The sequence below is a fragment of the Dipodomys merriami genome, unplaced genomic scaffold, assembly GCF_024711535.1.
Source record: "Dipodomys merriami isolate MVZ:Mamm:240054 unplaced genomic scaffold, mDipMer1.0.p SCAF_2, whole genome shotgun sequence".
In the NCBI taxonomy this organism is placed as follows: Eukaryota; Metazoa; Chordata; class Mammalia; order Rodentia; family Heteromyidae; genus Dipodomys; species Dipodomys merriami.
Window position 1 is genome coordinate 121,493,028 of NW_027203381.1, and position 279,852 is coordinate 121,772,879.

The 279,852-nt window shown below is 55.5% G+C and overlaps 3 protein-coding genes and 1 long non-coding RNA gene across 15 annotated transcripts; 2 read left to right on the forward strand and 2 right to left on the reverse strand.

Moving 5' to 3' along the window:
• The first annotated feature begins 9,834 nt into the window (after window positions 1-9,834).
• On the forward strand, window positions 9,835-37,045 carry Slx9 (SLX9 ribosome biogenesis factor). 2 transcript variants are annotated; one of them, XM_070030849.1, is made up of 6 exons: window positions 9,835-10,011; window positions 10,755-10,863; window positions 22,920-22,988; window positions 29,743-29,890; window positions 33,882-33,947; window positions 35,720-37,045. In XM_070030849.1, exons 1-6 carry the CDS (start codon window positions 9,883-9,885, stop codon window positions 35,841-35,843), a joined length of 645 nt encoding a protein of 214 aa, XP_069886950.1. In that variant the 5' UTR covers window positions 9,835-9,882; the 3' UTR covers window positions 35,844-37,045. The 2 variants fall into 2 exon arrangements, with proteins under 2 accessions (XP_069886950.1, XP_069886949.1); XM_070030848.1 differs by having other exon boundaries at window positions 9,838-10,011; window positions 33,879-33,947.
• A 55,124-nt stretch (window positions 37,046-92,169) lies between these two features.
• Window positions 92,170-223,105, forward strand: Adarb1 (adenosine deaminase RNA specific B1). Of its 11 annotated transcripts, none has more exons than XM_070030822.1 (12): window positions 92,170-92,344; window positions 156,166-156,336; window positions 180,372-180,437; window positions 188,448-188,519; window positions 192,069-193,003; window positions 197,045-197,159; window positions 199,201-199,369; window positions 200,230-200,378; window positions 201,339-201,507; window positions 208,125-208,306; window positions 218,573-218,707; window positions 219,667-223,105. In XM_070030822.1, exons 3-12 carry the CDS (start codon window positions 180,434-180,436, stop codon window positions 220,179-220,181), a joined length of 2,445 nt encoding a protein of 814 aa, XP_069886923.1. In that variant the 5' UTR covers window positions 92,170-92,344; window positions 156,166-156,336; window positions 180,372-180,433; the 3' UTR covers window positions 220,182-223,105. The 11 variants fall into 11 exon arrangements, 10 of the variants coding, with proteins under 10 accessions (XP_069886923.1, XP_069886929.1, XP_069886931.1 ...); XM_070030830.1 differs by having other exon boundaries at window positions 92,173-92,344; window positions 218,573-218,751; window positions 219,667-219,944; XM_070030825.1 differs by lacking the exon at window positions 92,170-92,344 and adding an exon at window positions 92,364-92,378.
• Window positions 201,830-203,529, reverse strand: LOC138832604 (uncharacterized). The gene is made up of 3 exons (XR_011373588.1): window positions 203,497-203,529; window positions 202,613-202,775; window positions 201,830-202,089 (listed from the first exon to the last, which is right to left on the reverse strand). It is a non-coding gene; the product is annotated as an uncharacterized lncRNA (long non-coding RNA).
• Window positions 223,106-231,984: 8,879 nt separating the features above from the next.
• On the reverse strand, window positions 231,985-243,466 carry Pofut2 (protein O-fucosyltransferase 2). Its single transcript, XM_070030844.1, has 9 exons — window positions 243,324-243,466; window positions 240,049-240,299; window positions 238,948-239,092; window positions 236,880-236,990; window positions 236,116-236,182; window positions 235,861-235,986; window positions 234,978-235,158; window positions 234,431-234,554; window positions 231,985-232,900 (listed from the first exon to the last, which is right to left on the reverse strand). Exons 1-9 carry the CDS (start codon window positions 243,452-243,454, stop codon window positions 232,747-232,749), a joined length of 1,290 nt encoding a protein of 429 aa, XP_069886945.1. The 5' UTR covers window positions 243,455-243,466; the 3' UTR covers window positions 231,985-232,746.
• Window positions 243,467-279,852: the final 36,386 nt, after the last annotated feature.

Below are 279,852 nucleotides of genomic sequence, written 5' to 3' on the forward strand. Positions count from 1 at the left end.
CGCACAGTGGAGGCCCCTTGCTGCCGCCGGGGACCGGAGACCGAGGGGAGATGGCACAGCCACCCCTCTCTAGGGCCCATGCTCCTGGCCTTGCCTAGATGTGGCCAGGTGAGGCCGTCCGTTGGAATGTGGGCTTGGGCGGACAGGTGGGGCTGTCAGAACTGATAACAGAAAGCCCACAGGTAACCGTGAAATTGCACACCTGGCCCGGAGTTGATGTCATCCCCACCTGACCTTTGCCCTTCTGATGAATGACCCCAGTGTGAGTGTGTGTGCACACGTGCACGCACAGCCAGCGTGAACAAAGGTCAGGGATCCCTTGAAATCCAGACTTCATTCTGACACCAGCCCGGTTTGCATCACCAGCAATGAACTCCTTTATCCTCTCTGAAAAGTGCTCTTGATGTCTTCTGGTTGCACTGCTGCAACATGAACAGTGGCCCCTCCGACACCACCGGCCCAGGAGCACGTCAAAGGCTACCCACCGGCCTCTAGTGAAGCAGTCCTGATGAAATACAAACCAAGATGGCAGCCAACTGAAAATAATGGTCATCAGCTGTAAAAATAGTGGTCATTAACTGCCAGTTTATAAGAAAATGAACTGAGGAACGTTCCAAATGACCAAATAAGCAAACTCCAGGTGTGAGAAAACACAACTCAAATAACAAATTTTAAGATTTAAGGGGGCTGGAGAGCCAGGCTCTGGTGGTTCACACCTGTAATCCTAGCTACTCAGGGGAGGCTGAGATTTGAAGGATCAAAGTTCAAAGCCATACTGGGGAAAAAAAGTCCAGAGACTTTATTAATTTAACAGCAGAAAGCTGGGTTGGAGGTGTGGTTCAAGTGGTAGAGTGCTAGTGGAGAAAGCAAGCTGAACAAATGGGAGGCCCTGAGTTTTTTTTGTTTTGTTTTGTTTTTGGGTCCGGTCATGGGGTCTGAACTCTGGGCCTGGGCGCTGTCCCTCAGCTCTTCAGCTCAAGGCTAGCGCTCTACCACTTGAGCCACAGCGCCACTTCTGGCTTTTTTCTTTTTTGCTTATGTGTGCTGAGGAGTCAAACTCAGGGCCTCATGCATGCAAGGCAAGTGCTCTACCACTCAGCCACCTTCCCAGCCCCAGGCCCTGAGTTTTAAGACCCAGTACCAGCAAATTAAAGGAGGAGGTGTGAATGCAAAATGTCCAGCAGAGACCTGTAGATTCAAAGATTTAAGAGACATAAACAGTCACAAGGCATGGGCCACACATTTAAAACTGTTCATTTTTTAGGTGTTATGAACAGGAGCCCCATCTTTAGAGTTACATTTCAGCTTTTCTTCCATATATCAAGAGGTGAGGTTGGACCGGCGGTTACTGGTAAAACCATAGCCAAAGCAAGGCTGGTCATGACTGATGACTGTAAAAGACAGGGACCTGGCAGTTCAAAAACTGCTTCTCTTGCTGGGCACCAGTGGCTCACACCTGTAATCCTAGCTACATAGGAGGCTGTGAACTTGCAGTTCAAAGCCAGCCCTGGCAGAAAAGTCTGTGAGACTCTTATCTCCAATTAACCACTAGAAAACTGGAAGTGGCACTGTGGCTCAAGTGATAGATGCTCACCGTGAGCTGAAGAGCTGAGGGACAGCGCCCAGGCCCAAAGTTCAAGCCCCACAACCAACAATAACAACAACAAAAAATCCTTCTCTCTTCTTTAATGTCCATGTGAAATTTTCTATAGTAAAGATTAAAAAACAAGCTTTGTTCAGTGGGGAGAGGGTTTCAGTTTGCAGCATGGGGATAGACAGCACACACGCTCGCAGTAACTGAGACTGTACTCAATGCTTCTGAGCTTTATATCATGCAAATTTCATCACCACTGGGGGAAAAAACTTGAAAAAAGTGTGAAAGATGGTATCAGATAAACTGTTAAAATATCATCAAAGGCTTAAAAGAAGCAATGGAAAAAATATAATGTGTTAATAAACACTTCAACAGAAATAGTACCCAGGTACATAGGCCAAGGACAAAGGAAAAAGACCCCAGAAGCCAGAAGGTCCAGGCAAACCCGATAAGAAGGTCAAGGGAAGGATTGATGCAGGTTTGTACAATGTCCAAGACTCGCTTCTGGGCCAGGTGTGGGTGGAAATGACACCAAGAGCATATGCCCTGGGGTGCCCATCACACACTGGACCCGGAAAGACAGAAATGAGGGCATACCCGACTGCACCGCAAAAACGTTGAAAAGTGAGCTAGAACCAAAGTCCATAGGAGGCCATTCTAAATATAAACCTACAGCAGAAACTGCAAGATCAACGCCACACAGAGGATCTTAATAGGACTCGGAGTCTTACTGAACACTCTTCTAACCCATTGAAAGGAACTCCAGCAACAGCAACAAAGAAACTCAGAAAACAGGAACTCTAAAAACACAGCTGATTCTGTGAAAGAATTACAGATATTTAAAGCAGCTACTATGCACAGGCTCTGTGAAGCAAGGACAAATGCAAAAGTAAAATTCCCAGCAGAAAAAAAAAGAGAAATTCCTAGGAGAGACATAAAAAGCAATAACAATACTGAAAATTAAAAAATAGAGAGAGAAAGAAATACAATGTCACTGAATGGGCTTACTAGAATGAGGAGAGTTTGAGTACCAACAGCAATCACTCAATAGGAAGGATAGAAAAAGACTGATGAAAGGAAACTAGGAAGAGTGTTTCCCTGGAGACACAGATGTTCTAAAGAAATCCTAGGCAGAAGCAAAGCAATCACAGAGAAGAACTTGGAAAGTTAGGAATAAAGACAGTGGTAGAAATGATGAATTACTTGGGTAGATAGATGGCTTTTCTCCCTTCAGAGTGCTTACCATATAAGGCTGAAAGCAAAAAGGAGCACAGCCTGGTGGGCTCCCTGGGGCTCCCGGGGCTGAAACGTGCTATCACACAGTGGAGTCAGCAGGAACTTGAGTCACAAAGTTCTTCTGGGACTCAGGCTGTGTATTTCAGTGGTTGAACTGTTGCTTAGTTTGTGTGACACCCTGGGTTCAATTCCCAGCATTGGAAAAATAAAGGAAAAGGAACTGACAAGTTGAATGAAACCCCTTTGTACAGCTACTTGGAGGTAACTGAAAGTTGTTTTTGTTTTTGGTTTTTTTTTGGTTGGTTGTGGGGCTTGAACTCTGGGCCTGGGCGCTGTCCCTCAGCTCTTCAGCTCAAGGCGAGCGTTCTACCATTTGAGCCACAGCGCCACTTCCTTTTTTTTCTGGTGGTTAATTGGAGATAAGAGTTTCATGGACTTTCCTGCCTGGGCTGGCTTTGTACCACGATCCTCAGATCTCAGCCTCCTGAGTAGCTAGGATGACAGGCGTGAGCCATGGGTGCCCGGCTGAAAGTATTTTTTTAAAGAAAAATTTCTTGGGGTTGGAGCTGTTGTCCTGGTGATCCAGCACCAGTCAATGAGTGAGCGTATCAGATACTGAGGTTGAGTCCCGGTCTTAGACAAAAAAAAAGTTTCTCTACATCTCATCTATGTGGGAAAATACTCATCTTCAATAGACAATGGAGTACCTAACATGGCATGTACACCAGAATCTATGGAGCAGCCACCAGAGGCCCACGTGGCCATGCAGCAGAGCCACAGAGTGCATTGAAATTCCACATGACGGATATCCACACAGCGGGACACAGGAAGCCCAGTGGGCAACCAGAAAACAGAATCCAAGCAGTGGTCTTAATGCCAGCAACTGCCTGGAGGGCAAAGGGGCGTAGTATACTGACTTCAAAGTTGATTCAAGAGCTGGGCATTGATGGCTCACTCCTGTCATCCTTGCTACTCAGGAGGCTGGGATCAGAGAATCGCGGTTCAAAGCCAGCTTGGGCAGGAAAAGTCTGTGAGACTCTTATCTCCAATAAACCACCAGAAAACCGGAAGTGGCGCTGTGGCTCAAGTGGTAGAGCTCTAGCCTTGAGCTCAAGAGCGCAGGGACAGTGCCCAGGCCCAGATTCAAGCCCCACGACCAAAAAAAAAAAAAAAAAAAAATTGATTTAGGCAAGAAAAAAAGAAAAATGACCTTCTATACTTAAGAGTTTGAACTGTACATCAACATGATAATACAGGATGGAGAAGAGACTACACCGCCTAAACACAAACTGAGAGGAAAGGTGTGCAGCCGTGTGGACAGGCCCCCGCATCTGGAGACCAGGCAGGTGCTCAGGGCTGTGTCCAAGGCAAAGCCTGAAACCAGCAGCAAGGCTAGTAATGCTGCTCCATGCAGGAGGTACAGAGCTGTCCTGGGCTGGGCACGGGACGTGGACTGAGGGAATTGCCCAGGGATGTAGCGGCCTTGGTCGGCAGCCTGGCGGAGGCTGGGATGGGCAGGGTGTGGCCAAGGCTCGGGTCCGAGTGAGGGCCTGATTCCAGGTGGTGGCTGCAGCACTGACACCTCCCTGGTTACCTGTCTTGCCTCAGTAGCTGCCCTGGGAGGCTAAAATCTGAGGTTGTGTTTTTGTGATAGCCAGGGACAACTTGATCTACACACGGAGTATGACCACAGAGTGAAAATCCCCGTGTGGAGGAGTGGGGCGGGGCTGCCCGGCCACTTGCTTCATGACAGGGAAGTGGTAGGCAGAGAAGACCCAGCTGGGGTCAGCGCCCAGCCTCCCCTGGCTCAGCCCCCGCCGGCCCAGTGCCTGGGCAAGGCTGGTCAAGCCGGGGGAGGTGCTCTCCTGCCCACAGCGCTGGGAGGAACGCCAGGGCCCCTCCACTCCTGACTTCCTAGCTCCCCCCCCCAGACCCGGCATCTAAAGCTGGGAGTGCCTGAGCAGGGCTGGGGTTCTGGAAACGTCTCTTGCTTTCACTTGCAGTCGGGCCTGTCCCACCATGGAGTCTGACCTCTTCCAGGTTGGCAGAGGGGCACACAGCTGGCTTTCCAGAAAAGGGGAGGTGTCGCAGACCAGCAGTGAGGGATGGGCAGCCATGCGAGCCTCATGGGGGGGGCGCTCATCTGAGCCTCCTGGCAGGGAGGCCAGCCAGGGGAGCAGGGAAGGGAGACCCCGTCTCCTGTGTGTGCCCAAGTGCAGCCTGTGCCCCCTCCGCTCCTCACCCTGCTCCTGACACACAGGGGCACAGCACCGACAGGGGCTCCTTGGGATTCTGGAAGGTTCCATGCCAGAGACCACATGTGAGCAAGATTCAAAGGTTAAGGGAGATTTCAGCGATGGAGAACTTGAGTGGAATTCTCAGGAAGTGCCGGGGAGCATGGTGGCACTTTGCCCGGCCCAGGGGACGCGGAGGGGCCGAGGGGCCAGCGAGGGCTGAGAACTGGGTCAGTGCCATCTACGGCACCTGGGGGGGGGCAGCCAGCGGAGGAGCTCGGTTGGGCTTCCCGGCCTGGACTCTCAGGCCGTGCACCTCCCTCGCCCTGCAGCCTCCTGCCCAGCTAGGCGCCGTCCCGCAGCCCAGGCGGCCGCCTGCTGCCCAGCCCCATACTTGCCTCTCCTTCCTTCCCCAGTGACTTCCTTCTGCAGTTTAGACTCTGCGGTGAGGCAGGGACCCGAGGGGGGGCTGGCAGGGGGGTGGGAGGGAGGGGCCAGCCGTGAGACAGTGGCCGTGAGGGGGGAGGAAGTGTACGGGGCCACGGGGGGCGGGGGGAGGAAGTGTACGGGGCCACGGTAACATTTCCAGTCCCAATGCTCTCTCACTTGGTCAAACCACAGAAGCAGGTACCAGATTCTAGCCCTGGGCGCAGAGCAGCCAGTCCAGCGAAGGCTAGAGGGAAGAGAGGCAAGGGATGGGGCTTCCCCGTCCCCCGCCCTGCCTCCGCCAGATACCCACAGCCTGGCTCCCCACCCAGCCCCAGGCCGACTCTCTTCCTCCTTGACCTTCTTCTTTGTGGTTCCCCCTCCCTCTAGGTGACCAAAAAGGCTGAATTCTGTCTCCTGGAGTCACTACTGAAGCAGATGTCTGGGGACCCCAAGAGGCACTGGACTTTGGCCTTAACAGGCTACCAGATAAAACTCACTTTCTAACTCTCTTGAGAGGATGGACAGCGGGACTATGGGGAGAATTATATATATATATATATATATATATATATATATATATATATATATATATATACACACTTATATACATACATACATATATATAATTTGGGTCCAGTCGTGGGGCCTGAACTCTGGGCCTGGGCGCTGTCCTCAGCTCTTCAGCTCAAGGCTAGCGCTCTACCACTTGAGCCACAGCACCACTTCCGGCTTTTTTCCTTTTGCTTATGTGGTGCTGAGGAATCGAACCCAGGGCCTCAGGCATGCAAGGCAAGCGCTCTACCACTGAGCCACCTTCCCAGACTGAGAAATATTCTAAGAAGCATTTCAAACCAGGTGCCAGTAGCTCACGCCTGTCATCCTAGCTACGAAGGAGGCTGAGATTTGAGGATCATGGTTCAAAGCCAACCCAGGCAGGAAAGTCTGTGAGACTCTTATCTTCAATAAACCACCAGAAGACTGGAAGTGGTGCTGTGGTTCAAGTGGTAGAGTGCTTGACTTGAGCTGAAGAGCTGAAGGACAGCACTCAGGCCCAGAGTTCAAGCCCCACTACCGACCAAAAAACAGAAGCATTTCTTAGGACTGAGCAAGGGTGGGAAGACTGGGCTTTCTCTCAAAGGGATTGAGCAGGGAAAAAAGTTAATTACCAACTGGAAGAAAACTAGAAAGCTATGCAAGGAAGAAAATATAGTTAGCCTGTCCATTTTGTTTGGCACTGTGTCACTTAGATGCTAAGAATAAGGAAAGGATCAAAACCAAAATTATGATATAGCTGTGCACATGGGGGGAGGGGGAGACTGAGAGCCTCATGGGGAGGTCAAAGGCCTCCTCTGGTCTGCCCTTCCCCCACCGCCAAGGCCACACTGCTGAGGGGGGTTTCCAGCGGTCATAGGCAGCCCCTGGACTAAGGCCTCTGCTTGCTCTCAGAACATACTTTTCTTTTTGTTGGTTGTGGGGCTTGAACTCAGGGCCTGGGCACTGTCCTTGAGCCTCTTGCTCAAGGCTAGCGCTTTACCACGTGAGCCACTTCCGGTTTCTGGTGGTTAATTGGAGAGTTGCAGAGATTGTTTTGCCTAAGCTGTCTTTGAACCGAGATCCTTAGATCTCAGACTCCTAAGTAGCTAGGATGACAGGTATGAGTCACGGGCTCAGATACCAAGCTACTATTTCTTATTGAAGGTGTGGCTTCCAGTAATGTCCAAACAGAGCTCCTTGATGGCGTCTCCAGGACTAGTGCTCACTGAAAGCCTAGGCTGGCCATGACTGGGTTTCTGTAGGTGCTGCTCAAGCTCTTCTCTGCCTGGGGGAGGGCAGGGAGGTGGAGTCAGGCAGCATATCTGCGGGGTCTGACGTGGGATGCTGGAACAGTGGTGAAACCCCCTCCTTCTCTTGGCCCTCCCCAACCCAGTGTTACAAGGCCTGGCACACAAAAGATGTATTCAGAACTTGAGTGGGGCTATAGCTCAGTGGCAGACCACTCACCTAGCATGGGTAAGGCCCTGGGCTGCATCCCCACTACAAGTAAATAAGGCCGGGTTTGGTGTCTCATGCCTGTCACCCTGGCTACTTAAGAAGTCGAGTTCAGAGAATTGTGGTTTGAGGGACTCCCCCTCCCGGGGTATAGAAGTTCAAGAGACTCTGTCTCAGCAAATGGCTTGGTGTGGCAGAGTGCTGTTATCCCAAGCTGCGGGATGGAGGGGTGCCCGCAATGGCTGGGCACAGTGGCACTGGCACATGCCTATCATTCAACTGACGAAGTGAAACCCAAATCAGAGGACACAGACATACAGTGAAAATAACACAGAGAGGGTCTGGTGGAGTAGCATCTGCCTAGCAAGGCCATGAGTTCATCCCCCAGTTTGGCAAGGATAGACCAATAAAATTATGGTGTGTGTGTGTGTGTGTGTGTGTATGGTGTGTGTGTGTGTGTGTGTGTGTGTGTGTGTGTGTGTGTGTGTGTGTGTGTGTGTGTGTGTGTGTGTGTGTGTGTGGTGAATCTTTTCTGGACTTACAAAGACGTTTTATTCACCTTGAGTTTTCTGCTTCACTTTTTTTTATTTTTTTATTTTTCTTTTGGGTCCGGTCATGGGGCCTGAACTCTGGGCCTGGGCGCTGTCCCTCAGCTCTTCAGCTCAAGGCTAGTGCTCTACCACTTGAGCCACAGCGCCACTTCCGGCTTTTTTCTTTTTGCTTATGTGGTGCTGAGGAATCAAACCCAGGGCCTGATGCATGCAAGTCAAGCGCTCTACCACTGAGCCACCTTCCCAGCCCCTCTGCTTCACTTTTTAACTTTTAAGCCTGGAAGAACAATTCATCTTCCTCGTCCCGCATGGACAGGTTTCCTGTCATTTCCTTTATCTGCAGAGATGGGCAGGAGGGGCATCCCGTGAGACCCCGCGTCTCTGCTGCTGCCGTGCTGCCAGTGGCGCCAGAGAGAGCACAACTTTGTTGTATTTTCTAAATTGCCCCTGAGAGCCACGCATTCGATCACACACAAGGATGTGACTGGGCCCGTGGAGCTGCTCTTGTGGTAGGGCACCACCCAGCACACCTGAAAGATGCATATGTGAAGTTCACAAAACAAAACAACACACACACTCACACACCAAAGGACCCGAGGCCGGTGTCTAGTTCAGAAGGTTTTTGAGAGGGAGAAGGAAAGGAAAGTTGAAAGCAAGCTACTGGGACCACCATCTGTGTCAAAATTACAACACTGGCCACCTCTTCCTAACGCTTTTCCTTCCTCTCCCCGCTTCCTCTGAGCCACCCTACACACCATACCGGGCTCGGGCCCGGCCCAGGGGGCTCATGTCCAGGGAGGACATGATTTTTACCCAGGGGACTCCGAAACATGGGAACTTCTCTGCCCCTAATTTGCACCTGCGCTCCACAGGTCACCCGAGACAGGACAGAGAGCATCCCGGCTTGGCTGCAGCGCTGGGGGTGGAGGGGACAGAAGCGGACTCACGAGTCTTCTGACTACTTTCGAGGCACAGACATTAACCAGCCGCCAAGAAGCCCAAGTGGTTTTAGCCCCAGCCTTCCCCGGGCTGGGCCACGCCAAGCCGGAGACGGCGGGCCTGGGGCCAGGTGACCCTGAGGCTCAGGCTGCGCGTCCTCCCCAGCCGGGCCTGCCAGGACCCCCTCCCCAGCAGCCCGGGCTTCGGGGCCCGGGGGATCGGTCCTAGTTAGGGCCCTGTGGTCACCGGGCGGGCGCGCGGGCTCCGCGGACGCTGCAGTGCCGGGCCCGGCCCCCACCGCGGGTGCGGGGTGTGGGCTCCACGGAGAGGCCGGCCGGGGAGAGCGGGCGCCGGGGTCCTCGGTGGGGAGAAGCTCTGAGAGGCGGGCCGGGCTCGGGCCGGGCCCAGGGGGCTCTGCCCTCCCTGCGGCCCCGCCGTAGAGACGGGGACCCTGGGCCCGGCTGCGGGGCCGAGGGCGCGGCGGCGAGTCTTCCTGCTCTGCGGGTTCAGCTCGGCCCCGGCGGCCTCCAAGGCCGGGCCGGGCGCGGGCGGGCGCGGGGCCTGCGCGGGCGGGCGCGGCGCGCACCACGCCGGGCCCCGGGCCCGGGCCCACGAGGTGCGCGAGGCCGCTCGCCTCCGCCCGGCCTCCTCCCTGCCAGGGCAGCGGGGGCGCAGCGGCGCGGGCCGCCGGCTCGGGCCAGCCCGGCGCGGCCCCACGCGCGTCCACGCGGGGCGGGGTGGCCCCGCGCGCCGCACCCCGCGTCCCGGGCGGGGACACTTCCGGCGGCGGCGGAGGGCGGAACCCGGCGGCCCGGGCCCTGTCTCCGCCGGGCCGGAAGAGCGGCGGACCGGCTTCCGGGAGGCCGTGGCGCGCGTGCCGCGGGGCCGGCTCGGCGGGGCTCCCGAGGAGATGGGGAAGGTGCGGGGGCTGCGCGCCCGCGTGCACCAGGCCGCCGTGCGGCCCCGCGGGGAGCCCGCGCCGGGCGCCGCGCTGCCGGCCGCGGAGCCGGCCCTCCCGCAGGCCGCGGCCGGGGGGAAGGTGAGGCCGGGCCGGGCCGGGCGGCGGGGTCCCGGGTCGGCTCGCGGGGGTCCCCGCGCCAGGCCCCCCTGCGGGCCTCCGGGAGCGGAGCGGGGCCCAGGCGCGTGGCAGACCCCCCGTGCGTGCCGCAGATCGCACCCGAAGCCCTGCGCTGCCCCCGGTTCCAGCTCCAGCCCCTCCGGCCGAGGCGGGCGAGCCGACGGGACCGAGGGGCTTCGGCCGACCGCAGAGGGCTCTCCGCCCGCACGTCTGGTCCTCGGAGATGGGGGCGAGGGGCAGCCTTCCTGCGCTCGGCACCTCCGCCTCTTCCCAAAGGAGCTGAGCACAAGTGGTGTACTTTGAGGTGGTCAGACAAGAAGCCCGGTTTGGGCGTCTGTGCGGGCCGAGGCCCGGCCCTCCGCCTTGGGCGGGCCTGGCAGGCCTGTGGGTGAGGCCCCCGCATCTGAGTGTCAGCAGTGACGCCACGGTGTAAGCCTTGGTGGAGAGGTGAATGTGGGCAGGGAGCGAGCCCTGGAGCCCAGGGAGGTCTAGATGCCATGGAGCAGCGCAGCAGTCCCAGCCGGCTGGCTCCCCAGCCAGGGGCACGAGGTTGGCAGCCGGGGACAGGCCGCTCCTCCAAGGCCTTCCTGTCAGAGAACCCGAGCGGCCTGAGGCTGGACAAATCCTCCCTGCTGAGCCAGTAGCCTTGTGTGTTGCTTGGGGATCACAGCTGTCCTGATGTCTTTCCTTTGTTGCGGCCTTAGGACTGGGCATTCGTCCACACGGACATCTTTGCCAAGACTCAGATAGACCCCGGGGCCTTGGTGCAGAAGCTGGAGCTGGACCAGAAGAGTGTGGTCTCCCTGAAGAGAGGTAAGTCCCTGGCTAGGACAAATGAGGGGGCCTCTGCATCTTGGTGCAGACTGCAGCCTAGTTCCAGATAGCTCGTGCAGTTAAAAACCTATTGTTTTGGGGCTGGGAATGTGGCTTAGCGGTAGAATGCTGGCCTAGCATGTGGGAAGCCCTGGGTTCGATTCCTCAGTACCACATAAACAGAAAAAGCCAGAAGTGGTTCTGAGGCTCTTATGGTAGAGTGCTAGCCTTAAGCAAAAGAAGCTCAGGGACAGTGCCCAGGCCCTGAATTCAATCCCAGGACTGGAAAAACAAGCCATTTTTATTGGGAAGTTTATTTAAAGATTCACTGAAAAGAAAAAATCATATTGAGAATCTCCATGCGCCCATGACCCACCAGCAACACACACACACTTAATTATTTTGAAGCAAATACCAAACTCCATGGCATTTCACTCATCAATACTTTATTATATATTCCTAAGGACTCTCAACAAAGATACACTCACCCATAGCACAGTAGTCATATCTAAGTAGTTAGGCATTAATTCCCTGGCTGACCTGCTTTCTCTCCGGAGGAGGCTTCTCAATGTCTCCAGTTGATCGTAACTTCTTATCTTCATGTTGGGTCTACTGTGGAAATAGATTGCTTTCCTATTGGTTGCCCTTTCCTCTTGTGGATTTTGCTAATTGCATTCTCTTAGTGTCTTTCATACTTCGTCACATACAGACAACATTCTGACCTAAGCTTCCGTCTTTGAGGTGTGGAGTGGCGTTTGGTGCTGTCTTCGGGCCCACACTGGTTAGGTGGGGTCCTGGGCCTGGGGTTTCTCTCAGCACATTTTAGAGAAGCCCTTTTTAGGTACATTTGGTGGTCTTTTCTGTTTCTGTAGCAGCTCACATCAGAGGCTTGAGTAGCTCCATGTCATTGTCCCTGGTCTGTCCAAATCTTTCTGTATGTTCCTGTGTACAATCTTACCCTGATGTGCATTGTACTTTCTTCCTACTGATTTTAATGAAAAGTCATTAGTTACAATATGACTGTTCCTGCCTTCTTGTAAAATGTATTTACATGAAAGATCTTTTCCCATCCTTTCATTAAGAATCTGTATTTATCTTTGACTGTGAGACAACAAATGGATGGATCTTGTTTTCTGACCCAATCTGCTGCTTTATATTTTTTTGGTTGGGTAATTGAGTCTGTCCATGTTTAAGGTTACTATGGAGTAGGTGTCAGCATTGCTGCCATTTTCTGGCTTTCTTGTAATTTGCTTCTTTCCTTTTCCTGTGTTTATTAAACTAATCTTCTAGTGATTTTTGTCTAATGTTGTATTTTCTTAACTTTAATTGTTTTCTTCAGAATGTGTGCTTCCCTTTAGTATTCTTTGTAATGCTGGTTTAGTGCTCATGAATTCCTTTCGTTTTTGTCATGGAAGGTTTTGGTTTGGCTGGCAATAGTGAATGGCAGCTTTGCTGGGAACACTAATTTGGACTGGCAGCTGTGGACCTTGAATTACACCATTCTAGACTCTCCTTGCATTCTGACCTTTCCATTATAATATAGTTCCTTCTTTGATTTTGCTGTGTTTAGAATTAATTCCTTTTTTTTTTTCCTTTTGGACGGTTGTGTGGCCTGAACTTGAGCCATAGCGCCACTTCCGGTTTCCTGGTGGTTAATTGGAGATAAGAGTTTCACAGACTTTCTTGTCCTGGCTGGCTTTGAACTGTGATTCTCAGATCTCAGCCTCCTGAGTAGCTAGGATTACAGGCATGAGCCACCGGCACCCAGCTAACTTGTTATTTCTTAAGTCCAGAGTTTTTACTATGAGGTGTCTAGAAGTATTTCTTCTTGGATCCTGTCTACTAGGATTTCTGTGTGACTCTGTCAGGTGAGTGAGAGTTCTCTCGAGGTTGGGAAAGTTTTCTGTTATTATTGCTTTTTTTTTTTTTTTTTTTGCCAGTCCTGGGGCTTGAACTCAGGGCCTGTGCACTGTCCCTGAGCTTTCTTGAGCCACAGCGCCACTTCCGGTTTTCTGAGTGGTTTATTGGAGATGAGAATCTCATGGCCTTTCCTGCCTGGGCTGGCTTTGAACCATGATCTTCAGCTCTCAGCCTCCTGAGTAGCTAGGATGACAGGCGTGAGCCACCATGCCTGGCTATCCTCAGCTTTTGATACCCTATTTTCTATTTCATTTGTTTTTTTTGTTCGGTCGTGGGGCTTGAACTCTGGGCCTGGGCGCTGTCCCTGTGCTCTTCAGCTCAAGGTGAGTGCACTACCACTTGAGCCACAGCGCCACTTCTGGTTTTCTAGTGATTTATTGGAGATTAGAGTCTCATGGACTTTCCTGCCTGGGCTGGCTTTGAACCGTGATCCTCAGATCTCAGCCTTCTGTATAGGCTTGAGCCACCGGCGCCCAGCTATTTCACTTATTCTTTCGCTTATGTTTTCAACTGTCATTTGCAATAGGGAAATTGAGCCTTTCATCCTTTCAGGTTCTTTGTTGAAGTTTGTTCTCAGGGTGCTAATTTCTTTTTTCCTTTCTTTTTTTTGGTTGGTGGTGGTGCTTGAACTCTGGGCTTGGGTGCTGTCCCTGCGCTCTTCAGCTCAAGGCGAGCGCTCTACCGCTTGAGTCACAGCGCCACTTCCAGTTTTCTAGTGGTTTATTGGAGATAAGAGTCTCATGGACTTTCCTGCCCGGGCTGGCTTTGAACCAAGATCCTCAGATCTCAGCCTCCTGAATAGCTAGGCTGACAGGCGTGAGCCTGTAATCTTTTGATGAGGTGTGTAGCATTTCTTCTTTCCCTCCGTGTCTTTCTGGACGACCTGTATATTCTTGGTTATTTTCTCCTTGTATACTTCTGTTTTTGGATAGTCCCTTTTATTTCATTGGCTAATTCTTTCATCATTGCCTTACTGGTCTTTTTGTCCTTCATCTCCTCTCTCACTAGGGTCCTTCCCTGCATTGCTGTTGACTTTTGAATTTGGCTTGTCTTGATTGTGGATGAATTTTTTCATCTTCCATTTGGGTTCAGGGATTGTCGGGGGCGTTCAGATTGTGAATTAGGTTCAGTGGTAGTATGGTGTGACTCATGGGATGGATCTCCATCAGACTGTGTTTGCAGCTCCAGCTCAGGGCGGTGCCACTAGTGTAATGGGTCCTGGCCAGTTGTTGGGGCTCTTTGAGCTACTCCACCATCTTCCCGGCCACCTCTTGGCTGTTTCCTTTTAGACGGTTAGAAGACATTACCTGTTTGAGGCACCTGCCACACACGAGGCTTCCAGTGATCCTTCTCTTTCTTGGGGCCCAAGGTGGTGGTAAAGTTGGCTGCAGCAGAGACTAGCTCAGACTTCGGGGTCCAGATACCAAGTTGGGGCTTGTTAGTTTCAGGGCTGCCGCTTAGCATGCCTCAGTTTCTGTGGGGAGAGGCAGCAGCTCAGAGAACACTCCCCTCCTCCTTTGTCTGCAGGCTTCCTCCCAGGGTTGTAGACCTGCAGCTGCGTGTGAACACGTGCAGCTCAGCTCCGTGGGGTCACGCACCTGACTGACCACGCTAACCAGAACCGTGTGGTTGGTGGCAAGCACTGGCTCTAGCAGTAGCAGTGGACCTTAAAATGGTGGATGCCAGCCAGGGACGTGGTGGGTGGCAGCGCTGCCTGGCTTTGGGTTCTTGGGCTCCTGTCCTATCAGGCTGAGATGTTTCTGTCAGGATCCAGGAAAAGCCTGTCTGAAGCCCCGGGCGCCCAGCTGTCGAGGGAGCAGGCCTGGAGCTGGGTCCGGCCGATGGCGGCGTGTGGCAGCTGGGTTGTGCCGCGCTGCATGGGCCTGCAGCTGAGGCCTGCGGATGGTGGCGTGTGCAGGTGGGCAGCATGCTGGGTTGTGCGTGCTGGAGCCCGTGTGTGCTCTGTTGGTTTCCCAGGACCGCTCCAGGGCTGCCTCTGTGGGGCAGGCTGGACAGGTGCCTATGCGCATGTGAGGCAGAGCGTGCTGGCTGAGTCTCCAACAGGCCCAGCCCAGAGGAGGGGCCTCCCTGCCTAGCATGGGCGTCGTTGTGTGGCTTGGCTTCCCTGCTTAGGTTGAGAGGATGGCTGTGACCTCCGTCCCACCCCTCCGCTCGGCTGGACCCACAGCATGGGACTGAGGCTCTGAGGCTACCCTACCCCCTCCCCCCCACACACACCTTTAGAGGCTGTGCCCTGAGCTCCAGCAGCACAGCCAGCCTCCGCAGTGCCCCCGCCCATTGAGAGGGCTCTCTGTGAGCCGCTTGCACTGGTCTGTCCTGGCCTCCTGGTGGGGACTTTCAGCGGAAGTGTCTCATTGGGCACCTGTGAAGGCTCAGCCCCTGGGGGCTGGCTAGCGAGGGTCATTTACAGATGTTCCTGTGCCTTCGTGCAGGTAGCCACACGAAGCAAGCTGCACTGGCTGTGTAGGATGGACACTGGCACAGGTCACTTCCTGGGGAATAGACCCTGGAGGAAATCCTTTCCCTACCTGTGAAGTCTGCATGGGGGAGCCGTGGGGGCGGGCGCTGGCTTACAGAGGTCAGAGTCCTGGCATGATGGCCTACTGTCAGTGGAGCCTGACTGTCAGAGGTCGGCGTGGAGCGCAGGACTGAGGCCCTTCTCACTGACTTTCAGCCAGGCACTTGCTGGCTCTGGCCGCACATCTGCGGGAGGAAATGTAGCATTTGGGGTTTTGAGGGCAGGATGAGCCAGTCCCCTGGAGTGTTGAGTTCATGATGGACAGAAGCCAGTGCCTGACGACCGGGTCTGCAGAACGAGGCTAATTTGGCCCCGAGCCTCGTGACGCCAGGGAGAGCAGGCCTAATGGTGTCTCCCAAGCCCTGTGGCGTTGAGCCAGGACCCTCAGTCCCCCATCCATAGGTGACCCTCGTCACGGGTGCTGAGATTGCCTGCGGGCAGAGAGGTCCGGGCTCACAGGCGCTGTGCTGCTCCCGGGCACCGCCAGGTGGCTTGCATCGGCTGCTTGTGTTCACGTTGCCTCTGGGGCGCTTGAGAAAAGGGACTAAGATGAAGTCAGAAGCGGACTTCATTTGTATGGTTTCCAGCATTTCAGACTCTGGAAGGACATTGCTGTTGTTTGTGAGGGAAAATGAACCGAGATGTGATCCACTTTGGCGTAGTTTTCCCTATTATATCTGCTCCTGAAGTCTGTAGCACATCTCAAGGAGACTGCCACATCTCACCCAGACTGCCATGGCTGAGTTCAAAGGTCTCTGAAAGTCTCCCCTGCCACATCTCTGGGGAACCGCTTTTGGGAGCGATAGTACTCTTTCAGGGCTCAGTTCAAAGGTCACTGGCCCTCGGGCTTCCAAGGTGCCCCAGACCTGCCCAGTGTTGTCACTGCAAGCAGGCGGAAGGAGGCTGAGGGGGCCAGTGAGGAGCCTGCAGCCTGGTTACCCCAAGTGGCCGTGGCCGGGTGAGGCCCCGCTCCGTTGCAGGAGCCTGCATGTTTCACCTGCCGCTCAGCCGGCCCCGAGTCCGCAGCGCCTTGCTCTGGGCTCTCCGTGCTCCCCTGCCCTCGTCACAGCCCCGTCTCCTGGTGACCTGGGCGGGGACTCTGGAGTTCTGGTATGTCTTCCCCCACTCGCTCACCTTGTGCTGGACATAGGGGGCCATTGGGCCTCCCGGAGGGCACTGACGGGGAGAAGAGCCGGCTTCTCCGCCCCTTAGCAGGAGGGGCCTCAGCCCTCATGTCCAGGGTTTCCAAGGGTCCCTGTGGACAGTGAGTTGGGGTCAGCCTCCCCTTACCACACCGCGGTCCTGGCTGACGCCCGGGGCCTGGCTGGTGGCTCCCCCAGGCTGCCACTGCCGAGAGGCAGGTCACGCGGGGCCTGCAGCCACGTCTCCTGGCTGGCTTCAGAGGCAGCAATGGCTGTGGTGCCTGTCCATCTTTGTTAGCTGTGTCTCATCCCTGCCTGAGGCTGAGCCAAAAATAACTCCACATCCTGACCTGGGGCTCAGGAGGCTGCATGCCGCCTGGTTGCCCATCCACGAGGTGGAGGACGCGCCCGCCGTGCCCGCCCTACCCCTGCCTGTGTGCGCCTGGCCTCGGGGGCGTGGGGCCTGAGTCCCGCGGGGGCTTTGCTGGCAGTCTGTAGCCTCTGTTTCTACTGCAGTCCTGGAGAGCGTCAGCTGGGGCGTGCCATCTGCCTCAGGTCCCCACTCCCTGTGCCCCCAGTTCTAGTCAGGGGCTCTTTACCCCTGTGGGGCGTGCTGGCACCACACCTGCAGTGGTGGCACCTCCCGCAGTGCGTGGCTTCCCTTGCCCGAGGGCAGTGTGGGTATGGGTCTGAGGCCGGACAACCCAGGCCTCGGCCAGCCTGCCTTTGTCCCATGGCCCAGAGGGGTTTTGCCAGAAGCCCCCAGACCCTCATGTCTAGTGACTCATACATACTCTGTCCCGTCTTTGCGTAGCAGCTGACCTGGGCGGACTCCTCCTTTGGGGCCCTTGCCCTATGCCTGAGACTGCCTAGAGGACAGCAGCGGAGCTGCGGGGGGCCCGCAGGCTGCAGCGCTCTGGGGCCTGTGTCGTAGCCCCTGGCATACAGCGCACACTTGGCATGGTGCTGGGCAGGGGCGATGCTCCAGGGAACACATTTTAGAATTCTGTTGAGGAACAGCCCTTCACACTGGAAAGCTGCAGACCAGATTAGCACCTGGACTGGAGACTGGCAGTGTGGGCAGAGGGGCAGGGCTGGGAGAGGACAGGATGGAGTGATGGGCTTTTGGAGCTGGAAGATGTACACAGACCGCATTGCTGCTGTGTGCTCAAAGCCATCAGAGGCATGTGGAAACGGGTTTAGAAATGCTGGGCTGGGAGATGCGGCCCCGGAGCCCAGGGGCATGGACAGGCCCCCCCCCCTCCCGCCCCTGGTCCCGCCCGCTGGCTGCGCCTGTCCTGACACTGATGTGAGCGTCTCTGTCCATGCTCACGGTGACCTCCAGGGGGTGTCCATCTCTCGCAGGTCATCACGATGAGGCGCCGTCCACCTGCACTCAGGCTGTGACCAGCAGAGGGCAGCAGAACGACGCTCCTTTCTAGGTCAGCCCAGCTGCAGGCTCTTGGGGGATGGAGGGGCTCAGGGGCTGCTGCTGGAAGCCAGCTCTTCACACAGTAGAGCCCAGGGTGTGAGCAGGTCGTCAAGATGTTCTTCCCTAGTCTCCACTCTGCACCCAAACTTAACCCAGGCAGGAAGCATTAGGTGGACCCCTCTGGGGCACAGGTGTCTGTGTCCTTGTCACTGCGGTGTGGCTGTTCCACAGCGTGGGCCGCATTTCCTCTGTGCCTGCACGTGTCCTCTGCTGTCTCTTAATGGTCATAGGGGAAGTTTTGGTTTAGGACGGCGTTCTTTTGAGAAAACTTTGTGGAGACACCAGAAATTAGCAGGCATGGCCAGTCTAGCCCAGAGGTTCCTGTGTGGTCCTTCCACAGCATTTTCAGTTCTTCTGTGGTATAGCCGATTAGTGTACAGATGGGATCAGTAGCCGGAGGCTGGGTTCTGGCACCTTTCTGGTGGCCTGACACTCCCTGTGGCCACTGCCTTCATCCACCAGGTGCCCAGGAGTTTGTCCTTGTAGAGCTGTGGGTGGAGAGGCTGGCCCCGGGGTACCCCTGTGAAGGTGACCCTCCCCCGTCCTAGAACAGCACGTCTGAGAGCACGGAGGAGTGAGCTTGCGCTGGATTCAAGTTGCAAGTTGGAGTCTTACTCTCCAGCAGTGGAAGGACATGCCACAGGATGGCCTTCCTCCCCTCCGGGGGCTGCCAGGGCCCAGGCAGCCCTGCGGGAACACGGGGCCCGCCGGTGGTGTGGAAGCCCAGCTCATTAGCGCTGCCCTCCCCAGGGATGGCAGCTCAGCCTGCCACCAGTGGCCTTGTGCCTTGGTGAACGTTGAGATCCCTCCCTTGTTTGGACACCCACCCCCATGGGGATAGACAGGCAAGAACGTGTCGTCTGAGAGTGTGTGTTGCTGTTCCTGAGCCTGGCACTCTAGCTCTGGTGCCTAGGATTATTTTGGTCCTCGGCATATTTCTGCTGTTTGTGGAGCCTGGCTGGCAGCGTCTGTCCCGGCCGTCTGGGCTGGGCCGGGCTGGGCTGGGCCGGCCAGAGGCAGCGGCAGGTTTCCAAATAGGAACGTGGAGGTGGGGGCGGGGCTCCTATGGGTTGCCATATGCAGTTGTGCCTCCACCCTGCTGTCCAGCCCTGTCCTGAGCCTGACGGGCTCCGCTTGATCCTGCTGCCTCTCTCGGGACATTCCCACCCGTGTGTGTTCCGATCTCTACGTGGAGGCGCCCGAGCAGAACCTGCCACGATGGGCCGTCCTGGAGTGTTCTGCGTCCTCAGAGCTGACCCTGCTGGGGGAGGCGGGGGTCCCAGGGGGCACCTGGCCACATGGCTGGCTTCATCCCCTGAAGTTCATTGCCGGCCGCTGTGGATGCAGTGATTTCACCCATCCTGCAGCCTGCCCTAGCCACAGGCTGGGTTCGGATGGGGGCGGGCAGGCCTTGAAGGACCTTGTGAGGGCCCACTTAGACCGGGCCCCAAGGTCTGAGCGGCACCTCAGGTTCCCGTCACAGTAGAAAGCGGCAGTCTGCTGCAGAGTGCGGCCCAGCTCGGGGCATGGAAGTGCTCCTCGCCCGCAAGCTGGGGCTGTCTGAGCCTGAGCCGTGGAAGTGCTCCTCGCCCGCAAGCCGGGGCAGTCCGAGCCTGAGCCGGTGGAAGCCATGGGCGTCCATGCCTGTGGCCTGCACTTGCTTTGTGTTCCAGCATCTCACTCCCTCCCCGGGGAGGATGCGGGCTGCTCTGGGCCTGGGCGGCTGCACCACTTAGCTTGTCAGGCCTTGACCGCTCACGGAGGCCTCCCAAGCTGGCTGAGCTCCGGTAAGCTCTTTGGTCTCCTGCTGCCTGCCATGGCGCTGTGTGAGTGGTCTGTCGTAGGTGAGCTTTAGTGCTTCCTTCATGGTCCTGGCCTCCTCAGAGGGAAGCCGGCTCGCGATCTTGGTCTCTTACTGTGCTGCTGAGGAATCCTGGGGGTTCCCGTGGGCTGCGCTCACTTGGGGTGGCCACACAGGTGTTGGGTCTGTCCGGGGGTTTGAGTCAGCCTTCCCTTCTTTGTGTTGGCTCTTGGTTTGCAGGGTGCCTGTCCTGTGGGACTCTTGTGTCTCGGGGTGAACTGCAGGGGAAATGGGGCAGCCCCTCTATGCCGAGAGAGGCTGCTTCTGTGTGGGACTGGCCCCGCCATGGGTGGGTGGGGCGACAGGGGGCCAGTTGGGGCTTGAGGAACTTGGGGAACAGCCAGCGGGTTCATCCCACAAAAAGGCTGGGTGCTGGTGTGAACACGGCGTGAGTCGCGCGGCTCACTCCATCTTGGCCGCGCAGGGAGGAGGGTCTGGGCCTTTTCTGCACCCTGTCCCAGGTCTCTGGACAGCTGGAGGGGAAGCCAGCCAGGCTCCTGTGGGAGGGGAGGGCGGAGGAGAGGAGGGGCTCCCAGCAGCCCCTCAGCTACTGGGACTTGGCCTTGCCAACTCTGGAAAATGCCTGTGGGGCCTAACTACACAGTGTCTCCTGTCACGGGCCGCCGCAGGGTTTGGCATGGCCCTTTAGATGTGCAGCACGGTGTGGGAGGCCTGACAGCTCATCATGAGAGGCGGCTTTCCTCCTCGGCCGCCCAGAGCCGGTCCAGTGCTTGCTCAACATTCAGCGAATCCTAAAGTAAACAGAGATGCAAGCAACTACTTCAGAAGTCAGAGTTTCACTAGGATGGTGAACTGGTAATACAGATACAGCACTGTGTGTATGTACTTACTTTACAGGAAAATGAGGGAGGGTTAGCTTGTGCAAGGCCCAGCTTCCATCCATTCGCAAAGTAGCTCCAACCATACGGGACGCAGGACGGGAGTGGCAGCTAGGGGCGTGGTAGCGCGTGCAGTCCAGACAGACTGAAGATAGAACTGGGCAGGAAAGTGTGGTAGGCGAGTCTGAGAAAATGCATTGCTGGGGCTGGGTGGGTAACACATTTCCAGGCTCTCCTGTGCCCTCCAAGGTAACCGCTTGTCCCTGCCCTCCTCCTGAACCTCTGGTCTCACTGAGCTCCTGGAGTGTGACCCAGTGGGCTTAGGTGACTCCTGTCTCTGTCCCTCCCCCCCTCAGGCAGGTGTGTGTCCCCCCCCTCCCCCCCCGCACAGCTGTGCCTCCGTCCTTGCCTCTGATGTTCTTGGGGAGCACCTTGCCACATCAGCACTTCCGTGGTGGGGCTGCTGAGGTTTTGTCCCGTGACAGAATTACAACATTCAGCAAGCGGCTTGTGAACCGGAGCACACTGGTACCACACCATGGCTGTGGGATCACAAGTCACAGGTGCACCCATCTAAGACACCAGCGATGCTGCCTGGACCAGTGCCAGGCATTGGAGCCGAGAGCCTGCCTGTCACCAGCCCCACGCCGGCCCTGGCCTGTCACGCTGGACAGAGGGTCGTAGTAGCCGGCATATACACTGTTCCTTATGACCAGATTCATCTCCCTCTGAGCTGAATGCTCCCCTTTCTCTCCAAGGTGCGTCCTTTTAAGTTCGTTCGTGTAATTTGTGGTGATAGAAGTTACTGCTTGGGTGTATCTTACGCTTCTGGTTTTCTCTATTGGTTTTTGATGGTACTCGATTCCAGGCGGGCACTCTCCTACTTGATCTATGCCCCCAGCACTGTCTGTTGGTTTCTATTTTGCTTTTAAGACACTCTCATTACTGTTTTGCCTGGGCTGGCCTCAATCTTGTGAATCTCCTGTCTGCCTCCTGAGGAACTGTGGTTATAGAGATGTGTCACCTTGCCTGATTCTTCTCGATTTTGGTTTGGTTTTTCATTTACTAGGATCTCCCACTTAGTTGAGACTGGCTTTGAACTGTGATCCTCCTCTTGTTGAGTGCTGGGATGGCATGCGCCACCAAGCCTGGTGTATACACATGCACGTGTGTACCTGTGTGTACTGCCGTGCGCTCACCGAGGGCCCACACCGGTCTTCGCTGCCGAGGGGGTTCTGTTCTGCTTTTCCCATCGGTGCACCTGAACTCAGAGTGCATCTGTGCTGTCAGCCAGTTGCTCTGCCACACGCCCACTCCAGCAGAGTGCCTTCACCCACTCCTGGTACCCAGCAACCTCCCACAGCACGACGGTCGCACAGGGAGGCCCGCTCCGCCCTCACTGCAGGGCTGTGGGGGGGTGGGCTCTGCTCCACCAGCTCCTCTTTACTCTCTGGACTGAGGGCCACCCCCCGGTCCTGCTGTCCAGCCAAGCTGGGCCGGGAGGTGCCACAGCACAGAGGTGGCCTGGCCATTCCAGGGTGGTGGGGCAGAGGCTGTTCCCAGCCGCCTACGACCTGCGCCTGGCCCCATGCCTCGGGCTTTCTCCAGCTCCGCCCCCTGTGCTGGCCGTGCTAGTGGCCACCTGAGTCTGCGTGAGGTCCCGGGAGAGAGGTCTTCCCTACCAAAGCCCGTCTGCTCTGCAGAGTAGTACTGCCTGGAGATGGCTGCCCTGAATCCAGGCTAGAGCCGGCTGCGGGTAGTGCCGGCCGTGCCAGACCACGGGCAGCGCTCTACCCCTGGTGTTACCGGCGATGGGGGCTGTGTTGCTGCTTTGGCCCGGCTGCTGCCTGTCTCTCTGTACTTGTCCAGGTTGTGTCCTCTTGGTTCTTCAGGCAGGGTCTCTTCAGCTCCGCCGTCCCTTAGGTGTGGGCCTGAGGCCGCCCTGAGGCTGTGAGGTCCCGGTGTCCAGCGGGCCCAGCACACACCGTGGTGGTGACAAGAGTGGAGGCGCAGCTCTGCTCATCCTCCCGACGTGCGCCGGCAGGACTGCGTCCCCAGGGCTCCGCCAAGCCTGCGGCAGCCCCGAGCCTAAATTGGCCGCCACCTTGTTGCCGCGTGCCTGAAGTAGCTGGCACCGTCAGAACTGCCCGGCCTTGCCCACAGGGCCCACAGGGCCCAGCGCAGCCTTGGCTGTGGGCTGTTGTCCTTCAGAGCAGCAGCTCTATCTGGATGCTCACTTCTCACTCGTATGCTCTCTCCTCAGGTTCGGAGGCAAAGGCCATTTTGCCTAAGAAGGAGAAACTGAGGCTGCGGCGTGAACGATGGCTGCAGAGTAAGTTTGTGCCCTCATCTGCAGGGCAGCTGTGCTGCCGGGTTCCCTCCGGGGGCCATCGGTCCTGGCCCTGGTTCACGGGCGCCCTGACAAAGGCCAGGCTTGGTGGCGGCTCTCTGCTGGGGAGGACGCGGTGCCACCGGGTGGCCTGTTTCCCAGCGTGGGTAGCACAGCCCGGCCCACCAGCTGAGCCGCGGCTAGGCCTGCGCTTCCTCCTCCCTTGCAGACCAAAGCAGCTGGGTTTTGGTCCCTTTGGATTAAAAGGGCCGGGTTTTTGCTCCCAAGGTGAGATTCTTTTGTGTATACTGATACTGAGGTTGAACTCAGAGTCTTGCATTCTCTCTTGGCTTTTTATGCTCATGGCCCGCACTCTTCCACATGAGCCACACTTCAGGTCAGTTTTTTTTTTTTGCTAGTTAGTTGGTGATGGGGTCTCAAGGACTTTCCTGCCTGTTATCTTCAAACCATGATCCGTAGATCTCAGCCTCCTAAGTAGCCAGGATTAAAGGTGTGAGCCACGGGTACCCCTGGGAGGGTTTTTAATTACAGAGGGGTGTGCAGGTCTGGAGAGTAGACAGCCCTTCCGGGCCAGCCGTGTGCCTGGCAAGGGTCTGTGGCCCTCCTGCCTGAGGCTGAGCTGCGCCCCAGGCTTGGAGCCGATCAGGTTCTGGCTGAGTGCCTCTCCTTTCACCCCTTTTATTTCGGAACATACGTTATTTTTTATAGTGCTAAGTATTTGCTGATTTTTAAAAAAGATTTTGTGTTTACATTGAACATAATTTTGTTCTTGTTCTTATCTTCTTAGGGTGCTTCTGCTGACTCTGAAATTAGTTTGTAACATTTTCATCTTAATGGTCTCACATGTTGAAATGTAACTTGCATTATATTTTGCCTTGATGACTAAACAAAATATTAATTTGTTTTTGTTTTTATGGTGCTGAGTTTGAACTCAGAGCCTTGGGCTTGCTAAAAGGAGCCACACACCTGGCTCCTTTTGCTTTAATTTGTTTTTGGATAAATCTTGAGTTTATGCCTTGGCTGACCTTGGGCAGTAATCATCTCAAATCTTTCTTTTCTTTTTTTTTTTGGTCGTGGGGCTTGAACTCTGGGCCTAGGCACTGTCCCTCTGCTCTTCAGCTCAAGGCTAGTGATCTACCATTTGAGCCACAGTGCCACTTTCCATTTTCTGGTGGTTCATTGGAGATAAGAGTCTCAAGGACTTTTCTTGCCCAAGCTGGCTTTACACCATGATCCTTAGATCTCAGCCCCCTGAGTAACAAGGATTATAGGTGTGAGCCACTGGTACCTGGCCCATATCTTGCTTTCTGGGAGATTAAAGACATGGGTACCACGTTCAGCACTAAAGGATATGTTTTTTATTTTTTTTTTTGGTCCAGTTGTGGGGCCTGAACTCTGGGCCTGGGCGCTGTCCCTCAGCTCTTCAGCTCAAGGCTAGCGCTCTACCACTTGAGCCACAGCGCCGCTTCTGGCTTTTTTTTTCTTTTTGCTTATGTGGTGCTGAGGAATCGAACCCAGGGCCTTATGCTTGCAAGGCAAGCACTCTACCTCTGAGCCACCTTCCCAGCCCCAAGGATATGTTTTGGAGACAGATCTCAGAGATAATGTGTCTATTTCTTCCATGGTGATTACTTCCTGTTCTCTGTCAGATGTGGGTTTTTTTTTTTTTTTCAATGTTTCCTAAGAAATGGTTACCTCATTTCCTTTTTACCATTCCTAGTGTGGGGTTGTGTGAAGTATTTTCTGTGAGACAGATCTCAGAAGTAAGTGGGTGGTGTCTGGTCAGCCCTGATGTTTCTGAGGTGTAATTCTTTGGGGTGCCTTAATTCCCGCATCCAGTCCTGCCTCCTGTCCCCTGTGAGCATCCGAGTACCCGTCTCCACCTTGGCTAGCCAGCCTTGTGTGCTGCTTTCTCACAATTGTCCTCTCCCCAACCCATTTCTTGCTAGATGAATTAAATTTTACCTTTTCTAGTTCTAGTTCTTTCGATTTTAATGCTCAGTCTTACTCTGTCTTACTTCTGTCTTCCTGGCTCTCTCTTGTGGCTCTCTAGGTTTGTTGTGTTGTCATGTTTTCTTGAGCATTGAGTGCTGTCACCTGCCCTCGATCAGCTTTAGCTGCGTGTGCCGCTAACACTGTTTCCTTACCAGGAAGGGCCCTCTCTCCCCTCCTGTCCGTCCATCACGCTTGTGCATTCCAAAATAGATTTCAGACACCAGCACACTTCCCCCCAAGTAATTTGGCTAGGGGTGAGTTTGTTTATGGGCCCTTGTTTCCTTTTCCTTTTGGAGGTTGTTTGTGTCCAGTGAGTAGTGGTTTCTGACGGTGTCAGAGCTGCCCGAGCCGCTCGGCGGTGGTGACCGTCAGTCACGGTAGAGCCCCTCCCCGCGGGTGCACAGCGCTGCCTGCCAGGCTCACACCAGGCATCAACCCGTCTCCTCTGATGCACACTGGCCGCACCTGTTTAGGCTCTCGCGAACTAGGCTGTGTGAACACTTCTCTCTCTGTGGCCATGTTTTCTTTCCTCTTTGTGTAAGTACTTAGGAATGGAATGCTGGTCATAGGGAAGGCGTGTGTTTAGTTTTATAAGCAGCTGCCAGACATTGCTAAAGCGGTTGTGCATTTGTGCCCCCGCGAGGTGTGTGTGAGTTCTTGCGGACGGTTGCTGGCTGCAGTCCTGTCGCGGGGGGCCCAGGGCTGGTACCTCGAGGGCACTGCGGGTGGTGCCACGTGCTTCCTGTCCCCTTGGCTGCCTCTTCAGTGGAGGTCACTTGCTAAGGCTTTTTGCCTCTTTTCCCCTCGTTTCAGAGAATCCCAGGCCTGTGCTGTGCAGGTATTCCCTGCACACCGTGACTTTTTTTTTTTTAAGTCACAGGAGTTTAATTTTGAGAAGTCTGTTTCTTAAATGGTGATGGTGTATGCACTGTTTAAGGAAGCCTTGCCTACTCCTAAATCATGGAGGAAGTCCCTTATTTCCTTCTGCACATGTAGTTCTGCTTTTATCTTTGGTCTGTGGCCAGTCCTGACTGTCGGCCTCCGTACTGATGCAGGTCCTCTGTAGTGTGGCACACCTTTGTTCTGGCTCTGTTTGTGCTTCATCCGGTATTGTGCTGCTGATGGTACAGGTCTGCTTCTTGCCTTTTCTGTCCCATTGACCAGTGCCTTTTTTTTTTCTTCTTCTTCTTTGTCAGTCATGGGGCCCAAACGCTGGGCCTGGGCGCTGTCCCTCAGCTCTTCAGCCCAAGGCTAGCACTCTACCACTTGAGCCACAGCGCCACTTCTGGCTTTTTCTGCTTATGTGGTGCTGAGGAATCGAACCCAGGGCCTCATGCATGCGAAGCAAGCGCTCTACCACCTTCCCAGCCCTATATATCACTGTTGTTGTTATTCTAGAATTGGGGCTAGAACTCAGGGCCTGGGCACTGTCCCTTAGCTCTCACTAGTGTTCAACAGCTCCATTTCTGGCTTTGGTGGTGAATTGGAGATGAGAGTCTCCAGACTTTCCTGCTTAGGATAGCTTTGAGCTAGATTCTCTGCTCTCAGCCTGCTGTATAATATGACAGGTGTAAGTCTTTGACACCCAGCTTTATTTTAGTTGGGTTTTTTCATTTCAGCGTTAGTGTTGTTTTGAGCCTGGAAGGGTTTCTTCTGGACAAACCTGTAGGTGTTTTGGTCTACATGTTTTCCAGCTCTCTTGTATATTCAGAACAGCTGATCTGTAAATAGTACTTGTGCATCTTGTGATATTGCTGTTAGATCTTACGTAGATCTGATTGTTTCTTTGACTCCTAGGATCTCAGTGTTCCTGTGTTCTCTGGGCCTGTCCACTACCTCCTCAGTGCCCAGCTCCATCTGGGCACAGTTCTTCTGCCCCTGGGTATGTGTGCCCAAGATGCTGGTCCTTGAAATTCACACAGACTCACTGGCTTCCCTACCCAGTGTTTCTCCAGAATTGAGGATGGCATGTAGTGCCCCTGCTGCTGCCTAGTCCCTCCATTGGCATGGCCAAACGTGGACGCTGCCGGTGTGCTGTAGCACCCAGAGGTTGTATTTCAGTTAGCATTCTCTTTTCCCTGATTCCGAAAGGGCTGTGCTGTCTGGGTCTGGGCACTGCTTCAAACGTAATTAATCTTCAGGTGTTGGGGGGGTGGGGCAGCCACAGGTCTGCTGCCGCTTTCCTCTAACTCCTCTGCTGTCTTATTTTGGTTCTTCACAATTTTCTTTGTGATTCATTGGTTTGGCTGAGAGCTCTGTTAATTTTTAGTCAGTCCTGGGGCTTGAACTCAGGGCCTGGGTGCTGTCCCTGAGCTCTTTTGCTCAAGGCTAGCACTCTTCCACCTGAGCCACAGCGCTACTTCCAGTTTTCTGGTGTTTAAGTGGAGATAAGATCCTCACGGCCTTTCCTGCCCAGTCTGATTATGAACTGTGACCCTTAGCTCCCCGCCTCCCGAGAACCTGGGATCAGAGGTGTGAGCCCGCCTGCAGCTGCTGGCAGGCCAGGGAACGTTCTGCCTTTTCTGGTTGGCGGTGGCATTGGGATTTCAGCTCCAAGCCTGATACTGCTGGGTAGGCTCTGTCTCTCGACCTGTCCCCAGCTCTTTCTTGCTTTTTCCTTAGTCTAGCCTGGGACTGTGGTCCTTCCGTGTATGTCCCCCACTTAACTGGGATTACAGGCTTGAATAAATATTCTGGCTTGTTGGTTGGGATGGGGTCCTGTGGACTTTGTGCTGGGGCAGTCCCTGGGATCCTTCCTGTCTCCTGTAGCTGTGATGGCAGCATGCGCCATGGCGTCGGCTTGATGAGATGGCCGGGCTAGCCTGTGATCTCTGTTCTGCCATTTCTTCCTCTCACCTGGCATTACACCTGGCTGTTTAGACTTTTTCTGTCGGTACCAGGACTTGAACTCAGGACTTGGGTACTATCCTTTAGTTTTTCTCCCAAGGTTGGTACTACCACAGCTCCACTTCTGTTTTTTTACTGGCTAATTGAAGAGTCTCATGGACTTTACTGCTGATCCTCAGATCTCAGACTCCTGAGTAGCTAGGATTACAGGTATGAACCACCAGTGCCCAGCTTGATTTTAGCCATTATTTTTGGTCTTGGGTCTTGAACTCTGGGCCTGGGCGCTGTCCCTCAGCTCTTCAGCTCAAGGCGAGTGCCCTACCACTTGAGCCACAGCACCACTTCTGGTTTTCTGGTAGTTCATTGGAGATAAGAGTCATATGGACTTACCTGCCCGGGCTGGCTTTGAACCCCGATCCTCAGATCTCAACCTCCTGAATAGCTAGGATTACAGGCGTGAGCCACCAATGCCTGGCGTTTTTAGCCATTCTTATGCATTGATTTTAAAAAATGATGTGTGTGTATGCACGTGTGTGCGTGCGTGCTTGTGATTGATTGATTTAGAATTAGTCTCAGGTTTGGTTTAGAATTCTGTTGCAATACGGGATCCACTGGGAATGGGTAAACCCCTGCTTCCTCTGGGGCCACTCAGACGTGGTGGTGGGTCACCCACCCACCCCGACCCAGGCCTGTTTCTTCTCTGAGTTTCTCAGCACTGAGTGGCCAGGTGGAGCGTCCTGAGGTTGGGCTTGAGTTCATAACCAGGGGCTGAGAATTGCTAGGAAATGGGATGTGTACTTGAAGGGCTGTAACTTGTGTCACAGCGGGATTATCACACCTGTGTCACGTCGGGGGGACAGGCTTCCTTCCCCCTGCCCCTCCTGTGTCCTGCCTCTTGCCTGTGAGGGAAGCTGGCCTCGGGCCTCCAGCCCACCCTCGAGCACTCTTGCTCTTTGGGGAGATGAAGAAGTGCCAGTCAATTGTCACGGTCCAGGCAGGGCCGACCCGGGTGGGTGGAAGAGAGCTCTCTGTTCTCGGGGGCCTCCCCAGGGTGGGCAGACGTGGCTCTGAGGCCTCCCTGGTGGCCTGGCTTGAGAGGTTGGTTATAGCCACCTGGGAGGCCCGGTGGTGCCTGGGAGGGCGCTGGGCTCAGCAGCGCCCTCCTGTGGCGGTGTTGGCTCTGCGCAGGGCTGCTCACGGGAGACCCAGGGCTTTGCCCTGCTCTGAGGACCTGGAAGAGCAAGGTGCTGTTCGCTCACCATGAGCCTCACACGGGTAGAAAGCGTGTTTGACACTGAATTCCCAGTCCGAGTCAGTACTTTCTTGGGTGGAAATGGACCCAGGGCTGTAGCCATGCCCTGCAGTAACCTTCTCCATTATGGAAGCCGTGGCTTCCCCCTCTGAAAGCCCAGCCCCCGCCCCTGCGCTGTGTGACCCTCCACCCACTCTGCCTGGTGGCCGTCTACCCTCCCACTTCAGTAGTCCCGTGGAGGTGCCCTGTGGTCTGATTGGTGGGGACCGAGACTGGTGTCCAGTGCGTGACACGCCGTGTGAGCCCAGGACCCCCTTGAGCTGCCGAGCCGGCCCCCGGAGCCGGAAGCTTCCTGGGAGCCGCAGCTCCATCGCAGTGTCAGCCTGTAATTAAAGCGTGCCTCTGTGATTAAGGACAGAAAAGAACTGGAGCCAGCCGCCCACCCCCAGGTCTCCCGGGGCGGAGTGCAGGTGACAGCGAGCTGAGCACCGCCTGCTGTGCAGGGGGGGAGGGGGGCGGCCGGGCCTGTGGCACCAGGGCCACGCCTCCTCCATCAGCTGTCGCTGCTGGCCTGCGGCCTCAGGGTCATGCATCTGGGACTTGGCATTTGCTTCTGTCTCTGACCTGTCTCATCTGCCTTAGAAATTGAAGCCATAAAGTTGGCTGAGAAGAAGCTGAGAGAAGAGCGGAAACGCAGGGCCACGGTGGTCGTGGGGGACCTGCACCCCCTGAGGGACGCCCTGCCTGAGCTGCAGGAACTGGAGGCCGGTGGCCGGCGACAAACCGGAAGGTGAGTGTCGGGCGCAGTCCAGCTCTCCCAGAGTCGCGGTCCTCAGACCTGGGTCTGGAAGGACGGGGGGAGCAGGGGCCTGCGGGAGTCCGCAGCCAGAGCGGTGGCCCGTGTGCCACGGGAGCCCTGCCGGCAGGAGCGTGTGCTGGCCGGGGAAGTTCCCCTTCTCCCTCTTCCATTGGCTTTGCCTTGGACTGGCCCCACTGCCGTGCCTTCGCCGGGCTTTGATCCTGGCCCCAGGGCCTTTGCCGGGCCTGCACCTGTTCTTTCAGCCCCTTGTGGGTGGCTGCTGCCTCCCCCCCGGCTCCCGGCAGAGCTGAGTCCCGCGGGGCCGTGTCGGGACTCAGTGGAGCCCGCTGTTGTGGGGTTGCTCGTGGGTCTGGGCCGGCCCGTGCTGAAGCATCCGGCCTGTGTTCTGTCACCGCTGCTGGACCTGCCCCGTGTATTCCTGTCATTTCTAATTTTAAATTGGTTCTCCCACTGCCTGTCCAACTGAGAAGAAAGCGGGGGCCGAGGCCGAGCCCCCCGCCCTCATGGGCTGGCACTGCAGAGCCGATGGCCGCCGCTGGTCAGACCTCGGCAGGCAGAGCCAGCGCGCACATTCCGCGCCTGGTTCTTGGACAAAAATGTGACCCGGTCAAGGGTCCTTTCCCTCCTTTCAGTTTCTCATCTGAAAAATGTGCTCAGGGCGCCCAGGAGGGAGGGAGCTGCACAAACACAGAGGAATGTGCCGGCCTCCAGGCGGCCCAGGCTGCGCTGGGGTTTTGGTTCCTGGGTGGAAAGGCTCCACCGACCCCCAAGGCCTCAGTGTCCCCAAAGCCTCAGGACGCCCGAGTCACAGTGTGGTCTCTCTGGACAGCTGGCTGGTACACGTCACGAGAGAGCAGGTTTAGATTTACCGGAAAGTGGCAGAAATGTGGTACATTAGTGTAGTACGTCTGCACCGTTAGGGGACAGTGCCCACCCGTAAGTAATCACAGATTGAAAGCCATAACTAATGAAAGCCCACACTTCACATTTCTTCAGTTTCTTAGTGTCCTCCCGACCTAGGACCCCCCTCAGAACCCCTGGACTCCAGGCCTCACCCAGCTCCTCTCTGAGCTCCTCCCCAGACCTCACCCAGCTCCTCTCTGAGCTCCTCCCAGGCATGTAACGCTGCTCCCGTCTCCCCAAGCCCTCTACCTAGAGTTGCTTACACTCTCCTCCGTGTTCTGTTTCAGTTGTGTTTAACTTTGTTTTGGAAGTATTGGGTTTGAACTGTGAGCCTCACGCTTGCTAGCCAGGTGCTGTAACACTCAAGACACACCTACAGGCCGTTCTGTCTTGGATAAGGTCTTACGTGTATGCTCAGAACATTCTGGATCCCGTATGCTCGCCTTGTGGCTGAGGTGGCAGGTATGGACCACAGGATCCAGCTTTTATCAATTGAGATAGGGTCTTGGAAGCCTTTTGCTCAGGCTGGCTTTGAGCCACCACATCTCAGTACTTTTCTGAATCTAGCTGCTTATTTTTTTTTTTTTGACAATACTAGGATTTGAACTCAAGACCCACTGGTGGCTAGACACACGCACTGTTGCCTTACCCACGTGTTCAGTCCGTTTTACTGTTTTATTCTCCAGATAGGGTCTCATGCTTTTGCCCGGCCAGTTTTGGACTGCGGCCCTCCTGTACTGCGTAGGTACATGCTGCAGGCATCATGGGTACACACAGCTTGCTTTGAGATAGTATTTTGGGGACTTTCCCAGGATTCCGTTCACCAGCCACCGGGCCCTGCCCGAGTCCTGCACCTGTGCAGCCGCCCTCCACAGACTCGGGCTCAGGATGTCCTTTGGGGGATGCAGAGCTTGCAGGGGTAATGTCACAGGGACCGGGCTCCATTTTCACGACACTGTACCAGGCACACACATGCCGCTGGCCAGCTTGCACTCTGGAGGCTGCCCTACGCCGAGTGGAGACATGGTCACCGCTCTCTGGAACGTCCCTGGCCTCCATGCTATCTGGAAGGAAGGGGCCCTGCAGGCCCACCCCGAGGGGAGGGAGCCAGGCCGCCCTTCCTCAGACCCACCCACCCACCCACCGCACTGCAGAGGTGCTGCGGGATCCCGCTGGAGCGGGAGCTCTGTTTATTTACAGTGCTTCATTTAAGCCTCGGGAGTCGTGCCGTTTATTTAAAGATGCTTTGGGCTGTCATCCAGCATTACTTTATTTTGCTGGTGAAGCTGTCCCGCCTGGGCCGCTGGCAGCTGCTTGCGTTGCTCCTGGGTGGCTCTGAAGAGCGGCCTCCTCTCACTTTGCAGGCGGCAGGTGCTCTGGGCTCACCTTGGGAAGCTCCGGGCCAGTCCTGGAAGCGGCCATTTCTCAGGGGAGCCCTGGGTTGCCCAGACAGCAGTGTCCGGAGCTGGGCACTGGTCCCCCCGGGGCTGCCAGTGTCACGCAGCGCTCGGGCCGCATGGCATCACTGCGGGTGTGGCCCTTGGCCACTCTGAGCGCCTCCTAACAGCTCTCTTGAAGGACTTGTCTGCTGTTTGTACGCACAGGGCAGGGTTAAAACCTGGGAGGAAGGGGACACGGGCCGTGCGCAGGGTCTGGGCAGAGCTGCCCACGCTGAGGGCCGCAGCCGGGGGCTCTGCCCTCGCCTCTACATCCATGCTGCCCATCCCCAGGCCGGGCTCCCCGCGGACGAAGCCCAGGCGTGTCCCGACTGGGGCTGCCCTTCCCCGCGGCCTGCACGCTTCTCAGGGCAGGAGGGCCGCCAGAGGGGGCCTGAGACTCTGCTTACCTGGTTTTGGGGTTTTTAGCGTCCTTATTCACCTGGAAGGTTCCTTGTCAGCTTCACACACGTTTACAATGTATTTCTTCACCGGTGTCTCCGGCTCCAGTGCTGTGGCGTGCACCGCCTGCGGTCCAGCCCACCACTCAGCTTGCCTTCGCCAGGCCCGAGGCACTGCCACCCATGCTGTCCCCGACACCGTCCCTGGGCTCCATCCTGTGGTGTCAGTGGGAGGTTTGGTTCTGTGGGAAGTGGACGGCCCCCTGCCCAGTGGGCTGTGACTGCTTCCGGTGGATGGGATGTGAAGCCCCCACCCGGCCCACGCTAGGCCTTCAGCACGCGACACCCCGCCCAGAGGCCTCCACCCAGAGAGCGACCCTGGGCGGCAGCCCGTGTGGCCCGGGGGTCGCTTGGTGGTGGTCTCTGGGTTTCTGAAGGCAGTGGGCATGGGCCAGGCAGGCTGGGGGGGGCGGCTTTCCCAGGCCACCAGGCCCCCCGTGGGCAGCAAGCCATCGTAGCGCTGTCTGAGAAGACACGTGTGTCACTCCCAGCGCAGGGCCCGGGGAAGGGATGAGGCCTCTTGGGAGCTTCAGCAGAGGTGTTGGCCCCGGGTTTGGTGGGGCCGTGGAAGGCTCTCCCGTGGGGCCAGCTGCTCTCCAGGAGGGGAGCCGGAGAGCTAACTCTTCCCTCTGTGCCCCCGGGCCGGGCGGGCGGCCGACTTTCCACCCCTGGCTGCAGTCCCCTGACAAGTTGTGGGAGCGGTCTGGCACAGCCCAGAGACTGCTGCCTGGCACTCGGTGCCCAGCCAGGCGGTGTGGAAGCCCCAGGGAGTCATGGAGACATGCACCCGGTCTGGCGGTCAGGCGGTGCCCCGCCTGGCAGGTCCCTCCGTGTGACCTGGGGGCTCTGGGATCTCCGGGTCACACAACAGAGCAGGTGCTGTCCGTACGGAAGCAAGGACGGGAGGTGCCCCTGGTGGCCGCCGGGTCCGGAGCCGCTGTCCCCTCCAGCGGGGGAGGGGCTGCGAGGCGCCCCCTTCCTGAGGCTCCTCATCCTCTCTCCAGACACCGTGTGGTGCAGATGCCCAGCTCAGCCTCCACAGCCAGGGCGCCACACAGAGTTCCTGACTAGTGCTGGGGTCCCCGTGGGAGAGCCACGCCCGCTGTTGGGTTTTGGGGTGAAGTGGGGTGTCCAGCTGACTTGGCCTCTCGTCCTCAGCAGGGAGACCCGCAAGCCTAGGCCAGCAGAGCTCAGCCGCATGAGTGCAGCCCAGAGACAGAGACTCCTGTGAGTGTACCCTGACCCCAGTGTTCTGTCTGCTGCCCCAGCCTCCCCGCGCTCCCTGCCTCTGGTGCCCCAGCCTCCCCGGGCTCCCCTGCCTCCCTACCTCCAGTGCCCCAGCCTCCCCGCGCTCCCTGCCTCCCTGCCTCCAGTGCCCCAGCCTCCCTGCCTCCCTGCCTCCGGTGCCCCAGCCTCCCTGCCTCCCTGCCTCCGGTGCCCCAGCCTCCCTGCCTCCCTGCCTCCGGTGCCCCTGCCTCCCTGCCTCCCTGCCTCCGGTGCCCCAGCCTCCCTGCCTCCCTGCCTCCGGTGCCCCTGCCTCCCTGCCTCCCGTGCCCCAGCCTCCCTGCCTCCCTGCCTCCCCGCGCTCCCTGCCTCCCTGTCTCCCGTGCCCCAGCCTCCCCGCGCTCCCTGCCTCCGGTGCCCCAGCCTCCCTGCCTCCCTGCCTCCCGTGCCCCAGCCTCCCTGCCTCCTGCCTCCTGCCTCCGGTGCCCCAGCCTCCCTGCGCTCCCTGCCTCCGGTGCCCCAGCCTCCCTGCCTCCCTGCCTCCCTGCCTCTGGCGCCCCAGCCTCCCTGCCTCCCTGCCTCTGGTGCCCCAGCCTCCCTGCCTCCGGTGCCCCAGCCTCCCTGCCTCCGGTGCCCCAGCCTCCCTGCCTCCCTGCCTCCCTGCCTCTGGTGCCCCAGCCTCCCTGCCTCCCTGCCTCCGGTGCCCCAGCCTCCCTGCCTCCGGTGCCCCAGCCTCCCTGCCTCCCTGCCTCCCTGCCTCTGGTGCCCCAGCCTCCCTGCCTCCGGTGCCCCAGCCTCCTGCATCCCTGCCTCCCGTGCCCCAGCCTCCCTGCCTCCCGTGCCCCAGCCTCCCTGCCTCCGGTGCCCCAGCCTCCCTGCCTCCCTGCCTCTGGTGCCCCAGCCTCCCTGCCTCCGGTGCCCCAGCCTCCTGCATCCCTGCCTCCCGTGCCCCAGCCTCCCTGCCTCCCGTGCCCCAGCCTCCCTGCCTCCCCGGGCTCCCCGCGCTCCCTGCCTCCCGTGCCCCAGCCTCCCACCTCCTGCAGGGATGCCAGGGCTTCCTGAGGCTCTGTACCGAAGCCCTGGTCTTACATTTGGGCTCTAGAGGTGGTCGCTCTTCAGTCCTCTTTCAAGACAGGAGTTAGAGCTGCTGTTCTTCAGGAGGCCAGTGCTCCCCAGGACTGTGGCTGGGACAGGGCTTCCTCTCACTGGCCACACCCCGGAGGAGGTGGCCAGCAGGCCTGAGAGCCGTGTGCTGCGGAGTGAGACCCCAGCCTGCCTCATAGCAGCTGAGGAGCAGTGTGGTCAGGACTTCCCGAGTCAGGCGGGGTCAAGGCTCACCCCAGGGCCTTTGCAGCCGGTCCTGGTGCAGCCAGCCGGGGTTTCCCGCCCGCCTGGGTCACCTTGCCCCCAGCATCTGTTGTCTGCAGGGCCTTTCTGGGTCCCTTGAGCCCGAGGGCAGGCACTGGCTGGAGCCCGGAGCGCTGTGCCTCCTGTCAGCCTGGCTCTCCTGCGCACACTCTCCTGTCTGTCTGTTTGGCCTTACTGGGGGGAAAGTGCCCGTTACGTAAGGCCGAGTGCCCGCGGCACGCGTGGCCACCGGCCCCTGTCCTCAGCCAGGCAGCGGCCCTTGTCAGCCTCCTCTGCGGCCCGAGTCCCGTGGTGGCACCAGACCATGTTGTCACCTCCGGTGTAAGGTACCTGGGCATGGGGTCGCTGACCGCCGGCCTCAGTGCCGGGTCCTCCCCATCTGCTGATCTCTGGCCTCCCTCTTTCAGCGAAGAAGAAAGGATCCGGTTTCAGGAGCTTCTGGCCAGCCCGGCCTATAGAGCCAGCCCCCTGCTGGCCATCGGGCAGCAGCTAGCTCAGCAGATGCGTCTGGAAGGTGGTAGCCGTTTCTGACCAGGTGATGTTACGCCATGAGCCCCCAGGGACCCTGAGAGGAGCCATATCCTCTGGATTGTTCTCTGAGCCTGGTGGACACCCCCTGTCCAGCACAGGGCCTCTTGGTAGTAAAGTGCCTTATGGACCCGTCCCCTGTGACTCCAGGACCTTCCCACGGTTTGCTTCTGCTTCAGAGCCACCTTGCCTTCTCCTTGAGCTCACCCTGGGGTGGGGCTCATCCCCTAGGCTAGACACCAAGGTGGCGAGAGCAGGTGGTGGTTGACCTGGGAGATTGGGGAGTGCACCCGCAAAACCGGTGCCCGCCAAGCCCCACCGGCCTGCGCAGCGGCAGCGCCCTCCGGCGTGTTGGGAAGGGAGTCCTGCGTGCCGCCCTGCCTGCAGGAAGTGCTCCCGGGCTGGGCCGCGGTGTGACCCGTCCTCACCCGGGTCCCCGTGTGGCCCTTGCTCCTTCCCCTCCTGGTCCCCTCTCCACCCAGCCCCCCTCGAACCTCTGTCCTGGCTGCCCTTGGCCAGCCACCACCCCTGGAGGGCTTCCCTGCACTGAGATACAGAGCAGGCCTGGCCTAGAGCCGCTCGGCTCATCTAGGTATTAGCAGACACGGGTTTGGAGATGGGAGATTGGCCATTAGGCTCCATCATCAGGGTGTGGGGGGTGAGGGGCAGCGCCCCAGCCCCCGGGCTCACTCTGGGGTCCTGTCCTCACAGCCCCCCATCCAGGGGGTTTGCAGGGGTCAGAGAAGGGGGCAGCTGTGGGTGGGATGAGGGCAGTCCAGGGCCTCCCACAAGGACCTTGGGAGGGCAGTGTGACCCCCTTCCTGGGCACTGGGTCAGCCGCCCAACTCCATGTCCAGCGTGTGTGGATTCACCCTCACAGAGGAGACACGGCCCAGACACGAGCAGACTCGATCTCTACACACTGCCCCTTGTGGGTAGAGCAGCCGTCCTCTGGAGTTCCTGACAAACCCACGTGTAAGTGGGACAAAGCCTGTCCGGAAGCCGGAGGCAGGTGGCAGTGACCGCTCCATCCTCACCTGCAGAGCCCAGGACCGCTTGGGGTGTGCTGGCTGTGTGCCCAGGCCAGCGGGGGAGGCGAGCGAACTGTGGTAGCAGATCCAAGTGGACCACTGTGTGGGTTTTGTGTATTTTCTGGTCTTTATAGGACGACATGAATGACTTGGCAATAAACAAGTGGGAAAGTGCTGCAGTTTGCCGGTTTTCCTGCTGCTTAGGCTCTGGAGCCAAGTCGGTGTTCTGGTCGAAAGGGTACACAGCAGACAAAAGCCCCCTGGAGCGGAGCGCAGCAGGGCCCCTGCCTGTGGAGGGGGAGGCCGTGTCCCGCGCCGGGCGGTGGCACGCAGCATTAAGCACAGGTGTCCCCTGCGTGTGGGGTTCAGGGGAGAACGCACAAGCCCTTGTGCATCTCCAGCAGGAGCACGTGCCTGGGGACGGGGGGGGGGGGGCCGGGGACGGCTGCCTGCAGCACCTCCCGGGGGAACGAGGAAGGGGGGGGAGAGAATGGAGGGGGGACGGCTGCCCCACAGCGAGCCTGCAGCACCTCCCGGGGGAACGAGGATGGGGGGGAGAGAATGGAGGGGGGACGGCTGCCCCACAGTGAGCCTGCAGCACCTCCCGGGGGAACGAGGATGGGGGGGGACGAGACTGGAGGGGGGACGAGAATGGAGGGGGGACGGCTGTCCCACAGCGAGCCTGCAGCACCTCCCGGGGGAACGAGGATGGGGGGGGACGAGACTGGAGGGGGGACGAGACTGGAGGGGGGACGGCTGTCCCACAGCGAGCCTGCAGCACCTCCTGGGGGAACGAGGAAGGGGGGGAGAGAATGGAGGGGGGACGGCTGCCCCACAGTGAGCCTGCAGCACCTCCCGGGGGAACGAGGATGGGGGGGGACGAGAATGGAGGGGGGACGGCTGTCCCACAGCGAGCCTGCAGCACCTCCCGGGGGAACGAGGATGGGGGGGGAGAAAGGGGGGGGGACGAGACTGGAGGGGGGACGGCTGTCCCACAGCGAGCCTGCAGCACCTCCCGGGGGAACGAGGATGGGGGGGGACGAGAATGGAGGGGGGACGAGACTGGAGGGGGGAGAGACTGGAGGGGGGACGAGAATGGAGGGGGGACGGCTGTCCCACAGCGAGGCCTGCAACACCTCCCGGGGGAACGAGGATGGGGGGGGACGAGAATGGAGGGGGGACGGCTGTCCCACAGCCAGGCCTGCAGCATCTCCCCGGGCCAGGTGCCCAGCCCGCAATGTAGAGGGATGGTGAACCTTGTTTTTGGTCAGTTGTGGGGCTTCAACTCTGGCTGGGCTCTGGCCCTGAGGGGTGTTTTAGCCACTTTGAGCCACAGCACCACTTCCATTTTTCCAGTGGTTAATTGGATAGAAGTCTCATGGACTTTCAGGCCCAGGCTGGCTTTGAACCATGATCCTCTGCGTGGTTGGGATTGCAGGTGTGAGCCGCTGGTGCGCCTTCAGGGGTGTAGTGGAGGGAGTTAGGTCTGGCCTTCCCCTCTCCGCGGGCTCCTGACTGGACACCCCTGCTGCCCCACAGCAGCCACGGACTGAAACCTCGCTTCCTTTTCTCCTTCATTCGTCCTCACGGATGTTTTATCACAGAGAGGCAGGAGTCGCCCATTGGCAGCCCTGAGGGCTTTGGCCCGCTGGGGCTGTTCCCTAGGCCTCAGGTGGGCTCTGCCGGCGTGGCAGTTCTGTGGAGCTGTGTGGCTGGCCCCAGGACTGCATTGGCCCTGCGTGTGTGTGTGTGTGTGTGTGTGTGTGTGTGTGTGTGTGTGTGTGTGTGTGTGTGTGTGTGTGTGTGTGTGTGTGTGTGTGTGTGTGTGTGTGTGTGTGTAATGCAGCCAAGTGGGCTCTGCCGGCGTGGCAGTTCTGTGGAGCTGTGTGGCTGGCCCCAGGACTGCATTGGCCCTGCGTGTGTGTGTGTGTGTGTGTGTGTGTGTGTGTGTGTGTGTGTGTGTGTGTGTGTAATGCAGCCAAGAGCCTGCTTTGCCCACCTGTGTGCAGGGTATGGGCCATGGGGGTGCCGTCAGAGCCCGGGGTTTCTTCCTGTCACCACCCAGAGGTGAGCGCTGAACATGTAGGCACAGTGGGGGGCCAGCCCTCCCTCTGCGCCCCACGCCCTGGGTGTGGCCACGTGTCTTCTCTCCCGGGCTCTGCGGCCACCAGGGTGCCCTGTCTCCTCCAGGGCACCAGGCAGTGGGTGCCCTGCTCCAGGGGACCCCATTTTCTAATGCTTAGTTTGTGTTGTGAGCCGCGCGCTGGGTCTACAGGTACAGGCTACCATGCCTGGCACTGCCTGATCCCTAAACGCATCCTCAGAGTCTCCATCCCAGACTTGCCCTCAGCCCTTGGTAGACATCTGGTCTGGGGCATTTGGGACAGTTTGAGAAGCTGCTTTCCTCCTGGTGATTAGAGGGTGCATGTGTGGTCAATTGAGCTCTATTGGGGGTGGGTGGGGGTGGCGAGAGATGACGGGGACACAGGACACGTCCACGGGAGGTGGAGGCCCGGGGAGGGAGGCTGAGGACGTGTGCACAGCAGAGGCAGAGGTGGAGGCCCGGGGAGGGGGGCTGCGATCAGAAGGAGCCGAGGCTGGGAGGTAGAGCTTGGGGTGAGCGCTAAGCACCGCTATGGACAGGCCAGGGCCGCCCTCTCTCGGGGCTGGCCCTGGGGTCCTTTCCTTCGGCATTCTGCAGCACCCACGCTGGCATTCTGGGTGCTGGTGGGTCTGTGCCATTGCGTGCTTCTCGGCCCGCTGGACGGTTTCTGAGCCCCGAGGTGTCTGCAGGTGCCCAGCGTGCACCGTGGCACATGCCCGAGTGGCTGCAGAGCTCGTGAACCAGGCGTGGCTCGGGCACATCCTCCATCTGCTTAGGAGTCCCCCTGGGCGGGAGTGGGTGGCCAGGCAGGAGCGCACCCCGGCTGTCTGTGGGTGCCCAGTGGACCGGTCCCCAGCTGTCCCGGGCAGGCCACGCAGAGGGGTGGTGCTGGCTGCGTGTGTAGCCGTGTGTGCCCCGTCAGGCCGAGTTGGAGCGTGGGACCGTCCCCAGAGCCGTCCACAAGCCAAGTGTTGAGCAAACACCCGGTGTGTTGCTTCTGGAATGTTTCTCTCATGGTGATAGCATCGCTCTGAAACGGGAGGTGCTGGCGGCCTCTCAGGCCGGGTCAGCCCGCGGCTGTGGGCAAGGAAGGCCCAGCCCCTAGAGGGTTTCTGGCCACCGCCCTGTGTCCCGGCTCCAGGGCCGCTATCAGCCTGTGCTTCCAGGATGTCGGGGAGCCGGCTGGCTGCTGGAGATAGTGGGGGCTGGAACTCCGCCATCTCCTTTGAAGCCCGGCCCTTAAGGCTCGAGACCCTGGCTCCTGACCAAGATCCTATACCTTTTTTTAATCTTACTGCATTTTCTTCTTCCAAAGAAACTAAGGTGATATAAGTTGAAATGGTAATTACACCCCGGTACTGATTTAGACTTAACCCCTGAAAAGTAACGATTTTAAAGCCTAAAAGGTGGAATGAAAATTTTAAATTTTTGATAGAACATTACTCAGAAAGTGAGCCCTTGTTTTCCAAACTTGTTTCTTTCCAATAATGCAGATACTACGGCTGCTTGTCCCGCAGGCCTGCCCGGTGCCCATCCCCCACCCCAGCGAGTGCCCTCTGCCCACCTCCCAGCCCTCCCCCACCCCAGCGAGCGTGCCCGCAGCCCACCTCCCAGCCCTCCCCCACCCCAGCGAGCATGCCCTCTGCCCACCTCCCAGCCCTCCCCCACCCCAGCGAGTGCCCGCAGCCCACCTCCCAGCCCTCCCCCACCCCAGCGAGTGCCCGCAGCCCACCTCCCAGCCCTCCCCCACCCCAGCGAGTGCCCTCTGCCCACCTCCCAGCCCTCCCCCACCCCAGCGAGCGTGCCCTCCCACCTCCCAGCCCTCCCCCACCCCAGCGAGCGTGCCCGCAGCCCACCTCCCAGCCCTCCCCCACCCCAGCGAGTGCCCGCAGCCCACCTCCCAGCCCTCCCCCACCCCAGCGAGCATGCCCGCAGCCCACCTCCCAGCCCTCCCCCACCCCAGCGAGTGCCCTCTGCCCACCTCCCAGCCCTCCCCCACCCCAGCGAGTGCCTGCAGCCCACCTCCCAGCCCTCCCCCACCCCAGCGAGTGCCCTCTGCCCACCTCCCAGCCCTCCCCCACCCCAGCGAGCGTGCCCTCTGCCCACCTCCCAGCCCTCCCCCACCCCAGCGAGCGTGCCCGCAGCCCACCTCCCAGCCCTCCCCCACCCCAGCGAGCGTGCCCGCAGCCCACCTCCCAGCCCTCCCCCGCCCCAGCGAGCGTGCCCGCAGCCCACCTCCCAGCCCTCCCCCACCCCAGCGAGCGTGCCCGCAGCCCACCTCCCAGCCCTTGCCACTCGTTCAGTGTTCTCTCCCAGCCAGTGCTGAGCCTGCCTGTGCAGACACCGGAAGTCTGGCTGGCTGGTTGGGCAGGACGTCTGGCCCCGTGGCTGGGGAGTCTGATGAGAATTTGAGGATGAAAGCAGGAGGCTGGTGGCCGGGGAGCCCCCGCCCGGGCCCTTTCCTCCAGGGATGGACCCGAAGTCCATCTGGACTGCAAATCAGCCTGCGTGCCGTCCACCCAGGGCCCACGGCTGCAGAGGAGTCTGCTGTGAGCTGCCTGCGACAAATCCTGCACCACCAGGCTTAGGTTCAAGATGCAGCGGGCCTCCCTCCCGTCAGTGAACCCTGACCTCCTCACTGTGCCCCTCCGCCCTGCACTGCTGCATGCTGAAATCCCGCCACAGTCCAGCCCGCACACTGTTCACAGACACGGGGGCAGCGGCCAGCCAGGCCCTCTTGTCCCCGGCTCTCCTGTGGGCTGAGCTGTGGAGCAGGCTCTGCGGGCTGCCCACCCGGCCCCAGCTGTAGATGCCACGGGAGACCTGTAGGCCAGCTCCAGGGAGAACAAAGGTTTCACCTCTGATGCCCTCTGGGGGCCTGCTGGCTGGCCGCACCCTTTGTGGAGCCTGAGGGCTTTTACCGAACACTCGGTCCTCAGTCCCTGGGCTGTGTCCAGCTAGGGAATAAGTTCAGGCCAGAACACCTGAGAAAGGGGCATGCAGCAGCCAGACCGCCGGGCAGACTCACCAGGGCCTGGTAGAGCCATCTGCGAAGCAGCCACTGTGGGCCCCACGTCGGCCCTGTGGTAGGAAGACCCCTACTCAGGCAGGCAAGCCCACCTAGTCGTCCAGAGTGACAGAGCCCACCGCAACAAAGTTGTTAATAAAGGAGCAACTTTATTGAGAAGGTTCCTACACTGACCGGCCAGGGCTCGGGAGCTGAGACTGCGACCCCGAGTGGCCCACATACTTAGATTTTTAAAGGCAAAATTCACAAGGTCAAGCCTGGTCACGCAGGCGACCAATGAGATTGTCACACACCCAAAAGATTGCACAGTCATACCAGACCACAAGCAGGTGGCCAGTGAGGTTACACTTTGTCACATAATGGCTGTTTAAACCAGCCTATCACTTTTGGTTTAAATGACTCACGAATTCAATGGTAAGGCGGAACTTAGGGTAAGCATACACCAAGGAGTTTAGTGGAGTTTAACATAAGCATGTGAAAAAGGCGGAGTTTATGGTAAGCTCATGATGTTGCCAATTTGAGCCAGATTACTGGCTGTTTAATCGGTCAGTCCTTAACAGAACAATGAAGGTGGGTGAAGTTATTAAGGAAAGGGGGACCTAGAGGCATTCTTTCCGTTCCAAGAACTGGGCTCGTTGGAGCCAAGGTCGAGTTAACCTTGTTTAGAGGGTTTTTTTTGTTTTTCCTAAAATCCCTAAAACCAAGGCAAAGCCTGGAAAGAAGCTGTCCCAGCCTCTCAGGGCCAGCTGCTGAGTTTGGCCATGGGAAGTGTGGTGTGGCCTCGTGCTTGGACAGGGCTGACCAGGGCCGCTCGTCCACCCCGGGCGGTCCTGCATGCGAGGATTCCCCGGCATGCCCCGGCCTCACTCGGTGCAGGGTAAGGATTTTCCGGTCCTCAGGGAAGCCTCTACCAAAAAGCTGCCTAAAGTGACCAGACTGAGCACCAAGGCTGGACAGCCGGTGCCCCATCCTCAGCCCAGCGCGAGGTGTGCCTGTGTGCGCCTGTGCACAACTGTACGTAGCGTGCACGCGTGCCGGTGAGCTCCCGGCCCCCCCACGCATGGCGTAGGCACCTGAACAAAAGGTACCACCGCAGGCCGTTTTTATGAACAAGAGAAGTTCAATGTTACTGAATTCCTTCTTGGTTGAGAAAATCACGTGTTTTGTTGTCTTCCCTGCTGGCGGTGTGAGTGGTAGCTTTAATTTTCTGCACACTGCTGGACAGGGCTGTGGGCTTTTGGGGTCTCCTACAAGGAGTGGGGCTTCCCAGCTGCCCTACACATTTTCTTTGCTGGGCTCCGTGTAGCGTTTTCTCCCCGAGCCGTGTGAACGGCCTGGCACGGCTGTCCTGCAGAGGCTCCTCCTGGGGGTGGCGTCCCTGGGGCTTCTCCCCTCAGGGGAGAGGGCAGGGATGCCGCCCAGCTGCTTGGCCCTGCCTTAGGGGACACTGGGTAATCCTAGCTTTGGACCTGGTTCAGACAGCTCGCCATGGAGCTGGGCACAGCCTTTCTCACTCAGCCATGCCTGCCCAGCCCGAACTTAGGGTTCTCTGAGAGGACCCCGCCCCCACCTGGCCAGGAGCCACTGGGGTTAAGGTTGCGCAGAGCTTGTTGAAATCTCTTAGGACTGACTCGTGTCAGGGGTGGGCTTCTGCCCCCTTGCCAGTCCAGCTCCATGGCAGCTAGGGTACAAGGTCCAGGTTTCCACAGCCATAAGCTGTGGCGTGCCCACGGTGGGCACTCAGCTAGTGATGTGCAGTGGTGATGTGCACACAGTGGGCACTTGGCTGTGCCATGCTGTGGGTGATGGGAGTCCTAGCAATGCTTGTGTCTATAAATGAACATTTGGTCATATGGAGGTGGGAGGGTCACTGTAAATGAGAGGAAACCCCAGGGGACTCCGGCTGCAGCGCCATGAGAACAGACAGCCTGCTCACCACAGGCCTCTAGCCCAAAGACGCTTCCAGAAGAGCCCCGGGTGGCTTCTCTGAAAACAAGAGGAGGCGGAATCAACTGCCACCAACTACAGTCCAGTTCCAGGCTGCAGAAAAGACGGACTCATAGGCTCTGAGTGTCCAGACACGGCAGTGCATGCACTGAGGGAGCGCGCAGCTGCCGGAGGGCGGTGAGAGCTTCCTCTGGCTGTAGCAGTCAGTCAGGAAGAGTGCATGTCTTCCTAGGAGAGAACAAGAAGCGAGACGCCGCCGAGGCAGTGGTGGCCGCCAGAGAGGGCCCACGCCCCTGCCACACGGTTAGCCAGGCTGTCTTGGTACTGGGGACACCTATGCTCCCCAACCTTGAGTCCAGAGCCTCCCTTCTGGTGGCAGTTTAAGTCCACTGTGTGGCTCTGTGTCTGAGGGTGCTGTCTCTAGGCGCCATCCTGAGGTGACAGTCCCAGGTCTGGGTCTGGAGCCCCTGCCCGTGCTGGGTGGAAGGAGAGGGCTGGTGTGGACACAGAGTTGAAGCAGCTGGACGCCTGGGCTGCGAGGGGGGAAGGGGGAAGGGGCGCGGAGACGGAGCTCAGCCCGAGATCAGCGGTTCCTCCCTGCCAAGTGGATCTGACAGACACGAGGAGGTATCTCTGAAAGACGACATGTTTTAGACTACAAAGCAAGTCTTAACAAATAAAAAATTCAAAATGATTCCTTGTCCCTTATCAGATGATGATGGAATAGAAACACATGGAGGTGGAACAGAACAATGTTGAATGATCAGCAGCCACTGAAGAAATTGGAGGAAACTAACAAATGCCTAGAGTGAAATGAAGACCAGTCAGCAGAGCCCCTGTGTGCCCTGAGGGCAGGCCCCGTCGCTGGGTGGTCCTGCTGCGGAACAAGCCCATCTCTCAGGGCCTGCGATCCCGAGGCAGCCACTGGAGCAGGGGGCCACGCCAGCGCCATCATCAATCACAGTGGCTGTAAAACAAACTTAGCCTTGTAGTAATATTTAGGTTCTGTTTCCACTATCCACACCTAGAGGAATGTGTGTGTCTCCACTGGGGTGAGTCGCATGCCAGGAGCCTTGGCAGCACGGTCTGCTCTCAGTAGGGGGCCTCTGCATGTCCACTTTGCACACACACACGCGCACGCGCAGACGCCAGCAGGCCAGTGTCCGTGGGAGCTCAGTGTCCTCTTGATGCCGCTAGGTGCGGGGCTCCTCGTACGTTCTCAGTTCTCTTCCAGTCCCACTCAGATGTCCAGGCACTGGAGGGCTGGCCTTCTACCTGGCGTGTGGCGGCCACTACCCAGGTGCACAGTGCCACGGCTGGCCGTGGAATTCCAGTCTGACTTGTGCTCTCCCTGCAGCGTGCGGTACGGCCCCCTTGCCCACCCACAGGGCACCAAGACTCTACTCCCAAGGCCCTGAGCACACCGCCATGTCCCTCGGTTCCCCAGGACCCTGCTAGGGTCACTAGACACAGCCCTTTGATCTGGAATCGCCACGGTAAACTTTTGTCAGTTTTCCAGCCTCTGGGGTTTTGCTGTGGCCATGCAAAAGGCACTAGTACAAGTAGGTTGCCGTGTGCTCTGAGCAGCACGATGGGGCCATGCCTGGGACTCTGCCTCAGTGATGTGAGGTGGGGTGGGGCTGGGGATTTTCCCACTCTCAGGGGCAGCAGATGTGTTCTCCAGTCTGGAAGGGAGTCTGAGGTTCAGCCTGAGGGAAGTCCGGTGGGTTTGGGTATGGGGACCCTGCCCTCCCTCTGCCCCTGCCTTTGTGGCCTGTGAGTCAGGGCTGAGCAGGCTCAGCGGGAGGCGGGAGTGTTTGAGGACAGTGTGATGCAGGAGGGTGGGGCTGAGGGAGACCTTCGTGCGTGCGGGAATTCTTATTGATGCTCGTAAGCGGGATTCCTGTGACGCTCTGTCGAGGATTACAGTTACTTATTAGGTGTTAAAGTTAGTATTCATATAAACAGGCCATGGTGCTAGGACCAGAGCCTACAAGTGTGTGAGCATGTGGGTCTGTGTGTGAGGGGAGGGAAGAGTCTTGCTATGTAGCTCAGGCTGGCTCGGAACTTAAAATCTTCCTGCCTCAGCCTTCCTAGTGCTGAAATTGCAGGCATGCACCACCATACCCAGCTCGTCTTTGTGGAGGAGAGGGGACAGTACTGGAGTCTGAACTGCCTAGCATCATGCTCTAGGCAGCACTCTACTGTTGAACCACACCTCCAACTCTTTTTGTGTGGGTTAGGGTCTTACCCTGGCAGGTACCTGGACTGTGATCTGCTATTTTAGGCTTCCTGTCATAGATAATATGACAGGTAAGTGCCATCATAGCCAGCTACAGGTTAAGAAGGAGACTAGGACTTTTCTGCCTGATCTGGCCTCCAGCTGTAATCCTCCTGGTCTCAGCCTCCCAAAGAGCTGGGATGAGAAGTGTGAGCCACCATGCTCAGCCTTTTCTCTTCCTGAACTTGATTTCCTGGGCCAACCTATCCATTTGCTCAGCCCAAAGCTGCATAATCCGGCTCTGCAGTGAGTCATTGCCATGGTAGCTCTGAGGATTTCCCTGTTCCTCATCGCCCTTCTGAGACATGGGTTCCAGCCTTCTCCGCTGCCTTGTGTGGGGCTCTAACTCTTGCAGCCTTGGGCCTGGCTGAGCCTGTTCATCAGACCGCATTCCTGGAGCCCAATCACAACCATGCTCCTGGAACCATCCGGTGGCCAGCCATCACCCATCTCACAGCAGTGGAGGGGAAGGAAAACCAGGAGCTGCCACCAGGAGCTGTGGTGCCCAGCGGGCCAGTGCCTGAGCCCAGTGGGTGGAGGAGGCGTCTCTGACCGGCCCGGGCGGCCGAGTCCCACCCTTGGGTGGAGGAGACTTCTAGGCTGTGAAGTAAGCTCGAGGCTCCGGCTCTGGGTTAGGAACCTGGCAGAGGAGGGACCGAGTCCATGCAAGTGGACACTCGGGATGCCCCACCTCTCACTGCTCAATCCTGGAGGAGGGCATCCCGGGCCCACGGAGGGCCGGGGGGGGGGCATCCCGGGCCCACGGAGGGCCTGAGAGGGGCATCCCGGGCCCTGGGGGGGGGGGGCATCCCAGGCCCACGGAGGGCCGGGGAGGGGCATCCGGGCTCACGGAGGGCCCTGGGGGGAGGGGGCATCCCAGGCCCACGGAGGGCCCGGGGGGGGGGCATCCGGGCTCACGGAGGGCTGGGGGGGGGGCATCCGGGCCCACGGAGGGCCCGGGGGGGGGGCATCCGGGCTCACGGAGGGCCCAAGGGGGGGCATCCGGGCCCACGGAGGGCGGGGGAGGGGGGCATCCGGGCTCACGGAGGGGGGCATCCGGGCTCACGGAGGGGGGCATCCGGGCTCACGGAAGGCGGGGGGGGGGGCATCCGGGCTCACGGAGGGCCGGGGGGGGGGGCATCCGGGCTCACGGAGGGGGGGGGGCATCCGGGCTCACGGAGGGCCCGGGGGGGGGGGGGCATCCGGGCTCACGGAGGGCCCGGGGGAGGGCATCCGGGCTCACGGAGGGCCCGGGGGGGGGGGGCATCCGGGCTCACGGAGGGCCCTGGGGGGGGGCATCCGGGCTCACGGAGGGCCCGGGGGGGGGCATCCGGGCTCACGGAGGGCCCGGGGGGGGGCATCCGGGCTCACGGAGGGCCGGGGGGGGCATCCGGGCCCACGGAGGGCCCGGGGGAGGGCATCCGGGCTCACGGAGGGCCCTGGGGGGGGCATCCGGGCTCACGGAGGGCCCGGGGGGGGGCATCCGGGCTCACGGAGGGGGGGGGCATCCGGGCTCACGGAGGGGGGGGGGGGCATCCGGGCTCACGGAGGGGGGGGGGGCATCCGGGCTCACGGAGGGCCCGGGGGAGGGCATCCGGGCTCACGGAGGGCCCGGGGGGGGCATCCGGGCTCACGGAGGGCCGGGGGAGCGCTGGATTGAAGCAGTAGACACCAGCTGGCCCTTCGGTCCTCCGGACGCCAGGAGAGGTGGGCCCAGGTCCAGGCGTGCGGTCGGAGTGGCAGTGTCTGGTCCCGGTGCAGCCGCAGCTGGGTGTGGTGAGGCCCCCGCTGACCCCGGGCCCCGGGCGCCGCCCAGGGGACCCCTGCGGGCGGCCGGCGTCAGCTCACCTGGGGGCCCGGACCGCGAGCTGTCCCGGGCAGCGGGCTAGGCGACGCGGCCCGAGGAGGAGGGTCCGCAGGCCCTGCAGCGCCGCCCGCCGCCCCGGGTCCCAATGCCTCGCCGGGCCTCTCTGCGCAGGCGCCGGGAGCGCAGGCCGCCGGGCTCTGGGGACGTGGCAGCAGCAGGGCGGGAGGGACGCGGGGCGCGAGGTGGCCCGTGGGCTCAGGCCGGGGCCTCTCAGGTCCACACGGCCCGCAGGCCAGCCACGGCGCGCCACACCCTCGGGCGGCTCTGAGGCCGCTCCGGAGAGAGAACCTGGGGGCGGGAAGCGCCGCCCCACGCCGGCGTCACCGCCACGCACGCCACGCACGCCACGCACCAGGCTGCGCAGACCGCGCCAGGCTGCTCGGGCAGCCACCGGATGGAGGGAGGAGGGGCTTCCGGGGAGGAGAGAGGGCAGGGGCCGGGACGCCGCAAGAGCCGCGCGGCCAGGGGCGCCGCTCCCAGAGCGGAGCAGTGCTCAGGCTCCCTCAGAGCCCGGCCGGCCCGAGGGAGCCGCGGGCCGGGAGAGGCCTCAGAGCAGAGAGGCCTGAGGAGACCCGGCCTGCGGAAAGGCCTGTAGAGTCAGAGGGGCCTGCGGAGAGGTGGGGAGGCCCGCGGACATCAGAGAGGCCCGCAGAGAGGTGGGGAGGCCTGCGGACATCAGAGAGGCCCGCAGAGAGGTGGGGAGGCCTGCGGACATCAGAGAGGCCCGCAGAGAGGTGGGGAGGCCTGCGGACATCGGAGAGGCCCGCGGACATCGGAGAGGCCCGCAGAGAGGTGGGGAGGCCCATGGAGATCGAGGAGGCCCACGGAGAGGTGGGGAGGCCTGCAGACATCGGAGAGGCCCGTGGAGAACAGAGAGGCCTGTGGGAAGGAGGAAAAAGGAAAAACCTCTCCCGGAGGTTGCAGCTGCTTCTAGTTCTGAGGTCACCCTTGACGGTTGCAGCCCAACTGAAAACCCCTTTGTCACCTGTAGCTGTGCTGCCATGGATTTTCTCGCTTGCAGGGTATTACACTGGGACTCGTCCGGGCCAGGACCTGGCTCCCCAGCCGCAGCCTGGGTAGGAGCTGTGTGTCTGCCAGCGTGGTGGTGACTCTCAGAGGTTCTTTGCCTGTCCTGAATGCCCTGACAGGGTCAGGAGACCAGCTCTGACTGAGCAGATGGAAGCATTGTTTTTGGGCAGAGCATCCTAGCCTGTGTGTGCCCTGCCCAATGGCACCACCTGGGTATCTCTGGAGCCCCGGAGTCTGGAGCAAGGGCCACAGTTAACACCAAGTCAGCCTGATGGGCATGCAATGCAAGTATGGAGCGAGGGCCGATTGTTACACAGTCTGTCTGGCTCATGCTGACCTCCACGGGCACAAGGAGGCAAAGGACGGGACACAGCTGCAGCCCAGGCCACCTGGCTGGAAAAGCACCTGTATCTCCAAAGGGGACCTGCACTCCCAAGGACACCAGTGATTTGGACAAGAAGGCCTGGGGTTTCTGTGTTGTCTTTTCAGAGAAGGTCGTGGCTGAGGATTGATTGTGGGAAGGATTGTTTCCAGTTAGGCTGGTGTTTGTGAACTCGGCAACAAATCCTTGCACTGTTTTCCAGGAAGTACTTCTCTCCAAGGGCTTTTTGGTTTTTCCACAGGTCCGAGGAGCTGGTGGGTGTATGGGGCCCATGGGCGCCCCTCAGCGCTCTTCATTCAGCATATGGACAAGGATGCGTGTGTCTTGGCATTGCTCAGAGTGCTGCTGTGGGGCACGGGGCTCACCGCACAGGAACTGGGCAGCATGGACATGGCAGATGTTATAGGCTCTGACCCTGGAACTGTCCCTGTCTACCCAGGGAACATACAGTGATAGAGCATGAGTTCAGACAGGGTCATCTCTGCCCACCTGGAAGTCCACATGGCTCTTGGCAAGGCTATTCTTACACCCCCTCCCTTGTCTCTGGGAAGTCACTTGTCCCTTTTACCCCAGCTGACCTCATGCCCTGTGCTTTGCCTGGTTTGCAGAGGGAACCCTTATGAGACTCCCAGGCTGCCGCTAAGTGTGCAGGCCCCTATCTGTAAACCACACGGGACATCTTTGGCACTGAGCCTGCATCCAGGCCCAGGCTCACTCCACTCTTCCCCACAGAAACTTGCTGTGAATTGAGTCCAAGCTTGTGATCCAGACAGCTGGTTCCATGGTCTTTCCCAAACACAGCCATAAAATCAAGTAGAAATCTTCATAACCCAGGCCTGAAGACACTATGAAAGCCCACCCAGCTATGAGCTCACATCGCAGGCGGTGCCACACAGCCTAGGACCCCATGTTGAAACCAGCCCGAGCCTGTGGCTCATCACCACCCATACTAGGAGCGAGGCCCCGGCAGGAGCAGCGCCACCAGAGCCGGAGATGCAACCATGTGTCGCCACTGCATGATGTCATTGTCCACCCCAAAGCTCTGCAGTCACTAAGGCAGGTAAGAATGGCGTCTTGCTTCCCGGCTTAGCCATCAGCATCTCCTTGCTTGTCAGATGTAATCTACGTAGGAAATATAGAAGTTTTGCCTGGCACCACACTGAAACACACCCACACATACGTGCACAGGTGTGCATGCACATACATGTACCCCCACATACATACAAACACAGTTCCTAGTCCCCAGAGCTATTCACAGCGGGACAAAGTGTGAACTCTTCCTTCTGTGTAGGAAGATGGTGATGTGTACAAGATTCTAAAATTAGGCGACTGTCTGGACCCTGGGGGCACAGAGTCTGGGCTCCCGCCACAGTGTCCTCCGCAGGGGAGGCCGGGAAAGATGGTCTGCACAAAGGCCAGGCACGACAAGGAGCACTGGCACAGCCATGGAAGGTGCCGGCCTCCGGGTGCCGCATGTCCCGGCTCTGCGCTCGCCTCCTCTCCTGCCTGTGACCCCCGGTCTGTGAGAGAGCATGCACTAGCCTGCCTAGCAGCTTACATACATTTTTCTAAGTAAAAGAAGCCAGGTCCACCAGGCTGTGTGTGTATAATCCTCTTATTCATATAATATTCTAGGAAAGGCAACATTGCATTGATTGGGTGGTCCTAGGCTGGTGGGGTGGTGGAGTCAGTGTGGTCTTTTGGTTTCAATGTGACTCTCAGCCCTGGGTTTTGGTGAACTGAACCAACCCCAGGACCACAGGCCTTTGACCCAGAGGCTTCTGTCCAGGGTCTGCCAGTCATTGGGGCTGGCAGCTGCTTGGTTGGGCCCAGCCTGCCTGGGCCCGGCGGCTCTGCAGGGTCCTACACAAGGTCATACCAGAGTGGGGGCAGGGAGCTGGCCAGCCCTAGGGTCCTCCCACCTGGTGGCCAGACAGGGACGGGAGTCCAGGTTTCCTGGGCCCTGGCAGCCTGGTCTCAGATCCCATGCTGGACCCGTCCAGGCGCCAGTGCCAGCCCATCTCCCAAGGGGTCGGCCCCAGGCACCTCACACCCAGCTGCTCAGACTCAGGGCCATTAATCCCAGCAGAAGTGAAGCTCAGGTTCAGGCCCCAGGCCTCTGCCCCGTACCCCACCCATGTGTCTCCAGACTCAGAGTGGCAGGGCAGCCAACGTGCTCTCGGAGCAGGCACAGCTGGCTGAGGCCAGGGGTCCTGCTGCAGTGGCTGAGTCAGCTTCATTCACCCAGAGGAGGGCTGGCCTTGCCCTCCCCCGCAGCCCCGCTGGCCCCTACCAGTCCTTGCCTGAGTCTGAGGATGCCATCTCCTCCCAGTGGCTTCAGGGCACGGAGTGTCATCTGATGTTTCTGCTTTGTCACTCAGCACCATGTCTGCAGTCTACCCTGTGCTCAATGTGCCAGTGCTTTGTGCCTTTTCATGGTTAGGTAATTTTTCTTTCTTTTTTTTGGGGGGGGGGTGGTCCAGTTGTGGGGCCTGAACTCTGGGCCTGGGCGCTGTCCCTCAGCTTTTCAGCTCAAGGCTAGTGCTCTACCACTTGAGCCACAGCGCCACTTCTGGCTTTTTTCTTTTTGCTTATGTGGTGCTGAGGAATCGAACCCAGGGCCTCAGGCATGCAAGGCAAGCGCTCTACCACTGAGCCATCTTCCCAGCCCTAGGTAATTTTTCATGGTAAGGGTAAGTCAGTTTTTCTGTAAATCCGTGCACTAGCCAGTGAATGGTTGGATTATTTTCAGTTTTTGGACATTATGGACAAGTATTTATGTGGAAACATGTTTCTAATGACCTTGGTGGACACATGTTAAGGTACAGCAATGGTCAGTATTTATTTTCTGTCTTTACTGTCACTTGGGAATTGAGTTACTGTATAGTATTGTCTCAGTTTAGGATCCTGTAGGGCAGAATTCTCAGATTCTCTCAAATTTTCCTTACAAACTTCATCTATTTGCATGTCATTTTATTTATATTTCTGTCTTTTACTTTTTTTATTTTTATTTTTTTCTTATTTGTCAGTTGTAGGGTTTGAACTCAGGGTCTAGGTGCTGTCTCTTGAGCCTCTTTATGCTCAAGACTAGTGCTCTACCACTTGAACCATAGCAGCACTTACAGTTTTCGAGTGGTTAATTGGAGAGGAAAGTCTTAATGGGGAATTTTTCTGCCTAGGCTGGTCTCAACCGTTACCCTCCTATCTTATGCTTTCTGTGTAGCTAGGATGGCAGGTGTGAGCCACCGGTGCTCAGCTATTGGTTCCAATTTTGAGGGAAAGTTGCATTTGTCATCCATTTATCTTGGCGTTGCTGTCCCTCAGGCCTCACAGATTCTGATGAGAACTTAGCCGTGACTATTATTGAGGATCCCTGTAGGTGATGAACTGCCCCCCCCCAAATTGTTTTGTGGCAGTCCTGGGTCTTGAACTTAGGGACTGGTTGCTGTCCCTGAGATACTTCACTCAAGGCTAGCACTCTACCACTTGAGCCACAGCTTCACTTCCAGCTTTTTGGTGGTTCATTGGTGAATATAATCTCAGGGACTTTCATGTCCCAGATGGCTTTGAAATGAAATCCTTAGATCTCAGCCTCCTGAGGAGCTAGATGTGAGTCACCAGCGCCTGTCTTCATTGTGCAAGGTCCGCCGTGGGAACGAGGGACAGACTCCTCCCTTCTCTCCATTGTGCAAGGTCCGCCCTGGGAATGTGGGACAGACTTCTCCCTTCTTTTGGCTAAGTTTCTGCCCAGTCTTTTTGGAAAGGAAGAAGTGTGAGTGTGAGAGGTGTGTGTGTGTGTGTGTGTGTGTGTGTGTGTGTGTGTGTGTGTGTGTGAATGTGAGTGTGTGAATGAGTATGAGTGTGTATGTTACTGGGGTCACAGTCCAGGCCTCACACATGCAATGCGTGCTCTGTGCTGATCTGGGTTCTGAGCCTTCCTTACCTTACTCACTGGCTGTCACCAGTTGCTGGCTTGTTTCTCCTCAGATGTTCTGTCAGCGTGTCCCTGTGGATGGACATGTCCTTCGCAGGTGCTGCAATGTTTTCTCGTCCTTCCTCCTGTGCCTGTCCCTGGCTGGAGCCTGCAGCTGGGAGGGCGGGCTGGCTGCGGGAGCCCCAGCCTCCTCTCCCGTGGGTCTGGCTTGGGCAGGCCTCTCAGGATGCTGCTGTCCGGAGGGACAGGCTCCCCCACCCCCCTGTGCTGAGAGTTTATCAGAAGGGACACTGCATCGTGTCAAGCGCGCTTCCCACAACTAGTGACATGTGACTGTTTTCCTTTTCACTTTGTGAGGGTGGCGGAGCTGAAGCGTATTGGCTGATTTCCAGCTGCTGTTGCCCTGGAGTCGGGGAAAAGTGTACTGATGCGTTATCTCTCCTTGTGCGTTGTGGGTGCAGTTACACTAACTTTTTTTCTGGTCATTGGGCTTGAACTCAGGGCTAGCACTTGAGCCATAGCGCCACTTCCAGCCCTTTTCTGAGTAGCTTATTGGGGATAAGAGTCGCATGGTCTTTCTTGCTTGGGCTGGCTTTGAACTACAATCCTCAGATCTCAGTCTCCGGAGTAGCTAGGACTGCAGGCCTGTTTGTGGGGACACAGCCCAGCTGCCCTCACCGGAGCCCCCGGCCTGGATTTAGATGTGAGGGAAGGGCTCATGTTGGTAAAGCTGTGTGTGTGTGTGTGAGAGAGGGGGGGCGGGGGAGGGGAGAGGGGGAGACTAAGAGCTGGACATGAGACCTGCGGTCTGGCCTTCTGCATGGCGCTCAGGTGGGCAGGATGCCTGTGGACAGCCGAGACCCGTGCTGTAGGGTCGACGGGGAATAGGGCTGCTGGTTGCTGGCCTGCTAGAATTCTCTGGGGTATTTGGGTCGTGTGCATGGCTGTGGCCCTGAACCTTGTGAAGGCAGAAGCTGGAGCTAGCATCTCCAGGGAGTACGCTCCAGCCCTGTAGCCCATGGGGACCTGGGCCCTCGGCAGAGCAACTTCTTTGCTTCTTTGCTTACTCTGCATTGGCTCAGCCCATCTTCCAGAAGGAAGTCTTAGCTGTTCCCAGCACCCAGGGAGCAGCGCGGCAGCCCTGCCTGGAGCAGGAGGAGCAGCCCCTGCCCCGGGCCCTGTGTGGCCCAGGGGGAAGCAGGGTGGCCAGAGCAGCAGGCAGGCAGCGCGGGAGCCAGCGGGGGTTGCCATCAAATTAAATATTTCTATCCATTTGCTTGATGGGTATGAGGTTCAAGGAACTCACACGTAAGCTTCCAGCCTTCTGAAAGTGAATTATTCATCAGGAAGCAGGCAAAGTTTTCCTGGAGGATCCCGGGCTGGCAGTGGGCCGGCGCGGCAGAGCCTCTGCAGAGGGGCCACGACAGAGGGGCTTCGAGCAGGACCCGAGCCTGCCAGGGGTAGGGAGCCCGCCTTGGCGTGTGGGGACCTGGGTGGAGGGGGAGGACACACAGGGCTTTCTGTGACAGATGTCACACTTCTGGGAGGGGCTGTCATCAGGGACCTGGGGCCCCTCTGCTGGACCTTAGCAGCCAGGGCTGAGGAGGCGGCTGGGAAGGGCAGCACAGGGCAGTGGCCTGGGCTGGAGGAGGGACAGACATACCAGCAAGGGCTCAGGGAGCTATGAGGAGCGGTGTGCCTGGGCTCGGGGTTGTGGGTCCGTCTGGAGTTTGTGGGCCTAGCGGGTAAGGGTGGGCCTCTGGGGGCTTTAGGAAGCCTCCTCTACTCCCAGCTCCCCAGAAGAGACCCGCTGGGCAGTGGCCAGTGCCCCGGCGGGCTGCGGCCCGCAGGCTGGGCATTCTGGCTGGGAGGACATTTGTCTCTGAGGACCTGTGCGGCCGCAAGAGATGGAACACCTCTGACGCATCCACTCATAGTGCCACCTCTTATTGCGTTACTCGTGAACAGCCTGGCAGCGGAAGGCATCCAGCCTGAGGCCTAAGTAAACGCGCCCTGCTGCGCGTCTCACCTCGGCCCTTCCCCTGCCATCCGCAGCGATGGCCTCACCACAGGTCTCCTCTCTCTGGGCCACAAGCCTCCTCCCATCACACCTACCCGCCGAGCCGGCCGTGTGCAGCCTTCGTAATGTAGCTGCGGCCATGTTTTCGAATGATGACTACAGTGGCAGTAAGTACTGCGGTAGCCTATTTCTTTCGCCTATCTTCTGTCCACCTGGCAGCCTCCCTCCCAGATCTGCTGCCCCAGCCCTACACAAGCATGTGTGAGTCAGGCTGGGGACCAGGGTGTTCCTGTGACCTGAGCCAAGTCCCCTTGTCCCCTCCCTGGGCCCCTCCCCCATCTCCTTCTCACCCCCTGCCTCTGTTGAAATGCTAGAGAGCTTGCCGTCCCTGTGGGCCACCTTGTGGGGCGACAGTCACCACTAAAAGACTCAAAGAGACCTGTCTCCAAGAAAGGCAGAGGAGCACCTGGGCCCAGAGTTAGTTGTCCTCAGGAAAGCAGAGCAAGACTTCAGTGGGTGGACGCTCATGGGGGCAGGTACTAAAAGCCAGAGATGGTGTGTGTTGGCAAGGATGTGGGGACCCCAGACCCTTGTTTCTGAGCTGGAGTGTGGATGGTGCAGCGTGGCCAAAGGCTGGCTTAAGCTAGAATTACCACATTATCCAGCGGCCTCCCAGGGGTACACCCAGCATTGTCGGAGGCCCACTGGCCGGCGAGTGGACGGGCTCAATGTGCAACTTCCTGTAACAGGTGTCATCAGCCCTAAAGGGGCTGAAATTCTGACATACCACAGGGTGGGGGTTTTTTCCTTTGGTTGTAGGGCTTGACCTCGGGGCCTGGGTGTTGTCCCTGAGCTTTTTTAGTGCTCCACCACTTTGAACCTCAAAGACACTTCCAGTTTTCTGGCGGTTTCTTGGATAAGAGTCTCATAGACTTTCCTGCCTGGGCTGGCTTCAAACTGTGATCCTCAGCTCTCAGCCTCCAGAGTAGCTGGGATTCCAAGTATGAGCCTCTGGCGCCGGGCTCCAGTGTGGCTCTTGAGGACAAGATGCTCAGTGAGACTAACTAGTCACACGAGTATGAGAGCCCTAACTCCACTTAAGGGAGGTCCCCATCCCTGCTTCACAGAAGTGAGAAGTAGGATGGGTAGGGAGGGGCTTGGAGGCGTGGCTCCGTCGGGAGACACTAGCCAATGAGCAAAAGGGTCAGGTACCAAGCTCTAGTCACAGACTTGTACCTAAAAAGTAAAAAAAAAGAAAGGTGGGTGCTAGGGTGTGGGTGAGGGGACCTGGGGTGGAGGGTGGGGATAGGGCCCGGGACTGGGAGGAGTTGGTGTTTAGTGAATGTAGAGTTTGCTGTGATGGTCAGACAACATCACACATTTATTTATTTTTGTGTTGGTACTGAGGCTTGAACTCAGGGTCTGGGCTCTGTCCTTCAGCTTTTTTACTCAAGTGTGGCCCTCTACCACCTGAGCTACAGCACCACTAATGGCTTTTTGCTGGTTAATCAATGTAAGAGTCTCACAGACTTGCCTGCCCTGGCTGGCTTTGAACCTTGATCCTCAGATCTAAGTCTCTTGAGTAGCTAGGATTACAGGAGTAGCTAGGATTACAGCTTATAGCTTATCAAATATATTTAATGTTATTGGACCGTATACGTAAAATGATTAAGGTTATAAGTTTTGTGCTGTGTGCCTTTTATCACTACAATAAATCAGACACAATTAAAGAAGCGCAGCGGTAAGCATGGGTAGCATGGCTGTGGCAGCTGAGCACTGTCTGACTGGGCCCTGAGGCCAGTCTCCCATGTGGCAGTTACATCTACAGTGGACACTGGCCCGCTTGAGTGCACTGTGTGACCAGGCCACCCAGGGGGAGGGGCTGCTCTGCGGGTTCCAACAAGTGGGCTGTTGTGAATGCAGAGCAAGGGGTGGGGTGGTGGGTCCCCGGCCTCACGGGGCTGCTCTGTGGACCGTGCCTGGCTTAAACCATGGGGCATCGATGGGCATGTCCTGCCTGGGCTCAGGCTCACCACAGCCCTCCTCAGCCATCCATCCATGCAGCCCTGCCTGGGAGCATCCATCCATCCACCTGCCCACCCACCCACCCATTTACCCACCCACCCACACAACCATCCACCCACCCATCTACCTACCCCTCTACCCATCCATTCACCCACCCATCTACCCATCCATTCACCCACCCACCCACCCACCCACCCATTCACCCACCCACCCACACAACCATCCACCCACCCACCTACCTACCCATCTACCCATCCATTCACCCACCCACCCATCTACCCATCCATTCACCCACCCACCCACCCACCCACCCATTTACCCACCCACCCACACAACCATCCACCCACCCACCTACCTACCCATCTACCCATCCACCACCCACCCATCTACCCATCCATTCACCCACCCACCCACCCGCCCACCCATTTACCCATCCACCCACCTACCCACCTACCCATCCACCACCCACCCACCCATCCATTTACCCACCCACCCACACAACCATCCACGCACCCACCCACTCACCCACACAACCATCCACCCACCTACCCACCTACCCATCTACCCATCCACCACCCACCCATCTACCCACCCATCTACCCATCCATTCACCCACCCACCCACCCACCCACACTGTCCTGCTCAGGAGGTTGTGAGGTGCTGCTGGCCTGGTGGTGGTCTGGGGGTGAGGTCTTTGTGCTCTGCTGGCCTCCCACTGTCCCCGCAGGTCCCTGGACCCTGACCTGGCAGGGGGCCTTTCCTTCTGTGTGCCTCTCTCCCTCATGGTGGAGCTTCCCAGTATGGCTGCCTCTGTACCTTCCCTGCCTACCTCTGGCTGTGTGGGAGCCTCCTGATGGCAGGAGAGATCGCTAAGAGGCAGCTCACAGCCCTGTGCTAAGATCCAAAGTCTAGCTGTTGCTAGGCTCTGCCATTCCTGGTTATGCCCCAAGCCACTGTCTGTCCCCTAATCTTTTCTTCTGGAGAGTAATCCTGCCCACCCTGACTCCAAAACCCTACATAAGCTCCCCAACCCTGATTTCCCCTCAGCCTTGGACTAGCCTGGCCCCTTCCCTCAGGATGGAAGGTGCCCTTGACCTGGCCAATCAACACACTCTGCCCCTAGACTTCCACTGTGATTGGGGGAGGGTAAGCCTGTGACTTGGCTGGCCCCAGCCAATGAGCTTTATCACCGAGACTTCAGGGGGACTCCCAGAAAAAGGGCGCTTCTCTCACCAAATTGCCCAGAAAGCCACCATAGCCCAGGGAGGAGTAGAGAAGTGGTCACTCGGCCTAAGACACGGGTGTCCCTAAAATGACAGCTTTGATTGCTCTAGTGGCTGTCGGGGCTCTGCCTCTGACATGAGGTTCCCGGGGACTCCATGTGGCCATGGGTACATGCTTGACCATTGGGGTGAGGGCATAGAAACCACCCCTCTAAGCCTCAGCACACCCACATGAAGACGCATGGCACTGGCAGAAGCAGGTGGCCAGACAGTTTCAAATAAAGTGATAGAAAACTGAGAAATCAGAATCAGGTGCTGCAGCCTTGGAGCTCAACGGCCCAGCAAAGCTGAAGCTGCCATAGGCCACAGGGCCTGCAGCACTGCCCGCAGCTGCCACAGGTCAGAGTCCTCAACACATACACACACACACACGCACGCACATACACAGATGCATGCACACACACTCACACTCATATACACACTCGGACTTGCATGCATGCACACATACACATGCACACACAGGCATGTGTATGCATGCACATGGACACACTTGCACACACACATACACACAGGTGCACATGCATGCACACACGTAGCATGCACATGCTTACTCACACAGCCGAGCCTCCCTCACAGCAGAAACTCTACTCCACCTCCAGTTTGGGAATGTCTCCACAGGAGACAGTCAGTCAATTCCTCAGGCTCTCTGGGCCAGAGAGTCCCACTGCCACCCTGCCCCACGCTCTGTGAAAGCTGCCACAGACGGTGTGTGGGTGAGGAGGGCGTGCAGAGGCCAGGAAAACAGAGCAGAAATGCAAGTTTCACAGACCGCCCCCAGGGTGGTCTGGATGGCGATGTCTGGTCTCTTATCGTGTCTCACGTGGCCTTTGTGGCCACCCTCTGGTCTTTCCCAGGCTCAATGCCACTCCCTCTTCCCGGAGACGATGTCTGGAAGACAAGGCAAGGGCCTGGCTCCAGGCTGGGGCTGTGAGTGCTGACGGACAAGGCGGAGGTTGTGGTCAGAGGATGGGTCCCTAGCCTTTGCCTGCTTGTTCTCTGTGGCACACCTCAGTGTGGCAGGATGTGTGTCCATGTCCTGTGGGGCAGGGCTGAGGCCACAGCAATCACAGACCTCTAGGATAAACTTACATTTGCTGAAAATGAAAAAAAAAACAACACACTTGCTCTCTGATCATGACCGTGGCCTGGGGTTCCCATCAGGCCCAGAGCCCAGGGACAGGCTTCCAGGGCTGGCAGTGGAGCTGAGGCCTGACTGCCACACCAAAGAAAGAGGTGCCTGCGAACACGGGGGGAGATGCAGCCAGCGAGTCCTAGCTCGCTCGGCCTCATGGCGGCAGGGCTTGCCTTCCTGTCCGAGCTGTAGGCCACCCCTCCTTACCATCCAGTGTCTTGCCGCCTCCTGATCCGCTTCTGCCGCACGCCGACTTTCGTCACACCACAGCATCCCTAGCAGCCGCAGGAAGGTGGTCAAAAAGAAAAGAATAGAAAGTCACAGCAAGTGCCCCATGTCCACTGAATCCTGGGATAGTGGGCCCTCAGGACACAGGCACATGGGCCCCACCGTACAGCGTCCCTGTCCCCCATGTCCACCGTGCCTGGAGCAGTGGCCCTCCGCCCGAGTGGATCTGTGTCTCGGCCTCCGTGAACCAGCGGGGAAGGAAAGGGACCTGAGGGGTGGGCATGTGGCCCTGTGCTCAGGAGGCAGCGTGGAGTCTGTGGCTGGTTGGCACCCCCAGGCAGGCTGGTGTCCAGGCGTGGTGGTCAGCACCTACAGTTGGCCAGCACAGGGCAGACGCTCTGCAGAGGGGCCTGGAGCTGGGTGTCTTCACGGTGTCACCGCCCAGCCCATCTGAGTGGACCGTCCGAGCCTGTGCTGGCCTCCGGACCCGCTGAATGAGGAGCCAGCTGGGCCGGCTCAGTGCTCAGTGCTTACCACAGCCTGCTTTGTCTGGGCTAATGAGGCCCCTGTCACACTCAGCATGGCCGAGTGTGACATTGCTGGCAGACAAACGAGGCCTTCTGTGTCCCCGCCATCGCCTCCTCCCACACCCCGCTCCACCAGGCCGAACCCCACTGTCCCCAACCCTGGGCAGATGAGTGCCTCCCAGGGCCTCCAGCCTCCCTCTCACCCCACTGGTCCTGATGGACTGCTGTCAGACACAGAGGTTCCCCTGGGCCCCGCCAACCTCCCTGCCACCTGGCACAGGGGCTCTTCAAGGCAGATGCCCAGCCTGGCATCTGCGACTCCTCTGCAGCGGCGTCAGTGCCCAGAGCGGCCTCCATGGTGACGTTGGCAAGCTCCTCCAGGTCGTGTGGTGTACGTGGTGGGGTTCGTGCTCACAAGCTGCTCAGAATCACAGAAGGTGCCCCCCAAAGCGCTGCAGGGGTGGAGCTGGCGCGGTGAGGGGCGGGAGGCAGGCCTAGGACTCCCCGGGGCTGCGGATGGTGCAGCACTGGCTTGACCTGTGCGGGGACGGGGCCTGGCCTGGGAGGGCACACGGCAGGAGGATGCAAAGAAAAGCCGTGTTGCTCCCACCCTGCCCGCCCGCCCGCCCGCCTGTCCAGTGCACAGTCCAGCGCGTGCCCCCATGCAGGAGCTGTTCACTGACGCATCCTGAGTCATCTACATTCTGCCTGGACAGCATTGTGGCTGCAGAAGGAAGAGGCTCCGAAGCCTGGAAAAGAGCTTCCCGGGAACTCACTGGACGACCGGGACCAGGGCTTTGCTGCCTGGGACCCTGGCAGCGTGGAGCCTGAGCACCATGTTGAGGCAGGGTCCAGGTCTGTTGGACCTGGAGGAATGGGGGGATCCCAGGCTCTCCACAGGCTTGCCACCAGGATTGTGGGGACAGTCCGGCCTGGTGGTGGCTTAGCCTCGCTGACCCATGCCCCGGGGCCTCGGCTCAGTCGGGGCGGAGGCTGATTGAGGACCCATAGGTCCCCCACCCCAGGGCTCTCCTGGCTTTGGGGGGTGGTGGACGCCACCCTGCCTGCCGAGGCATACTGGCACCAGCCTTCGTCCGGTGATCATTTTCCAGCTCCTGGCTCAGAAAGTAGGTCGCGCTGGACCGGGAGGGCCTGGCCCCCGAGGCTGCTGAGAGCCTCTGGGAACGGCCGGCTGTGGGCTCGGAAGCTTTGATTTTCTGACTCAAATGTGTATTTATAGCAGAAGAGACGCTCCAAGGACGCGCTCTCCTCTGTGGAGCGAGCGGCAGCCACCAGGCCCCCGGCACGGCGGGAGCCAGTGCGGCCCAGCTGCCCCTTCCTGCTCTGTGCCCATTGGGCTCAGAGGCTCTGCCCAAGGGAACGGAAGAAGGGCTCAGGAATGGGGCCACCGGAAGAACAGGGGAGCCAGGTGGCAAGGGCACTCTGTCTGTGTGCAGCCGCGGCACCAAGGCTAGCCAGGCACCACAGCACAGCACAGCACAGCACAGCACAGCACAGCACAGCACAGCACAGCACAGCACAGCACAGGGGAGACAGCACCACAGCACAGGGGAGACAGCAGGACCCAGCACTCCTTGGCCTGCAGGCCTGGCCCGCCACGCTTGCACCCCCATTTGTTCTGGACAGCGGTGCCTGGGCAGGGCTGGTTTTGGGCCTTGTGTCCTCAGTACTCTGAGCGGCTTGGCCCACAGGGAAGACAGACAGAAGTGGATGAGGTCGGGTAAGGGAACTCTGTCTGAACGCAGCACCTCAGCATCATCTCCATGGGGATCCCACGAGGCCACTTTTCATGGACCTCACACTTCCTCCATGCCTGCATCAGCAAGGGAGGCGCCCCGGTGGCAGGCACAGAGAGGCAGGGGTGCCGGGTGGCGGACACAGAGGCAGGGGTGCCGGGGTGATGGGCACAGAGAGGCAGGGGTGCCGGGGTGATGGGCACAGAGGCAGGGGTGCCGGGGTGATGGGCACAGAGAGGCAGGGGTGCCGGGGTGATGGGCACAGAGAGGCAGGGGTGCCGGGGTGATGGGCACAGAGAGGCAGGGGTGCCGGGGTGATGGGCACACAGAGGCAGGGGTGCCGGGGTGATGAGCACAGAGAGGCAGGGGTGCCGGGGTGATGGGCACAGAGAGGCAGGGGTGCCGGGATGATGGGCACAGAGAGGCAGGGGTGCCGGGGTGATGGGCACAGAGAGGCAGGGGTGCCGGGGTGATGGGCACAGAGAGGCAGGGGTGCCGGGTGGCGGACACAGAGGCAGGGGTGCCGGGGTGATGGGCACAGAGAGGCAGGGGTGCCGGGGTGATGGGCACAGAGAGGCAGGGGTGCCGGGTGGCGGACACAGAGGCAGGGGTGCTGGGGTGATGGGCACAGAGAGGCAGGGGTGCCGGGGTGATGGGCACAGAGAGGCAGGGGTGCCGGGTGGCGGACACAGAGGCAGGGGTGCCGGGGTGATGGGCACAGAGAGGCAGGGGTGCCGGGGTGATGGGCACAGAGAGGCAGGGGTGCCGGGGTGATGGGCACAGAGGCAGGGGTGTCGGGGTGATGGGCACAGAGAGGCAGGGGTGCCGGGGTGATGGGCACAGAGAGGCAGGGGTGCCGGGGTGATGGGCACACAGAGGCAGGGGTGCCGGGGTGATGGGCACACAGAGGCAGGGGTGCAGGGTGGCGGACACAGAGGCAGGGGTGCCTCGTACCTTCGCGTGGGTGCTAATTCTTCTGCTGCCCCGTTCTGCGCTGGTGTGGACGGCAGGGCACACAAAGGTGCCTCGCTCCCACCCCAGGGCAGGCAGGCGGGTTCCTGTCACTGTGCCCGCACTGAGGGTACACCACAGGGCCAGGCCCCGGAGGCCGGCTCCCAACTGCCCCTCGCAGCCCTGCCCGCACAGTGGGGGCCCCTGTTCCGGGCTCAGCCACAGAGACCCTCACCAATGTCGGGGCTCTCAACGCCGCCTGGCACTGACGGCGGCAGCAGTGCTGTGGCTCAGAGTTCGGGTCAGCTCAGGCCCCAGAGGTGACACTGGCTGCCTGCGTCTGAGGCTGCCCCGTGCCCTGAGCCATGGTGCTGGCCGCAGGGCAGGACGGGAGTTTGCAAGGCCAGGCGCCCTGGCCGCCGCCCGGTGCGCACGCTCTGCCACCATCACCTGCAGCTCGGAAGAGCGGCGCAGCCTTAGCCAGGCTGCCCTGTCTTAGGGATGTCAGCTTTCGTGCTTATTTTTAGGTTCAGGAATGCGACACCTGAGTGTATTTGAGTGTTTCAAGAGGGTCCAACTCTAAGCTAGAGCTAGGCCCTGACCCCGTGCCAGCCCTGGGGCATTGTGCCTACGGCGGGGCTGTGGCAGGCTGGACGTGCAGGCCGCGCTTGGCCTATGGGGAGACTCAAGGCCAAGTCTCAGCCAGGGAAAGCCAGGCCGATCCACAAAACCCACAACACGCAAGGCCAGCGAGGGGCCAGGGTCTCTGCCGCCCCTGCCGAGGCAGGGACCCTTCCCCCCCAGCCCAACAGGAAGCCGGGCACTCGGCAGGCCAGCCTGCCACAGCCGTGACCTCAGACGGTGCCTCCAGACCTGGCCCTGTGAGGAGCCCAGCCTGGGTGGTCACCAAGTTGTGGTAAGGGCCTTGCTTGCGTAGGGACAGTGGAGCACTGGACAGAACCAAGTGGGGCTCCCCTGGAGCCCCTGCTCCCAACTGCTGCCCAGCCATAACCCCAATGGCCACCAGACCGCGCCCCGGCAGCCGCCCACCCACGTCCCACGAGAGGGACTTTGGTGGCTTGTGTGCGCTTGGCGTGCGTTGTGCCCTTTGAGAGCTTGCTGTCTGGGCACCGGTGGTGGAGCGCCTGCCCCTGTCTGGTGCGGGCCTCGGGGAGGCCGGGCCTTGGTCCAGGATCTGCACGCGTTGTGCATCAGGACCCTCCTTGCTCGCAGACAGAGCTGCACCTCTGTTTCTCAGGATGTCCGTAACAGCCCACAGCTGGCTCCCAGGAGCCTGTCCGGGGTCCTTCAGCCTGTCTGTGAAGGAGTCCTGGGAGTTCCCACCCAGTCCTCACCGGACCCTGGCTCCATGCGCTCCGGGCAGCCAGCACTGTGAGCACACCTGGGAAGCACAGGGAACAGTGCTCTGGCACGACTGCGCACTGGCTGCCGGGGCTGCAGAGAGGAAAGGCCGGGCAGTGTGCTCAGAAGTCGGGGGTGGGCCCCGGAGGCCAGAGGCGATGTCAGCAAGGGCTGAGCAACAGGCAGGCCTTGAGTAGCCAGGATGCCTTGGCACCTGCTGCGGCCCAGCGAGGAGGCTCGGCAGGGTCGCGGGTCTGGGCCGTGCCTGGCTCCGGGTTTGCCAGGACCCTAGGGACCAGCACCTGCTGGTGGGGTGCGTGACCCAGGAGAGGGGCCAGAAAGGCTCCTCAGGACTTGGCATGAGCTGTGGTGTGGCCACCATCGAGCCCCGCCCAGGAGGGCGGATCCTCGGGTGCAGGTGCCCAGTCCGGACAGCAGTGCGCCCAGTGGCTTCAGAAAGGCAGGAGTCCACGGTGACCGGTCCAGGGTAAGGCCACCCTGTCCTTCAGGTCTGCCCTGGACCTTGCTGTCCAGCCTCTTCAGGGATGGAACCCCTGGGGAGGAGCACAAAAGAGTTTGGAGGAGGCAACTCAACCCCAGGGCCCAGCTGGACAGCCTAGCCTCCACCACCGTGGGGGGAGTCCTGCCTGGACTTCACTGCATGGCCAGCCACGGCCAGCCATGGCCAGCTGTTCACATAGAAACGTGAACAGGGGCCAAGCACGAGTCTGAAGTTCAGGGTGGATTGGGGCCGGGTGGAGAACAGGGCCGTGCTGACGGAGTCTGAGGCAGTGCCCTGGCTGTGGGGTTCCTGTGCACTCTCCCATGGCTCTTCAGTGAGAGCTGAATTTGGTGGCCAGCAGGCTTGTCTAGAGAGGTCTGCAGGCTGCCACCCACAGCAGAAACCCCGCCACAGTGGAGACCTGGCCACAGCGGACACCCAGCCATGATACCTACACCCATACCAACAGCTCTTCCCTGGAGGATGCCTGAGTCCTTTGCCCAGGTGTGTCTTACTGTCGTCGTTTTAATATTTTCAGCAATGCTATTGTCTGTGTGTCTGTCTCGCATCCCTCTCCACACAGATTGATACCCCCAAGCTGTCTCTCCTGGACAGTCAGACCTTCATGGTCTGGCACCCAGCAGAGGCGGGCACGGGAAAGGGCTTATTTTTCGCAATTGAACTAAAAGATAAATTAGTGGCTGAATGCCAGTGTCTTATGCCTGTAATCCTAGCTACTGAGGGGGCTGAGATCTGAGGGTTATGGTTCAAAACCAGCCCAGGCAGGAAAGTCTACAATACTCAGTCTCCAAAATAATGAACAAAAATCAGGGTTGGGGATATGGCTCAAGTGGTGGAGTGCCAGCTGAGCAAGCAAGCCGAGCAAACTCAAGGCTCTGAGTTCAAGCCCCAGCACAACCAAAACAAACAAACAAAAAGATTAATTAGCACCAGGCTCTGCCATAGCTTGAAACCCAGGCTTCTTGGGAGGTGGAGACGGGAGACTCTTGGTGTAAGATGTGGTCAAAGGCTATGGTCAAATGCGTGAAAAATAATTAAAGCACAAGGCCTGGGGGCATGGCTGCAGTGGTAAAGCGTCTGTCCAATGAGCTTAGGCCTTGACTTCACTCCCAGGATCATAAGCAACAGAAGCAGTACTGTTCCTGCGATGGTTAGAATGCACGCTGAGCCTGGTGTTAAACTGGCCACCGGCACCTGCTAAGACGGGTACGAGCAGAGGGGGTGAGCTGGGGCCGCCACCTCGTGAGGGGAAGGCTGCGTGCGCTGGGCTTCCTCTGTCTCAGGTCCTTGCCTGCACGGTGGTCTTGGACACCAGCCACGAGCCACAGCACATCGCCGTGGTTCCTAACTGGCCAAGTCACTTGCGTTCTCTTGCAGCCGCAGAAACTCTCGATCTAAGATGCCCAGGGGAGTTAGGGCTGGAGCTGATGTCCACCAGAAACTCACCTTTGAGCCCAGCTCATGGCTGAGTCCAGAGACATTTTCTAAAGATTTCCAGTCATGCGGGAAAGGACAGGAAGCACGGAAGGTTCACCTGGGCACCCAAACATGGCTTCATTGTAGGTCAAGAAGAGGAAACAAAATCTGGAGGGAAGAAACACTAAAAGAGTCCACGGGGGCTGGGAAGGTGGCTCCGTGGTAGAGCACTTGCCTTGCATGCATGAAACCCTGGGTTCAATTCCTCAGCACCACATAAGCAGAAAAAGCTGGAAGTGGTGCTGTGACTCGAGCAGTAGAGCGCTAACCTTGAGCTGAAGAACTGAGGGACAGCGCCCAGGCCCAGAGTTCAGGCCCCACAACCAACAACAACAACAAATCCACAGAAGAAAACCCCTTGTGTGAAGAGTGAGGTGGAGCGCAAAGGGACCCCAGTGCCGTGAAGAAGGCGGTGGTGGAGCGCCCACCTGCGAGTGCCTGGCCCAGCAGGGCCACCGGCCACTGCAGTCAGGAGAGGGACACTGGCCGTTGACTTCTCATTGGAGCCCTGATGTTAGGTGCTGAGCTCAGGTCATGGATTCTATGCCAGGCAGGCCGGCCGAGCCAGGAACACGTGCACCTATGTGGGAGCTTGGGACATGAACCGCCTATCTGACTTGGAATAAAATTTGAGAGAGAAGATGTTGGTCCTGAGGGGAAAATGGCTTACTATGAGACTGAAAGAGGAGCTGGCAGGTAGATCATGCCTGTAATGCAAGCCACTTGGGGGGCAGAGGGTGGAAGGTCTCTGGTGTGAAGCCAGTCTGGGCAAAACGTTTGGAAGACCCCATCTTAACAGAAAAGGCTGGGCATGGTAGCATGGACCTGTCATGCAGCTATGCAGGAGCATAAATAGAATTGCATGAGGATTGGAGAAGAGCCAGGCTGACAAAAAATGTGAAATGCTATTAAAAAATAAGGCAAATAGGAATGGGATGTGGCTTAAGTGGTAGAGCACCTTCCTAATACGCACACGGTCCTGATTTCAACCCCTTGTACTGCCAAGAAGGAGACAGGAAAAGGATACAAGAAGAGTACCCCTGGTGGTGGACGGCACAGGCGGAGGCCCCTCCAAACCACATCTTGTAACAGGGGAGGTAGGTAGTCACTCCCGCTGGGGACCTGCCATGGAGAAAACTCTGGGACAAACAAAACTCCTGCAGGTGATTCAACATTCACCAGTGAGGAGGAGCCGGCTGAGGAGGGGTGCGGTCAGAAGACGCACTCAGTCCTGATGGGACACTCCCTTCCCACCGGGACCCCACGGGGACCCCCATCCCACGAGGACATCCCCATCCTACAAACTTGAAGCAGAGCGCGGGCCACCTGCTCCAGGGTCTGCCCTGTCCACCGAGGCCGGCCCGCGCCCACGCTGCCAGCAGGAGCAGCCCGGCCTGGCTTTCCTCCCTTTATTAGGTTGCAAATCCCTTCTCTGTGAGACTCGAACCCAACCGGGGTTAAGTAACACTTTCTGGCTCAGGCTAAACAAAACTTCAGAGCTAGGTGAGAAGCTAAAATAAGATCCGGCCAGAGGTGATGAGAACTCGCTCCCCACTGCAGTGTCCCTGCGACACGACGCTCCCACCACACAGTGACCCCACAGCGACCCCACCCCACAGTGACCCCACCCCACAGTGACCCCACCCCACAGCGACCCCACCCCACAGCGACCCCACCCCACAGCGACCCCACCCCACAGCGACCCCACCCCACAGCGACCCCACCCCACAGCGACCCCACCCCACAGTGACTCCACCCCACAGTGACCCCACCACACAGTGACCCCACTGGGCCCCTGCGCCTCCTTGGCTGGTGCTCGCCTGTGACCGCTACCCTCCCCCTGGTCCTCGTCCCTGTGCACCAGAGCCGGAGCTGCTCGGGAGCCACAGCTGGTGCTGGGTGAGCAGATGCAGCCCAGCATCTCAGCCTGGACCTCCGCTGGCTGTCCCCCAGCCCCTCGGCCGCAGGAGTCTGCAACAGGGTCATGAGAGGGAGGCCAGTGTCAGCAGTGCAATCTGGAGTCTGGAGAGGGACGGTGGAGGCGGACGCCAGGAGGCGGTCTACACTGAAGCCTGAAAGGATGACGTCCCAGAGGCCCGCCCTCCCCTGGGGGGCCTGGGTGGACAGGGCGGGGCCGCCTCGAGTGCCTTCCCACGCAGAAACCTGCGCTCTGAGTTCTGCTCCTAGAGGCATTCTGCAGAGCCACAAGAGCCCCATCTCACTGCGGGGCCCCCAGACGGGTTTCCCCGCAGCCCAGCAACCGGACTTGAACTTACGCCTGTCATCTTGGAGTCTGCTCTGGAATGTTCCAGAGTCTCCACACAGGCTCCCGAAGCAGGGTAAGCGGGAGAGGCAAGGCTCTCTGCCAAGCCCTTTTCTGGCCTGCTCTCCCTGGGCAAGCTGGTCCCAGCGTGGACACAGCCGGTCTTCGTGGCTCTCAGGCTCTGTCCCACAGTCTAAGCTCTGACTGTGGCTTAGTGACCCTAAGCCTTACCCGGTATCTGTGTCCTCCTGATGGCCTGGACCTATGCCCCCTACTGTGCCCCCATCCCAGCCCCCCAGCACCAGGGCCATCCAGGCCACCACCTCCAGGAAGCCCTCATCTTCTGCTGAAGGGCTCATGTCCCTCGTGTGGTCCCAGAGGGGACAGGCCACCCCAGGGCCTTCCTGGGCCTGTGTGACCAGCCAGGCCTCTCTAGTCTTCCCTGAGTTCTGCATTAGGGTTAGCTTTTGTCTGGGAAGCAGCTTTCTGAAGCTTAATCTCAAAAGCGTGAAGAATCTGACTCTGGAGGGAAGGGGTGAGAGGCGTGGACACTCCAGGGCTGGGAGCTGGGCGGGCAGCAGTGATTGCAAAAGCCCTGTGGCCGCGAGACACAGGAGAGCCAGGGTGCGGAGGGAGACTGAGTACAGCCCGCCAGCCATGGCTGCTGGAAAGTTCCTTGACATTTGCTTTATGAGAGCTGCAGGCTTGGTGTCCGGCCCAGCACAGAGCCTCTATTTCTGGCAGGGAAAGTGGCGATTAAGGCAGCATCAGCTCCCTGTGGTCACCATTAATTTAAGGTCCCCAAATGTTTGTCTCCAGCCTGGACTCTCCTGTCTGGATTCTCGCTGCAGAGTGGAGCTGAGCTGCTCCCGGTCACCGTTGTGTTACCGCAGGAGAAAAGCCTCTTTCTTTGAAGGCAGCTTGGCTGGCTTTGTTATTATGCCTACAGATAACTCAAGATGAGCCTGGCTGTAAAGGTTGATGCTTTGTTTGCTCCTCTCCGAGGTCCCAGGGTGCTCCTGGGACACGGGGCAGCGTCCTGGCCAGGGTGAGCTGGAAGCGTCGGTGGTGCTGGGAGCCCTGTGCCCAGGCTCGTGGCTGCATGGTGTGCAGGACAGGTAGCAGCCGCCCCTTGGCCCTCTCCCCACCCTCCAGTATCCACGTTAAAGAAAGGACTGGAATGGGGCTGGGAAGGTGGCTCAGTGGTAGAGCACTTGCCTTGCATGCATGAGGCCCTGGGTTCAATTCCTCAGCACCACATATGCAAAAAGAAAAAAAAAAGCCAGAAGTGGCACTGTAGCTCAAGTGGTAGAGCGCTAGCCTTGAGCTGAAGAGCTGAAGGACAGCGCCCAGGCCCAGAGTTCAGGCTCCACGACTGGACCCAAACAAAAGAAAGGACTGGAAGAGGAAGCTGCTGTCCCAGCCTGGACAGAGAGGAGAGCTCTGGAGCATGTGCAGACTCCACACTCTGGGGTACGTGGGGTGAGAGCCTGGGAAGAAGGGGCAGGACCCCAGAGCAGTCCTGATGTGGCAGCCATCCGAGAACCAAGGGCACGTGGAGAGCCACCAGAAGCAGCCCAGGACAGAGCTTCCGTGGGTACAGAACTGACCATCACCCAAAAGCGGGGAGCAGATATCCCGACGCAGCCCAGGGCACGGACAGCCTGTCACCCCCACCCGCGCTCCAGGAAACGCCCATCTACCTCTTCCCTGCCAAGAGCACGGCACCCGCAGAGCTTCACAGGGTGGGGGTGCGCAGGAGCCGCTGGGGCAGCGCTGGGCCGGAGCCGGGGCTTGAACACGGAGGAGACCAACCTGCAGTCCCTGCAAAGGTGGTCTCCTCCCCCTAACCTCCCAAAACAAGCCTCGGGTGCATTGAACGTGAAGGTGCCACGCCTTTGGGGCTTTTCACACAGCCGACGAGGAGGCCCTGGCCGCGACCTGAGCCAGCTGAGCCATCCGAGCGAGCAGCCGTGGGCTTCACCAGCCCCAGATTTTCCTTGCCACCATATAGCCCCTGGGAGCGAGAGGGGCGGATGTGAGGCGGGGTGGACGGGGCCGGGGCAGGCGGGGCGCTGGTCTGCAGCGGTCACTCGGGCATTTTAACACGATGAAGCATGGAGCAGGGTCTGACACTGTGAGAGGATGTGAACGGACCCCGCACAGAAGTCTGCCGCTGGGAAACGACTGCACGGCAGGCGCATCACACGTCCCCAGGAAGGCGCTTCTGTCCACCTGCAGGTGCACCGAAACCCAGAGCGCCGACAGTGCCTATGCCTGGAGCCCATTGCACTCACACACCGCAGCCACTGCGGAAGACAGCCTGGGTTCTTACAGAAGCACCCTCCTCGGCATTCACCGAGAGAAGGGGAGAACGCCGCATCTGTGCAGACACCACACAATGCTTAGCAGCTGCAGTCACACGTGCAACCAGGATGTGCCTCAGTGGGAGATTGGATCAACAGCCGGAGCACCTCACAGCAGAGGATCACTCAGCACTCCAAGGAAGTGAGCCGTACGTCTCAGTCCAGTTGGACTGCTGTAACAAAGCACCATAATAAGCACGTGGGTTAGAAACAACAGGAATGTGTGTCCTGGAATCCAGGACTGTGGCCTCTGCAAGCTCTGTGTCTGGTGAGGGCCTGCTTTCTGGCTCCCACGGGAGCCTCTTGGACCAGGGGTGCCCATTCAGCTGTGCTCCATCCTTACCGGGACCTTGTTGGGCAGAAGTGATCATGAAAGTGTCTGTGTGAAGGCACCCAGGGTCTCTTTCTTAGCCTAGTAAGAATATTCAGTTAGTTGTTAAGAAGGAAACTCAGTTTGTCTTAGACTTGTTCACATGACCACGGATGCTAGAGGACATTGGAACAGTTCTGTGTAATGCTCAGAGGAAGGCAGTGTGAACCCTAATTCTATATCCAGCTAAACTGTCTTTTTTTTTTAAAATATGGAATGCTTCACGAATTTGCGTGTCATCCTTGCGATTTTAGTATATGTGTTGCCGAAGCAAACACAGCAGCTAAATTGTCTTGCCGTGGGAAATGACTGACAAGCATCTGCACCAGAAGAAGGCTTAGGGGTGTCATTCCTACAAGCCTGGGGATGGTGCCCTTCACACACTTAAAACCTTCATCAGAAGCACAGGCAGGAGGCTCTGAATCTGTCGGGCTGCAAAACCAAGGCTAGGTCTAGAAACAGTTTGTAAGAATGTAGAGTGGTAGGGTGCTGGTGGCTCACACCTGTAATCCTGGATACTCAGGATCACAGTTCAGAGTCAGTCTGGGCAGGAAAGGAAACTTGGTGAGACTCTTACCTCTAATTTGCCACCACCCACCACCAAAAACAAAAAACAAAAACTGGAAATGGAGTTGTGAATCAAGTGGTAGTTGTGACTCAAGTTGCTATCCTAGAGCAAAGCAATCTCAGAGACAGTGCCCAAACCCTGAGTTCAAGCCCAGGATCAGCACGCACACACACACACACACACACACACACACACACACACACACACACACACACACACACACACACACACACACACACCTTACCCCTCTACAGAGGACACACACACACACACACACACCTTACCCCTCTACAGAGGACACACACACACACACACACACACACACACACACACACACACACCCCTTACCCCTCTACAGAGGAATGTAGAGCATTGTGCACGTGTGCATGGCTCATGCCTGTAATAGCTCCTCAGAGGGCAGAGGACTGCAGTTTGAGGATAGCCTGGGGGAAAAAATAACTGCAGCTAAGAGAACTCTGGACACACAATGGCACACCGTTTCATTCCAGCCTCCTGAATAAGTAGGGGGATGATAGTCCAGGACCGCCTGAGTAAAAAGCGAGACGCTATTAGAAAAAGCAAAGAGGGCTGGGGGCGTGGCTCTAGTGGTAGGGTACCTGCTTAGCAAGCACCAGGCCTTGAGTTCAGACTCCAGTACTGCCAAAATAAACGAGTAAAGAATATAGATGATGCATTTCTGTGCATAAAAACAATCTAGTAGTGGTTTGGGGTATCGGGGAAAGGAGGGGAAACAAGATTTGCTAAAGATGTCACTGGAAGTTGAGTCAGTGACAGCAGTTCGAGGACATGGCAGTGAAAGGGACCGGTCGGTGAGGACCCATGTGACCGCCAGGTGCCCCCCACAGCCGTCCAGTGGGGCCGGTCGGTGAGGACCCATGTGACTGCCAGGTGCCCCCACAGCCGTCCAGTGCGGCCCCAGCGGGGCCCAAAGGCTGTTGATCAGACACGGGCCGACGCAGTGCTACCCACCGGACAACATTTAGGGTTTAAAGTCGTTGTTCTTAAAATAGTGGCTGTTTATTTTACACTGAATTCCGCGGGCGCAGAGGCGTCCCCCGTCCGCACATGCCCTTCCTGCTGGTTTTTGGAGTTATTCACCCCAAAGCCGAGGTGCTGAGGTCGCAGGGCCAGTGGCCACAGCCAGAAGCCACTTCCACTTTGTGAGTGCGCTGTTACAGCCTCGGAGGGGCCTGGGAAGACAGGATCTTAGAGTTGTTTTTGTGTCTTCAGGCCGACACAAAGTTGGGCCGCTAACGCCAGAGACTTTCCTGCAGAATATATTTGATCATTTTTGAAGTCCTCAGCCGGACCAGTGGACTCTGTGCTGCACAGAAACAATGCTGGCACTTTCTCGGGTCTGGGTGGGGTCTCTGGCCACATTCGCTAGAGAAAGAAAGCAAAGCCCTGAGTTAGAGAGTCCCGTGGCTGCCAGGGATATTCCATTGATAACCAAGAACCCCCCAGGAAAATTCCATAGTCATGACTACTTGGGCTGTTGCATATTGCACACAGAGGCTGGAAATGAGCAGCTACTGACGTAAGGACTACTCAGGGTTCCCCGGCAAATGTCCTCTGGAAGCCGCGTGGCTGAGGAGATGGTCTGTTCTCCTTTCTTGGAGCCTCTCCACTTCCAGAGCTGCCTTCCCAGGCAGCTGGCCACTCATCCTGCCTGCTGTCCCTGGCTAGACCCAAGCACAGCCAGGGGCCCGGGTCCATCCATTCAGTAGGCAGCAACCAAAGGCCAACCTATCTGGGGAGCCTTGGTCTCTCGGTTTCTTGGTTGAGGTAATTTTGTGTCATTTGGTACAAACTGCAAATGCACTATTTGATTACACAAGAATTTAGGAAACTAAATGTGGTTAGAGCGAAGTGGTACAGGGTTTAAAGCATTTAAAAAAAAAACAAAAACACATTGGAAGAGAAACAGGAAATTTTCTTAAAAAAATTGAAAGCCATTGAAAGGTATACAACAGTTGCCACAAAAATTCTTTTTGGAAAGAAAGTTGTGAACATTTGTGTGGTATTTGCATTTGTTTTGGTTGAAAAGTACCATGGAGAATACTTTCAGCAATTTCGGAGATTAAAATGTTTTTATTTGTTAGAAGGGGGCAGAGCACAGGGAGGAAGACATGCAAGGTCAAATGGTGTGTGTGTGTGTGTGTGTGTGTGTGTGTGTGTGTGTGTGTGTGTGTGTGTGTGTGTGTGTGTGTGTGTGTGTGTGTGTGTGTGTGTGTGTGTGTGTGTGTTTACGTGCAGAAACTGAAGATTGAAGTCGGCCCTTTTTTTTTTTGTTGTTGTCAGTCGTGGGGCTTGAACTCTGGGTTTGGGCACTGTCCCTGCACTCTTCAGCTCAAGGTGAGTGCTCTACCACTTGAGCCACAGCGCCAGTTCCAGTTTTCTAGTGGTTTATTGGAGATAAGAGTCTCATGGACTTTTCTGCCCAGGCAGGCTTTGAACCGTGATCCTCAGATCTCAGCCTCCTGAGTAGCTAGGATGACAGGCGTGAGCCATTGGCATCAGGGAAAAACATCATGTTTTTGCAAACAGGTTGCAACTTGGCCACGCTGGGTAAGGGAGGCCCAGATCCTGCTCCACAGGCAAGGGGGTTCTCTTTATGCTGGGTTTCTATGGGAGCTGTGTTTGGGGATGCTGATTGGCTGGGTGGAATTCTAAACTGCAGACCAGTGCCCGGGGTCCTCCCAGCTGGGAGATGCTGGGGTCTGAAGGGAGCGTTCTGTGTTCGCTCTTCAGCAGGTGGAGGGCAACGCTCTTGAATTCCCTGCTCTGCTTTAGCAAGTTTTAGACCTAATTTCTTCATTTTCTCACGTTTCTTTGTACAAAATAACTCCACCTGTACTTGTTTGTTCAAAGGGAAAAAGTAGTTGCCGAGTGCTAGATTTGTGGTTCCAGAAATCCCCCAGCTCCCTGGCCGCACCCTAGGCCCTTGCCTGTGTCCTCAGAGCACCCAGGGGATGTGTGCTCTGGCCCCGCGTGGACACCTGCTCCGGAGGCCTTGTGAGCTCCCAGAGCCAGTGTGAGCCGGGGAGGCCTGGGGTGTCACGAAATCAGGAAGGCCCATCCTCCCTGTGGCCCCTGGCCTCCAGTTCCCAGCCTGCAGCTGGTGGGCTGCCTGCAAGCGAGGAGGGACAAGGGTCGATGCCTCCAGGGCGCTTGGCCTCCCCTGCCCTGCAGCAGGCAGAATGGGAGGCAGCTGGCTCGCCCCTGGGTCACCTAGGGAGGGAAGAGGACCCCTGGATGTGGAGAGAGCGCCCCTCACACCTCCCCAGAAAGCAGCGTGTGGGGCTCAGTGCCGGCCCCCAACACCCAGCGAATCACGGCCAATGTGCACTCTTCACCCCGGAGCAGTGTGGGCATTTCTGCGTCCTCACCCAGGTCGCGCCGGCCTCTGGCCTGTCACCAGTGCCCGGACGTGCCCTTTCCCGACGCCAGGCTCCCCGACGCCAGGCTCCCTGACGCCAGGCTCCCTGATGCCAGGCTCCCTGCGGGTCTTGCGCCCCACACTGCGTCACCACGGTTGTGTCCCCAGCAGCGATGGAGGGGTTTACACGGCTCGCTCAGCATGGCTTGCACTCACGGGGATCTGAACAGGGATTTCTGTGCCAGAGCCCCCACTCTGACCTGGGGCTGCAGCCCTGGGACGCTCTGCCCTGATGTCTCAGCATACCACGGGTACTTGGTGCCGCCGACCAGCTCATGCTCCAGTCGATGTGCCCGGAAAAGGGCCTGGAACTTAGGGCAGGCTCCTCCAGGGCCCCTGCTGCACAGGACTGTCGGCAGGCCACTGGGAAAATAGAAGCTTCAAGAATGTCAGACACCCCCTGAACGGAGAGCTAAGACATGAAGTATAGATCCCTTACTATGTCCTGTGTGTGCCTGGTGGGAACACAAAACTGACACGCAAACACAAGAAAACGTCGATCCAAAGCTCATGCCTATCATATCCTAGCTACTCAGGAGGCTGAGATAGGGAAGACTGTGGTTCGAGACTGGCCTGGACAAAAGGTTCCTCAGACTCATCTCAACCCATGAAAGCTGGGCATAGTAGTACCTAGCCGTCATCCCAGCTATGTGGGAATTCAGGAAGACCACCATAGTCTGGGCTGGCCTAGGCATCAACATGAGATCCTGTTTAAAAAAATAACTATGCCGGGCACCAGTGGCTCACACCTGTAATCCTAGCTAATCAGGAGGCTGAGATCTGAGGATCGAGGTTCAAAGCCAGCCCGGGCAGGAACGTCTGTGAGACTCTTATCTCCAATAAACCACTAGAAAACCGGAAGTGGCGTTGTGGCTCAAGTAGTAGAGTGGTTGCCTTGAGCTGAAGAGCTGAGGGGTAGCGCTCAAGTCCAGAGTTCAAGCCCCACGACCGACCAGAGTTCAAGCCCCATGACCGACAAAACAAAAATAAATAAATAAAATAAAATAAATAACTAAAGCAAAAATGGCTGGGGGCATGGCTCAAGTGGCAGAGTGCCATCCTAGCATGGGCAAGGCTTCAAGTTCAAACCCTGGTACCACCAAAAAGAGAAAAGTCTGGGCACCTGTTTTGGTGTACTTCGGCCACAGGTCACATGAGTGACCTCAGAAGTGTGCAGACTTCGGGGCAGCCCTCCTGTGGGCAGCCAGGAGTCTGGCTGAGGTCTGTGCGGGCCTTCTGCGCGGGCCTGCCGCCTGCGGCCAGCAGCCCTCCCAGGGTACGGGTGCCCGCCCGGGAGTGTGGCTGTGACGCTGCCAGCTTCTTAGCGGGCTGTGAGGGTCAAGTGAGCAAGTCTGCGTGAGGCGTGTGTCGCATGGGCATGGCTGGGTGCAGTAAGCCAGTCCGTGGTGCTGTTGTGGAGAAGGGCCATCACTTCATGAAGTTGCAACGGTCAATTCATCGCATTCAATCACGAATTAATATTTTACAAGTCCTTAGACCGTCTCCACGCCATCAGATCCAAACGGCTGTGCCAGGCCGGACTGATCATGAGCGCAGCCTTTACCTTTCAATTAGCCACTGCTGTGCGTGGGAGTCGTCCGCGGGTGTGTGGGGGCATGGGGCCTGGCCACCTCTCCATCCTGCGGGAAGTGGCCGGCAGGGCCCGGCTCCCGAGCAAAAGGGAGCCTTGGAGGAGGGCTGAGCTGTCCAGAGTCACACAGCGCAGAGAAGAGCCTCCTGAGCCCGGCTGGCGACAGCTCCTCTGCCCTGTGTTCAAGACTGTGGATGGCTGAACCAGCATTAACGTAAGCGGAAAATCGGAGTCAAATCTCCCAAGTTAAAGATGTCCGGAGTAGGCATTCCCTCAGAACTACTCCGGCTCCATTTCCCCTGGAGCCTCAGCTCACAGGGCTGACCAGCGGCTGGCCTGGAGCCCGTGGGGGAGGTGGGGGGAGGGGGGCTCACAGGGCTGACCAGCGGCTGGCCCGGAGCCCGCGTGGCGGGGGGGGGGGGGGGGGCGCAAGGTCAGGATCCAGACAGTGGCAGCTACATACACCACTCCCTGGGCACAGGCTTCTTGAAGCCTGGGAGACGCACAGAGCTTGGGTGTTGCTCCGCCTTGTCCTCCACGGCCTGGCAGGCTGAGAGGTCCATCTTCAGGAAGAGGCCCAGGGGATCCGCCGGCCCCGGCCGGGCCGGGCGAAGGTGGAGGTCAGGCTAGGCGCCCCGTGGCTCCTGCGCCTCCCTGAGCCAGCCAGTGCCCGAGCCCTGCAAGTGGTCAGGCGGGCAGGGCAGGGGCTCCCCTGCGCTCCTCTCACAGAGGGATCCGCAGGGCGGGCGGGGCGGGCGGGGCGGGCCCGGGGGAAGGTGTGCTGCAGAGCTCAGGTTGGCCTAGGTTGTCCTGAGCATTAAAAGCACATCAAGGAGACTTGAAATTGTGTGTAAGAAACAGCCCACACTTGGCCATTAGGTAGCTTGCTCCTTCCTCCCTCCCTCCTTTCCTTCCTCCCTCCCTCCCTCCCTCCCTCCCTCCCTCCCTCTCTCCCTCCCTCCCTCTCTCCCTCCTTCCTTCCTTCCTTCCTTCCTCCCTCCTCCTTCCTTCCTTCCTTCCTCCCTTCCTCCCTTCCTCCCTTCCTTCCTCCCTCCCTCCCTCCCTCCCTCTCTCCCTCCCTCTCTCCCTCCCTCCCTCCCTCTCTCCCTCCCTCCCTCTCTCCCTCCTTCCTTCCTTCCTCCCTCCCTCCCTCCCTCCCTCCCTCCCTCCTTCTTCCTTCCTTCCTTCCTTCCTTCCTTCCTTCCTTCCTTCCTTCCTCCCTTCCTCCCTTCCTCCCTTCCTCCCTTCCTCCCTTCCTTCCCCCCACAAGCAGACACTGGGGTTAAACTCTCTTCCAATGCGGCTGACAGGGAGGAGACGCTCCCCATTTCTGTAAGGCTGGAAAGAGATCTGTCTTTCTCTCTGTCTTCAGGGCCACCTTGACAGGAGACTGGGCCACACAGGGCCATGGTGAAACGTCATCCAAGCCAGCCGCAGGCCTGTGACTTCAGAGTGCAGAGGGCCCCGCTGAGCACCAGGCTGGCGACACTGAGGTCCAGGCGTTGCGTCTGGACATCCTGGACATGGGGCGGCCTCCAGTTACCTAGTGCAGTCGGGGACAGGCACCGGCGGAAGGACGCTCCTGAGGTAGGCCTGCCTGGGAGCTCACCTGCCTGGCTCAGTGCCCATCCTGGCCATCTGCCCCGGCCAGCCTGGAATAATGTGAGCCGTGTGTGGGGGCCAGGCAGGTTTTGTCTCTCGCCCTAGTGTCTGCAGGTCCACTCTCAGGACCGGCCATGAGAATGCCCCCTGGACTGCAGCCGCGCAGCTTGTGGGGTTCTAACTGGAGCGGTGGGAGTGGCGTAGGGAGTGAGAGGGGCCCGCCGGGGACGCGGGACTGCGAGGTCTTTTGAGGGAACCCTCCCGGTGGCGGCGCTGAGTCACCCGCTCCCTGCCCGGCTTCCTTAAATAACTAGACTCTCGAATTAGCCACGAGAAAAAAAATCACGAAAACCTTTGTTGTGAAGAGACAAAGCTGAAGGCTGCTGCTGGGAGACTGCTGGGTTTGTCAGCGTTCATCCCTGTCCGGAACCTCCCGGTGTCTTCTCCGAGGGAGGCAGTGGGCCGGGAGAACGGGAGGAAAGCCGGACTGAAGCCCTCACACCAGACGACCTCCCCGCACGAGGCCGGCCAGCAGGAGATGCAAGTTGGAGGTGTGTTTAGGACATACTAAGCTCAGAGCTGTCATTTGCGGCTTCTCCGCTCCCGCTGGACGCCTGGTGAGAGGCTACTCCCGCTTTGCTTCCTCATCCGCCCAGAGCAGCAGCTCGGTTGTTTGGTTGTTTGTTTCTCGCAGGAGGAACGCACACTCATTGTAGGTTTTGAACACCTGGTGGGCACCCCGGCGGCCTTCTCCCCCTACCCCTCTGAGTCAGCCCCAGGGGTGGCAGAGCTCATGTGGGAAATGAACTCATCCAAGTGCTCAAAGACAGGTGTGCTCCTGCTACCTGGACTGAGAGAACAGCATCCGATGACTCAGAGAACAGCACTCTGTGACTCAGAGAAAAGATGGCTATGAACACGAGTACACACGCGTTGGAACAGCCAAGAAAGCCATCAAGTTGGAGACAGCTGAAAAATGAGGGGAGAATATTTGTGGCACATTCCGCAGATGAGGGACTGGTGCCCGGATATACAGAGCCTCTCACAAATCAGGACTGAGGCCAAGTCACCAGCAGACAGCTCGTGCTCCCTGAGACAGTACTCCCTCTACCAGAGGGGCTGCCGCTCAGCACATGGGCCCGGCCTGCCCTGGTGGCTCCTGGGACACAGCGGGATACTCTCTGCAATACTGGGTCGCATAAGGCAAGAAAAAAGAAACCCAAGGCATAAGGTTGGAGAGAAAGAAGAAAACCTACTTCCGTTTACAGACAGTATGATTTTGGATATAATTGTAGAAAATCCTAAGTAATCTACAAAAATTTACTAGAACTAGTAAGTGAATACAGCAAGACCAAAAAACACACAGCCAAAATGCAGAATCGATTGTAAGAGCTGGGGGGAGGGGAGGTGGGGCACACGTTTAATTTCAGGAGGCAGAGGCAGGGCAAAGGTTTGGGACCAGTGTGAGATATATAGAATTCTGGGCCAGTTTGGGCTACATTCCAACACCTTGTCTCAAAAAAACAAACAAAGGATGAAATAGAATAATTGCTTCTCTGTATTCTAGCAAAAATTATAAGAAAACTTGGAAATCAACTGAAAAGAATTTAAAAAAACCAAAAACCCATTGGGGGCTGGGAAGGTAGCTCAGTGGTAGAGCGTTTGCCTTGCATGCCTGAGGCCCTGGGTTTGATTCCTCAGCACCACATAAGCAAAAAGAAAAAAGCTAGAAGTGGCACTGTGGCTCAAGTGGTAGAATGCTAGCCTTGAGCTGAAGAGCTGAGGGACAGCGCCCAGGCCCAGAGTTCAGGCCCTATGACCGGACCCAAAAAAACCACACACACACAAAAAAAAACCTCCATTGATGAAAACCATTCGGAGCTGAGTGTGATGGTACTTACCTGTAATCCCAGTTACTGAAGAGATGGAGGCAGGAGGGTCAGGATCTGAGACTGGCTCAGGAAAAGTATAAAACTATCTGGAAAACAAAGCCAAAAGACGAGGTGCATGGCTTGAGTGGTAGAATACCTACCTACCAGTAAGTTTAATCTCCAGTACTGAAGAAAGGAAGGAAGGAAGAAAGGAAGGAAGGAAGGAAGGAAGGAAGAAAGGAAGGAAAGAAGGAAGAAAGGAAGAAAGGAAGGAAAGGGGCTGGGAAGGTGGCTCAGTGGTAGAGCGCTTGCCTTGCATGCATGAGGCCCTGGGTTCGATTCCTCAGCACCACATATGCAGAAAAAGCTGCAAGTGGCGCTGTGGCTCAAGTGGTAGAGCACTAGCCTTGAGCTGAAGAGCTGAGGGACAGCACCCAGGCCCAGAGTTCAAGCCCATGACTGGATCCAAAAAAAAAAAAAAAAAAAAGGAAGGAAGGAAAAAGCACAAAATAAAAATAACTTGAACTAAAAGGTGTGCAGGACTTCTGCCCTAAAAACTACAAAACACAGCCAAGAAAAAGTGGCAGTCAGCACAAATAGTGTGTGGCGTGGATGCACCCCTCACGCCGTGCACCGGAGTCCTAACCCCAGGGTGGTGATGTGCTCCCTTCTGGGAGGTGGTGTGGCCGTGATGGCCGAGGCCCATGACACGGGGGCCCACGAGAACGAAGGAGAACACAGCAAAGAAACACCCCGCCGGGCCCTGTGTCTGATGCCTGGAATCCCAGCTTCCGGGGCGGCACAAGGCGGATGGTGTCCATACACAGCTGGGCGTGGCGTTGGGCTCCAGCAGCTTGAACAGCCAGGGCCATGCCACAGGGCCATGGACAGGAGACCCAACACTGTCCAGACGCCATGTCCTGAAACCAGCACAGACCAAACCTATTCTTCTTTGGGAAAACTGCCGCTAAGAGCCCAGTGGGAACGGTGAGGCCCGGGAAGGTCCAGGGGGAGGGTCCCGGGGGGAGGGTCCAGCGGAGGGTACCTCGGGGAGGGTCCTGGGGGAGGATCCTGGGGGAGGGTCCCAGGGGAGGGTCCCGGTGGAGGGTCCTGGGGGAGGGTCCAGCGGAGGGTACCTGGGGGAGGGTCCTGGGGGAGGGTCCAGCGGAGGGTACCTGGGGGAGGGTTGGGGGAGGGTCCGGGGGAGGGTACCTGGGGGAGGGTCCGGGGAAGGGTCCCGGGGGGAGGGTCCGGTGGAGGGTCCTGGGGGAGGGTCCCGGGGGAGGGTCCTGGGGGAGGGTCCCGGCGGAGGGTCCTGGGGCCGGGAGCACAGCCGGCTGGGAGCTGGTCGGCAGAAGCGGGCCTCGGAGGCACACTTGGCTGCCCTCACTCACTACTGGGCCGATTTAGTCTGCACCTGTCAGAAATCACCCAGCTGCCCACTTATGCTCTGTATTGCCAGGATATAAATCATGTGTCTCTGCCATCCGTTATACCTGATGAGAGCCTGGGCAGCGCTGGGACTGCAGGACCCGGGGGGGGTGCCCGGGCACTGCCAGACACAGCCTGGCGCTGCCAGGGTCTCAGGCAGGGCCAGTCTTTTCTAGTAAACCTGCCTCAGGGAGTCATGGCGGCATTGATGGGTTCTGGAGCATTTCTCTTAACTGAGCTCAGGCCCTCTGGCCAAGGAGAACGGGGACTAGGCACAGGCTGGTGAGAGCCACCTGGCCTCCACAGAAGCCGGGCCTAGGCCCCCCCTTCAAACAGGCACAGCAGGTGTGCCAGCCCAGTGTGTGTGCCCACATGTCCCAGAGACCAGGACAGGGAGAGCAGAGCCTCCCTTCCCCTGCCGTCTGCTCTCCACCCCCGTTCCACAGGTATGGGGTGCTGGGGCCAAGGGCTCCCCGAGCTCCCTGGAGAGCCAGGTTGGGGTCCACAGGAGGCCTGCACTCACTCACCCCTCACCACCTCTGGTGGATGTGGATAAATAGATAATAACGTAGGGCGTAAGAAAGCCTGTGTGTGGTGCGTGGTGCGTGGCGCACATGGCTGCTGCCCATTTGTGTGTGTGTGTGTGTGTGTGTGTGTGTGTGTGTGTGTGTGTGTGTGTGTGCGTGCGTGTGTGTGCAGCCAGCTGGTTTGGAAGACGTGGACAAGGCTCATGGGGGCCTGTCCACACAGACTGAATGTAACACAGACATTACCAGTCAAAGAAAAAAAAGTGTTTTTCCATTTCGGGAAATAGTCGAAGCTTTATATTCAACCAAAAATAGAAGTGGAATTCTAGAAAGCAAAAATAGGTAGGGCTATGTATGTAGGCGATGCAAACGTCCACACAGGCTGAGCGTGCTCTCATCTCTCTGGAATGTGGCAGTGGATCCGGCAAACCGGAGGGTCTGGCCCGGGCCTGCGCTGACCGTGGCCATCCCGGCCCTCTGGCCGGCCGGTTCTTGCTGGGTCCTTGCTGCCCCCTCTCCCCCAACGGGACACCTGGGCTACCTGGTCCGGCCAGGATAGGTATGCTCCCTGGCTTCCATCCTGAAATGATCAGGCCAAAGCTTGGGCCTGCCCCGAGCGGCTTGCTGAGGGTGGAATGCCCGCCAGGGGCGCACCCCGTGCGGGGGGCAGGGCAGGTGGAGGCCACACCCACCAGAGTGGGGTCGGGGCTTCCGGCCATGATGTAGGCTGAAACAGCGACTCACAGATTATAGAATACGTTTAGCTTTTATTTTTATATGCTTTGTTTAAAACACATCTCATATTCTGTTGACACATGCATCGACAGGTCTGATGAGAAAACGGACGTCCAAGGAAGGGACCCCGTCCAGCGAGTGGCCTGCCTCCCCCCAGCCACAGCTGCCTGTGTGAACGCCACAGACAAGGCTGCAGAACCTCTTGTCTTCCAGGCAGGTCCTCAGAGCAAGGTGCAGGCAGCTGGGCCCCACAGGGTCACCCCAGCCCAGGGGTAGCAGCAACAAGACCCCAGGACCTCTTCCCCACTTTCTCTCCTCCATCACTGGCTCATGGAGTGGGAGCAAGAGACCGGCGGGCAGCAGAGCAGAGAAGGGCCAGTGGGAAGAGTCTGCCATCTCTAGAGCCCAGCACGTGGACTTACCCTTGAGATGCAAGCTGGTTTAACAGTAGAACTTGGATCTACTTCATTCACCATGCTAACAAGTGGAGTAGAAACGTCACACTGTCGTTCGGATGCAGGCAGAAGAAACAAGTGCATTCATGAAGAGGAACTTTGCAAAGTAGGGACAGAAAGGAGCTTTCCTGGCTCCAGGAGACATCTGTTGAAGAAAATCTCTGCAGCCACTAGTCTCTGGAAGCTTCCCTTCTAAGATCAGGAGCAAGAGAAGGCCTTGTTCTGTCCCTTGCCCATCAGCCCAAGCCAGTGAAGCAAGCCAAGAAAAGAGCTATAAAGGAAGAGGTGATCAGAATGGAAGAAAGGAAAAGGGGCGCCAGTGGCTCACACCTACAAGCCTAGCTTCTCAGGCAGCTGAGATCTGAGGATGGTGGTTCAAAGCCAGACCAGGCAGGAAAGTCCATGAGACTCTTTACTCCAATTAACCACCAGAAAACAGAAGTGGCGCTGTGGTTCAAGTGGTAGAGTGCTAGACTTGATCTGAAGACCTTAGGGATAGCACTGTGGCCCAGAGTTCAAGCCCCACGACAGACAGGAGAAAAAAAAAATCCAGGAGGATCAAGAGATAGCTACTAAAATTGCTAAGTGAATCTTAGAAGATGGCTGAGTATAAGGTCAACATACAAAAATCAATTATTCTATATAAAGCAAAAGCCTGAGGTGACAAAATAAAAACTGAGAACACTTTATTTTCTCATCTATGGCATCAAATACCTAGGAATAACTTGAATGAAGTGTGTGTGGAATATCTATACAGAAGACAACAAATAAAAAAAGGATAAACATGAATGGCACACTCAATATATATATATATATATATATATATATATATATATTTTTTTTTTTTTTTTTTTTTTTTTTTTTGGGTCCGGTCGTGGGTCCTGAACTCTGGGCCTGGGCACTGTCCCTCAGCTCTTCAGCTGAAGGCTAGTGCTCTACCACTTGAGCCACAGCGCCACTTCCAGCTTTTTGCTTATGTGGTGCTGAGGAATTGAACCCAGGGCCTCAGGCATGCAAGGCAAGCACTCTACCACTGAGCCACCTTCCTAGCCCAGCACACTCAATATTATGAGACTATTCATTATCACTAAATGGATGCATGGCTTTGTAATTCTAACAAAATTCTAACAGAGTTTGAAGGAAGCTGGTAAGCCCAGGAAGGAAGTCCTATAGAAATGCAAAATACCCACCGAGACAAGGAAATCTTGAAGAAGAACCTGGAAGATGGCTGTGTAAATCAGAATTTAAAGGTCTAGACGGGGTGACTCATGTCTGTAATCCCAGCTATGGGAGGCAGAAATGAAGAGGATCAAGGTTAAGGGCGAGCACGGGCAAAGAGTTACTGAGATTCCATCTCACTCGGTAAATTGGTAGTGGTTGAACCTGTGATCTCAGCTCTTCAGGGGGCTGAGATAGGAAAGGACCCTGGGTCAAGGCTGTCCCGGGCTGGGGGCTGAGGGGAGGAGGGGGGCGGAACTCTCAAACCTATGTGAAACATAACTAAAGCAAAGCGAGGCCCAGGCTAGCAGCTGTAGCACGGGCCCCACAGCACGTGACTCGAACCGACGCTGACTGTACGGTTTCAGACAGTGGTTCAGACAGCAAGAATTGGTATAGCAACATGCCAGGATACTTCCAAACAGGAAAAACCCAGGCCCCCCCCCCCCCCATGGATGATGATAAGGTACCACCAGGGAGTGGGAACGGAGGGGATGTCATTTACATAAGCGATGCAGCGTCAATCCGACCCTAAACACAAATAGCTACACCTGGAATCCTAATCCCTGCCGTACACCATACAGATAAGACAATTGTTCATCTCAGGCAACACACCTTCTAGAAGAGAACAGGAGCAGTCCTGATGACTGCACTGCCTGAGCGTTCCTACACGGAACACAAATAACATAAGGGAAAAGACTGATGGATTGGACCACACTGAAGTGAAGAACTGCTTTTATTGAGAGGCAATTAGGATTATGGGAAAGAAAGCCATAGAGCACAAGAAGGTATTTGTAGCACATCTACCTGACAAATCTGTGACCAGATATGCCAGGAACAACTGTGTAAGAAAGAAAAAGTAGTCGGCGACTTCTTCCCAAGAGGATGTGCGGGTGGAGATCAGCAGGAGTCAACCAGTTTAGCAATCCTGTCCCAGGGAGGCACTTGGAAGCCACACACCCTCCAGGGAGTCAGAAACAAAAGCTGTCCAGCAACTGTGGGTGGGGATGCAAAGCAGTCCCCAGGAAGACAGGTCTCCAGCGGTGCTGGGAGGGAGGCCTGGCCCAGGAGGGGAGGTGTCTCCAGGAAGGGGTAAGAGTTCGTGTGCTAATATCCCAGGTTTCTCCATCTGCACATCTGGTTGGAACTCTCCTTGCCTGGTTCTTGCCTTGTCCATTCTTCTTTTAAAATTTGCATTTAACACAAATGCCATGCAATTTGCCAAAATGCGATACATGAAATAATGGGAGGAGAATCTGGAAGTCCATACTCCTTTCCACTTACTGCCACCTGTCAGCAATCTTTGCCCACCTGGCAGGATCTTACTGTGATCGATTCTGCAGTTCCCTTAGCTGGTGAGTCTGGGCACCTTCTCACCCGGTCACCAGCCCCGTATGTTTCTTCTTCTGTAAGAGATCTGTTGTATCCTTTAAAGTCCATCCTTCTGTAAGCTGTTTGCCTCTTACTAGAGTTGTAGGTCTTTACAGATCCCTCTCTCTATTTGTGCATCTTTTTCTTATTGTATCATTGGACAATTTTAATAGGACCAAACTGTTAATCTTGTATCTTTTTGGTACCTTCAGAAGTCCTTCCCTCATGGGATGGGAGAAGATGGGAAATGGCATGTACTCATACTCTGACCCCTTGGTACAACTACCTAAGAAGTCCTTCCATCTCCACCTGTATCTCATTTGTTTTGCCTTACTCATCTGGAACGGGTTTGCGTGCACCGTGTAAGGTACAGTCCTGATTCCATCTTCCCCTACCAGACTAACGTCCTTACGTCACTTACCAAAGCCATCCCTGACCCTTGACACACGGTGACTCCTTCACGTATTAGAACGTGTGTGTCTGTTTCCCGTCAACCCGTCTTTCCTTGGGCCAGGTACGAATGGCCATATTTACTGTAACTTGGTGATTCTTCTTGATAGTATGTAGTATAAATTCTACACCTTTATATTCTTACCCAGAAGTGCCGCAGCCTTTTCTGGGTCTTTTGCCTGACATTATATATATTTTACAGTCAGTCAGGCTGCATCTTGAAAATCCTATTATTCACAAAGCTTCAATAGAAGCTCTAGGTAATCTGGGAAAGGTGAACTCCGACAATTAAAGAGGTATGTCTCTGCCCTTAGTTGCTCTTTCATTAATTTTTAAAATTGTGTTTCCTCCCTACAGATCATCTACTTCGTAGGCCTATTTTTAATTTGTTCTTTTATTGCTATTATAAGCAGTATTATTTTTCTAAATTACATATTTGTTGCTGGTGTACAGAAATAATTTTGTGTGTGTGTGTGCCAACTTCAGACTCAGCAATCATGTTTGATTTTGTATTAAGAGTTTAGCTGTAGATTTAAATTTTCCTGCCTACGTAACCATGTCTACTTTGAACATCCCGCAGTGTGTCACGGTGCCAGTGGCCAGCGGGTGGAAGGCAAGCTCTCCTGCCCTCTCTCTTACCCGGAGGACATTTGTAACATTTGGAGTTCCTGTCTGTGTCAGGTGGTTTGGTGCACACTGGGGGCCTGGGAAGGAAGCCCCTGCCCCAGAGTGCTTTTCTAAACACAAAGCGGGTGCGGCGAGGACTGGCGTGGCTCCTGAGCTGCCCTCCCCTCCGGGCGCTGGTTCAACGCATAGATCTTAAAATGATAACGCAAAGTCCTGTTTTTAGGGAAAGCCAACGTGAGGATAACAGTCTCTTTTCGTTGTTGTGTCATCTTTATTTCCAGATGCATCTTTTGTTCTGGAAGCGCCGGTCGGCTAGTTTCCTGAGTATGTTCCTCCTGGCCTTCAGGTCCTGGCCCAGGCGCTCTTTTCCTTCCGTGGCTGGTGGCCTCTTCCACGTCACGGCTCTCACGTGGTCCATACATCTCTTCTCTGAACACCTGTATTTTTTTTCTTTTCTTTTATGGAGATAGTGTCTCATCGTGTAGCCCCAGGTGCCTGGACCCAGCTACGTAGCTCAGGCTGGGCAAGCTGGAGGACCTCCTTCCCCAGCCTCCTGAGTGCAGAGACCACAGGCTCGCGCCCCCTGGCCTTGACTTGGCCTGCGCCCGCCCGTGCTCAACCTGCCGAGGAATTCAGCTTCTACTTCTCCACCTCAGCGTGGTGCCTCGCCCTCCCACCAGGCAGCTCTGTGTGGTTTCCATTCCACCCCAGCCCCCTCCCAGCCGCCAAGTCCTCACTGAGACCATGTGGCCCATTCTGTATTGTCCAGCTTCAGTGTCCATGCTTGTCACCTGTCTCTCAGGCCAAAGCCTGGCACCCGGATGCCATCTTCCCCCTTCTTCTCTGAGCAGCTAGACAGCCAGCTGTCCTTACTCCTGCGGCTTGCCTGTGTGCAAGAGGCCCTAGAGGCCACTAGGGTCTTCTCAGCTTCCTGTGTGTTGTCGGCCCCAGGGCCCTCGCTCCAGGCCAGCCTCCAGACATAGGAGAGGAGGCCTCCCCAGCCCCCCAGAGGTTAAGCCTTTCAGGTCTGGTGTATCTTTCCAGTTCTCAGAGTGACAGTGTCACTGCTCCGTGCTGCTCACACTGCGGGCTCTAGGTTCCAGTTTGGCCAGGGAGCTGGAGTTCCACCTGCCATCTTGAGCTAGGAGTGGGAGGTGTGTGCAGGGTGCGGAGCTCAGCCTTCTTCCTGTAGGAACTGCGGCTGGTGGTCCCGAGGTGGCACCCGGTGAGCAAGGCTGGCCGCACAACAGGTGCCTGAGACCCTGAGGCTGTTGGCTGAATGTTGGACCATTTGGCTTTTGCCATGCTAGTCTCATGCTTCAAAAATAAAACCCACAGGGGCTGGGAAGGTGGCTCAGTGGTAGAGCGCTTGCCTTGTATGCATGAGGCCCTGGGTTCAATTCCTCAGCACCACATAAGCAGAAAGAAAAAAGCCGGAAGTGGTGCTGTGGCTCAAGTGGTAGAGCACTAGCCTTGAGCTGAAGAGCTGAGGGACAGCGCCCAGGCCTAGAGTTCAGGCCCCACGACTGGACCAAAAAAAAAAAAAACCCACAAAAAATTATGTCTCAAACATCCTCTAGTACACCAGTTACCTCTTGTGAGCAATTTTACATGTCCAAAATATTTTATGGTGCTAGGAATTGAACTCAGGGCTGTGCGTGCCAGGCACTCTCCCACTGAGCCACGTCCCCAGCCCCTCTTTCTGGCTTTTTAAGGAACAAATCAGTAGTCTAGACTATGATATCCAAATCCTTATCAGTGCCCTTTCTCAAATAGACGCAGCCATCATTATGTACTACGATGTCATGGATATTTTTTCAATGCCATTTTTTGGTTGTAAACAGACACTACAATGGAACGAACTTTTGACAGAGAAAGAAAAAGGCTGTTGTGGGGTGATGGTGGGGGTCTCCTATTCCAGACACCGCCCCCCTCCACTCAGCGGCCTCAGGACAGCAGGCGGGAATGTGCTCTGCTGCTCACCACAGAGGTGGCTGCGTGCAGGAGGCCGCGTGGCTGGGGCTGCAGGGAGCAGGGGCTGGCCCAGGCCCAGAAAGGAAAAGGCCAGCCGGTCAGTGTGATGACCGCCCTTGTGCCTCGCCAGCCACCCCACGGCGATGTGCCTGCCGGCTCCCTCAGAGGGGCGGGACACTTGCCACACCCGCAGCATCTGCAGCCGAGCGCGGAGCACAGCCATCAGGTGAAAGCCCAGAAGTGAACAGCTGGATGGGGTGGAAGATGCCTCCTCCCACGTCCAGCTGCCTGAGGGCCACACTGGCTCCCTGGTGCCAGCGGAGCACCGCAGCACCCGGCATGCTCAGCTCTGCGTAGTCACACCTTTAACTCGGCCCAAGGGAGAGCAGCCTACCTGGCTTTTCATACCAACGTAAAACCAGTCACCTGCGGGGCAGGCACAGTTCCCACAAGGCACTTCCTCTCACAGCCTCTCACAGAGTGCATCTGGGAGACGGGAGGAGCACCCCGGGGCTGCTGTGCTCCCTGCTGGCCTGTGAGCAGGCGGCCAGGCCCCACGGCGGGCAGCACCTCTAAAGAGACCCAGGGCCCACATCAGTGCCCCCGTGTTTGATCTGACTGTGAACAGGGGCCACCTGGCTGGATTCCTCGCTGGCCCTTTGAGGCCGTGGGAGGCCCCCTCAAAGGACCTGGCCTGTTAGGAGGAGCTGGGGAGGGAAGGGATGGTAGGTAACAATGCTCAACAGGAAATGGGCTTATTACCTTACTCATGTAACTGTAAGCCCTCTGTACAGTGTTTTTTACTATTAAAAAACATTAAAAAGAGTTCACAAGGCATCTCAGCCAACGTCTAGGTGTGGTGTACCTGCTTGTCATTCTGGCTCTGTGGGGCCAAGGCTGAGGTTCTGGATCCATCCAGGCAACAAGTTCTGGAGACACCTCCTGACAATAGCTGGGTGTGGTGCGCGTGGCTGTCACTTCAGCTAGGAGAGGACGCGTGAGACAGGAGGTTCACAGTCTAAGCATGGTTCTAGGGAAAGAACGGGCTAACCAGTGTGAAAAAAGGACTAGAGCCATAGCTCAGTGGCAGAGTGCCTGCCTAGTAAGCATGAGTTCAAACCCCAGTTCCTCCAAAAGCAAATGAAACGTGAAACAAACGGAGGCTGGAAAGGGCCTGTGTGGTCGGCCTTCCTTTCTGGCGTGGGTGTGTGTGTGGCAGTGCCAGGCCTGGGCTCTCCCATGGTTTCTGCCCACAGCCTCCATGAGCAAGGTCAGCCAATGAACCCGGCACAAGCTGCCAACCCTCAGTCCAGCCGGCCCTGGCTTATTCAGGAAGTCCCTAGGCCCTCCGCAGTCTGGTTTCCCCTCTGCCGTCAGCAAGGACCCCTGTGGACTCTGCCTGTACCCCGTCTCCAGGCAGGGTGAAGGGTGCTGGCCGTCAGCCCAGGGCATGAGTTCTGCACTGCCCCTGAAGGAAGCAGATGTCGGCCTGTAGCAGCGCTGCTCCTGGAGTCATTTATACACAGAACCAACCTCCTCCTCGGTTCTTCCTCTTACCACTTCTTCAGGCGTAAAATGGAGACTAAAAGACCAGCCCAGGGAAAGCTCGGTGCAGTACCTGCGTCCACCCTCAGCTCTTCCTGCGTGCTGGCGGATGGTCCTGTCACAGAATGGGCACCGAGGTGGCGGGCAGGTGGTGCTGGTGACAAACACGCTGCTTGATTTGGTGACTGGGCTTTGAGATGATCACCTGCCGCGGAAACCCTGCAGATGGCCAGCCAAGTGCTGACGGTTCACGGCTGTACGTGAAAAAAAAGATGCAGCAAATATAAACGCCCCCCCCACCCGCAGGACAGGCACTGTGGGGGGCTAAATGCCTTTAGAAGGAGGAGGGGGAGGAGGGGAGAGAGGAGAGGAGAGGAAGGAGGGGGAGGAGAGGGGAGGGAGAGGGAGGGGAGGAGGAACACGGGAAGGGGGAGGGGGGCACCCCACCAAACCAACCCCGGCCACCGGTCCTTCGGGTGCACTGCGCGGAACGGCACGCGCGGCCGGCCGGGCTCGCCCGCCTGCCCCCCGCCGGTTCCCCGCGTGCCCTCGGCGCGGGGCCAGGGCCAGGGCACCGGCCACGTTCTCCGCGAAGGGGAGGCGGGCCCAGGTGGAGGGCGCCCCGCGCCCCACGGAACGTCCGCCTTTAATCCCGGTCCTGGGAAAAGCGGACCGGCGGGAATCACGCTCGGGCCACCCGGTGCTCGGCGCCCCCGGTCCGGCCCGGCCCGGCCCCGCCCCGCCCGCGGCCCCGCCCCCGGCCCCGCCCCGCCCGCGGCCCCGCCCCCGGCCCCGCCCCGCCCCATGCCCCGCCCCCGGCCCGGCCCCGCCCGCGGCCCCGCCCCCGGCCCCGGCCCCGGACCTGGGGGGCTCCGCGCGAGGCAGCTCGGCCGCGGGGAGGCGCGGGCGCGCGCACGTCTGCGTTCGGCGCGGCCCCGCCCCTGCAGCGAGCGCGCGCCCGCGGCGCGGGGCGGGGCCAGCGGAGGGGGCGGAGCCACGGGCGCGAGGCTGAGGCAGAGGCTGAGGCTGAGGCAGAGTCGCCGGGGCTGAAGCGGCTGAGGCGGCTGAGGCGGCGGCTGAGGCGGCGGCGGCGGAGGCGGCGAGGGGCGCCTGGCCGGGGCGGCGGGGCCGGCGGAGCCAGCCGCAGCGCCCGGGGCTGGACGCGGGGCGCCGCGGGCGTGGCGCGCGCCGAGGTGAGGCGGCGGGGGCGCGGGCGGCGGCGTTTATGTAAGCGCGGGGCAGGTGGCTGAGGCCGCCGAGCGCCGCCCGGGCGCGGACCCCGGCCCCGGGCCGCCGGGCGGGGTGGCCGCGGGGCGGCGGGGCTCGGGCGGCGCCGGGGCGCGGGCTGCACCCCGCACCCCGCATCCCGCACCCCGCATCCCGCGCAGAGGACGGGCGGCCGGGACCGCGCCGCCCCGGCGGGCCGCGTCCTCGGGCGCGCGGTGCGGCTCCGCGGGTGGACGCGGCGCCCGGACGGCGAGGGCTGCGCCGCGCGGCGGGGAGCGCGGCCGGCCCCAGGCCACGCGCGGGGAGGGCGCCGGTGCCCCGCCGCGGAGGGCTGCGCCCGGGACGAGGGACGAGGCCGTGCCGCCGGGATGCGGCTGCGCCCCGGGGACGGGGACCCGCGCCCGGGAGGAGGAGGCTGCGCCCCGCAGAGGGGACCCGCGCCCGGGAGGAGGCTGCGCCCCGGGGACGGGGACCCGCGCCCGGGAGGAGGAGGCTGCGCCCCGGGGACGGGGACCCGCGCCCGGGAGGAGGCTGCGCCCCGCAGAGGGGACCCGCGCCCGGGAGGAGGCTGCGCCCCGGGGACGGGGACCCGCGCCCCCCGGAGGAGGCTGCGCCCCGGGGACGGGGACCCGCGCCCCCCGGAGGAGGCTGCGCCCCGGGGACGGGGACCCGCGCCCCCCGGAGGAGGCTGCGCCCCGGGGAGAGCCCGTGCGTCCGTGGACAGAGGCCGCCCTCCGGAGGAGGCTGCGCCCGTTGGCCCACGTCCCCGGAGGGCGCCGCGGTCTCCGGGTCTCCCGCCGGGAAGGTGCGGCCCCGCCGCCCTCTGGAGCCTTGGGGCGGTGAGGCCCGGGCGCGTTTGGCAGCCTCGCCCTGGCAGCAGGCAGGAAAACCTCCTCGGGGCCGTCACTTCCCAGGAAAGCATCTTCTTATCTTCTTTCTGAGGCCACCAGTGCGTCCCGTCCTGACGTGTGAGGAAGAGCGAGGACAGCCGTGTGCGGGCAGACTGGCCGCCTCCCTCCTAGTGCCGTAGTCGGGGCGATTGAGCGGCGGTTGTCTCCATGTGTCTGTGGGTCTTTCTCCCGTTCCCTCTTACGTGCGCCCCGTCGTATTCATTTGAAAGGACACCGAATCTTCCAAAGCCCTCTTCTGACGCGCAGTTCCCAGGTTCCTGAGGCCCGGTTGTCTGTCTGTCTGTGATCACTGCCCCTCCTCTGGGTCCGAAGCTGCTTTGCTGAGGGGTGAAGGGAAAAGGAAGAGAAGGCAGATGTTTGGCCGGCTCTGCCTGTCCTGGACGGGAGAACTGGCGCCCCTCAGGGCGGTTCTTCAGTGGGCAGATCCTCAGGGGAGGACCCGGCCGCGCCCTGAGGACGTGGGGTGGATGGCTGCGCCCGTGCTGCGGGCCTGCCTGCCGCCCGGGACGCACAGGAGGACCTCGCAGCTCCGAGAGGAATGCCTTGTCCCTGCCCGGTAGAGGTCATGGGTTCCAGAGACGGGGCACATTCAGCTACATTGACGTCAAACTTGAAGCTCCAGCTGGAAGGGGAAAAGGAGGCCTTTTTGCCAGAGCAGTGGTAAAGGAGAATGGGTCCCTGAGAAACTGATGACACGTGTCTCCTGCCATGTGCTCATGCCGACATGGCTGGGAGGCCAGGCAGGAGGATTAGCTACCAAGAAATAACATCATCCACAAAGCGCATCTTGGCTCACAGGCAAATTCACTCCGCCAGTTCACGTGTCATAAAGTATTTGGACTTCTTTTAGATTTTTCGGAATAAGGAAATCCTTTAAGCCTATCTTGGTCCAGCGAATGACCAGAGCCTACTTAATTTATCTGACGAATACCTGTCTCCCCCTGGTCATGTGCTCAGCCCTCCTGGGCAGAATCAGATGGACAGAGTTCAAAAGTGTTGTGCATGGTTTGCTTTATTTATTTATGTCGGTGCTGGAGATAGAACTATCTCTTCCATAACATTGAGAAGTTTAAATAAAAATTAGAATAGTTTTGCTCATAGATTTAGAAGGCATGCATATAGTGCATTCAGAAGCTGCAAAGAGACATTGAACCTTCTTCTAGTCTTTCCCTCAGCCCAGTCCTCCAACTGCAGCCACTAGTGGATTATGCATTATCCCTGCAGTGGTCACAAGCCAGTTGCAGATGAGTTTCAGCATGCTTGGAAATAGCCCCTTGTCAGTAAGACAGCAATAACTCTTTCTTACAAATGAGCACAAGGAAAACCTGATCATAACACTTAATTATCAGAATTACTTATCTGTAAGTTTTACCTAAGACCTGGGTTTTGTTCCCTTTAATGCTATGATTAGCTCTGTAACCAGATAGAATCAAAGAACATTGGTAGGAGGTAAAAGATGCATTCGTGCATTCCACTTATCAATTGACACATCCACTAGATAACAAAAGTTAATATAATTTAAAAAGCAAATGGATGGTAGCTAGAAAGCACCTTTGGAGATTAATTAGTGAAGTTATACATTTACTTGTTCAAAACCCTGGGAAAGGTTAGCAAGCTTAGTATACAACAAAAAAGCTTGGAAAGATCCAGCTTTATTAGAAAACTTGATAATTTTCTGTGTTACTTTTCTAAAATGTGAGTTTCCAAGCCCATGGGTTGAGTGCTTAAAACTTTATTATGTTCCTAATATGTCAAGTAGGAAACGCAAACAGCAAGGATTTCCTTATAAACTCTATACTGAATTCATTAAAATTTTTTCCTTGTCCACTAGACTTGTTTGTCCTGAGTTACCACTGTTTGAAGTTGTAACAATAGCTGACAGAGACGTCTTCATATTACCTTCTTTCTGCAGGGTTTTCTCTATAACTTGACAACTGAGATTGCTAATGATGAATTATTATCACAGTTTGATTAATACTGCTTCCTGCTCTTCCTCACTTTTGTGCTTCTAACAGTGCTCTAGGAGCATGCTAACAATGCTGGTTTGCCTTGTGGTGGATTTTAAGTTAAGATGGGGCAGAAAAGGGTAAAGATAACTGGGAGATTCCTTGTTATTTGTTCTGGAGAGCTGTGGAAGGGAAGCTGTTGGTGTAGTGATTTTCAAACCTGGTTTCATTTCATTTGCATGTGCATTTCTCAGGTATTTGCCTCCTGAGTACTGTGCTCTGGATGCTGTCCTAGGTCCTGGAGATGTGTTGAGCCTGAGGAGAATGGCTCTATTTGCTTCCTGTTACCTAGGGACAGGAAAGTGGTACAGGAGTTCCAGCCTCTAAGTGCAAAGGAAGCAGAGTACATGCAGAGGAAGTGCTGGGGTTTGAGCCCTACTGTGGCCTAGCACAGCCTTTTAGGCCTTGATGTGAGCTGGTGCTATCTAGGAGGGCCTGGGAGGGTCAGGAAATGAGCTGTAGAGGGATTTAGATTTTAATCCCAGAGTGATGGGAGGCCTTAGAAGGCTGGCCTGCCTGCCTGCTCCACTTTCTCCCTCTCTTTTAGAGAGTTTTGAACAAGGGAAGGTCATGATTTGGTTTATCTTTTAAGAGTCTTTCACTCTATTGATTTATTAGGACCTATGTCAGTGTTTCCTAATGCATTGTGTATATTAATTCATGTAATTGCCATGACAATCCCAAAGGTGGGCATGGTACTGTTATTCCTTGTTGCAGTGGGGATACCTAAGCAGGAGTGAAGTAGTTGTCCAAAGCGCCCCCCCCTTTCCTCCCTTTCTCCTTAAAGGCCCCTTCTCTCCTCTTTCCTTCCCTCTCTCCCTGGTTCTGGGGCTTGAACTCAGGGTCTCCTGCCCTCTGGTTTGCTTGTGGCTAGCATTGCTCTACCTCTTGAGCCAAATTCCCTTTCTTATTTTTAAAAATATTATTAACAATGTTGCCAATTAGAGAATGACACAGGCTTTTTTTTTTTTTTTTGGGTCCGGTGGTCGGGCCTGAACTCTGGGCCTGAGCGCTGTCCCCCAGCTCTTCAGTTCAAGGCTAGTGCTCTACCACTTGAGCCACAGTGCCACTGCTGGCCTTTTTTTCCTGCTTATGTGGTGCTGAGGAATCGAACCCAGGGCCTCATGCATGCAAGGCAAGCGCTCTACCACTGAGCCAACTTCTCAGCCCAGAAAGAGATGAAACTTTGAGCATAGAATTTTACAATTACATTGCTTTCCTGCTTTCCTTAACACAAAAATATAAGTGAAAGAAAACAAAGTAATTATTTTGTTTAGAATCTCATTCTTTTGACCTTGAACTTGTGACTGTATCCTGTGGGTGTTGGTGGGTGGGAAGTCTGGGAAAGACACTTGTTTGAATGGGGAATGAAACTTGGGCTTTGGACAGTGAAGCCCAAGGCTGCTTGGGAGGTGGCAGGCCCTTACACGGTGGTTACACCATACTCTGACTGGCATGGGGTGTGCCAGCGGACTCTCTGACCCAACACTGCCTCACTGGATGTGTGATTGTGCAGTGCCTGATGTCAGGTGTTCACCTGTAGTTCCTGGAGAATAATAGCAGAGTGTGTCTCACAGGGCTGTCGAGTGGATAAACGGAGCTCAGGTACAATGCCTAAAATAGTTCCTGACTAACAGTATTGAAAAAGATTTGCTTTGCTTATTATTTTTATCATTAGTCATCTGGGAGATTTGTGTAGAAATGGAAATTCAAGGTCAGGTTCCGGAAGAAGTTGACCAATATGTAATTTGGAGAGTTTCTTGCATGTAGACCACATCAGACCACAGGCTGGCAGTGTGTATCAATACAGATAATGGGACCGGCAGGGACTTCAGTAAGGAATCCCCAGGGAGGGGGCATCAAGCAACACCATTGAAAAGGGACATTTTGTAGACAGGGAAGCAGGAGGGACCAGGGACAGAATCCGGGACACAGAAGGATCCGCTCCTTCTCATTCTCGGGCTGGAGAGTCTGTCTCCCCCTGGATTTGACAAGATGCAGGTCATCAGTGACCTTGACTGGTTTCTGGAGTGGTTGGAAGAGGAGAACGAGTTGGAGGCTGTAAGTTGGGTAACTGCTTAGGAGGATTTTGTTAAGACTGACAGGATAGGAGCTGGTGGGGACTGGGCTTGAGTGGTGCTAGTGATGGTAGTGGTAGTGTGTTCACCAGTAGACGGGGATGATTGTCAGAGAACAGGTCTCTGCAGGGCTGGCGGAGCATTCTATCCTTGCAGGAACATTCAGCCTCTGGGCCGGGTAACCTCTATGTTAGGAACCTGGGTTCACCCAAAGTATTTCAATGGCATATTGCCCTTTAAAAGGAGGACAGTAAAAGTAAAATAGGGGTTTGTCCTCAGCCCAGAAAAGTTGGGAGCATGACTTGTACTTCTTACCAGACAAATACTCCCAAGACCTCTTTACAGAAAGACCTGAGTGAGAATGAAAGTTTTCTTCATTTAAGAAATTTCTCTTGACACCAAAAAGGCCCCTATTAATGTAAGGAGTTAGTACCCTTACCTCCAAACTCAGTCCTGTTCAGAGGATCTGGCATCTTGAAGTTCCAGAGGGAAACACCAGCTTTGTGTTTAGGATGCACTCCATCTCCTGCCCCAGAGGAAGGCAGATGGAGTCCAGCCTGCAGACGCTTATGCTGGTGCTTCTTGGACAATGCAGGTGGTCCACAGAGCTGCCTATTAGGCTGGCTGCTGATGTATAACAGAGGCGTTTTGATTTGTATTGTTTGTAGCTGTTGGACTTTCTAGAGTCTGCAGTTTTGAAGTGTCTATGTTCTAGTGGTCCAGCTGATTGGGTGACTTTGCTAGTAGCATGCAAAGCTTAGTCCCCTTGTCTGGACTCAGACCTTTCTCCCTCTCAGGCACAGGCTCTGCTGACAGCCTGCCAGGAATAAGAACAGGGACAGGGAGAGGAGAGAGTCTGTGCCTTTTGGACTGATGTAAGTAAATCAGGCAGCCACATACATACATACATACTACATACACACATACATATATACATACAAGCTTGTCTGAAGTTCAAGCTTCAGTTAGGTAAACCAGTACTTCCTGGGGGTCCTTGTTCTTGGGTCAGCAGTGATCTTCTAGGTCTTCTTGTGTCTGTTTTTCAGATCAGGAAAATGATGCTCACAGTGACTTTCTGCGAAATCTGAGTATGCTTTAGCAAACCATGACTAAGGTCGTGCTGTGTGTCAGGTGTGCTTCAGCAAAGTTAATCTTACTTGGTCAATCTCATGATCTTGGGAAACTACCACCATCCTGTTCACTGATGAGAACCTTTCTCCAGGCTCACCTGTGCAGCCTGCCAGATCTCCAGGTCTTCTCCGTCTTCTTTCACTTTGGGTTCCTTCAGTGTTCTTGGCCCATCAGGTATCCTGCTATCCCAGTGGTTATTTCTTTCTTTCTTTTTATTTTTTTGCCCGACCTGGGACTTTTTTTTTTTTTTTTTTTTTTGGTCGGTCGTGGGGCTTGAACTCTGGGCCTGGTCACTGTCCCTCAGCTCTTCAGCTCAAGGCGAGTGCTCTACCACTTGAGCTACCGCGCCACTTCCGGTTTTCTGGTGGTTTATTGGAGATAGGATTCTCACGGTCTCTCCTGCCCAGGCTGGCTTTGAACCGTGATCCTCAGATCTCAGCCTCCTGAGTAGCTAGGATTACAGGCGTGAGCCACCAGCGCCCAGCCCGACCTGGGACTTAAACTCAGGGCCTGGGCACTATCGCTGAGTTTCTTTTGCTCAAGGCTAGAGCCACAGCGCCATTTCCAGCTTTTTCTATGTGGTACTAAGGAATCAAACCTAGGGCTTCATGCATGCTAGGGGAGCACTCTACCACTGAGCCACCTTCCCAGGCCCCTCCCAGTGTTTATTTTTGCCATATTCCTATACCTTTCCTCCCTGCCTGGCTGCCCAGCAGGAATAGAAGCCTCTGGAAGGTAGGCTTTTGTTCTGGCCATATCCTACAGGTTCAAAGCAAGTGCTGAGTGCGTGAGTAACTTTCTCTTACTTTTGTGTAGGTGGTGAGGGTGGGAGCTGGGTGGGATGTTGTCTGCCTTCTGAGTATGTGCTTTGTGCTTCATGTAGGTGGTGAGGGTGGGAGCTGGGTGTGGTGAGGGTGGGAGCTGGGGGGGGTGTTGTCTGCCTTCTGAGTATGTGCTTTGTGCTTCATGTAGGTGGTGAGGGTGGGAGCTGGGTGTGGTGAGGGTGGGAGCTGGGTGTGGTGAGGGTGGGAGCTGGGTGTGGTGAGGGTGGGAGCTGGGTGTGGTGAGGGTGGGAGCTGGGTGTGGTGAGGGTGGGAGCTGGGTGTGGTGAGGGTGGGAGCTGGGGGGGGGTGAGGGTGGGAGCTGGGTGTGGTGAGGGTGGGAGCTGGGTGTGGTGAGGGTGGGAGCTGGGGGGTGTTGTCTGCCTTCTGAGTATGTGCTTTGTGCTTCATGTAGGTGGTGAGGGTGGGAGCTGGGTGTGGTGAGGGTGGGAGCTGGGTGTGGTGAGGGTGGGAGCTGGGTGTGGTGAGGGTGGGAGCTGGGTGTGGTGAGGGTGGGAGCTGGGTGTGGTGAGGGTGGGAGCTGGGTGTGGTGAGGGTGGGAGCTGGGTGTGGTGAGGGTGGGAGCTGGGGGGGGTGAGGGTGGGAGCTGGGGGGGTGAGGGTGGGAGCTGGGTGTGGTGAGGGTGGGAGCTGGGTGTGGTGAGGGTGGGAGCTGGGGGGGTGAGGGTGGGAGCTGGGTGTGGTGAGGGTGGGAGCTGGGTGTGGTGAGGGTGGGAGCTGGGTGTGGTGAGGGTGGGAGCTGGGTGTGGTGAGGGTGGGAGCTGGGTGTGGTGAGGGTGGGAGCTGGGTGTGGTGAGGGTGGGAGCTGGGGGGGTGAGGGTGGGAGCTGGGTGTGGTGAGGGTGGGAGCTGGGTGTGGTGAGGGTGGGAGCTGGGGGGGGGTGAGGGTGGGAGCTGGGGGGGTGAGGGTGGGAGCTGGGGGGGTGAGGGTGGGAGCTGGGTGTGGTGAGGGTGGGAGCTGGGTGTGGTGAGGGTGGGAGCTGGGTGTGGTGAGGGTGGGAGCTGGGTGTGGTGAGGGTGGGAGCTGGGGGGGTGAGGGTGGGAGCTGGGTGTGGTGAGGGTGGGAGCTGGGTGTGGTGAGGGTGGGAGCTGGGTGTGGTGAGGGTGGGAGCTGGGTGTGGTGAGGGTGGGAGCTGGGGGGGGTGAGGGTGGGAGCTGGGGGGGTGAGGGTGGGAGCTGGGTGTGGTGAGGGTGGGAGCTGGGTGTGGTGAGGGTGGGAGCTGGGGGGGTGAGGGTGGGAGCTGGGGGGGTGAGGGTGGGAGCTGGGGGGGGTGAGGGTGGGAGCTGGGGGGGTGAGGGTGGGAGCTGGGGGGGTGAGGGTGGGAGCTGGGGGGGGTGAGGGTGGGAGCTGGGTGTGGTGAGGGTGGGAGCTGGGGGGGTGAGGGTGGGAGCTGGGGGGGTGAGGGTGGGAGCTGGGGGGGTGAGGGTGGGAGCTGGGGGGGTGAGGGTGGGAGCTGGGGGGGTGAGGGTGGGAGCTGGGGGGGGTGAGGGTGGGAGCTGGGGGGGTGAGGGTGGGAGCTGGGGGGGTGAGGGTGGGAGCTGGGGGGGTGAGGGTGGGAGCTGGGGGGGTGAGGGTGGGAGCTGGGGGGGTGAGGGTGGGAGCTGGGGGGGTGAGGGTGGGAGCTGGGGGGGTGAGGGTGGGAGCTGGGGGGGGTGAGGGTGGGAGCTGGGGGTGGTGAGGGTGGGAGCTGGGGGGGTGAGGGTGGGAGCTGGGGGGGTGAGGGTGGGAGCTGGGGGGGTGAGGGTGGGAGCTGGGGGGGTGAGGGTGGGAGCTGGGGGGGTGAGGGTGGGAGCTGGGGGGGTGAGGGTGGGAGCTGGGGGGGGTGAGGGTGGGAGCTGGGTGTGGTGAGGGTGGGAGCTGGGGGGGTGAGGGTGGGAGCTGGGGGGGTGAGGGTGGGAGCTGGGGGGGTGAGGGTGGGAGCTGGGGGGGTGAGGGTGGGAGCTGGGGGGGTGAGGGTGGGAGCTGGGGGGGTGAGGGTGGGAGCTGGGGGGGTGAGGGTGGGAGCTGGGGGGGTGAGGGTGGGAGCTGGGGGGGTGAGGGTGGGAGCTGGGGGGGTGAGGGTGGGAGCTGGGGGGGTGAGGGTGGGAGCTGGGGGGGTGAGGGTGGGAGCTGGGGGGGTGAGGGTGGGAGCTGGGGGGGTGAGGGTGGGAGCTGGGGGGGGTGAGGGTGGGAGCTGGGTGTGGTGAGGGTGGGAGCTGGGGGGGTGAGGGTGGGAGCTGGGGGGGTGAGGGTGGGAGCTGGGGGGGTGAGGGTGGGAGCTGGGGGGGGTGAGGGTGGGAGCTGGGGGGGTGAGGGTGGGAGCTGGGGGGTGAGGGTGGGAGCTGGGTGTGGTGAGGGTGGGAGCTGGGGGGGTGAGGGTGGGAGCTGGGGGGGTGAGGGTGGGAGCTGGGGGGGTGAGGGTGGGAGCTGGGTGTGGTGAGGGTGGGAGCTGGGGGGGTGAGGGTGGGAGCTGGGGGGGTGAGGGTGGGAGCTGGGTGTGGTGAGGGTGGGAGCTGGGTGTGGTGAGGGTGGGAGCTGGGGGGTGAGGGTGGGAGCTGGGGGGGTGAGGGTGGGAGCTGGGGGGGTGAGGGTGGGAGCTGGGGGGGTGAGGGTGGGAGCTGGGGGGGTGAGGGTGGGAGCTGGGGGGGTGAGGGTGGGAGCTGGGGGGGTGAGGGTGGGAGCTGGGGGGGTGAGGGTGGGAGCTGGGGGGGGTGAGGGTGGGAGCTGGGTGTGGTGAGGGTGGGAGCTGGGGGGGTGAGGGTGGGAGCTGGGGGGGTGAGGGTGGGAGCTGGGGGGGTGAGGGTGGGAGCTGGGGGGGTGAGGGTGGGAGCTGGGGGGGTGAGGGTGGGAGCTGGGGGGGTGAGGGTGGGAGCTGGGGGGGTGAGGGTGGGAGCTGGGGGGGTGAGGGTGGGAGCTGGGGGGGTGAGGGTGGGAGCTGGGGGGGTGAGGGTGGGAGCTGGGGGGGTGAGGGTGGGAGCTGGGGGGGTGAGGGTGGGAGCTGGGGGGGTGAGGGTGGGAGCTGGGGGGGTGAGGGTGGGAGCTGGGGGGGTGAGGGTGGGAGCTGGGGGGGTGAGGGTGGGAGCTGGGGGGGGTGAGGGTGGGAGCTGGGGGGGTGAGGGTGGGAGCTGGGGGGGTGAGGGTGGGAGCTGGGTGTGGTGAGGGTGGGAGCTGGGGGGGTGAGGGTGGGAGCTGGGGGGGTGAGGGTGGGAGCTGGGTGTGGTGAGGGTGGGAGCTGGGGGGGTGAGGGTGGGAGCTGGGGGGGTGAGGGTGGGAGCTGGGTGTGGTGAGGGTGGGAGCTGGGGGGTGAGGGTGGGAGCTGGGGGGGTGAGGGTGGGAGCTGGGGGGGTGAGGGTGGGAGCTGGGGGGGTGAGGGTGGGAGCTGGGGGGGTGAGGGTGGGAGCTGGGGGGGTGAGGGTGGGAGCTGGGGGGGTGAGGGTGGGAGCTGGGGGGGTGAGAGTGGGAGCTGGGGGGGTGAGGGTGGGAGCTGGGGGGGTGAGGGTGGGAGCTGGGGGGGTGAGGGTGGGAGCTGGGTGTGGTGAGGGTGGGAGCTGGGGGGGGTGAGGGTGGGAGCTGGGTGTGGTGAGGGTGGGAGCTGGGGGGGTGAGGGTGGGAGCTGGGTGTGGTGAGGGTGGGAGCTGGGTGTGGTGAGGGTGGGAGCTGGGTGTGGTGAGGGTGGGAGCTGGGTGTGGTGAGGGTGGGAGCTGGGTGTGGTGAGGGTGGGAGCTGGGTGTGGTGAGGGTGGGAGCTGGGGGGGTGAGGGTGGGAGCTGGGGGGGTGAGGGTGGGAGCTGGGGGGGTGAGGGTGGGAGCTGGGGGGGGTGAGGGTGGGAGCTGGGTGTGGTGAGGGTGGGAGCTGGGGGGGTGAGGGTGGGAGCTGGGGGGGTGAGGGTGGGAGCTGGGGGGGTGAGGGTGGGAGCTGGGGGGGTGAGGGTGGGAGCTGGGGGGGTGAGGGTGGGAGCTGGGGGGGTGAGGGTGGGAGCTGGGGGGGTGAGGGTGGGAGCTGGGGGGGTGAGGGTGGGAGCTGGGGGGGTGAGGGTGGGAGCTGGGGGGGTGAGGGTGGGAGCTGGGGGGGTGAGGGTGGGAGCTGGGGGGGTGAGGGTGGGAGCTGGGGGGGTGAGGGTGGGAGCTGGGGGGGTGAGGGTGGGAGCTGGGGGGGTGAGGGTGGGAGCTGGGGGGGTGAGGGTGGGAGCTGGGGGGGTGAGGGTGGGAGCTGGGGGGGGTGAGGGTGGGAGCTGGGTGTGGTGAGGGTGGGAGCTGGGGGGGTGAGGGTGGGAGCTGGGGGGGTGAGGGTGGGAGCTGGGGGGGTGAGGGTGGGAGCTGGGGGGGGTGAGGGTGGGAGCTGGGGGGGTGAGGGTGGGAGCTGGGGGGTGAGGGTGGGAGCTGGGTGTGGTGAGGGTGGGAGCTGGGGGGGTGAGGGTGGGAGCTGGGGGGGTGAGGGTGGGAGCTGGGGGGGTGAGGGTGGGAGCTGGGTGTGGTGAGGGTGGGAGCTGGGGGGGTGAGGGTGGGAGCTGGGGGGGTGAGGGTGGGAGCTGGGTGTGGTGAGGGTGGGAGCTGGGTGTGGTGAGGGTGGGAGCTGGGGGGTGAGGGTGGGAGCTGGGGGGGTGAGGGTGGGAGCTGGGGGGGTGAGGGTGGGAGCTGGGGGGGTGAGGGTGGGAGCTGGGGGGGTGAGGGTGGGAGCTGGGGGGGTGAGGGTGGGAGCTGGGGGGGTGAGGGTGGGAGCTGGGGGGGTGAGGGTGGGAGCTGGGGGGGGTGAGGGTGGGAGCTGGGTGTGGTGAGGGTGGGAGCTGGGGGGGTGAGGGTGGGAGCTGGGGGGGTGAGGGTGGGAGCTGGGGGGGTGAGGGTGGGAGCTGGGGGGGTGAGGGTGGGAGCTGGGGGGGTGAGGGTGGGAGCTGGGGGGGTGAGGGTGGGAGCTGGGGGGGTGAGGGTGGGAGCTGGGGGGGTGAGGGTGGGAGCTGGGGGGGTGAGGGTGGGAGCTGGGGGGGTGAGGGTGGGAGCTGGGGGGGTGAGGGTGGGAGCTGGGGGGGTGAGGGTGGGAGCTGGGGGGGTGAGGGTGGGAGCTGGGGGGGTGAGGGTGGGAGCTGGGGGGGTGAGGGTGGGAGCTGGGGGGGTGAGGGTGGGAGCTGGGGGGGTGAGGGTGGGAGCTGGGGGGGGTGAGGGTGGGAGCTGGGGGGGTGAGGGTGGGAGCTGGGGGGGTGAGGGTGGGAGCTGGGTGTGGTGAGGGTGGGAGCTGGGGGGGTGAGGGTGGGAGCTGGGGGGGTGAGGGTGGGAGCTGGGTGTGGTGAGGGTGGGAGCTGGGGGGGTGAGGGTGGGAGCTGGGGGGGTGAGGGTGGGAGCTGGGTGTGGTGAGGGTGGGAGCTGGGGGGTGAGGGTGGGAGCTGGGGGGGTGAGGGTGGGAGCTGGGGGGGTGAGGGTGGGAGCTGGGGGGGTGAGGGTGGGAGCTGGGGGGGTGAGGGTGGGAGCTGGGGGGGTGAGGGTGGGAGCTGGGGGGGTGAGGGTGGGAGCTGGGGGGGTGAGAGTGGGAGCTGGGGGGGTGAGGGTGGGAGCTGGGGGGGTGAGGGTGGGAGCTGGGGGGGTGAGGGTGGGAGCTGGGTGTGGTGAGGGTGGGAGCTGGGGGGGGTGAGGGTGGGAGCTGGGTGTGGTGAGGGTGGGAGCTGGGGGGGTGAGGGTGGGAGCTGGGTGTGGTGAGGGTGGGAGCTGGGTGTGGTGAGGGTGGGAGCTGGGTGTGGTGAGGGTGGGAGCTGGGTGTGGTGAGGGTGGGAGCTGGGTGTGGTGAGGGTGGGAGCTGGGTGTGGTGAGGGTGGGAGCTGGGGGGGGGTGAGGGTGGGAGCTGGGTGTGGTGAGGGTGGGAGCTGGGTGTGGTGAGGGTGGGAGCTGGGGGGGGTGAGGGTGGGAGCTGGGGGGGGGTGAGGGTGGGAGCTGGGTGTGGTGAGGGTGGGAGCTGGGGGGGGGTGAGGGTGGGAGCTGGGGGGGGTGAGGGTGGGAGCTGGGGGGGTGAGGGTGGGAGCTGGGGGGGGGTGAGGGTGGGAGCTGGGTGTGGTGAGGGTGGGAGCTGGGGGGGTGAGGGTGGGAGCTGGGTGTGGTGAGGGTGGGAGCTGGGTGTGGTGAGGGTGGGAGCTGGGTGGGGTGAGGGTGGGAGCTGGGGGGGTGAGGGTGGGAGCTGGGGGGGTGAGGGTGGGAGCTGGGGGGGTGTTGTCTGCCTTCTGAGTATGTGCTTTGTGCCTCATACTGCCCACCTCCTACTGTACCTCGTGAATCAGTCGTGTATTTATGCCCCATATGTCTGTGTTATCTCCAGACATCCTTGCTTCTCTTTGTAGAATAGAAACATTTACAAAACATTGAAAATGGTTATAAAATCACAAAGTGCAATATAGTAAATTAATCTGCTGAAAACAGGGCACTCACATCCTGAGAACATTTTCTGTGGTGACAATGTCAGTTCAGCCTCTATGGCAGAGTGTAGTTGAGGTGCATTCCCATAAGTGATAATGGTATCTCAAAGTTGGAGGCTCTGGGCGGGTTCAGAAAAAAGCAACTAATACAATAAAAAAATGTATTTTACTCAACTGTAGAGGCCTGAAGGAATTACAATCCAGAGAAGTGTGCCTTATCAGCTGTTCAGGTGTAAGCAGAACAGTGCCTCAGAGTTTTGGAAATCAATTTTTTAATTATGTATTTATTTAGACAGTACTGTGGTTTGTTTGTTTGTTTTTTGGGTCCGGTCGTGGGGCCTGAACTCTGGGCCTGGGCGCTGTCCCCCAGCTCTTCAGCTCAAGGCTAGCGCTCTACCACTTGAGCCACAGTGCCACTTCCAGCTTTTTTCTTTATTGCTTATGTGGTGCTGCGGAATTGAACCAAGGGCCTCATGCATGCAAGGCAAGTGCGCTACCACTGAGCCACCTACCCAGCCCAGTACTGTGGTTTGAACTCAGGGCCTCATGCTTACTAGGCAGGTGCCTACCATACCCGCAGCTTACTGGGGATTTAATCCCAGCCTGAGTCTGAATCCATCATAGGATCCCTGAATCGGAAATGTGGGTGATCCGCTTGAAGTTTATTAAGGGTTGTTCTGTTCTAGGGACTGGTGTAATTAGGAATGAACTAGTAAGTTCTGACAGCTTTTCATGAGGTTGTTCAGCTAATAGTGACCATGGAACCTTGTGCAAGCTCCATCAATAGCAGGTGCCCTAACTGTTAAGGGCCACATGAGGTTGGTGTCTGCCACAAGCATCTTGTCAGCTCCCTGGACACTTGCTTCTTCAGATTTCTGCCTTTTGAGGTTTGGTGTGTGTGGGGCTCTCAGACTGTGAGAGCCTGTTGCCTATGTATACCAGTGGTGTGTGAGCAGAAGATGGTATTCTGATGAGCGTGTTCATCACTGCGGTGTCCCTTAGTAGAAAGCAGATTATCTACCTCAGGGAATGACCTGGAGTCAAGTTTATTATCTTTGCATTTGCTTGTTGTAATACAATTTTCTCATATGAATACTCCAGGGGATTACTTTTTTCTTTCATAATTTGTTGAAATTTTATTTTTATTAAAATCCATCTAAGCTTCTGCAGAGTCTCACATAATAATTTGTTTAAATCTCTAGTTCTAAGATAGTAGTGGCACAAGCAGTAAGCAGTGAATAATTGTTGGTTGAAGAGAAAGTTGGTTTGGGGGTTGAGGCTGAAGCCTTCTGGTTCAACAAGAGTTGGAATTCAGAGGAATGAATCATAGGGTTTGAGAGCTGAAACTATTTGGGATCACAGAGTTCAACCAAGATTTTACTGTCACTGAAACCCTATGAAAACAACTTGTTGCATAACCTTTCGGTTGGCTTTTGGAAGTCTTCCGAGGAAACCTCTGTCAGGAGTTGGCTCACCAGCTGTCCTTTGGCACTGATGCCACAGTGCTACCAGGAATAGAGACGTCAACTTCTACTCCAGAAATGTTTTCTCCTCTTTCTTGGTGCCATGTAGTAGATGATTTTCGCCCACATGCAGATGAATGAGTGGCATATTTGATCATTCCACAGCAAAGCTTTCTGTTCTTTCATTTCATCCCCCTGATGAAACTGTGTAAGGGCATTGATCATGCTTCCAGAGAGTGGTATTGTATGGGCCACCCCGCCCCTACTCACTTGCAGCTCCCCATGTGTCACTCACTTTCAGCCGTGTATGCCATGGGCCTGGAGACGATGGACTGCGGTGGATTGTAGGTCTGTTTGTCCCTGCAAGGCCTGGCTAGAGCAGATAGGCTATGCCTTTTCCTCAGCAGTGAGTTTAAGTGTGCGAACTTGCACAGGGACTCCACAGACACTGCGAGGCTTGGAGCAGGGCAGGGCAGTGCTCTGTGGACATAGGCTGTCAGGTGCTTCTTCCCATCCCATCTGAGAATTGATCCAGATGCTTTCCTGCTCTTATTGGCTCTTGAAGGAAGCAAAGCAAATTGCAAGTAGGATCAAATTACATCTAAATGATCATCTTTTCAGAGTACTCTGGGAAGACATGCAGAACTTAAAGGCAGGACAGGAACTGAAGGAAAAGCAGTTCGGCAGTCCCCCTAGATGTCTGGATTGTCTGTCGCTTGTTTTAGAGCTTTTTTTTCCCCTACCTAGAATGTTCCCTAGGTCCACTTGCAATTGGTTCCTGTTCCCTGTGCCATGGCAGTCTGCATTCTTCCTCTGGATGCCCTTTTCAGACCCTTTATTTTTTTTTTTTAATTTTTTATTTTTTTGGTCGGTCGTGGGGCTTGAACTCTGGGCCTGGGCGCTGTCCCTCAGCTCTTCAGCTCAAGGCGAGCGCTCTACCACTTGAGCTACAGCGCCGCTTCCGGTTTTCTGGTGGTTTATTGGAGATAGGAGTCTCACGGTCTCTCCTGCCCAGGCTGGCTTTGAACCTCGATCCACAGATCTCAGCCTCCTGAGTAGCTAGGATTACAGGCGTGAGCCACCAGCGCCCGGCAGACCCTTTATTTTTTGTGGTCACATCCTGGTCAGTCTGCACCGGTGCCACAGATATCACTAGAGATGAACTTTGGATTGTTTCCACTTTTTGACAGTGACTCCAACTGTTAGCAAAATGTCTTTGTGTTTCTCATAGGTAGATTCCTAGGAATTCATATGAGCTTTGAAATGGAGTTTAAGACAAAGACAAACATTATCAATATGTTGGTGAAGATGGTTCATGTGGTTTCTCATGGCTTGCCTTGAGGCTCTCTCTGGGATGTGTGCTCCTTTTACTTCCAGGATGAAATACCATGGCATAATGTCCACCAAAGGGGACAATCAGGCCCTGTACCTGATGCATCCCTTTGCACAGATGTTCTCTCTCAGTACCTGCTTTTTCCTATTCATCATAAGAGGAATCAATGAAGTAGAGTTGGGCATATTTAAAAAATCCACATTTTGCTGGGCACCGGTGGATCACACCTGTAATCCTAGCTACTCAGGAGGCTGAGATCTGAGGATTGCAGTTCAGAGCCATCCCGGGCAGGAAAGTCCGTGAGACTCTTGTCTCCAATTAACCACCAGAAAACTGGAACTAGCACTGTGGCTCTAAGTGTTGGAGCACTAGCCTTGAGCACAAAATCTCAGGGATAGCACCCAGCCCTGAGTTCAAGCCCTGTAACAGAAGAAGGAGGAGGAGGAGGAGGTTAGGAGGAGGAGGAGGAGGAGGAGGAGGAGGAGGAGGAGGAGGAGGAGAGGGAGAAGGAGAAGGAGAAGGAGAAGGAGAAGAAGAAGAAGAGGAAGAGGAAGAGGAAGAGGAGGAGGAGGAGGAGTAGGAGGAGGAGGAGGAGGAGGAGGAGAAGAAGAAGAAGAGGAGGAGGAGGAGGAGAAGAGGAGAGGAGGAGGAGGAAGAGGAAGAGGAGGAGGAGGAAGAAGAGGAGGAGGAGGAATAAGAAGAAGAAGAAGAAGAGGAAGAGGCAGATAAAGAAGAAGAAGAAAGAAGACAAAGACAACCACATTTTGTCTACAAAACCACATAGGTACTTACCTTTTGAGTTAGAAATTCCACTTCTAGGGATCTGCCCAGAAGACATACCTTAATAACATGAAACTGTGGCACGGCCTTAATATCCAGGTGCAGGACAGGGCTGGAGAGTGTCCAGTGGGAGCATAGCTGTGGATGGCTTGTGGCGAGTTCCAGGATATGACCTGGGCAAGCGCTACAGAATGCCTGGTGTGCTGCCCTTATATGAGAACACACATACTGGCCACATATGTGTACAAGGAGAGACAGGAACCTAGGAGAAGAATGGGGGGGGGCCTGAGGAAAGGGTACCGGGCTGGTAGCCCAGTGCTTCTCTGAGTACACTTTCAGAATGGCCTGACGCTTGGAACCACAAACATTTCACATGGATAATATTTCATGAAATAGATAACTTGTATCAGCCATGACCTGGAAGAGCCCATACAGAAATCACACTGGAACATGAGTCACAGCAAGACAGCTGGAAACCTAGACTTGTGTTCTGTAGGGAAAGGAAAGGATTCATGAGATGTAGTCAGTCAGAAAAGACTGATGAAATGTAGTCAGTCACAGAAAGGGCTGATGAGATGGCGTCAGTCTGCTTCTTAGGGGTCAAGGTCAGCGTGGATGGAAAGAACATTATGTGTAGATAGGGGGGAATACAGGAGCAGGTCTGTTGTAGATAGCAGAATCCTTACCAATAAGGAAAGGACAATTAGGAGGTAGTGCTGACTGGGGTCAGGTATTAGTATGGCCCTGTGGTCTTTTGTACGTGCATGTCCAGGCATACAAGTAGAGGTGGATATTACACATTTTTGTCTTCGAGGCAGTGAACTCAGCAGCAGTGAGCATGCCCTCATATTTGGCATATAGAAAAGTTAGCAGGAGCCAGGTGTTGGGGACCCACATCTGTAACCCTTGCTACTTTGATGGCTGAGATCTGAGGATTGCAGTTCAAAGCCAGCCTGGGCAGGAAACTCCTATGAGACTCTAATCCTCAGTTAACCACCAGAAAACCAGAAGTTGAGTTGTGGCTCAAAGTGGTAGAGTGTTATCCTTGAGCAAAAAGAGCCCAGGGACAGTGCCCAAGACTGGAATTCAAGCCCCTCAACCAACAACAACAAAAAGTCAGCAAGTGCTCAGGGAATACAACACTAGAGTCCCTGCAGGTCCCAAGAAGCAAGGATTACTCAGAATGGAGCATGTTGGAAGGTCCGGGAGCCAACCTGAGGAGCTCCTGATGGTCAAAACAAGAAAATAAATGAATGTAGAACACAGGATAAAATAAGAGCCTGTCATTCCCTAGTGACAGAAACAAATACGTGCAGAAGAGACCACTCCTCTGAGGGAAGCGTGCCAGTCAGTGACATGGAATGAGGTCACTAGGGTCCAAGGACAGGTGCTAAGAGTAGTGGACAGAGTGGAGGAGAAACAGGATATTTACCTTGTCTCAAAGTATCTCTTCCTCCAGTTGTTTATTTATTAAGAAGGGAAAATAGTAACTTTAGAGTAGAGAAAGGCAGCAGATACCTCCTTGCAGTGTGTGTATGTGGCTGGCTGACTTTGCCTGCTGTGGAACATGTCTCTATCTACATCACTGGTGTTCCTGCCGCAGACACAACTTAATGTCATCCAGGAGAAAACATCAGATCTCTTCCAGTGGCTGCCTACAGGACCCTGGCCAGCACCTTTCCACATGAGGAGAAAGGGAGTCTGAGCTTGAGATGTGCATGGAGAAGACGGAGGACCACAGTAAAGGCAAGGTGGAGTGCCGGCCAGGAGCTGGGACAGAGGGGTGACTGAAGAACTGCTGAAAGTCAAGCCCGTCTGTGGTGGGGCCAATGGTATTGCCCCCGTTCATTCCCTAGTGTCTATACTCGCCCTTCTAACCTCTCCCAGTGCAACCCACGCTCCTGCTTTCAGAAGTGGTTGATGATATACACAGGAATTCCTTATGTTCTTTTTCTTTTTCTTTTTTGGTGCAGATCCTGGAGCTTGAACTCAGGACCTGGCCACTGTCCCTGAGATCTTTTTGTTTAAGAATAGTGTTCTACCATTTGAGCCACTGTGCCACTTCTGGCTTTTTCTAAGTAGTTTGTTGGAGATAAGTCTCACGGCCTTTCCAGCTGGGGCTGGCTTTGAAACATGATCCTCAGATCTCAGCTCCCTGCCTAACTCGGATAACAGGCATGAGCCACCAGCGTTTGATTCTTATATATATATACTCATATATATATATATATATATTTTTTACCTGATTAAAAATATATTAAGTCATTGTATAAAGGGGTTACAATTCCTCAAGTCATGCTTCTTGGTCATTGTCACCTCTTCTTTCTCTCCCATTCTCCTTCCCATCCCTACCCACAAGTTGTGAGCTTCATTTTTTTACATAATGTACAATATAATGACTGGGTTTGTTTGCCCTTCCTCCATTTATGCCTGTATCCTCCTTTGCCCACCCTCTAAAACATGTTTCCACTTCTTGGTATTCGTTTTGATGCATGGTACATTAGTTATTCAGAGGCGTTATACTCCTGGATTCTTCTCATAAGTGCACCCTGCTTTAGTCAGTTTGTGTGCAAATGCATGGAGCCCTGTATATGGTATCTTACTCATGTTTTCTTTTCTTTTCTTCCTATCAGTCTCAAATTTCAAATAAAAATAGGGGAAGAAAACCTATGGCAGAGCATGAGTAGATCCTACAGAGTCAAGACCCCTTTCTGAGCTCCCTGCAGCGGGCTCTGTGGGCTCTTTGCTGAGGGAGGGTGTGAGACCGCTGTCTGTGAGACTTCATTTGCCACAGGCTAGTTTGCAGTTCCGCTTGCCTCTTCAGTGCAGCACTCTGCAGCTGACAGTTCATACCTGGGCAGGGTGGGCACAGGTCCGAAAACGGTTCCTCTGAGTGGAGGTGCTTCTCCTGGGAGACTAATGCAGAAGCTCTATGGGGGTCTGACTCCCAGCATGGCACAAGATGTGGTCATAATTTAGTTTCCTAGTGTAGTTTTTTGTTCTTTGGTTTTGGGTCCTTCCCTCCCCCTGAAGCATAGTGATAAATTTTTAAAAGTATAATCAAGTATGTTAGTATTTGCCTTTGTGTCTTTTGGGTGTTGAGTCCTATTTTAAAAACATTTGTTCTATTATCATATTCCTTAATTTCTCTTAGTAGTTTTGTGTTTTGTTTTTTACATTTAGCTGATTGATCTGAGTAATACTCATTTTTGTTTGGCTTCAGGTTGGCCTAATGCTTTTCCATTTAGCTGGCTATTTGCCTCAGTGAGGGGTGTGCCCCGAGCCCTGGGATCAGGCATGCCAACCTCATCACTCTTCTTCTTCGTCTTCGTCTTCGTCTTCGTCTTCGTCTTCTTCTTCTTCGTCTTCTTCTTCGTCTTCTTCCTTCTTCCTTCTTCCTTCTTCTTCCTTCTTCTTCCTTCTTCCTTCTTCTTTTCCCTCCTCCTCCTCCTCCTCCTTCTCCTCCTCCTCCTCCTCCTCCTCCTCCTCCTCCTCCTCCTCCTCCTCCTCCTCCTCCTCCTCCTCCTTCCTTTGGGTAGGGTCGTGGGGCCTCTTCTTCTTCTTCTTTTTCTTCTTTTGGGTCGGGTCGTGGGGCCTGAACTCTGGGCCTGGGCACTGTCCCTCAGCTCTTCAGCTCAAGGCTAGCGCTCTACCACTTGAGCCACAGGGCTACTTCCTGCTTTTTTTCTTTTTTGCTTATGTGGTGCTGAGGAATCGAACCCAGGGCCTCAGGCATGCAAGGCAAGCACTCTACCACTGAGCCACCTTCCCAGCCCTCTTCTTCTTTCCCCCCCACCCCTCTACGTCATTTTTTTTCTTTCAAATTCTTCATTGTGATTAAGTGATTACATAATTTCCCAAATTTCACAGTATTGTGGGATAGTGACACAGCAGATACTTCTAAGTGCCTGTGATTGTAACTCCTGCCCATAGTTTGTCATTTATGTAAAACAAAGGATTTTTGTCTAGACAGAGGATCCTACTGGGAGTATAATATCTCTTCCTTTCTAACCATGGTACCTTTCCTCTGTTAGCTGCTTAGAGCTTTGAGTACCTGTAGAACACACTGGTAGTGGTGGTTGGTGTTCTGCTCCTCTCCTTAGACTGTGTGTGGTAGCTCCTCAGGTGTGGAACTACTTGCCATGTCTTCATCTGGTGTAGCAGCTGACCCTCTCCCTAGTTCATGGAGGCCTGTAAAGTACCTTTGTTACGAACAGCCTGAGGACTTACTATCCTGTCCACCTTTTCTTACTCTCTGCTGCAGAGCTGTAGCTCTTCCTTCTCTCCTGGTATGCAATCTCACAGGTCTCCTTTAGCCAAGGCTCATGTATTCCAAGAGACAGCCTACTCTGACCACACTTTAGAATTACATTTGCTGTTTAATACCTCCTGCTTTTTTCAAAATGAATCCCCCACTCTCAGCCCCTGAGTCCCCATCTCTCAGCCCTTCAGCCTTTCAAGACTTTTTAGGTATGGTCTAGAGACTGCAAGATACACACAGTGGGGCTGGGAAGGTGGCTGAGTGGTAGAGTGCTTGCCTTGCATGCATGAAGCCCTGGGTTCTATTCCTTAGTACCACATAAGCAGGAAAAACCAGAAGTGGAGCTGTGGCTCAAGTGGTAGAGCACTAGCTTTGAGCTGAAGAGCTGGGACAGTGCTTAGGCCCAGAGTTCAAGCCCCATGACCGAGAAAAAAAAAAAAAAAGATATAACACAGTGCTGTAATGTTTTAACTGAATGCTTTTTGGGGGGAGGGGGGAATGGGAAACTCCTTGATTTGTAGCATTTGCCTATTTCTGTCGTCTGTATTCTTATTTTCCATTTTAAGCAACAGTGCTGTCAGCTGGTTGAATTTCTGAATGTGGGATATCGGTGGGGCTAGTGTGCCACAGAGCCTGGGCATGAAGTCTGGTGGCTTTCCTCTCAGTCTGACACATGGACGGTCCTCAGGAGGCTCTGCCTCCCTTGGTGGGCAGTACTCACCTGTGTCACCAGTCTGCTCTCACTGTTGGCTTGAATACCGCCTGTGTGTGTCTTCAAATCATCCACTATTTACATATTTGAGATAGGATTTTGCTATGTAGCTCATGCTGACCTCCAACTGTGATCCTCCTACCCTCAGCATCCTGAGGGCTGAGATCATAGCTAGGCACCGCCTTGCTTGGCAGATCACCTATGTTTTTGTTTTGAGCAGGTATGGCCCTGCATTTCCCACATAAGAACTTCCTTGTGATTAGTAAAAGGTAGAAATTAGAAAGATTTTTATTGGAAGGCTGAGCGTGCAAGTGACCCATGCTTGGTCATGGTGCTAGTTTTACTAGAAACATTTCATGGGTTTGCGATGGCAGGTATGATCTGACAGTCATGCAACTCTCATCTGTAGTGTAGACTAGACCCTCTACCACTCACTTGTGTATGAGATGATGGAACAAGAATTCTTGAGTGGGCTGGGAAGGTGGCTCAGTGGTAGAGCGCTTGCCTTGCATGCTCGAGGCCCTGGGTTCGATTCCTCAGCACCACATAAGCAAAAAGAAAAAAGCCGGAAGTGGCGCTGTGGCTCATAGTGGTAGAGCGCTAGCCTTGAGCTGAAGAGCTGAGGGACAGTGCCCAGGCCCAGAGTTCAGGCCCCACGACCGGACCCAAAAAAAAAAAAAAAAAAAGAATTCTTGAGTGCCTGCTATGACACATTTAGAGGCTGGGGATATGAGAGTAAATATAGAGAGCATACAGGCCTGGCCTTGCAGAGTGAGTATATGCTCTGATGTGTCTGTGTCATTCAGTTGCCACACCTTTTGCCTTTTGACTGTCCTTGCCAGTTTTTCCTCTTTCAGACATCTGCTTCTCTTTGCTTCCATTATTATCTTACCCCAGTTTCTTCCACTGCTTCAGGTTTGAAATTCCTGCTCTGATGCAACTTGAGGTTTAGCTTTAGTGCTTAGATAATTGTACTTAAATAGTACTTAAATAGTACTTAAATCATTTCTGCTTTCACTATTTCTTATAATGAAAAGGCAAAGACATTGAGTCTGTTGATTTGTACATTAGGAAAGGCAAATGTTTGAAGGTTGGTTTGGTGAAATGGCACTTTGTAAGATGGGTGTGGACTGTCACTGCTGAGTTTGCATCTGTGGTCCTGGTCTCCATGGCTGCTCACAGGGAGGGGAGTAGGTGGTGTGACGTTCTGTCTTCAACTTCCTCCCATTACCTTCTGGAAGCTTGGAGGCTCTAGGAGCAGGAGTCTGGTCATCAGCCTGCCCATGGTGTGGCTGTGTTGCTGGCTACCCAGGTGTCCTGTGGGGAAGAGGAGATGGAGGCTCAGCAAGGGGTGGGCTCCTGCAGGGGGAGGAGCTGGAGGACCCAGATGGAGCTGGACTATTGTGGTCAGCTGGGCCAGGAGCTTGGATTTAGGCCAGTGGACCTTCAGGCACCCATCTGCTCATCTTTCTGCCATGCTGGTTTGGGTTTCTGCTGTTCTAATTCTTTGCAAAATTAATTTGTCTTTAAACATCATTATTTTATTTACATGAGAAAATAACTGCTTTATTTATTTGGAATTTCTTACAGGACTCTGTAGAGATCAGAGTGTATAACACACAGTGCCAGGGGTTATGGGGCCTGAGGGGAGCTGGGGGAGTCACAGGGCACAGGCTGCCTGTGCTGAGACCCCACACAGACAGGTACGCTTGCTCCTCCTGACACCCCCCCCACCCCCGCACAGCACTCCCGCCACTTTAGGTGGGGAACTCTTGGGCCCTTTCATTTGCATGGTGGCCACGACCTCTTCTTCATTCTCTCTACTGCCCAGCCAGCTGGTCGGTGTGAGGGATTCTTGCACATAAGAGTAAGTTGTCATGTAAATATATATGTTCCCTACTTTTTATGCAGTTACATCTTCAATTTTAATCTTTGAAGGTAACAGTTATGAGGAATAAACCTTAATCTGAGGTTGGATCCTTATAGATTACCTTTCTTCTTTTTTTGTTAATTGTTATTTTTATTTTTATTCATTTATTTATTTTTTGCCGGCCTGGGCGCTGTCCCTCAGTTCTTCAGCTCAAGGCTAGAGCTCTATCACTTGAGCCACAGAACCACTTCTGCCTTTTTCTGCTTATGTTGTGCTGAGGAATCGCACCCAGGGCCTCATCCATGCAAGGTAAGCACTGTACCGCTGAGCCATCTTCCCAGCCCCTAATTTTTATTTTTATTTTTTGAGAAAGTCTCACTTTGGAGTCCTGGGTGGCCTTGAACTCTTGAGCCTCCTGCCTCTACCTCCAGAGTGCTAGGATCACAGGCTTGAACCAGTTTGCCTAGTTAAATCTTAGAATTCAGGAGTCCTTGATTAATGTAATTTTTTACTGCTGTTGTGCTCCTGTTTTTTTTTTTTTTTTTTGTCAGATATGGGGCTTGAACTCTGGGCTTGGGTGCTATCCCTCAGCTCTTCAGCTCAAAGGGAGCGCTCTACCACTGGGAGCCACAGTGCCACTTCCAGTTTTCTAGTGGTTTATTGGAGATAAGAGTCTCATGGACTTTCCTGCCTGGGCTGGCTCTGAACTGTGATCCTCAGATCTCAGCCTCCTGAGTGGCTAGGACTACTGGCGTGAGCCATCGGCACCCAGCTTCCTGTTAAGATTCTTAAAGAAGACATATCTTATTTGTGTTTGTCAGCCACCTGGCCAGGACTGGTACCAACAGCATCATGTTATAGGGAAAATACATCTTCCTATAAATCTTAAAGAAGTGCACAAACTAGGGACTGTACGATGAGTAGGAGAAAGTCAGAGACAATCAGTGATGCTGGTTCTAGTTAACATCTAGCCTTTTACTTGGATATTTATAATGAATGAAGCCTTCCATTCCTATAAAACAGAGTCATGGATCCTTGCCCAATTTCCTATTTTTTACTTCATGTCTTGAAGATAAACCCTAGGTCCTGAAGATGTCCAAATGAGTATCACTCCTGGCTTTCTGAAGTTGGGGGAACTCTCAGTCCCTTCGGTCTCTAGCAGGCGCGCTGTTAGTTGGCCACGGAAGCTGTCTTGGTGAGTGTCAGATTATGACTCCTATGCTCACACAATAGGAGAATGAAAACCAGGAAACCAAGGCTCTAAAATAAGCTCTCAAGTGTGCAGTCTCTGAGGAAGGAAGCAGCCCCTCCAACCCTCACTGTGTAGGGCCTCACTTGGCCGCTTGTCTGGCCAGGAGCCAGTGCCTGGTTGGTTTACCAGGGTGCTGTGTTGTTTTGTCAGTGGCACTGGGCTTCCCTCTGCGTTTTGGGGAGGCTCCCAAGTCCTAGTGGGAGGGAGATTCTTACAGACCTAGCCAGGGCCTCCTCCCAAAGCTCCAGGTCTGCTTACTGCTCCCCCTGCAGGCTTCTAGAAGCATCTGTCTCATATCCCTGGCGTAGCAAGAGGTCATGTCTGACTGTGAGTGCTGTACCTCTCTTCTGGTCATACATTGGCTGCTAGCTGATGCGGCCTGTTCTGCCATTTCCTGGGTATCGTCTGTGCTTCTGGAACTGGGCTTTACCTGTAGGGAAGCCCTGGTTGTTAAAAAGTTCTGGAACTTCTGAAGTCTGTCATCACCCGTGCACAGTGAGTGGCAATATTGGCATCTGCCCTTGGCCTTGGTGGGCCTCGCCTTCTTTTGCTCTGTCTTCTTCTTTCCTCTCTAGGGAGGAGGCTCTTCCACACGGGAGGGGTGCAGGCAGTGCCTGGGCTCCCTGTAGGGGTCAGGGGAGAGGTGCTGGAGCCAGGGCATCTCCTGAGCTTTTAGTTATATCCCAGAACTTAATTACTATTCTACTGGTTATTTCTTTGAGCACTTACCTCTTATCTGTTCTCCTAAGCACATCACAACTGGTCTTTTACCTGTACAAGATGAGGGTGTTAGCAAGTGTCAGATGGGATCATGGGATTGAGGTGACTTGGTTCACATCGCTTTGTGACTGATATGATTATCTGTAGAGCTATACCTGATTCTCTTTTGGATCTTGGTGCTTGCTAGGTAGGTGGTCTGCTGCTTGAGCTACCCTTCCAGTCCTTTTTGTTCTGGTTATTTTTGAAATAGGATCTTGTTTTGAGCCCTGGCCAGACTGGTTGGCATCATTCCTATTTATACTTTCTGCTGTAGCGGGGATGGTAGTTGTTTGCCACCACATTATCTATCTATCTATCTATCTATCTATCTATCTATCTATCTATCTATCTCTTGCTTTATATATATTATATGTTATATTGTTTATTTATATATATTTATATATATCTTATATATACATATGTGTGTGTGGTCAAGGTCAATGGCCAGTATTTCATTTCTACCTTACTCAACATCTCAACAGAGCTTGATAGAACTGGCCCTTCTTTGCTAGCCTGGTGGCCTTTGGTTCTGTTTTCTGGGCAGGTTTAACTCTGTACTTCTGTTCACATTTTGGATTGCAGTTCCCCCAACCTCCTGCTTCTGTGCTCTTCCTGCTTCCCTCACCTCTGTAACTGCCTTCTGAATCTACCTGGGAATGCTAAGTACAGCTGCTCCTCATTGCTCGGTCCTGATCCTAGACTTGACACTGTGTCTGCCCTCCTCCTAGGGTCCCTGCAGTGATCTCTCCGGGCAGACTGTATCATATGAACTCAGCTCAGACTCTTCAGTGACTTCCTATCACGGTGGGACATTTCCCACCCTGGCCTATTCCTTTCTCCTTTTCCTGTATTTGCTGTTCCCTGTGGGTGGGACCACTGCTGTTGTCAGCCATCAGATCTGATGTTTCCTGAGAGAGGCTGTCTCTTCTTGTCTCCTTCTTCTCTATGTCACTTGGTCTCCTGAGTGACCTCTGGGTGTAGTTTGTGTGATGCCTGGGACCTGAGCTGTTTGGAGGCTCAGGCAGACCTGGGCACTGCAGTGGTTCTAGTTCCTGCAGTTTACACGCCCAGCATCTCTTGCCTGTGTGTGGGTCCAGAGTGGATTGGTAGTGCATGGTAGCAACTATGGCTGTTATGGCTTTCAGTCCCTGGCCCCCACGTCTGGGAAGTCAGTAGTCTGGGGCTGGACTAGCAGGCTGTGGCATTTCCTGACATTGACCTCCACCTACTGCTTCAGGTCCTTAAGTCTCGATGGGTGTTTAGGTCTTGATCAATGCCTAGGTCTTCAGGTCTGGTAATAGCTGGACTGCTGATGTTGAAGCACAAAAGGAGGGAAGCTGGAAGGGCTGGCATCTCCATCAGGAAAGTGAAAGCATTTCAGGAAAACCCAACTTTGCCTCATTGGCTGCAAGGTTTTCAGCCCCCCCCCCCCCATCTTGGGGCAGGTCTGTGTCAACAGATACAGGCTGTTGGATCAGCAGGAGCACTGGCTACTTGATGACCAATAGAGGTACAGAGTGCTGTGCTGGGCACCCGACCTGTTCTCTGCTTGGAGTCCTGGGCCCTCTGGGAGAGTCACCCACTGTGGATGGGAAGGTAGAGAGCAGAGGTAGGCTCCGACCTAGGAAAAGTTCATTAGAGAATGGGGCTGTTTCCTACTCCATAATCCCAAAGCAGGCAGTTACTCATCCACTGATGAAGCTTCTTCCCATGACAAGAGAGATCTGAGCATGTAGCACCTTGGCCCAGACTAGCCCTGGCGAGAGAAGGGTGGGGCTGGGCTACACGGGCAGCTGCCAACTTCAGACACTTCCTGCTGGGAGGAAGGGTGAGTTCAGTTGTTCTAGGGGAGCCCGGGAGGGGTTTCTCAGCACTGTAGGTGGGCAGAAGTGTGGAAGCAGTGCAGTTTCCAGCCGGGCATTGCCAGTGCCTGCCTTGCTGGCCATCCTGCTGGGCTGGGCTGCAGTGTCAGCACACCCTCATGCTGTCCTGTCTGGAAACAGCAAAGCCTAACCTTTGTTTGTCTGCCCCTCATCCACTCACCAGGGGCTGTGCCAAAACTGGTAGTACATACCTATAGTCCCAGTACCAGGGAGGCAGAGGCAGGACTGCTTGAATCTATGCTGAGAAATATAGCAAAAACCTGAACAGAAATAAAGGTCCCTGGAATGGTTTCTGGAAAGCCATCCTGCCACAAAGGATCCCCGATGTCCTCACCCCTCCCCTGACAATCAGAGTCCTTCCTGGAGGTGATGGCTCTAAAGAGACCAGAAGGTTCCGAGAAGGGAGGGGAACCCCTGGCATTTGGGGGGGGGTTCTCAAATGAGGTTTCTTTCCAGAGGGTTCTCTTGAAGCTAGAGGCTGGGCTGGTTCCCATGTTCTCAGCAACACCCTCAGAATGAGAGAGGGGCTGGTCCTCTCGGAGAAGTTGCCTTCTGGGGGCGGGGGCCCGCCAGTGCCTTTCTTTGGCGTGAAGAAAGGCAAGGCAGAGAAGCCAGTTCAGCTGAGTTCTATTGGGTGACCACATGCAGGTGTTACATGAGCACTGTCCCCTCCCTGCTGGAGAACAAGCCAGTGCCCAGGGCTGGGCTCAGGAGTGTCTGCTCTGAGCAGGGGCGCAGGACCAGCTCGGAAGCTGTGGCTGGGCAGGGTCGCTAGAGTGCAGGTCGAGGGGCTGCTGCGGGCAAGGATTAGAGCTTATGGGGACGTAGATGTCCTTGTGGGGTGGTGTGCAGGCTGCGGGGGCGCTGCTGGCAAGGATGGGATCTGTGGGGACCCAGATGTGCTAGTGGGGTAGAGTGCCATGCCTGGGCCGGCCGTGCTGCAGGGTGCAGGGCAGGGCAGAACGGCTTTGGGATGCAGCAGGGCTGTACAGTCTTTTATTCTGCCTTCCCTCCTGGAGCCCAGGGGCCTCTGGACAAGCCTGCCAGAGTTCCTCTCCCCTGTTTCTCCAGGCCCAACTCATTGGAACCTGTGCTTGCCTTTCCTTTTTTCCTCCCAGTGAATGTCACCTACACCCCATCCTGAGAACCTGGTAGTCATTGGGTTTCCTGGTTTTCTGTGTTACACAGGCCTCACACTCTGTGGGCCTGCTGCCCCCCAGCCTCCCCCAGGTCTTCCTGGAGAGGCCAGAGAAGTCACAGCCTCTCATCTGGACCTGCCCTTCCCCTGTGCCGTCTTGCTCTGTGCACCGCTAGATGTCTTTGTCCTGTCCTTGTTGGTGCTCCGTATTCCGCTGGACCGCATGTTCTGCCCTTGTGCTTGCTGTCCTTAGTCATCTACATGTGTCTGTGATGAACGTCTCCTCCTTAGCCCAAGGTAAACGGCATGGCTCCACCTGCCCGTAACTTCCCTTGGACCACCCCACCCAGATCCCCAGCAGGCCTGTGCCTCCTCCGACCCCTGCCTCCCCCACCCACCCCCAAACACCCCGCTTCCTCCCCTGCCGGCCAGGCTCTAAGAGATGAAGCAGGACATTGCGGTGGACTTGTGCCCTGGTTCGGGGGCTGGCAGGCCTGCTGCCTCCCCCTCCGCACGGTGGTGGGCACCAGAGGGCTTTCCTGGCGGGGCCATGTCCATGGCTGGGAGTCCTCAGCGCCCAGCCTGACCCGCGGGAGGGTCCTCTGTCCCAGCTCTGTGTGTGTGTGTGTGTGCGTGTGCGTGTCTCGGCGCCCAGCCTGACCCGCGGGAGGGTCCTCTGTCCCAGCTCTGTGTGTGTGTGTGTGTCTCGGCGCCCAGCCTGACCCGCGGGAGGGTCCTCTGTCCCAGCTCTGTGTGTGTGTGTGTGTGTGTGTGTGCGTGTCTCGGCGCCCAGCCTGACCCGCGGGAGGGTCCTCTGTCCCAGCTCTGTGTGTGTGTGTGTGTGTGCGTGCGTGTCTCGGCGCCCAGCCTGACCCGCGGGAGGGTCCTCTGTCCCAGCTCTGTGTGTGTGTGCGTGTGTGTGTGTGCGTGTCTCAGCGCCCAGCCTGACCCGCGGGAGGGTCCTCTGTCCCAGCTCTGTGTGTGTGCGCGTGTCTCGGCGCCCAGCCTGACCCGCGGGAGGGTCCTCTGTCCCAGCTCTGTGTGTGTGTGTGTGTGTGTGTGTGTGTGTGTGTGCGTGTGCGTGTGCGTGTCTCGGCGCCCAGCCTGACCCGCGGGAGGGTCCTCTGTCCCAGCTCTGTGTGTGTGTGTGTGTGTGTGTGTGTGTGTGTGTGTGCGTGTGCGTGTCTCGGCGCCCAGCCTGACCCGCGGGAGGGTCCTCTGTCCCAGCTCTGTGTGTGTGTGTGTGTGTGCGTGTGTGTGTGTGTGTGTGTGCGTGTGCGTGTCTCGGCGCCCAGCCTGACCCGCGGGAGGGTCCTCTGTCCCAGCTCTGTGTGTGTGTGTGTGTGTGCGTGTGTGTGTGTGTGTGTGTGTGCGTGTGCGTGTCTCGGCGCCCAGCCTGACCCGCGGGAGGGTCCTCTGTCCCAGCCTGCTCTGTGCGTGCGTGCACCGGCCACCAGCGCCACAGCCGAGGGCTGCTGGGCCCCCCGGGCCCGGGCCTGGGGTCTCCTCTGGTGGTCCCGGTCCCTCCGCAACGTACGCGCCCACCCAGACAGATGCTTACAGCGGGTGGGGGGGCAGAGTGGGCGGGAAGCGGGGGGACGGGAGCAGGGGGGGCAGGGGAGGGGGGGCTGGGGGCTGGGGAGTGGAGGCTGGGGAGCGGGGGGGGGGGGCGGGGGGGCTGGGGAGCCGGGGGGGGGATAGAGGAGCGGGGGGGACGGGGGGGGGCAGGGGAGTGGAGGCTGGGGAGCGGGGAGGGGGCAGAGGGGCAGGGGGGGGAGCTGGGGAGCAGGGGGGGACAGGGGAGGGGGGGGGACTGGGGAGTGGAGGCTGGGGAGCGGGGAGGGGGCAGGGGAGTGGGGGGGGCAGGGGAGCGGGGGGGGGCAGGGGAGCGGGGAGGGGGCAGGGGAGTGGGGGGGCAGGGGAGCGGGGAGGGGGCTGGGGAGCGGGGAGGGGGCAGGGGAGCGGGGGGCAAGGGAGGGGGCAGGGGAGCGGGGAGGGGGCAGGGGAGCGGGGAGGGGGCAGGGGAGCGGGGAGGGGGCAGGGGAGGGGGGCTGGGGAGCGGGGAGGGACAGGGGAGGGGGCAGGGGAGCGGGGAGGGGGCAGGGGAGTGGGGGGGGCCAGGGGAGCGGGGGGCTGGGGAGCGGGGAGGGGGCAGGGGAGTGGGGGGGGCAGGGGAGCGGGGGGGGCAGGGGAGCGGGGAGGGGGCAGGGGAGTGGGGGGGCAGGGGAGCGGGGAGGGGGCTGGGGAGCGGGGAGGGGGCAGGGGAGCGGGGGGCAAGGGAGGGGGCAGGGGAGCGGGGAGGGGGCAGGGGAGCGGGGAGGGGGCAGGGGAGCGGGGAGGGGGCAGGGGAGGGGGGCTGGGGAGCGGGGAGGGACAGGGGAGGGGGCAGGGGAGCGGGGAGGGGGCAGGGGAGTGGGGGGGGCCAGGGGAGCGGGGGGCTGGGGAGCGGGGAGGGGGCAGGGGAGTGGGGGGGGCAGGGGAGCGGGGGGGGCAGGGGAGCGGGGAGGGGGCAGGGGAGTGGGGGGGCAGGGGAGCGGGGAGGGGGCTGGGGAGCGGGGGGCAAGGGAGGGGGCAGGGGAGCGGGGAGGGGGCAGGGGAGCGGGGAGGGGGCAGGGGAGCGGGGAGGGGGCAGGGGAGCGGGGAGGGGGCAGGGGAGGGGGGCTGGGGAGCGGGGAGGGACAGGGGAGGGGGCAGGGGAGCGGGGGGGGGGGCTGGGGAGCGGGGAGGGGGCAGGGGAGCGGGGGGCAAGGGAGGGGGCAGGGGAGCGGGGGGCAAGGGAGGGGGCAGGGGAGCGGGGGGCAAGGGAGGGGGCAGGGGAGCGGGGAGGGGGCAGGGGAGGGGGGCAGGGGAGCGGGGAGGGACAGGGGAGGGGGCAGGGGAGCGGGGGGCTGGGGAGCGGGGAGGGGGCAGGGGAGCGGGGGGCAAGGGAGGGGGCAGGGGAGCGGGGAGGGGGCAGGGGAGCGGGGGACAGGGGAGGGGGCAGGGGAGCGGGGGGGGGCAGGGGAGCGGGGGGGGGCTGGGGAGCGGGGGGGGGGGGCTGGGGAGCGGGGGGGGTGGACAGGGGGGGGCGGGGGCCTTGGGGTCCGGCTCCGGCCCCCAGATAGGTCAGATCAGAGGCAGCGTGGCGCACCCAGCGCCCGGCCCCGACTCGCCCGGGAGCGGGCCTTGAACTCTGGGCCTTTCGGTCCAGCTGGTGCTGCCCCGCTCGAGCAAGGCTCCGCTTCCGTTTCTTCGCTGCCAACTCGGACCAGGGGCGGGTCCCCTCCGGCCTCCCGCCCCAGCTTCCCGGGGCCGCGCCCGGCAGGAGATACCGCCGAGCCGGTGGCTTTACTCGTTTAATGAAGCAAAGGCCGGAGCCACGGCAGCCACGGCAGCCGGCGTGGGTTGGACGCGGCCCGCGCGCGCGCGGCGGCCCCGGCCGGCGGGGTCCGGCGGGGTCCGGCGGGGTCCTCGCCTCCGGGCGCGGCGCGGCGGCCGGCCTGGCCGGGCGTGTCCGGGGCGCTAGCCGAGGCTGCGCGGCAGGGCCAGGCCGGCCAGCAGGAGCAGCGCCGCCAGCAGCAGGAGCGGCCGGGCCAAGGGCCGCGGGCTGCGCGCCTGGGCCTGGGCCTGCGCCGCGGGGCCGAGCGCCGCCCGCACGGCCGACGAGTTGTTCCCGGGGGTGGAGGCGGCGGTGGGCGCGCTGGCCTCGGGCTCGGAGCTGGTCTGCGCGGGCAGCAGCAGCAGGGCCAGCAGCAGCAGCGGCGGCGCCAGCGAGGCCCGGGCCGCCATGGCGGGGCCGGCTCTGCTCGGAGCTTCGGGTGCTGGCGGGGTCCGGCGGGGTCCTGCGGGGTCCGGCGGGGTCCGGCGGGGTCCGGCGGGGTCCGGCGGGATCCTGGCGGGGTCCGGCGGGATCCTGGCGGGGTCTGTCGAGCGAGGTCTGGCAGGGGTGAGCCGGGCGGCAGTTAACGGTTGGTCCCGGACGGGGCGAGCGGGGCGGCCACGTGCAGGGAGGGCCGCGCTGCGCCCACGTCCTCCCTCCCGCGTGGGGCCTCTTCCTCCTGTCACTGACCCCCCCACCCCCACGTGGTGAAACCTTCCCTCTAGAGCAGGAAAGAACTTTCGTGTTAATGAGTGACTTTATGGGTCTGGGAAGGTGGCTCAGTGGTAGAGCGCTTGCCTTGCATGCATGAGGCCCTGGGTTCGATTCCTCAGCACCACATACACAGAAAAAGCTGGATGGCTCAAGTGGTAGAGCACTAGTCTTGAGCTGAAGAGCCGAGGGACAGCGCCCAGGCCCCACGACCGACAAAAAAAAAAAGAGTGACTTTATGGTGTCTCTCCTGCCCCTCCCTTCCTCCCCCCCAGGCCCACCCTGACCCACCTCTGCTGGCACCTGCAGCATTGCTCCCTTCCCACCAGCAGAGGTACCTCAGTCACCAGAGGTCACTGCAGCAAGTACTGAAGGGGGCTCATGATTTATCTAAAACTTTCCTAATGCTTGTCAAACGTTTTGATATATTTGTTGCTTGAGTTGGAGAACACCCATTTCCCATGTGGATTTTGTTTTGCCAGTCTTGGTGCTTGAACTCTGGCCTGGGCCCTGCCCTTGAGCCACAGCTTCACTTTTGGCTTTTTGTGGTTCATTGGAGACAAGAGTCACGGACTGACATACTTTTCTGCCCAGGCTGGCTTTGAGCTGAAATCCTTAGATCTTGGCCTCCTGAATAGTTAGGTTTGCAGGTGTGAGTTACCAGCTCTGGACTAAGCAGCCCCCCCTCCCCCTCCCTCTTTAAACTCCTCCTTCTCCCTTAGTATCAAAGTGGAAAAGCCATTTCTTCAGAATATGAGTTGGGGCTGTTACCAGAAATGGGGAATATGGACCCTGTAGTAGACCAGTAGTCTACCACAAGTGTAATTTCTGTGTGCTCTGTAGAGCCAGGGCTCCCCTGAGAAATGGCCGCTTCCAGGACTGGCCAGGAGCTTCCCAAGGTGAGCCCAGAGCACCTGCCGCCTGCAAAGTGAGAGGAGGCCGCTCTTCAGAGCCACCCAGGAATAACGCAAGCAGCTGCCAGCGGCCCAGGCGGGACAGCTTCACCAGCAAAATAAAGTAATGCTGGATGACAGCCCAAAGCATCTTTAAATAAACGGCACGACTCCCGAGGCTTAAATGAAGCACTGTAAATAAACAGAGCTCCCGCTCCAGCGGGATCCCGCAGCACCTCTGCAGTGCGGTGGGTGGGTGGGTGGGTCTGAGGAAGGGCGGCCTGGCTCCCTCCCCTCGGGGTGGGCCTGCAGGGCCCCTTCCTTCCAGACAGCATGGAGGCCAGGGACGTTCCAGAGAGCGGTGACCACGTCTCCACTCGGCGTAGGGCAGCCTCCAGAGTGCAAGCTGGCCAGCGGCATGTGTGTGCTGGTACAGTGTCGTGAAAATGGAGCCCGGTCCCTGTGACATTACTCCTGGCAGAAGTGCCTAACTTGTCTCCTTAGAATTTTCAAGGTTAAAAGCAAGGAGAGTCTGAGAAACTCTCAGTGAGGAGGGTCCTGACATGATGATGGAACCTAGGAAGAGGGAACACTAGGGAACTGAGGAAAGTGACTAAAGCACACAGTTCAGTTAGCAGTGATTAACTGATATTGGTTAATCATAACAAGTACATTGAATATACTGTAGCAGAAGAAACTGGGCTTAAGGTGTGTGGAAAGAGCCTGCTGTGCTCAATGTAAAATGTTCCAGAAAGCCCTGATAATTCCTTAGTGCTCCTTTTTGGTGTCCCCATCTATGTTCCAAATAAATATCACCCTAACTTTCATGCTAATTGTTCCATTGTTTTTTTGTTGTAGGGTAATCGGCTTTGTATCTTAACATATCCTTTGGCTTTGAAACTGAGGGGTAGTCACACATTTGGTGCTCACATGTGGTATACACGATTAACAAGCCAGCAAACAACACTTTGCCCCTCAGAGTCTCTTGGGTCCTTCTGAGAATAATGTATTAACTAGTGCATATATTATCCAGTTTTCAAAAGTGAGGTCTGTTCACTTCAGTCAAGTAGGACTACCAGTGTCTGCTGCCTGGGTTCCTTTGTCTCGTGTTTTCTGGTGCCTGGTGACCTTGGATGGCTCCGGACGGACTCCCTGTCTTGAGTGGGAAGTCTGGTGGCCATCAGGGGTTTGGATGGCCTGGGGTAGCCTTGCTGTCCTTGGATGGTCTTGAGAGGCCTTGAGCAGCCGTGGACACCTTTGAACAGCCTTGGGTGGCTTTGGGCAGCCTTGAGCAGCTGTAGACACCTTTGAACAGCCTTGGATGGCTTTGGGCAGCCTTGAGCAGCCGTGGACACCTTTGAACAGCCTTGGGTGGCCTTGAGCAGCCTTCACGGCCTTTTGCATCTGGCTGAGAGGAAAGTTGTAGATGTAATTAATTTGGGTTTCATGGAATTCACTTACCTGATTCTGTGAAGACTTAGATGCTGCTTAGGTATGAGCTTGGGTTCAGGAGTTTTTGCCTGCAGCGGAAAACAGCACTCATTTAACTGCCCTTCTCCTGGGATGGGGTGAGAGCTCAGGAAAGAAGAGGGAAGAGAGGTCAGGAGAGGTGCAGTGGGGTCAGGACAGGAGGAACGAGGAGTGAGAGACAGGGAGAGGCTCTCAGAGACCTCACAGGAGCCCCCACAGTGCTTGCTGCAGTGACCGCTGGTGACTGACTCATCTCTGCTGGTGGGAAGGGTCTGATGCTGCATGTGCCAGGGCTCAAGCAGAGGTGGGTCAGGGTGGAGCCTGGGGGGAGGAAATGACACCTGGTAGCACCCAGATGCTCCCTGTCATATCTGACTAGTCTCTCCCCATCATGTTCTACAAGCCCCTAAAGGTCTCTCAGGGTGACTGCTACCTATATGGGGTCTAGGCTATAATGACATGAATAGAAAGCTTGAACTCTTTATTCTTGAACTTTATTTGGGAGATACTCCTCCCAATTCAGAGTGCAGTCTAGGAGAGCGGGGCTGAACTCCAGACCCTTACTAGCAGGGTTGGTGTGCAAGGCAGTGAACTATAGGGGGTGGGCTTTCCTTCCCACATGGCTCTGTGTTGGCTATAGATGCACATTGATTCTCTGTATTTGTATTTTCAAGGAGCTTGGGTTTCATCTTGGCAAGAGAAATGGAAAGCCTGGTTTCCCTGTTTTCTTCAGCTACTCCTGGCTGGCTCAGCTCTTCCCTCTCAGCCGTGGAAGTTCTCAGATCACAATTCATTGATTTGTGTTTTGGATGAGACAGCCCATCAGAGGTAGCCCTAAGGAACTATTGAATTTTCTGAACACTGCATAGATAAAAGCCTTCTAAGACTGTCTTTATACTCTCTATTAAATTTCTTCATACAAGTAGAGATTATGTCCCGTTTACTCACAGGGGACATATTCCAAGATGTCCCATGGGTGTCTGACACTACAGATTAAGTACCAAGCCCTCTGTGTACTGTACTGTGTATTTTCCTATATGTGCACACTTGTGATAAAGTTGACTTCATTAGATAAAGTATTATTAACAGTAACTAATAAAATAGGACAGCATACTGTAACGAGAGCCACATGAACGTGCTCCGTCAGGATGTCTGTTGTACTCCACTCACCCTTCTTATGCTCCTGACGTTGGTTGACACAGTGCCTTTGTGAAGCACCAGCATCACTGTGATATGGCCTTAGGCAGGTCCAGAAGCATCACTTGAACCTGTTGAACCTGGTGACAGTCCGTCAGATAAATGATGTGCCTGCTAAGTGATTTGGGGGTGATCAGGGTGGGCGGGACTCAGAGACCACTTACTCCCAGATGGGACACAGCCAAACAGCCGGAGACTTCTTTATGCCTCTCAGAATTGTAGGCATTTGTGAAGTGTTAAGTCCTGGAATTTTTCATTAATACTGTTGTGCTGTTGACTTCAGGTACCTAAAACCATAGGAAGTAAAACTGTAAGTAAGGGACAGGAAACTAAAATATAATGAGTGTATTTCTTAGTGTATAGATTGCAAGAGCTGGATTCCTTTATCAAAATGTATGGGAAGATAGTATACTAGCAATGTGACCACTTTAGTCTTCCGATTATGAACTTGCTGGCTGGGTTTTCCTTTTATAGTATGCTTATGTCTAGGAATTTTACTGAAATCCGCTCTCTGCTTTTTGCTAGCCATACTGTCTCTTGTTTCATGAAACAACTGTAAAGGACTCTCAGCAGTCTGGCAGAGAGATTCTTCGTAACATGTCACTTTGTGGTTCTGGACTGTTTGCTTCCTAACTTGTTTGTGTCTTATCAATAGAATTCAAAACTTTCAAAGCTGGTTGCTTTTTTTTCTTTTCTACAGCTGTATTAATTCCTTTCCATTTATTGCAATTGTATCCTGGAACAGGCTTATTAAATTCCATGAAGGGTTTATAGGTCCTTTTTTCTGCTTGGCTGTGTTGCCTGCTAGGCTTAAAGCCCTTTTATGATCTTTAACAAAGCTCCCTGTGTTATGTGTTGGTTGAGGTTGCGTTCACCATTGTAACCTAGACTAGTATGTTAAGTGCCAATGCAGACTGTCAGCTGACTGATTGTTCTAAGTGTGTCCATCGTCCTTTCTCCAAAGCTGTCCAAAGTGCTTGACTAGTGGTGGAAGGAATCACTAACTCAAGTGTGCAGGGATTCTAGAAGGGGCTGTGTGCACAAATCCCAGGCCGGGTGGGATATAGGCCTCTGTGCTGGCTGGCTCCTGTTACTATTCTGACAGTGAATGATCTGGGAACTAGCCAAAACAACAAATTAATAAAAAATGAATTTTCTCTAACGCTCTGAACAATTTTGGCTGACTTCCCTTTTATAAACCGTGTTTAGCGTCTAACGCAGAATCAGTAATTAAGAACGTGATTCTTCCAGGGTGAGCTCTTCCATTGCTCAAGCCATGGCTAGTGCATCCATGACAGGACATACATGGAAGACAAGATCTCAGGCTAATGGAAATTACACATGTGGCTAAGGGTAGACTAGGTGTGTGATAATTAGAATACTAAAGCATTGAGTTACCATTTGGAAAGTTGTTTTCTTTGCTTATTTGAAGTTCCAATGAAGACATTTAGAAATCTAAGCATCATTTTCATAGCTCATGAATGTCAATCGTTTGGCCCCTCCCAGATGGAAGCTTTGTTTTTCTCTATGTAGTGAGTCTCACTAGAGGTGCTTAAATATAATTGAACTCAAAGGCAAAAAGGCATCTTGAGAAGGAAAATGGCAAGATCAACTCTAGGACTGCTGATTTGTCTACTCTGTCCACCAGCTGTTCTCCAAAGCAGGGAGGAAGGCAAGGCTTGAGGGCCACACAGAAGACAGGGCACAGCATTATTAATGGTTGTAAAGGTTGAGTCAAGGACAAGAGAAGACAAAGATATAAAATGTGGGAAGGAGAAAGGGAATCTATCTGTGTGGGCAGAGAACCCACAAGCCCTAGGGAAGCCTGGTCCCCTGGAGCTCTGCCCTTCACATTGATTGGTTAGTGGCTGTCTTTCAGCTCTGGGGAATTAAAAAATAACTCAGATAATTAAAAAAAAAAAGATTCCCCAAGGTAGCAGACATACAAAATTGATATTCAAACACAAATGATGATTTTTAACACATGTTCCAAGTAAGCAGTTAAAAGATATGGAAGAGATCACATCAGTGATAGTAGCACTAAGATAGAGAACTTAAGAATAAAATGAAAAGAATGTTTCAGAACCTAAGAGGAAGCAGTAACATACTAGTGAATCCACAGAGGAGTCTCGAGCAGGTAGAGTGCCTTATACATGGTTAGGGTGCCTCCATCATTGAGACACTAGTTCTCCAAGTTTTCAAATTTAAGGTGATATCAGTAAAGATACAAAATGAACAACAGTTAAGTGTAGGCGGGACTGGACATACTGATTCTAACATTGAAACAAAAAAAAAAACACAAAAAACATGGTTGCATAGAACATTTAAAAGGAAAGAGTGCCAAAGAGATCACACTTACCAAATATCACAGCAGGTCACCAGCCCTTGTAGGGAAATTACAGTCAGGAGTGGAGTAATATCAGGATAACATCAGGTGGTGTGCACAATGGTGGTCCTATAGTGATATCAGCCATCTTAGTATGCCCGGGTTGTTCACACCACCACAAAGTAGCCCAGTGGAACATTTCTCTGGTTGGCTTCCTGGTAAATGGTGTGTGAGTGTCGTGTGGTAATGTGCATGCGTAGACAGATGAATGAAATAGGAAATTCAGCAATAAGTTCAAGCGTAGGCGGAGGACATGATAAAGGTGATGTGTCAATTTTCTGGGCCGAGGATGGTGTTGTAGTAAATGTTATTGCCCTAGTGAGATACAGTAGGTTTATATCTTACGCTGAATACCAGAACAAGCTCTGAATGTGTCAGAGAGCCAAGTGCAGAAAATGGAATTATGCCAGTGCTAGATGAAAACATGAGTGAGTAAGTCTTTTCAAAAAGTAGTACTTAAAGTTTAGGTTCACCGACAGAAAAGATGAATAAATTTGACTACATTAAAATATTGCAGCAAAAACCTTTTGCCTGTAAAGTAAAAAGACAAAAATGTCAGCTGTGAGAAAAATCTTTGTAACATATTTTTTTAGTTGAGAAAAGACCAAAATCTCATAGGAAAAATAATCAAAAGAAACAAACAACATGGATACTCACATGCATGCATACACCTTTATGTAAATAAACGTTAATATTTTTCTTTTTGTGCCAGTACTGGGGTTTGAATTCAGGGCCTTGAGCTCTCCCTTGGCTTTTTTGCTAACGGCTAGCATTTTACTACTTGAGCCACAACTCTACTGGCTTTTTGGTGGTTAATTGGAGATAAACATCTCATAAACTTTTTCCGCACAGGCCGGCTTTGTACCATGATCCTCAAATCTCAGCCTCTTGAATAGTTATGACTACAGATGTGAGACACCAGCATCCAGTTTTTCAAACTGCTTTTCTGATGCCTGTGTTTTAACAGTTCTGTGGTCTTCCCTTTCACAGGTCCACCTAGGGGTAGTCTGTGCTTCTCATCCTTCGTGCTGCAGGTCAGCACATTGTCTGGTCCGGAGCAGAGGTCCTCAGGTACATGACCCGCCCTCCTGGCAGGAAGACATGCTTAGTTTTGACCAGTCCATGCCTTTTGCTTCTCCAGTGTGTTTCTGTATACTTAGCTAGGTTTAAGCAAAAGTAGTTTGTTTGCCCTGAGATTTTTGCTTGGTGTCTACAGAGGGCAGCTCTGTGCAGGAGGTTTTTAGCTGTGCTTTGAGGGATTGTCTTTCTTCTTGCCCACCTTAGACATTCTTTGGAAGTCACAGTGGCTGAAAAAGCCATGGACGAACATGTATGTGACTTACACCCTCTTGGAAAGCTTGGACTTTTTTTTTTAAATTTAATTTTATTTTATTTGTGAACATACTGTACAGAGGAGTTACAATTACGTGGGCAGGATAATGCATACATTTCTTACCAAGCTTGGACTTTTTTATGTTCACCTTTTGCTCCATGAGCTGGTGTGGGGAGAAAAGAAACTTGAACTGATCCCTTTACTGTGTACTTTCTTTTACTTGGCCTTTCCCCTGCAAACTCTGCAGAGAAAGTGAGCAGTCCCCATCGCCATCTAGCTGAGAGGTCTAGAGAGACGCTGGCCTGGGCCTTACAAGTGGGGCTGGCCTAGCGGCTGTCAGTGAAACAAACCTTAAGATCTTCCTGTCTATCCTGTATTGGAATTATCTTTCCTTCTTCCCAGTGAGTGTGGAAAGCCACATGGATTGCTGCCAGTAGTGCTGTGCTTTCCAGGCCGACAGCAAGTTTCTGAGCTGGCCGTGCCGTGCCTGTGACGACTTGCTGGTGACTAGCTGGCTGGCGGGGTGGGGAATTTCTTCACTGTCTCTTGTTTACTTTCCTTTTCCCCTAAGAAGTCAAACCTAATACTTGCTACTGACCAGAATGTTTCAATTCCTGGGAGACCAAACCCCTTACCATGGCAGCTTGAAGAATAATCCTAATTTATCAATCCCTTTAGAAGTTCCTGTATTAAAGAAGCTGTGAACATTTAATGTTTCTAGTCACCATTGCTGTCATACTTCATTTTATCTTGATTAGATCATTGATGTTCCCCCTTATGTGAATAGCTAAGAAATATGTTCATTAAATCAGATCTCCTGGATAGTAGTATAAAAACAGACCTTTCCCAGCTCTGTGTTGGCAGCTCCCCTAGTGTGTGTCCCCATGGCCATGTCCCCAAACCTTATTCTCCTAGCCCATGTCCCCCACGCTTGAATTCCTGAGCCTGTGCTCCCGTGCTTGCATCTCACTGAGCTGGTGGCTGCCACTGGTCTTCTGGCTGCACTCCCCTGAGCCTGTGCCCCTCCCAATCCAGTGCTCCTGTTAGCCTGTGCCTTATCAGCCTGTTTCCCACAAGCCTGTCCTTCCTAAATTTGTGTCCCTCCAGCCTGTAGCCTACCTGTGCCTCCCTGATCCTGTTCTCCTATGAGCCTATACTCCCAACCAAGCCTGTGCTCCAAGAGGTTGCCCTGCAACACCACCCACCTCTGGGGAGTCAAGGCCACTTCCATCTGAAGAGCCCTCCTGCCCTAGCTCTCCTCCCTCATCAGAGTGGCTTGATGCAGCTGGAGTTTTACTTTCATTGTTGAGAAGTATCACATCCACAGGAAAGCACACATGGAAACATGCAATTGGGAGAGAGCAAACGTGCCTCCCCCAGTAAGTCACAGATGCGGGCAGCGCAGACCACTCCCTCAGGCGTCCACAGGTGCTGGGCCTTTCAGAGCACACCGCATCTACTTCCCCAGGCCTAAAGGTTGTCACTGAAGTGGATGTCTGGACCTGCATTCTAGTGATGCCAGTTTGTTTTTCACTTTTTTTTTTTTTAATTTTTTTATTGTAAAGATTCTATACAGAGGGTTACAGTTACATGAGTGGGGTAATGAGTACACTTCCTCTTGAACATTGTTACCCCCTCCATTGTTTTCTCCCTACCATCCCCTCCCTCCCTCCCTTCCCCAAGGTTCTTTTTTTTTTTTTTTTGATTGTGATTAAGTGATTACTTAATTTCCGGAAATTCACAGTATTGTGGAATAATGATGCTCATTTAAAGTCACACGTTCATTCTAACTTTCCTGGAGCAAATTGTCTATCACAGTCTGTAATATATAACGGTGTTCATATGTTATATACCATATATGTGATCAGCAGCATGGGGATATTTAGTAGTGGTTCAACCAGATGGGTGGGAGTTCTTTGTTTCTTAAGTCCTGTTAGTTTTGTCATATCACCTAACATTTTGGATTTATCATCCGCTTATCAGGGAGACCATGTACTGTTTGTCTCTTCGTTCTTGGCTTACCTCGCTCAACATGATTCCTTCTAGCTCCATCCATTTCCCTGCAAATGCCCTTATTTTGTCATTTCTAATGGCTGCATAATATTCCATTGTGTATAGGTACCACAATTTTTGGATCCATTCATCTGTGGTGGGGCATCTAGGTTGTTTCCATATCCTAGCTATTGTGAACAGTGCTGCAATAAACATGGAGGTGCACGTGTCCTTGTATATTGGTTCCTGTTGTTCAGGGTAGATGCCTAGAAGTGGTATGACTGGGTCGTAAGGGAGGTCAATCTTTAGCTTTCTAAGGACCCTCCAGACTGCTTTCCAAAGTGGTTGTATGAGTGTACATTCCCACCAGCAGTGTAATAGCGTTCCTCGTTCTCCACATCCCCTCCAGCATTTGTCGTTGGCTGATTTGTGGATGTGGGACATTCTGACTGGGGTAAGGTGGTATCTCAGGGTTGTCTTTATTTGCATTTCCTTCACCACCGGGGATGATGAACATTTCCTCATGTGTTTCTTTGCCATTTTTATTTCTTCATTTGAGAAGTCCCTCTTTAGTTCCCTTGCCCATTTAGTAATTGGTTTGTTAGGTTTGGGAGGGATTAGTTTCTTGAGTTCCCTGTATATACAGGATGTTAACCCGTTGTCTGATATATTGCTGGTAAATATTTTTTCCCAATTAGTTGGTTGTCTTTCTAGCTTGGTTGCGATAGCTTTATCTGTGCAGAAGCTTTTTATTTTAAGGTAGTCCCATTTGTCGAGTCTCTCTCCAATTTGTTGTGACCCTGGGACTCTGTTCAGGAAGTTCCTTCCTGTGCCTATTAGTTCAAGTATCTCTCCTACTCTGTCCTGCAGTAGTTTCAGAGATTCAGGTTTAATGTTAAGGTCTTTAATCCATTTTGAGTTGATGTTGGTGCATGGTGATAGGCTGGGGTCCACTTTTAGTTTTCTGCATGTGGCTGCCCAGTTTTCCCAGCACCAGCGGTTGAAGAGGCTGTGTTTCTTCCATTGTATATCTTTGGCTCCTTTGTCGAATATCAGCTGGCTGTAGGCCTGTGGATTTATTTCTGGATCTTCTATTCTGTTCCATTGGTCTTCGGGTCTGTTTTTGTGCCAGTACCATGCTGTCTTTGTTATTATAGCTCTGTAGTAGAGTTTGAAGTTCGGCATGGATAGCCCTCCCATATTGTCTTTATCCCCTAGAATTGTTTTGGCTATTCTAGGTCTTTTGTTGTTCCATATGAATTTTTGGACTGTTTTCTGTATTTCAGTGATGTATGTCATTGGGATTTTAATAGGAATTGCATTGAATTTGTATATTAGTTTTGGAAGTATTACCATCTTTACTATATTAAGTCGGCCTATCCAGGAGCATGGGAGGTCTTTCCATTTCCTAGTGTCTTCTGCAATTTCTTTCTTTAACTTTTTATAGTTCTCATTAAATAGTTCTTTTACATCTTTGGTTAGGTTAATTCCTAAATATTTTATTTTTCGGGAGGTTATTGTGAATGGGGTTGCTCCCTTTATTTCCCTCTCTTCCTGTACATTATCAGTGTATAGGAAGGCAACTGATTTTTGTGGGTTTATTTTGTATCCTGCTATTTTGCCGAAGTGATTTATGATTTCTAAGAGTTTGGGGATGGAGTTTTTGGGATCGTGGAGGTATAGTATCATGTCGTCTGCAAAAAGGGATAGTTTAACTTCTTCTTTCCCTATGCGGATCCCTTTAATGTCTTTTTCTTGCCTTATTGCCCTGGCTAAGGGTTCTAGGACTATATTGAAGAGGAGTGGAGACAGTGGGCATCCTTGCCTTGTTCCTGATTTTAGGAGAATTGGTTGTAGCTTTTCCCCATTAAGTATAATATTGGCTATTGGTCTGTCATAAATGGCTTTTATTGTTTTTAGAAATGTTCCTTCTATTCCTATTTTCTCCAGAGCTTTTAGCATGAATGAATGTTGAATTTTGTCAAAGGCCTTTTCTGCATCTGTGGCGATAATCATGTGATTCTTGACCTTGGCTCTGTTGATATGTTGGATTACATTTATTGACTTACGTATGTTAAACCATCCCTGTGTCTCTGGGATGAAGCCTACCTGGTCATAGTGAATTATTTTTTTTATGTGTTTCTGGATTCTGTTAGCTAGAATCTTGTTAAGGATCTTTGCATCTGTGTTCATCAGGGAGATTGGCCTGTAATTCTCCTTTTTGGTTGGGTCTTTGCCTGGTTTGGGGATGAGTGTGATATTGGCTTCGTAGAATGAGTTTGGGATAGCTCCTTCCTTCTCTGTTTCTCTGAAGAGCTTGAGGAGTATGGGTATTAGTTCTTGTTTAAAGGTCTTATAGAATTCTGCTGTGAATCCATCTGGTCCTGGGCTTTTTTTTGTTGGAAGACTTTTGATAGCTTCCTGTATCTCATTATAGGATATTGGCTTATTTAATTGGTTAACTTCTTCTTTGCTCAGTTTGGGCAACTTGTATTTCTCTAAAAATGCATCCATTTCTGCCCGATTTTCTTCCTTTAGAGAGTATAGCTTTTGAAAGTAGTCTGTTAGGATTGTTTGGATATCTTGGGTACGTGTTGTGATGTTTCCCGTGGCATCCCTAATCCTACTAATATGGGTTTCCTCTCTTCTTTTTTTAATTAATCTAGCCAATGGGCCATCAATTTTGTTTATTTTTTCAAAGAACCAGCTTTTTGTTTGGTTTATTTTGGTTATGGTTTTCTGATTTTCTAATTGGTTAATCTCTGCTTTTAATTTGGTTATCTGGCTTCGTCTAGTAGCTTTAGGTCCCATTTTTTCTTGTTTTTCTAGCTGTTTTAATTGCAACATGAGATTATTTACTTGGTCTGTCTCCGTTCTCTTGATGTGGGCACTGAGGGCAATAAATTTGCCCCTCAGGACTGCTTTTGCTGTGTCCCACAAGTTTCTTTGTGAGGTGTTTTCATTTTCATTGAGTTGTAGGAAATGCTTTATTTCTTCTCTGATCTCTTCTGTTATCCAGGCATTGTTAAGGAGTGTGCTGTTCAATTTCCATGTATTAGAGAAATTTCTGCGGTATGCTTTGTTATTGAGAGCTAGCTTGATTCCACTGTGGTCAGATAGGATACAGGGGATTATGTCGATCCCTTTGTATTTGCTTAAGTTCCTTGCATGAACTATGATATGGTCTATTTTGGAGAAAGTTCCGTGAGCTGCTGAGAAGAATGTGTACTGTGTTGTTTTAGGGTGAAATACTCGGTAGATGTCAGTTAATTCCGCTTGAAGTATGGCCTCTCTTAATTCGGTAGCTTCTTTGCCAATCCTCTGGTTGGTAGACCTGTCCTTTGGTGAGAGTGGTGTGTTAAAGTCTCCTAGTATTATCGTATTGGGATCTATTTTATTCTGTAAGTTTGAGAGGATTTGTTTGACATATCTGGGTGCACCAATATTTGGGGCATATAAGTTGATGATGGTTATATCCTCCTCTTGGATTGTTCCCTTTATTAATATGTAGTGTCCGTCCTTGTCTTTCTGTACTGATTTTAGTGAAAAGTTTATTTTGTCAGATATCAGGATAGCTACACCTGCTTTCTTACTGGGGGCGTTTGATTGGTAGATCCTTTTCCACCCCTTCACTCTGAGTTTGTTTGTATGTTTGGCTGAGAGGTGGGTCTCCTGAAGGCAACAGATGGATGGGTCTTGTTTCTGATCCAGTCCTCAGTTCGTTTTCTTTTGATTGGCGAATTCAGCCCATTTATATTAAGAGAAAGTATAGAGAGATGCATTGTTGTCCCTGCCATTCCGTTTTCCTAAGTTTTTCTTTTTTCCTTTCCTCCTGTGCTTGCTCAGTTAGACTTTGAGTAATGCCTGTTTGGGGCAGGCCCCTGTTCCTGGCTGCTTTCTTCAGGTTGTGTCCCCCCTCTTAGAATTCTTTGTAATGCTGGCTTAATGTTTATGTATTCATTTAGTTTTTCTTTGCTATTAAAAGTTTTCAGTTCTCCATCGAATGTGAATGCTAGCTTTGCCGGGTAGATCAGTCTGGGTTGGCAGTTATTGGCTCTCAGGGCTCGTATGGTGCTTTCCCAGGCTTTTCTTGCATTCATTGTTTGTGTGGAGAGATCTGCAGTAATTCTTATTTTTTTCCCATTGTAGTATAGCTCCTTCTTCATTTTTGCTGCATGCAGGATTGTTTCCTTATTATTCAGATCTATCATTTTTACTATAATGTGTCTAGAAGTGTTTCTCCTGGGGTCTTGCTTGTTGGGTGTTCGATAAGCTTTTGTGATGTAGTTAAGATGGTCGTTTTTGGGGTGGGGAAAATTTTCATTGATTATATTGTTAAATAGGTGTTGCATTCCCTTGCTCTGGAATTCCTCACCTTCGTCCACTCCAATTATGCGAAGGTTAAATTTTTTAGCATTATCTGCTTGCTCTTGAATATCCCTTTGGTTTAACTTGAGTGATTTTTCCATATCTGTCACTTTTTGGTCCAGTTGGTGTATTCTGTCTTCTGTATCTGACACTCTACCTTCCATATCATTCACTCTGTTGACAGTGGCTTCTATTGTGGTTTGCATGGAGGAAATGGATCCCTTTATGGATTCAATGTTGGTTCTCAGAGTACTGATCTCACCTCTCAATGAGGTATGCATTACCTCTAATTTGGCGTTTATCTCACTTCTTAGTGAGGTTTGTGCAGCTTCTATTTTTGCATGCATCTCTTGTTTGATACCCTGTATCTCTTTGGATAGTTCATCCTTGTGCTCTTTCAATTTCTGATCAATTTCTCACCTTATTTCTTGAGTCATTGCCTCCAGCAACCCTTGGAAGTAGCCTTTGTCTTCCATTCCTGCTTTGCTCCCACTGGGGCTCTCCCCTGTGTGGCTGCTTGCTTTTGAGGTGAGCTTGCTGTCCTGGGTGGTAGTAAACCTTGTGATTTTTCTCTATGATTTTCGCATGGAGGTTCAGGAGACTGCTCTTCAATTTTGTTTTGGTGTGTCTGTCTTTGCTTGGTTGCTGATTCCGTATTGGTAGAGAGAGTCTGTGCCTGATCTGGGTTCTGTTGGGAGCCTATTTCCAGCTGCTATTCTGACTTACTTAGGATTCTCAGCTCTCTGCTGTAGATTGCTGGCAGTTCCCGCCTTTGGAAGGGTTGAGCAGCCTAGACTGCTTGTGTTTGCTCCTACGGGTGCTCTTGTGAAGAACAGATGCTCTGGATGCACTCTCCCAAATGCTGGAGTCTGCTATGGGCTCCTGATGTGTTTTTGTTTGTTTGTTTTGGGCTGGTTGTGGGCTTGAACTCTAGGTTTGGGTGCTGTCCCTCAGCTTTTCAGCTCAAGGCTGGCACCCTACCGTTTGAGCCACAGCACCACTTCTGACCCTTTTTGCTTTTGTGATGCTGAGGAATCAGTCCAGGGCCTCATACATCCAAGACTATCACTCTATTGCTGAGCCGCCTTAACAGTCTGAGCTCCTGCTTACTATCAGGTGCTGGCAGCCTGTGTTGCCCAATTCCCAGTCTAGGGTATATGGGTGGAGTTTTGGTGGGGTTTGGGCTTCTCTTGTCCTGGGCCTCCAGGTCTTTTGTTGTCACAGGCGTGCTTCCCCGGGGGAGTGTTGTTTCCTGGCTTTCTCCCCTCTGTTGAGGCATATGCTCAGGTTTTTACTTCAATTGGGAGGAGTTGGTTGTGTTGTTCAGGCGCCGGATCCCCGGGCCTGGTTCCGGCCCCAGCCTGGAGCGCGCTTGTTAGGCCTGTGCTGATGTGTATACCACCTAGGTTATGCAGCCTGGAGCGCACTCGTTAGGCCTGTGCTGATGTGTATACCACCTAGGTTATACAGCCTGGGGGACACAGTTCAACTTTCTTCTACTGTTGGTAGTCTTGACCCAGGGGCGCTGTTCCTGGCTTGGGCATTTAAGCTTCCTTCCAGGGGTGCTCTTGCTCTAGCCTGTCCAGCTGAGTGTGCTCCACGGGCTGGTGGAGCTCTCAAACAGTTCCCAGTTTTAGTGGGTCCTGTGGTCCGGGTGTTGGGGTAGGGAGTCTAGGTCAGGGTCTGGGGATTCCCTCCAGCTCTGGTCTCCCTTGAGGGATACACTTCCCCTGTGGGGTACTCACCCTGGAGCTGGTTGTTTCTGTGTGGTGTAGGTCGTCAGTTGTTGTTGCAATCCGGGCTGGGTTGGGCGGTGGTGGCTCTGTGTGATTCTTTTCTGTCTCTGCCTCTGTCGAAGCTGTCGGGTCAAGAGTGTCCCTGCTCAGGCAGCTTCTTCGCGGTACCTCTGGGGCCCGAGTGGCCCCGCCGGGTCGTTGCAATCGTGATCGGGCGGGCGGGTGGTCTGCAGACAGTTCCCTTTGTGCGCTGCTGGCGGTTTTGGCGGGATGGAACCTCTCTGCTCGGGTGGAGAGTGCCGGGTCGTTGCGATCGCGATCGGGCGGGCGCGCTGCTGGTGCCGAGCGGCTTTGGCGGGATGGAGCCTCTCTGCTCGGGTGGAGAGTGAGGGGTGGGGGTGGGATCCTCGTGGAGACTCCCGGCTGGTAGGCTTCTCTGTTCCTGGCGATCCGCTGTTCTGTAAACCAGTACCTGGTGATCTGAAAGCGGCCCCCTGTGTCTCTGCTGTTTCTCTTGGGGCTCCCGCAGCCCCTGCCAGGCCGGCTGGCCGGCGGCTTGGCGCACTGCCGCGCGGCCAGTAAAGGTTGGGGGAGGGGTCTTCGCTTTTCTTCTGAAATTCTTCTTTTCCTCTGTTTCTTTTTTTGTTATTCTCCGCCTCTGGTTTTTCTCTGAGTGTTCGTCTTTTTGTTGTTGTCAGTCTCTTGGGGAGATTAAGCGTTGGAGCTCGAACTCTCTTTTTGGTTGGAGAGAGCTGTGGCGTTTCCCTACTGCCCCGTCGCCATCTTGGTCCCCCCTCCTGTTTTTCACTTTTTAATAAGCTGCCTGCCCCCCAGCCGTTTGAGGTCTATAGCAAAATGAAGCAGAATGTATTGAGATTTCCCATCTATACTCCCTGACCACCCCAAGGATCCACCTCCACTGTCCACACCTCAACAAGAGGGGACATTTGTGTGGTGCTGCAGATACTATACATAGTATTTTCTTGTGTTGGGATACTTGGGTGGTATTGTACATGTGTCCTGGCTTGTCCAGGAACATGTGGTTCCTGGCTCGTCATCCTTCCCGATATGAGTCATAGGAACTCCAAACTTCCCTGGTCTTGAATGGCCATGGGGAAATTGTCTCATGCATTGTATCTGACAGGAGGTCAGAAGTCCCTCTTCATTCCAGAGGGCTCCTACTTCGTTCCCTGAAGGAAGGAAGTCCGGTGTATTGGGACTGCTGGACCTTGCCTTGCTGGGTTTCCCTGCGCAGGCTTTTAGCAGTCATACCTGTGCTGTGGGGTCTCCATAGGACCCCAAAGGACAAGCCTGGGGGCTTCTGGACAGCTGAGTGTGTAGAAGGCAGTGTCCACAGAGGGCAGGGAGCTCCACGTGCCTTACCTGGGAACCCAGCAAGCATAGTTAACTTTCCCACACCTTGAGTTGCTTGCAGTGGAGTCGTCCATTGCCGTGGGCGGTCCTCTTCTGTTTGACCTACTTGTGCCTGTTGGGCTGAAGGTGGATATTTACTCTCCCCTGGTTTTGAGTAACTAAAGTGCTCTAACCATCAGTATTTCCTGATTCGGAAGCACAGGGCCTCAGTGTAAGTGGATGTGGCTGGGGCCTCCCGTGGGGCCTCCCCTCTGCCTCTACCCCAGACACTGGGCATTTCTTGGGAGTTTCTGTCTGATTTCTACCTTTCTGGTACCGTATACTAGTGGGAGTCTGGTTTCTCATTTCATTTCCCTGATGTTCTTGAGATTGGACATTTCCTTTACAAGCTTAGTGGTCATTTGGGTTTCTCTTGCACGTACAGTGCCCAGATAAAGCTTCCTCACTGTGGAGTAGGGCACCTCTGCTGCGGCTCAGGCAGTACATACATCCCTTCTTTAAGGAAGCACCTTGCTTTCTTCTGAGGATTATCACAATTGCGTGACCATTTCTGACTCCTATCACTGGTATCTCTTCTGGAGTTATCTATCAAAATCACTTTAGCTCACATCTTATTCAGACATGTAGTAGTTCACATAGCAATGCACACAGCTCCACCTCTCAGCCTCTGCCTCCAGCTCCCTGGCTGGGGCAACCGTGGTGCTGGTGTGAGCCTTGCTCCCGGGGATTATCTCTGAGCAGAGTTGCAGGGCAGATGTAGATTCTGTTCTAAGTACAATCTGGTGGAAATACAGGGAGGTGGACATGGGTTACCTATACTCCTTTTGGTCTATCTGCTTCGTAGGAGGAGTGGCTACCTCTGCAGACTTTCCCTCTGGCCTCCAGTTTGGGGACATAGGTGTGTGTCACAAGTAGGTGGCCATACGATAGGCTGCTTGAAAACCAGGAAGTTGCAGGCAGATGGGCTCGTGCTCGTGAGGAGGCCAGGTGTACTGCAGTTTTGGGCGGGAGATGGCTTGGGTTGGAGGCACACATCAGCTGGACTTGGCTTAGTTTGTCTGTGAAAAGGGGAACCCAGCAAACTTGCTTGAATGCTTCACTCATGTTATTTGGGGAGTAAAATATGCTAGTAAATTTTAAACTATTTTGTAAAATGTGAATTTCCACCTTTATCCTTAACTTTTTCCTCATCTGCTTTTGAAAGGGTGCTGAAGGAATGCATCTGGCGAGCCTCAGCCGGGAAAGGCTGGGAGGCTGGCTGGCAGCTGAGTTTGTCTGACAGGCTCTGGGCTCTGAGCTTGAATGGGCTGTGCTGCCTGCTAAGTTCTGCCATTCCTGAGCTTCCTTGATGCGGCTCACTGTCCAAGGAGCTCTCATGCCAAGCCTGCACAACGTCACCCACGACCCATCTCAACAAGTGCAAGGCCAACCCCTGTGGCTGCTTGCCAGGTTTCTCACACTGCGGCTGCTTGCTAGGTTTCTCACACTGCAGGCTTGAGAGTCGTACTTGGCTCCTACTTTGTGGAGCAATATCCTGGTATGAATGCTACCTGTAAAAAGATTAACAGGTGGTTATATTTGGTTTTGAGTGCCTTCAAAGCACTGGTATTTATTAAATCAGGGTAAACTGTGACAGAGTTGTGGCCTAAAGTTCCCTTTCCATGAGTATTTTGACTAGTAGGCTTACCTTGTAAAGCAGTCAGAAGTTGCCATCCTATTGAGCACATTCTGGCAATAGGTAGCAGTTGAGCATAGGAACAGAGAGGTTTCCTTGAGTCTTAAACTGCTCTGGTGGAGGACATGAGGAATCTGAGTGAGCCCAGAGGGAAGTGTCATTCTGAAGCTGTGTCAGAAGGCAGGACGTGTGACTCACCACTCCCACACTGTACTCCATGCTCCCTTCCCAAAGCCCAGGCTATGCGAGAGCCAGCAGGATGGCTCTTCAGAGAGCCTTTGCCATCTGTTCTATGGCTTGAATATGAAATGCATGCGTTGCCGCGTGGTCTGCTCCTTTGTCCCAGAGGTTCTGAAACAGGTGGTTTTGGGTGTTTAGTTTCACTTCTTGGTGGTCAGGGGAGGTGGACCACCTCAGTCCAAACGCTGTCTGGGCTCCTGGGGAGGTGTTCGAGCTCCCTGCTGCACAAGACCCAGCAGAACCTTGTTTGCTCTTGGCATTGGATGATGAGGACACTGGCAGTGTTGTGCTGTCTTTGGTTCACCCAGCTTGTTCCTGAGACAGCCCAGAACGAGACGCTAGTTGGAGGTCACGATCTGACATGATCTGTGATATTCTGATGTCATCCCATTCTCTTTGCAGTATAGGCACATCAGGGGTCACATCACTGACTTCGTGAACATGGCCATCTTTGACCATAACCAAAGCATCTCCTGCCTCCCTGGGGTTTGAATCTTACAGGTTGAATTTCATAGTTGAGACTTCTTAAGTTTATAGCAGTTGATCCTAAGGGTTCTTGTGGCAGTAGATTTCACTTGGTCATGTTTGTCTGTAACTCACATGAAGAATGATTGTCTGCCCGGCAGTCTGTCACTGTGAGGTTTTGCTGCAAGAGGCTCCAAGTGGGCTCTCTGCCAGATTCAATACTAGGACTCATACTTAGTATTTAGAAGATTGTTGTCATTTTAGAAGATCTTGTCGTTACTACACTTCCATTGGGTGGAGATGGCATTCTCTGAGTAACACTGGCCGTGCTGGGTGAGAAGGTGCGTGTTCTCAGGGATGCTGAATACCATGCCACCGCTGGCTCGATGGGGCCTAGCCTATCCAAGCCCCGTGTTCACCCCCCTTTGCCACAGAGGAAAAAAGGAAAAGTCATCTTTGCATCTAAGACAGGAGCAACTGTTTGAGCTTGTTCCTTTGGTGTAAACGGTGTCTTTGATGCACATGGGCAGGCCTGCGGCCCGTGCCTTAGAGCAGCCTTGTTCCCATCACAGCTGCCCTCTTCTTCAGGTGCTACACAAGTCTCTGGAGAAAACTTTTTGTATTTCTGAATTTGTTCTAAAGGCCTCCACCCCCAACCACATCACCCTCGAACTGTAGTTTCTTCATTGTACCATGGACAAGACAGGCTCTCTTCCTAGCACTCTTTCATTTTACCTTTTTTTTTTCTTTTACTATGAATTTTTTTTAACAGTTCAGACATTAGAGGGGGTCCCCGGGACCCAGCCTGATCACACTCTTTAGGGCACAAGCCCAAAGGTAGAAAAGAGAAAGAGGGAGAGAGAAAGGGAGAGATACAGAAAGTTGGACATGATTGGCAGAGAGAGCAAAGAGAGCCTGAAAGTAAACAGACTTCTGACCATTTACCACTGCAGTGGCAAAAACTGTCTACATCTGAGAATGGCATAAAAAATTAGGCACTCTGGCTTGCCAGGGAGTGTAGGAGGCATTTCAAAGGGGTTTCACGGCTTGGGCGTGACTCATAGCACCCCATTAAATGTGTGGGAGAGTCAGTCTGGTGAGTGAAGGAGAGCTGACCAGGCAGAAGCGACGTCCCAACTTCCCCCAGAGCCCTCTAGAGAGAAATGGCGGCCAAGTCCCCAAAACCAAGTGTCGGCTCTGAAGGTGACAGGCCTTTCGGCTAAAGGCTGCAGGAGCTCTCTGGCATGGCGCCACATCTGGACAGAGACTGAGCAACAGAGAAGCGTAGAGAGTAGTTTCACTCACCAGAGTAGAGAAATGGTGTGGACGTGGATGTGAAGGCCAGCAATGGTATTGGCGAAAAGTCTCATGTGGTGTCTCAAGGCAATTCAGTTCTCAGAAAAGGGGTGGTTAGGAAATTCTAATGTTTCCAATTCAAAAACCCCCATCCCAGGTCTCAGCACCATATGTAAGGTATATTAAATAGGTTTTGTTAGCTAGCCGCCGAAGAGAACACCATGTGCTACTCAGGCAGGAGAAGAAGTTTCTTTCTTTTTTTTTTTTTTTTTGGGTCTGGTCGTGGGGCCTGAACTCTGGGCCTGGGCGCTGTCCCTCAGCTCTTCAGCTCAAGGCTAGTGCTCTACCACTTGAGCCACAGCGCCACTTCTGGCTTTTTTCTTTTTGCTTATGTGGTGCTGAGGAATTGAACCCAGGGCCTCAGGCATGCAAGGCAAGCGCCCTACCACTGAGCTACCTTCCCAGCCCAGAGAAGAAGTTTCTTTACTCAACTGTTGCTCCCGCTGTGCACAGTGGAGAGGCATGGCCAAAAGAAAGGGGAGACCCACCCCTGCCAGGACTTACCTAGGCCAGGGACAGGAAGAGGTGTGGCCAGGTACAGGAAGGGTGTGGCCATACTGGATCCAGACGTGACCTCAGGGTCTGAGATCCTCCTAAAGTCAGATGGGAGGCATGTGACCAGAGGTGGCCCAGGATGTGACCTAGCAGAAGGGGAAGGTGACTGACTGCTTCCAGGTCTGCCAGTTACCTAGGTAACAGATACTGGGCAGAAACTTAGCCAAGAGGTAGGGAGGTGTCTAGTCAAGTGGGACAACTTCTTGGTTACTGACAGCTCGTGTGTATAACAGCGATGCTAGGAAATAGTAACTGAGCTGGAAAATTCCCAGTTCCTGGTGCTGTGCTATTGTAATGTCACCGTGAGCATGGTACCCACATGTGCAGCGGTGCTATTGTGTGGAAGTACAGTGGTGGCGGGGGTGTGCTGGCTCACAGTGGTCACCCTAGCTGCAGGGAGGCTGAGATCTGGAAAACAGGCTTGAAGCTAGCCTGAGCACAGAGTTCACCAGACCTCATCGCAAACAATAAAAAGCTATCCTGGTGGCCCACGTCGGTCACTCCAGCTATGTGGGGACTATAAGTAGGAGGACTGAGGTCTAGTCTGGCCTGGGCAAAAAATGAGACACTTTCAAAAATAGTAAAGGCAAAAGGTGTTGGTGCCATGGCTCAAATGGTAGAGCTCTTGCCTAGCAAGCATGAAATCTTGAATTCAGATTCAGATATGACAAAAACTAAAACAAAACAAAGCAACCCAACCCAGCAGTACAGCAACACAGTTATAGACAACATGTAATACTCTATTGTGTTAATAATCAACTCAGTGTGTGTGTGTCTGTGTGTGTGTGTATACTTATTATTATTCTTTTTTTGTTGGTCATGGGGCTTGAACTCTGGGCCTGGGCACTGTCCTCTACTCTTCAGCTCAAGGCAAGTTCTCTACCACGTGAGCCACAGCACCACTTCTGGTTGTCAGGTAGTTAATTGGCGATAAGAGTCTCATACATGTTCCTGCCCGGGCTGGCTTTGAACCGTATCCTCAGATCTCAGCCTCCTGAGTAGCTATGATTACAGGCGTGAGCCTTGGCACCTGGCTGACTGTGTATATTTAGTAAACTAAGCTTCCTATGTTTTAGAGGGTGTGCAGAAAGTTGCCTGTAAGTGCTTGCTGGCTGCAGCTTTGGCTGTCTGTGTGAACCCTTGATGCTCCATTGCATCAGGTCTGTCTTTGTTTATTATGGCTCCACAAGCATTCCATACGTGCATGCCATGTAGCTCGGTGTGTGGTGGACTGCGTGACACTCCACAACATGCACAGGTGGTGAAAAGGACAGCACACACTGTTGATCAGAATGAATCCTTTGTTAGTTAGCTCAGTTGTAAATAATGTGGTGTCCATACTCCACTTCTTATGAGAGCACATCTGTGCAGTGAACACACTAAAGTTCTTTAACAGCTCCTGTGTTGATAATTATTTAATTATTGAAAACCTGGCATATGCCCATAATCCCATATGCATTAGGTAGAGATGGGAGGATGGCGGTTGGAGGCCAGCCTAGTCAAAAGGTTTGTAAGAAGCCATCTTACAGAACAAGCTGGGTATGGTGACATGTGCCTGTCCCCCCAGCTATGCAGGAGAGTCAAGGTGCTTGCCAGTTTGAGCAAGAAATGTGGTTAAAAAAAGCTAAGGCTAGAAGGGCTGCCTCAATCTCTTGAAGTGCGGTGCGTGTGTAGCAAACGCCACATTCGAGTAAGAAGTGGGCACAAATGAAGCTAAAGACCCTTCTTGTGCCCCTGTTTGGAGAAGTGCGCAGTGAGCAGTTCCTGTCTTCTCGGCCGTCACCAGCATAACAGCAGCTCCTGTGGGAAGCCAGCAGACAGAGCCTCCTGGCACCTAGCTGTTGCCAGTCATAGTTTTAGATTCATACTGACAAGGTCTAAACATTTGTCGTCTGTTTTTCATTCATCTTTAGGCTTTCTCTATGAACTTTATCTAAAAATTTCACTATAAGGAAAGCAACATTTACAGTATTAGGATAATGTAAATATATTTTACCATAGAGCCAGGAGGTATAATTATGTAGCACAAAACCCTTGCCAATCGTAGGAGAGTGCTCACAGGAAGCGATGGAGGCTTTTTAGGTCTCTGTGCTGCTCCCGGCTGCTCCTGTTGCCATGGCTTCTCCTGCCTGTTTCTTGGGTTCTATTTTTGTTTTGCTGGAGCTTTTCCTTACTCAGCTGCTTTGTGTAACCATGGCCAACAGGCTACACTGCTCAAACACGTAATTATTTTCTTTCTCCTTACCTGATTGATAATCTGGCTGGGTCTGAAATTCAAGGGTTTTTTTTGTGATGCCTTCAAACTTAGAAACTATTCTTGGTAGTTTTCCAGTCTACTATTATAGGTGAGAAGTTGGACACTGGTCTTGTTCTTTTCAGGCAAACCTCTTCTGCCCACCATCCTCAAGCACGGATAGTTGGATTTCTCCTTACCTGCTCCCTTCTCCTTGAGGCCCATGAAGTTGCACCCTGAAAAGTTAGATTTTCTTTAGAAGTGATTCTCAAGCTTCTTTGTAGACAACGGTATGTTGCCTCGTGGCTGCTGGCTCTTTGGAGGACCCCTTCTTCACCGCAGGGCCTTGTTTTACAGCTCCTGCTCCTGGCCAGGTCACCCTGCTTCCTTCCGTGGCTTTCTTGCCTTTGGTTCAAACCGTTCTGTCATTTTTGAGCAATATTGTGGCTCATTCACTACACCCCAAGCTACTTGTTCTGACATTTTGACAGGACCTTGGCAGAATGGAAAGGAGATATGTACCTTACCAGCACTTTGAATCAGAAGACTTTTTGGGTCACTCTTGCAAAATGGAAAATTCTGGACCATGAGTCCCTTTGATGGTGGATGTTCTCTCTCCAGCAGCAACATCACTCAACACTGTCAAAGGATTTGGAAGAAATGAAATGTGCCACTTTCCATGAATTTGTCTGCAGCAAATATAAATCTTGTGTGAGACATGGGGTACTTTTAGATATCATCTCATGTTATGTAAGAGTGTTCCATAAACTTAAAAATAGCTGGGCACTTTTGTTATGGTTGCCTTGAGCTTTACTGTTGGATTTCCCATACTTGAGCAGTGCATCTCCAAGAGAGAAGATGTCACCACCTCAGCAAGCTGGGGAAGGTGCTGTAATCCGCTCTGCAGGGAGGACAGAGGTAGCCCTTAGCACTAGCAAGCTGCTGGATAATTCATCTAATGTGGAAGTGCTAAATCAAAAGCAACACTGTGATTAAAAAAGAATGGTAGCAACTAAAATCTGTGATAAATTAGATCTTCCTCTTCTTCCTCTTCTTCCTTTTCTCCTCCTCCTCCTCCTTTTTCTCCCCTTCCCCCACCTCCCCATTTCCCCTCTTCCTTCTCCTTCTTTTTGTACCAGTACTGGAGTTTGAACTCAGGGCCAGAATGCTGTTCCTTAGCTCTTTCACTCAAAGTGGGTACTCTACCAGTTGAGCTACAGCTCCATTTCTGGCTTTTTGGTGAATAATTGCAAATCCTGCACAGGCTGGATTTGAACAGAGATCCTCAGATCTCAGCCTCCTGAATAACTAGGATTACAGATGTGAGTCACCAGCAACTGACAGGTCTTCTGTGTCTGAGCAGTTGGCCTCGGTATGTATGTATGTGAGTATGCTTGTGAGTATGCTTGACCTCAGGGCCTGGGTCACTGTCCCTTAGTTTTTTTCTCAAGGTAGAACTCTACCACTTGAGCCATAGCTTCACTTCTGGCTTTTCGCTGGTTAATTGGAAAGTAAAGTCTCAAAGACTTTTCTAACCAGGTAAGCTTTGAATTGTGAAATCCTCAGGTTTTAGCCTCCTGAGTAGCTAGGCTTATAAGTGTGAGCCACTAGCACCTGGCTTCTCTATGGTTCTAATGTCTATGTTTATAAGAGAAGTTGGCCACTAACTTGTTTTTTTTTTTTTATTTGGTCAAGGGGCTTGAACTCAGCCTGGGCCTGGGCCTTGAGCTTTTTTATCCAAGAATAGTGCTCTACCACTGTGAGCCACAGCTCTACTTCTGGTTTCCAGGTGGTTAACTTAAGAAAAAGTCTTTCCTGTCTAGGCTGGCTTCGAACTGTGATCTCCAGATCTCAGCCTCCAGAGTAGCTGGGATGACAGGCGTGAGCCACTGGTGCCCAGCAGCCACTAATTTTTAATATCTGGACCATCTGTGACAGATTTTAGCTCCAGGGTTTTACAGGCCTCATACAGAGTTTGGGAGGACTCCCCTACTGTGTGCGCACTAGGGCAGTCTGTGTGGAGACGTGTGTCTCCACGATCCCTCCCTTGTTCTTCAGCCGTCCTGGCTGGCTGTTCTTTCTCCAGGACTACTCTTCTCCTGAACAGTATCCTTGCAGTCCACCTCAGGTGTGATTTGTTTTCATGGTGAAGTGTTGTGTAGAGTACAGAACTTCAGTGTCTCTGCCCACAGCCTGAGTATCTCCACATCATTTCCTGGTCCTGGTTTGTGGCTAGTTAGTGCCTTGTTGTAGGAACAAGGAAGTGATTCAAGAGGTTTCTGTCACCAGTGATTAGAAGCTTTTCTTGTGTGGGCAGTTATGCATTGAAGGCCAAATATAGCAGCAGTTTAACACATAAAACAGAGTTTTAGTATTTGTTGATTAACCTTACCAAATACTTTCAATTATAACATTACTGATGGAACCTGAGAATCTCTGCATGCAAACCCGAGTCTGTGAGGGAGGGTGGTAACAGGCTCAGGGGAGATAGTTGGTAGTGACCTTGGGCAGTCTGTGTCTGTCGCCAGCTGTCCAGGATAGTGGTTTGCAGTCTCTGCTGACCTGAGTGTAAGAGCAGAGCACGAGGGTGCTCCTGTCTCAGTCCACACCTTGCCACATCTGTGTGTCTACATCTCCTTGGAGTGAGAGGAGAGGAGAGCGGTTAATGGGGCTGGAGCACCCACAGTCTGTGTGTTGAGCGGGAGGCCTTGGAAGGCGATGGTGTAACTGAGTCCTAGTGAGAGGGCCCAAGGACAGAAGAGGTGGGTGACGCTGAGTGCCAGTCCCGGGCATGCGCTGATGAGGTTAGAACTCCTGCTCACGCAGGCAGGCAGGCAGAAAAGAAGGACACACCTTCTCCCCCTCCTTAGGGCACTCCGCTACTCACTGCCCAGCAAACAAACCAGACCTGCTGGGGAATGAGCTCAGGGCCGACTGCAGCAGCCCTGCTGGAGTCTGAGCCCCGCCCCCCACCTGTCCCATGTGCTGGGAGAGCTCTGGCCAGTAGGCAGACCCTGAGGAAGAGGCCACAGACCCTCCCGAGAGGCCACATCCTCATTTCCACCCTCTGCATCCTTAGCTGTCATGTTCCACCCACCCCAGGAGCCCATGCAGGTGCCCGCTGGACCCTCAGCATGGGACCAGCACTCACGCTCACGCGGTCTTGCCCTGCCTCTTGGGCTGCTTGACTCATCGGTATCTGTTTCTTTCCTTCTGTCTCCCATCTCTGAAGTTCACTATCTGTGTCTGTATGTGGAAATGCAGAGCTCATTACTGGTGTTGGGAGCATTGGACAGACGATACAAAGTCATCATGTAGTGAAAGAAATGCACCTACTTAAAGAGTTGCTCTAATGTTGCCAACAAGCTTTAATTTCTCACCAAACATTAGAGTGCTGAGGGCTGGTAAAAGGGATTTCTCTCAGGTCATAAAAATACTTCCAAGCCGGGTGCCGGTGGCTCACGCCTGTAATCCTAGCTACTCAGGAGGCTGAGATTTGAGGATCACAATTCAAAGCCAGCCCAGGCAAGAAAGTCCGTGAGATTCTTATCTCCAATAAACCACCAGAAAACCAGAAGTTGTGCTGTGGCTCAAGTGGTAGAGTGCTAGCCTTGAGCTGAAGAGCTGAGGGACAGCACTCAGGCCCAGGGTTCAAGCCCCATGACCAACCCCCCAAAAAAATTCCAATAATTTACTATTTCACTTAAAAAATACGAGGGCTGGGAAGGTGACTCAGTGGTAGAGCGCTTGCCTTGCATACATGAGGCCCTGGGTTCGAGTCCTCAGTACCACATAAGCAAAAAAGAAAAAAGCCGGAAGTGGCACTGTAGCTCAAGTAGTAGAGTGCTGGCCTTGAGCTGAAGAGCTGAGGGACAGTGCCCAGGCCCAGAGTTCAGGACCCATGACCGGACCCCCCCCCAAAAAAAAAAATACAAGGAGAATCGACACTGTTGTTCAGTGGTAGAAGCTTGCCTAGAATGCACAAGGCCCAGGGGTCCATCTTCAGCACTGAAAAATAAATAAGTTTAAAAATATAAAACAGTCCTTAGAAAAGTTTTATAGTGGCATAATTGACAAAAGCCTGAGCATATTTGAAAGTGGACCATGTGATCGCTGTTGAGACTTGCCACAGTGGAGATGGTGACACCCGCCGCCTCCCACGCCACCTGTGCCCTCACCCTGACAGGCAGGCCACCCCGGCTCCTCTGCCTTTCCAAGGCTCAGGTCAGTTGGTGGAGCCACTTGGCAGGACCCCATCTCATGAGGCTCACCCAGTCTGTGTTTACCCATAGTTCATCCCAAACCGTCTCTCTTATGAGGGAAAGTATCATTTGCTAAGAACGGAAAATGTATTTAAATAGTAGAACAGATGACAAAGTGCAGACCAAAGTGCAGGGAACCAAGAACAGGACAGCTGAGACCCTGATTGGCCACACGTTGTCACAGGACGCTAGCTTCATTGGCTCTTCAGAACTGATTGTCACATGGCACTGGCTTCATTGGCTCTTCAGAACTGATTGTCACATGGCACTGGCTTCATTGGGTCTTCAGAACTGATTGTCACATGACACTGGCTTCATTGGGTCTTCAGAACTGATTGTCACAGGATGCTAGCTTCATTGGGTCTTCAGAACTGATTGTCACATGGCACTGGCTTCATTGGGTCTGCAGAACTGATTGTCACATGGCACTGGCTTCATTGGGTCTGCAGAACTGATTGTCACATGACACTGGCTTCATTGGGTCTTCAGAACTGATTGTCACATGACACTGGCTTCATTGGGTCTGCAGAACTGATTGTCACATGACACTGGCTTCATTGGGTCTGCAGAACTGATTGTCACATGACACTGGCTTCATTGGGTCTGCAGAACTGTCACATGACACCAGCTTCATTGGGTCTGCAGAACTGATTGTCACATGATGCTGGCTTCATTAGGTCTGCAGAACTGTGGTGGGTCAGGTTTCCTGCCCTGAAATGGACCCACGTACTCCAACTAAAACTAAGCCTGTTCAGGAGCCATTCCAAAGTTGTGGGTCTCTGGCATCTCAAGGTAAAGATTCTGTTCCTTGCCCTTCATAGGAAGGGTGATTGAAAGGAGCCTCTCCCTTCCTGCCCTCCTGGGCCCCTTCAGTTCTGCGTGGGCAGGGCTCCGCGGCCAGCTGCTCCCCCGTGAGATTCCTAGTCTCTGTGCAAGGACCCTGCACTTAAGCGTGCGTCACAGTTCCCGTGGCCTCGTCCGTTGTCCATGTGGCATTTGGAAGCCAGCACAGGGCAGAGGAGCCCAGTCCTTGCTGACAGCACGCGTCTCGGACGCACTTCCACTTCCTAGCTCAGAGCAACTGAATGGTTTACAACTCTGGCTTTCCTTTGAGTTCCTCCTCTTGCTCATTGGAAATCCTACCCGATCCCTGGAAGTAGTGCTGCCAGGCTGGGTTCTCTTTGCTGCTGCTGCTGGACTGTAGGTCCTCTGCCAGAGTCCTCTTCCAGTGTTCCCTGCCGCCGCACTCAGCACGGGTTCCCTACCTCCCACCTCCCACCCCAAAGCCACTGGGTATTTTCTGAAGACTCTAGGGTGTGGATCTTCGTCATACCTTTGTGGTCTTCTGTCTGCTCTCCTGCCTGTTATACCGAGACAGTCCCCTTTGGTATTTCTGTCTCAGCCAAGATGCGCCTGTGTCCCTTCCTTGACCCTGGGCTGCCTTTCTACCTCTTGGTGCCGAGGACTTTCAGTGCTCTGACCCTGCCAGTTCTCAGGACTATGCAGCTCAGGAGTGCCGGCCACTCCCAAAAGTTAGGGAGGCAGCTTCTTTATCATGCGTCCTTCTGTGTTGGCAGCTTTCTCCTTCCCCGTGGGCATTGCCCCCCGTGGGCATTGGCTTGGGAGTGTCCTGCCTGTCCGTGCCCTGGGGTGAGAGCTGCCGTGTGCGCACAGGGGCCTTGCTTACTATTTACCTCCATGCTTGGGGAATAGTGTTTCTTCCGTGCCTTGAAAATGACAGTACTTAGTGTTTGGCAGAGCAAAGCCCTAATTTCCAGTCTAATTAAATTGCAATGTAAATATCACTTTAAGAGGAAATGCAGTTGCTTCATTTAATCAATAAGATCGTTCCTGGCACAGCAAATCCATAAAGTGCCCCTGAGTGATTTTTTTTTTTTTTTTTTTTGTTGGTCGTGGGGCTTGAACTCTGGGCCTGGTTGCTGTCCCTCAGCTCTTCAGCTCAAGGCAAGCACTCTACACTAGAACCACAGCGCCACTTCCGGTTTTCTGGTGGTTTATTGGAGATAAGAGTCTCATGGACTTTCCTGCCCTGGCTGGCTTTGAACTGTGATCCTCAGATCTCAGCCTCCTGAGTAGCTAGGATGACAGGCGTGAGCCATCAGTGTCCGGCCTCAGTGAAGTTTTTGTGCTGCTTGTACTATGTGTGAAGAAAGTGTTCATGCTCCGGAGTGACCCTCACCTCAGTGGCACTCCCTGGCGTGGCCCACAGGCTCCCTCAAGTGCTCTCCCGGGAGCCTGCATCTCGTTGCGGTGAGGAGGGCTCCCGAGACACAAGCAGCTACCAAGCAAAGCCCCAGGGAGCATCAGGGGTCGGGCCCACTGTCCTCCCCACCCACTGGTTTGTCTTGCTCTGCCCATCCCACATGGAACTGGGGACAGCTGCATGGCAGCAGGCTCACAGCTCTGCTGGGTTCTCTCCCTTGCATCTCGAAATGTCGCCGTCTTCTCCTCTGTGCTATTCTCCTTCTCCGCTCGTCTCTGTGAGGAAGGCCGAGCCCCCGGCCCCTCTCTTGGCCCCATCTCATCTCCCGCAGCGGGCACAATGGCATTGTGCCTGAGTGGCGGGAACGTGGCAGGAAGCTCGCTCTCAGCACATCACAGACCAGCTAGCAGGCCGGCTGATGCGGCTCCCAGAGAGGGCCTGGAAGCAGATGGGGGCCGAGCTTCTTGGAGGACTGCAGCAATGAGGAGGAGGGAGGGAGGAGGCATGTGGACTTGACCAGTCTGCAGAGGCAGTAGCTGAGCCATGTTCCCATCTGCCTGGACCTTGTCTTGGCTTCTTCCTCCAGGGTCCACCCTCCCTGCACACCGCCCCCCACTCGACTAGTAAGAGTCTGCAGTCCAAAGGCTATTGGTATCAAAGACAGCCGATTGAGGGAGACGAGCCAGCGCTTTCTGCAGCCCTTGGCCCCCCATGGCAGGGTGGGCACTGGCTGAGCAAAGGCCTGCTGTGTGTTTCTGCTCTCTACCGTCACATACACCTGCAGAGGTGCTTTTATTTTGAAGAGAATAAATATGTACAATATTTTGCTGACGGCCTCCTTCCTTTATGGAGGTGTGGTGTCTGTCTACGCCTGTCGGCTGGGTTGGGGGGAGCTAGCGTGCCGCCTGCCTGTGGCCAGCCGGTGGCACAAAGGCTGACTGGTCACTGGGTAACCCCTTTACAGTTTGTATGAGCATGTTTAAATTATGTCAACTTGTATTAAATTACGTCAACGTTGAGTTTGGCTTGCTGACTGGTGCATGATAGCACCCAGGAGGCAGGAGGATCAAGGGTTCAGGGCCGGCCTGAGCTGTATAGTGAAACCTTGTCTCAAGATGAGCTCAGTTCTGAGAGGTGAAATGTCAAGTAACCAAATCTTTTTCTTACACAGAATGGAGTTTGCTGAGCTGGGCTTGGAGAGCTTCAGGTGTGGTTGGAAGAAGTACCATCCAGGTGGATCGTACTTATTTTAGTTCTACTGAGCTGTGATCTCAGTGTTACTGACACAGAAGGAGCTTTGCCTCAGGATCAGAGCAAAAATATAAACTCAAGAAATTTCAGGGTAAGTAAAAGCTTATAAGAATTGGATAAAATGTGATTGATACAAATTCTAGGTGTGATGGCACATACCAGTAATCCTAGCACAGTCATGGCAGGGGGTGGATCTCTAGTTTGATTGAACCTAGCTACATAGCAAAACCCTATCTTAAAAAAAAACAACAAAAAACAAAAAGACTTGCTTGACGTAAGCTGCTTAATTAAGTCTTGTGGTTTGCCTTGCCTTTTACATGTATTTCGCTGAATAATGTCCAGATTACTGGTGACCCGTAGTAACTGGTTACGCTTGTTCACTCATGTCTTGCTGTGGACTCAGATCCCCTGGGAACCCCTCTAGGCACCTCATGGGTGCCGGCAGCTCTGGCCTCAGTCACTGCAAGTGAGGTCAGCACTTCATGCTAGGCACGAGGTGATTTTACCGGCTGTTCTGTTCTGTTGAGGTGATTGCAGGGGAATTTCTTTAGTGCTAAGTTTTGGCAACTAGGGCATGAGTCAGCACCATGGCCTAATTCTAGACTGCCAAAGTCGACATTCCCGTGGAAGTTTCTTCTTGGGTTTGGAGGAAGAGAAAGGACACAGAGTGTGGCCATGGGGACACTGCGTGCCCTGGGCTCCAGCAAGGCCCTGATGCACTGCTAGACCTCTTACCCCTCTCCCCCTCTCTCACCAACACAGACTGCCTTCGCAGGCCGTCTGCAGCTCTAGAGCTTCCAGACATCAAGGGTAGGGCCGGCCTGCACCATAGCCCGAGGAGCAGAGCAGTGAGGACAGATGAGGCCCCCAGGGATGTAAATGTGGGTGCAGGGGAGTGGCCAGTAGGCCCTGGAGGTCACTGTGTTTAGGGAGCACCATTGTGCCTATCTCTGGCTCCTGGGATTTAAGTTCATGTCAGAAAAGGCCCTACTTATTATTTCTTTGCCTTTAAATGTCACAGAAGTAACTGGTCCCACTTAGACTTATCTGAGTGTTGGAAGGTCAAGGGGAAGGTCATTTCTACTGTCACTATACCAGGTGGAGTTTTATATTTGGCTGTGACCCATCTTTCTGCCCATCAGTGATATGAAGTCAGTTTCTCAGTAACCAAAGTTTACTGAAAGGCACAGCATCCCAGAGCCACAGTGGGCCCAAGAAGACATACGGTTCCACGTTGCAGTGTTGAATGTAATTTATGACTGCCTATTTTTAACATGCCACAGAAGTAAAGCATTGCATTAATTATGCCTAGTATGTGAAGTAGCAAGTATTTTTATATAAAGTAAACATGCACTAGAGAAATGAATTATTCATAATCCTTTGCACAAATAAATTGTTCTTAAAGGCATAGAAGCATATGCTGAGAAAGTAGAGATGAAGGGCTGAGGCTGTAGTGCTAGGGCGCAGTGGAGCATGTCTCCTCCTGCTGGTGATGTGGGGTAAGTGTTAGCTGCACTATAGAAACTATTGCTTTTCCCCTGTACAATGAGAACTAATTTCGGCAACAAAGAGTTTGAGGCTTTATTCTTTTCTTTCTTCTGGCTGGGAAACATACAGTGAGCATAGGAGACTTGGCTGAACGTGCCAGTATGAGAGAAGAGATTGACTGACGTGCTGATTCCTCACCTGGGCCTGGAAGTTGGCTTGGCCATGTTGGCTCTGCGCCAGCTTACCATGCTGCCTGGGCTTCTTGCATCTTGACACCTGAGATGCTCTCCTGAGGTGGAACACCATGGGTGAACCGCACAGTCCTAGCGGTGTTCACCCGCCTGTGAATGACTAGACTGCAGGGAGGTTTGCCTCTGGCTTACACGAGGCATTCGCCAGGTGTTTCTCATCCTCTCTGTGTGCTAGATAGTCTTTCAAAGCAGAAACTTAACTCTTCATTTTAAAATGAAGTTCATAAAAGATACTGCCTTATGTAATTATAGCCATATAATTTGAAGTGTGCTCAGATGTAGTGAAAGGAGAATCTTAAAAATGTGTAAAAATTCCAGCCAGGTGCCGGTGGCTCATGCCTGTAATCCTAGCTATTCAGAAGGCTGAGATATGACTTGAAGCCAGCCTAGCCAGGAAAGTCTGTGAGACTTATCTCCAATTACCCGCCCCGCCCCCCCAAAGCCAGAAGTTGAGCAGTGGCTCAAGTAGTAGAGCACTAGCTTTGAGAAAAAATGCTTAGGGACAGAACCCATGAGTTCAAGCCCCAGGACCAGTACCAAACCAAAGAAACCTTTCAGTCACATGGAAACATACAAACCTGCAACTCAGCTGCATCGTGTGCTGAGTGGCTGGCAGTGCAGCTAGACGTGCACGAGCACAAGGTTAGAGCTGAGAGCTGGCTTGTGGCAAGGCTCACCCACAGAAGAGGTGGGTGCACTCTTCCCACACACGGTCCTTACATCCTGTGAACCAGGTGTACATAGAGCATCACTGTGCTCGCACGTCAAGCAGCCCAGTCGTACACAGAATATTACCATGCTTGTGTGGAACACTCATCACCATATTTGTGTGTTAAATATTAAATCATGTACAGAATGTCACCATGCTTGTGTGTCAAACAGATCATACACAGAATGTCACTGTGCTTGCATGTAAAGCACATCACTGTGCTTATGTGTAAAACATACCACTGTACTTGTGTATAGAACAGTCAGGCTCATACATAGAATGTCACTGTGCTTGTGTGTAAAATGTAGTCAGGTCATCTACAGAATATCACTGTGTTTGTGTGTAAAACAGATCACACACAGAATGTCACTGTGCTTGTGTGTAAAATGTAGTCAGGTCATATACAGAATGTCACTGTGTTCGTGTGTAAAACAGATCACACGCAGAATGTCACTGTGCTTGTGTGTAAAATATAGTCAGGTCATATACAGAATGTCACTGTGCTTGTGTGTAAAGCGCATCACGGTGCTTGTGTGCAAAATGTCAGGTCTGGACTTGCTCTCTGTGGACAGCTTCACCAATGGGAAGCCGCTTGGTGCAGAACACAGCTCTGTGTCTGGGACAGTCCTGCTGGCCCCAGAAGCCTAGGAGGGCTGGATTACTGATAACCAGACTACTTTACACTGCCCCTTAGCACCATAGAGCCACCCGAACAGCACTCCTCTTGAGGAGGAGTGTGCAGGGGAAGGAGCCGTGTCAACAGCAGCTGTGTCTCCAGGGGCCAGTGGAAAGCTTTGGGATGATGGGGAAGCGGTGATGGGAAAGGGAGGGAGGGCGCCACGTGGACGCTCCTCTGTAGTGGTCAGCTCCTGGTGTTCCAGTGCCCAAGGGAGGCCCGGGGATGACACTGGAATATCTCCTGTCCCGTTTCCATTTCTTCAACAACTGTAGCCTTTGGAGTCTTCAAAGTGGTGAGAGGATTGCTGGTGTCTTTCGTTTACTGGTGAAGCCACTAGGGCAGCAGCTTGTGTGTGGCTTCAGGGTGGTTATTGGAAAGTCCACGACCAAGGTAGGATTAGAGAGTTGGGACTTACAGGGACCATTTGGCGGGTGAGGAGGCAGCTACCAGGGTGCTGAACAGGGACACAGTCCTACTGTGCCCACAGCTGGGCAAGCTGGTAGATGTAGAATTTAAAATAATCTGACATCGGGCAGCAGTGGCTCATATCAGCTCAGCAACTCAGAAGGCAGGCATTAGGAAAATTGAAATTCCAGGCTAGCCTGGGCAAAAAGTTTATGAGATATGTCATCTCAACCCAGCTGGGCACCGCAGGAAGTGTAGATAGGAGGATTGTTGTCTAGGCTGGCTGGGGTAAAAAGTGAGGCCCTATCTCAAAAACAACCAGAGCAAGCCAGGCGCTGGTAGCTCACGCCTGTAATCCTAGCTACTCAGGAGGCTAAAATCTGAGGATCATGGTTCAAAGCCAGCCCAGGCAGGACCATCTATGAGACCCTTATCTCCAGTAAACCACCAGAAAACCAGAAGTGGCACTGTGGCTCAAGTGGTAGAGCGCTAGCCTTGAGCTGAAGAGCTGAGGGACAGTGCCCAGGCCCAGAGTTCAAGCTCCACGACTGACAGAAAAAACAGTAAAGAAGGTTGGAGAGGTGGCCCAAGCAGTAGAGTGCCGGTGGAGCAAGCCCAAAGTCTGGAGCTCATGCTTCTAGTACTGTGTTATCATCTGCACTGTCACCATTATCATCTCAGTAAAACTTGGTCTAAACACTAAGTTTTGGTGTGTTCTAGGTGGGTAGAGTCCAGTGTACGTGTGAGGCTTTAAGTTCCCTGGAGTGTGCTATCCACAGAAGTGCAAAACAAAGGAAAAGCTCAGCAGGCATGTGGTTGGACAGTACTGGGGCAGAAAGCTGCCCAGAATTCCTCTTTGCTGTTCTGTGCCCTGGCCTCGACCAGTCAGAGGAGAGGCCGTGGTGTCCTGGAGACCACGCGTGAGGAGAAATGGGAAGACCAAGCTGCAGGCTCCGGAGAGTCTGTTCACTCTTCAGTAGAGGCACATGTGGAGACCCAGCATGGTCCTCCCTCATCCCGGTAGCACAGGTGACGCCTGCTGCGCTGGCTGGGATGCACAGCTTGGAAGTCTTCAGACTCCACCTGCTTCTTCCACCTGTGACAGCATGCCCGGGGGGGCACCGCCACGCAGCTATTGCTTGCCTTTCCTTGGTCTCTGGTCAGGTAGCTGCGGTGAGTGACAGCATGGCATGAGTGACCGTGTGGCCTGAGTGACTACGTGGCCAGGCAGAGAGCTGTTCTTGGTGTGATCTTCTCTTGTGTCATGGGGTAGCTGTGCTTTTGTGTCCAGTCAAGGTCTATGAAGCAGAGGTAAGAAAATGCAAAGCCCTGTTTGTGGAAGTGGTGCAGGTGGCTTCGTCCAGTGCTGGTGTGCAGCCCCCCGCAGTGGAGTGGACGTGGCCAGCACAGCCAGCTCTGAGCACATGCCACACACACACACACACACACACACACACACACACACACACACACACACACACACACACACACACACACACACACACACACACACACACACACACACACACACACACACACACACACACACACACACACACACACACACACACACACACACACACACACACACACACTGTCCCTGTCCCGTCCCGGGCAGAGAGGCAAGCCGGTGGGGGCAGGGCAAGGCAGGCCAGCTTCATGGCTGTGGGGTGGGGCTCTGTCCTAGAGGCTGAGCAGGTATTTTCCAGGCAGGCTGCAGGGCTGGAAGGCGGGGTCTGGTGAGTCAGAGAGGATGAGAATAGGGGCTGGCAAGGCAGGCTTATGTGCATGCCAGACCAGTGTATATTTCAGTGTTGATCTGAATGGCACCTTCAGATTGGACACATCTGGACACATTGGACACATTGGAGGGCGTTTGACGAAAGCCAGCCCACAGCCCTGCCCTCCTCAGAACCTTTGGTGGTTGTGTAAGTGAGCTTTAGCTGTTTGGTTTTGGTGGTGGCTGGAATTAGCATGCTGCAGTGGTGGAGTCACAGCGGGCAGAGCACAGGAAGGACCGTTCCTCATGAAGTCTGCTTGGCTCCCTCATCCTGGGATCTCAGATGAGCTGTGAGCTCATCTGCCGAGACCCGTGTGCTGGGGCGGACCAGGGGCAGTGCATGTGCGCCCCTGTGTGCCTGCCGGATTAGCAGGAAGGCGGAGTTGTCCTCCGTGAGGCTTCCGTGGGGCCGAGTCAGAGGTCTGCACTGGGCCTTCCCGCTCTTCACGCCACACTGCTGACCTTGGCTCCTCAGCTGAAAACGTCACTGCTGACTGCACTGAGAGACAGAAGGGTCAGCCTGCTCCCTTCCCCACCTTCTCTGCCTGTGTCATGGAATACCTTCAATTGGAAGGGCCAGAAAACATCTCCAGTCCTGTCTAAACTGAGATTTGTTCATGTTTTACGTCACAAGGAATCCAAAGGAAGTTTTTTCCAAGGTTGGTACAGAAATCAGCTATGTTGGGCTTTGGTGTTTCTGCCATTCTTATAAGTAGTTATTCCCTCACCGTGGCAGTGTAGCTGCTGCAGCTCCAGGCACAACAGGGAGGTGGCTTATGGGGCCGGCCCTTTCGCCAGGGACATTCCAGAAGCTTTCAGCTTATTTTCTTCCCTGGGCAGAGCTGGTTCCTGCAGCCAGCGTAGCCACAAAGTAGACCATATGCTCTGTAACTCTGGTCCCTGGCAGGAGGCAGGGAAGAGCCTGGCTAGGGCCGGTTTGGCCACCTGGGCCCTTGGCTGCTTCTGCTTGGTGCTCCTTGGCTGGTGAGACTGCCTCATTCCGTGTGGGCTGTGCCCCCCTCGCCCTGCATCCTGCTGTGCCACCCTAAGCTCCCCGATCAGGTGCCAAGCCCTGACCCGAGTCCTGACCTGCCTGTGCTGAGCACTACCACATACCCCTCCATTTCTACCACCGAGCTTCAGAGTTACTGGCTTTATTTTCTCAGGTGCACCCCAGCCTGCAAGTAGCCTTCGTTACCCTGGTTGCAGAGGCTTTATGATTGGACAGCGCCGTTTTGAGCATGGCACTGCTCTCCGTGTGCTGTCCTCTCAGCTTGGGCAGCTCTGGGCCTTGCATGCTGCCCCTCTGCTGGGGGGCCTCCCTGGGCAGCTCTGCATCCTGGGTGTGTGGATCCTTCTGATGGAGCCCCTCCCCGGGCAGCGGTGGCTGTGGGAAGTGAAGGAATTAGCACGCACAGCCTCGAGATATAGACACTGGCCCCTGGTGGCCTGGCTCCTTGTTGAGGGAGAGCCACGTTTCCCTGTCTTTGTCTCCATTTATTTCTGGATCACCCATTTGGTTTTTGGAGCCCATTCCACTCATTCTTGAAATTCATATATTTTCTTTTTTTTTTTTTTTTTTTTTTTTGTCGGTCGTGGGGCTTGAACTCTAGGCCTGGGTGCTGTCCCTCAGCTCTTCAGCTCAAGGCGAGCGCTCTATCACTTGAGCCACAGCGCCACTTCCGGTTTTCTAGTGGTTTATTGGAGATAGGAGTCTCACGGTCTTTCCTGCCCGGAATGGCTTTGAACCGTGATTCTCAGATCTCAGCCTCCTGAGTAGCTAGGATTACAGGCGTGAGCCACCGGCGCCCGGCTGAAATTCATATATTTTCTATTTCAAATGAGACTGAAACCTTCATTCATATTTTGACTTTTTCCTGGAAGTTTTGTTCGTGTCTTTCCCTGTGTTTATTGGGGGCTCATTGTCAGTTCGTAGCATCACCCTTGATGGGAGACCTCTGGTACAGTGTAACACATTCTGACCAACAAGCAGCCACCTCTGCTTCCTGCTGGCCTGCCACTGACCGTGTGGCCTGTGGGTGGTGAGGAGCTGGCCCGCCCTCTGGCTGGTTGCCCTGCAGGTCCCTGCCGTGGCACTATGCAGACAGCAGGTGGTGCTGGAGGATCGCTTGGAAGACAAGGTAGCTAGTCACTAACTGTGAAGTGGTTGGGTTCATTCAATTCCGCAAAGTTGGGACCTGGGCAGAGGACCCAGGAGGTGTGGGAGGAGTACTTACTGCGCCTGACCTGGCTCCCTGTTTAATGTGTTTACTGTAATAGATTGTATCAGGGTACAGAAGAGGGGCTTCCAGATTGCCAGAGCCTGTTCCTACTTAAACAACTGCTGCCGTGCCTGTACAGTTGGTGTGGATACAGTTTTACACTTCTACCGTAGCTTACATTTCAAGTAGGCAATGAGTTAAACTTTAGGAAAAGCTAGCAAGTACTATTTACTTCTGAATAAGTAGCAATTTTAGCAAGTAGATGAACCAAAGTTTGTATTTGTTTCATTTGTAGTGAGGCAAGGGTGACATTTCAATACCTAAGCTTTACCTATTTATTTTATTAGCACACATTCATATTATGACATTTCTGTAAATATGAAAAATGCACTTGGGTCAGATTCACCCCTCTGCTATACTCCCATAATCTTCCTTCTACTCCCTTCCAAACACTATTCAAACTGCTTCACCCCTCTACTACCTGTCCTTAACCCTCCTTCTACCCTGTTCACTGGTTAGGAGGTTTTGTTATACAGTACTATAGTCTGTGTGTACACGCATGTGTGCACGTGTAAAACATACTTCGTACTCATTCCCCAGTATCCTCTCCTTTCCACTGATTTCCACTTCCCAAATACCCCTCCTTTTATGCACATGCCCTACTATTATTACTATCATGATCACTTTAGGTTTAGATTCTGCACATAGGCAAAAGCATATGATATTTGAGCTTTTGAGCTTGGCTTGTCCTGCTCAGTGCAATGATCTTCAGTTCCATACTCTTTTCTGCAAAGGGACATAATGTCATTCTTTATGGCTGAAGAATACTTCACTATGTGTATGTGCATTCACTGTGAGTATGTATATACATGTATATATATGTACATATATATATTTATATATATACATATCACATTTTATCCATTCATCAGTTGAGCATCTTTGGCTGAGTCCTTAGCTTGACTGTTGTGAAACAATGTTACTAAAACGTGGGTGTATAGGTGTCTCTCTTGTGTGTTGACCTTACATACCTCTGGAGAGATGTCTGAATAGTATAGCAGCATCCTACAGTAGTTCTATTTTTAGCTTTTTGATGAACTTTTAGAGTAGCTCTTTGAGGATTTCCATAGTGGTTGTACTAATTTACATTCCAACCAACAAAGTATGTAAGGGTTCCACACACACATCCTAGCCAGCATTTGTTGTTTGTTTTCTTAATAGTAGCCATTCTGACTGTTGAAAGATGGGATCTCAGTGTCATTTTGTTTGTGTTTTCTTCATAGCTCAGAATGTTGAAGACTTTTTCATGTATTAGCCATTTTGGGGACTTTCCTGTTCATTTGTCATTTATTATTGGTTATTTGTTCTTTTGGTGTTTGTGTTCTGAGTGTTAATCTTTCACCCAATGAATAGCTTGCAAATATTTTCTTCCATTCTGTAGGCTATCTCTTTATTCTGGTAATTGTTTCCTTTGATGTGCAGAAGCTTTTTAATTTGATACAATCCCATTTGTCAATTCTTGCTTTTATTTCCTGGGCCATTGGAGTCTTGTCCAGAAACTAATTGACTCTAATTTTTTATCTTCAAGTGTTTTCCTTGTATCTTCCTGTAGTAGTTTCAGAGTTTCAGGACTTGCATTGAGGTGTCTGATCCATTTTGATTCTGTGCGTGGTGAGGCTTGAAGGTCTTGTCTCAGTGATCTGCTTGTGGTTGCCCAGTTTTCTCAGCACCACTTGTTGAAGAGACTGTCTTTTCTCCAGTGGATGTTTTTGTTTCCTTTGTTTAAAAAAAAAAAAGATAACTAGTTGTGTGAGTTTCTTTCTTTTCTATTGATCTACATGTCTGGAAATAAAGAAGTGGATATGTTTCTAGATGCCTAAGACCTACCAATATTGAACAAAGTGGATAAAACCCACTTAAACAGACACATAATAAACAAGATTGAAACAGTAATAAAGAGCCTCCCAACAAAGAAAAGCAGAAGACCTGATGGATTCATTTCTGGTTTCTACCAAACCTTTAATGACTAACAATGCTCTTCAAACAAATACATGAAACAGAAAGGGAAGGAAAACTACCAGACTGATTCTATGAAGTCAGTATTATCCTGATACCAAAACACAATAAGGGCATGAGAGAGAGAGAGAGAGAGACAAAGACAGAAATAGAGACAGAGAAAAAGGAAAGGAGGAGAGAAGAGGAGGGGAAGAGGAAGAGAAAGAAAAAGGGAGAGCATAAATTATGAAGTTCCAATGCCAGAAGGACAGATTATAATGACACATTTTTTCATCAGAAAATCATTCCAAATGAACAAGTTAACAGTGCACCAGCCGGGCGCTGGTGGCTCATGCCTGTAATCAGGAGGCTGAGATCTGAGGATCACGGTTCAAAGCCAGCCCGGGCAGGAGAGACCATGAGACTCCTATCTCCAATAAACCACCAGAAAACCGGAAGTGTTGCTGTAGCTCAAGTGGTAGAGCGCTCGCCTTGAGCTGAAGAGCTGAGGGACAGTACCCAGGCCCAGAGTTCAAGCCCCACGACCAACAAAAACAAAACAAAACAACAACAACAAAAAAAACAGTGCACCAGATCTTTATTTTTTATTTATTTATTTTTTTTGGCAGTTGTGGGGCTTGAACTCTGGGCCTGGGCGCTTGTCCCTCAGCTCTTCAGCTCAAGGCGAGCGCTCTACCACTTGAGCTACAGCACCACTTCCTGCACCAGATCTTTAAAGAAAGACTGAAACAGTGCTCTTCAACCGTTAAGAAAAAAAATACAAAGAATACTACCAAACTCATTTAATGAAGCGAGTATTACCCTAAAAACAAAAGTGAGTAAAGACATAACAAAAAAGTTATAAACCAATTTTCTTGTTTAACATACATGCAAAAAAATCCTCAACAAAATACAAATGGAATTTAATAACATTAAAATGAACACACACCATGAGCAAGTTGGTTCCATTCCTGGGATACAGGGATGGTTCAATGTGCACCAACCAATGAACACAATGCATAAATGGAATCAAGGATAAAAACCCCATGATCATTTCAGTAGATGCAAAAAACCCACTTTTACAAAATCCAGCATCCTTTCATGACAAAAGCTGTGAAGAAACTAGGAATAGAAAGAATATACTTCAGTATAATAAACATTTATATGGACAAGCAATGATGGCTCACTCCTGCAAATCTAGATCCTCAGGATGTAGAAAACCTGGAAGATCAAGGTTCAAAACTAGCCTCAGTAGAAAAGTCTATGAAACTTGGCCAGCTAATAGCCACAGTGGAGGTATGGCTCAAGTGATAGAGTGCCATCTCTGAGCAAGAAAGCCAAGCAAGAGCTCAAGCCACTCAAAACCCAGTACTAGCACAAAGGAAAACATATATGTATAACAAACCTACAGCCAACATTGTACTAAATGGGGAAAAGTTAAAACCATTTCATCTAAAGTCAAGATTCGCTAAATGTGTTCACTCCCCTGGGGACTCCCTATTCAATAGAACACTAGAATTTCTAGCTAGAACAGTAAGATGAGAAAGAAATAAAGAGGAATCAAATAGGAAAAATGATGTTAAGTTATTCCTATTTGCAGATGATAGGGTCTTATAACTAAAGTAGTCTATCAAATGATTTTATACCTAAAATATCCTTAAGAAATCAACCAGAAAACTTCTGAACTTGTAAACATTTTCAGCAAAGTAGCAGGATACAAAATTAATATACAAAAACTGTTAGCTTTTCTATATATTACCAGTGAACAAACAGAAAAAGAAATCAGTAAAAAAAATCCCATTCATAAATCCTCAAAATTAAACTAGGAACAGTTTGTGTGTGAGTGTGATTATGCGAGTGTGTGTAAATAGGGATTAAACTCACTTAAGAATCTCCACGAAGCAGCTGTTCGTAAATATTGTTTACTGACGTTCAGACACTCAGGATAGACCCAGCTCTCCATCGGAGCTCAGTAAGTATGACTTATACAGAGGAAAGCTTTATGTGTTTCTTTCTGGTAGATGTTTCTGAGGTGTTTTGATAGTATATTGAGGAATATTATGCTTTCTTGGTTTTTTGGCATTTTATTTTTAAGTGGTGAGGGGTGGGAGCTCCCTGTCAGGTGTGAGAACAGCGCTTCTTGGTCCACGTCACCCCTTCCTTGATCTCCCTCATTCCCGCCTCTACAGTTCATTTAAATGAATGTAATATAAATAATGAATGACAATTTAGAGTTCTAACAGAATGAACACTTTTTTCTTCTTAAAGAGTAGATTTTTTAAGAGTTGTTTTCTTCAATTAATATTCTAGGAACATTAGATTTTTTAGAACCTTTACTCTGAGGATATAGATAAAAATAAAATTAATTAGCTCCCTGGAATGTCAAATGCTCAGTGGTATATGGCTATTTATGGCCATCTCCTAGAATTAAACAGTTCTTAACTTGCAGACATGGTAGCTGAAGATGAATTAGGTGCACGTTTAAAATTGAGAAACAGGACTCTGAAGTAAAGTGTCAGTGAGGTGGTTCTAGAAGACATGCTGGTGCCCAGAGGGTTGATTCCGATGCTCAGTGGCCAGGCTTCTAGCTGTATGTTTTTCTCTTAATGAATACTAAAGGTATTAGAAAGAAATGGGAAGAAGACTAGAATGAGAAGACATGGTCGGTGGGCGAAGGGCACGGCTTCTGCAGTCAGCACATACTGGGTCTGCCAGTGCCCGCCACGCCTTGCCCGTTCACGCAGCTGCTGCTCACAGCTTGGTTGCCCTCTTAGAGTCAAAGTCACTCTGTCTTTCAAAAAAAGCAAAAAGGACACCATACTTGATGTTGGGAAGACTTGCTGTGCAGGGACAGCTTCGTGAGGTGGAGACAGTGCATGTGGAGCCACCTCATCTAGTTCTCAGGGGCGTGGAGTAGATTCCGAACAAGACTGCGCAGTGTGCTCATCCAAAACGTCTCTGTGCTTTAGAGGGCTCCCCGCTTTTCCATCCCCCAGCCGACCTAGTGGTGTTAAACTGGGGAAATCTGGAAAACCATGCCCCTTGGAGGAGACCAGGTAGTGGCACCCACTAGCCAGTCTACCAGCAGGGGTGGGCACTGCTTTCCCTTCCCTAAAAGAGAGGCATACAGCCCTACCCAGGCTCTGCAGAGCCCTCACGCCAGTCCGTGGCCGAAGGTTACCAGGGAGAGCAGGGCTTGGGACAGTGTCAGGCGCAGTTGCTCCAAATCATGCCAGGGCTTTGGGCTCTGGGGAGGTCTTTTGTCACCTGGTATCTACCCCGGCTAAGTGCCTGAGGGTAGATCTATAAGAACTCACATTTACATAAAAGCCCCTCGAGCACCAGCTCTGGAAAGGCTAGTCCCTCCTCTGTCTCAAAGGACCCCAATCTTAAAGCAGCAAGTACAAGGACACAGTTAATATAATGGGCTTGATGCATGTATGCCAGCTGAACACACACATTGTCTGAGAGAGTGCAGGACACTGCCTTTCCAGCAGGATGGTGTGAGGGCCTTGCCAGAGGGCAGAGGGCAGCGTGGGAGGGCTGGGGGCAGGCAGCCGCCTCTGTGTGGTTTTGGTGTGTCCCATTCATAGGCTTGAGGGACTCCCATGAGACCATGAGGTAGCTTCTGACACACCTGCCTCACACACTGGGATGTTTAAATATGGGAGCATGGAAGGGCTTTGTAGGTTTTGCCTTTTATAAATACTACATCTGAATTCACGAATTGGGATGTGGCTGAATGTAATTATTTTTGTTTTTAAATTTTGTTGGTACCTGTCCTGGGGCTTGAACTCAAGACCTGGACATTGTCCCTAAGCTTTTTTTGCTCAAGGCTAGTGCTCTACTACTAGAGCCACAGTTCCACTTCTAGCCTTCTGGGGGGTATTTGATTAGAGATAATATCTTGGACTTTCCTGACCAGGCTGGCATTGAATCGTGATCCTCAGCTCTCAGCCCCTGAGTAGCGTGAACACATTGAAGTGCCCAGCCTTGATTTTTTTTTTTTGTCTTTTAGATAGGGGTGCAGTCAAGGTGGGAAATGCTATTTTTCTATCTCAGAACTATCAGTTGGACCTTGTCTGGGAAATGTGGGATGGGAAGTGGCCAGGACACTTGGTTCTAACTGGCCCTGGCCTTGTGGCCTGTGCTCTGAAGCCCCTCTGTCCAGAGCTGAGGAGTGGGGGTGTAGAGGAGTGAAACCTGCTGAGCTCAGCTTCCAGAAGGAACAGACCGTGGAAATACCAGCACACAGCGCCCGGGGAGAGCCACTCCTCAGACTCCTGATCGTCCCCACCATCGTTTTGTCCTGAGAATTCAGGCTCCAAATAGCTTTTTGCCATCCGTCTTATCTTTTCTTAGCCCATGGTTGTCTTGGTCTGGACCACGTAGGGCTACATCAGTGTAGCGTGCTCTCTGACCCAGAGAGACCCCAGAGCTTTGGCTCTTCCCAGCATTCTCTGGCCTGGTTTGGTCACTCCAGGGAGACTCCATTTTGGCTGTTGCCTGTGGGCGTGGGCCCTGCCAGTGCCTCCCTGCCCAGGGCGGGTCAGGCCACGGTGCTGGTCTGCCGAGCAACTCGATGAGCACAGCTTTGTGGGTTTGGTGACGAGCAGTGTGTGGTCATCCCTCACTGTCTGATGCATTGCAGGGATTCGTTGAAAAACCATACAAGCCCCCACAGAGAGCTAAATATAGTCAGTGACTTCATGGAGCAGCTCCAGAGAGCTTTTCTTGTTTCTTATTAACACAGTCAAAGCACATTTGTTTTCCTTTTGAATGTGGTTTCTTGGTTGAATTGCTGGGCTGGAGCTGTGTCCTCTGCCTGAACCTCATGGTAGATGTGGAGCTCCCAGTAGGGAGCCAAGCTCAAGAGTGTGACTCCAGCCAGGGCTGCGTCCACAGAGGCTCGTAGAGGAAGCTGTAAAGCCAGCTCCTTAGACTGGTTGATGGTTTCCAAATACTTTTACCAAAATGGGTCATCTGTCTCTTGCAGGCCGGGCTCCTGGGGGCACAGAGAAACACCAGCAGCCAAGGAGGGGCGTAGCCAGACTGCGCCCACAGTTGGCCCAGTGTGTTCCACAGCCTCCCACAGGCTCACCGTGGCCAGGTGGCTCTGGTGCCAAGGCCCGGCCTGTGAGCCCAGCTGGCTGCCCCAGGCGCCCCCCCAGCCCCTCCCAACACTTCTGTCTTTGTTTCTGTCCTCTGAGGAGCCTCACACCGCAGTGGCTCCTGCACCTCTGCCTGCTCCTTGCTCACTGCGGTGGGCAGGGCTGCAGGTGCGGTGCTGACTGCCTGGCGTGTGGCCATTGTCATCATAAAAGAGGACCCCACTCTACCCAGTGTGAGTGAGTGTCTCTGCTTCTGTCCCACCCCTCCTCCTTTCTTCTTGTGTTTATGGGCCCCACACTTCTGGCAGCACGCAAGCTGCACCTAGGGAATTCAGGCCAAGTAACAGCTCGTGGCTGTCATACTAGGCCCTGAAGCACTCACTTTTACTAAACCCCATCATATCTGGGGTTCTGCTCCCATGGACGCCAACCCTGGACTGAACATTTTTGCAAAAATACATCTGTACGGGATGTACATAGACTGTCTTTCTTGACACTCCTAAACAATACTGTGTAACAACTACATAGCATTACGTTGCACTGAGTATGAGAATTGATGTGGAGGTATTTATAAAGTATAGGGGAGAATGCTGATTGCATATGATGCCATTCCGCTTTGTGGGAGGGGCTTGAACATATACAGACTTCGGTCCTGGGCCAGTCCCTTGCAGCCCCGAGGTGCCTGTGGTGAGGGTGGGCACCCCACTGGGTGGGGAGCGGCCACGGTTCAGCAGAGCTCAGGCACATGGGCTCCATTCCGGGGCTCTCTGACAGTGACATCGTGGTGTGTGCGGGGAAGGTTTGTGCTGTATGCAATTGGGTGAGAGAAGAGGTCACAGGTGACTCAGACCTACTGGGAGGTGAGGGAGGAGACTGCTGTGTAGCCATCCAGAGCCACAAGCCCACAAGAGGTCAGTGATGTCCCAGATCTGCAAGTGACAGGGTGTGCGCCCCAGCCCATCCTGCTGCTCTTTGCCTGGGCACGTGTTTCTCTCCTTTACCCCTACCTCATTGGCCTGGCTGCGACTTCCACCAGCCCCTTTCCCCATGCCCTGCCCACTTCACTGTCCAGTGCAAGATGCGAGTGTGTGGCCGCTGTGGCCGCAGGGTGAAGTTCAGCCTGAAGAGCCCTCCGAGCAGCTTCCTGGAGAGCCACACTTCCGCCTGGCTCCCAGGAGCCCTTGCTTCCTCTGTCCTCTGCCTGTGCCGCTGCCGGCAGACGACCCAACCCCTCCTGCCTCTCTGCATGCAGAGCACCCCTGGTGCACGCTGACCACCGTGTCGGAGCGAGGGCCAGGCGTGAGCGGACGGCCGTGCACGTGGTGAGCCATCGTCATCTCCGCAACAGGGCTGTGTCCTGGCCTGTTGTCTGCAACGCCCACCTTCAGGTGGCCCCAGCATTGTAGGGTGGGGCTGGAGACCGGAGAGCTGCAGCCAGGGCCTGTCTGAGTATTTGAAAGACCTAACTTGAGCCAGCACACTATGAAAACAGTGGTTTTCTTTCTTTCTTTCTTTTTTTTTTTTTCCTGCCAGTCCTGGGGCTCAGACTCTGGGCTCAGGTACTGTCCTTGAGCTCCTACTTGCTCAAGGCTAGCACCCTACCACTTGAGCCACAGTGCCACTTCTGGCTTTTTCTGTGATTAATTGGAAATAAGAGTCTCATAAACTTTCCTGCCCAGGCTGGCTTTGAACCATAATCCTCAAATCTTAGCCCTCTGAATAGCTAGAATTATAGGTGTGAGCCTCCAGCACCCGGCAGTGGTTCTGTTCTTCTTTGACAAATACCCATCACGATGGAAAAATAAATACAAAACTATGGTTTTTAATTTGACTGAAAGTTGGCAAAATAGCAAAGACAAGTAACTCGAGTTGTCACCTTGTAACAACTGCATCCTGCTGAAAAGCCACTCCTGCTTGGACGCGTAGCAGAATCCAAACATCACTTATAAGTGAGTGTGTATTTATGCCATGAAATTGCTCGTTTGTTTTTCATTTTGGCAGAATCTTTACACTTCATACTAAAACTTCTCAAGCAATTTTTGTTGTTATTGTTAGAGACAACCTAAAGCAAGGTTGGCTGACACACTACAGCCTGTTTTTGTATAGTGTTTACACATTTAAAGAGTTTAAAAAGAATGAGAAGACAAAAAGTACAACAGAGACATAAGGTCATGAAGTCTAAAATATTTATAATCTGACCCTTTATAGAAAAAAGTGGCCAAGTCATCTAAAGAATTAAAAATAAAATATATAATTCAAAGTCTATAAAGTTTCCATATATTTCTATCAAAAATTTACATAGATAAAAAAGCAAAACACTCAGGATAATTTTTCATATTTTAAGAAAAATGCTAAAAGAGGTAAAATATAAATAAGTTTATATCGATGTTTAATTATTTAAGTAGAGCAGAATTTTAAATTTCATACTTTGAATGTTTGGTTAGGTGATTTTAGTAACTTTGCACAAAACCTCAAGAGACTGTTCACCAACTGTGCATTGTCCATCTGCCTTCTGCACAGGCGTGCAGTGCTCACACAGAACACGTCTGAGCACACACTTCTTTTGCTGTTGGTGATGGTACTGCATTTACACTCAGGGCCTTGTGCTTGCTAGGCAGGCTCTCTGTCACTGAACCACACCCGCAGCCCGTTTATACAGTGATTATTTTGACACAGAAGCTCCTGTTTTACACTTCCTCTGGCAGCTGGGGTGGTAAGCACTTGCCCACCACGTCTAGGTTCTTGGATTGAGCTGGAGTCTCGTGGACTTTTCTGCTGGGCTGGACTAGAACTTGATCCTTCGCATCTCAGCCTCCCATAAAGGCAGGTGTGAGCCTATTGGTTGCAAGGGGTCTCAAGAACTTTATTGCCCTAGCTGGCCTTGAACTGTGATCTTCTGAGTTTCAGCTAGGATTCTAAAAACCACTACACCCAGCTATTTACACACACAGCTCTTAAAAAACGAGTTCCTTACCATGGCCAAAGTCCTTGGGTTCTGTGTGTGGCTGTCGTAAGTACTGTGCTGTGTGTGCAGCCTGTAGGAACCTGGATGCTGGGTGCTGCCAGAGGGGGTGTCTCCTTGCGCAAGGTGATGCAGGGGGTGGGAGAGGATTTGATTGGCTTGTTAGTTACCTGCACACTTCCTTCGGTCACATCCTCCGCCGAGAGCTGCTGCAGAGCATTGGTGTCGGTCTCCCTGCCGGCCGGATTGCGGGGGGCCTGCTCCAGCTCAGTGTGTATCTGGACCTGAGAACCCCAAGGGCTGTGGGCTTTACTGTGCCAGCAGTGAATGCTAGATCCTGAGTGACAGAGGCGCTGTGTGCTGTGCACACGTGTGCATGTCTGTGTGCATCTTTGCACACATGCACACAGGAGGCGCCTGGTGGTCAGAGTGTGCTGGGTGTACTGGAAAGTTCAAAGGAGCTGGCTCTCACCTCTGCCCTCAAGAGCCTGGCATAGAGAGCATATGTGTACCCCACTCTCCAGCACCCATAAATGACTTTCGGGGGCGGTGCTTGCAGGTGCCAGGTGTTTTCCTCCTAGAACTCAACAGAATGTCCTTACCGTGCACCTGCCTTGTGTGCACTCCCTGAGTGACCAGTGTTCCACCTTCTGCGGTCACCTGTGACTGTCTGCAGCTTCATTTCTCAGCTGTGCTCCTATTGATGGTTTCCTTTCATTGTTTCAGGGACTTCTGTGAACAGGACTTGGATAGGCTATCTGTTTCTCAGAAGGAAGATTTGCAGGCATGGCACTTCTCTCTCTGGCGGTGCTTTGTGTCTGCATTGGAGGGTTAACTGTCACATGCCACTTTCTGGGTGGTGTAGGAAGTCGTTGTGTGTTCGGGCCCCGTGCAACCTAATTCTGCCTACTTCTGCAGTTTGATGCACGAGCCCCAGGCAGAGGAGCGGTGGGTCGCTTATGGCCTGCCGGCAGGGTGGCTCTTGTCCCAGCTGCCTGCGCTGAAGCAGTCCGCTGCGTTACTGCCGAGTGACTGAGGAACACAGGATGAGCCTGGCACTGGCCGGGGCTGGCAGCCACTCGTCAGCCTGTGCGGTGTCGCTCGGCTTGGGAGCTCTGAGCATGGGGGCCTTCTTCAGCGTCGGGGGGCGTCGCTACAAAAGAAGGCGCAAGAGGCGCTCTGAGAGGAGAGGTAATTCGTTCAGCTTTTGTTGTCCGAGGAGGTGAGGGACTTTGCAGGCCTTGCAGAAGTGCTTTCTGGGGCAGACTGCTTTGTGTCTCTGTCTCGGGCCGCTTGCCTCCCTGCTCAAGGCCTCTCTGTTCTGCTGGCATGTTTCGGAATTTGAACGGGGCCGGCTTTCAGAAGGGACTTGGAAGCACGTCTGTGAGCAGGAGCAGAATCTGTCTGGAGGAAACCTTAGGAAAGATGCTTGTGCAGCCGTAGAAGTTTGTAGTGTCTTAAGGTTTCTTCTCTTGCTAGAAGATTTTAATGATTATCTTTCGCTGCCGCTCTGCCTAAATCTGCTCTTGATACTGAGACGTGAGACTGTAGCACCCATGGCGGAATGATTTTCCCTTGAAAATGAATTAATACCCAGGTTAATTTTAGCCCTTATTTCAACTTAATGTTTTAATACATTAAAATATCTATTTTTCCTTAAAACTAGATTCACAACTAATCTAAAACTAATGCTTGCAACCCTGTGGTTTTTCCAGGGGAAGCATTCCTTTTAAAGCTGTCTCTGTTGCTTTCTTCGTATAATCTGAAGTGAAGGTAAATGTCTGGGTGAAAAGCTGCTTCTAGCCTGGGGCAAGCCAGCTTGCAACCAGGTCTCACTGCCTCTGTGGACACCACCCCTGATAGGACCAGGACCCGCCCTGTCTCCATGACAGGCTCTTCAGGATATCCTGCAGTGGGACATGGTCCCCTGTCAGGAAATAAAAGAAGCCACTGTATTTAACTGTGCTTCCTAGAAGGAGGAGGAAGAAATTAATGTCAGAGTCAGCAGTCTTAGTGGAATTTACTAAATATGACAAAGAGAGTGTCTAGTGGGGTGAGGACATCCTCGTTCTTAGACCATCTGCAGAGAGGTAGGACTCCAGGAAGAAGGGCACGCTCCTCGGGACACGCAGTCTTTGGCGCTGCCCTACAGACTGACCACTCTCCCAGAAGAGCTAGGTTCTCACACCGTCACCCATGCTTCAGGCTTTGGAAGGCAGAATGTACTGAAGATGGTCAGTAGGAAAACAGCAGCAAGAACTATAGAAAATGCTCATCCAAGACCCTAAGCTTAACTATGCCACCCCTTTTCTGAGAACTTCCGTCATCCGATGTGTAAGCTGGGTGGATGTTGGGAAGTTCAGGATTACCTCTGCCCTTCTTCTGTGGGAGCTCACAGCAGCTCCAGCTCCTGAGACCTCTTCCTTCCCACACCCCAGAGCCCTCTTCCACGGCAGGAGATGCTCCAGACACGGGCCACAGCTTCTGTGGTAAGCGCCGACCTAGGAAGGGTGTGTGTCCCCCGTCCTCCTTCAGTGAGCATTACCAAGCATGTATCTGGGTGTGCAGTATTGTTCTTGGTTTCTAATATGCCCTGTCTGAAGCTAATAAAAATGCCCTTCAAATTACAGCCATCCCTTTTACCACAAACTGAAGCATGATCTCCTTTTTGATTTTTTTTAATTGTTATTGTAAAGGTGATGTACAGAAGGGTTGCAGTTATGTAAGTCAGGTAAAGAGCGTATTTCTTTTCTTTTCTTTTCTTTTTTTTTCTCCAGGGCTGAGGACCGAACCCAGGGCCTTGCGTGTGCCAGGTGGGCGCCCCTCTGCTGGGCTAAACCCCCAGCCCCGAGCACATTTCTTTTCTGATAGCATCACCTTTTCCCTCGCTGCTGGCTTTTCCCTCCCATCCCACTATCCCACCCACATGTTATATCGTTCATTTTCAACATAGTGTCCAGTGAGTCCCATTGTTGCATTTATCCTTGTCCCTCCATTCCTTACATTCCTAAAGATCGGTAAATGAACATACAGAACAAAAAGGAAAGAAAACAAAAGCAGCAAAAAAGAGAAAAACCTCTTGTTTACACCTCCTGAAGTTGAAGTGTGATCTCTTCTGTAACTCTTAAGTTGCTACAAAGCACGTGCAGTGAATTGTGGTTCCTTTGTGTTTAACCCTGGAGCAGTGTGTGCCTTTTATGTGTTAATTCTTTGTTCAAGCAGTGCAGGGCAAGTTGCAGCAATATATTTCTATTACTTCCCCTCACTCCTGGGCTCCCCGTTCAGTGCCGCGTACCCCCCCTCCCCCCAGCACACTGACTGGCCTTGTGAGGCTCAGGCTGGGCCTCTCACTCATCAGAACATGCTCTGGGGGATAGTGTGTGCTCAGCACTGGCAGGGATACCTGCCGCCCTGGCACTGGCTGTAGCTTGGTCAGGTTGTTGGGGCAGTTAGAACTCACTTAGGGACATCCCTGCCCCAGCCGGTCCCCAATGGTTGTGTGACATGCCTCGGTGCCTTCATCCCTGCACAGTACTGCTGTTAACTCGAGGGCTACCCAGGTGCAGGGGTGCAGGTGCAGGTGGGGTGAAATGCAGAAATGCCTCTTCACTTTGCCCTACCACCCGCCACACTGTATGAGTAAGGCCCCAGGGGTCCCCTTGAGGACTCTTGACACCGGTGAGGACACCCAGTCTGTACCGTCCTCGGGCAGGGGCCTGGCTGTGCTGTGGTTGAAGCCTGCCTCCCCCCTGCACCATTTTCAGGTAGAGATGTAAACCAGGACTGTCAGACCTGTGGAGGCTTGAGCCGTCTGACTGCTGTGCTGGTGAGATGGGATCTTTCCTAAGGTGGAGGGAGACAGGCAGCGAGCGGGCCACAGCCTGGTCCAAGCAGTCTGACACCTGGCGGCCTTTCTGGGCCCAGCTGTCACGCTAACATTTGCAGAGAATGCCCCCATGTGAGATTCATAGCACATGGCTCCTGGAGGTAGAGGTGTCTGTATACATGTGTCTGTACACCCACCTGTCCATCCACCCATCCACCTATCCACCTGCCCTCATTCAGTATCCTCTGTCTATCTGCCTTTCTATACATCAGATAGCCACTCATTCACACATTATCCATCTGCCCATACATCATCCACGTATCTGTCCATCTTCCATCTACTCATCTATCATCTGTCAGTCCTTTCACCCACCCAGCAACCATTTACCTACTCACCTGTCCATCTGTCCATCCATTCGTCCATTCATTTGTTGATCCATCATCTGTTCATCCTTCTATCCATTGTCCATCCACCCATCCATCTAATCACCTATTCATCCATTATCCATCCATCTGTCCATCCTCACACCTATGGATCATTTATCGCCATCATCCATTCATTATACTCCATTAGCCCTTCCATCTTTCCATGTACTATTCATCATCTATTTCACTTCTCCATTCACCATTTATCCCTCCATCCATCAGCCTTTCACCCATCTACTCATCATCCACTCATCCATACACCCACCATTCATCCATTACATATCTATCTATCCATCCATTTATCCATTATCCATCCATCCATCCATCCATCCATCCATCCATCCATCCATCCATCCATCCATCCATCTAACCAACTTCTGCATGCTGGCAACAGTGACTCAAGCACCCAGTGCACAGGTATAGTAATGGGATGTCAGTACCAGAGATATGACTCCCAACTTTCAGGCTTGAAGTTTTCTTTGGAATGGGTCATGTGAAATCCTGTTGGGTAACAGGAGAATGAAAAATGGATTTATGTGATTGTTGTTTTATGTTTGAGCAGAAGTGGAACTCCCCAGGCGCTAGTTAGAGTGGAAGACAGTTTTGGAATGCCTTCCAGGAGAGGAGCCCTAATATAGAGAGCTGCTGACCCCCAGTAAACAGCAGCAGTTGTGGACAGAGGGCTCAGACTTCCTGGAAGTTATTATGATAGACATAGTACATCTTATGAATTGGTGTCCATGGGCGTCTCAGCACCAGCAAAGACCCTGCTGCAGGACCCAGACTCCTCTCAGCCAGAGGGTGCAGTCCAGGGACAGGCAGAGCATTTCAGGCCAGGAGTTGAAATCCAAAAGCAAGCATGCAGAAATGATTTGTGAAACTTTAAATGGAAAAGTAGATCCAGAATAAATTGCAGCTCTTAGTCTACTCATCGGTTAATACTGAAAATATGGTTTACATGGTTGTTTTTTTTCCTGACTCTAGAAAATAAAGTGTAAGTTTTAAGTAAATGGTGTTTAATTAGGCTAAGTTAGAGCGAGCATGGACAGTCTTGAATATGTATGGTTACCCAGTATCCAGTACCCTACAGGGCAGAGGACGACTATAGAAAAGCTATCTTGTGGAATCTTGTCCTCCTTTGGGAGGATCTTGTGTTTTCTCTCATGCTTCAGGATGTGCATACCTTTCTTGGTGTGGCACACGGGTTCTACCATGCTGAGAAGTGGGAGGAGGGGATGTAGATCCCTGTGGGCCTGTGTTTAGAAGCGCAGTGCACATGTGTGGACTCAGTGGGCGGGGCTCGAGGTGGCCAGCAGCCATGTGAGAGGCAAGTCCAGTGCTCCGTGACAGCTGACCCTCACGGTGCCCAGGAGCCCCGGCTTCCTTGCTCTGTAGCTCCCTTTTCCTTAATAAAAAGCTCTAGATTCACCTGGAGTTGCCTCTCTTTCTGTCAGCAGTAGAAAGGGCAGAGAATTCAGAGGAGCACATGGTAAGTTTAATGAGCCAACCTGGAAGCAGAGGTGCACGCCGTGAAGAGTGCGACATTTCCCATGGGTGATGAACCTGTGTCCTCACCTGACACATCAGCCCAGAGTCCAGACCTGGGCCACCCTGATTGCAGCTACCAGTCTGTCTGTGTTCTCCATGTGTGGAATCTAGGACCCACCCAAGCACACGGTGACCATAGTGAAACATCTATTCGGGAGAGTGCAGGTGAAATCACCCAGACACCAACTGTGGGCACAGAGCCCTGGCAGGCTGGAGTGGCTTCCTCCCTGACCCTTCCCTTGGGGGTGCTCTCCTGCCATTGCTGTCATTCATCCTTCAGAGTTCATTGCTGCCAGAGTCCTCCAGAGGAACATGGCTAGATGGAACATAGGAGTGCAGGAGCCATCTGAAAGTAATTTAACCTTAGGTATAAAGTTGACATTTTTAGAACTTTAAATAGTGATAACATGATACAATAAATGCCTCAATTTTGCTGAATTGTATCAGAGTATAGAAACCTCCGTCCACGTACACCCGCAGACTCGTTCTGTGTGTCTGATGTCCCCATGCAGGGGGTCTGATGCCATCTCCTTCATCTTTGTCCCCAAAGCAACCTGAGCTATTGCACCTTCCATGGTGTCCCCTGTGCAGCCCAGGCCTGCGGCCAGCCGCTGGATGTGCAGGGTGTGGGGTTCTCTGGGACGCTGAAATGCAAGGCTACGCTGGCTGGTGGATGAGCTGCAGAGGCAGCTTGTGCAGGCTGAGTTGTTCTGTGATCTCTGCAGATTGTGTCTGGAGTTCTGAGACCCACCTGTGTGTAGAAGGAAGGCCTAGGAAAGATGGCTGCATGGGTGAGTGGATTCTTCTTTGCAATAATTAGGACATACAGGCACAAAATAAACTATGAAAAAGCAAAGATCGTAATGGTTGTAGCTGAATCTTTGAGTATGAACAAAGACAGAAATTTCCTTCCAACCCTAGTACTGGATTTGAATTGGAAGTTGAGTGACTGTTTTAGGCTTTGCATTTTATGTATTGATGACCAGAAGTGACTTAGGCTGGCTCCTGCCTTGGAGGATGATACACACACACACACACACACACACACACACACACACACACACACACACACACACACACACACACACACACACACACACACACACACACACACACACACACACACACACACACACACACACATGCACACGCACACGCACACACGCAGGCAACTGCTCACCACTCAGCAAGCCTCCCTGGACCTCAGCCAGCTTAGGACTTCCATTCTTCTCTCTGTCTCTCTTTCTCTCCCCTGCCGGCCACCCTTCTACCTATCCTCCTTCCTCCTTTCCTCCCTTCCACCCTTGCTGACAGTTTGGAAACTGGCATTGTTCTTTGCTTCCTGGAGAATGAGAGAAAACTAAAAGTAAGCTTGTTAAAGCCCACTTGCATCTTTTCCTCTATGAATTTGGCTCATGTTCATCTGTCACTTTTTAACTGGGTACGTCTCTGTATGCTTGATTCCAGCCATTGTTAGAAAGCTGAGCAAAGGAGAGTGGCATTGCTTTCAGGGAGCCCTCCCCACTGGGCTCAGCCGGAAGGGCTGCCTGGCACCCCAGGGGTACCCAGAGTCCCTCGCGGAAGTCACTGGCATGGCACATATCCAGAGCCCCCGGGATGAGGTGCTGGGACCCGCTGAGCCGGGCTCCTGCATGGGAGCGTCTGTCACCTCTCCCTGCAGGCCTGGAGCAGTGGGTGGACTGGCTGTAGTGGTGTGTGGAGTGTGCAGGTGGCTTCTTCTCACGGACCCTGCAGGGCCTGAAGATGCCTTCAGTGTCGCCGTTGCATCTCATGACTCCATCCGGACGTGTAGCACTCAGGGCTGTTTCCTTCCAGTCCACCTCCTGCAGTTGCCCTGTGCTGCTAGCGGTAACTATGGCGTTGTTAGGAATAGTCCTAGAGGCTTCATTCTGTTTAGTCATTGCAGCGAGGAGGAGAGTTAATTAAGCCTCAGTAGAATAGTCTGGATTTTATGTGCCCAGTATTCTCATTTATTAAAAAAATCCTTGGGATGTGTCTTTAATTTATACCATTATGGGGTTTTTAATCATAAAAATAGAGGTTTATTTTCTGCTAATCACCCGGTTATGGTAAATGTTCTGTCTTGAGAAAACATGCTGACTCTGGTCTTTACATCTTTGTTAATTTCTGCAAATCGGACTCTGCTACATTGCCCCTCTTGGGTGATAATTTTACGATTAGGTGTAAGATCCCAGCAGATGTGCACCAGAGGGTAACAGAAAGCAGGATGACGTACAACTTGCATATGTTTCTGTTCAGATTACTTTAATTCTCTTGAAGACCAAGTATGTGGCAGGGACGGTTTGCCTGCATCTGCTGGCTGTGGTCAACACCGTTGCAGTGGCTATTGGTCATTTCTGGTGAGATTAGGGACCTTATGTGCCACGAGAAGCAACACCAGACAGGGACATCAAGAAGTGGGACCAGTGCTTGTGTTGGCCTGGCCTCTTGCTGGACAGATCATGGTAGCGGCATCAGGAGGGTGGGCAATGTCCCATTGCCAAATTCTGAAGGCCTGCTCGCCGGCCTGCACGCCACAGGGGTGTGTAGGGGAAGGTGTGCTGTCACTGGTCACATCAGGGCAAGGAGGCTGAGGGCCTCGCTGGACCAGGTGCGGTGTGGGCTCTCCCTTTGTGCCCCTCACCCACTCACCAACCCTCGGACCACAGTGCCCAGTGGTCAGCGACCCTCGCATGGCACTCATGTCCCTTAACAGAGGAAAGAAAACATTTCCCACTTTCTGTGACAGGCAGATACTCTCACCTCTTCTAGCCAGTGTAACTAAAGCTTTTGAACTTACAGAGCTTACAGGTCCAAAACCACATGTGTGGTTTTTGTTTTTTGTTTTTTGTTTGTCGGTTGTGGAGCTTAAACTCTGGGCTTGGGTGCTGTCCCTGAACGATTCAGCTCAAGGCACACACTCTGCCACTTGGGCCACAGCGCCACTTCAGGTTTTCTGGTAGTTAATTGGAGATAAGAGTCTCACAAATTTTTCTGCCTGTGCTGGCTTTGGACCACGGTCCTCAGATCTCAGCTTCCTGAGTAGCTAGGATGGCAGGATGTGAGCCACCGACGCCCGGCGCACAGGGTGTGGTTTTGCTGGACACTTTGCTTGTGGTAAGGGAACTCATGGGGCTCATTCCTCCCACATTTCTGCGATCTTGTCCTTACCAGGTGTTGTAATGGCCTGTGCCATCTCGACGTGGCTGCTGCCTGTGCCCTGGCCGTTGCCTGGCTGCCCTTTCCTCTCCCGTTCCCTAGCCCCTTCACTTCAGTACTGGCTGCTGAGCAGCAGTCTCTAGTGCATTTCACTAGCGACACCAGGTTTGTGAGATGCTTTGCACATAATGTGCTTGCACAACCACTCAGTGTGTAAAATCCTCAAAGGTCAGCTGGCCACAGACTCCCAGGAGCAGGAAGTGGCTCATTGTAGAGGAGTATTTTTGAAACCCGTAGTGAGATTATTTGTGTAGCAGAGTTCACATCCTCATGTGCTCCATCACGCTGTTGGGGCTCCTGGAGGATGGTAGACATCAGTCCTGTTTTAAATAAATAGGCAACCAATTTGTCTTTTAAAAAAAACGTTGGCTTCAAAATGATCTCTCCTTCAGCTCACTGCCAGTTTATTCCTGTTTTCAAATCTGTCGCTTAATAGCTATTTAAAATAAAACCATTAACAGTCATAAAGAACATATAACACTTCTCTAAAAATCATCCTTTCTTGGTGAAAGGGTTAAATTCAATAATTATTGTTAATGGTTTAAACATGCTTATTCGTTGTCTTCACGACTTGTGTGTATATGCATCATTCCTGGGGCTCAAAGTTAATGTTCTGCCACAGCTTCAGTTCTGGCTTTTTGGTGGTTAATTTGAGATAAGGATCTCATAGACTTGCCTGCCTGGGCTGGCTTGGAACCGCGATCCTCAGACCTCAGCCTCCTGAGTGCTAGGATGACAGGCCCCTAGCTTGTGTTCACATTCTGAACCTATAAATATTTAGTGGAGCCAAAGATAGCCTTTCACCAGCATAATAGAGAATATTCAAGTTCTAGTGCATCCTGATTTTCTTTTTTTATTGTGTACATTAATTGTATACATGGGTTTTATTATGGCATTTCCACACATGAGTATCAGGCACTTAAGCCAAATTCACTCATTGTTGTCTTAGTCCCCCTCGCTTTAAACAAGTTTTTAATGCATTTCATCCCTCTGTTTTCACACTTGAAGTACCTGCATCATACTTACCCCTCCTTTACCCCTTCCTGCTGGTTCCCACACCCAAATCAAACTTCATTTTGCACTTTTGTCGTTCCTTCTTTAGGTCTAAATGTGAGAGAGCATCTGACATTGTCGTTCTCTGGCCATTTCACTTCATGTGCTGATTTTGCATTCCATCCACTTTCCTGTAAACAACAGAAGTTCGTTCTTCTCTATGGCTGAATAATATCCATTGTTATATATACCACATTTCCTGTATCCTTTCATCAGTGGGCAGACTCCCAGGCTGACTCCACAGTTTGGCTATGATGAATTGTGCTTTTATATGCATAGACAGGGGTGTGAAGTATGAGGTATCTTCCAGGAAGTATCTGTGTTTGCTTTGTTAAGGGGGGGAGGGAAGAAGGGAGTCCTGCCGAGGCAGGAACATCGGAGGTTGGTAGAGATGTTACGCTTATATAAGTTATTTTGTAACATGAAATATCAGAAAAATACAAAATCATAAGAACTTTTCTCCCTCCCCCCTGCAATTAAAAAACTGAAGCACTGAGGTTATAATCATACTCTTTGAGTTCGAAATAGAACACTTGGCGTGAGGGCAGAGCCATGCAGGTAAGCGGACCTGGGCTGGCCGCGGCCAGCTTTTCTGTGGGGTCACTCAGGATCCAGGGTGGGTGCGATAAAGAGCACTTTCAGAGGTCCTCGACTAAACACGCCACCTGTGCTAAGCTGTTTCTGAGAGGGCTCTGCTCTGATGGCCGCTGGGCAGCCATGCAGGCCCTGGCCTTGTGACTAGCCTGGAGTGCTCACCCCACCTAATTGCTCCTACAGTTCGGGCTTTTGTAAGTCTAACCTTAGGATTAGCTCGTCTAGTCCTGATAATGAAGCAGGTCAGAAGAGTGGCTGAGCACTGCTGGTTAAATGCGTTAAATATGGGTCTTGGCTCCTTGGAGGTCTTGGTGCCCTCATGGGCCACAGTCTTCACTTAACCTCTTCCTGCCCAAGGAGGCATCTTGAAAACTGAGGGAGTTATCCTGAATATTGCTATCAAAGCTTTCCTTTAGTTGGAGAAAATCCCTGCGCGGGGTGGACGTGGCTGTGAGGTGCTGCGGCTGCCTGCTCTGTGTGGCGAGCTTTGCCACCAGGGTTGACCTTAGACACGCCACGTGCTGGCCTCTGCCCCGCTCTGCTCGTGGCTCCCGCTGGCATTCCTAAAACGCAGCGCCGCATTTTCCACTGGACTTCCATCATAGCCTTGACCCTGCCGCCTCCCAGCCCAGCGGGCCAGCGGGCAAATGTGTGGAAAACTCAGCTTCACCCCACTGCGCGCCCCTGCCTCCTCTGAGACAGTGTAGATGTCCCGGAGTGTGAGCGATAATGGCGATGTAGACCTGGCTCTCTCTACTTCCCCAGAATAAAAACCCGCTGTGAAAACTACGAGGTCACTTGGTAGCCTTGGGTTTGTTTTAGAAAACTACAATTAAACACACTACTTGACTTTCCCATTTTCATCCTGTGCTTCCACACCCCAGCAGAGGGCAGAGGGCACAGGAGCTGCCTCTCCCCCCGGGGGGTCACCTAGCTTCTCCCTGGCTTTCCTGAGCCAGTCTCGTCAGTGTGCAGGAGTGTCCGGGGATCTGATGTCATCTTCCTTGGGTTTGCAGGAGTTGGGCGTCTGTGCTGTGCTCGTTCCATGGGCATGGCCGTTGTGGTGCAGTCTCTTCTCTTTTGCTTGTCTCTTGTTTTGATCTTACTACAATTGTTGTTGGGTATGTGGTACTGGATCCATAGTTTCCCCCAGGCTGTCTTTGCAGAGCAAGGGTTTATTTTTGAAGAGGTCCAGTTTACCGCCTTACCCTTCCCTGCATCATGCACAAGTTCCAAGTCGCAGAACTCTTTACACAGTACTAGATCCTGAAGGTTTCTCCCAAGATTTTTCTACAACATTCATACCTCTGTGTTTTGCATGATCCATTTTAAGATGGCTTCGGGTAGAGCAGGGCCAGGTCAAGTTCCCTTTTGAGCCTGGATCTCGCAAATCCTGTGTGATCTGTTAAGGGCTGTCCTGACTCAAGTAGTTCTTGCACCCCTTGAAAGCTGTCCTGTCTCTGGTTGTTCTCCACCTCTGTGCTGTGCTGTCTGTGGTTGATCTCCACCTCTGTGCTGTGCTGTCTGTGGTTGATCTCCACCTCTGTGCAGGGCTGTGCTGTCTGTGGTTGATCTCCACCTCTGTGCTGTGCTGTCTGTGGTTGATCTCCACCTCTGTGCAGGGCTGTGCTGTCTCTGGTTGTTCTTCACCTCTGTGCAGGGCTGTCTGTGGTTGATCTCCACCTCTGTGCTGTGCTGTCTGTGGTTGATCTCCACCTCTGTGCAGGGCTGTGCTGTCTCTGGTTGTTCTTCACCTCTGTGCAGGGCTGTCTGTGGTTGATCTCCACCTCTGTGCAGGGCTGTGCTGTCTGTGGTTGATCTCCACCTCTGTGCTGTGCTGTCTGTGGTTGATCTCCACCTCTGTGCAGGGCTGTCTGTGGTTGATCTCCACCTCTGTGCAGGGCTGTCTGTGGTTGATCTCCACCTCTGTGCAGGGCTGTGCTGTCTGTGGTTGATCTCCACCTCTGTGCAGGGCTGTGCTGTCTGTGGTTGATCTCCACCTCTGTGCTGTGCTGTCTGTGGTTGATCTCCACTTCTGTGCAGGGCTGTGCTGTCTCTGGTTGTTCTCAAAACTCCGTAAAGTAGTTGCCAAGCAGGTCGGTGTAGTGCTGTACTGGGCTGTACTCTGTTCCACGTGTTGTGCTTGTCTGTCCTTAGCCAAAACGTGCTCTTACTGGCTGTATCTGATTGGGAGTGTTGAGACCACTAGACTTTCCTCCTGTCCACTCTTCTAGTTAGTGAATTTACATCACTTCTGTGGCCCTTTTCTTCCCTGGTTGAGATCTTCTTTCTTTCTTTCTTTCTTTCTTTCTTTCTTTCTTTCTTTCTTTCTTTCTTTCTTTCTTTCTTTCTTTCTTTCCTTCCTTCCTTTCTCTTTCCTCTTTCTCTTTCTTTCCTTTCTTTCTTTCTTTTTTTTTCTTTCTTTCTTTCCTTTCTTTCTTTCTTCCTTCCTTTCTCTTTCCTCTTTCTCTTTCTTTCCTTTCTTTCTTTCTTTTTCTTTCTTTCTTTCTTTCCTTTCTTTCTTTCTTTCTTTCTTTCTTTCTTTCTTTCTTTCTTTCTTTCTTTCTTTCTTTCTTTTTTTCTTTCTTTCTTTCTTTCTTCCTTTCTTTCTCTTTCTTTCTTTTTCTTCCTTCCTTCCTTCCTTCCTTCCTTCCTTCCTTCCTTCCTTCCTTCCTTCCTTTCTTTCTTTCTTTCTTTCTTTCTTTCTTCCTTTCTTCCTTTCTTTCTTCCTTTCTTTCTTTGCTGGTTTTAGGGCTTGAACTCAGGGCCTAGGTGCTGTCCCTGAGGGTTTCATTTGTTTAAGGCTAGTTTTCTACTACTTGAGCCACCCGTCCCCTCCTTTCCCCCCTTCCCCCGCACCCTGCTTTTTGGGTGTTTAATTGAAGATAAGAGTCTCATGGACTTTCCTATGCGGACTGGCTTCAGACCACAATGCTCAGCTCTCAGCTAGGAGTATCTAGGATTTCAGGGGTAAGCCACCAGTGCCCAACTCTTTTAACCTTTTACTAATACATTTGACAGACATATACTGAGGTTACATTAACAGACAGATAGGCTATCCAAATGACTGTTGTGAAAACTATGGATATTCTGCCAGATGAAATATGTATGAGACTTACATTTAGTAACCATTTCCTAGAAGCCATGAAATTACCTTTTTTTAATTTACAATACAATATTTTGTTCACAAAGCAATATTGGCTTTAAAATCTTCTTTTTCTTCTACTGTCATTATAGACTCTGTTAGTACAGTATTATAAAGTATTTAGGAAGAGAAGTATTTATGAAGAGGGATATTCAGGAAGAGGAAACTCTTGAATTTATTAATAATTAGATAGTCATTCTTTGGCTATTTCCTGGATTTTCTCTAGCCAAGCAGAAGGTAAGTTGTGCCTGTCTCAGACACTGTGTTAGGTTTTGACAACTACACGTGTCCACGCAGCCTTACCTGTATGATCCTTTCAGGCGGCATGGTGTCAGGTGAGATACTGAGGAGGCTTGTTCTTCTTGTGAGTACTCAGGACTAAGACCAGATGGCATACAGGTTTGAATACTGTTGTGTTCTCTGGTGGGCTGTTGGGCTGGTTGGTGAGCTTTGGGCCACCTTGCAGGGGAGGATTGCCACCCTATCCCTGGCTCAGACCCTCTGAGGCCCTTCCGCTCCCTGGAGTTGAGTGGGGTCCTTGGCATTGGCCTTCGTCCTCCTTTGTTGTGACTCTTTGCAAATCAACCACCATCCTCTATGCAAGAGTTGAGGCAAGAGTCCTTGCTGGGAAGAGAGGGTCCCATCCCATTGGCAGACTGATGTTCCTGTTTTATGATCTTTGCCTTTAATTTGCAGTGCTTTTGAGATTGTTCCACAGAGTAGATGCCCTCATGGTAGTCACAGTAAGTGTCCTCTTGCTGTCTTTCAGACAGAAGCAGCCTCCGCCAGTCAAGTCCTCAGAAGTACTTTGCCATGGACATAGACGATGAAGAGAACATGAGTAAGATCTAGGCCTATCACGTAGCATCATGTAGCTAATTTCCCATTAAATTCTTAGTGTTTTGTAAGTTTGACTAATGAGACCAATTTGGTATTTCCTGAGATATGGGCTGTTGGCAGTGGCATGTGTGTTTTCTAGTAGGCATGACTATTTACTGTGGACGTTTTCCCTACAGCCACCTGTCTAGATTTTTCATTCCTCGTTATCGTCATGGGGCCACCATTTTTATTCCAGAAATACACCTCTAGGTGCCTCACAGAGCTGCATGTGAAGCCCTGTCACAGCGTGGTGCTAGAGTGACACTCTGAACGTGTCATGCAAAATGAAGAAAGCCTTGGAGACTGACCCAGCGGACGTACAGTTTGGGACGATGGTACATACAAGGCACCCTGCAAAGACAGTGGCGATTCCTGCATTTGGAGGGAAGGGTGCGCACAGGGTCTTCAGCTTAAAAACCTGGAATGACACTGCGGGCTAGTGTGGGCCAACATGCACTCTGGGCCCTCTCCCCTCCTACACACCCCCTCCCTGGGGCTGCCGGGATGGAGGGCCTTGAGAATGGACGTTCTCCCTTGATACTGTGAGGAGCCCACTGAGCTAACTTCTCATCTGCTAACCATCAGTCCGGGGAGCACGTGTATAAGTCAGGTCACAAGTACCCCAGACAGCAGCACGCATGCCAGGGAAGTGGCACAGAAGACTCCGCTTTTCTAGCTAACATAGGCGTGTGTCTCAGGAAGAACATGCCCACCTGTGTCCCACTGGAACCCATGACTTCACACACAGCTGGCCCTGCTTTATCTGATCGATACCCAGAGGCCAGTGGCACCCTGAGAGGCCTGAGGGGGAGGAGGGGGTGCTGTGGTGCCGAGGAGGTCTGGGGGTGGGCTCGGTCACACACTGCAGTATGCCAGCCCAGTGACCCCCCTGAGGGTGCTGCAGGTGTCCCCAAGGCCACCTGCCCAGGCTAGGTCTGTCACCTGCAGCTGCAGCCATCTTCTCCGAGCCCCTGGCAGCTCAGCCATTAGGAAGGTAAACTGCCAGAACAATTGTCACAGAAGGACTGGCTGCTGGATCTGTCAGCCCTGCACTTTTGATCATTTTGAAATCAGCAAAAAGTTTTATGATTCACTTCACATTTCTGATGTGCAGAGAGAAAACATATCTCCAAAGAGCTGTGAGAGGGCTCTCTGTTCCTTGTTTTAGTATTTTCTTTTTCTTAGCAGCATTTTGAATAAACAGAATATGAACAGTAACATGGTACTTCTGAAATGAATAATAACTGAGAATTAGTGTGAAATGTTATAGGAAGCATGTTTTTCTTCTACTCTCAAAACTATTTGTCAATTCAGTCCTGATGGTTATTATGTTTGAAAGGAAAGCATTTGGAAGTCATAAATGTTTGGTTAAATGCATGCCGGAATATGTTTATAACAATGTGATTTTTTTATGCTGGTAATTCTGTAAACAATATCTAGTATGTAATGTTCTCAGTCCGTTTACTAATCTTTCCATTCCATCTCTGCTCTTTTTAACCTTTTGTTCCCGGAGTACCGAAAGGAGTAACCTACCGGCCTTTTGCTGGAGGATGTTATAAATGGAAATTTAGGGTCCATTCCATCTACTTTGTCAGCTGGGAGAAGTGGTGTGTGTGTTAGGGAGAAGTTTCCCATGGGCTTTGTCCATCCAGTGTGATCATTGCTGTCTCTGGATGGCCATGGCCTTGGACATTCGCAATCCTTCACCCCACGGATAGACACCAAAGACCCAGGGTCTTAGCCACATTGACCTTTCTCGTAGGTTGTACTGACAAACAACACTTCCAGAGTTTTCAGTGTATTTAGCATAAGTAGAACTGCTTGTACATCCCACACTAGAAATAGACCCGAAAGCCACCATATCAGACCACATGTTCACAATTTTACAGAATATTTTGCTTAATATTTATGTGAATATTTGGAAGCAACTGGTAAGTCATTTACAACATTGTGATACCCTAAGCCTTATGTGAAGGGCTTGTAAGCCTAACGGATGAAAAAGGAATTTTTTTTTTCAGACTGTTCAATCAACCTAAAGGAAGGAGTAAATGCTTTCATATCTTCCTTTTTATAAAATAGTTTTTGTTTGTTTGTTTTTTGTTTTTGAGATGATAGAGTCTCCCAAAGCTCACGCTGGCTTGGAGCCCTTGAGCCTCCTGCCTGAGCCTCTCAGGAACTGGGACTGGTATAGATTCTGTCCCCCATCCTCACTTCCCCTTTTAAAAATCAAAATGATGTCTATTTTACCAATTATCTTTATTAATTTTAAACATGAAATATCTTTAAAAGGGAAGATAAAAAAATCATTTTAAGCTTGGTAGGGTAGCCCAAACCTGTAATCCCAGCTAGGGAGGATTGAGGTTCACAGCCATCTGGGCGAAAGTTAGTAAGACCTTTTCTCAGTTAATAAGCGGGATGCGGTAGCATGCTACTGAAGCTGGCCCTGAGTACCAACAGGACAGCCTATCTGAAAAATAACTAAAGAAATAAGTGAAAGACTGTGGACGTAGCCTTGGCCTGCCATGCTGCTACCCAGGCATATGGCTTGAGTTCAAACCCTACTACCACCAAAACCAAGAATTACTTCAAAGTCACCAATTCATGGCAGACCCTGGAGGCAAAGACCAGCAGTAGAACACCTACTGCCAAAAAACTTAGATGCATTTATGAAGTTAAGAAATTGTAGCCTACAATTCTGTATTTTTCTCTTATATATATTTTTATCATAAATATTCCCAAATACGATGAAAAATCAAATCAATACTAAAAAGTAAAGCCATATTCTTTTTTTTTTTTTTTTAATTTTTTTTTTTTTGGTCCGGTCGTGGGGCCTGAACTCTGGGCCTGGGCGCTGTCCCTCAGCTCTTCAGCTCAAGGCTAGCGCTCTACCACTTGAGCCACAGCGCCACTTCCGGCTTTTTTCTTTTTGCTTATGTGGTGCTGAGGAATCGAACCCAGGGCTTCAGGCATGCAAGGCAAGCGCTCTACCACTGAGCCACCTTCCCAGCCCCTAAAGCCATATTCTTAAAAAAATTTTAAGTCATAATACTCTACATAATGACAGTTTCTATGACCAATTCATAAATTAAATCAAATAATCACGTGTGTTGATTTGATACTTTAAACCTTAGACACAAACTTGGGAATGTGTGTTTTAAATTGTGCTTCCTCTTTTGAGAGATGCTGCGGTCAGTGTGGGAACACTTGGCCTTGACAGGGAAGGCTGAGAGAAAATGTATGTGTCTGCACACGGCTGTATTCCACGCAGAAGCTGTTTGTGTACTAACTAGCAGAGGGAGTAGCTCCTAGGCAGCGAACCTCAAATCACTCATTTCAGCTGAGGCCGAGAGTTCTTTGAGCTGAGACATAGTTCCTCGTGTTTGCATGAGCAAGGCAATGCATACGCACACATCACTTACCCAGTTACAAAGAAATAAAGGAATCTATAAATTTTGCATTTACAAGATCCTGCAACGAAGGCGTTGTAAGTTACTCTTTCTGGGCACCGCAGGTTCCAGCAGCACTGATGTTAAGGAAAACCGCAATCGGGACAACGTGCCCCCCAGGGACAGCAGTGCACCCGGTCCTGGCGAGGGCACACAGCTCTCCAACGGGGGCGGCGGCAGCACCAGCCGGAAGCGGTCCCTGGAGGAGGGCAGTAATGGCCACTCCAAGTACCGCCTGAAGAAGCGGAGGAAAACTCCTGGGCCTGTGCTGCCCAAGAACGCCTTGATGCAGCTGAATGAGATCAAGCCTGGCTTACAGTACATGCTGCTGTCTCAGACGGGGCCTGTGCACGCCCCGCTGTTTGTCATGTCTGTGGAGGTGAATGGCCAGGTGTTTGAGGGGTCTGGCCCCACAAAGAAGAAGGCAAAACTCCACGCTGCCGAGAAGGCCTTGAGGTCTTTTGTTCAGTTTCCCAATGCCTCCGAGGCCCACCTGGCCATGGGCAGAACCCTGACTGTGAACGCCGACTTCACGTCTGACCAGGCCGACTTCCCCGACACGCTCTTCAATGGCTTTGAGACGCCGGACAAGTCAGAGCCGCCCTTCTATGTGGGTTCCAACGGAGACGACTCTTTCAGCTCCAGCGGGGACCTCAGCCTGTCGGCGTCCCCAGTGCCTGCCAGCCTCGCCCAGCCCCCCCTGCCCATCCCCCCTCCGTTCCCACCCCCGAGTGGGAAGAACCCCGTGATGATCTTGAATGAGCTGCGCCCAGGGCTCAAATACGACTTCCTCTCCGAGAGCGGGGAGAGCCACGCCAAGAGCTTCGTCATGTCCGTGGTCGTGGACGGTCAGTTCTTCGAAGGCTCTGGAAGAAACAAGAAGCTCGCCAAGGCCCGGGCTGCCCAGTCTGCCCTGGCCACTATCTTCAATATGCACTTGGACCAAACACCGTCTCGCCAGCCTGTCCCCAGCGAAGGGCTCCAGTTGCACTTGCCGCAGGTAAGGAAGGGTATGTGCTGTAAAGCCAGTGGCATTGCCCTTGGTGACACTTTGATGCTGCTACCTTGGGCTTCCGGTGTTGCCTGGGACCCCGCGTCCTCAGCAGAAATAGGACTGTCACCAGGGAGTCCAGCCAGGGACTCTCCTCGCTGACCATGGTCAGATGGTCCCTGAGAAGCATGGTGGCCTCCTGCTGCGAGGTGGGGTTGTACTGGTGTAGGCACAGTCCACTTGAGATCCACACCGCCCTCCCCGCTCAGCTGGACGTGGTAGCATGCTACTGAAGCAGGCCATTACCCCACACCAAGTGTTTGTCAAGAGAAGGGCAGGCGAGCCCCAAACACTGGACCTTTGTCTCCAGTAGGTAGTTTTATCTTTGAATGGTCATTGCAGGGGGCAGTCTTCTGCATAAACTAAGAGCTGCTGGCCAGCTCACCAGTGGAAACCCACGTGGGGTCGCTGCTGTGTGCTCCCAAGTCACAGGCTGCATTTCTAAGGCCAGGAGCTGGGCTTGGAGAAGCAGCTGTGGTGGTGGGGAGCGGTGGTCTTGAATCTGCTGGCTTCCGGGCGTCTCTGTGCGCCCATGTCCCACCAGGCACCCATGGGGCTTCTCTACTCCAGCTGGCTGTGAGCAGCTATGCTGACGTTTGTCTCCCACCCAGTGGCATCAGAAGATAGGGGTTCTCTGGGGCTCAGGTCTGTGGGCCCCACCATGTTCACTAGGTCTTGCTTCTCTTCTTGGAAACCCAAAACTCTGCTGGTCTGTTGTTTTAAAAAAATTTATGCTTAGCCGGGCGCTGGTGGCTCACGCCTGTAATCCTAGCTACTCAGGAGGCTGAGATCTGAGGATCGAGGTTCAAAGCCAGCCCGGGCAGGAGAGACCGTGAGACTCCTATCTCCAATAAACCACCAGAAAACCGGAAGTGGCGCTGTAGCTCAAGTGGTAGAGCGCTCGTCTTGAGCTGAAGAGCTGAGGGACAGCACCCAGGCCCAGAGTTCAAGCCCCACGACCGACCAAAAAAAAAAAAAAAAAAATTATGCTTTTGACTTTCTTCTGTGTGGCTTCCTTTTTACCTAAAAAGCTGTCTAGTGGAATCTAGCCACGGGGAGGGGCATGGATGGCAGGGTCCTCCACTGCTTTCCTCCAGATCTTTAATGTGCAGGTAACACACACTACATTTGGCCAGAGTGAATCAAGCACTCCATGGACAGCTTGCCTTTTTCTGCGTCCAGGTGTGTGAGGCCACCTCTCTCCTGCCTGTGACGCAGCTAGAGGTGTCTCATGCAGCTGGGTCTGAGCTGACCATAGCTCTCAGTTTTAAAAGAAGGAAACTACCAGATACAACACGAGCTGAAAGGAACACAGAAGTATTTTACTGTTCGTTTGTTTGTTTGTTTTAGGATCTAAGTATTTCCTACTCTATTAACTCCTTTTGGTCATTCCTCCAAGAATTGCCAGGGCCTGCGTAACTTTACAAACCAGGCTCTAGGTCCCCGGTGATTTTTTTATTTTTAGGCTTATTAGTGGGTAAAATATTCAGCCTGAGTTTGTCAGACCAACTGAAGTGACTTGTCCCCTCTTAATGTTCATGGAGTGGGGTCAGACCACTGAAGCCACTTCAGCTACTCTGGAGCCCACGTACCAGAGGCTTTGCAGTGTTACCGGGAGCCCCTAAGGGAGAAGGCCTTAGCCAGCTTCCTAGTATGGCTGCCCGTTGTAGGGCTTCTGGTGGAAGGACTAAATCTCTGGCCTAAAAGGCAGGGGTCCTGGGAGGGACCTGGATGGCAGGGCCCCTCTGCACCTTCTGAGGCTACTGAGCACCAGAGCCTGGACTCCAGTCCAGAGCCACCCGCGTGGGGGCGGTGAGCTGGGTCTCCTGCCGCTGCTCAGTGGTCCTGCCACCTCTGTGCCTTCCGGAGCGCCCTGGCAGCGCGACTCTTTCTTCAGAGTACCTGGGGGTGGTCTTCCAGGACCAGTCCTGGGAGGGTCATGCTGGGGTTCAATGCCTTTTCACTACAAGTTTCAAATGCACATTCAAGAGTGGAAGCAAGCTTAGCTTTTTCCTGGTGTGAGCCTGGAAGGATTCAGGACAGGTGTTCCTGGTCTTCTACCGTTCTGCCTTCCTGGGCTTCAGGGCGTGGGGGGAGGGTTCTAAAATCAGACAGCAGTGGCTGCGTGATAACTGGTGCCCTGCTGTAGTGCACCCTGCCCACATGGCACTGTTGAGTCTTGTCCTGGAGCCCTGTGTGTGCCTGAGGCTGAGCAGTGCTGCTGGGATGTGTGGCTTGGCTTTTAGGAGCACGCTGCTTTGTCATTCCACTCACCCCTCCAGTTTAGAGGGCAGTCACTTCATGAACCACAGGGGGTATGAGCTGCCCGGGTGTCTCATGGCTACACAGGCTCTGGGTTCCGGCGAAGGCCACCAGCTCCTGTCCTCTGCAGGAGACCCGCTGAGTGCTTGCAGAGAGGCTTGGCCTTCTGCAGAGCGGGAGCTGGCATTTCCCAGGTGTGTCCGGCATGTCTACTGTCATTTTCCCACTGAGTAAATTCGAAGGCATTGTCCTGTGTCTGGCATCCTGACTCTGGACGGCTCTTGCAGCCCACTTCTGTCCAATCCTTCTCCTCACCCGTGTCATGTGTGTGTTGCTACTGTTCCTTTGAGGTCACGAGAACCTGGCCACAGGCTCTTGTCACTCTGAACCTGTGCAGCCACCCTTTGAGGCTCACTGGTGACTTCTGGTGCGGAGACAGGTGGAGAACATCCTGCCAACAGCATTATTGCAAATAGGCTGTCCGCTAGAACGAGCGTGACTTTCCTGGTTATTCTGGAAGTCTTTTGTTAAGGGCAACATTAGGTTTGCCAGTGGCAGTGCGATTGTCTGGACGTGTGTGTAAGGTTAGTAGTATGTTGGTCTCATTTGGCTCATCAAACCTCGACCCAACAGCCATTGTCCCAAGCACTGGAGACTCATCATTTCCAAGACCTAAACCACCAGAGAAAGACTACAAAAGCCAGGCGCCTGTAGCTCACATCCGTAACTCTAGCTGCTCAAGAAGCTGAGATCTGAGGATTGCAATTTGAAGCCAGGCTGGGCAGAAAAGTCCCCGTGAGACTCTTATCTCCAATAAACTACTCAAAAAAGTCAGAAGTGGTGCCGTGGCTGAAGTGGTATAGTCGGCCCTGAGTTAAGCCCCAAGACTGGCCAAAAACAAAAAAAGAAAGACTGCAAAATCTGAGAAATGTGTTTCCTCTGTGACGCCCCCCACCTTTAGACAGGCATTTCCAGCACTGTGTCCAGACCCTCCCTCCTGAGCACCGGTGTGTGTGCCGTCGTGTCATTCATCCCAGGGAGAGCCCTTCTCGGGCTCCAGGACGTGCCCGGAGCTCACGCGTGTGAGTGAGCCCGGCCAGCCTTTGTGGGTGCGGGGACACAGGGACACCCAGCAGCGGCCGGTGTGCCTTTGAGGGCAAGGTTCTGTGCAAACATCTTTTTTCAGTTGCACTTCCAGGCTGCCCTTGGCCACACTGCTGCCCACTGCTGGCCTCAGACCCTTGAGGGGGCCAGGAGAGGAGCCTCTCTGCTGTCTCTAAAAATGCAACCAGGGGAGTCCAGCCTCTGCGTGCGGCAGAGCAGCGTGGGGTGGGAAGCGGAGTGCAGGCCTCTCTGTGCCTCAGTTTCCCCATGTGAGATCGGGCTCTGTGTGTGTGAGGATTGGGGGGGTAGGACTCCCAGCCAGAGCCTTGAAAGAGCCTGAGGCATCTGTTTCCAAAGAATGTTTTGAGAGCAATGTGTGCATGTGTGCATACTGATACATATCATGTATGTACACATACACATGCATGCACACCCATGTGCACACATACACATGCCCACACACGTGCACACTTGCTTGTTGGCTTTACCCTTAATGGTTTTCTGGAGGAGAAGCGGTGTGCATCCCTGTGTAACTCACAGTGCGTGTTGGTGGGAGGTGGGAGGGAGGGCTGGACGCAGCCCGGGAACACACTGACTCTAACCTTGCTCTCTGTGCCTCACCAGGTGTTGGCAGATGCTGTCTCACGCCTGGTTCTGGGTAAGTTTGGTGACCTGACGGAAAACTTCTCCTCGCCTCACGCACGCAGGAAAGTGCTTGCTGGAGTGGTCATGACAACAGGTAAGTGTGTTATGCTCTATCTGCATGCCCGCTCCCATGTTTGACAATTGTGAGATGCTGTCAGTCTGGAGAGGCCCTGTGACACCACCGGGAATTACTTTCTATGCCTGTGCCTGTGTAGGGACAGCATCTCCGTGTGCAGGTAGAGGGGCAGCAGCTGCTGAACACAGGCATAGGAATGCGCCTTTTCCCTGTCGGGGCTGAGGCGTAGCTCAGTGGGAGCTCACTTGCTTTGCAGACAGAAAGCCAGACTTCATTCCCCAGCACCAACAAAGTAATAAAACCTTCTTTGTTAAACTGGGGTTAGAGCTCAGAGCCTCTTCTAGGGCAGGCATCCCACTACTGAGCCACACCTGTAGTCCTGTTTGCCCAGGTTATTTTTAAGATGAGGTCTCACTTCCTGTCTAGGCACATACCTAGCCTGCAGTCTACTGATTCATGCTTCCTGCAGTTGCTGGATGACGGCACATGACAGCTTCCCTCGGTTGAGAGGGAATCTTGCAGACTTTCCTACCTGAGCTGACCTAGAGCCATGGACCTTCCAGACCCAGCCTCTCGTGCAGCTGTCTGACAGGCGCATGCCACCGTGCTCACTATGGGTCTCTTGAACTTCTCTGTCTGGCCTGGCTTTAACCCACAATCCTTCAGTTCTTAGTCTCCCAATTAGCTACAAGATTACAAACTTGAGACACTGCCACCTGACTAAATACTCAGCTTTTTGACCTGAGTCTTGCCTTTGGAGAAAGCATACTGTGTTGTCTTCAATTATGTGATTGGCCTCAATTTGCTCAGGGAACAGCACACTACTGACTTGCTTGCGTTTCAGCTGGAAATCGTCTGCATTCTCAGTTAAGTGTTATTTCTGCCAGATCTGTGTGGCTCCAACAGGACATCTAGATAGACCACAAAGTCTGTGGGGGAAAACACATTTCAGGATAGTAGTCTCCCCATTAGATTATTTAGAAGTTTCCAGCAGTGAAGGAACTGCTGCCCTCCTCCTTTATACCCACGGAGTGGGTACAGCATCATCTCCGTGGTTGCTAAGGCCAAGGATGAAGAGCCGCACGCTTGACCAGTGCCTGGCTCCCGGGGGTGGGGGGGCAGCGTGGGACGGTCTTGGCCTAGCCTGGATAGGAATGTAGGCCGCAGAGCAGAGAGGTGGAGCTGGAGGAAGAAGGCGCACCAGCCAGGGAGACCCCCTCCCCCATTCTCCATGCTAGTAACCTTGTCATCTCCCGTGCAGTGGCTCTGCCGGCTCTGTGCCGGGAGTGTGAGCCTGCTGGGAGGCCACACGCAGGGTTCTTTTGCAAGGCCAGGGATGGAACCCAGGCCTCCCGCCAGCCAGCCTCTGCCGTGAGTCACACCCAGCCTTCACTTACGTCCATGTGTCCTGTCTGGGTCAGTGACCTCGCAAGGCTGGTACCCGAGCAAGCCCTCTCCGGAGGTCACTCCCCCTTAGCTGCCTTCAAGCCATTCTTCCCAACTTTTACAGGGTTTTTGTTTTCGGCAAGGGGGGAAGAGGGGAGTATTTTTGTTTTGAATAACAGGTGTTTGAACTCATAACTTTGTCCTTACTGAGCTGGTCCCGAGCCACGCCCTCAGTCCTCTTTGCCTTAGTTATTTTTCAGGTAAGGCCTTGCATTCTTGCCCAGGGCTGGCCTAGGACTGTGATCCTCCTGCTGCCTGTGCTCTCCCCAGAGCTGGGACATCAGGAGCACACCATCATCTGTGGCTTATTAGCAAAATAGGGTCTTGCTAATTTGTTGCCTGTGCTAGTTTCAAACCACAATCCTAATTTCACTTTACACAAGCAGCTGGGATTACAGAAATGGACCACCTGACCTCTCTGTATTGCTTTGAATCTTCATTTGGGAGGTTCCTTTCAGGACAGTTAGTACCTTTGCATAGTGCTCCCTGCCTAGATGCCAGGGGTGTGTGCTCCAGGGAAAAGGCTGTATTAAGAATGGGAACTCAGGGAGGGGTCTGAATGGTCTCACAGCCCACGTCTCTGTGCGACACCAGCTGCTCTCCTGTCTTTCAGGCACAGACGTCAAAGACGCCAAAGTGATAAGTGTTTCAACAGGGACAAAGTGTATCAACGGTGAATACATGAGTGACCGTGGCCTCGCGCTGAATGACTGCCATGCAGAGATAATCTCCCGGCGGTCCCTGCTCAGATTCCTCTATGCACAACTTGACCTTTACTTAAAGTAAGTTCAGCAGCAAACAAAAAGGAAGCTATTTTGTGTGTATGTGCTGGTCCTGGGGCTTGAACTCAGGGTCTGGTCACTGTCCCTGAGCTTTTTTGCTCAAGGCTAGTGCTCTACCACTTTAGCCACATTCCACTTCCACTTCTGGTTAATTGGAGATAAGTCTCACAGACTTTCCTGCCTGGGATGGTTTCAAACTGCAGTCCTCGGACCCCTTATCCTCCCAAGTAGCAAGGATTACAGGCGTGAGCTACTGGCACCTGAGAAGGAACCTGTTTTTAGTATCTTCTATCAGAAAACAATACAGAGTTTTTTGTTCCTGTATACCCTGAGAAGTTCTCAAAATGCTAGCTGTATTAGTAATACTGAGGCTGAGTCCTGTTCTCCTATGACGTGCATTAGACCCTGCTCTCCTGTGCTGCTGACTGAATCTCATTCTTCCATGATACTCCATCATGAAATAGAGTGGACTAAACTTAAAAATACATGCACATGTATGCCTGAGGTAGGCATTCATATGGAACATAGTCCATGTTTGAGACCCTGTGATTTTTTTTTTCAGTATGGATAAAAACAAGATTTCCTAAATACCCCATAATGGTGGTTCTCATTCTAATCTGGTCAGAACAAATCATGGACCTGACTGCTTTTCTTAGTAAGACCATTTCCTCCCTGTTGTCTTTCTGCTGTGAAATCATGACTGAGGAGTGGTGGCCTACAGTTAGTGACACGTCTGGTAGGGAATGGACCTGAGCTATTGACGCCCATAGACATGTCTAGCAGAGATTCTAGATCAAGCTCAGACGCCAAATGCTAATGATACAGCTTTCAACATCTCTTTTGTACCTTTTCTCATGCAGTAGCAAGGATGATCAGAAAAGGTCCATCTTTCAGAAGTCGGAGCGAGGTGGATTCCGCCTGAAGGACACCGTGCAGTTCCATCTGTACATCAGCACGTCGCCCTGCGGGGACGCCAGAATCTTCTCTCCCCACGAGCCAGTGCTAGAGGGTATGAGGGCAGCCTCCAGCAGTCCATAGGCCTCAGGAAGATCTATCACATGTAGACAGATGCCACATACTGTGGGTGTGGGTGCAATGTGGGGTCTGGGGAGCATGGATTATTTCTTCTCTATGAAGTTTAATTAGTAAATTGTAAATTAAAATGCAGATTTTAATTCTGATTTGGCTAATTTCTGATTAGCCCAGTAATTAGAATGGAGGGGAGATAAGAGATCAAAACGAGAACCCTACTTAACCCACCTCTGGGTCAGACGACTATGGTCCTTCATTTTTCTGGTGAGCTATGGAAGTGGGAGGCTGCTCTCCCAGAAGCCAGTGGAGGCTGGTGCCATGAGACACTGCTGGCCGCACAGGCTTCACCCCGAAGGCCAGGCCAGCCTTGGCGTCACAGCGTTCACAGCCATCTGCTCCCATGCCTGAGCATCATTATGTATTCTGTGTAGGACATTTGATCCCATTGTTTCCCTTGATGATAAAGGCAGTAGACTTACTGTGGACACTTGCTAAATATTTTCAAAATATGAAAAGGGAAATAAAAATCACCCATGTTTATATGACCCCAGAATGACCATACTTCCCATAGATTTATTCCTGCATATGTCTACATGAGGGTTCAAGTACAACGAACACCAACTATCTGTCACTCAGAATTAGTAGATGTTAGCATTTTGTCCTGTTTGCTTCCACTCATCATTGATGACAGAAAAAACTATTTCAGTCAAAATGCTAACTGCCTTCTCCTAAACCCCACGGAGACCACTTTTGTAAATTTGGCTTGTATCACATCCTTTTAAATCAGTTTTATAATTTATAAATTATATTGTATGTGTATTGTACATGACACAAGCGTGTGTATAAGCTGTTTTAAGTTCATAGGGCATCGTTAGATCTGCTGCACAGTAAGTTGATAGCTTACTCCCTGTGGGTCTGAACCTTTTCTTTCTCTTAGAGCCAGCAGACAGACATCCAAATCGTAAAGCAAGGGGACAACTACGGACCAAAATTGAGTCTGGAGAGGGGACAATCCCTGTGCGCTCCAACGCCAGCATCCAGACCTGGGATGGGGTGCTGCAGGGTGAAAGGCTGCTCACCATGTCCTGTAGTGACAAGATAGCTCGGTAAGGCCCGAAGGCCCCTGCTGCACGGGGTGAGTCCTTCCAGCCACCCCGCTGCGTGTGTAACTCCTTCTAGCTACCCTCTGCATGATGTCGCCCCGCTGCATGGTGTGAGTCCTTCAAGCCACCCTGTCGTATGTGAGTCCTTCCAGGCAACTTGTTGCATTTGTGAGTCTTTCCAACTTCCCTTTTCCAGAACTGTTTGGAGTTGGGCACTATTCCCTGCTTGGGTACTTATCCCAAGAGTTCTCTGAAGGTGGCCCCTGCGAGGGCGATGGCACAGGAGGCTCACTGCCTCTTTATAGCCAGCACGTCTTTTCACTCATTCATGGACTTGGGGTTAGGGTGATTGTGCCGAACATGCTACAGACTGTGGTATTTTAAACTATTGGTTCCCAAAGGAAAGCACAGAGAATCTCCTTGTCTGCGGCAGGTGTTTGATTCTTGACTGATACACTTGCAGCTAAAAAGTGTCCTCTTAGCACTGCTTTTGCTGCACCCCATAGTTCTGGTATGTTGAGTTCATCTTCCTGCATCCAAAGTGTTTTATCATTTCCCTTATAGCTTCTTTAATTCATTGGCAATCTAAAAGAAATTTCCCTGTTACTCTCAGCTACTTCAGGTCCAAGACAGACTACTTTATAGAGAAAAGGTTTGAGGGGAGATTGAAAGTCCTACACAGGTAGCAACTCTGCACCCCACACAGAGCACAAGGGTAGCAAGCTCTGATGAGGACACCGTAGATGGCTTCACCTCATGGATAACAATGGCAGGTGCTCCATCAGACAGCAGGCCAGAGCGTAATGCCAGTGTCAGATGCAGGCTTGCATCATAACCCGCTCACAAGAATTAACCAAGGGTCCCCAAAGGCTGTCTTCCATGGTGAGTGCCCTCTGACCTCTAAGCTCCACCACCTATCTCCTTCCACGTCACCTCAGCAAGACCTGGCTTCCCTCCTCTCACTGCATCTCGCCGAGACTGGTTTCCCACACATGGACCCTCACTGTGCAAGCCTCCACCAAACCGCAGCAGGTGGTTTATGGTTTTTACACTAACGTTTATAAGATAGTAGGCCCATGGTTTTCCTAAACCTTGCAGATTCTCTTACCTGGTTTTGGAATCAATGTTATACGAGTCTGGTTGAGTGAGGCTTTCTTCTTATTGCTCTTCCCCAGCCCCTCCTAAGATACAGTGTGCAGAACGCAGAGAAATGACCAGTCCCCAAGTTATGGTGGCTGTTGTTGCCCTCATAGCTGTCAGTGTCATTTTGGCTGAAGATAGATCCAGGAGTTTCCGTTAGAATTTCAGGTCCTTTTCTGGTTACTAATTCCTTAAAATTTGGTCTATGTAGTTAAAATATTGAGCCTTTATACTATTCTAGAACTTGGGGGTTTAAGGCAGCTTTGAACTAGCAAGTTGATGGGTTATGGACGCAGGCAGAGGGTGTGGGAACGCGGTGGAACCACAGTGAATGGCCGTGAGGGTGAGAAGAGAGGAGGGCCAGAGTGTGTCCGGGAGGAAGGATGCTCGAGGTCAGCCCAGCAGTTCCTTCTCCTCCCATTCCAGACCTGGGCTGCCCGGAGGAGAGGCTAAAAGCAAGTGGCAATCTGTGTTGGAAAGTCAGAACTGGTGTACTGACTCATAAGGTCTGTGCCCCTTGTCTTGTACTTAACCCACAGCCTTGGGCACAAACACAGATGAGCAGAGGCAAGGCAGTATCAGAGTGGCTGAGGAAAGCCACGATTCCTACTAGTATAGATGTCCAAAACAATGCCAGTTGGCTAAAGCCCTGTCTCTGTCCAGGGACCCCTGTGGAAGAGGCAAGTGGGCTGGGCAGGGCTGAGCCATTTTCCACACAGAGGGTACCACAGGTGGGGAACAAATTGCTGTGGTAGATGATGGGGGTGGGGGGAGAATGCAGTGTCTATCCATGTGTCCTGCCAACGGGCTGGCAGACTGGCAGTGAAGGCTCTGGGATATGGGGAGGCTTACCTGGGGTTGGGAGTTGTGGGCATGAGGAGAGCCTGGGCTCTGGTCACTGTAGCCTGGGTCTCTGGCTGCAAGGGATTGTGACTCACACACAGCCAGATGAGATCAGGGGGCTTGGTGAGTGCAGAAGACAGGCAGGGGAGGTAGGCAGCAGGAAACAGGGGCTTCTGGTAGCGGTTAGCAGCATAGGGAACCTGGGCGGGGGCTCCCCAAAAGGGCATGCTACACGGTTGTTCATTTTGAGGGGCCTATGTGACTGTCTTTGGTTGATCTGGTTGGGTTGAGAGTTGGAAGCAGGTCTGGGGCCACGCCAGGAAGCTGCAGGCCTGGGTCCAACTGCCCGCCAGTGGGCAGAGGCTGAAGAGGCTATAATTGGGGACCTGGCTGCCCATTGGTGGGCAATCAGGGCCAAGTTAGGCACTGCACTGGGTCCAGGGCACAGAACACATAGCCCTCTGAAGCCTGTTCTCAAAGAAATCACCTGAGGAAAACAAAAGCGAAAAGATCACGCGCAGATGCCCTGAACCCAGGGCAGCAGGCCTGAGGTTGCACCGTGAGCTTGAGCATGCTCCTCACCTCTGGTGACAGCAGAGCAAACCCCCCCCTCGCCCCCCAGCCCAGTCTGGAACGGGGTGGGTGTGGACACTCCGGGGCACCGCAGTCTGTGTGATGGTTTGTTTTGTAGGTGCTTTTGCTGTGTGGAGTCTGTGGTCTGGGGAAGGTGGGCATCTGTTCTCTGCAAGGCTGGGCCTGTTGGCAGAGTTGGCTGTGAAGCCTCCCATTTTCAGCCTAGGGCCTCCAGAGTTCTGGAAGCTCCAGGGATCCTAGGAAAGGAGTACTAAGAATTAATGAGTCCTAACAGATGCCTTTCTGCAGGATCACAGCATTAGTGTGCCCAGGGGAAGCCTCTGCTTGAGAACCCCAAACCCTGGGCTTCTAATCTGCATTAGAAAGGAGCTCTGAGGTCTCCAGAGCCCCTTCAGCTTTGTTTTATAAAGTAGGAAGCTTGCTTTCCTTCCCTTTAAGGAGGATAGAAAGAGTGAGTCTAGGAATTGAGGCATTCTTCCATTCAACACATTAAAAAAGTCTTTTCTGGGGCAGATACACTCTTGTGATGCTGGGACAGCCAGCAAATACAACAGACAGCAGTGATGTTCCTCCTGCAGGCTAGAGGTTGGAGGTTGGAGGTTAGAGGTTAGAGGTACTAGGCGAGGAAGACCCAGGCACATTGGGCGTAAACTTAAGAAGAAGGTGGGACCTGTGGCTGATTCCATGGAGCTCCGGGCTGAAGGAGGGCAGGCGAGGGTCTAGAAAGCCACAGGCTATTGCACACCCAGCATTTGCTCAAGAGCCATTGGGGATAGCGTGCGAGAAGGGCTGACTTGCGTGTTCGCAGTCCTACAGCATGCGGCTGCCTGTTGGAGAGGGGAGGGCTGTGAGGGGAGGGCTGGGCTGTGGGGGAGGGCTGTGAGGGGAGGGCTGTGAGGGGAGGGCTGGGCTGTGAGGGGAGGGCTGTGAGGGAGGGCTGTGAGGGGAGGGCTGGGCTGTGAGGGAGGGCTGGGCTGTGAGGGTAGGGATGGGCTGTGGGGGGAGGGCTGGGAGGGGAGGGCTGGGCTGGGAGGGGAGGGATGGGCTGTGGGGGGAGGGCTGGGAGGGGAGGGCTGGGCTGTGAGGGGAGGGATGGGCTGTGGGGGGAGGGCTGGGAGGGGACGGCTGGGCTGTGAGGGGAGGGCTGGGCTGTGGGGGGAGGGCTGTGGGGGGAGGGCTGGGCTGTGAGGGAGGGCTGGGCTGTGAGGGAGGGCTGGGCTGTGAGGGGAGGGATGGGCTGTGGGGGGAGGGCTGGGAGGGGAGGGCTGGGCTGTGAGGGGAGGGATGGGCTGTGAGGGGAGGGCTGAGAGGGGAGGGGAGGGTGGCATCACGACAGCCAGCCAGACGTCAGGCCTCACATCTCTTCTGAACGTGGATCCCCAGGGATCTGTGCTCATCATCTCTGAGAGGAGGAAGAGAGGTGATGCGACCCCAGCATGCAGCCTGGGCAGCTACAGGCCAGAGACCGGCAGAGCAGAGGGACACTGGTCTGCATGCTGGCCCACCACAGTTTACCACTCAGACCTAGAGGCTCCTAGTGTCCACTGTGGTCCAGACAGTGGGAGGTGCAGATGGGTGTGGGCTGGGCGCACGGTGCCTCCCCTGGGACAGCTGGTGGAGGGCAAGTCCATGTGACCATCACCCCGCTGCACTTACAAGCCTGCTCTCCTTCCTGGGCCAGCCCTCTGTCTCCAGGCTGCCCACTTCCCTGTCCTACTGACGCCAAGTGGCACTTCCCAGCGTGGCACCATGGCCTGTCCCCACCCGTCCCTTTCCCTGAGGCCCATTGCTGGACCCTGACATCACATCCTACAAGGTACCAGGATCAGTCCTCGTCCCTAAACACCTGCACCCAGTAGAAGTCGCACTGCTCGCCCCAGTCTACACAGCCGCCACGGCCGCCATGCTGGCGCTGGCTCCCAGCTCCTGCCGCCAGGCGGCCCTGGGCCCCTCCTGCACCTGCCTCTCCTGTATCTGCAGCTAGATACGCCTTCCTCCTACAGCCTGTTACCCCAAGGAACCTTCCCTAACCTTCTGCCCCTCATCTTCCCTTTTCATAGTACCTTATTCTTTCCCTCAGGTTGATTTGCCTCAGTGAGTGGGTCTTCATTGGTGCTTTATTTTTAAATGATTTATTCTTATTAGCATCTGTCAGTCATACAAGAGGTTTCATCCTGAATGTCCATTTATATATACATCTCTGTCTTTCTCCCTCCTTCCCTCCACCTCTTCCCAAGCTAGTCTCAGCAAGTTTCCTTGTTCTATTTTCAACCATGTACGTAAAGTATTTTGACCGTATGCACCTCCTTTCCCATCTCCGTTCATCCTCCTCCTCCCACTAGTGCCTGCATCCCACACAAAATGTTTCAACTAACTAGTATTTGTTTTCATTAAAGTGTTTTCATAATTTTTCAGAGGGTATTATTATGGTATCTCTTATATGCATGCACCACAGTCAGATTGATCATGTATATATGTATATGATCATGTATGTGTTTATGTGTGTTTACATTTTAGGTTTAACATCTACATGTGAGAGAAAACATGTAACCTTTGTCCTTCTGAACCTGGCTTACTTTTCTTAGTATGATGGCTTCCAGATCCATCCATTTCCCTACAAATGACAACTTACATTCTTCTTTATGGTTGACTAATACTCATGTATGTGTATGCACATACATACTCCACATTGTCTTGATTCACTGGCCAGTTGTAGGGAATATAGGCTGTTTCCAGATCTGGGCTGGGGTGCTGCTATCATATCCTGACTTACATTCCTTTGGGAAAATGCCTGGAAGTAATATTACTGGGTCATGGGCTAGTTCTACTTTTAGCTTTCTTAGGAAACACCATACTGATTCCCAACAGTGTATTAGGGCTTCTCTTTCCCCACATCCTCATCAACATTTTGGGTTTTTTTTGTTTTTGTTTTTGTTTTTTGGGTCCAGTCATGGGCCTGAACTCTGGGCCTGGGCACTTTCCCCTCAGCTCTTCACCTCAAGGCTAGCGCCCTACCACTTGAGCCACAGCGCCACACAGCGCCACTTCCGGCTTTTTTTTTTCCTGCATATGTGGTGCTGAGGAATCGAACCCAGGGCCTCATGCATGCAAGGCAAGCGCTCTACCACTGAGCCACCTTCCCAGCCCCAGCATTTTGTTTTTGTTTTTTGATGGCCATTCAGACTGGACTGAGATGGAATCTCAATTCTAAAGACTAAGTAACCTAGCCGGGCGCTGGTGGCTCCCACCTGTCATCCTAGCTACTCAGGAAGCTGAGGTCTGAGGATCGCAATTCAAAGCCAGCCTGGGCAAGAAAGTCTGTAAGATTCTTCTCGAGAGTTAACCACAAAAATCCAGAAGCGGAGCTGTGGCTCAAGGCTAGTGCTCAGACACAGAACTCCACACCAGCTTAGGAAAAAAAGATAAGTACCCTAGGAGCTAGTGAACGCAGCCATGTGGGTGCTCAGGGCAGTGTGGCCCAGGCTGCGGGGTCCCCTTCTGTGGGGCTGAGCAGTGTGGGCACGTGGCAGGCCATCCTGCAGTGGAGTGGAATGGCTGCTGATAAACGTCGGCTCAGCCGCTCCCGCTTCATGCCTATCTCTGCTGCCCTCCCAGCTGGCAGGCGGGGCAGGGAGGCCACCTGCCCTCGCATCTCCCAGGCAGGCCGGATCCCAGGGGCTCCACATGTAGTACCCCGGCCTGCATCCTGGGAGTGAGTGTGGGCTCCTGTTGGGGCATCATTTTCAGTGGAAGTAATCAAATGAATGCTTTTGTTTTGGGAATTCACTGCAGGTTTTCATAAGAAATACAAGGCCCCTGGTCTCTCTGTATAGCTGGTCTCCAGCCCTTGTGTTGTCATGGGAGTATGTCAGCAGAGTCACTGCACAGCTTAAGATCATGTGTAAACAGTTTTCCTGTTGAACATTTTGACTGCTAGGCCAGCTGGGTCCTCCCTGCCACCTTCTCCACTTTCCCTCTCAGTGTCTGCTTTGGTGCTGCCCCTCAGCCCTGCCTCTCCTGATGCGTGCCCCTTCTCCCCACAGCTGGAACGTGGTGGGCATCCAGGGGTCGCTGCTCAGCATCTTCGTGGAACCCATCTACTTCTCCAGCATCATCCTGGGCAGCCTGTACCACGGGGACCACCTCTCCAGGGCCATGTACCAGCGGATCTCCAACATTGAGGACCTGCCCCCTCTCTACACCCTCAACAAGCCTCTGCTCAGCGGCAAGTACTCCATGCCACCCTCTCCCTCCTCTGTCCCTCCCCCTCTGCCACCTCGCCCTCACACCCAGGGTCACACCATCAGCACCGCCCCCACCACCTAGAGCCAGTCTATGGCCACCAGATTGTGGTAGCGCCACTGAAAGAAAGCACAAGACCCCACCTCCAAGCCTGTGAGGCCCCTGCAGGACTGGAGCCTTTCGCTAGCTGCAAACCTTCCTGGGTGGAGAGATGCAGTGGGCCCAGCACCGTCTCTCCCTCTGCGCTCACACGACTGCCAAACAACAAGACGCGCAGATGCTGTGAAAGTGACGGAGGCACTGGCTCTCCCAGCCTAACTGAGCTAGGCCTTGCAGAACACCGTCCCGACGGGAGGCCCCCCAGGCCTCATCACAGCTGAGTGGCCACCACAAGAGCCGCTGGCATGGCCGCCCCCTCCAGGAGGCAGGGCCAGAGCGGCAACACGGGCTGAGCCTTCCTCGGTGCTGCCCTGCCCTTTATACCCTCTGTTATCCATTTCTTTTCTTTTTTAGAATTTCAGTGGCTAAGAGTAAAGTGAACAGGAGCTTTTGAATTCACGGGTCCTAACTTCTAAGCCCACCCTTATTTAAAGGGACACAGTTAAGGTACTTCTACCGTTTAAAAATGTTGTTTTACTTACTATTTGAAAGCACGAAACTAAAACCATAATCCTAAACTAAAACAGGCTTCTTCTGGTGTGTGTGAGCTTTGCCCTGCTTTAGTGCTTGGCCACTAGCACGTCTTTAACAGGCAGAAAGTAGCGTGGCAGTTCTGTGGGAAGCATGTCTGTCTGGGCAAATGAGTGTGCAGGTGTGGAAAGACAAATTGTCTCAGATCAACTCTAGCCACTCCTTCTCAAAACAAACTGAGTTAGGTCACTGATAGCACTCAATGGGGGTAAATTTGAACATGAAGCAAGTGTTCTTTGGATTAGTGCATGAATCTTTCATGAGCCAGGAAATATTTTTCCTCTGTTCTATGTTATACATTTCAGAGTGGGTGTTGTATTGGCCGTTGCTATAACAGCATACCCAAGTCTGGGTACTTTTCAAAGAAAAGAGGTTTATTTAGCTTGCAGGTTTGCAGGTGGCAAATCCAAGACCAGGTAGGTCTTGTGAGGGACCAGGGTCCTTGTGAGGGATGGAAGAAGGTACGACCTGGGTGGGAATAGGAGCAGGACACCATGGTAGGACAGAAGGCCAGAGCCCAAGACAGGGTTGGGGTACTCCTGAGCACATCTTGTCTACTGCAGGTCCCCAGAGAACCACATGATTCCTTCCCAGGGCTCACAAGCACAGACCTGACACCTCACCACCACAGCACAGACCTAACGCCTCCATCATCTAGCATAGACCTGACGCCGCCATCACCCCAGCACAGACCTGACACCTCCATCATCTAGCATAGACCTGACACCTCCATCAGCCCAGCACAGACCTGACGCCTCCATCACCCAGCACAGACCTGACACCTCACTACCACAGCACAGACCTGACGCCTCCATCACCCCAGCACAGACCTGACGCCTCCATCACCCAGCACAGACCTGACACCTCACTACCACAGCACAGACCTGACGCTCCATCACCCCAGCACAGACCTGATACCTCACTACCACAGCACAGACCTGATGCCTCCATCACCCAGCACAGACCTGACGCCTCCATCACCCAGCACAGACCTGACGCCTCCATCACCCAGCACAGACCTGATACCTCACTACCACAGCACAGACCTGACGCCTCCATCACCCCAGCACAGACCTGGTGCCTCTATCACCCCAGCACAGACCTGACACCTCACTACCACAGCACAGACCTGACACCTCCATCACCCCAGCACAGACCTGACACCTCACTACCACAGCACAGACCTGACACCTCCATCACCCCAGCACAGACCTGACACCTCACTACCACAGCACAGACCTGACGCCTCCATCACCCCAGCACAAACCTGACGCCTCACTACTACCTCCATCACCCCAGCACAGACCTGACTCCTCCATCACCCCAACACAGACCTAACACCTCACTACTACAACACAGACCTGACACCTCCATCACCCCAGCACAGACCTGACGCCTCCATCACCCCAGCACAGACCTGACGCCTCCATCACCCCAGCACAGACCTGACGCCTTACTACCACAGCACAGACCTGACGCCTCCATCACCCCAGCACAGACCTGACATCCTGGTAGGTCCTTCCTCACACCACACTGTGTTCCCAGGATGCCAGCCTTTGGAAGACTCACCCAAACCATGCCTACACTGCCTCTGCTTGGTGAGGGTCTGGCAGGAATCACCTCACCATCCTAGTTGTTCCTGTGTTCATGCTGTGATGAGCTTAACAGTAGACTTTGTTGAAGAATACTAACTCTGTACTTGGGCCTAAATTAACCAAAAGCAAGATCAAAGCCTAACATTCCATCCTGCACTGTGGTATAAAGAGAGCAGTCTGTGTTGTTAGGCTGGTGCCAGTCCTGGCAGTTCTGTCACTGACACCTGCGTGTAGGCCCCAGTTCACACTCCTGGGTCACACATGTCAGGGCGGTCACTTGCCCACATATGCCAAATAAAGAGTCAGGTACTGGCATGGGAGATGGTTCTTTAGTTCATCTTCAGCCATGTCTGGGGATGCAGACATGAGTTTTAGACTCGCAGTCTAACACTAGACTCACAGTCTAGGACAGGCAGGTCTTGGTGTGTCCTGGTGGACAGAGGGAGCAGGTGCTGTACAGCCCATGTCTCAGGCTTGCTCAGATGGGGCCGGATGGCCACAGTCCTGGTTCTGGTTCTCTGGGGTTCCAGGGAAGTTGCTTTCACTGCTACTGGAGTCTGTGCAGTATCTACCTTGGTCCTCGTGTCCAGTGAGGCAAAATGTGAAACCGTGAAAATGATAGGAAAGTTTATTAGGAAAGGAGTGCCAAATAAAGAGACGCGGTGAGAGCGATGAGATTTATGACATGCCATCGTGCATGGAGGTGGGAAAGCGGCCGGCAGAGCTGAGGCCTTGCAGCGGGCAGGAGACGGGACAAGGGGATGAAACCAAAGCCTGCCTGGCAATGAATGCAGGGGCAGCTGCGAGAGAAAGAGGCAGCGGGACATCCGGCAAGCGAGGGGAGCAAACCCCAAAACGAGGAGATGAGGACGGCGCACTATCTTATGAGGAGCATGAAGGAGACCCACCAGTCAGAAAGTTGTCTTCAGAGACCCAGTTTTCCCTGTTAGCCACGTCATCTCTGTAACCCCAAAGACAGGGCAGGATGGCTGGAGATGAACTGAGGCGCTGACCTCCTGTGCCGTGTGTATGCCATGGGTTCTATTTCTCTGCCGTTTTTTTCTCCTAACAAGAAAATATTTACTATGTTCACATCTTGCCTGAATTCTTTTCCTCAACAAAAGAATTTATTTATTTACTTTTGTCTGTCCTGGGACTGACAGCCTCCCTGCTGATAGGGCCCGAGTACTAAGCAAGCTCTGGGGCAGGGTGGTGGTGGCCAAGCTGTCTTTACTGCTTTTTTTTTTTTTTTTTTTTTTTTGCCAGTCCTGAGTCTTGAACTCAGGGCCTGGGTGCTATCCGTAAGCTCCATTTGCTCAAGGCTAATACTCTACCACTTGAGCTACAGTGCCACTTCCAGCTTTTTCTGTGACTAGTTGGAGATGAGAGTGTCACCGACTTTCCCACCCATGCTGGCCTCAAATGTCTATCCTCAGCTCTCAGCCTCTTGAGTAGCTAGGATTACAGGCGTAAGCCACCAGGGCCTGGCCCTTTACTGCTACTTCCCCCCCCCCCCTTCAGTTGTGGGGCCTGAACTCTGGGCCTGGGCACTGTCCCTTAGCTCTTCAGCTCAAGGCTAGCACTTTACCACTTGAGCCACAGCCCCACTTCTGTTTTTTTCCATTTATGTGGTGCTGAGGAATTGAACCCAGGGCTTCATGCATGCAAGGCAAGCGCTCTACCACTGAGCCACCTCCTAGCCCCTTTACTGCTACTTTTAATGCAAATGTTGTCAGTACATGAGAACAAACCAGGCAGTGCTGAGGAACTGTTACCAGAATCCCTGAGAGTAAAATGGGTCTGGGTCCAAATGCTAATGCACACTAAGAGAACAGGATAGACTATACCGAGAAGCAGGGAAATGAGCTTATGTACAGTTTTTGTGGGAACTTGAGAGAGTTTCTGGCTCTGCTTTGATGTGAGCAGTCTTACCATCCACAGAAGAGAGGAAGTGTGCACATGCAGATATTTTCCTCCCGAGGGGAGTCTTTTTCTGGCTCATGGCTCTTGAATGGCCCATTTTCACTCCCAGCATGGCATTTCCTGGAGAACACATCCTGGATTTGGGGGGACTCTGTGAGGGCAGCAGAGACCCAGAGGAGGCAGAGAAGGAGGCTGTCTGGTTCAGCCTGGTGCCCCAGGAGGTCCGGACCAACTGACCGGTCACAGTGAGCATGGAAGTCCTGGAGGGGAGGGTCTCAGAGCTTCCTCTCTGGGGGTCCTGTGGGGCCACCAAGGGCAGGCCATGTGTCATTTGAGTTCCCTCCTGCCCAGGGCTTTACAGTTCAGATTTGCAGAATAAAGGCCACTTCCATCAAGCCTGTAAGCTGTACTTTTCCTAGCCCATTAGTAAGGAACTAGCAATCTCTATAACATGAACCGTATAGTTCCTCTAACCATTTCCTGTCACCCTACTGTGTGAGGGGTGGCTTTAAGTGGAAATAAGAAAAAAAGTCAATGCCAGCTTCTGTGTGTGTGTGTGTGTGTGTGTGTGTGTGTGTGTGTGTGTGTGTGTGTGTGTGTGTGTGTGTGTGTGTGTGTGTGTGTGTGTGTGTGTGTCTGTTATTAGGCCACTTCTCAGTTGCTCTGTATGTTTTGCTTTAAAAGTTCTGATTCAGCACACTTGATGTATAACAACTGGGGGACTTTCATTACCAGCCGAGTTGTTCCTGCTTTTATTGGTTTCTGCATGGTGGCCTGTGATCAACTCATTGCCCTCCTTCTCGCTTTGCAGCCCTGGAAAGATGAGCTGCTCATGGCTGCCAGGCCCAGGACACGTGGAAACTCATTTCTCTGACCATTTAGGGACCTTGTGCCCCAGAAAAAGCATATGGATAGTATCTGAGCCTCAGGCTAGCTATTTCCTTTTTGCTTTATTTACTCCATTTTTGCTAAAAATGACATTTTAATGAGCATAAAACAAAATACAAAAAAAATTGTACTTTTAGCATCTTACATTTTAGTTAATTGACCATTTAGCTTTAATGCAGATGTGGCAGTTCTAGAGTTTAAGTGTCCTTCAACAGTGATCTTTCGATTTTCTCAGAAGTAATGGCTCAGAGGAAGATGGTATAATGCAAGCAATAGTCATTTGTTCCTGAAAGAGCCAATCCTAATACAGCCAAAGATGCCAACCAGTTATCCCTAAGCAGGCATGCCCGACCCTCCGAAGAGAAGCTGTCCTGCACTGTCTGCAGGGGACAGCTCTGCAGCCGGCCTAAGAAGGGGCAGCCCCACAGCCAAAGCGAGGCTCCATCAGGAAACACGGGAGAGTACACTTCCACAAGCAGCCAGGAAACACGGGAGAGGTGCACTTCCACAAGCAGCCAGGAAACACGGGAGAGTACACTTCCACAAGCAGCCAGGAAACACGGGAGAGTACACTTCCACAAGCAGCCAGGAAACACGGGAGAGTACACTTCCACAAGCAGCCAGGGGACACGGGAGAGTATACTTCCACAAGCAGCCAGGGGACACGGGAGAGTACACTTCCACAAGCAGCCAGGGGACACGGGAGAGTACACTTCCACAAGCCGCCAGGGGACACGGGAGAGTACACTTCTACAAGCAGCCAGGGGACACGGGAGAGTACACTTCCACAAGCAGCCAGGGGACACGGGAGAGTACACTTCCACAAGCAGCCAGGGGACACGGGAGAGGTGCCCTTCCACAAGCAGCCAGGGGACACGGGAGAGTACACTTCCACAGCAGCCAGGGGACACGGGAGAGGTGCCCTTCCACAAGCAGCCAGGGGACACGGGAGAGGTGCACTTCCACAAGCAGCCAGGAAACACGGGAGAGGTGCACTTCCACAAGCAGCCAGGGGACACGGGAGAGTACACTTCCACAAGCAGCCAGGAAACACGGGAGAGGTGCACTTCCACGAGCAGCCAGGGGACACGGGAGAGTACACTTCCACGAGCAGCCAGGGGACACGGGAGAGTACACTTCCACAAGCAGCCAGGGGACACGGGAGAGTACACTTCCACAAGCAGCCAGGGGACACGGGAGAGTACACTTCCACAAGCAGCCAGGGGACACAGGAGAGGTGCACTTCCACAAGCAGCCAGGAAACACGGGAGAGTACACTTCCACAAGCAGCCAGGGGACACGGGAGAGGTGCCCTTCCACAAGCAGCCAGGGGACACGGGAGAGTACACTTCCACAAGCAGCCAGGGGACACGGGAGAGTACACTTCCACAAGCAGCCAGGGGACACGGGAGAGTACACTTCCACAAGCAGCCAGGGGACACAGGAGAGGTGCACTTCCACAAGCAGCCAGGAAACACGGGAGAGTACACTTCCACAAGCAGCCAGGGGACACGGGAGAGGTGCCCTTCCACAAGCAGTCCAGGAAACACGGGAGAGTACACTTCCACAAGCAGCCAGGGGACACGGGAGAGGTGCACTTCCACAAGCAGCCAGGAAACACGGGAGAGTACACTTCCACAAGCAGCCAGGAAACACGGGAGAGGTGCACTTCCACAAGCAGCCAGGGGACACGGGAGAGTACACTTCCACAAGCAGCCAGGAAACACGGGAGAGGTGCACTTCCACGAGCAGCCAGGGGACACGGGAGAGTACACTTCCACAAGCAGCCAGGGGACACGGGAGAGTACACTTCCACAAGCAGCCAGGGGACACGGGAGAGGTGCACTTCCACAAGCAGCCAGGGGACACGGGAGAGTACACTTCCACAAGCAGCCAGGGGACACGGGAGAGGTGCACTTCCACAAGCAGCCAGGGGACACGGGAGAGTACACTTCTACAAGCAGCCAGGAAACACGGGAGAGTACACTTCCACAAGCAGCCAGGGGACACAGGAGAGTACACTTCCACAAGCAGCCAGGGGACACGGGAGAGTACACTTCCACAAGCAGCCAGGGGACACGGGAGAGGTGCACTTCCACAAGCAGCCAGGGGACACGGGAGAGGTGCACTTCCACAAGCAGTCCAGAAGCCAGATGGCCTGGTGTGAGCTCCTCAGGCTTTGTCCTCCCTGGTCATCTTCCTTCACGTTCCGGAGAGTCCTCTCTGCAGTTAGAGTGCTCTTTATGCTCAGTGAATACACGTTAGTTCTCTTGGCGGGAACCTTGCCCTTGCCTTTACAACAGTGGTAGCAGCCGGTGGGTAATATGTAGACCTGCAGGTATGCCGAGAGCATCTGTGGGAGATCCCTCCCGTCTAACGTGACCCTTCTCATAAATTCACACGTATGTGCCTGAGCTCCATGTTTTCTAAAAGGCCTAGAGTGTAGCAGGAGAGCCTTTCCCCTTGCCCTTTGTGTTTGTCATTTTGGTGAGTTACTGAAAGATGGCACTTCAGCCCTGAGGTCAAAGTTCATTTCAACAGAAAAAATTATTCTTTTGACCCAGGACCACTTGGTGACACATTCCTCCATTTGCCATGAATTGTTTTTGCAATATTTGTCAGATATTAGTTGACATTGTGTGTGTGTGTGTGTGTGTGTGTGTGTATCTACTTCTGGACTCCAGTGGTTTCCACTAATCTTGCTTGTCTGTTTCAAGGCCAGTGTCACACTGCCATGATTGCCATCATGCTTTTAGGTTTTGAGCTCAGGAAGAGTCAGCCCTCCAACTTCATTCTTTTCCTCTAATGAAGGACCTGGACTACGTTGGTCCTTCTTGTGTTTCCATAACAATTTTATAATTTGCTTTTCAATTTCTACATCAAAGCCTTCTTGGATTTTTGTTTGGTTGGGTTACTGATGAATGTGTAGACCAGTCTGAGGAGAACCAGCATTTTAACAATTTTGGGGGCTGGGAAGGTGGCTCAGTGGTAGAGCGCTTGCCTTGAATGCCTGAGGCCCTGGGTTCGATTCCCCAGCACCACATAAGCAAAAAGAAAAAAACGGAAGTGGTGCTGTGGCTCAAGTGGTAGAGCGCTAGCCTTGAGCTGAAGAGCTGAGGGACAGCGCCCAGGCCTAGAGTTCAGGCCCCACGACCAGACCCAAAAAAAAACAACAAAACAATTTTGGATCTCCCACTTGAAGAATATAGTGTGTGTCTCCACTCACTCTCATAACCTTTTGCTTCTCCTGGCAGCGTTTACATCGTGCATGTCTTTTGTCAGATACAATGATAAATGTTTCATATTCTCAGTGCTACTATAATTGTTCTATTTGTGTTTAGAGTTTCTGTTGTCTGCTGCTGGTCTATGAAAGCATTGGTTCTAGCAGCTTTCTAGGAGATGCTGCTGGGTTTTATGACACATGGCCATGCTGTTTCTGCCTGTGAAGTTTGGCTGCCATTGATTTCCTTTACCCTTTTCTGACTGCATGGATGGGACTTTCCATAGGTGTTCAGAGAACTTCCTTGTTTGGTGTGTGATGGTAGGGGAAAGAATTCAGATGTTCTTTGCTTTTTCATCGATGCCTTGGTGTGCAGTCTAAGAAAGTTTCTATTTCCAGTTTGCTAAGAATGAATAATGAAGAATGGATATTAGATTGTTTTCAGTGCTTTTTGTCTGTTCTGAGATGGTCATTTGGTTAATGTCTTTATTTGTTAATATGGTGACACTGGTGTTTAAAAAAAATACTAAACCAACCTTGCATTCCTGGGAAACCTGTTGATTGTAGGGCTTGAACTCAAGGCCTGGATATTGTCCCTGAGCCTTTTTGTGCTCTTGGCTAGTGCTCTACCACTTAAGCCACAGTGCCATTCCAGTTTTTGAATTGTTAATTGGAGATAAGAGTCTCACAGGAACTTTTCTGCCCAGGTTGGCTTTGAATCATGATCCTCAGATGTCAGCCTCCTGAGCTGTTAGGATTATAGGTGTGAGTCCCTGGTACCCAGCTAGGCTTTCTTTTTAAATTTGTTAGATATTGTTGGATTCATTGTCTTCATAGCTTTTACATCTATAGACTTCTGATTTGTAGGGGGTTTAAAAGGTCTGTAGTTTTGTTTTAATGTCTTCACTGGACATAAAATGTGCTCTGATGCACTTCTTCCTCTCCAGGAAGAGTTCATGTAGGGCTCACAGTAATGCTTCTTTAAGTGTTGGTGAGAATTCACTAGTGAAGCCATTTGGGCTTGAGGTTTTTTAACTACAAATTAAATTTCAGTAATAGGTGTAGGGCTATTTCTGTTCTTTTCTTCTGAGGAGGCTTAGTGATTTATGTGGTTCTAGGAATTTGGCCATCCATCTGACTTGTTAAGTCCGCTGACGTGGGCGTTCACAGCCACTCTGTCATCTTCCTAGGGTCTGTGGCACCCTCCTGACATAACTTCTTCTTATTCCTTAAACTGGGGACCTGCATTTCCTTATCGGTGTAGCTAGAGGGTTATTCTCTAAGAATCAAGCTTTGGGTTCATTGCTTATTTTCTGTTATTTCTCTTATTTTCTGTTTTATAGTTCAATGATTTCTACTCTGAACTTCCCATCTCTGCGTACGTGTTTCCACTGTCCCAGCTTTGTTTCAGGTGTTAGCCGCAGAGCGGGATAAGGCTGTTGTTTTAGGTGTTAGCCGCAGAGCGGGATAAGGCTGTTGTTTCAGGTGTTAGCCGCAGAGCGGGATAAGGCTGTTGTTTCAGGTGTTAGCCGCAGAGCGGGATAAGGCTGTTGTTTCAGGTGTTAGCCGCAGAGCGGGATAAGGCTGTTGTTTCAGGTGTTAGCCGCAGAGCGGGATAAGGCTGTTGTTTCAGGTGTTAGCCGCAGAGCGGGATAAGGCTGTTGTTTCAGGTGTTAGCCGCAGAGCGGGACAAGGCGCACTGGACGGGCGGGCCTGGCTCGCCGTCTCCTGGGCGCGGCGGCGGCAGAGGCCCTGGCTGTGGTGCTGCTGCCACCACAAGCAGTGCGTTCCTCTGCAGGACGGTGTTTTTGCTCAGTGCTCAGTGCTCACCCTGCAACCCCCCTCACTGTGCGCTGTGCCCGCCTGGAACCCCTCCCTCCCTCCCTAGGGCGGACGGGGGCGTGGTGTCACCCCACGGTCCTCTCCGTTCCAGGCATCAGCAATGCCGAGGCTCGGCAGCCGGGGAAGGCGCCTAACTTCAGCGTCAACTGGACCGTGGGTGACTCCGCCATCGAGGTCATCAACGCCACAACTGGGAAGGACGAGCTGGGCCGGCCGTCCCGCCTGTGTAAGCACGCGTTGTACTGTCGCTGGATGCGTGTGCACGGCAAGGTACTGAGCCGCCCCGCCCCCGAGCGGCTTCCCCGGGCCCCTCCCGCCCTCCCCTCCTGGGCTCACCATGCCATCCTGCCACCACCCTGTGTTCCTCCAAACTATTGCTAGCTCAAAAGCACGCTCCTACGCTGGGCACCAGTGGCTCACACCTGCAATCCCAGCTACTCGGGAGACCGAGAGCTGAAGATTGCAGTTCAGAGCCAGCCCAGGGAGGAAAGTCCGTTAAGAGTCTTATCTCCAACTAACCTCCAAGCTTGGCTCAAGTGATAACACGCTAGCCTTGAGCCACAAAAGCTCAGTGGCCAGGCCCTGAGTTCAAGCCTCAGGCCTAGTAAAGACAAACGCAAACACCAAAAAAATACATGGCCCTGGCTGCACAAGTCTAGGACTGCGTCCAAGACAGCATGCGCCCTCTCTGCCGCAGTCAGACCTGCTGCCTTCCTTTCTGGCCCTGTGTGAGGACACTTCTCATTCAGGTTCTGGAAGTCGCAGAGGAGGAAGGGCCGGCCATCTGCCCTAGCACGTGCTCCCAGCTCCCACTCAGCTGCCCTCCATTCCAGCTCACAGACTTTTGCTTTAGCTTTAGCTTTAGCTTTAGCTTTCCCATGACCCCATGTCATTAGTTTTCATCCACTCTGAGTCAAGTCTCTGAGACCAGCACAGAACCCGCCCTGCCCCGGAGGATGGCCCCCGTGTGGCTGACGTCCCATCTTCACATGGAGTGGGGCACCCCAGTGCCTCTGGGTCCTCAGCATGCCCTGCGGTCCCCAGACCCGCCCATAGCGGCACAGGCTGCTGCTTGGGTCAGCGCCTGCCCGGGCGCCATCCCCGCCTCCCCTTAGACGCCGGCGAGGTTGTTCACACTGTGGTCGCTGCAGACACCCACTGATGCGCACTCTGCTTCTCCTGCAGGTCCCCCCATACTTGCTCCGCACCAAGATCCTGAAGCCCACCACCTACCACGAGTCGAAGCTGGCGGCAAAGGAGTACCAGGCTGCCAAAGCGCGCTTGCTTACAGCCTTCATCAAAGCGGGGCTGGGCGCCTGGGTGGAGAAGCCCACGGAACAGGACCAGTTCTCTCTCACGCCCTGAGCAGGGCAGGCGCGGAGTACAGGGCGGGCCCAGGGGACTGCAGCACCGGGCGTGCTCCCCAGAGCCCCAGGGAGCTCACCGCAGAGGGCACACCGCTCGGGGAGGGTGTCGGGGGCCTGGGACCGCCGGGCACCCAGCTTCGTCCCCAGCGCTTCACGCCCAGCCAGGCTGGCATGGGGAATTGTGGGGTGCCAGGCATCTCACATGTGAACCGGGGTAGGTGTGCCATGGGGCGCAAGGGGCCGTGGGATCCACACCGCCCCCGGCTGCCCCCTGCCCCATACTTCCTCCCCTTGAGCTGTCCAGTGACTGCTTTCTATCTCAGTTTACGTTAGAAATTGAGTTCTACTGCGTAGGGCTTCCTTAAGTTTAGGAAAATAGAAATTACTTTGTGTGAAATTCTTGACTAATTTATTCAGAGCTAGGAATGAGTTTATAAAATAAGAAGTAATATGTCAGGTTGCATACTTTAATTGCAAATGCATTTATACGTGGAGGAGGTGGGAGCGTAAAGTAGGAGGTGGAACCGGGAGAGACTGACTCACGTGTGTCCGTGCACAGCCCTCCACCCTGTGAGTCACAGTCAGGCCGCACAGGCCCGTGAGGACTGTCCCCAGCCCGCGCAGTGCGGGCTGTGTGCACAATGACCCGGCCCTACCTATAGCAGTGACTTTATGTCCTGCAGACTCCTAACGCAGGACCTGCCATCTCAGCTGCTTCTAGAAGCTTCTGTGTGCCTAGTTTGGGTTATATCATGGAAATCTTTTCTCAGTTTACTTCTAAACCCAACACTAAACACATGCAGAGACCTGTACTGGCCTTCTGTCCGGGGCTTTTAACAGTGTTCGGCTTCTGTGGACACAGGTGACCGGGCAGGGCTGCTGCACAGAGCTGCCCTCCCTGCACCTTCCTTGGGCTCTGTGGTGGGAGCGAGGCCTTCACAGGACGGAAGGAGAAGTATTGAAGTAGATTCTCATTTTTTGAGCATACCATGGAAGGCATATTTTTAAGTTATTCTTTATAGAGTTGTCAAAGACATTTTTAAAAAGCATTCAGAAGGAAGCTGGTGAGACACTGCGAGCAGGCAGGGCCCAGCGGCAGGGCCCAGCGGCAGGGCCCAGCGGCAGGGCGGAGGCCTCCTGGGGCTCGGACCTGCTGCTCAGCCCCCGCTGGCGTGCGGGGTGGCCGGCAGGGCGGAGGCGGGCGGGCAGCCAGCTCAGGCCGGTGCATGGTGCCTTGTAGCTTCCACTCAGGGTTAGGGAGCGCGGAGGGAAGGCCGGCCGCCTGTGTGCTCCACGCAGCCCGGGGACTGTGGGCAGAGACAGGTGCAGACCCGCCCTGGCCTGTGCTGCCCGGGTGTGGTGCTGAGTGGCACACCGGGTTTGGTGCCCTTCATGGGCTTAGAAAAACCAGGCAGCTGTGGGGCAGATGCGGCCGTCACCGCGGGGCCTGGGTGCCTCGTGAGTCCGGAGCTCTGCCCGGGAGCTGAGGCCACATGGGGATCCCCGGGATGTGTTCAGAACCAACCCCTTCACCTCCTGGCAGGGTCCGAGAGCTGCGTGTCCTGGAGGGAGAGGTCAGGCGGTGGAGCCCTCCCAGGCAGACTCCTGAAGGCTCAGAAATAACCCAGACAAGTCTGCATTGTTACTCTTGTCTCCTTAAAGGGTACTTTTTCTAGTTGAGATTGGGAGGTGGACTTAGTTTTGAAAGAATATGTGGATTTGGGCCATAGAGTCCAGCAAAAATATACCCCATATACATTAAAAACAAGACAAAAACCCCACCCAGTTGTCTGGCTTTACTCTCTGCAGTCAGATGGTAGCTGTAATGAACACAATTGCCTCGCAGCGAGGGGCTGGGGGAGGGGAGGGGCCGTCCTGCTGGGCTGGGAAGGCAGCTGGGCTCAAAGGACTGCTTCCTCAGGCTCAGGAAGGAAGGCGGCTCATCGCACCGACACCCAGGCACAACTGCACCGTGGTGGCATGGGGGGGGGTCAGCGTCCCTGCAGGGAGTCTCAGGTCTCAGGTCGGGTGACGGACAGGTGTGCTTAGCCAGGGCTGTTGCAGTTGGGTCAGAGCCCTGGGCAGGGCTGAAGGCGTTGTGCCCAGAGCCCTGATCCCCTGTCCACGGGTCAGGGGTTCACCTTCCAGCGAGGGACACCAAAGAACTGGCTTCCATTCCCAGTCATCTTTCCCTGCGTGGGGAAGGTCTCGTCATTGCAGTCCGCTTTGTTTTCAGTGTGTGAGCGTCATCTCATAAGGCCTCGCTGTCTCTGGAATTCATTTTGTTCGACATACTCACTCACCTCAGGCTGCGGTTGCTGCTTCCTTTCAAGCTCCCTTCCATCTTGTCAGTTGACGCTGGTGCGCCAGGGCTGCTGCCGCTCCTCACCACGTGCACAGATCTGAGGGTGTGGTGTGAAAAGCCACGTCTGTCCATGCTGTGAGTGGCCCTGGCCACTTCCACACTTCACACCATAGTTTCCAGCTGTGCCCAGTTGTGACTGATCTAGCAAGAGACATGTGATGAGTTTGCCTCCCCTTCCCCCCCCACCCCCGCTCAAGTTCTGTGAAATTCTGGAACTTCTTTTGCACCAATCCCAAACTCTACACGTGGAAAGGGCAGAAGGCCCGTAAACGTTTAGGGTGTGCAGCTGTGTGAGTCCTTGTCTCGTGCCGTTGTGTGGTGGCTGCTCTGCTCCGGCTGTCCACACTGGGTCCGGGGCTCACATGGTGCCCGGGAGAGGAAACAGGGGCCGGGTGGATAGAGATGGATGGGTCTGACCCAGTCCAGCCAGCATGTCCAGTTGCTCACCTCCAGAAGATCCTGTTCTTGCAGCTGTACTTCCTGCTTGCTGTCCGGGGGTACGACCCCAGGAACACTTGCTGTGGCCACAGCGTGGGCTTATGGTGTGCTAGGGACCCAGGGGCCGTTCTGAATGGAAACAAACGTTTAGAAGCACAGTCTGTAGAAGGTCCGTGGCGTAAACCTCTAAAGCTGTTTGCTGCTCTAGGCTTTGGGTTACCTGCTTTTAATTTGATTTTAGAATTTGGATACTTTATATGAATGTTATTCAGCCAAGAAACTTGTTGCTAAGATACAATCTTCAGTGTTCTCTGTATGTATATTTATGTATATACCACACGTTAACCTGCATGAGCTTCCTCTCACTGAGGCCAGCCAGAACTGAGCATGAGACGCTGTCACATATAGACAAAGATTCAAGATGTCCTCAAATAAAGAATAAGATATTTCACTACTATGTTGGTACAGAGAGTTTCTTTCCCTTTTAAGTTATTCCCGTCACTCACCTCAGGCTGCGGTTGCTGCTTCCTTTCAAGCTCCCTTCCATCTTGTCATTTGAAGCTGGTGCGCCAGGGCTGTGTGCCGCTCCTCACCACGTGCACAGATCTGAGGGTGTGGTGTGAAAAGCACGTCTGCCCATGCTGTGAGTGGCCCTGGCCACCTCCACACTTCTTCACACCACAGCTTCCAGCTGTGCCCAGTCCTGAAGGTGTGATCAGACTTCACTAAGATTGAAGGTGTGATCAGACTTCACCCAACGTTTGAAGGTCTGACTTCACTTTACCCAAGAATGTGGCTGACACTGTCTGTGGCCTGCTCAAGGTCATACTGAGTGCCCAGAGTGTTTGCCCAGCTCCCATCGCTCCTTTCCCAACACCTCTGGATTCCGACTTCCTCTCCAGCTTCCTGAGCGCTTATGGGCTCCCCTACCAGAAATGACTTGGTGGGAGGAAGATTATGTTGTAGCTGATCTTTGTCTTCTCCCGTCTGTGCCAGGAGTGATGGGAAGCCTGCAGTGCTGGCTCGAGTGTGGGCAGAACGCAGGAAGGACCTGCACCTTCAGCATGACCACGGGCTGAGAACACTGGGTAGTTACAGTGAGAAGATACAGATTAAGAACTGGAATACTATTTTAGAAGGACATTCATAAGTAAATGAAAAGTTGGCTGCAAAGCAGTACGTGTACCCCGTGGTGTGAGGGAATGTCACGCTCATGTAAAATGTAAATGGCCTTGGCGGAGGGGGGAGGGGGTGGAGGAAGGAGAGGTGGGGGAAGGAGGGGGTTTCCTATGGTCTGGAATGTTGCTTTTGTTTTTTAATGTTCATTTGACTAATACATATTTAAGTGAAAAACCTAGAAAAATTGCTAAAAGTCATAAGTTCTCCAAGTAAAAAGCAGTACTATTATACTCTCTTTTGAAATTGATGAGATATTTAAACCAGTCCAATTGGGAATTTGACTTAACCTTCTGTAATACATTTGGCCTTTTATCTGCTTGTCCAGGCAGAACATAGTAGGGCCAAAATGAACACTAGAAACTGACGAGTAATTGTACCTGTTTCTTCTGAGCTGAAATCAGGTACCGATATCTAATTTCATTCTCATAGGCAGCGTGCTTCTCGTGTCTCTCATTTCCTGTTGATGAATACTCTTAAACAGTACTATTGGGCTGGTTTTCAGCCATACCTGTCTTCCTTCTTCATAAATGCAAGGGAACCTGATTATGATGTTTAACAGAATTAATGAGGGAATATCTGGGAAGTAGATCCAAGTGATAGAGCACTTGCCTAGCATGGGCGAGACCCTGGATTTTATCCCCAACACTGAAAAACATTTTAGTAAGGGAAGGTTTTAGATCATTTTTTCAGTGCTAAGCACCTGGGAGTAAGAAACATAGACACAATCTTTTTCTTCTTGCACATACCTGAACACCTGCCTACATGTCTCATTAAGTTGTTAGACATTAAGACTCGCTTTCTTTCAGTGATATATCGTAAAATAGGTCAGTTAATTATATTAGATCTACCTGTTTGAAACTGTCTTTATTGTCCTCAGTAATTCAGTAATTCTAAGATGTGCACTACAATTTATTTCTCTGGTTTTCTGTTTTTAATATCCCTAGAAAAGCATGCTAACACTTTTGCTTCAAGTGGAAAAGTAGGTCAGACTTTTTTGACAGAAAATAAGTCTAATTTGGTTCAATAGGCTGACACGAAGGATTAGGTTCCATGGAGGATGTGCGCTGTAAATAGAATGAGCTAAATCTGCAGCTTCAAAGGTGGCAGCGAGAATGCATTCAGAATAGTATGATAGAAACCCTTCAAAAAAATGGGGAAACAAGCCACTAAAACAAACGTTTTAATGTCCCCAACCCCCCTGGAATACATCAGGCCTGGCAAGGTAACCGAGACCCACGGACAAGTGACAGACATCGAGAGGGGCAGGATAATGAATCCCTGGGCAAGTCAAGTGGCTTCAAATCTTTTGCCCTCGAAACCCTTGCAGTCCCAGCCCGCTGCTTGGGAGCCAGTGACCCAACGGGCGCCCGGCAGCCCTGGTGACAGTTTGCAGGACCCAACTCAAGAAATAAGTGGAGCACAGTAGTTTCCTCCAGCTGTCCTGCCATGTGGGAGCCGTAGGTAGGACAGTGCTCAGTCTGCCCCTTCTGCCCCTGCCAGAAGATGTTTTCCCTGCCCAAAAGATGAGCAGCGCAAAAAGGCAAGAGTCACAGTGCCAGTGCACCTGGCAGACAGGTTAAAATTTGAAACTGGAAAACCGTACAGAGCGAGATCCCGCACAGCCTTAAAACTGGAAAACCGCACAGAGCGAGATCACGCACAGCCTTAAAACAGCGCTGGTGTTCGTTGCTGTTTTTTAAATTTTTGGCTCATTTTGGGGAGTTACTACTTGGAAGGAGTTGGGAGTACATTTGAGGGATATTACTAAACTCTATCTCATCTTCAAATTCATGTGGTTTCCTAACATCTTTAGAACAGACGAAGTGTAACTGAGGCTGGGTGGGGTTGATCCTGGCTAGGGATTGGCAGGCTAGAAAAGCCTAGAGCCGACCCCAGAGCCGACACCAGCCCCGGGGAAGGTCATCCAAGGAGGCCTGGGAAGGGCTTTCAGCCCCAAGGCCTCCGGGCCCGGCCCACGCCGAGCAGCCCCCACAGGCCACAAACGCCCACCCTCCGTGGGACCCGCTGCAGCTGTGTCCGGTCAGGCCGGGCGGGCGCCAGGCTGTGGGTCACCTCCAGGAGTTATTTCCTCAGCCAAGCAAGCCTGGAAGTTTCCCTGCACAAGAACACAGGCTTATGCAGGAGCTGGGGTTTTTTTGTTTTGTTTTTCTGGGCCTAGGGCCTGGGTGCTGTCCTTGAACTTCTTTTTGCTCAAGGCAAGTGTTCTACCACTTGAGCCAGGGCTCCACGTAGGGCTTTTTCTGAGTAGTTTGTTGGAGATAAAAGTCTCACAGATTTTCCTGCCTGGGCTGGCTTTGAACTGTGATCCTTGGATCTCAGCTGCCTGAGTAGCTGGGATGACCGGCGTGAGCAGTGGTACCCGGCTGGAAGCTGGGGTTTATAAAGCAAAGTCAGGTGAGGGCAACCTTCAAACTCACCTTTGTTTTTCCTCTTGCCGGAAACGAATCAGCTCAGCATGGATGCCCCGGTGTTGTGGGGAGGCGGGGCCCATCTCAAGTATGCCTGCCTTTCATAAAAGGGACACACGTTCATGGTAAATCACTGTTATGTACTCTAGAACTTCTCTGTATACAGTGAATGCATACAAGTAGCCCTGTATGGTGATGATTAAAAAAAAAAATCAAAAGGGTCAAGTTGAAGACAGTCCCTCTCTTAGCCTAGGTCTGACTATTAAAGAGCAGCAATGCTGCTGGCGGAGCATGGCCGCCTGCCTAGCGGGCGCTGGTCACTGAGCCTTTCACGCAGCTGTGGAGATGCGGCTGCTCGGGGGCCGGCCTCCTGCCAGCTCCCACCCGGCTGCTGCCAACCGGTCAGGAGAGTGGAATCTGGGATTACCTGTGCTGTAGTGAAGGCCTTGTTCGGTCTGGAGCTGTCTGTTCGTCAAGGGCGTGGATTCATCCCTTCCTGACCCTGCCCTGGGTGAGGGCATCGTCCCGCACAAATGTCTCGAGGCGTGGTCTGGGCTGAGTAACGGGAGAGACGGACAGGCGCAGAAACAGGAGAAAACATGAGGGGAACCATGCCTGCTCCAATAGGCAATAGACGAAGTGGAGCCTGCAGAAGAGTCCTGGACGACATCCTCGGTGATGAGCCTGTCTGCATGCAGACCCGAATCCCATCTGACTCGGGGGTGGAGACGGCAAACACGGCAGACACAGTGGAAACAGAGCGACCCTGTGTCTCGTCTCAGCCAGGGGACACATCTACAGCCAGAGTAGAGTCATCGGTTTTAGGAGAAGTGGCCAGGTATCTGCAAGGCCAGCATGGAAGCTGTTGCTGGAGCCACAGGTGATAGGTGTGTCAACGCCAGTGCAGAGCAATTCTGTATTGGCCAGCTATGGAATCTTGGAGCCAAGAACAAGTGGCACTGGGGGGCTCCTATCGGTTTTCTTTGCTCCCTGTCCCCTTGTCCTTTGTTCGTGGGCCCCGGGTAGGTTGGTTGCCGGGGCCCCTTATCTAGACGTTCTGGCTTTGGGTTTTGGCCAACGCCTTTGACGGCAGCCCAGGTCAGTCAGCCTTTCCCCCATTTCTGTCTCTCAGCGGGGAGTGGCAGAGAAGCACAGAGATGTACAAGTGCTGAGCGGGCAGCCTGACAGAGAGACAGTGGCCTCGCTGTCCCCAGATGAGCACCGCAAGGAGACCTGGGTGAACACCCAGGGAGGTGCCCCACTATGGTACAGGGAAATAGTTAGATGAATGGGGAATCGCCCCAAAATAGAGGCACAGACAGAGCCCGCTGATCTTTCTGAGGCCCCCAGCACGGCGAGGGGCGGAGTCCAGACACAGCCGCAAACCCCTCTGAAACGAACCCCTGACCTCCCCGCAGGTCCCTGGTGTCCTTTGTGAAGGTGGAGACTTCAGCCAGAAAAGCTTTTCCTCAGCGCTGGCTTTGATAAACCTCATCCAAAGTTGGTGTGGTTCCCTTGGTAAACTGTCAGTAGCACACATGGAGGACGAGGACAGTGCGGTGCAGCCCTGCGCCCCTCGGAGCCCAGGCAGCCAGCGACGCGCCAGTCAGCAGGCTTCACCTTGCCAGACAGGAAAGAGCTCAGCCTTCACTCCTGAGATCCAGGTCCCTAGCGCCTTGAAGCCAAACCTGGAAGATGGCTGGTGACGCCACCTAGTGGCAGTACAGGTGACAGGCCCAAGAACCCTTTTGCTGGGGACTTGGAGCAATTGACTGGGAAGTGCAAGGTCCGAGTTCAAGCCCCAGTGCCACCAGAGAGGGGAGTGTGGAGGAGGGAGGATGCTTTAGGCCACGTGCAGTGGCTCACACTCGTAATCCCAGCTACTCAGGAGGCAGAAATTGGGAGGATCTCAGTTTGAGGCCAGCCAGGGCAAAACGTGGGTCAGAGCCAACTGCAACAAATATGCTGGGCCTGCTGTCCAGGCCCACAATTCTACCCATGGAGGGCAGTAGAAGGACCTTTGAAGACATTCCCAGCGTCAAAGGGACGCCCTGTCTGAAGAATAAAGCATAGAAAGGGCTGAAAGTGTGGGGCAGGTGGAGTGCCAACCTAGCCCACCAGACAGTCCACAGCCCCACTGCCAACCTAGCACCTGAGACCCTCAGTCCACAGCCCCAGTGCCAACCTGCCACGCCGACCCCAGTAGAGTCTGCTTAGCATGGGAAACCATCTATCAGACCATGATAGGGGCCTCGAGACCTATCTCTGAGTTTTGGGACTTCACCGAAGTCTACCTCAGAGAATGGGGCTTTACAGAAACCTATCTCCAAGTTTTGGGACTTGACCGAAGTCTACCTCGGAGAATAGGGCTTCTAAGAGGCCTACTCCTGGGAAAAGGCTGGAAAAACCCCTGGGAAAAGATGTGTTTCTGCCTTTCTTCTCCTCATAAGAGTGCCTATCAATCTTTTACTGTTTCTGCTGTTCATTGTACTTACTCATTGTCAACGTTCCCTTATTCAAAGCTCTTTCTTAAGAGTGTTGACGACTCCAATATCTGATGAGTGTCTTAAAAATATGACTAACTCACCAGAGTTAAGTGCTACCCTGAAACCCCTCTTATGGAGGCTAGTAGACAAGCCATAAGCAAATATAAAAGTATTGGGGGTTTCACAAAGTCACTCCAGCAGAAGGAATTGTAAGAAATTTACAAGAAGCTGTAGGCGCGGCTAGAACAGAAGGAATGTATGGCAATTGCTGAGATAACTACTTAGGAGAAAGAACTTCCTGTTACTCTCTTTCATTTATTAAGAGACTTGCTAGATCTAGGCCTCCGGGGTGCTTACTATTAAAGAAGAAACAGGAAAAATCTTATGGGATAATTAAGGCCTCTATAGAAATAAGGTAATGGTGAGATGGTGACAACGTTGAAACCCATTATATTTCTTAGAGATAAGCCGGAAACAAGTGCCTTTCAGGCGACCAGCTGGTGACCACCCAAGAATGAAGCCCTGCAGCAAGATTGTGTAAACTTTTGCCCTTTCAGGCGACCAGCTGGTGACCATCCAAGAATGAAGCCTTGCAGCAAGATTGTGTAACCTTTTGCCCCTTTTCTTATGAAGACTTCTGTTATAAAAGTTTGTTATCCTCTGCATTAAATCGCACTCAGCACTCAGCATCCACTCCTAATGTGTGTGAGTTGTCTGTTTGCCATCTCCCCATCCTATTCCAGGTTCCTCCCCTAGGTATCCTCCATCGGCCCGACAGAACCCGGTCCGCGGCACCAACCTAGCGCACCAGACCCTCAGTCCACAGCCCCACTGCCAACCTAGCCCACCAGACCCTCAGTCCACAGCCCCAGTGCCAACCTAGCGCACCAGACCCTCAGTCCACAGCCCCACTGCCAACCTAGCCCACCAGACCCTCAGTCCACAGCCCCACTGCCAACCTAGCCCACCAGACCCTCAGTCCACAGCCCCACTGCCAACCTAGCCCACCAGACCCTCAGTCCACAGCCCCAGTGCCAACCTAGCCCACCAGACCCTCAGTCCACAGCCCCAGTGCCAACCTAGCGCACCAGACCCTCAGTCCACAGCCCCACTGCCAACCTAGCCCACCAGACCCTCAGTCCACAGCCCCACTGCCAACCTAGCCCACCAGACCCTCAGTCCACAGCCCCACTGCCAACCTAGCCCACCAGACCCTCAGTCCACAGCCCCACTGCCAATCTAGCACCTGAGACCCTCAGTCCACAGCCCCAGTGTCTCCCCACAAAAGACCTCACACTCAAGCCGTGCTCCGGTGCCTTCTGTAGGGCTTTTCAGTCTTGATGCTTTTACCCCATGTCTCTGGGTTGGCTTTTTCTATGGACATCAGTTGAAATTTGTTTTCGTTCCTCCTGGCCTCCTGGAAGGGAGATGCTGTGGTCAGCCGGTTCCACATGGGAAAAGCAGGGCAAAGAAGAGTTCCTTTTTGGCCAAAATTGAGCAACAAAAGCAGCTTAGAAGGGAAGTGGATTTTAGCAGGCCATAGCTACAGAGCTGAAACAAATTTGTGAAACAAGCCAGGTTCTTCCAGAAGGTGGCATTTAAGAATAACGTGCTAGCTGGGAGCTGGTGGCCTCTCTGTAATCCCAGCTGCTCAAGGCTGAGATCTCAGTTACTATCTGGGTTGTTCTCCGATGGGGATGAATCAAGCAGACTTCCTCCTTACTGGCCGGGACACCTGGCTCCTGTTGTCTGAAATGGCTGTAGCCAGGTGTTAGCTGTAGGGGTCACGGTACCAATGACATCTCTTCCCAGGGGTCACGGTACCAATGGCCTGTTGCTTCCTGGAGCCAGGTCTCCAGGCTGCTGGCTGGTGTCCTGCCGCCGGTGTGGCAGCCTGTTGTCCCCCGTGGATCCGTCTCTGCTCTTTCGGGAATTGCTCTCACTCTCTCCTTCAGCCTTACATCGTGGCGGTTTTTGTAGCAGCTCAGTAGGGAGTGTCTGGGCCTTGGGTGTGGGTTGTTGGGAGGCCGCCTCCGTGCTTCAGTCCTGTTTCTAAGGCCGGCTATGGACACGTCCCCTCGCGCCTGTGAGCCAGGCCAGGACCGTGGCTCGGCTCCTCAGCTCCCCAGGACAGCCACGGTCCTGGGCTGCCAGCATCTCCCCGCCTCTCCAGCACGGTGCCCACACCGCGGGTCCTCCCGCCCCCTCCAGGCTGTCTCGGCTGACCCCCTCGTCCTTCCCGAGGAAACGCCCCTGGGGTTGTCCCGCTCCTGGGCTGACACCAGCATCCGCACTCGATGGTGAGCCCGCGACTTGTGCTGCTTCCTCTAGAAACCACTGGCAGCGGCCAGTCGGCGCCGGGCGAGGTGGCCGCTGTGTGTCCTGCGTCCCACCCTGAGCCAACGCCAAGCAGCCTGCTCTCCCGAGACGCCCTTGTCACAGAAGCCAGCGCTTCAGCTGCCGCAGACCGTTTCCACGGTGCTGGCCACCCGCCCGCAGCTGGGCAGCCGGTGATGGGCTGGATGCCAGCACGAGGTGACGGCTGGATGCCTGGAGCCAGCACGAGGTGGCGGCAGCCTCTGAACGCCGCCCAAGCCCTCTGCTTCCCTGCTTAGCAGCCAGGCCGCCGAGTTCACCACCTTGGCTGGCTTTGAAGAGAGCTGAGCTCTGGTCCAATCGCCACATCCTCCCGACTCCTCCACAGGCCCGAGGACCGGGCCAGGGCGGCAGCCCGGTACTACGGCCCAGCCCCGAAACAGCCAAGGCCTGGCTGCACCCCACGGCCTAGCCCTCCTGGTGCCCCTACCCCACCCGCACCCCTTGGCATAGAGCCACTGTGCGCGCGCCAGCCCCTCCCACGCGCAGCCCCCACGGTGACCGGCTGCCGCACACACCAGCTCCGTGCGCTGATGCGGAGCAGTCTGCCATCAGCCCGCACCTCCTCCCTCCCACTGTAGCCCCTGCTGCTGGCACCATGTGAGCCCCAAGACGCTCTGCCATGCCCTTGCATGCCATGCTCCATCCAGCCCCCGGCCTCAGCCCGTAGCAGAGCAGGTGAGCGGGGGAACGAGGCCGGGGGAGGCGCAGGTGCAGCGCATGCCCTATCCAGAAGCCTGGCTGGCGTCGGGCCGCGGTCAGCGCAAGCGCCGCCCTGCAGCTGACCTGGCCGGAGACAAGGCTGCGGTGGCCAGCCCTAGCCTCCAACTTCAAGGTACGACACAGGCGCATCCTGGGACTCGTTTTTTAGAAAATGTACTTTATTGGCGGGATGGGGACGTATCAGTGGAAAAGAATAAATACACCGCCCGCCCGTCCCGCTGGCTCCGCTCAGCTCCGCCATGCGGCGCCCCAGCCAGCCCGGACGGCGTCCCGCCCCATACCTGGGCCACCCACGGGGGCCTGGAAGAGGCTGCTCCGTGCCTGGTGCTGGAGGAGTCCCAAGAGGGATGTGGCCAAGGGGCACGGCGGGGCGCGCGGGGCCACACCAGCCAGGGGCAGGCCGCCCTGCTCCGCAGGCACTGCTCAGATCTGCAGCCTCTGCAGAGCGGGCGTGACTGCAGGCAGCAGCCTCAGGGGCAGCCTGAGGGGCAGGCCGCCTCTGCTCCTTTTCAGTGGCACTCGATCCACGCAGAGGCCCAGGGTCCATCGGGGGTCACAGGAAACCACTGGCTGGGCCTACAGGCCTTCCCCTGAATGGAGCCCACCGCCACAGCCTGCGGTGGCGCCCCGGACTGCAGAGCAGAGGGCTCAGCCCTGGGGCGCCGGGCGGGAGGCGGCAGGCCGTCACCCCAGCACCTCGGGGCCTCCCGCTGCGGTTGCGGTCTGCGGGCCCCGGCTGCGGCTCCTCACGGCCGCTCCCCGCATCCAGGCCTGGGCCTGAGCCTCCACTCGAGGGGCGCTACACAGGCCTGAGGGAGGTGGCCTCGGCCTGGGACACGCCACGGGTGGCCCCAGACGGGCCCCCAGGCCGGCAAGGCCCGCGGTGCAGACGTGCCGGCGGCTCAGTACGCAATCTTCCAGTGGGTGGGCTGTTCACAGGCTTTTTCTTGGTCTCCACAAAATCGGTTGTATGTTGTTTTGGGGTCCAACCCCAGGATTTCTCTCTCCTCGTGAATCCGAAAAGAAAACGTGGAGACGGAGGTGCCGATAAAAAATCTGCAAAGTAGCGAATGGCGTGTTTGCCGGCAGCAGCCACGCGGGGTGAAGCCAGGGCTCGGCCTCGGCAGGGAGCGCTGGCCGGGGCCGGATTCCCACGCTCGGGGGTCCTGACGCCGCTGGGCGACCACGGGAGCGACCACGGCATCCAGGTGACGGGGAGCGGGGCCTGCGTGGCGCTGGCGCAGTGCCGGTGCCAGGCTGCCCGAGGCGGGGCTGCTCCCACCGCAGCCGGGACCACCCGAGCGGGAAACCGCCACGCGGCCGAGGGGCCGGCCCTCAGAGCACCCCGCCCCCCCAGGGGCCCCCTCAGAGCACCCCCGCCCCCCCAGGAGGTCCTCGGAGCACCCCACCCCCCAGGAGGCCCTCAGGACACTCCTGCTCCCCAGGAGGCCTTCAGAGCACCCCCGCCCCCCAGGAGGCCCTCAGAGCACCCCCGCCCCCCAGGAAGCCCTCAGAGCACCCCCGCCCCTCAGGAGGCCCTCAGAGCACCCCCGTCCCCCCAGGGGGCCCTCAGAGCACCCCCGCCCCCCCAGGAGGTCCTCGGAGCACCCCACCCCCCAGGAGGCCCTCAGGACACTCCTGCTCCCCAGGAGGCCTTCAGAGCACCCCCGCCCCTCAGGAGGCCCTCAGAGCACCCCCGTCCCCCCAGGGGGCCCTCAGAGCACCCCCGTCCCCCCAGGAGGCCCTCAGAGCACCCCCGCCCCTCAGGAGGCCCTCAGAGCACCCCCGCCCCCCCAGGAGGCCCTCAGAGCACCCCCGCCCCTCAGGAGGCCCTCAGAGCACCCCCGTCCCCCCAGGGGGCCCTCAGAGCACCCCCGCCCCCCAGGAGGCCCTCAGAGCACCCCCGCCCCCCAGGAGGCCCTCAGAGCACCCCCGCCCCCCAGGAAGCCCTCAGAGCACCCCCGCCCCTCAGGAGGCCCTCAGAGCACCCCCGTCCCCCCAGGGGGCCCTCAGAGCACCCCCGTCCCCCCAGGGGGCCCTCAGAGCACCCCCCATCCCCCCAGGGGGCCCTCAGAGCACCCCCGTCCCCCCAGGGGGCCCTCAGAGCACCCCCGTCCCCCCAGGGGGCCCTCAGAGCACCCCCGCCCCTCAGGAGGCCCTCAGAGCACCCCCATCCCCCCAGGGGGCCCTCAGAGCACCCCCGCCCCCCCAGGGGGCCCTCAGAGCACCCCCGCCCCCCAGGAGGCCCTCAGAGCACCCCCGTCCCCCCAGGAGGCCCTCAGAGCACCCCCGCCCCCCCAGGGGGCCCTCAGAGCACCCCCGCCCCTCAGGAGGCCCTCAGAGCACCCTGCCCCCCCAGGAGGCCCTCAGAGCACCCCCGTCCCCCAGGAGGCCCTCAGAGCACCCCCGCGGGCGCAGGCCTGCAGGCCTGGCCTGGCAGTGGCTTCTCCTGGAGCAGCACCAGTGGACGCCCTGCAGGCCCATGAGAACTGGCGCCGGCCGGGCATGGCCAGCGGCGGGAGGACGGTGACGGGGCTGGCCACGGTGAGGTGCCGCGCTGTGGCGGGTGGCTGGGAGCGCAGGTACCTGGCGTGGGCGCAGACCCACTGGTCGATGATGGCCACGCCGCCGTCCTTGTACAGCTCCAGCTCCTCCCAGGTGGGCTCAAACCGCACCATTTCCGGCAGCAGCTTCTTCAGCTCTTCCTGCTCTGCAAGGCAAAGGGCAGGCGGCGGGCCGGCGCTGGCCGTGAGCAGCACGCGCATGCGCACGCCGCCTGCAGCCCCCTCCCCGCCCCTCGTTTCATCAAGCTACAGAGAAATAAGGCCAGGTGCTGGTGGTCATAGGCGTAATCCTAGCTACTCCGGAGGCTGAGATAGCCGTTCAAAGCCACCCCAGGCAGGGAAGTCCGTGAGGCCCTTACCTCTAATTAACTACCAGAAAACCGGACGTGGCGCTGTGGCTCAGCGGTAGAACTCACCCAGGGTGAGCCAAAGAGCTGCCCTCGCCCTGAGCTCTAGCCCTGAGTGCACTGGCCCCGAGTTCAAGACCCAAGACCACCAAAAAATAAAGAGAAATGAGGTTGGGGCTCAGAGCTGTGTACCCTTCCTGAGGGCGTCTGTGGGTCGCCTACCCTTCCTGATGGCGTCGGTGGCCACAAACACCTTGTCCAGTCCGTGTGTCTGCATGAGGCTCCGGATCTTCCTCACGGCCCCCTCCAGGCTGGGCACGTCCTCCCTGTGTCCCCAGATGAAGTCCTTCCTCCTCAGGTGGACGCCCAGGTACGGGCCCCCCAGCGAGGAGCCCAGCCTGACCTGTGGGGACACGCGGTCAGGCAGGGACGCCGGCATGGGGCCTGGCGCGCTCTGCAGCTCTGGTTCCGAGTGGGGAACTGGTCTTCAATCGCCGGAGACACTTTTACTGCGCGAATCAGTAAAAAATCCGTCAGCTTCCTATTTTTTTTCACTCAGGACTGACTATCCAAGTAACTTAACCAGGAGAGCCCGAGCACCTGCCCGGCACAGCGCCAGGCTGGTGACAGCGATGTGAGGAGCCTGCCTGCCCGCCTGGCACAGCGCCAGGCCGGTGACGGCCGCGTGGAGAGGCCTGAGCGCCCGGCACAGCGCCAGGCCCGGTGGGTCCCAGGACTGGGCGCTCACAGGGCCGAGGCCCGCGTCCCCGGGAGCCAGCGTGGCGCTGCCATGCCTGCGACGGTGGGTCGGGAAGTGGGGGGTCTCAGGACGGCGCAGCTTCTCTCTCCCCTTGCTATGAGCGGTGAAACCACGTGGGACGCTCTTGCCCCTCCCCCCCCAAGAAGAAACCTGACCGCGAGGTCCCTCTGCCGCTCGGGGAAGAGGCCCGAGCCACGTCCTCCAGCCTCCTTCGCGCTGAAGCAGTGTCCACAGGAGGCCACACGAGCCCTGAGCTGACCTGAGTGTAAAGGCGACCTGGCGGCCCCTCCTACCTTCATCCGCACCCAGTCCTCCTGGGACGGGACGCGGTCCGACCCCTCCTACCTTCATCCGCACCCAGTCCTCCTGGAACGGGACGCGGTCCGAGGCATCTGTGGAGTTGAGATGCTTGCTCCTGAACTCGTCCCCCACGGCCCGCAGGTGCCTGGCGAACACCATGCTCCGCCGCGTCTGCGGAGACGGGGCGGGGCTGAGCGGAGGCTGCGCCATCAGGCCCCCGCGGGCCGCACAGCAGGCGGCGGGCGCCACCAGACACCGCCACCAGCCTGACCCGCGGAGGACAGCCCCGCAAGTACTCACGTCCCAGTACTCCTTCCCCCCGTAGTGGTCGTGGAGCAGGTTTTCCGCTCGGTCCAGCATCACAGACCTGTTTTTAACCACAGAGAAGTGAGGAGGGATCCGGACCACCCAGCCCCCCGCACGACACCCCACACCCCCACCAAACACCTAGTTCCTCTGGGCCTTACAGACAAAGAAAGAGGTCAGATCGGGCTTAGGACCTAGATGTTCCCTTCAGAGGCCACATGGACCCACGCCGGCCCCTCCAGGCTGGGGCTCAGGCCGGCCCCCCGGCCCCTCGCCCCGCGGTAGCCACACAGTGACACACTCTCCAATCACCACACCCACAAGGCAGAAAGTGGGACGGGGAGGGCGGCTTCTCCACCGTCACCGGACCCGCTGCGCTAGCCCAGGACACATCTCCCACACAGGCCGAGCCAGCCCAGCTCCCGCCACGCGCAGCAGGCTCTTCCCAGCCTCGCCCGCCCGGCTCGACCCCGCCGCACGCCTGGCATCCGGGTGCACAGAGCCAGGAGTGCGCCTGGTGCAGCACCCGCTGCAATCCGGGCACCGTGAGGATGCTGGAGGACGGAGGCCACGCACACCCGCAGCGCGGGAGCCCTGGGCTCCCAGGATGCCGGCAACCTCCCCGTCCTCCCGCAAGGCTGTGTCCTGTGGTCTGCAGGGGACAGAGGTCCCAGGGACTGTGGGCGTCTGATGCCCACCCTCCGAGCCCAGTCCAGGTCCCCTTGCTAGCTGACCTGAGCGGAATACCCCACACTCACCGAGCAGAAGTGTTTTTCAGAAGCACAGGCGCTATGACGGAGGCCGACCCCTGGACCGATAGACAGGAGACATTGAGGCCCCTGGTTTCCTCATAACCCCAAAACCAGCCCCTGGAAAACAAGGCCACCATGTCAGCGGCCAGCTCCTATCCAGGTGAGAGTGCATGTGCACACGCGTGCTCCTATCCGGATGAGAGCTTGTGCACACACATGCTCCTATCCGGGTGAGAGGTCGTGTGCACACGCGTGCTCCTATCCAGGTGAGAGACCGTGTGCACACGCGTTCCCATCCAGGTGAGAGGTCGTATGCACACGTGTGCTCCCATCTGGGTGAGAGGTCGTGTGCACACATGTGCTCCTATCTGGGTGAGAGGTCGTGTGCACACGCGTGCTCCCATCCGGGTGAGAGGTTGTGTGCACACGCGTGCTCCCATCTGGGTGAGAGATCGTATGCACACATGTGCTCCTATCCAGATGAGAGCTTGTGCACACGCGTGCTCCTATCCGGGTGAGAGATCATGTGCACACGCGTGCTCCCATCCGGGTGAGGTCATGTGCACACGCGTGCTCCTATCCAGATGAGAGCTTGTGCACATGTGTGCTCCTATCCGGGTGAGAGATCATGTGCACACGCGTGCTCCCATCCGGGTGAGAGGTCGTATGCACACACATGCTCCTATACGGGTGAGAGGTCGTGCACATGCGTGCTCCTATCCGGGTGAGAGATCATGTGCACACACGTGCTCCTGTCCGGGTGAGAGGTCGTGTGCACACACGTGTTCTCCTATCTGTGTGAGATCGTGTGCACACACGTGCTCCCCTCTGGGTGAGAGATTGTGTGCACACGTGTTCTCCTATCTGTGTGAGGTCGTGTGCACACATGTGCTCCTGTCCAGATGAGAGGTCGTGTGCACACGCGTGCTCCTGTCCAGGTGAGAGGTCGTGTGCACACGCGTGCTCCCCTCCGGGTGAGAGGTCGTGTGCACACGTGTGCTCCCCTCCGGGTGAGAGGTCGTGTGCACACACGTGCTCCCCTCCGGGTGAGAGGTCGTGTGCACACACGTGCTCCCCTCCAGGTGAGAGGTCGTGTGCACACGCGTGCTCCCATCCGGGTGAGAGGTCGTGTGCACACACGTGCTCCCCTCCGGGTGAGAAGTCGTGTGCACACACGTGCTCCTATCCGAGTGAGAGATCGTGTGCACACGTGTGCTCCCATCCGGGTGAGAGGTCGTGTGCACACACATGCTCCCCTCCGGGTGAGAGGTCGTGTGCACACACGTGCTCCTATCCGGGTGAGAGGTCGTGTGCACACGCGTGCTCCCATCCAGGTGAGAGGTCGTGTGCACACGCGTGCTCCCCTCCGGGTGAGAGGTCGTGTGCACACACGTGCTCCTATCCGGGTGAGAGATCGTGTGCACACACGTGCTCCCATCCGGGTGAGAGATCATGTGCACATGCGTGCTGTCCAGGTGAGAGGTCGTGTGCACATGCGTGCTCCCCTCTGGGTGAGAGGTCGTGTGCACACGCGTGCTCCCATCCAGGTGAGAGGTCGTGTGCACACGCATGCTCCCATCTGGGTGAGAGGTCGTGTGCACACACGTGCTCCTATCCGGGTAAGAGGCCATCCTGGGCATGCACACACGTGTTCTTACCCAGGTAAGAGTTGTGACATTATGTGCACATGTGTGCAAGTATGGTCCTGATAAAAACCAAACGCTCAGGACCAGGATGGCAGACTGGCTCCAGTGAGTGGGGACCTCAAGTAAAAGGAACCACGAGAACCGAGACAGGTCTGAGGGAGGAGCGGGCAGACCAGAGGGGGACGGAGCTTTGCACGGCCCTGGTTCAGCGCACACGCAGCCTGCACTCCACGGTCAGGCTCTTCCTTCCCTCTCCAGGCCAGTCCCGGCTGTGCGCAGGGAGGTGCTCTGGCTCCTGAGCCGTCGCTGGGCTCACCGCCCTCCCCGCACCAGAGGCAGGCAGGGACCGTGAGGCCACAGGGCCAGGTGTTTCCAGACAGTGCAGAGCACCAGGGGGCCCTCGCCCTTCTCAGACGGGTCTCCTGTACCTGTAGTACTCGTGCTTGTCCTGGGAGTACAGCAGCGGATCGATGCACGGTCGTCCATCCACCTTCTCCTCCCAAGTGCCCTCCTTCCAGCCTTCCGCGTAACCTTGCAGGACGTACACCTGGTCAATGAAGGGCCCGCCAGACTCTGAAAAACGACAAGGAAGCACAGGGCAACCATGACCCCAGGCACACTCACAGACATACCCCGGGTCACGGGTGCGGATGCGACTTCCATCTTATTCCCAGAAGCCTGGTGGAAGCAGACAACGCAGAAAACAGGCTCGGTGTCATCGGCACAGAGGGTCTGGAGGCAGGCGGGGCCTGGCCTCTCCACAGGCTCCCTGGGCCATCTTCTTGCTCCTGCTGCCCGGACGGGCCGGCAGGCCTGGCTTCCCCAGAGGGCACCTGCGCGGGCACCCCGCCCCGGCTGACCTGCCCCGGCTGACCTTCCTCTGGCCGGCTCTGCCCCGCCCCGGCTGACCTTCCTCTGGCCGGCTCCGCCCCGCCCCGGCTGACCTTCCTCTGGCCGGCTCTGCTACCCCCTCCCCACAGAGCGCTCCTGCTGAGGATTTGCCCAAAGGCAGGATGCTGTCTTCACGTGGCTCACAATCAGGGGCTCGAAGCTGGGGCCTCCGGTGGAGGCGGGGTCACTGCCCGCCGAGCGCTGTGCAGCGCCAGCAGCGCCCCATCCACGGGAAGGAAGCAAGTCAGCCCGCACCCGCCCAGCCACAGGGTCTCCCAGGAAGCCCGGCGCCCCGCAGGGCTCCCGGCGCCCAGATCAGCAGAGGAACCCTTTACCAAAGCCAGCCCGAGGTTAAGTCCTCCAAAGAACCCCCTCACAACAAGGCTGGAGGAGTCAGCAGGGTGACCAGGTGCCTTGGGGACCCTGGGAGCCCATGCAGGGGCAGCACCACCTGTCTACTTCCCCGCAGGAGCTCTGACCGCACCCACCTGCTCAGCAAGCCGTGGGGGGAGGAGGGGAGTCTTGGAAGGGAAGGGGTGTGGCAGGCGGGCACACGGGCGGCTGGCCGGAGGGAGAGTGGGCAAGGTGGGCACGGCGGTGAGGAAGGACCGGCCTGGTCAGCGCCCCCACAGCCTCACCTGCGATGAACTGCTCGTACTCGATGACAGGGATGTTCTTGTTCAGACTCGGGAGGTCAAAGAACTCCGCCCAGGGGATGCGGACCTGGTGGATGTCGGGGCTCTGCCAGTGGTAGAGGCGGCCCCACGGTGGCAGCACGAGCACCCACTCCTCCGTCTTCAGCAGCGTCTTCAGCAGCGAGGCCACGCGGATGTAGACGTCCCTGCGGAGGTTGAAGCCTTCGGGGGGGTTGACGTCGTACAGCAGGTAGCTGAAGGCGGGGAGCAGCACGCGCTCTCGTGAGGCCACGCACACTGCCCGCCCAACTCCACGCCTCCCACCAAGGCACCCGCCCTCCTGACTCCTGCCCCCAAAGCCACTGGTATGAGCAGTGGCCGTCCCAGGGCACTCAATACCTCGCCTGGCCAGTGGCTGAGACTGGAAATGAGTGCACTGTTTCTCATGGTGGTCTAAAGAGGGCTGGGAGATCTAATGATTGCCAGGAATGCGGAATCTACTCCCTGTGTTGGAGCTAAAGCTGGAAGTACCCGCTAGCTTATTCCAATAACAAGCATCTCGTTACACGTCAAAATCTTCAAAATAAAACTAGTAAAATGAACAGCCATGCTTTTAATTCCTGCAAACTTATTTGGGGTCCGGTCATGGCTGTCTCTTGTATCTCTGCTTTCTGCTCATGGCACGGGCCAAGGGAATGCTGGAAAACTCCACAGTGAACTTATGAGAAGAAATGCGAGCAGCATCTGGACTCCATAGCAGAACCACTCAGAAACCGCCGTCCTCTCTGGGCTCCCGACTCCCAGGACGGCTGTCAGGACTCTCAGTGTCAGTCTCACCTGCTCTACCACTCTCCAGCAGACAGCCCAGAGCAAGGCGCGGGCTGGTCGGGATCTGCTTTGAGCGAGGTGCCCACTGCTGGGCAAGGCAGCCTGCCTCTGGATTCTATCCACCAGTGTCCACCATGGCCCGGGGACCATTGAGTCAGGCTCTGCCCACACAGCCTGGCCCAGGTCCTTCCTGGCCAAGGTCTCCTTGGGATGCGGATGAATGGGGACAATCAGAGCAAGCCTGAGTGGGGATGACCCTTCAGGGGGCAGCGGACCCCCGAACCCTGGCCTGTCCCGACCCGTCGACCCAAACCTTGACTAGTCTCTGGACCCCTCCCTAAATCCCCTCCCCAGACCAGGTCCCAGAGCCCTCCCTGAACCCCAGGTCCCCCCCACCTCCTCCCCCAGTCCTGTGGACCCCCCAGACCAGGTCCCAGAGCCCTCCCTGAACCCCAGGTCCCCCCCACCTCCTCCCCCAGTCCTGTGGATCCCCCAGACCAAGTCCCAGAGCCCTCCCTGAACCCCAGGTCCCCCCACCTCCTCCCCCAGTCCTGTGGACCCCCCAGACCAAGTCCCAGAGCCCTCCCTGAACCCCAGGTCTCCACCCTCCCCCAGTCCTGTGGACCCCCCAGACCAGGTCCCAGAGCCCTCCCTGAACCCCAGGTCCCCCCCACCTCCTCCCCCAGTCCTGTGGACCCCCCAGACCAGGTCCCAGAGCCCTCCCTGAACCCCAGGTCCCCCCCACCTCCTCCCCCAGTCCTGTGGATCCCCCAGACCAAGTCCCAGAGCCCTCCCTGAACCCCAGGTCCCCCCACCTCCTCCCCCAGTCCTGTGGACCCCCCAGACCAAGTCCCAGAGCCCTCCCTGAACCCCAGGTCTCCACCCTCCCCCAGTCCTGTGGACCCCCCAGACCAGGTCCCAGAGCCCTCCCTGAACCCCAGGTCCCCCCCACCTCCTCCCCCAGTCCTGTGGACCCCCCAGACCAGGTCCCAGAGCCCTCCTTGAACCCCAGGTCCCCCCACCTACTCCCCCAGTCCTGTGGACCCCCCAGACCAAGTCCCAGAGCCCTCCCTGAACCCCAGGTCCCCCCACCTCCTCCCCCAGTCCTGTGGACCCCCCAGACCAGGTCCCAGAGCCCTCCCTGAACCCCAGGTCCCCCCCACCTCCTCCCCCAGTCCTGTGGACCCCCCAGACCAGGTCCCAGAGCCCTCCCTGAACCCCAGGCCCCCCTTCACCTCCTCCCCCAGTCCTGTGGACCCCCCAGACCAGGTCCCAGAGCCCTCCCTGAACCCCAGGTCCCCCCCACCTCCTCCCCCAGTCCTGTGGACCCCCCAGACCAGGTCCTAGAGCCCTCCCTGAACCCCAGGTCCCCCCCACCTCCTCCCCCAGTCCTGTGGACCCCCCAGACCAAGTCCCAGAGCCCTCCCTGAACCCCAGGTCCCCCCCACCTCCTCCCCCAGTCCTGTGGACCCCCCAGACCAGGTCCTAGAGCCCTCCCTGAACCCCAGGTCCCCCCCACCTCCTCCCCCAGTCCTGTGGACTCCCCAGACCAGGTCCCTGAATCCTCCCTGAACCCCAGGTCCCCCCACCTCCTCCCCCAGTCCTGTGGACCCCCCAGACCAGGTCCCAGAGCCCTCCCTGAACCCCAGGTCCCCCCACCTCCTCCCCCAGTCCTGTGGATCCCCCCAGACTAGGTCCCAGAGCCCTCCCTGAACCCCAGGTCCCCACCCCTCCTCCCCCAGTCCTGTGGATCCCCAAGACCAGGTCCCTGAATCCTCCCTGAACCCCAGGTCCCCCCCTCCTCCACCAGTCCTGTGGACCCCCCAGACCAGGTCCCAGAGCCCTCCCTGAACCCCAGGTCCCCCCCACCTCCTTCCCCAGTCCTGTGGATCCCCCCAGACCAAGTCCCAGAGCCCTCCCTGAACCCCAGGTCCCCCTTCCCCCAGTCCTGTGGATCCCCCAGACCAAGTCCCAGAGCCCTCCCTGAACCCCAAACCCCAGGTCCCCCCTCCTCCCCCAGTCCTGTGGATCCCCCAGACCAAGTCCCAGAGCCCTCCCTGAACCCCAGGTCCCCCCACCTCCTCCCCCAGTCCTGTGGACCCCCCAGACCAAGTCCCAGAGCCCTCCCTGAACCCCAGGTCCCCCCCTCCCCCAGTCCTGTGGACCCCCCAGACCAGGTCCCAGAGCCCTCCCTGAACCCCAGGTCCCCCCACCTCCTCCCCCAGTCCTGTGGACCCCCCAGACCAAGTCCCAGAGCCCTCCCTGAACCCCAGGTCCCCCCCACCTCCTCCCCCAGTCCTGTGGACCCCCCAGACCAGGTCCCAGAGCCCTCCCTGAACCCCAGGCCCCCCTCACCACCCCGCCCTCTGACCCCTCGACCCCTCTGACCCCGCCCGCGGCCCCGCGGCCCCGCCCATGCGCCGACCCCGCCGCGGACGCCGGGCGCTCACCGCCTGCGGGACGCCGCCGCGGACAGGATGTCGGCCGCCGACTGTCCGGGCCAGAACTCCTCACCCGAGGCCGCGGCCGGCCGCCAGGACGCCAGCGCGAGCAGCAGGCAGACGACGCCGAGAGCCGCCATGGCCCCGGCGGCCACGCACTTCCGGCGCCTACGCCCCACCCCGGAAGCTCGTTTTCCCGCCCCCGCGGAATGCGTCTCCGTAACCCTGGCGACGCGGGGAAGGCCGCCCTGCGTGCGATTTCGTCGCCTAGAGGCGAAGGCGTCTTGTCTCGGGCGGGGCGTGTGCCGGGGCGGGGTGAGTCCGGGGGCGGGGCGTGTCCAGGGGCGGGGCGTGTCCGGGGGCGGGGCGTGTGCCGGGGCGGCGGGGCGAGTCCGGGGGCGGGCGTGTCCGGGGGCGGGGCGTGTCCCGGGGCGGGGCGTGTCCAGGGGCGGGGCGTGTCCGGGGGCGGGGCGTGTGCCGGGGCGGCGGGGCGAGTCCGGGGGCGGGCGTGTCCGGGGGCGGGGCGTGTCCCGGGGCGGGGCGTGTCCGGGGGCGGGGCGTGTCCAGGGGCGGGGCGTGTCCGGGGGCGGGGCGTGTCCAGGGGCGGGGCGTGTCCGGGGGCGGGGCGTGTGCCGGGGCGGCGGGGCGTGTCCGGGGGCGGGGCGTGTCCCGGGGCGGGGGGTGTCCGGGGCGGGGCGTGTCCGGGGGCGGGCCGTGTCCGGGGGCGGGGCGTGTCCGGGGGCGGGCCGTGTCCGGGGCGGGGCGTGTCCGGGGGCGGGGCGTGTGCCGGGGCGGGGCGTGTCCGGGGGCGGGGCGTGTCCCGGGGCGGGGGGTGTCCGGGGCGGGGCGTGTCCGGGGGCGGGCCGTGTCCGGGGGCGGGGCGTGTCCGGGGGCGGGCCGTGTCCGGGGCGGGGCGTGTCCGGGGGCGGGGCGTGTGCCGGGGCGGGGCGTGTCCGGGGGCGGGGCGTGTCCGGGGCGGGGCGTGTCCGGGGCGGGGCGTGTGCCGGGGCGGGGCGTGTCCGGGGCGGGGCGAGTCCGGGGCGGGGCGTGTCCGGGGGCGGGGCGTGTCCGGGGGCGGGGCGTGTCCGGGGGCGAGGCGTGTCCGGGGGCGGGGCGTGTCCGGGGGCGGGGCGTGTCCGGGGGCGGGGCGAGTCCGGGGCGGGGCGTGTCCGGGGGCGGGGCGTGTCCGGGGGCGGGGCGTGTCCGGGGGGCGAGGCGTGTCCGGGGGCGGGGCGTGTCCGGGGGCGGGGCGTGCCCGGGGGCGGGGCGTGCCCGGGGGCGGGGCGTGCCCGGGGGCGGGGCGTGCCCGGGGGCGGGGCGTGTCCGGGGGCGGGGCGTGTCCGGGGGCGGGGCGTGTCCCGGGCCGGCGGAGGGCGCCACCCTCGCTTCAGCGCCCGGCGGAGCCCTGGGTCTCCTCCGGGCCGGTGCGGGTCTCCCGGGAGGCGGTCTCTCCTCCGGCTCTGCGGGGCGCGGCCTCGGGGACGGGGCTCCGCCGGGAGGCCGGGGACAGCGCCGGCCCCGCGGGAAGAGGAGCGCGGGGTCCGCGCGGGTCCGGGGCCGCGAGAGGGCAGCCGAGCGCCGGGCCGGCGCGGTTCCGCCGCCGCTGGGTCCGCCGGCCGCGCGCTGCGGGGCTGGTGTCGGCGGCCCGGCACGGCCCTGCCCGCGGCCCAGCGGAGCGGCGCCCGGGCCGCCGGGATCCACGCGGCCGAGACCCACGCGGCCCGAGATCCACGCGGCCGGGACCCACGCGGCCCGAGATCCACGCGGCCCGAGATCCACGCGGCCCGAGATCCACGCGGCCGGGACCCACGCGGCCCGAGATCCACGCGGCCGGGACCCACGCGGCCCGAGATCCACGCGGGCGTCCCAGCACACGCGGGACGTCCCCACATATGTGTCCCTGTCCCTGTGGGGACACGCTGTGCTGGGACGTCCCGCCTGTGTCCCTGTGGCTGTGCTGGGACGTCCCGCCTGTGTCCCTGTCCCTGTGGCTGTGGGTTCACACTGTGCTGGGACGTCCCGCCTGTGTCCCTGTCCCTGTGGCTGTGCTGGGACGTCCCGCCTGTGTCCCTGTGGCTGTGCTGGGACGTCCCGCCTGTGTCCCTGTGGCTGTGCTGGGACGTCCCGCCTGTGTCCCTGTGGCTGTGCTGGGACGTCCCGCCTGTGTCCCTGTGGCTGTGCTGGGACGCCCCGCCTGTGTCCCTGTCCCTGTGGCTGTGCTGGGACGTCCCGCCTGTGTCCCTGTGGCTGTGCTGGGACGTCCCGCCTGTGTCCCTGTCCCTGTGGCTGTGCTGGGACGTCCCGCCTGTGTCCCTGTCCCTGTGGCTGTGCTGGGACGCCCCGCCTGTGTCCCTGTGGCTGTGCTGGGACGTCCCGCCTGTGTCCCTGTGGCTGTGCTGGGACGTCCCGCCTGTGTCCCTGTGGCTGTGCTGGGACGTCCCGCCTGTGTCCCTGTGGCTGTGCTGGGACGTCCCGCCTGTGTCCCTGTCCCTGTGGCTGTGCTGGGACGCCCCGCCTGTGTCCCTGTCCCTGTGGCTGTGCTGGGACGTCCCGCCTGTGTCCCTGTCCCTGTGGCTGTGGGTTCACACTGTGCTGGGACGTCCCGCCTGTGTCCCTGTCCCTGTGGCTGTGCTGGGACTCCCCGCGTGGGTCCCTGTGGCTGCAGGCTGCTCTCTGTGCCAGTCATGGCGTCCTGCATGCAAAAGCCGTGTTCTCCACAGACCGTGCGGTCGCCCAGCGTGGGGCCCCCTGGCCGGTCCTCCGTCCCAACCTGCAGGGACTCCGCGCGGAGCTACGCCGCCGCCCGCCAAGCCCCCTCCTCTCTGTTTATTACTTTTATTTCTGTTGCCTCTAAGTAGCTGTACAAGGAAGTTCCAGGTCTGCAGCACAGTGCGGGAGGCCAGGGTCTGACAGCGGCCCGCCCCTCCCTCCTCACTGCTTTCTGTCATTGAGATTAAACGTCCCGTAGGTCACAGTACTGTGGAATAGTGATGCTTCGTTAGAGTCACACGCACGTTTAACCTTCTTAGTCTCTACTTCCCCATCCTCCTCTCAGTCTCAGCAGGCCCAGCCCGCGGTCCCTGCAGGAGGGTTGCAGAATCTGTTGTTTGCAAACCAGTTCCGGTGGGAATCTTTGGGGCCTGCATGAGTTTTGAGGGACAGTTTGGAAAGTGGGCGTGCTGTGCTGTGGCGTTCTAACAGAAGCGGGCTCCCCCGGCCCTCGTTAGCTCTTCGTGAGGTTTCAGGTTTCTTTCGTGTCAGACCTTCCCAAACCTTGGCCCCTGTGTCTCTGTCTAGGAGATGACTCCTAAGAATTGCTTATGTAGAACCACCTGAGCCTGGTAACGATTTTTCTTTTGTTTTTGTTTTTCTGTCCTTGCCATTGGACAGAGTGCCTGTGGATACTTTTATTGTTGTTAGCCTATCAACTTTAAATTTTAAGTTTTTTAATAGGGTTTCGTGGTGACATTTCCACACATGCGTGTACTCTCCCTTACCCTTCCTCCTTCTGAAAAACAATTCTAATAGGTTTCATGATCTATCTTCATGCGTGAACATGAACTACTGTGACAATGTTTATCCTCATTCACCTTCTCCTCTCTAGCTAATACCTCCCTCCTCCTCCTCCAACAGAGACTATTTTACTTTCCTGTCATTTTCTTTTTAGTGTGTAGTAATGGGCCAGAGGTTTCCCCACAGCAATGGAGACATGCATATATTGTATTCGGATTAGAATAACCCTGTCTATTGTTTTTCCTTCCCCCCCCCCCGCCCCCGCCCCGCGGTTCAGAATCCTTTAGTATCTGCTGCAGTGGAGGTTTGTAATGAAGTTGTGTGGCTTTGCTGTATTTGGAAGGTGTGAAGCGTCGTTTCAGCTGGTCCACTGGCCTAGGCTGTGACCTTCTAGGCTTGGATCATGTCCTTCCACTCTCTCCTTGCACTTAGCGTTTGTGAGAAGTCTGCTGCTATTCTAATGGCCTGGTGTGGTCAAATATTGAGCAGCAGAGTACCACAGTCCCTGTGAGCACGCGGCCGAGCCCACTGCACCACGGTGGCCAGTCCTGGGGAGCTGACCCTGGGCAGGCTCAGAGAAGGCTGGAGTTAGAGGGAGCAAGCCAGAGGGGACAAATGAAAACGGCCAGGGTCCAACCTGGATGCTCCCTGCTTCTCGGGTCTCTGGCTTTGTCTCTGCTTCTGTCCCCAGTGCACAGTCTCCCCTCCCGCTCCCTCTGGCTTGGTACTTTGTCTGTCTGTCTGTACCTGTCTGGCTGTCACTGTGCGCATGGGCATTCTTTGGGCAGGGAGGCAGCACATTCTTCTAGAGACATACGCTAGGCACGGTGCAGGTAGGGCTGCGTGGACTGCAAGCAGGAGCTGGATGGCCCTGTGGCCTGCTCTTCCCAGCTGCAGAAACATGACAGGCTCACACGTGCATGTGTGTCTGTGTTGACACTGGGGCTTCAACTCAGGGCCTAAACTTCTGCTTAGCTTTTTTAGCTTATAACATGTGCTTCCCCTCCAGCTGGTTAATCGGAGAGGAGCATCTCAAGAATTTACCCGCCAGGGCTGGCTCAGAGCCACGGTCCCTGGGTCTCAGGCCCCCCTGGGGTTTCAGGCATGAGTTACCAGCACCACGAGGCCCTTCTGCCCCAGGCAGCAGCGGGTCCCGGCAGCTGCCGGCTAAGGGCCATGCAGGCCATGCTGGACCTGGGAGGACTCGGGGTAGAGGGGACCCCAGCATCCCCAGAGCTGGGGCTGGGGCTCTGTCCACGCAGCCACACGCTCGCCCCGATCCTCCCCAGCCCTCAGTGCCCCTGAGTCTCAGAGAGACCCCCCCACCCTCCGCCGGCTGCGCCCTGAGCCGAGCTCGCTTCCTGGAGCTGGAATGTTGTTCGTCATCTGAGCATTTCCACAAACCACAGATTTCCATCTTTATAAGGGCCAGGAGAAAATGGCTTGAGTCTGGCAAGCACCAGGGACGAGCTGGCCAGGGCCCAGGCCTTGCTGCCCTGCGCCGTCCCCTCCCTCACCCCGGACCTATTCCTGCCGACCATCTCCCCTCTGCCTTCCTCCTGCTCCGACGCCCCGGAGGCCAGGACCCCCCCTTCCCCCCCCCGCTCTCCCTCCACGACGGTGATAAGCAGGTGGCCGCACAGGACCACGCAGGGGTGTGCAAGGCCCCCTCATGGGCCGCTGCCCTGTCCTGCAGTGGCCCCAGGACACTCGGGCCGGTAATGGACGCAGGTCACAGGGCCCCGGGTCAGTGCATTCAGCCCGCTCTACTGTCGGAAGCCCTGAGCCAGTGTGCGTTTGTAGAGACGGGGCTCCGGCCCTGGCTGGCTGCCGGTGGTGCCAGTCTCCATGTGTGGTGGCGACTGGGCAGAATGGATGGCTCAGAGGATGGCCTCGGGATGAAAGGACCCCGAGCTCAGCTCCACTCTGGCTCAGACCATGTCTGCGTGAGCTCCTGGACTTCAAGGCTCACGTGGGGAGAATGGCCCTGGTGTCCACATCGGGCAGTGCGACTCCTGCTCAGTTCTGCACACGGTCCGTCGTGGACCGCCTGGCTGGCTGCGCGTCCCTCTTTTCCTTCTCTGGGAATGCTTCTGCGCCTCTCCTCCTGCGGGTGGCAGGGTGGAGGGGCGTGGTCACGTCCAGGTGTCCACTCTGAGGGTTGGCTGAGGCCTGCAGGTCCCCGCAGTGACCATCTGCTCTGTGGGGCCACCAGTGAGCACAGCTGAGCACACATAACTGTGCACACACACATATGACCAGTGAGCAGAGCTGAGCACACATAACTGTGCACACACATGACCAGTGAGCAGAGCTGAGCACACATAACTGTGCACACACATGACCAGTGAGCAGAGCTGAGCACACATAACTGCACACACACATGACCAGTGAGCAGAGCTGAGCACACATAACTGTGCACACATGACCAGTGAGCCAGAGCTGAGCACACATAACTGCACACACATGACCAGTGAGCAGAGCTGAGCACACATAACTGTGCACACACATGACCAGCGAGCAGAGCTGAGCACACATAACTGCACACACATGACCAGTGAGCAGAGCTGAGCACACATAACTGTGCACACACATGACCAGTGAGCAGAGCTGAGCACACATAACTGTGCACACACACATGACCAGTGAGCAGAGCTGAGCACACATAACTGCACACACATGACCAGTGAGCAGAGCTGAGCACACATAACTGTGCACACACATGACCAGCGAGCAGAGCTGAGCACACATAACTGTGCACACACATGACCAGCGAGCAGAGCTGAGCACACATAACTGCACACACATGACCAGTGAGCAGAGCTGAGCACACATAACTGTGCACACATGACCAGTGAGCCAGAGCTGAGCACACATAACTGCACACACATGACCAGTGAGCAGAGCTGAGCACACATAACTGTGCACACACATGACCAGTGAGCAGAGCTGAGCACACATAACTGTGCACACACACATGACCAGTGAGCAGAGCTGAGCACACATAACTGTGCACACATGACCAGTGAGCAGAGCTGAGCACACATAACTGTGCACACACATGACCAGTGAGCAGAGCTGAGCACACATAACTGCACACACATGACCAGTGAGCAGAGCTGAGCACACATAACTGTGCACACACATGACCAGCGAGCAGAGCTGAGCACACATAACTGTGCACACACATGACCAGCGAGCAGAGCTGAGCACATATAACTGCACACACATGACCAGTGAGCAGAGCTGAGCACACATAACTGTGCACACACATGACCAGTGAGCAGAGCTGAGCACACATAACTGTGCACACACATGACCAGCGAGCAGAGCTGAGCACACATAACTGTGCACACACATGACCAGTGAGCAGAGCTGAGCACACATAACTGTGCACACACACATGACCAGTGAGCAGAGCTGAGCACACATAACTGTGCACACACATGACCAGTGAGCAAAGCTGAGCACACATAACTGTGCACACACATGACCAGTGAGCAGAGCTGAGCACACATAACTGCACACACATGACCAGTGAGCAGAGCTGAGCACACATAACTGTGCACACACATGACCAGTGAGCAGAGCTGAGCACACATAACTGTGCACACACATGACCAGTGAGCAGAGCTGAGCACACATAACTGTGTACACACACATATGACCAGTGAGCAGAGCTGAGCACACATAACTGTGCACACACATGACCAGTGAGCAGAGCTGAGCACACATAACTGTGCACACACATGACCAGCGAGCAGAGCTGAGCACACATAACTGCACACACATGACCAGTGAGCAGAGCTGAGCACACATAACTGCACACACGTGACCAGTGAGCAGAGCTGATCACACATAACTGCACACACATGACCAGTGAGCAGAGCTGAGCACACATAACTGCACACACATGACCAGTGAGCAGAGCTGAGCACACATAACTGCACACACATGACCAGCGAGCACAGCTGAGCACACATAACTGTGCACACATGGCCAGGGAGCAGAGCTCAGCACACATAACTGCACACACGCACACACACACACGCACACACACACAGGACCAGCTCAGGGGTTGCAGGGCTGTGGCAGGAAGAAGGGGGTCGCAGGGCTATGGTGGGGTTGGGGGGCTCGGATGACCTGAGGGCCAGGCCAGATGGGACTCTGCGGCCCCTCTCAGGCCCCGTGGGGTCTCTTGGCCGCTGTTGCTCCTCGGGCTTTGGAGCCCAGAGTCCTCTGCGTGACCCACTTCCCAGGCTGGCTGCGCTGAGCACTGGTTAGTGTCCTGCAGAGAGAGGGTTGGGCGGCCCGGCCCCGCCTCTGCCCCGCACAGCCCAGCTCCAGGCAGGGCCGGGAGGCCGGGGCTGGGGCGCAGAGCGGCCGGCTGGGCGGCAGCGGCCTGCTCATCAGCCTCAGCCACCAAGCACGCAGGCTCTCGCCCAACAATCTTGTGCCCTGGCTGCTGCTCGGCCTCTCAGTCAGGACGAGGTCTGGGAGCCTCCTCGCGCTGCAGCAGCTGATGCGTGACTTTATTCAGGAGGAGCCTGCCCCACCCTCAGCCCAGCTACTGCCTGGGACCCAGCACGGGACAGGCAGGTCTGTGACCCGCAGGTTGCGTCCGCCGTGACCTTCACTGCCCTGGGCGCAGGAGGGCCAGAGAAGACCGAAGAAGGACCATCAGAGCACAGAAATACATGCCGGGGCACACAGGAGTCCCCAGCCACCCCAGGAACACACACACACACACACACACACACACACACACAGAGCTACAGGCAGGAACACACACACACACACACACACAGTGTTCTGTAGAGAGCAGAGAGGCTGGCAAAGGCACCCTGGGAACATTTGCACACACCTGCACACCCGCACGTGCACACACACACTCATGCCCATGGCCCAGCCAGGCCCTCAGAGCTCCTGTCTTCAGCGTGAGGTGGCCGGGATGAGACCCAGGGCTGCCCTGCCCCGCCAGGCTCCGGCTGCCGGGGTCTGCGGTGATGGCCGGGCAGGGTGGGGCCGCCCCGGTCACTGCTGTCTGGAAGTCCGTGCTCTGGAGAGTCGGGTCTGTCTTTCCAAACCGCAGTTCCGCAGCGGGGGCCGGGCGGCATGTTTACAGTGCGGGGCGGCGGAAGAGAGCCTGTAAACACTGGAAAATTGCAAAATCGGTGCCTGGCATCCAAGACATCGGAGCTCCCCGAGTTCTGGAGGGCCGAGTCTCTGCGCAGGACGCCGCCCCCCAGCCCGCACCCTGGGGCCGGGAGCCAGGCAGAGTGGACGGGGCCAGGGGGCCGCTCTCCCTGGGAGTTTCCTGATGTCCAGGAGCCCTGGACAGACGGCAGCCCCACCCTCCTGCCGGGCCCTCCCCGAGGCCCCGGCCTGCAGCCCGGCCTTGCTTCCTCGCACGGCTGTACTCGGGGGGACAGAGGGAGCACTCTGCACAGGGCCTCGGGAGGACTTGCCGTGTGGTGGCCCTGGGTGGCACGGGGCGCAGGGAGCCCCAGGCCCCGCACCTGGTGGTGGGGACGGGGGTGAGGCCCTGTGACTCCCGAGGCAGAGACTGCAAGGGCCCTGTGGCTCCCCCTGGTTGGGGAGAGGCAGGACTCGCACGCCTTGGGCAGAGGGCGGCTCTGCGGCCCCGAGTCAGGCCCGGGTCCATTCCCTTTTGTGGTGCTATACTGCCAGAGCATGGCGCTCAGTCACGTGGTCAGTGTGTGGCGCTCTGTCTCGTGGTCAGAGTGTGGCGCTCAGTCATGTGGTCAGTGTGTGGTGCTCTGTCTCGTGGTCAGTGTGTGGTGCTCTGTCTCGTGGTCAGTGTGTGGCGCCTTGTCATGTGGTCAGTGTGTGGCGCTCTGTCTCATGGTCAGTGTGTGGCGCTCTGCCACGTGATCAGTGTGTGGCGCTCTGTCTCATGGTCAGTGTGTGGCGCTCTGTCTCGTGGTCAGTGTGTGGTGCTCTGCCACGTGGTCAGTGTGTGGTGCTGTCACACGGTCAGTGTGTGGTGCTCTGTCTCGTGGTCAGTGTGTGGTGCTCTGTCTTGTGGTCAGTGTGTGGTGCTCTGTCACGTGGTCAGTGTGTGGTGCTCTGCCACGTGGTCAGTGTGTGTTGCTCTGTCTCATGGTCAGTGTGTGGTGCTCTGTCTCGTGGTCAGTGTGTGGTGCTCTGTCACGTGGTCAGTATGTGGTGCTCTGTCACGTGGTCAGTGTGTAGTGCTCTATCATGTGGTCAGTATGTAGTGCTGTCATGTGGTCAGTGTGTGGTGCTCTGCCACGTGGTCAGTGTGTGGTGTTCTGTCACATGGTCAGAGTGTGGTGCTGTCATGTGGTCAGTGTGTGGTGCTCTGCCACGTGGTCAGTGTGTGGTGCTCTGCCACGTGGTCAGAGTGTGGTGCTCTGTCTCGTGGTCAGTGTGTAGTGCTGCCATGTGGTCAGTCTGTGGTGCTGTCATGTGGTCAGTGTGTGGTGCTCTGTCATGTGGTCAGTGTGTGGTGCTCTGTCTCGTGGTCAGTGTGGTGCTCCGTCACGTGGTCAGTGTGTGGTTGCTCCGTCACGTGGTCAGTGTGTGGTGCTCCATCACGTGGTCAGTGTGTGGTGCTCTGCCACGTGGTCAGTGTGTGGTGCTCTGCCACGTGGTCAGTGTGTGGTGCTCTCTGTGCTTAAAAACAAAGCAACCTCTCTGCTGTGATCCTGTCCCATGCCGGGCTGTTTCCACTGGGCCAGAGCCTGCCGGGGAGCTCCCTCCCAGCCGGACGCTGCGGGCAGCACCAGGAGGGCCTGGCTTTGCTGCCCAGTGTGATTGTGCTGAGCTGAGTGTGGGGTCTGCCTGTGAGCCAAATGAGTGAGCCCTGCATCTCACACCATGCGTCCTCGAGGGGGGGACTCAGCAGGGCCCGAACGTGGACACCAGCTGCTCCTTCTCCCCTTGGCCACCCTCCTCGGAGTGGTCAGAAGCTTAGACACCTGCAGGAGAGGCTCAGGGCCTGCAAAGCAAGTCAGCGTCCAGAAAAGCTGCCCGGCTCAGGACGGGGCCGGATGCCCACCAGGAGCCTTCCTGAGGGTGCCGGATTCTCCAGTGTGCACACGTGCATGCCCACACCGCCTCGCAACCCAGATCCGTGCCGCATGAGTGCACGCGAGGCACACCTCGTGAGTCTGCAGTCCCACACACTTTCATGTCCGCAGGCAGCCCGGAGTGCGTCCAGGCCAGGAGACGGCCCGGGGTGCTGGCCAGGAGCCCGGGGAGAGGACCGAAGTTCCAGACGCAGGGCTCCCGCAGACGCCGACCAAGCTCGTGCTCAGCACCCTGGCCTCTCCCAGAGCCAACAGACGGATGGAAGACTAAACAATTTTGTCCACTTCTCATTTCCCGAAAAATCCTCTCTGCCCAAATAAATAGATGTGTTCCGCTGCCTGGAGGACTGGTCATGCTGGCCTCGCTCGGGGGGCTGGGGAGCCCGGGAGCAGCCGCGCCCCGCCCCGCCCCGCACACAGCCGGCGTGCCCCTGCTCTGAGAACTGTCCTTCCCGGGGCCACGGGCAGGGCCGAGGCTCACGGTCCTCGTGCCGCTGAGGCCCCAGATGGGCGGCCGTGTGTGCGTGGTGGAAGCGTGGCAGAGGCCCGCTTCATCCGCTTCCCAGAGGCTTTTGGTGGAACCGACGATGCAGCGAGTGCGTGAAGTAGAGCAAGGCAGGTCTGCCCGCAGCCGAGCCCAGCATGCTCCGAGGCCTCGGAGGGCAGCGCTGCACTGTGGCTGACCTCCACCGGCCCGGCCAGTGCCACTGCACGCAGAGGACAAGCGGACGAGGATAGGAAACCCAGAAAGTGGCACCCCAAAGCTGCCCGCCCCCCACTGAGCCCCGAGGCTCCAGAGAATGGGTCAGTTATGGTTTCTAGCTGTTTCTAGAAGACACCAGTGTTTGAATCACTGGTCCTTGCCAACCATGGGTTCCATGAGCATGGCAGGATCATTATCTCAAGTGGCAGGCAGACGTTCACGTGCAGGAAATGCAGGGAAAGCAAAGCAACCAAACTCCTCGGAGGTAATTCGGGAGAAAAGCATAGATGGCCTGGAGTGTGGAGACCGGAGGACACGGGGCAGGTCATGCGGACCTCGTGGGGTTGGAGACCAGAGGACACGGGGCAGGTCATGCGGACCTCGTGGGGTTGGAGACCGGAGGACACGGGGCAGGTCATGTGGACCTCGTGGGGTTGGAGACTGGAGGACACGGGGCAGGTCATGCAGTCCGTGTGGGGGTGGAGACCGGAGGACCCAGAGCAGGAAGTGGCAATAAATCTACAGGATGGACAGAGGGCAGTACCGGCTGGTCCCCCAGGGGCTAGGCGGGGTCTCCGGATAGAATGAGGAAAGGAAACGCCCCTGAGTTTCCTTTGTAACAGATTCGGAGATGGTGAGCCGTGAGCCGAGCAGAGAACCCACTGTTGCAGCTGCTCAGTAGAGCCAGAGCCCCTGCTCTGCCCTGGGTGTGGCTCACAAACTCCGCCCCAGCTGGAGAGAGGCGATGGAGCGTCTACAGCGCGTGGGCCCTGGGGACGGCTGCGTGGAAAACCACCCAACACGTGCGAGAATCACAATGGTCTCATTTGTGGGTTTGGGGTCGCCCCACTGGAGGGAACAGCGGTGGCGGGGCTCAAAAGTGGCCCAAGGCCGGGCTCAGGGCAGTCTCCTGAAATGTCACACGTGGTCCGGCGTGCAAGCCTGGGCCACAGCCCCTCTGCTCTGCCTCCTCCCGCTGGGAAACGCGGCCGCTCCTAGGGGCTCCAGACCTCTTGTCGGGGAGCCAGCAGCAAGTCTGCACGGCATTGCCTGGTGGGTGCCGGTCTCCCCGTCCTGGACCGCTCCTTCTGTGTCCATGGCTGGCCCTGGGCCTGCCCCTGGAGGGCGTGCAGAGTGCTCTGTGGGCTCTGAACCCCTGGCCTCTCGGCCCGGGCACTGGGGGCCGCGGGCTGGCGTGCTCTCCCTGGCTGCCCTCCAGGCCCGGGCAGCAAGACCCGGCCGAGGCAGAGTCCCTGCCCGTGGTCTCCAGTGGCCATCCAGATGGAAAGCAGCCAGCAGTCTGCAGACTCCGGTCTCCGGAGACCCCAAGGCCACCATCCGACCAGTGCGGTGTCCATTGCTTACTGTGGAGCTGGGCCGGGGTCACGGGGGACAGATGCCTGTCCTTCCTGGGCATAAGAGGAACAGGAAGGGGGTGGCGTGAGCGGGCGGGGGTGGGGGGAGGGCGCCTCCTGGGACCGGGAGGGAGCAGCGGGGCAGTGGGTGATGAGGGGAGAGTGTGCACATGGGTCAGTGGCTGGCGTGGCTCTGCCCCGTGGCCATCTCCAGCCTCAGGGCACACACTGACGCTGGGCAGCAAGGGCCAGGTCGGACCTAGCCCAGCCGTCCCAGCCACCGCCTCCAAGCCCTGGTCCGTCCAAGGTGGAGCCCTGGCCGTTCTTGGCATTGGTGCCACAGCCCAGGAGCCCCTTATAAGGCCGAGCTGCCCGGGTGCCTGGTGGCCTTGGGACCAGGGACGAGGGCAACCGGTCCCGCGGGTGCCCCTCCCCTGCTCTTCCCACAGGTCCCTCGGATCCCAGTGAGTCCCCAACTCCCTTCACGCCACAGCCCCGGTGTGACCCCGCAGCCAGGGGCTGGGCTGGTGTGTGTACACTCTGACCCCAGCACCCGGGTAGAACATACTCACAAATACAGCTCTACTGTGCCTCAGCCAGTGGCCAGCAAGCGTGGGGCGGCCAGCTGCTCCAGCTCTTCCTCCCTGCCCCAGGGTCTCAGTACTTACTCACCCAGTACTTGCTCTCTGGTCTAGGTCCTCCCGCTTACGGCTCTGGGTGGCTGTAGAGTGACCCCCAGGCCTGCCATGCAGACCTGCTGCTCCCTCAGGAGGGCCGGCCACTGCTGCCCTCCCCCACTCCCTAAGGCCGGCCTGTTCCTTGGGGGTCACCGGTCCCTCCCTCCCACCTGCCCTCTGCATTCCACACATTTTTCCCAGGCCCGGGCAGGCCTCTGGGCTGGGGGAGGGAATGGCGGGGCCACCTCCTCCCACCCTCCTTACCCCTGCCCAGAATGGCTGCTCCCCAACAGGCCTGGGGCAGGCCTGCGCCCGCTCACCAGGGCACAGTCCACACACGGCCCGTCCCCAGACCCGGGGAACGCCTGCCAGGCGGCAGGGCAGCAGCAGGCGCCGGCTGCGGGGAGCGGCCATGCCGGAGCAGACGGGGCCAAGGAGCAGCTCGCTGGACAGGCCGGCAGGACGGGGCCTGCCCGGGCAGCTCCGTGCTCCCCACGGTGTCCTCCTGTTCCCAGCCTACGTCCTAACCCCCCCCCGCCCCCAGGCCACAGCTCCAGCCGCCCTGAGCCCACACGGTCCTGCTAGCCTGCTGGACTGTGGCACCGCTGGCCGAGGGGTGGACGGTGGCGCTCACAGGCCTTCCAGATCCGCACGAGGCAGAGGCTGCCATCCTGAGATGCACTATTGGTCTCAATACACGGATACTTGGTGGAGACCCACAGGGAGCTGTGTGAGGTGCCACGCGACTGACCCTGCGTGGAGAGCTGGCACATGACAGCGTGTGCAGGGTGCTGACTGTGTTCCAGGACTGGGGTAGATGATGCAGTCTGGCTACAGCGGGATCCACCTGGCTGTAGAGACTAACTTTCCTCCGTGGGCTGTGGGCCTCATGGGCTGTGGGCCTCCCCGTGGGCTGTGGTCCTCCCCGTGGGCTGTGGGCTCCCCATGGGCTGTGGTCCTCCCCGTGGGCTGTGGTCCTCCCCGTGGGCTGTGATCCTCCCCGTGGGCTGTGGCCCTCCCCGTGGGCTGTGGGCTCCCCGTGGGCTGTGATCCTCCCCGTGGGCTGTGGTCCTCCCCGTGGGCTGTGATCTTCCCCGTGGGCTGTGATCCTCCCCGTGGGCTGTGATCCTCCCCGTGGGCTGTGGTCCTCCCCGTGGGCTGTGATCCTCCCCGTGGGCTGTGATCCTCCCCGTGGGCTGTGGTCCTCCCTGTGGGCTGTGATCTTCCCCGTGGGCTGTGGTCCTCCCCGTGGGCTGTGGGCTCCCCGTGGGCTGTGGGCTCCCCGTGGGCTGTGATCCTCCCCGTGGGCTGTGGGCTCCCCGTGGGCTGTGGGCTCCCCGTGTGCTGTGGGCTCCCCGTGGGCTGTGGGCTCCCCGTGGGCTGTGATCCTCCCCGTGGGCTGTGGGCTCCCCGTGGGCTGTGGGCTCCCCGTGGGCTGTGATCCTCCCCGTGTGCTGTGGGCTCCCCATGGGCTGTGGGCTCCCCGTGGGCTGTGGTCCTCCCCGTGGGCTGTGGTCCTCCCCGTGGGCTGTGGGCTCCCCATGGGCTGTGGGCTCCCCATGGGCTGTGATCCTCCCTGTGGGCTGTGGGCTCCCCGTGGGCTGTGGGCTCCCCGTGGGCTGTGATCCTCCCCATGGGCTGTGGGCTCCCCATGGGCTGTGGGCTCCCCGTGGGCTGTGATCCTCCCATGGGCTGTGATCTTCCCCGTGGGCTGTGGGCTCCCCATGGGCTGTGGGCCTGGTTGCTGTGTTTCAGCCTCCATTTGTCCTTCAGAGGTACTGCTGGCCCCGTCTGTCTCCCCTGATGGCCCTGACTCCGTGGGAGCCTCATGTGGGTCTCTCTGGAGCCGGCCCTGCCTGGGTGACATCTTTGGGCAAGGTTGGCACAGCCCCAGTCCACCCTTGGGTTCCAACCCGTCGTCCCCGGGGGCCGGGCTGGTCTGTCTGGAGCCCGAGCTGGGATGGCAGGGCTGACCCCTCTCAGGGCCCCGCGGCCCGGCCCCCGGCTGGGCATGTTGAGTCACTCTCCACGTCAGCTGAGGCAGAGTTACCGGCACCCCGGAGGCCAGGGCAGTCTGGACTGTGAGCGGGCGGCGGGTGTTGAAAGGGGCTCTGTGCTCCGCGGGGCCCGCCGGCCGGCACACAGGGCCTTTGTTCTCCTGCGGGGCTCCTGCCGTGGCCGCTCCGGCTTATCTGGCTCATTTAGGAGCCGTGTCCCAGGCTGCAGCCCAGCCCGGCGCCTCCTCCCCTGCCTGCCCTGCTGACCCTGGCGCCGGACGCAGCCAGGACCCACACAGAAAGCAAGTGGCACATAGGGAAGCTTCTGGAAGAAAGCACCATGGAGACCCCAGGGTTTCGGGCAGCGCTGGGCTTCCGTCTGCTGCCTCCACGGCGGCTTTCCCAGCCGCAGGGCAGCTGCGCTGCGCAGTGCCCTGCTCACCCTCCGCCTGCTCTCGGCCCTGCCTCCCTGCCACAAGAAGTCCTTCCCCAGACAGAGGCCTGGCTGGGCACCGCTGGGACACTGCTCACAGGACTGTGTCGGCCCAGCCGCCCTGAGGAAGGCCGAATGCCCGTCCCCTGCCCTCTGCCCCGGCTGCTCCCCATCAAATACCTCCCCCCCATGTGACGTGTGGGGGCTCACTCCTGAGTGGGCTGGGTCTGTGGGGAAGGGGGATGGGGGGCTCACTCCTGAGTGGGCGGGGTCTGTGGGGAAGGTGTGGGGGCTCACTCCTGAGTGGGCGGGGTCTGTGGGGAAGGGGGGTGTGGGGGGCTCACTCCTGAGTGGGCTGGGTCTGTGGGGAAGGGGGATGGGGGGCTCACTCCTGAGTGGGCGGGGTCTGTGGGGAAGGTGTGGGGGCTCACTCCTGAGTGGGCGGGGTCTGTGGGGAAGGGGGGTGTGGGGGGCTCACTCCTGAGTGGGCGGGGTCTGTGGGGAAGGTGTGGGGGCTCACTCCTGAGTGGGCGGGGTCTGTGGGGAAGGGGGGTGTGGGGGGCTCACTCCTGAGTGGGCGGGGTCTGTGGGGAAGGTGTGGGGGCTCACTCCTGAGTGGGCGGGGTCTGTGGGGAAGGGGGGTGTGAGGGGCTCACTCCTGAGTGGGCGGGGTCTGTGGGGAAGGTGTGGGGGCTCACTCCTGAGTGGGCGGGGTCTGTGGGGAAGGGGGGTGTGGGGGGCTCACTCCTGAGTGGGCGGGGTCTGTGGGGAAGGGGGTGTGGGGGGCTCACTCCTGAGTGGGCGGGGTCTGTGGGGAAGGGGGATGGGGGGCTCACTCCTGAGTGGGCGGGGTCTGTGGGGAAGGGGGATGGGGGGCTCACTCCTGAGCGGGCGGGGTCTGTGGGGAAGGTGTGGGGGGGCTCACTCCTGAGTGGGCGGGGTCTGTGGGGAAGGTGTGGGGGGCTCACTCCTGAGTGGGCGGGGTCTGTGGGGAAGGGGGGTGTGGGGGGCTCACTCCTGAGTGGGCGGGGTCTGTGGGGAAGGTGTGGGGGGCTCACTCCTGAGTGGGCGGGGTCTGTGGGGAAGGGGGGTGTGGGGGGCTCACTCCTGAGTGGGCGGGGTCTGTGGGGAAGGTGTGGGGGCTCACTCCTGAGCGGGCGGGGTCTGTGGGGAAGGGGGGTGTGGGGGGCTCACTCCTGAGCGGGCGGGGTCTGTGGTGAAGGAGTGGGGGGGCTCACTCCTGAGTGGGCGGGGTCTGTGGGGAAGGTGTGGGGGCTCACTCCTGAGTGGGCGGGGTCTGTGGGGAAGGGGGTGTGGGGGGGCTCACTCCTGAGTGGGCGGGGTCTGTGGGGAAGGAGTGGGGGGCTCACTCCTGAGCGGGCGGGGTCTGTGGGGAAGGGGGGTGTGGGGGGCTCGCTCCTGAGCGGGCGGGGTCTGTGGGGAAGGGGGGTGTGGGGGGCTCACTCCTGAGTGGGAGAGGTCTGTGGGGAAGGGGGGTGTGGGGGGGCTCGCTCCTGAGCGGGCGGGGTCTGTGGGGAAGGGGGGTGTGGGGGGCTCCCTCCTGAGCGGGGCCCCCGGCCTCCTCGCAGCCCAGGATCTGGCACCACACAGTAAAGGGCCCGGAGCAGTCCAGGCGTGCTTGGCCAATGGTGGCTAGAGGCTCTTGGACTAGGAAATGGGCTCCATCCACAGCGGGGTACACCAGCCCAGCCCCCAAGCACGCTGTCCAGAAGGCTTCACAAACACAACCTGGAGAAGAATCAGGCTGGCAGAGGAGCTGTGAAGAGGACAGAGCACCCTTCCGCGGCCTCGCCCACCGCTGCGCCCCACGAAGCCGCAGCTCCTGGGTGGAAGTCAGGAGGTGATGGTCGACCACCCCATTAACCTGCTTGTCCCGCAGCTGCTCTCTGAACAGACCTCAGCTGGGATTTTTCAGACATCTGCACACACACCTGAGTCACGCAGGGATGTTTGCGGAGGAAATCATTAAACAGGAGCCAGGAGCCCATAAACTCCCAGCATACCCTGCTCTGCAGGAGGCTGGGTCAGCTGGGGCCTCGGCCCAGAGCCCCGTGGGGCCCTTGGGGACCACGCGGCCACACAGCCGCCTCACAAAACAAACCAAAACTCTCTGCAGCACTGGCAACTGGTCCACCTGGGTCTCCAGTGGCTGCCTCTCGGAGCAGAGGCTGGGGCGAAGCACACAGCACGCGGCGCACAGGACCCTGGTCAGGGCCGGGGGTGGCCTGGCCACAGAATGGGGTCTCCGGCCTGGGAGGAAGGGGCGGGGGCAAGGCGGCGCCAGGGCCCCAGGGAAGGGCCGGCTTCCAGGCTGGCAGGCCCCGAGCTTGGCACGAGGCCTCGGCCCGCGGCCAGGAGCAGAGGACGAGAGAAAGCCAACGGCAAGTAAGACGCGCAAGGCAACGCTGGGAACGCCTCAGAAAGAGTAAGCCTTCTTTTGGAAAGAATATCTTTTAAAGTATAAGGGTTTTGCATAATTCAAAAATGTAAGTGGAAACCTGAAGACCACCCCCGCCCCTCCTCCTCCCTGCCCCCACCTCCTCCCTCCTGCCTCCCGTCGTCCCCCCGCCCCCCTCCCCGGCAGCCCAGGGTCAGCACCAGCCTGCACCACCCCCCCGCTCCCAGGGCAGGTGGTAGGCAGAAATGAAATGATTGGACGGGCAGGAGTGTGGCCCGTGGGTGAGAAGAGGACTCCGTGGTGCCCCTGCCGGGGGCTGGGCTGGGCGGCACACCAGCCCAGGCACAAGCCTGCCAGTGGGCATTTGAGTCTGCACCGCCACCTGCCACGCGCCTGTCCACGCGTCAGGCAGAGCCCCGGGGCCTCTGGCTGCCCCAGGCCCTTGTTCTATCAGCCCCACCTCGGGGGAGGCCGGGTGCTCAGAGACCCCGCCATCCGCGGCTGGTGGGAGAGGGGTGGAGGCCTGGCCTCCGTGAGAGGAGGAGACCCGTGTGGAACTTTACGTGGTAAACAAATGACCCTGATTTCAGGCAAAAAGCAGGGCCTCTTGAGCCGGCCGACATGTCATGAAACCAGCCAGAATCAAACAGGATCTCCACAGTCATATTTTCAGATGCATCCACCTCAAACCCCACCCTGCAAGTCCAGGATGAGAGCGATTCAGGTCTTTACAGCATGACGCCGTCATCCACGGGCCACCAACGCCCGGCTTCAAACAAAGAACCAGGGGCAGTTATGTGTGTCAAACGTCACACACCACGTGCTTACGAAATGCCCAGCCTCACAGAGACTGCATCAGGAAATCTTCCACGAATTACGCTGTAAACCATTGAGTTATAATTGGGAAGAAAGATGTAACGTTTATGGAAGAAGAGGCTGTGTTGTCTCCTTTAATGATTTTTTCTAAATTCAGTAGATTCTATTTCTTTGGAGTACTTTTAGTGTACAGAAAGCCTGAGCAGAAGACAGTTTCCCCCTCCCCCCGCTCCTCCTTACCCCCCACCTCCGCCACCCTCACCACACCCTGCATCGAGCCCTTCACAGGGAGCTGTTTGCCGCTGTGCGCTGTCAGCACGCTTGCTGCACGCTTGCTGTGTGTCTGTGAGCTTGCTGCACGCTTGCTGTGTGTCTGTGAGCTTGCTGCACGCTTGCTGTGTGTCTGGAGCTTGCTGCACGCTTGCTGTGTGTCTGTGAGCTTGCTGCACGCTTGCTGTGTGTCTGTGAGCTTGCTGCACGCTTGCTGTGTGTCTGTGAGCTTGCTGCATGCTTGCTGTGTGTCTGTGAGCTTGCTGCAGGCTTGCTGTGTGTCTGTGAGCTTGCTGCACGCTTGCTGTGTGTCTGTGAGCTTGCTGCATGCTTGCTGTGTGTCTGTGAGCTTGCTGCACGCTTGCTGTGTGTCTGTGAGCTTGCTGCAGGCTTGCTGTGTGTCTGTGAGCTTGCTGCACGCTTGCTGTGTGTCTGTGCGTTTGCTGCAGGCTTGCTGTGTGTCTGTGCGTTTGCTGCATGCTTGCTGTGTGTCTGTGAGCTTGCTGCACGCTTGCTGTGTGTCTGTGAGCTTGCTGCACGCTTGCTGTGTGTCTGTGCGTTTGCTGCAGGCTTGCTGTGTGTCTGTGAGCTTGCTGCACGCTTGCTGTGTGTCTGTGAGATTGCTGCACGCTTGCTGTGTGTCTGTGAGCTTGCTGCACGCTTGCTGTGTGTCTGTGAGCTTGCTGCACGCTTGCTGTGTGTCTGTGAGCTTGCTGCACGCTTGCTGTGTGTCTGTGAGCTTGCTGCACGCTTGCTGTGTGTCTGTGAGCTTGCTGCACGCTTGCTGTGTGTCTGTGCGTTTGCTGCACGCTTGCTGTGTGTCTGTGAGCTTGCTGCACGCTTGCTGTGTGTCTGTGAGCTTGCTGCATGCTTGCTGTGTGTCTGGAGCTTGCTGCAGGCTTGCTGTGTGTCTGTGAGCTTGCTGCACGCTTGCTGTGTGTCTGTGAGCTTGCTGCATGCTTGCTGTGTGTCTGTGAGCTTGCTGCAGGCTTGCTGTGTGTCTGTGAGCTTGCTGCATGCTTGCTGTGTGTCTGTGAGCTTGCTGCACGCTTGCTGTGTGTCTGTGAGCTTGCTGCACGCTTGCTGTGTGTCTGTGAGCTTGCTGCACGCTTGCTGTGTGTCTGTGAGCTTGCTGCATGCTTGCTGTGTGTCAGCACGCTTGCTGCAGACTTGCTGTGTGTCTGTGAGCTTGCTGCACGCTTGCTGTGTGTCTGTGAGCTTGCTGCACGCTTGCTGTGTGTCTGGAGCTTGCTGCACGCTTGCTGTGTGTCTGTGAGCTTGCTGCATGCTTGCTGTGTGTCTGTGAGCTTGCTGCAGGCTTGCTGTGTGTCTGGAGCTTGCTGCAGGCTTGCTGTGTGTCTGTGAGCTTGCTGCACGCTTGCTGTGTATCTGTGAGTTTGCTGCACGCTTGCTGTGTGTCTGTGAGCTTGCTTCAGGCTTGCTGTGTGTCTGTGAGCTTGCTGCAGGCTTGCTGTGTGTCTGTGAGCTTGCTGCACGCTTGCTGTGTGTCTGTGAGCTTGCTGCACGCTTGCTGTGTGTCTGGAGCTTGCTGCATGCTTGCTGTGTGTCTGTGAGCTTGCTGCACGCTTGCTGTGTGTCTGTGAGCTTGCTGCACGCTTGCTGTGTGTCTGTGAGCTTGCTGCACGCTTGCTGTGTGTCTGTGCGTTTGCTGCAGGCTTGCTGTGTGTCTGTGAGCTTGCTGCACGCTTGCTGTGTGTCTGTGAGCTTGCTGCACGTTTGCTGTGTGTCTGTGAGCTTGCTGCATGCTTGCTGTGTGTCTGTGAGCTTGCTGCACGCTTGCTGTGTGTCTGTGCGTTTGCTGCAGGCTTGCTGTGTGTCTGTGAGCTTGCTGCAGGCTTGCTGTGTGTCTGTGAGCTTGCTGCACGTTTGCTGTGTGTCTGTGAGCTTGCTGCATGCTTGCTGTGTGTCTGTGAGCTTGCTGCATGCTTGCTGTGTGTCTGTGAGCTTGCTGCACGCTTGCTGTGTGTCTGTGAGCTTGCTGCAGGCTTGCTGTGTGTCTGGAGCTTGCTGCACGCTTGCTGTGTGTCTGTGAGCTTGCTGCATGCTTGCTGTGTGTCTGTGAGCTTGCTGCATGCTTGCTGTGTGTCTGTGAGCTTGCTGCACGCTTGCTGTGTGTCTGTGAGCTTGCTGCACGCTTGCTGTGTGTCTGTGAGCTTGCTGCATGCTTGCTGTGTGTCTGTGAGTTTGCTGCACGCTTGCTGTGTGTCTGTGAGCTTGCTGCACGCTTGCTGTGTGTCTGTGAGTTTGCTGCAGGCTTGCTGTGTGTCTGTGAGCTTGCTGCACGCTTGCTGTGTGTCTGTGAGCTTGCTGCACGCTTGCTGTGTGTCTGTGCGTTTGCTGCAGGCTTGCTGTGTGTCTGTGAGCTTGCTGCAGGCTTGCTGTGTGTCTGTGAGCTTGCTGCACGTTTGCTGTGTGTCTGTGAGCTTGCTGCATGCTTGCTGTGTGTCTGTGAGCTTGCTGCACGCTTGCTGTGTGTCTGTGAGCTTGCTGCACGCTTGCTGTGTGTCTGTGAGCTTGCTGCAGGCTTGCTGTGTGTCTGGAGCTTGCTGCACGCTTGCTGTGTGTCTGTGAGCTTGCTGCATGCTTGCTGTGTGTCTGTGAGCTTGCTGCATGCTTGCTGTGTGTCTGTGAGCTTGCTGCACGCTTGCTGTGTGTCTGTGAGCTTGCTGCACGCTTGCTGTGTGTCTGTGAGCTTGCTGCATGCTTGCTGTGTGTCTGTGAGTTTGCTGCACGCTTGCTGTGTGTCTGTGAGCTTGCTGCACGCTTGCTGTGTGTCTGTGAGCTTGCTGCACGCTTGCTGTGTGTCTGTGCGTTTGCTGCAGGCTTGCTGTGTGTCTGTGAGCTTGCTGCACGTTTGCTGTGTGTCTGTGAGCTTGCTGCATGCTTGCTGTGTGTCTGTGAGCTTGCTGCAGGCTTGCTGTGTGTCTGTGAGCTTGCTGCACGCTTGCTGTGTGTCTGTGAGCTTGCTGCACGCTTGCTGTGTGTCTGTGAGCTTGCTGCACGCTTGCTGTGTGTCTGCGTTTGCTGCAGGCTTGCTGTGTGTCTGTGAGCTTGCTGCACGTTTGCTGTGTGTCTGTGAGCTTGCTGCATGCTTGCTGTGTGTCTGTGAGTTTGCTGCATGCTTGCTGTGTGTCTGTGAGCTTGCTGCACGTTTGCTGTGTGTCTGTGAGCTTGCTGCAGGCTTGCTGTGTGTCTGTGAGCTTGCTGCACGCTTGCTGTGTGTCTGTGCGTTTGCTAACCACTGCCACGTTCACGCCCGCGTTCCCTCTTTCTGCCCAGCGCTGCTGATTTGGACAAGGCACAATGATGCCTCGGCACTCATTATTTGGTGAAAATAAAAACGAGGCCTTGCTGAGATTTCAAGGTGACAATAATAACCTTTGTTATTTTTTTCCTTCGAAAGTATCAGCCTTGGAAGGAAGTGTTTTAACAACCAGCTACTGTTCCGCGTCCAGCACGGCCCATCATCGCAGTGTCTTATCTCCTGGGGGCTGAGCTGCCAAATTACAGGCGCGTAGCTGGAGCCGCGTCCCTTCCCGGGGGAGCGGAAGCCACAGCAGAATCTTTGACTCCAAACGCAGCTCATTTCCTCCCAGCGTCCTGGCTGGACGGCTGGAATTCCCGCAGAGGTCCCACTGCTGGCCGGGCTCCTCTGCTGGCCGGGCTCCTCTGCACGCCGCTCATTCACGCTTCCCTCACTCACGCATTCAGGGGCAGGGCTGTCGTCTTCCGGAGGTTTCCACGTGCCCTCCTCCTCGGAGCGGTGAGCGCTGTGGGGGCCGCAGGGCTGCGGGGCATGGCAGGCACAGCTCAGCCTGGCCTCCACGGGAGCAGCGGTGAGAGGAAGCCGGCCCGCGGGACCCCGCTCTGGGCCCCCCTCCCCAGGGGGAAAGCGTGCAGCCTGGTCTGTGACGCGTCCGTGCCCCACTGCCGGCCCAGCCCTGTGCAAGAGGTCACCTTCCTTACGCAGCGATTCCCAGCCCGCACGGAAGGATGGGCACACAGGCCCTCTCGGTGGGAAGGCCCTGGGGTCTGGAGGCAGCCGGGAAGGCCAGCCAGGCCGCTGTGTGCTGCCACCGGGAGGCGCGGACGCCCCCTCCCGCGTCCCCTCCCAGGCCCAGCGCGTGCCCGTGGCGGGGATGTGGTAGTGGGGACGGTGGCGGTGAGCCGGGACGGGCCGGCTAGCTGGCAGGCTCCCTTGCAGACCACTCTTTAGGGAGAGGAAGGACGTCCCTAGGGACGAGGCCTGCCCAGGCCGTGAGCGTGTGCTGAGCTGCCCACCCTGCCGGTCAGCTCGAGTCTCAACCCACAGTCACGCTTCAGGACAGACCGCAACCAGCCACTCTGGAAAACACGCACACGGTGCCCACTGCCTTTGGCCAACTGGGCCTGGTGTGAATCCCCACATTTATAGATGTGATCGCCCTTCCTTCCTTCCTTCCTTCCTTCCTTCCTTCCTTCCTTCCTTCCTTCCTTCCTTCCTTCCTTCCTTCCTTCTTTCCTTCTTACTTTCTTGGATCCGGTCGTGGGGTCTGAACTCTGGGCCTGGGCGCTGTCTCTCAGCTCTTCAGCTCAAGACTAGCACCCTACCACTTGAGTCACAGCACCACTTCTGGCTTTTTTCTTTTTTGCTTATGTGGTGCTGAGGAATCGAACCCAGGGCCTCATGCATGCAAGGCAAGTGCTCTACCACAGCCCTTCTCCAGAGCGGCCGTCCAGCCCAGCCCCACCCCCCCACCTGCCATCCAACCACACCCCCCTCCAGAGCGGCCGTCCAACCTGGCCACGCCTCCTCAATGGCCAGCATCCATGGGAGGGCAGAGGTGACGGGGACTCAGTTTCCCTTTGTGTCCCAGCACTGTGTGCTCCAGAAATCCTGTTTCCCAGCCAGCTCTGCAGCGCCTGCTGGCAGACATGTCGGGCTTGGTAACTGAAGAGTCAGGCCATCAGGCCAACAGCTCCCAGAAAAGCATGAGATGGGGCAGGGAAGAAGGAGGGCAAGGCTGGGCCAGGGCCTGCATTCATCTGCTGACCGTCTCTACTCTTTCCCACCCTGCAGCCTTTGGGTGAGTTACCTCTCCCAGGCCACCAGGGCAGCTGCAGGAGGGAGGGCACAGCCGCGGCCAGCCTGGCTGGGGGGTGGCCCCTCAGCCCTCATCTGTACCCTGGGCGTCTGACGGCTCCGGGACCCTCTCCAGCCCTTTGCTGCGCTCACCAGGACTCTGGTAGGCCGGCCACAGGTTTCAGCAGACTGTCTGGCCACCAGCAGGCCAGGGCCAGCCCTACCGGGCGGATGTCTGGAAGGTTCAGGTCAGCATGCTGCACCCGGGGACCCACCTTCCAGCCACAGCTACGCTGGAGGTGGGGGAGATCCCACCCAGCCGTTTCACGATCGGCTCTGCATGACCCGGCGCCAGAGTGAATGCTCACTATGATTCACCACACTACCAGCACCGGGCATGAGATCCAGGCGACCCTGCAGGCCCCAGCCTCCCAGCACAGGAGCGGAGGTGGCCGTGTTCAGGGCCCGGTGCGCCCACCCCAAGGACGCGTCTCAGCTCACCCACTCCGGCCACGCTGCCGAGACCCTCTGCCTAGGAGGCACCTGGGTGTAATTGCTGGGCCTGAGCCTGTGCGTGCACGTACCTGTGTGCACGTGTGTGCACGCTCGTGGCTCTGGGGCCTTCACGCTGCCACATTTCATCCATCCTCTCTAATGAGCCCCTGGGAATCCCACAGCCCTGGAGGGAAGAGAGAGGGCGGCCATTCCCGCTGGCTTCGCTTCCTCCAGGCGTCAGGGCTGCCAGTGTGAGGAAAGCTTTGAACTCACCTGTGCTCACGCCTACACCGCTGACATCTAAAAATGCACCTGCACGCACGCGTGCGTGCCATGCACGTGTACACGCACCACATGTAGACATGCCATGTGCACATATGCACACATGTTCCCACACATTGTTCGTGTGCATACGTCCATGCACACACACCCTAGATCCCAGTACACACATATATGCGTATTGTGTGTGCACCTGTGCACCTTCACACCCATGCCCGTAAATGTTTATATCAGGGGTGTTGTGGTCAGTGGGTCTGGCTTGTCTGGGAGCTCACGGCTGTGGCGTGGGGAGCCGGCGGGGCTGGCTTGTCTGGGAGCTCACGGCTGTGGCGTGGGGAGCCGGCGGGGCTGGCTTGTCTGGGAGCTCACGGCTGTGGCGTGGGGAGCCGGCGGGGCTGGCTTGTCTGGGAGCTCACGGCTGTGGCGTGGGGAGCTGGGGCACCTCACCTTGTTCTGGACAGAGGTGGCATGCTCCTCACACTCACAGCACGCCTTGCTTCCTTCTGCGCTCCTGTGTGGAGTTGCTGGTGGTACCATGGCCATTTGGGGAGGAAGCCATCTGGGCAGAGCTTTGGAGCTCTAAGTCCCCGAACCCATGGGGCTTCTGAGACAGAAGTGGCTGCCCTGGCCCAGGCTGCCCTGGGCCGTCCGGCCTCCAGCCTCCTGGGCCTCGGCATAGCTGTGGCTGGCGAATGGTTGCCAGGTCCATCCTCCCAGCCTCAGCGTGGCCGGGGGCAGTCTGAGCGCTGGAGGCCGCAGGCCGGGCCTCCAGACCCGTCCCACAGAGCCCGAGCCCCGGCCGAGCCTCTGCCAGGCCCGGTGGTCACTGACTCCCCGGGCATGTCTCCAGCGTGGCAGACCAGGACAATTGCAATTATGAATGAACAGGTAACTTGCGTAGGAATGTCACCGGATTTGGGGACAGGCCTTTCTTGGACGTGCGGATAACTGGAAGCTGGGAGAGTAGGTGGGGCCTGGAGGCAGGAGGCAGCGGCGGGGTGGGCCGGGGCCCCCTGCTCCAGCCCTCCCCACGGGGCTCCACGTCGGAACTGCGGGTGGCCGAGGGGCGAGGCCGGGCCGGGAGCTGGGGCTGCTGCCTCCCCAGGGCGCCCTCCAGCCCCATGGAGCCGCGCCACACACCCACGGCTACAGGGACAGAAATGTGTTCCAGATGCCGGGTCCTCCCCAAGACAAGGCCCAGCAATGGCTGCAGGAGGCCTCAGGACAGCTGGACAGCTGGAGTTCAGAGGCGCCAGGGCACCGTCCCTCTCACCAAAACAATGCTGGACAGAAAGGGCCAGCGTGGCCGGACCCAGCCCAGCCCTCGGTGCCACAGGGATGGGGCTCTGAAAAAAGCAAATGAACAATGGGGAAGGACCCTGGAGGGCCCGGGCCTGCCGTCAGCATTGGCCGGCCCTGCCGCGAGCACACCTGCCCGCAGACCAGCCCGCACCCCGGGAACAAGACCGTTTCCCACTTCCCCACTCCCTCCTCGTTTCCCTCCTTCAGGAGGGCACTCACCCCTCTGGGGTCCTGGCAGGCCCTCCTGCAACCCTGCCTCCATCCCCCAGACCTCTAGGAGAACCCCAGGAGTTCACCCTCACCCATGAATTGTGGGGAAAGAAGGGTCAGGCCGAGCATGCACGGTCCACCCTTCCCGAGGGGGCAGAGGGCCTATCTGCCCCTCCCAGGACCACTTCCTTCTTCCTTCACAGATGTCCAGGGACCCGCACTGGAAAGCCTCACCGGCCTGCCCGTGGCCTGGCCGCCTTTTTCCGTAGGTTAGGAGTTTGCATACCCTGGCCCTGGGCCTGCATCTGGCTGGCTGCTGGCCACGTCCGCCTGGAGGCAACAGCCTGCGTGAAGCCTAGCCGAGGCCCAGAGCACCTCTGGGCACCAGCTCAGTCACCAGCTGCTGGGAACAGAGCGGCCCTGAGGCCGAGTCAGGCGAGAGGCTAGAAAAGGACAGGCAACTCAAAGCCCCCAAATCAGAAGAAAAGAACTGGGCATGGTGGTGCAGAAGCCCTGGGTTCAATCCCAGGCTGTCAACAAGACCCTTCAGGGAATAAAAGGATGGTACAATGTCACCAATGACTATATCAAGACACCCATCAACTTACAGGACACAAGTCCTCAAAGACACAGACCATCAAAGCTAGCCTGACTCCGGTGTGGAGACCCAGCCTGTGGTGCCCCTACGTGGGAGGTGAAGCTGCGGAGGCGCCTGGGCCCCGAGGGCCGACTCCGGGAATGGCAGCGTGGCCTGGCTGCACAGAGGTGAGTGGCCTGGTCCGGGCCTGCCGGGGAAAATGAGACACATCTCAAAACTAACCCGAGCAAAAAGTATCTCCCGAGCACCGGAACAACAACAGCAACAAAGCAAAAGGACCTTGTGGTATCTTAAATTCAACTCAGGATTAAAACTCTATATCCTAAGGGTTTCACTGTCAGTTTCACCAAAACCTTTGGAAAGAAATATTCCCAACCTTTCCATTTCCTAACAAATGGGGCAATGTCATTCTTTCTGATGGAGGCATAGAATTCCATTGTGTATATATACCACAGTTTCTTGATCCATTCATCTACTGAGGGGCATCTGGGTTGGTTCCATATCTTAGCTATGGTAAATAAGGCTGCAATAAACATAGTCATGCTGATAGCTTTAGTGTGGTCTTGTTTGTGATCATTTGGGTAAATGCCCAAAAGTGGGGTTGCTGGTCATAGGGGAGCTCTATGTGGAGTCTTTTGAGGAACCTCCATACTGCTTTCCAAAGTGGTTGAACAACACTCCCACAAACAATAAGTGAAGTAAGCCAGGCCCAAGGAAACACAGGTCCCATGGTTTCCCTTATTTGCAATAACTAGTATATGTCTGAGACAAGCAGAAATGGTCAGATAAGTTGATGTTAGGTGAAATGAACCCCAAGATAAGGACACAAATGATTTTTCTTTCTTGCTATTGTTTCTAACATTTTCATAAGATGATTTCTTTGTTGCTTTCTATGTCCCTCCCCCACAGTATAACCCCTGCTTTCACTGTATTTAATGTTGGTATAATTTGTGGAGGGGAAGGGAAAAAACAAATCATTTAACTAGGGATACAGGAGGACCCATTGTACAAGACGTTATGTCAAAAAACGAAATTTACAACTTTGGGGGAGGAAGGGGGGAGATGGGAAGGGATGGGAAGGGGAAACAAAGGAGGAGGCACCAATGCTTGATAAGAAATGTACTCATTACTTTGCCCATGTAATTGTAACCCCTCTGTATGGTATTTTCACAATAGAAAGAAAGAAAGAAGGAAAGAAAGAAAGAAAGAAAGAAAGAAAGAAAGAAAGAAAGAAAGAAAAAAAAAAGAAAGAAAGAAAGAAAGAGAAAGAAACATACCCAACTTTTTACAAACTCTCTTGCACAATAGAAAAAGGGGACAGATTGCCTGCTTCGGGCATATGAATCTCGCTCCACCCATGCCAGCACCCGACTCCCGGCCTCCCTGCTAGTTACGGACGGGACGCGGCAGTGATGCTCTAAAGTGGAGTCGGAACGGAGCCGCGGGGCTCCTCGCAGGAAGGGGATGTCAGCACACAGACGCACAGGGAAGGACCGCCACGCGAGGCCACAGGAGACACTGGCTACAAGCCATTGAGTCGGCCTCGGGAAGACCCCGCCTGGCCACGCCTCCATCTTACACTGACTTCTGAATTTCACTCTCACTGGTGGCTGTCAGGACCTCCCTGAGCACGCAGCCATGTCTGCCTCATTTTCCACGCAGACATCACCCCATATCACACCTGACAGAAGCACTGCAAGAAGAGAAAGTTAGGTGGTGATTTCCTGCAGCACTCAGCACAAAGGCCCCCAACAAAGTGATAGAGAACCACGTCCAGCCACAGGTACATAGGAAAAATTGGCCAAACCTGGTTTAACCCAGGAATGCAAGATTCATCGAATACTTGGAAATCAGTGTAACTCACTTCGTTTGCAGAATAAAGCACTGAGAAATAAGACCTTCCTGTGCTCACTAAATGCAGAAAAGAATCACTTAACAAAGTTGAGTCTCACCACATCATAGATACAAATAATACCTGAGCCAAGGGTAAAATGGAGCTTGCTCAATTCTAGACAGAACTTCCTCGATGCCAGAGGGACTGCCAGGCACCTCCTCCAGACCCGATAGACTGCCCACAGCCCAGCCCAGCTATGACGGTGGACTACAGAGCACTTTCTCGCTGGGCAAGCTGCCTGCTCGGACGCTGGCTGCCGTCAGTGCACTAGAGATGATCGCCAATGCAATACAGGAGGACGAAGGATCGGGGACCTCAGACATGGGCAGCCCGGCCCCTTACTGAGGTCTGGCCTCCTCCCCAAACTCATTTCTCTCCCCAGCACTGGCTGTGGGGGCTGAGGCTCCATGAGCCACATGTCTGCCCTGTCCAAAGTGGCTGCTAGAGAGACTGCCAAGGTCAAGAGACAAGCCAGCACCGTAGATTCAAGAAGCCTGGAGGTGCCTTGCCAGCCACGGCTCACGTGTGGCCCTGCCAGGCACGTGTGACGCTGGCTTGCATCCCGAGTAGGCCCAGTGCTGGTAGGACAGCCGGCTTTGTAGAACATCCACCTCCTGGAGAAAGCAGCTGGGGCGAGTGGACGTGGTGCTGGCCACTGATGACTCCAAGAATCCTCTAGAGAGAAACAGGAAGTGTGATGAAGGAAGTGGGAAAAAGAAGGATCAAATCAGGGCTAGGAGCACCCCGAAAGCCCCCTCTCTGTTCTTGTAACTGTGGTGTTCCTCTTCTAAGGTCTAAGTTATTTCAAAATAAAGCACTGGACAATAAGACAACCACGTTGGGAAATAAACAGCTCTTTCTCTAGCGGCCCTATGTTCCTGGTCACCACAGTATGTCAAGTTCGCGGGCTGCTTGCTGTCGACCGGCGGAGGCTGCACATTTCCAAGGCTGACCTCGGCTGCGGGGGGGGGTGGGGTGGGGGAGGGGCGCAGCACCGCGCTGCTCCCAGTCAGATGCTCCGTACAATGAAGCATGCTCGTGTTCTTACTCCAGGTCTCCCGGTTGGCCTGGTTGTGTCTCAACCAGCGGCATCCCTCATTTCTTCCTCTTGGCCAGAGTGCATGGTCATGCAGTCACTGGTGCGTCCATGAGCCCTGGGCACACAGGTGTGACAGGAGATGGAACAGACCACGTGCCAGGCAGGGCTGGCTTTCCGGTCCCGGGACACTTGGGTGTGGCCAGGGCTCATGGACGCACCGTCTCTGGTCACCTGTATGAAACACTCCACAGGGTGGCCGAATAGGAGCCAGGGGGCCTGGCCACAAGGATTTAGCCCACCAGGAGGGAGAATCATGCTGACCACTGAGGATAAAGATGTCACCAGACTCAGCGCCACGGCTCACACCGTCATCCTAGCTACTCAGGGAGCTGCTGAGGATCGCCACTCAAAGCCAGCCCGGGCAGGAAGGTCTTGAGCCTCTTGCCTCCAAAAACCTGGAAGTGGAGATGCGGCTCAAGTAGTAGTGCACTAGTCTTGAGCAAAAAAGTGAAGGAATAGTTCCCAGGTCCAGAGTTCAAGCCCCAGGACTGGCACATGCAGAAAAAAATCAAAACACAAAGATGTCGTCAGGAAACCACGGGGGGGGGGCTGTCTCTGGGGGCCTCTGGCCGCCAGGGCTGAGGATGCCACTGTTGGAGCAGCAAGCTCTTCATCGGTGCGAGAACACCAGACACGTGGGCTCCGGATGTGTGGAGTCACCCTGTGAATTCACAGCAGCAACTCCTGGCACACAAACTGCACACGCGTCCCCTCACTCTACAAGTGGAGCTGTAGCTTTTGTCGACCAAATTCCTTCCTTGATCTGATTTCTGAAGCAGGGAGGAGACGCTGGGCCCTGGGCTCCTTCCAGCCGCTGTGCTTCTCCAGTCCGAGGAACTCTCCAAAGCGTTTCTTTTGTTTCAGAAATCTCCTCAGTGGCCCCCAGACTGGGCCCGATGCCAGACCCAGGAGTCTGGACCAACGCTGGGCACCGTCCCCCTATGCTTGGCCCGGTGGGGGCCCTGTGGGTCCAGAGGTGCACAGCTACCCAGAGCCCACACATGCCAGTCTCGGGGAGGTGTGGCTTTGGGCGGGACAAGATCCAAGTCTGCTGGCCCTGGGCTCCGACTCCTGGAGTGGGCGTGGCGTCCAGGTTTATGTCTGTGTGGGCGGCCTCCACCCTGGGCCTCCACCAGGCTGTGATTTCAGGAAATGTCTGTTGTTGTTAACCCTGCGCTGTTTCAGAGGAGCCTCGGGGCCCTGGATTTCCCACAGGAAACTCAGCTCAGCCCCCCACGGTGAACGGCAGCAGCCAGAGCGACGGCTCCCGGCGGGCCCAGCCCCGCCGCGCCGTCTGACGGGCATGGTCTCTCTGCTGGACACGTTATCTGCTGTGGACGTTGAGGGGAAAGACCCCATTCCCCTCGCTGCTCCTTGGGGCTCTGTCCCGGCTCTCTCAGGCACGTGTGATCTTGCCTGGTTAGTGACGGCCTGACTCACGGACATGCAGGGTGGGGGAGACGCAGGCCTGTGCGAGAGCCCCCTGCTGGGGCTGCTGGCTTCACCATTACCCACGGCGGAGCACCGGTGCCTCCTGCAGCCCTGCGGAGGCCTCCCGGGCTGCGCCGACCAGCTGGAGCCCGCAGCACGTGGCCGTGGCCGAGGGGAGGCCGCCACGCTTTCTGTTAGCTGTGGCTAACCCTCGGAGGACCAGGCTCAGCCTCACCCAGGAAGGGGTGCTGCCTCGTCGGACCCGGCGCTGCCCTGGCTGCCCGGGGCCCCGGGACCAGCGGGCACCGGGGTCCAGGCCTGCAGTCACTGCAGCGCTGGGCCCCGCTCCCGGGACGGCCAAGGGCCCCGCGCCCCTCCGCCATCAGAGGCTTGTCCTCAGCACGGCGCGGTGAGCGATTCGGACCCGCTGTCCTGTCCCTACTGTGGGCACCGTCCAGGCACGGCAGTCCCCCACCGGACCCTCACAACACCGGCAGGCAGACACCGGAGCCAGGCTCTGGCCTCCACGGAGTACACACCCTGACAGACAGCTCACCCACTCCGGACGCGCTCACGCTATCCACAGTGGCCTGGGCGAGCCGAGGGGGCAGAGGCGGGGCACCGCGGGGGCGGGGCGGAAGGCCCCGGAGGGCTCACAGATGCTGGGTGGGCACGCCATTCCCACAGAGCGGCCGTGACCTGGCAGGGAGCCAGACCGGCTCCTGGTCTCCAAGGCCATCTGGCCCCGGCCCGCCTCCCAGCTGGGCCCGGCCTTGCGGCCCCTCCCCCACGGCAGGCTGAGTCACCCCCGGGCCGCCCGGTTCCCAGGCCCAGCTGACCGGCCGCGGGGCTGGAGGCCTCTTCCCATGGCCCCGGCACACGGGATACCCAGGGAGGGCAGAGGGAGCCTGGCTTCCTCCCTCCTCCCCACAGGCGTGGGGAGTGCTCCCCTGTCAGAGGCCGCGGGCTTCCCACCACCTTCCACCTGAGCCCTCCCACCGGGACCGGTCTCTGTGGGAGGCGCCGGCAGCGGCACCCCTCACGCCTGCAGGGCGCGCAGGGCTGTGCTGCCACGAGCGCACCAGGCAGACCGCGGTGACAGCGCGGTGGTCCCGGGCTGTCCCTGTCCCCAGGACAGCACCTGGAGCTTTAACAAATCCAGGTCACAGACACAGGAAGGCTGGAGAAGGGGTGGGGAAGACAGGCTGTGGGCCTGTGCGGGGGAGCCCACTAGCAAAAAGATACAGCGCGGGTGCAGACTGGGTTGAGCACCAGGAAGAAGAGATCCCACGCCTCTGTGCGCTGCAGGACTCCAGGAGAAGGCATCAAGAAAGTGGCCCTGTGCCCGCTCCCAATCCTCCAGGCAGATCCAGAGTGCTCCCAATCCTCCAGGCAGATGCAGAGTGCTCCCAATCCTCCAGGCAGATGCAGAGTGCTCCCTCCTCCAGGCAGATGCAGAGTGCTCCCAATCCTCCAGGCAGATGATGCAGAGTGCTCCCAATCCTCCAGGCAGATGATGCAGAGTGCTCCTTCCTCCAGGCAGATGATGCAGAGTGCTCCCTCCTCCAGGCAGATGCACAGTGCTCCCTCCTCCAGGCAGATGATGCAGAGTGCTCCCTCCTCCAGGCAGATGCACAGTGCTCCCTCCTCCAGGCAGATGCAGAGTGCTCCCAATCCTCCAGGCAGATGATGCAGAGTGCTCCCAATCCTCCAGGCAGATGCAGAGTGCTCCCAATCCTCCAGGCAGATGCAGAGTGCTCCCTCCTCCAGGCAGATGCAGAGTGCTCCCTCCTCCAGGCAGATGATGCAGAGTGCTCCCTCCTCCAGGCAGATGATGCAGAGTGCTCCCTCCTCCAGGCAGATGATGCAGAGTGCTCCCTCCTCCAGGCAGATGATGCAGAGTGCTCCCTCCTCCAGGCAGATGCACAGTGCTCCCTCCTCCAGGCAGATGATGCAGAGTGCTCCCTCCTCCAGGCAGATGCAGAGTGCTCCCTCCTCCAGGCAGATGATGCAGAGTGCTCCCTCCTCCAGGCAGATGCACAGTGCTCCCTCCTCCAGGCAGATGCAGAGTGCTCCCAATCCTCCAGGCAGATGATGCAGAGTGCTCCCAATCCTCCAGGCAGATGCAGAGTGCTCCCTCCTCCAGGCAGATGCAGAGTGCTCCCTCCTCCAGGCAGATGCACAGTGCTCCCTCCTCCAGGCAGATGATGCAGAGTGCTCCCTCCTCCAGGCAGATGCAGAGTGCTCCCTCCTCCAGGCAGATGATGCAGAGTGCTCCCTCCTCCAGGCAGATGCACAGTGCTCCCTCCTCCAGGCAGATGATGCAGAGTGCTCCCTCCTCCAGGCAGATGCAGAGTGCTCCCTCCTCCAGGCAGATGCACAGTGCTCCCTCCTCCAGGCAGATGCACAGTGCTCCCAATCCTCCAGGCAGATGATGCAGAGTGCTCCCTCCTCCAGGCAGATGCACAGTGCTCCTCTTTCTGCCATCGGCGTCCTCCCCAAGGCCAGCCCGCCTCTCTTGGCACTCCCTCTTTCTAGCATCAACTCCTTCTTGTGCAGGAATTCTAGGTCTTACACACACACACACACACACACACACACACACACACACACACACATCTGCCCTACAGTGTCACGCCAGATGAGTGCTCCACCTCCAAGCCTGTGAATTCAGACTCAGCGCAGCGGGCTCTCCTCCTGCACCTGCCCAGGCGCCCAGGTCCCCCCAGGCATCTGCTTCCAGGAGTGGAAGAGACACATGCATGCACCCCACACCCACGCTCCTGGGGGTGTGGGCATGCCGTGTGCGACCGCATGCTTCCAAGAGAAAATCTTTGGCCAGCTGACGTGGCCTGACGTGGCCTCTTGCGTGGCAGGGACGCTGGACCTCACTCCCCATGATGGCCCACTCCAGAGCTGCCGCTCTGCCTCCGCAGACCGCCCTTTCCCCAGATCAGCCCCGCGACACGCAACAACTCCGCTGTCGATGGACCCACGGTGGTGACGCTGCCGGCCTGTCTGCGCTCCAGGGACGCTGCCGTGTCACAGGCAGAGGGGGCCAGGAAGGGCCACCCGCTGGGCGATAGAGCCTGACAGCATCACACTGTCCGTGCTTCTAGACAGAGCAGCAAGTGTGTCACACACACGGTGGTGATTTGGTCAGTCTCTGCACACACAGTGGTGATTTGGTCAGTCCCTCATGCACACACGGTGGTGATTTGGTCAGTCCCTCATGCACACACGGTGATTTGGTCAGTCCCTCATGCACACACGGTGGTGATTTGGTCAGTCCCTCATGCACACACGGTGGTGATTTGGTCAGTCCCTCATGCACACACGGTGGTGATTTGGTCAGTCTCTGTACACACGGTGGTGATTTGGTCAGTCTCTGTACACACGGTGGTGATTTGGTCAGTTCATCTGCACACACGGTGGTGATTTGGTCAGTCTCTGCACACACAGTGGTGATTTGGTCAGTTCATCTGCACACACGGTAGTGATTTGGTCAGTCCCTCATGCACACACGGTGGTGATTTGGTCAGTCTCTGTACACACACGGTGGTGATTTGGTCAGTCTCTGCACACACGGTGGTGATTTGGTCAGTTCATCTGCACACACGGTGGTGATTTGGTCAGTCCCTCATGCACACATGGTGGTGATTTGGTCAGTCTCTGCACACACGGTGGTGATTTGGTCAGTCTCTGCACACACGGTGGTGATTTGGTCAGTCTCTGCACACACGGTGGTGATTTGGTCAGTCCCTCATGCACACACGGTGGTGATTTGGTCAGTCCCTCATGCACACACGGTGGTGATTTGGTCAGTCCCTCATGCACACACGGTGGTGATTTGGTCAGTTCATCTGCACACATGGTGGTGATTTGGTCAGTCTCTGTACACACGGTGGTGATTTGGTCAGTCCCTCATGCACACACGGTGGTGATTTGGTCAGTTCATCTGCACACATGGTGGTGATTTGGTCAGTCTCTGCACACACGGTGGTGATTTGGTCAGTCTCTGTACACACACGGTGGTGATTTGGTCAGTCCCTCATGCACACACGGTGGTGCTTGGTCAGCCCGCCTGGACACTTGACTGTGATTCCGGGGACCTTGCCAGCGTCACTGGTCCGCGTAGAACAGAACTGAACTAGAGCTGCCACTGAGTCTGGGCGGCCACAGCGCGGTGCTGGGCGTGGCCCTGGCTTCCGTGGCTGTGGGCAGGCAGGAATTGTGGGAGTCTGTTCACCCCCGCAGGGTTCCAACGGCCGCATGAGTCACATCCCGACCACTTCCTGCTGGACTCATTTCCCAAATATCCACAGTTTCACTGCCAGCGGCCAAGAATTTTCCTCTGCTCAAAACATGCGATGAAAATACATCAAACCCAGAGCAGTGTGACTCAGCAGAGGCTGGGGGGACCCAGCCGGGGCAAGCTCCTCCTCCGTCTCCTCGGCAGACACGTGCCAACCTCCCATTTGGCCGCCCTGCAGGGCGCTTCATACAGGTGGCCAGAAGCACGGTGACCATTCCAGAAGCCCACCTGTGAGAGGCAAGAGCGGTTCCAGGGCACAAGGAGGAGGCCACCGCTCTCTGTCTGTCATCTGTCTCTGTCTGTCTGTCTTTCTCTGTCTCTGTCTGCCTGTCTGTCTGTTTGCTCTGTCTCTGTCTGTCTGTCTGTCTGTCTTTCTCTTCTCTGTCTGTCTCTGTCTGTCTGTCTGTCTGTCTCTGTCTTTCTCTGTCTCTGCCTTTGTCTGTCTGTCTGTCTGTCTCTGTCTGTCTGTCTCTGTCTGTCTGTCTCTCCCTCTCAGGTGCCAGCCTGTCACAGTTGGATACGGTTGTCCCCAGCAGGCGCCTGTGCTAGGCTGGGTTCCTGTCTGTCTCTGTC

Excerpts from the sequence above, each read along its gene's own strand:
- Slx9 (XM_070030848.1), top strand. The coding sequence starts at position 9,883 with ATGGGGAAGGTGCGGGGGCTGCGCGCCCGCGTGCACCAGGCCGCCGTG. Across the intron at positions 10,864-22,919 it reads TGTGGTCTCCCTGAAGAGAG|GTTCGGAGGCAAAGGCCATT; the intron begins GTAAGTCCCTGG and ends CTCTCTCCTCAG. Across the intron at positions 29,891-33,878 it reads GGCCGGCGACAAACCGGAAG|CAGGGAGACCCGCAAGCCTA; the intron begins GTGAGTGTCGGG and ends TCTCGTCCTCAG.
- Pofut2 (XM_070030844.1), bottom strand. The coding sequence starts at position 243,454 with ATGGCGGCTCTCGGCGTCGTCTGCCTGCTGCTCGCGCTGGCGTCCTGG. Across the intron at positions 240,300-243,323 it reads GCGGCGGCGTCCCGCAGGCG|CTACCTGCTGTACGACGTCA; the intron begins GTGAGCGCCCGG and ends CCCCGCCTTCAG. Across the intron at positions 235,159-235,860 it reads AGGACTGGGTGCGGATGAAG|GTCAGGCTGGGCTCCTCGCT; the intron begins GTAGGAGGGGTC and ends GTGTCCCCACAG.
- Adarb1 (XM_070030820.1), top strand. The coding sequence starts at position 191,942 with ATGAGCAAGGCAATGCATACGCACACATCACTTACCCAGTTACAAAGA. Across the intron at positions 193,004-197,044 it reads TCCAGTTGCACTTGCCGCAG|GTGTTGGCAGATGCTGTCTC; the intron begins GTAAGGAAGGGT and ends GTGCCTCACCAG. Across the intron at positions 197,160-199,200 it reads TGGAGTGGTCATGACAACAG|GCACAGACGTCAAAGACGCC; the intron begins GTAAGTGTGTTA and ends CCTGTCTTTCAG.